General features: G+C 35.2%; 14 protein-coding genes and 1 long non-coding RNA gene across 25 annotated transcripts in view; 7 read left to right on the top strand and 8 right to left on the bottom strand.

Annotated features, from left to right (window-relative positions):
• LOC138332079 (A-kinase anchor protein 10, mitochondrial-like) overlaps window positions 1–21490 on the top strand; it is a 25873-nt gene extending 4383 nt beyond the window's left edge. The window contains exons 2-15 of one of the 7 annotated variants that reach the window (XR_011209767.1): window positions 895–1017; window positions 2684–2758; window positions 3158–3877; window positions 4353–4451; window positions 4868–4952; window positions 7810–8070; window positions 8396–8540; window positions 11305–11413; window positions 11838–12021; window positions 12150–12229; window positions 12876–12913; window positions 13265–13405; window positions 18564–18629; window positions 20788–21490. Coding sequence is in view for 2 of the 7 variants with exons in the window: in XM_069280030.1 (XP_069136131.1) it covers window positions 895–1017; window positions 2684–2758; window positions 3158–3877; window positions 4353–4451; window positions 4868–4952; window positions 7810–8070; window positions 8396–8540; window positions 11305–11413; window positions 11838–12021; window positions 12150–12229; window positions 12876–12913; window positions 13265–13381 (2036 nt within the window). In the remaining 5 variants the exon portion in view is untranslated. Of the gene's footprint in view, window positions 1–894; window positions 1018–2683; window positions 2759–3157; window positions 3878–4352; window positions 4452–4867; window positions 4953–7809; window positions 8071–8395; window positions 8541–11304; window positions 11414–11837; window positions 12022–12149; window positions 12230–12875; window positions 12914–13264; window positions 13433–18563; window positions 18630–19438 lie in introns of all 7 variants that reach the window. The other 6 variants (XR_011209765.1, XR_011209764.1, XR_011209768.1 and 3 more) reach the window with 6 other exon arrangements.
• An 802-nt stretch (window positions 21491–22292) lies between these two features.
• LOC138330929 (uncharacterized) lies at window positions 22293–29606 on the bottom strand. Its single transcript, XM_069278410.1, has 5 exons — window positions 29470–29606; window positions 26814–26959; window positions 25124–25174; window positions 23342–23467; window positions 22293–22760 (listed from the first exon to the last, which is right to left on the bottom strand). Exons 2-5 carry the CDS (start codon window positions 26947–26949, stop codon window positions 22375–22377), a joined length of 699 nt encoding a protein of 232 aa, XP_069134511.1. The 5' UTR covers window positions 26950–26959; window positions 29470–29606; the 3' UTR covers window positions 22293–22374.
• Window positions 29607–42567: 12961 nt separating this feature from the next.
• Window positions 42568–52827, bottom strand: LOC138332078 (serine/threonine-protein phosphatase PGAM5, mitochondrial-like). Of its 2 annotated transcripts, none has more exons than XM_069280028.1 (5): window positions 52645–52827; window positions 51565–51752; window positions 50554–50768; window positions 44434–44567; window positions 42568–42855 (listed from the first exon to the last, which is right to left on the bottom strand). In XM_069280028.1, exons 1-5 carry the CDS (start codon window positions 52803–52805, stop codon window positions 42720–42722), a joined length of 834 nt encoding a protein of 277 aa, XP_069136129.1. In that variant the 5' UTR covers window positions 52806–52827; the 3' UTR covers window positions 42568–42719. The 2 variants fall into 2 exon arrangements, with proteins under 2 accessions (XP_069136129.1, XP_069136128.1); XM_069280027.1 differs by lacking the exon at window positions 52645–52827 and adding an exon at window positions 51909–52251.
• A 12426-nt stretch (window positions 52828–65253) lies between these two features.
• LOC138332077 (G protein-coupled receptor kinase 3-like) lies at window positions 65254–164665 on the top strand. Of its 2 annotated transcripts, none has more exons than XM_069280026.1 (19): window positions 65254–65602; window positions 65789–65865; window positions 99045–99118; window positions 122197–122298; window positions 130937–131023; window positions 134710–134771; window positions 135680–135731; window positions 141530–141621; window positions 142939–143038; window positions 143592–143804; window positions 144057–144151; window positions 145603–145710; window positions 146318–146384; window positions 147995–148095; window positions 148265–148427; window positions 148778–148940; window positions 151971–152125; window positions 153212–153328; window positions 156832–164665. In XM_069280026.1, exons 1-19 carry the CDS (start codon window positions 65490–65492, stop codon window positions 157009–157011), a joined length of 2121 nt encoding a protein of 706 aa, XP_069136127.1. In that variant the 5' UTR covers window positions 65254–65489; the 3' UTR covers window positions 157012–164665. The 2 variants fall into 2 exon arrangements, with proteins under 2 accessions (XP_069136127.1, XP_069136126.1); XM_069280025.1 differs by having other exon boundaries at window positions 143589–143804.
• A 3051-nt stretch (window positions 164666–167716) lies between these two features.
• On the bottom strand, window positions 167717–169642 carry LOC138330699 (uncharacterized). Its single transcript, XM_069278238.1, has 2 exons — window positions 168847–169642; window positions 167717–168648 (listed from the first exon to the last, which is right to left on the bottom strand). Exons 1-2 carry the CDS (start codon window positions 169640–169642, stop codon window positions 167717–167719), a joined length of 1728 nt encoding a protein of 575 aa, XP_069134339.1.
• Window positions 169643–174594: 4952 nt separating this feature from the next.
• LOC138332076 (guanosine-3',5'-bis(diphosphate) 3'-pyrophosphohydrolase MESH1-like) lies at window positions 174595–179013 on the top strand. Its single transcript, XM_069280024.1, has 4 exons — window positions 174595–174753; window positions 175134–175189; window positions 178166–178247; window positions 178697–179013. Exons 1-4 carry the CDS (start codon window positions 174645–174647, stop codon window positions 178984–178986), a joined length of 537 nt encoding a protein of 178 aa, XP_069136125.1. The 5' UTR covers window positions 174595–174644; the 3' UTR covers window positions 178987–179013.
• Window positions 179014–181842: 2829 nt separating this feature from the next.
• LOC138332074 (sodium/calcium exchanger regulatory protein 1-like) lies at window positions 181843–189309 on the bottom strand. Its single transcript, XM_069280022.1, has 4 exons — window positions 189223–189309; window positions 185576–185748; window positions 184487–184585; window positions 181843–183020 (listed from the first exon to the last, which is right to left on the bottom strand). The coding sequence occupies exons 1-4, from the start codon at window positions 189269–189271 to the stop codon at window positions 182865–182867; spliced, it is 477 nt and encodes a 158-aa protein (XP_069136123.1). The 5' UTR covers window positions 189272–189309; the 3' UTR covers window positions 181843–182864.
• A 1853-nt stretch (window positions 189310–191162) lies between these two features.
• LOC138332069 (thrombin inhibitor rhodniin-like) lies at window positions 191163–198191 on the bottom strand. The gene is made up of 4 exons (XM_069280018.1): window positions 198056–198191; window positions 197215–197338; window positions 196611–196817; window positions 191163–191285 (listed from the first exon to the last, which is right to left on the bottom strand). The coding sequence occupies exons 1-4, from the start codon at window positions 198093–198095 to the stop codon at window positions 191213–191215; spliced, it is 444 nt and encodes a 147-aa protein (XP_069136119.1). The 5' UTR covers window positions 198096–198191; the 3' UTR covers window positions 191163–191212.
• On the top strand, window positions 198126–199681 carry LOC138332070 (uncharacterized). Its single transcript, XR_011209762.1, has 3 exons — window positions 198126–198191; window positions 198899–198946; window positions 199593–199681. It is a non-coding gene; the product is annotated as an uncharacterized lncRNA (long non-coding RNA).
• Window positions 199682–199696: 15 nt separating this feature from the next.
• On the top strand, window positions 199697–203514 carry LOC138332068 (uncharacterized). The gene has a single exon (XM_069280017.1). It carries the CDS (start codon window positions 200146–200148, stop codon window positions 202192–202194), a length of 2049 nt encoding a protein of 682 aa, XP_069136118.1. The 5' UTR covers window positions 199697–200145; the 3' UTR covers window positions 202195–203514.
• Window positions 203515–205768: 2254 nt separating this feature from the next.
• LOC138332067 (G patch domain-containing protein 3-like) lies at window positions 205769–220938 on the bottom strand. Its single transcript, XM_069280016.1, has 5 exons — window positions 220557–220938; window positions 217023–217570; window positions 215829–216003; window positions 208863–209223; window positions 205769–208214 (listed from the first exon to the last, which is right to left on the bottom strand). The coding sequence occupies exons 1-5, from the start codon at window positions 220909–220911 to the stop codon at window positions 208016–208018; spliced, it is 1638 nt and encodes a 545-aa protein (XP_069136117.1). The 5' UTR covers window positions 220912–220938; the 3' UTR covers window positions 205769–208015.
• Window positions 220939–223662: 2724 nt separating this feature from the next.
• On the top strand, window positions 223663–247969 carry LOC138332065 (structure-specific endonuclease subunit slx1-like). 2 transcript variants are annotated; one of them, XM_069280012.1, is made up of 6 exons: window positions 223663–223773; window positions 226562–226837; window positions 227027–227078; window positions 227665–228060; window positions 245875–246081; window positions 246480–247969. In XM_069280012.1, the coding sequence occupies exons 2-6, from the start codon at window positions 226662–226664 to the stop codon at window positions 246522–246524; spliced, it is 876 nt and encodes a 291-aa protein (XP_069136113.1). In that variant the 5' UTR covers window positions 223663–223773; window positions 226562–226661; the 3' UTR covers window positions 246525–247969. The 2 variants fall into 2 exon arrangements, with proteins under 2 accessions (XP_069136113.1, XP_069136115.1); XM_069280014.1 differs by lacking the exon at window positions 226562–226837 and having other exon boundaries at window positions 223712–223773.
• On the bottom strand, window positions 239359–244966 carry LOC138332066 (uncharacterized). Its single transcript, XM_069280015.1, has 5 exons — window positions 244846–244966; window positions 243504–243738; window positions 242734–242879; window positions 241310–241451; window positions 239359–239664 (listed from the first exon to the last, which is right to left on the bottom strand). The coding sequence occupies exons 1-5, from the start codon at window positions 244880–244882 to the stop codon at window positions 239502–239504; spliced, it is 723 nt and encodes a 240-aa protein (XP_069136116.1). The 5' UTR covers window positions 244883–244966; the 3' UTR covers window positions 239359–239501.
• On the bottom strand, window positions 247407–279698 carry LOC138332064 (NACHT and WD repeat domain-containing protein 2-like). 2 transcript variants are annotated; one of them, XM_069280011.1, is made up of 7 exons: window positions 279343–279698; window positions 256688–256909; window positions 256258–256346; window positions 255991–256107; window positions 255146–255332; window positions 254564–254689; window positions 247407–254197 (listed from the first exon to the last, which is right to left on the bottom strand). In XM_069280011.1, exons 1-7 carry the CDS (start codon window positions 279362–279364, stop codon window positions 249618–249620), a joined length of 5343 nt encoding a protein of 1780 aa, XP_069136112.1. In that variant the 5' UTR covers window positions 279365–279698; the 3' UTR covers window positions 247407–249617. The 2 variants fall into 2 exon arrangements, with proteins under 2 accessions (XP_069136112.1, XP_069136111.1); XM_069280010.1 differs by lacking the exon at window positions 279343–279698 and adding an exon at window positions 274657–274903.
• On the top strand, window positions 258294–263318 carry LOC138332062 (uncharacterized). Its single transcript, XM_069280009.1, has one exon. The coding sequence runs from the start codon at window positions 258649–258651 to the stop codon at window positions 259429–259431; it is 783 nt and encodes a 260-aa protein (XP_069136110.1). The 5' UTR covers window positions 258294–258648; the 3' UTR covers window positions 259432–263318.
• Window positions 279699–288358: the final 8660 nt, after the last annotated feature.

Genomic DNA, 288358 nt, shown 5'->3' with positions numbered 1-288358 from the left:
CAAGACATTAATTAAATTACACAAATTAGCCCCATGATAAGTAATAAAGGTCTATTTATGAAATTTTCTATTGCATACTGTTGAGATACTTTGCAATGTAGCTGGGCCCTGCAGGTAGGGGGTTAGAATTGTACCTGCTGCCCCTATTGCATGATCTGAAATTTAGGATCTTATCCTTTTTCTTCTTCCTAAATAACTTCATCTTTCCTAATGCCTCCCTTGGCATCCTTGGCCTTGAGTTGAGCGTTCGCCCCTGTGAGGAAGGCTCTGGGTTCTGTCCCCTGGCCGAGACACACCAAAGTCTATTAAAGTGGTATTTTCTGCTCCTGCTTAGCGCTCAATCAGCATACAGGAAGTGGGACGACTGGTTCGCTTGTCAGTATAATGTGACTGGGTGGGATGTGTTGCTTGGTGTCTTCAACGGCATGCTTCAGTGATATAGCACTATAACAAGGGCAACAGTTCCCATATACAAGAAGACACAACATGAATATATTACCACAGTCTCTCAAAACATGCATCTCGCACAACATGCACACAACACACCGCATGCATGGGAGGCCGTCCTTACGTGACTATAGCTGTTAACAGGACGTTAATTAATTAAACAAACAAACAAGCAATGTAGCTTTATATAGCTAAGCTAGTTTTGTGTCATAAATTTATGTTCGCCATGTTTCTAAAAATAAAAGCTTGTTTCATAAAATCTGTGAAATGAACCCTCATTACGATCCCATATTAATTACTTGATACAAACCTTAAACTCTGATATGTATGACATCCATCAGCTTATCAGGGACTGTGATTTAATATATATTCATTGCTTACCTCGAGCTCTATCCTGACTTTCTAACCGCTCTTTACAGTGATTTGTATTTTATTTTGATTTTGTAGACAAACAGAAGGTGTCTGTTCCTCCCAATCAGGAGAGTGTAGGGAGAAAGTCGGTGAAGCGGACGCCATCCAATAGGAGTGCTGTATCTGTAGGAAAGTCTGACCCTTTTAATGGAGATGTTGGTAAGACTAAAAAACACTGATATAAATTAATAGACAATCAACTTTATTGTTTATAACCATGTTAGAAACAATAATTACTGTATTCGCCCAGGATGCTTAAATAATTGTCCTTTAATGCTGGAATGGTTAGTAAAAATATATAATGCTATCTGGTTAACCGGGTCCGATTAACTGAACCGTAACCGGATAACAGTCTCTGTTTAAGTAACGTTACAGTCGTTCATTAATGCTATGAATTTGTCATACTTAGTCTGCATTCCATAACAATCGCCAGGGTTCTCACTAAGTTTTTTAATAGATGGTTGAAAGTAATAGGTGGTTGGGAGCTGCAGGCCCCTGTGGTGGCCAATATTTATTTATGACAAAAATAGCCAGTTGTAAATTAGGATATAGACGGCTGTTTTTCCGGCAACCTGCTTTTAACAAAAACCCTGATCGCTCTCATATTTCTGGAAACAATTATTTGACACAAAGAATTATTGCTTTTAATTAGATTTATTTTGTTTGTTTTATAAAACAATGAAGTTGTATGGAAATTAGTGTAAAAACTTCAAATGTCAAAGTAGGCCTAATTTCTGCACATGGTTTCTTTTGCATAAGGCACTTGCTCACATCGATCATACTTACTGGAATGCTTGCAACGAAGCCAAGTGAAATCTAAGCCTTTTAGTGTGTTCCCAGTTTTCGATAACAAAACTGTTGTCCTAACACTTTTAATTTCTTCACAAAATAGCGATTCTGAAAACACATATGTCCTTTTTAATATATGTGAAGACGGTCATTAGTACTGGAATTCCATTACTGTGAGGAGTGTTTTGCCATATTAAATGTATATGGCAATTATCGGACAGCTAAAATGCTAACCGGATACAAGCTCAAACCGAACCGTGAACCAGTTATCCGGTTACCTGTTCGAGCACTAAACAAAGGGTGGTGGTGGTTGGGGGGGGGCAGTTATTAATAAACCAAAATTTAAGTTATTGACAAAAAAAGTCAGCCATATTAATCTTTCTGTACTTATGGTTCATTAAATGTAGTGCTGCAAATCAGCAGCAATTTTACCCTGCCCCAAAAATACAAAACGTATCGCGATACTTGTCTCACGATATGATACGTTTCTTTAAGGCGATTCTTTTAACTCTATAGTGTCTTCGGGTATTTAAAGTGCTGCCATGTTTGTAGGAAGATACTCATAACCGCTCAAAAATTCCAGATTCTCCTGATGGTAATTGGTGGGGCAAACCATGATATAAGAGAAAAATACTGTGAACCAAACCATGATATATCCTCCATATGCCGTTTATCGTTTAAAATACATTTCGTGATTCACATGTTAAAGATTCGCAAGTTCATGTAATATGGGATACAATGTTAGAGGCATCACATGTTGTAAAAAATTGTTAAATCCGTGAAATTGAGGCGTTTATTGATTATTATATACAATTTTCTCCAGAAAATGAGAGGGGCGCTAACTATTGCAAAAATGGTATATCAAATGAATTCATAATGCCTGTGTATATGCATTGCTTTATTAACCTGCTACACAATCACTTCAATAAATTTATGTATATTTCATCATACTTTAAATTCTATCTAGAATAAAGTATTATATACATCAGCAGCTATACACCACACATTGCTGACAGTCCCTGTGCTTTGTTTGTAGGAAGTCAGTCTAGTGGTAAAGGTCGACCTCCTAAACTCCTACTCTCTCCTGAAGATCTGCAGAATGCAGATTTGGGTATGTCATATATATATATATATACATGTATCATAATAAAACTATGAAAATCAAGAATACTTCAAATAGACAGTAATTATTGTGATGGTGAAAATTTTATCTACAAAATAATTTGATAGTTAATCATTGCTAAATTTTTGAGACCACAACATTTTTGATGTTGTATTTTCTTGTTTTAGTTAAAATCACAAAAATAAGTTTTGATCCATGAAAAGAATCAACTATTCTCTAGAATTAATGTTGACGTAAATAAAATATTAATTATAATTTGATATTAATGTAAATTTAGAATGATTTTTCCCCCTTAGTTTTGTAGGTTGGATTTATTTGCTTTATTGACATAAAGTAAGAATATGAATGTTTATCTTCAGTTTTGTACTTATTGCTTCTATTTTTAAGGTGATTGTGGCACATCTTTACAGTCAAGGACACAAACCACGTCACGATTATCCAAGACCTTGTTGGAGATCTTGAATGACAAAGATGCCTTAAGTCTATACATAAAATATATGGATGCTATAAAAAATGCCCAACATATACGATTCTGGCTAGATGCTGAAAGCTTCCAAGCTTCTACATGGAGCAGGCTAAGAACGCATTCTTTGAATTCAGCAAAAAAAGGTATGTCTTCTGGTAGGCCTATTGATGATATCAAGGTCATGTCCTCAGACATAGCAGGGGAGATAATCCCCGGACAGATCACTAGCGATACACAGGGGATTGATGGAAGTACGGTATCTAACAACGATAACACACCTTTGAGTGAATGTTCTAGTCAAATGCAGGAATTCAGGGATCATTCACGGACAGATTCTGTGAACTCTGTGTCTAGGTATAAAGAATCGGAAGGACAAAGGACAGAAACGTCTCCACCAATGGAGGAGTCCTCTAGACATGATAACATAACAAAGCTTGGTGCTGTGATAGGCCATGATGATATAGGCGGCCGTGATACCAGGGGTGTAGACCGTGTTGAAGTAGATGAGGCTGAGGTGGAGTCTGAGGATAAGGGCGATCCTAATAGTGTTACTGTGATAGCTAGGCCAGGGTCACAAGATGAGGAGAGGAAGGTCAAACGAGGAGTATCACAAGAAGATCTGGCTGATAAGTTAAAAAGAAGTATGTATGGTCTCTCATCTACATCAGGAATTAAACAAGATATTATAATTTATTTAGCTTCTTATCAAACAAAACTATCTACAGGTATGCTGACCTTTTAAAACTTTATTTATACTTCAAACACAAGTAGTTAAATATTTCTGTAAGAATGTTTTAGAAATTGATTTGATCTTCATCTAATATAGCTATTGAGAACCATGGAAAATGGATATAAAAAGTTCTGTGATAAAAATTAGTTATTTATATATATACATATACCTGTAATAATACCGGTAATAGTTCACCTTCCTGAAATTTGACTTATCCAGAAAATATAATATAGATACTGGTGATAAGATTCTGAATGCAAGGATAGATTATCTAAAACCAACTCTCAAAAGTACTTACTGACCTCTGTCATTATGCTCACTGAGTGTGCCAGTCTTCATTGAATTAGATTATGAATATAGAAACTGTTTTGTATTTTCCTACAAAGGTATAGAGAGGGATGCTGTTAAAATTTTTCAAAAATATCTGTCACATGACGCAACAGATCCCATTGGTGCTCCGGACGAATTACGCAATGAAACCATACGTAAGTAGACCACAGAGAATGAGTCCCAGTTGAACAGTGTAAGCTTGGATTCATTTAAATTATAGACCCTGTTTGATTCAAATTATTTTGTTGTCACCATATTTAAGCACAGTTAACTCAGATACTAAAACTTCCCAGTTTTACCGGGTGATGCCATGTTCAAGTTAATTAAGTCCATGTGTACGACTTTGTAAAGATTATTTTTCACGAGTTAATTCATTAACCTCTAAAATTACATTGTGGACTGATCTAGTCTTTGATTTAGAAGAACCTAAATGTGTCTTCAGGGGTGAATAAGTTAAATAAATAGAGTGTAGACAATATTTAATGTCTGAGGTGTAGGACCATTATCCTAATTCTGATATGTCGTCCCTTATGTCATTGTAAATTGATGTTATCTTTTTAATTTCTTACAGACAAGATTTGTAGAGAAGACGGCCAAGTTGATCCACAGTGCTTCTCCTCCTGTCAGGAATTTGTTTTTAAGAAAATGGAGAAAGAGTAAGTTATTTTATTATAACCTGTGGTATCAAGCTGCTGAGAGGTAAGCTGTCTGCTTACACAGTTGAACTTTCATACAATAAAAGGAGGGGGTCATTGTGTGTAGTACATAGTGTTAGATACAGTCTACATCACCCAGCTGGTGGAGCATTCAGTAGAGCCATAGTTTTTCACACTAAAGACCTGTGTTTGATTCCAGATTGAAGCTAGTATAAGATCATTTTGGAGAACTCCATCATTTCCATAAGAGAAGCCTATTTGGGTAACAAGAGACCTGCTGTTTGTGCTGATAACAGAGATAGTCCAGACATTCTTCCACCATTCACTGATTTGTCATGGGTTTTAGCTGTGGGAGATTTCTCTGTCAACCCTATAGCTAGGGAATGACAGATTGTGCACGCTAACCTTTTGAACCTGAAAACAATTACGTTAGGTCATGACTTCATGCAGTGTGACTGTAGCGTGCATTGGCGATGATGTCATCAATATTGACATGCAGGCGATGGCACCATGTTCATGTGGTGGTGAAAATACTTCTGTTTAGGCTATTATCTCCTCTTTTTCTTTGGTATGTAATCATTCCCTACCTATGAGGCTGTGACAACAAAATCACAACCCTCGGGGGAATTCCTGAATGTCCAACCCTTGGCAAGCCTTGGGTTAGACTTTCATGAATCACCCCTCGTGTTGTGATTTTGTTGTCACACCCTCTAGGCAGGGAAAGATTCTATTAATCTACACATTTCTATAGCTCATAGGAAATTAAATAACCGAGTTCAAATTCATCCTTTGCTGGTGATCTCTTCATATTCTACAGTGTGTTTTAATGGGAATACATTGCCCAAATTATGGTACATTTACCATTCTGTAGCTAAAATAAAGGCATTAAAGTTCATCATTTCCTCTTCCTTTTCATATTTTACAATTTTTAGGTCATCTGACCCAAAGGGTCAGGATGACCTATAGTCGTCATGTTTCGTCCGTCGCTGTGCACCGTGCGTTAACTTTTCATATTTTGATCTTCATCTCAAGTTCTACCAGTGCAATTTAGCTGAAACTTACATGAAATGATCCTGACATGGTCCAGACCAAGTGTTGTTATTTTTCGGGTCGATCCAAAATCCAAGATGGCCGACACAGCCGCAACTTGAAAACATATTTTGAACTTCTTCTCAAGTTCAACCAGTGCGTTTTACCTGAAACTTGCATGAAATTATCCTGACATGGTCCTGACAAAGTGTTGATATTTTTCGGGCTGATCGGAAATCCAAGATGGCTGCCACAGCCGCCATCTTGAAAACACATTTTGAACTTCTCCTCAAGTTCTACCGGTGCGATTTAGCTGAAACTTGCAGAAAAATGATCCTGACAAGGTCCCGACAAAGTGTTGTTATTTTTCGGGTCGATCTGAAATCCAAGATGGCCACCACAGCCACCATCTTGAAAACGCATTTTGAACTTCTTCTCAAGTTCAACTGGTGCGATTTGGCTGAAACTTGCATGAAATGATCCTAACATGATCCCGACAAAGTGTTGTTATTTTTCGGATCGATCCAAAATCCAAGATGGCCGCTACAGCCACCATCTTGAAAACACATTTTGAACTTCTTCTCAAGTTCTACCAGTGTGATTTGGTTGAAACTTGCATGAAATGATCCTGACATGTCCCGACAAAGTATTGTTACATCTCTGGTTGATCCCAAATCGAAGATGGCTACCATGACACTATATCTAATTAATTTCCTATATGTTAAGGCTCTTAGGCCTCTTGTTTGAAATAAAATTTGTTGAAAGAGATTGAAAATGATCCTGACATGGTCCTGACAAAGTGACACCATATATAATTAATTTTACTATTGCCAATGTAACCAGATGATCGTTAAGGCCCTTTTGGCCTCTTGTTGAATACCCAGATAATGGTACCCTTACAATATTTTATAGTGCTGTGTAATTGTATTGAATTTTTTACCCTGACTTCCTTTTGAGTGAGTATTACTTACTTGTGTAATTATATTGAAGGTTTTACCCCGACTTCCTTGTGAGTGAGTTATACTTATATATTTATATTGAAGGTTTTACCCCGACTTCCTTGTGAGTGAGTTATACTTGTATATTTATATTGAAGGTTTTACCCCGACTTCCTTGTGAGTGAGTTATACTTATATATTTATATTGAAGGTTTTACCCCGACTTCCTTGTGAGTTATACTTATATATTTATATTGAAGGTTTTACCCCGACTTCCTTGTGAGTGAGTTATACTTATATATTTATATTGAAGGTTTTACCCCGACTTCCTTGTGAGTGAGTTTACTTATATATTTATATTGAAGGTTTTACCCCGACTTCCTTGTGAGTTTTACTTATATATTTATATTGAAGGTTTTACCCCGACTTCCTTGTGAGTTTTACTTATATATTTATATTGAAGGTTTTACCCCGACTTTCTTGTGAGTTTTACTTATATATTTATATTGAAGGTTTTACCCCGACTTCCTTGTGAGTTATACTTTTTATTTATATTGAAGGTTTTACCCAGACTTATATATTTATATTGAAGGTTTTACCCCGACTTCCTTGTGAGTTATACTTCTATATTTATATGGAAGGTTTTACCCCGACTTCCTTGTGAGTGAGTTATACTTATAAATTTATATTGAAGGTTTTACCCAGACTTCCTTGTGAGTTTTACTTATATATTTATATTGAAGGTTTTATCCCGACTTCCTTGTGAGTTTTACTTATATATTTATATTGAAGGTTTAACCCCGACTTTCTTGTGAGTTTTACTTATATATTTATATTGAAGGTTTAACCCCGACTTTCTTGTGAGTTTTACTTATATATTTATATTGAAGGTTTTACGCCGAATTCCTTGTGAGTGAGTATTACTACATGCATCAGATCAACATGCTGACTAGTACACAGATCCACCTCGCCGACGTGTTATACAATGAGGGCGCTCTCTTCTATTTTATGGAGTACCTAGAACAGGAGGGAGGCAGCCATTTTCTCCAGTTCCTGTTGGCTACAGACAACTTCCAGCAGCATCTCACATCCTGTGAAGGTCAATACGACGGCATGGAGGCTCAGAGAGATGCCATGGTGCTGTACGACAAGTACGTATCCTATAATGGTGTGACACGCTTTTAATTAACAACGCTATTTTGATTACCCATTAAATCTCCAAAAAAAAGGAAATAACTCTTATAAATGTTTTTCTACCCAATTATTTTCCATCTAAGTAAAATTATAAGTTTGTGGTTAAATGAGCTGTTATATGACAGTAATGTGCACTATGGTGATATGTTTAATTTTCTCTTACAAGGTTGAAATAGAATTGAAATTTACACACAAATATATTATCCTTATAGGGTATCTTCCTGGCTGAAGATATTTTGAAACAACAACAAAAGAATTAATTTTTTTTCTCATTTCTTTCAGATATTTTTCTTTACAGGCTACAGATCCGCTGGGGTTTGATGATAAGATACGATTTGAAGTTGAGGAAAATATATGTCGTGAAGAAGGTCCTCTTCCAGATTGTTTTGCCAAAACCAGAAATATAGTCCTTAAAACAATAGAAAAGGTAATATAGAAATACAGTCCTTAAAGCAATAGAAAATGTAATATAGAAATATAGTCCTTAAAACAATAGAAAAGGCAATATAGAAATATAGTCCTTAAAACAATAGAAAAGGTAATATAGAAATATAGTCCTTAAAACAATAGAAAAGGCAATATAGAAATATAGTCCTTAAAACAATAGAAAAGGCAATATAGAAATATAGTCCTTAAAGCAATAGAAAATGTAATATAGAAATATAGTCCTTAAAACAATAGAAAAGGCAATATAGAAATATAGTCCTTAAAACAATAGAAAAGGTGATATAGAAATATAGTCCTTAAAAATAGAAAAGGTAATATAGAAATACAGTCCTTAAACAATACAAAAAATAATATAGAAATATAGTCTTTAAAACAATAGAAAAGGTAATATAGAAATATAGTCCTTGAAAATAGAAAATGTAATATAGAAACATGGTCCTTTAAACAATACAAAAAATAAAATAGAAATACATTCCTTAAAACAATAGAAATGGTAATATAGAAATACTGTCCTTAAAACAATAGAAAAGGTAAGATATGAATATGGTCCTTAAAAGAATAAAAAAGGTAATACAGAAATATGGTCCTTAAAACAATTGAAAAGGTAAAATACGAATATGGTCCTTAAAACAATAAAAAAGGTAATACAGAAATATGGTCCTTAAAACAATTGAAAAGGTAATACAGAAATATAGTCCTTAAAACAATAGAAAAGGTAATACAGAAATATAGTCCTTAAAACAATAGAAAAGGTAATACAGAAATATGGTCTTTAAAACAATTGAAAAGGTAATACAGAAATACAGTCCTTAAACAATAGAATAGGTAATACAGATATACTGTCCTTAAAAAATAGAAAAGGTAATATAGAAATATTGTCCTTAAAACAATAGAAAAGGTGATATAGAAATACAGTCCTTAAAAAATAGAAAAGGTAATATAGAAATATAGTCCTTAAAACAATAGAAAAGGCAATATAGAAATATAGTCCTTAAAACAATAAAAAAGGTAATATAGAAATATAGTCCTTGAAAAATAGAAAAGGTAATATAGACATAAAGTCCTTAAAACAATAGAAAAGGTAATGTAATATACAGGTAAAGCAATAGAAAAGGTAATGTTATATAGTCAAACCTGCCTTAACCACCTCTGTATAAAGACCACCTGCTTAACGAGACTACTTTCTTAGTATCCTAAATTGTCAATTTCATCATAATTTAACTTGTGTATAAAAAGCACTTGGCTATAACAACCCTGTATTGTCCCTTGGATGGTCCATATAGACAGGTCTGTCTATATACACAACAGCTAAAGCCAATCATCTCCAGTTCACTAATTTGATAATGAAAAGTAAATGATTATTCTGTAATAAACCAAATCCTGGATTTCATACTTTCTTAATTCTAAAAATCAGTAAGATAAGCTTAATTTGGAGACTGCTTTATGTTTATATTAAATCATTGTTTTATGGCATGGGGGAAAAGATATAATCGGAGAAATGTGAAGTTAAGTCTTACACTATCTGATTTATCTCCATCACTTTTTAGCTTGGATGGAAATATGGTATTGAATGTGAATCTGAGTTCCTGAAAACCAAGCTCTGAGTCTCAATCTCTCTGATTTAAATATGATTGTTAACATAAAGTCAACCTCTCTGATTTAAATATGATTGTTAACATAAAGTCAACCTCTCTGATTTAAATATGATTGTTAACATAAAGTCAACCTCTCTGATTTAATATGATGTTAACTAAAGTCAACCTCTGATTTAAATGATTGTTAAAGTGACAATGCAAGTTAAAAAACTTTAAATTGAGATTAAAGAAATTAAGCACACTTGTATTTCAAGAATCGTTTATGAGACAACCCCCTATCGAGGTCAGCCATTTTTGTTTTTCGCTCTGTCTGTATCCGATGCTTTCACCGACCCCTATATAAAGCTCGTGAATCGACACACGTGCGATCAGTCTATACACGTACATACACACCTGGCAGTTGTCCACTGTGTATCACCTACTATTACGTAAACAAAACACTTACCTATAAAGGTATATGGGGCTTGTTTGGCAACAAAATACATCAAATCCTCTAAGCTGTCATTTACATGTTTGTCAAAATAAAATTTCCACACAAATGAATAGAAATCCAAATGATTAACCGTCCACATATCTCCACGGATGTTATCGTAACCGATGTACTCGACTGGCCATGTGCACGTGACTACCTGTCCTGAACAAGCGACAACTACTGTACCAAGTACATACACGTGTCGGTGTACGTGTAAAACCTAGTGCATATTGAAGTGTTTCATTAGCTCGTTTTGGATATTATTTGGAATTTAGCTGACAACACATTCATGTATTATTTCAATGAAACCTTGTCAGGTGAGTGCAGTGTTTATTTTCAGTTTGACATTGTTATTTGCAATATCGCGGCATGTCTATACGAGACAAGTTATGTTTGAAATGACGTACGTGTGTCTAGTCCCGTGCTTTATATAGGGGGTTGGCCAGTGAAGGTAACTAAGCAAAGCAAAAATAAAAATGGCTGCCACTTCCTTGGATACGACACTGTCATAACTGGGGAATGTCTCAGAAACAATTTTCAAAAAAAAAAAAAAAAATTTATTTCAAATGCATGCTTTTTAACTTGCATTGTCAGCTTTAACATAAAGGCAGGATGTAATATTGAGCATTGCCATATAGAAGTTGTTTTGTAGTTTTTTGTGTTTAATTTGTTTCCAGACCTACTTCTCAGCATACCTTCACAGTGATGTCTACTACAAGTACCTGTCTGAGCTGGTCAGTACAGTAGAAACGGCCAATTACCCTCCCCGGCAACGTAAACGTACTGGTCAGTATAAAAACATAATTCAGAACAGAAAAAAGATGTGTAATATATTGGATACATTCCACCACTTCTGTTTACATAGGATAAAGGCAAGTCCAACAATAAAAGTTCAGTGCCAAATTATGCTAAACATTTGCTTTTGAAAACTGAATGTGATATAGAGATGTACTGTTATACCGAACCTCTGGGTACCAGCAAAATTAATTGTTACAAGCATAGTTTGTTAAATGTATACATATTACAATCAGCTTAAATGACCAGAGAATGAATAGTACTGTTATAACCTTGACTTTGTTAGCGGTTCTTTATAAATTGTTTTACTCTATATGGAAGTGTTTAGCATCAAGATTTCCAGATACCTGATGTTAAAATCCTTGCCAATAAGCATAACAAAATAATTGTGATTTCAAGCTGTATTGTTTTTCAGCTAGCGATGCCTCCTCTGAACACAGTAGTCACAGCGCGGGGAGTGAGAGTCGATCGTCCAAAAATACCTACTTAGCGAGGGACACCAGCCATCTACGTCACAGCATGACTAAGCTTGACACTGCCATGAACCTTGACCCTGGGCTTCTGAACCCTGACCTTTTATGGAAAAGACACAGTCCAAAGTAATTAGTTTTTACTTTATTCTGATATTATTGAAATGATTTGCTATGTTTAGAATTATGACTTTCCCCTTTAACAAAATGCGTTTAAGTTCAGTAATGATGTAGAATTTTCTATCACGTCATTGTAGGATGAGTTTAGGAAAGGTTGACACATTTGGGGAGTTTGTGTCAGAGTTTGACCCCAACCCTGACCAGGAGAAAGTAAAAGGTATGTTGTTAACGATTAAACGGTGGATATTAAATTTAATTTAGTCTCCCTCGGTCTGTCCGTCCGAAATTCTTTTCCGGGCTATAACTCAAAAACCGTTCAGGGCAGCTCCATGAAACTTTCTGAATATATATATCAGACAAGTGCCTAAGTTGTGCCTTTTGCTGTTGTGGACCATCAATTTTTGGAATTTTTTCTGTTACCATGGAAACTCAGTCAAAAATACAAAATTACAGTTTCATTTTGTTTTCGGGCTACAACTCCAAAACTGTTAAATGCAGCTCCATGAAACTTGTTTTACTGTTTCTTTTTGTTACCTGCTGTTATCTTTTTTCAGTTTTACAATAATCGCATGCATTTAAAGCTATACTTGAATAATTATTACTTCGAAATTGGTGTATTTGAGTTTTTATACTTACTGCAGGGCATGGGGGATAATGCCATGCTTTGTGGCTCCTTGTTTTGACTTTATATACGAAAATTTCAAAAACTTTGTACATAGTATGTTTTTTTTTTGTATTTGTACATGTAGTATGTTAATTTTTGTATCTGTAGTATATTAATTTCTTGTATATGTATATGTAGTATGTTTATTTTTTGTATTTGTACATGTAGTTTGTAAATTTTTTGTATTTCCTTGTTGCAGGCACTGGACTTTTTAAGAGAAAAAAAGCAAAAGAAAAGGTGATAAAATTCAAAATCATTCTTATTTTTGACACTAATGGTGTTAAATCATATTGAATATATCTACATTATATATTTCTGTTTCTTCTTGATGTTCAGCAATTGTTTTGTATATATTAAGAGGTAGTTCACATACCCGGGTATTGTGTTCAGTCATTGTTCAGTAACCTTTCTGATGTTAGGGACATACTTTGTAATGTCTCTCTTTTAATAATCATGTTTTATGTGTAAAATTTTGACATTTCTTTTTCTCCATAAAGAAAATATTTTTCTCAAATTTCTTAAATACCATTCGATTCAGTTATGTACAATATGCATAACCAATGTTTTATAATTTCTCTTTTTTTCTAGGAACAAGAAGATATGGCATTAAAGATTGCTCAGATGATAATAAATGATGTGACGTCAGTCACACAGACAATTGGTGCATTAAAAAAACCAGAGCAAGATCTGGATGAAGGAAGCTAACAGTGAGCCGTGTGCTTAACACACGTAAGATAGCATTAAGTAAGGATGTGGGTGAGTGGTGGGATGGGGGGGGGGATGGGGGGGGTTTCCTCTGTATTCAAAGTTATGTTCTGATCGACTGTCTAAAATTATTTTGTTATTCTCATTGAAAATGTTTTATCATTATTAATTGAAGAAGATTTGAAATGAAGATTCTCTCTTACAATTGCTATGATTTTCACTTTGAAATTTTGTCTCTAACCTCAACACAACTCTATAGCTAACCTGTATTAATTCTCTTTAATAAGGCAAATTGATTCCATAAGATACATTTATAAATTTTCTGTCCTGACACAACATGTGTGTACCAGAACCTACCTGATAATTTGATTTAAAGTCATGATATGGAAAATTGCTGAATATATAAGATCATTTCTATGAATATGACAGAATATTCTTCCTAGAGAACTTCATTTCATTAAATATGACAAAATGTAAGATATTCTTCCTAAGTAGATAACTTGATATAGAAACATAAATTGAGTTTCTCTATCACTATCACCACATTATGACTCCTCTTGCTCTTCCAATATTGTTTCTCGAGGAATCTTAAATTCTTTAGCCGCCATTATGTGCCATAATCCAAGGTGCAATTTTGTTTTTCATTTATAGACGAAAAACAATCCTAATTTTCCCAACTATAAAAATTCTTATTAAATTATAGCTTAATGTTTTAATGTTACCTTGACAATGTCACATGTTTATAAGTTTTCAGTTAAAACAAATACCAGTTCTTTATATACATTTTAAGACACCTAGTGAAAAATCATTTAATCATATCGAACAAATCTTTTAATCTTGATGCCACATCATTATCTAAATCATAACGTTATGATGATCATATAAAAGCTGGTGATATGCAAAAATATTACTCCAGTTTCATCATAATTCCATAATTTTTTTAAGAAAGTACCTAAGCATTGCAGGAGTTAAAGTTTCACAACATATGGTTATTTCGTAGTAATGCTAAGAAATTTCCTTAACCCATTCACCGGTGAAGACACATGTAAACTATTCCAATTCTAGTTCATTATAAATGTTCAAGTTTTAATGAGTTAGGTTAGGAATATTAATGTTACTGGCCATGGACAAATGTACGAGGTTATGGCCATGGACAAATGTACGCGGTTATGGCCATGGACAAATGTACGCGGTTATGGCCATGGACAAATGTACGAGGTTATGGCCATGGACAAATGTACGCGGTTATGGCCATGGACAAATGTACGAGGTTATGGCCATGGACAAATGTACGAGGTTATGGCCATGGACAAATGTACGAGGTTATGGCCATGGACAAATGTACGAGGTTATGGCCATGGACAAATGTACGGGTTAGGCCATGGACAAATGTACGAGGTTATGGCCATGGACAAATGTACGAGGTTATGGCCATGGACAAATGTACGCGGTTATGGCCATGGACAAATGTACGGGTTATGGCCAGGGTACAAATGTAGGTTAGGAAATTAAGGTTATGGCCATGGACAAATGTACGAGGTTAGGCATACAATGTAATGGCCATGGACAAATGTACGGGTTATGGCCATGGACAAATGTACGCCATGGACAATGTACGGTATGGCCATGGACAAATGTACGGGTTATGGCCATGGACAAATGTACGGGTTATGGCCATGGACAAATGTACGAGGTTATGGCCATGGACAAATGTACGAGGTTATGGCCATGGACAAATGTACGAGGTTATGGCCATGGACAAATGTACGAGGTTATGGCCATGGACAAATGTACGAGGTTATGGCCATGGACAAATGTACGAGGTTATGGCCATGGACAAATGTACGAGGTTATGGCCATGGACAAATGTACGCGGTTATGGCCATGGACAAATGTACGCGGTTATGGCCATGGACAAATGTACGAGGTTATGGCCATGGACAAATGTACGCGGTTATGGCCATGGACAAATGTACGCGGTTATGGCCATGGACAAATGTACGCGGTTATGGCCATGGACAAATGTACGGGTTATGGCATGAAATTACGGGCCATGGACAAATGTACGAGGTTATGGCCATGGACAAATGTACGAGGTTATGGCCATGGACAAATATGTACGAGGTTATGGCCATGGACAAATGTACGAGGTTATGGCCATGGACAAATGTACGAGGTTATGGCCATGGACAAATGTACGAGGTTATGGCCATGGACAAATGTACGAGGTTATGGCCATGGACAAATGTACGAGGTTATGGCCATGGACAAATGTACGAGGTTATGGCCATGGACAAATGTACGAGGTTATGGCCATGGACAAATGTACGAGGTTATGGCCATGGACAAATGTACGCGGTTATGGCCATTGCATTGTAATGATTAATCATATTAATTCTTAGCCTGATCATGAGAGTCCAGTACTTCTGGGTACTACAGATACTTTAATAGGTAGATCAGAAAGAAGTTGTCTTTCATTGTCCTGGGTCATAGAGTTTTATGAGGCAGAAAATAACATGGAGTTTTGGTCTGTGTTCTTATTTACTGTCATCACATGAAAATATTTTAATTGTGGGGATTGTATGTGTATACAAACATGGGATGCACGTATGTTGATAAAAAATCTGTCCATGTTAATATGTAATGCGTGATAATATATATCAAAATGAGATTATGTGAAGTTAGTCAAATGTGTGAGAGGCCAAATGTATGTGTTTGTACACGTGTAAACATTTACGTATGTATGTATTGAAGAATTAGATAAATCTTGATCTTTTGGTCTTCATGCTAATTATTATTATTGGGTGACTTCATATTTCGTAGCTATGTTTGTGGTGCTACTTATCTAGCCTTATACCAAAGTTGTTGAATAGTTTGCATACATATGTATTAGTAGTGTAAAGATTCATACTTTTTGTGATTCATTGATGTCTATTCAACTTTTGAATCCCTATGCTGAGTTTTCGATTTTTTTCTGTAAATTATGATTTTTGGCCTTTGTGTTTCCTGTAATGTACCAAAAGCCTTCCAGATGATGTATTTGATTCGCTGATGATTTTCTCACTCAACAATGACAACAATCACAACGACTTTTAAGTGTTCACATTATTGAAGGCTGACAGACCGGACCTTATGATATCTGTATGGGAATATTTGAGGTTTGATTGAGAGGAAGTTGACAGTGTCATTACACCTTCTAATGTAAACATTTTTTGTTTACATGTAATTTGTATGAGTTCATGAGAAAACACAATTTTAGCCTAATTTCTAGATTCAACAAATATGTCATCGAACCGAAAATAATCGAATTATGAGGTAAGAATCGCAAATCAAATCAAATGGTTGGGTTTATGAATCGTTGCACCCCTAATATGTATGTATGCATTTTAGAAATGTGTAATGAAGTCAAACTAGTGTCCAATACCCACCACAAAATTGTAATGTCTATTATATATTTGGAGTTTGTTTCATATCGAGGTCTCGCAGAAACTATGAAAGTCTTTCTTTATGAACAGTACATAATCGAAATTTCTTTACTCTTTAGGTTAAAGTCAGATTTATTTGAAACTTGAAACACCGCTTACATGTTGATACCGATGAAAGGTTTTTAGGACAATCATGATATTTTAAAATTCAGATTTCTACTGAAATAAAATACTGCATTCGACACAGTTCCAATAAGCGCCTCTCCCCCTTTAAGGACCTTAATGTCAATTGCCCAGACATAAAAAAACGACTAAAACTGTATAGGTTTGCAATATTTTTGTCCTTTTACGCACCTTTTCATTTTTCAAAACGCCCTGGGCACTTATTGGATCGAACACGGTAATTACAAAATGTAGTAATAATTACTTCATGTCTCCACAAATGTTAAACAATTTCAAATACAAATGTATCCTTAAGTCACAATATTGACACCTATCTCAATATGGCTATATTTGTGTTTATCAGTGTGTTATATCTTTGCATGCATTGCCATATGTTAGTGGTCTGTCTTATTGGTTGCTGTACAGTCCTATACTTATCTTATTGCTGGGTAACAAGAATGACATAACCTCATGTGTGTGTCTGTTGTATTGATTAATGTATCAGAGGAAATCAGAACGAGTTCCATCATTTGGACCTTATCTGGTTACATTCTGCACATGGACATTAGACAGTTAGCTACACTGGCTATGATGTTGGTCCTTGCTGTTTTTACACTGTTTAACGTGCTTCACCGGTAACTTTTATCCATCAAAAATGAGTTTCATAAGTAAAACAGTTACATACTTTACACTATTACCATCAATGGTAAGTTTGAGTTTATTTTTCTTCAGAATTAAAGATCTTGAAATAATTAATTGCATTTCAAACTAACCATAGGCACTATGCCCTATATGGAATGAAGTACTGACAACACCGAAAGCAAAATGAATTATTGTATATGCCTAATATTATCCAAAAGGTAACTATTGTATATGTTCTAGCGGTGATGCAGCATCTTTAAACTACTGATGTTTTAGTTATTATAAATATCAGTGTAGTATGTATGTAAGTAATACATACTTTACACTATTCAATATTAGAGATAAAAACACATGTCCCATTTAGTCCATTTTCACTCTCTTAATTAATTGTTTATTAATGAAGTGATACTTTCCTGAAAGTTAAAGCAGCAATCGTAAAGCCTGACAATCAATCTAACATTACTCTGTCACAAATACATTAAATTAGTCTGCATCGTTATCATGTGGTTTTGGAAATTGATGAATTTGTACACAATCTCAACTTTGTTTATTGAGGAATTTGTGTGAAATTGTTGAGACGGGCAGTATATCGCTCAAACAATCACAATGTGCTGCGCACAAATGTCACGTTAATAATCTTAATTGATGTGGTCGGGATGAAAACCCGGGTCTCGGATACCTTTTGTTATCTATAAAGTGCAATAATATGAATTATATTCTCTCAATGTTCTATAATGAGAAGGTAAATGTGTTATCTGGTATCTAGTGCTACAGAGAGGTGCTACGTACACGTCAGCGGTTGTCATGACGCCTTCAATATTTTGACATGGCAAAACAAATCATAATTAAATACTTGTAATTATCTAGGGTAAGTTATTTGTTTCTGATGACAATTATCACAGAATGTTCAAATATATTTCTTAATATTCAAATTATTTTTGCTAACGTCACAGTTTGGTGGATTTCAAACAAGACAGTCTGCAGAACTTTTGACATGTATACTGTGATCTCCATTAAAGGTAACGACTTTGTTTTATAAAAACAAAAATTATAAAAACAAAAATCAAAAAAAAAAAGAAGCGTGTATGTCTTTGTTATTGAAGTCTTTGATATTATCCTTAAAGAGTAAATCTAACCTATTTGAAGAAGTCAGTTGTTACTGAATTTGATAAGTACCTTTCTCAAATCATCGATATAAGAACACTAACCTATATAGCTATATACCATGATAAGCAGTATCAAAAGCATTATGTCTCCATTACTCTCAAAATATAAAGGACTCGTTTATCTTCATCAAAGTCTTTTTTATTTAAGCTATTATTTTGAGAATACTACACTACGAAATGTCTCGGAGAGGATCCGTGAAATCGATACAAGAATATTTGCCTTTGGTGCCTATACATGTAGTTAACGTTTCAACAGAATAAATATTTGGTGCCAAATCTCAACATACCATTTAAGACTTTTTCAGGATACATCCATACCGATTGAAGTTATTCATTCTCCGTCTGTGCGATCTCTTTAAATACGTATATCATATTCGACCCCAAATTCGCCCTCAGTCCTATAAGTAACCCCGACTTTGAACTAATATTGACACTACTGGTATCTTGAATTTACACCTTATAATGAAATGCACGGCGATAAATATAATACATCATATGTTCTTTATCTACTTGATCTGTGACTTTGTGGGATAATTTGTGAAAGTTCTGAATTAAGTGTGCCCCCTCAGATTTGTTAAGTATCCTGGGCGTTTATGGGATCGAATACGGTTTACAGTTATAAGACCTACCTATTGTTACCCCTGATTTTTTAACCTTTGTAGGTATTACTCACGGACAGCTGTACACTTACCTATTGCAGCAGTTTTATGCTGCACTATTCCATTGTTATGATTTGTCTGATGTTTCTATTATACGGAGGTGTTGTTGTTAGTATTCGTTTTAGTACTATTGTTATATCATCAATAAACATTTCACGTTTTTCTTCTGTGAAAGGAATAGTAATACGATATACAGATGCATGTGTGATACTTGTAGATTATAGTAAGATGTTCAAACGCATTAATTTGATATTCCATATGTTGCATATTTGGTATTGCGCTGTGTGCTAAAATCTAATAATGCGAAATCTGGTGGTACAAAGTCTAACAAAAATTTATCAAAAACAATGTACTTATTTCCTTAAAGATGTTCCACCAACGTCGAATGATATTTTTTATCTATAAAAAAATAGCAAATAAATTAGTATTTTTCTTCAGTTCCAAAAGTTACTTTACACCATTGCCATCGTTGCAAAGTTCGAGCTTAGTATTTTAATAAAAGATAAAAATATTTAAAACAAATAAGAAATTATGTCCTGAAAAAAATTCTATGGCACAATGCACGATATGGAATTAAGTACGGATTAATGCGTGCACCAAAAGCAAAATAAATTATTGTATATGCATTTTTAGTGTTAATTGGACACAAATAACAAGGATTTTACATCAGGTATTGTTCACATTGTTAATATTATGGGTAGCGTTTATGTTCTGTCGGCGGTGAATCATCTTTAAAGTGAATAGTCGGGCAAAGAAAACAAGTCTAAATGCGTTCATTGGCCTTCCAAAAGTTCTCACATATTAATACGACGGTCAAGTTCTGCTTACATTTCCCAGTTCTGACCATTGAGATAAATAAAAGTTGAAGCATTGAAAGCGAGGCTGCGTGGAAATGTAACCACCGATATAGGCTGCCGGGAGGACGTTTTAGGATTCCTATACTTAAAATTAGTTTCTTCGTACGCAGACAGATTTTGACGAGAGATATTCTATTTCTATTTCATAAGAAATTATACTGGATACATTCACACCATTTTACCGACTTTGGCCATCCTTGCCCGACTGTTCACTTTAATACTAAGTTGTGTGCATTTCATAGGTTAACTTATAAGACATTGTATGTTTGAATGTATTTTTTGGAAAATATTCAAGTAAGTAGTTAAGTTAAATCAATTAATGTGCAATAAGTGTATCAATTGGTGCATCGTGATTGAGACTACATTCACCTAAATATTACAGAAAACATATTTTTATGAATTTTTCTTTTTTCGGCAAACAAATTTGTACGGATGGTATATTTTAAGCTCAAATATCTCAAAAAGTAGTTTGAGAACACCCATTTTTCATTACAGATATGACATTTGAATGAAAATGCAAGAAAATAAGACCTGTTGGAAAAAAATGACATGGTTTTACCAAAAGTATGGAGCTACCTTAACAGTAATATACCGTCATAAGACGCTCCTCCTGTTGGAACACTTACTAGTGACATTGGCGGGGACTTTGAAAGTATTACTTATTTATTCACCTGGGGAAATTACAAAGTGGTTTTTAATTTAAATCAGTCAACGTTATCACGTTAATTTAACAGCGAGATTTATTTTGCTATCATACTATATCATTAATACTTGTACTTATTCATTTCACAATCTAAATGTTATAGATGTGCATATATGATATTTCAAACCTGATAGCCCGTAACAGGTATTTCCAATTAAAATAAACGGCAAATAGTGGGATTGTAATTATAAACCTATCGGCATTTTCCGTTGAATGATGTTTAAGCTAGTCTGAATTTCAAACGTGGATGTAAAGTTTGTAAAGTATTTGACTGAGCTAAATGCATGCGTGTTTTGTGTGGATGATAACGCTTGTTACGGAGTAAATCAAATGTTTCATTTATATACATTTATAACATATGTATCAGAATTTATTTTCCTTTTGGTCGGTCGCTATTCAAACTTAGCTACCGCTTGAGAAGCCTTGACTGGTATCATTGCCATACTATATACAAATGTACTTGTAATCAAAACCTAATAAAATACGACAAATGAAGTTGGTGGTCCTGTTTTTGTGTTTTTTCCTCTTTCAGGAAACTAGGATGATTTGACGTAAGTCTCTAGTTGGGAATATGAAACTTGATTTAATCTCAAAGATTGTATCTGTATCTCAATTATACTAACGGCTTTCAGAAGTTTTCACTTTGAACGTAGACCAGCGTCATTAGCGTCGAAATTAATTCTCGACAAAATTTTCAAACTTTACTTTCACATATGAACTGAAATAAAACTTTTCATTTTGAATTATCTCCCGTAGAAATGAAGAAGAAGAAGAAGAAGAAATGAAATAAAAATCGACTTTTCCAATGGCGATAGTCATTCCTGGGAAGACTATTCAGAAATGGGATATTCGATACGCCGTATATGCCAAATATAAACAAACGAAATACAAACACAATTGGTAAAAAGACATGACGTGAACATACTATATAGGGAGTTAGTGTCGTGTGACCAACAACTACCTGTCTTGCACACCACAAGATATCACCGTTTGAAAGCAGGATTGATGACATGGCGACGCCTGCAAACAAATTTTATTTTTGAAAATGTATATAGTCAAATCCTGACTACTACGAAACTTTTCTTTTAAAATAAACACATGATAGAAATACTCGATAAAACGAGTAGAGAGTAAAATGATAATTGAACAAGGTGTTCCACCAAAACAAGCGTCCTCTACTTAAGTTCCCGATCTAGGTCAAATACAAGTCGACTTCACTAATTCAAATGGCAATACATTGGGGAAAAACAAGTCGCTAATTACTTTAATTGATAGTTAAACACTTCTACATAAAAACAAGTAGCAAAACAATTATGTGAAATCATTTTCGTTTATTTGTAAGAATTACTTGGAAGTCTTTGTGAAGTATCCCGGTCATCCTAATTTCTTTGAAATCGTGATACTGTTTCTCTGTTGGGATCTGTATGTGAATTTGAGCGGTTACAGGCTTGGATGTAAACCATAGAAATGAAGACGTCGCTTAGTGTTTCCATGTGACTTTCAGTAACCTCGAAAGCCAGAGTGAGATTGTTGTGCGAATTATGTAACATATGATAAGGCCTGATGCACGAGTCCATTTTGGCACAGCCATTTTCCAGAGTGGTGATGGAGTTTTCGATATTACGATACATGATCCGCTCCCATCTCAGTGTGCGGGGAGGTCTTGAGAAATCCAGACTGTACTTCAGCAGGAGTGTTGTGAACACGGCCACGTATGATTTTCGCCTTCTTTCTACAAACTTAGGGACAGTACATGTGATTGTTCCTGCAAGAAAATAATACCTTTGTTACAAATTAATGATCTCGTTATAGCTTTATATCATATTATGTCTGATAAATGTTCGGTTCATGTATTTGTCAAAATGACATTAAGAAGTGATTGAAAAATGTCAAATATAATAATATTAACATTTTTTAATTAATCTTTAATCGAGGATAAAAAGTTTCAAACTTTTTAACCAATGCCCTAAATATTACTCAAAAGGTACACAGAAATTGTATGTTGATCGTTGACAAAAACTTGAGAAAAAACGAAGATACAATTTCCATGTTTCGAACCTGTGATAAAAGAACGATACTATTCAGTTTGTGTCATCTTTGTAGTCAGTCCAGCCATTTTACACTTTACCGTATTCTACCGATACACGGATCTCACTCTGCCATAATGCACTACTCTCTCGCTAGTTTTGTGATATTGCAACATTTCCGGTCGAATTGGGGTACATTGTGACCAGCGTTGTTGAAGAAGTCAAAATAAGACGGACACAGCACCAAACCTTTTTTTAACATGATCCTTAAGACCTGACTTCGGGAACAAATGTTAAAACATTAAAAAACAGTGTTTACCTTGCACAGTATGACACCTGTATAACCGTATATTAGTGTCTTCGTCTGCTTGGCATAATAGATGTTGGTTCACGGTTGAAGTCATCTGTTGTGAAACACATCTATCGTTCACTAGTTCTATCGCTTCTGCGTAAAGAATAGAAGCAACGTTTATAAATAGTAACGGAATTGATTTCCAAAGACTACTTATCATTAAACATGAGATAAAGGAATGTACCGTATCTATAGATACCATTAATTAAAGGTACTTCCGTTTTACATTTAAGAAATATTTCATTAATAATGCAAATGTAAATAATTACAAAGTATTGTCAGAATAATAGAACAACAGGCTTAATGCCTATACCAGTCTTCAAAGGTACTTCCTTCTATTTAGACACATGGTAAGTGTTTAAATTCTAATCATATGATATGCCTGTTGGTATCGTTACCTTGGAAAATAAGGGAGACATTTGATTGGTCAAAATTAAGAGATATCATGATTCAGCTTAGGGATGTACACCTCTGAGAAGTCAAAATTTTCTTGTATTAAACTTTTTTTCTCATATAGATTTTTGGAAATAGGAGTTCATACCATACAAGAAAATGGAGGAAAAACATATGTCGGTGTGCTTGTTTTTGAGCTATTGTCACTCAAAGATACCAAGTTGACAAAATATTGGATTTTTTTTTAATTTTTGCCGTTTTGACCATATACACAAGAGTTTAAAGCCATATGTATGGAAGTTTGAAGAATTTATTTTCCCGTAGTCTTCTTTAAAAATATACAAGTTATGATTAATAAGACTCGGAATAACAACATATGCTACTCCTACCCCTTAATTTTGAGCTACAAAATACACCATTTTCAGCCATTTTTGCCAAATTTAACCCTTTATAGAAACAGTTGTGGTATTAAACTTTTGTTAATATTTTGCATATCAATAGGGAATGGGTTGTTCTTTCTAAATTAGGGAGAAAAATGGGGGGTCAGTGTGCTTACTTTTTTGCCCCATTTGAATATGTGTTATGTTTCAATATTTTAGAGTAAAAATAAAAGTGCTCAAATTACCATTAAATGTAAAAATAACGTGACAAAAGCGTATCACTTCACGCAATAATGCTCAATATTTTAAAAACCACGAACCTAGTAAAGATTAACAGCAAAAATTAGCTCGATACAGCTAAAAATGCTGGTGCATTGATGATTTAAGTAAAAACAATTTCAGTAAAAAGTGGTTTAACTATGGCTCTACTCATAGAAGAAAAAGACACAATTTCAAAATGGCCGCCAAATGGGCCATTTCTTGAAATCCCGGTATAAAAAAAATCTACTAAAAATAGAAATGTAATTTTTTGACAAAATTTGCATCTGGCAACTTGCTACAGATATTGATAAAATATATAAGAAAATCTCATAATTTCTTTGATCTTTGTCGAAACGAGACTTCAACGGGACTGAAACTTCAGAAGAATACATCCTTAAATGACCTGTACTCTTTTCTTTATTCAGAAGTAACTCCTCGCTCCGTGACTTTGTTGTTTGTGACGTCATTATGTAGCTCTCCGGTGATTTAGTTGTTTGTGACGTCATTATGTAGCTTTCCCGTGACGTGGTTGTTTGTGACGTCATTATGTTATATTGCAAATATTATTAACATATGACTTATAATGATTTTGGAATAACACTAGGCCTACCTAAAACCAGAATTTTTGGTACTTGGATATTCTATTGCGGTTATGTACTATATTCGATAACAAAACAACATAAGAAAGCAAAACAAACAATAGTTTTAAACTCACTATTCTCGCCGCAACCATCGCATCGCTGAGTGTCGATCGAAACATCTGAGTCTTTATAATAATAGAACAATAAAACAAAGGGTAACAACACGTCAAATAACTTCAGGGATTTAATCTTTAACGAAAGATAATTTTGAAAATAACAGCACGGTTGTTTTCACGAACAAAGCTTTGCCAATAGAAAAAGGTTTAATTTATTGAGTAAAACAAAATTGCTCTCTAAAGGCTCGTGACAAATCAAATTATTGAACTTGTTTAATAAATTTCATAATATAAAATTACCCATGTAAGATCCTCTGTATCTTAACGGTGCTCTAATATTTTGTCTTCGTAGTAAAACATGCTCGTGCATCTTAATTGAATTGAATGAATGTTTTCTGGGCGACAAAGCATTCGGTTCTGATATTACGGGATGTGAAAAATTATTTGCTTTAATAACAGTGCTGCAGAATAGAGAGATTACTCGTTATGTGTTTTACAAAACAATCTTTATTTTGATGCCCGACACGGAAAGACTCGGGGCTTTAATGTTAAAATTAAACTTTGTATTTAGTATACTATAAATCACTTAACGTTCGCGAGAGATCTCATACCCGAAATCGAAGGTTCCGTTATGAATTACATACCCCAACGTAGAGTGACTTACACTAAAAACCGAAAACATATCGCATACACCTGTCAAATGTTTTGTTATAAACTTATAATTACATACCCCTACATAGAGTCTTACACAAGATACCGTATACATACCACATACACCTGTCAAATGTTTAGTTATAAACTTATAACTACATCTCCCAACATAGAGTGGCTTACACTAGATACCGTATACATACCACATAAACCTGTCAAATGTTTAGTTATAAACTTATAATTACATCTCCCAACATAGAGTGGCTTACACTAGATACCGTATACACATCACATAAACCTGTCAAATGTTTAGTTATAAACTTATAATTACATCTCCCAACATAGAGTGGCTTACACTAGATACCGTATACATACCACATAAACCTGTCAAATGTTTAGTTATAAACTTATAATTACATCTCCCAACATAGAGTGGCTTACACTAGATACCGTATACATACCACATAAACCTGTCAAATGTTTAGTTATAAACTTATAATTACATCTCCCAACATAGAGTGGCTTACACTAGATACCGTATACATACCACATAAACCTGTCAAATGATGCGTTATAAACCTATAATTACATACCCCAACATAGAGTGGCTTACACTAGATACCGTATTCATACCACATAAACCTGTCAAATGTTTAGTTATAAACTTATAATTACATCTCCCAACATAGAGTGGCTTACACTAGATACCGTATACATACCACATAAACCTGTCAAATGTTTCGTTATAAACTTATAATTACATCTCCCAACATAGAGTGGCTTACACTAGATACCGTATACACATCACATAAACCCGTTAAATGTTTAGTTATAAACCTATAATTACATACCCCAACATAGAGTATTACACAAGATACCGTATACACACCACATAAACCCGTTAAATGTTTCGTTATAAATTTATAATTACATACCCCAACATAGAGTATTACACTAGATACCGTATACATACCACATAAACCCGTTAAATGTTTCGTTATAAATCTATAATTACATACCCCAACATAGAGTATTACACTAGATACCGTATACATACCACATAAACCTGCGGGGTGTTCAGATCGAAAAGTGTTACTACAGGAGCAAAGGTTTATTGAAACCGCAGCTCTAGTGAATAACACACCGCACAACAGCATTGTGACTGCTACCTGCTTCCTGGAGGTGGGGACCATGCTGAATTCTCTGTGTTGACAATTCAATGAATCAGATAATTACAAAACCGAGTGGAAATAATAATAATAAAAAAAAGATTTTTATATAAATTACGGACAATATAATTTTTATATAAAAGAAGATTTGTGTATAATTACGGACAACGTAATATTGATATAAAAGAAGATTTGTATTTAAATTACGAACAATATAATATTGATATGAAAGTAGATTTGTATACAAATTGCAGACAATATAATATTAATATAAAATAGATTTGTATATAAATTGCAGACAATATAATATTTATATGAAAGTAGATTTGTGTATAAATCACGAGCAATATCATACTGATTTAAAAGTAGATTTATATATGAATTACGGACAATATGATATTCATATAAAAGTAGATATGTATATAAATTTCGAACAATACAATATTGATATAAACGTAGATTAGTATATAAGTTACGGACACTATGATATTGATATAAAAGTAAATTTATATATAAATTGCAGACAATATAATGTTGATATAAAATTAGATTTGTATACAAATTGCAGACAATTTAATATTGATATAAATGTAGATTTGTATACAAATTGCAAACAATATGATGTTGATATAAAATTAGATTTGTATACAAATTGCAGACAATTTAATATTTATATAAATTTAGATTTGTATGTAAATTGCAGACAATATAATATTGATATAAAAGATATAAAATTAGATATGTATACAAATTGCAGACAATATAATATTGATATAAATGTAGATTTGTATATAAATTACAGACAATATAATATTGATATAAAAGTAGATTTGTATTTGATAAGGCAGTGTAATATTGATATAAAAGTAGATTTTTATATGAATTAGACAAAAACTATTAAAAAAATGTAGATTTTTATATAAATAAGACAATTTAATATTGATATGAAAGTAGATTTGTATATAGAATAGTAAAAACGGATGATTTCAATAGGAGAATATAAGAGGTAACAAACCGTAGGAGACAATAAAAACATAGTGTTGGAGAAAGTCAGAATTTTAAACAAGATTCAGTATGTAGCATTAACACGCCACGAACTTAAGCTTGTCCAGAGTAACGTTGGCCGTAAGATTTTCATATAGTCTCCAGTGCTGTGTTACCGTAGCGTAAAGAGATAAAACGGTATAAAGCTAGTATGTTATTAATACGAAATAAAAAGCCAAAATAAATTCAAAGTCAAATAAAAAATCATTTCAATGGAATATATATTCAGCCACTATATGGCCTTCTTCAGTCCAAAACACTAACACAACGTGTTCGTCTACATGTTTGTTTGCATCTGTTGTGCGCCTATCGAATTTCCGCTTTTTTGAAAAAAGTTCTTTTCGTTAATGAGAAAAAGAGCTTGTCCCCTCTTAAGTATGATAGAAAAGAATGGATAAAGAATAGACATATGTCGATAAAGAGCTTTGAATCCAGATTAAGCAAATCACCTGTGCTTATTTGAAAACTTATTTTTTTTAAATCCATTCAGTTGATTTAGGGAGTGAATGATAGCACCGTACTAAGAGCCCAACTCTGTTATAACTGCGCTGCGTAACAAGTGATGCCATTAATATTGTACAAAAGACAAACTATTGGTATAAATTTAATGATCATATTCAGATTTTTGTCATCTTGAGCTAAAGTTGCCGATGATAGGAAACAAACAAGTTAAATATAGAGTCACTAGAATCAATGAGAAGTTTCAAAAAGATTTGACAAATATAAAAATGTTACTAATTCGTCACCTCTTAATCACGTTAAATGCAGAATACTTCACCACGTATTACGTTTTAACGTCCTCTGGACACCATTTTTGTTATTTCAATGATCATATTTTATCTCGAATATAATTTCTGATTTTGTTCCTGAATTTTATTTTAAAATACTTCGTCTTTAAAAATCAAAACAAAAAAATTATCTCGCTGAACAATGACCAGTCAGGGAGTGTTGCCTACATATCACAGATCACTTGGAAATGAAATACTTCGATAGACTTTTGTCGGGATAATAAAAAATTATAGAAACGCTGAAGCGTTCTATCTACGGCGATCAACTTTTGTGGAGAGAATTTAATATTTTCGTATTTACTATAGATGATGGAAAAATTTTGATAATCGTCCTCTTAAATCCCATGTAAAGGGAGGTTTCTAAAGCAAAGACGACAAATGTTTGTAATGGAAATGATGCAGCCGATGTATTATAACAACTTGAATGCTCCCAGTTAAATATTTTCATAAATGGCAAAGACGAAGTTACACATGTAGTTTCTTTCAATATATATATAAGCACATTTCATTTTGGGATTTTGTATTAAAATTGCCTTCAAGAATGAATTGCCAGGTCTTTTTAACACCAATGTATTAAATCCAGCACCCTCCAATAGACAATGAAGTTCAATCTAGTGGTCATGTTCCTCCACATGCATTCTTCATAGTATTCATCTTATTATAAAGACCTCAGGAAAGACTGCGTTATAACAAGAAAGTAAAATTTACTTACCTATTGCCTCTGTGGTGAAGTCCGATGTCTCCCGCAGGCAGTGCACCACAAAAGGGAGCTATCTTTTATAGCATGACATTAAACACTAGTGGAGAACAGCAGCACGCGCAGTGGTGTGGATTTCAGAGCCAATCCACTTTACACGGGCTTCTTTTAATTTGTCTGTTTATCAAGGGAATGTCAATGAAGGTGTGTTCATTCAACTTTTTGATGCATCTAAAATTATGTACTCTATATTTCCATTTCATTAAAAAGTTTTTACAATAGAATATGCTGATTTATCAAAATGAAATAACAACCTAGTACACGTGTCATGGTTGAGCCCTGTTACGGATATTTATAGAAATCAAGTTTTTGTTTAAGTTCGTTCATTCTCCCGTGTATGGACTACTCTTGCTGTTACCAACTTTTACTCGTACGTTGTTTCACAATAACTTTTGCGAATACATCACTGAATCACGAAGCCGTGCGGCTGTATAATGTCTTATTTAGTTTATCTCATAACATTGAAATAATCATCCGTACGGTGGCATCATGCTTCAAAACTAGCGCCACCAATATTTTGATCAATACTTTTGGATAATGCATTAGTACTGTTTATCTTCGTTTGTTATGACAAAAAGTACTATCGTATTGTGTTATTAACGAGTTTTAATTGTGTACCGACCAACTCTAGCGTTACAATATCCTTTATCTTACCTATTTCACTGTCGTTGTTTATGACAAAAAGAAGATTACCTAGGGGAACTCGAAATCAATGCCACCACAGAGCTTCAACTCTCACTGACATCTTGTACAGTGGCTTAATCTCGATTTTTTTTTCAATTCTTATCTCGAAATATGCAGCATCTAATCCAAATAAAATTGAGCCGGTTTATTAGAAATCTCCAATAAAATAAACAGGATATATACACAGCTCAAGGTCATGACTACTGTTGCTATTGTCGGCGCTTTCACGCATTCATGGCCATGGAATATCACAAATCATCACCATATGTATGATTAATATATTAAAACTGGTTTGTGTTGTTGTCGGGTTAAGGTCAAATCTACTTCTGCTATATATGCCTGAAGGAAATTGATATTGTCTTGCAACTACATTGTATATGAACTAATATAGCCATTACCAGGGACCGTCATTTTTGGGGTCCGTATTTTTTCTTAAAACCAATGTCATAAAGACCTAATATGTCAATGTCCCATGCTTTCTCCAAACTAATTCAAAATTTTCCCAATGCCCAGAAAAATATTCTTTCAAAGAAAATTCATGTTGGTATTATCATATCTTCCCATGTAGTGAACCTTTTGTTTGCTTGCTGTAACAGATGCGCTTGCTCTAAAAAAATCTTTCGGCTCAGTAATGTGAAAACTATAGAAGGCTTCGGTAGATGGCTAATATTTACTGATGTTTTGTTTTAATTTGTTCATTGGTCACGAGTGAGGGTAACGCGTACCTGTTTAGTATTTGGTACAGGTGTTTCCACGGCTTGGTCACCAATCTTGATAATCGGTCATCTTCAATTCATGTGATCGAGGTAAGGTTTCTTAGAAATAAATAAAATCATGTATTAAGACATTTTACTAAACGTCCATCTCTTAACTAATGCAAGGTTTGAGGGAAAAAAATCAGCAATTGTGGAGTCATTCAGGTGCAATTTTGACAGGGAAACTTTACTTTTAATTTTCGTTATCAATGGAAAAAAAACATGATTAAATAGTTTGTCATTATTCAACATGTCATTCCGTACAGTTTAAGAATATCAGTTTCTCTTCAAAACGCATTGATTGATTAATTTCTGTCTACCTTTTGATTTTATATGCTTTGCGTTTCCTCGGAAGTGAATTAAGGTTTGATGTTTGTCGTGAAGGAATTGTTCTAATTAATTCTGATAAAAAAAAATTCTCAAAAATTGTTGAAAATGTCTCAAATGAAGGAATATATACGCTAGTAACACATTTTATAAACTTTTTCTGGGGCTCCATCGAATGGAACCAATCCAAGACTGTTAGTTTGTGTTTAAAATCAAAATAATCAAATGGAGAATGGTGTGAGAGCCCTTCTCTAAAGGTATTGTTATTTACATGATTTAAAACATTTGTTAATCTTTAAGACGCATGACATCATCCAGAGGTGTGTACTCTATGGAAGCATTATGCACGATGTATTCAGATGAAGCATAACTATCGACAACAATCATTCTCACTACGAAAATATACTGTTAACCATCTTAGGTTTGGTTCTGATTATATTTCGCGTTTTAACAGGCAACGAGCAATCGCGACATTAACTCGCTGTGATTTATTTTTAAGATAAAGTTTAACTATACCAATTTAAACCATACCAGTTTAAATCGCGACATTATGTCACCGTGAAAAAGTCAATGAACATAAAATCAGTAAATTAAATCGACATGGAAATAAGTTGGATTCCAGTATTTTTACTTTAACAATAAATAATGGCTATTGTCCTTTTTCTGTTGGACTTAAATGACTATTGTCCTTCGTTTGTTGGACGTTAACAATATTTAATGACTATTGCCATTTGTCTGTTGAACATTTAACAATATTTAATGACTATTGTCCTTCGTCTGTTTAACATTAACATTATTTAATGACTACTGTCCTTCGTCTGTTGGACTTTAACAATATTTAATGACTATTGTCCTCCGTCTGTTGGACTTTAACAATATTTAATGACTATTGTCCTTCGTCTGTTGAACAATATTTAATGACTATTGTCTTTGTGGACTTTAACAATATTTAATGACTATTGTCTTCGTCTGTTGAACATTAACAATATTTAATGACTATTGTCCTCTGTCTGTTGGACTTTAACAATATTTAATGACTATTGTCCTTCGTCTGTTGGACATTAACAATATTTAATGACTATTGTCCTCCGTCTGTTGGACTTTAACAATATTTAATGACTATTGTCCTCCGTCTGTTGAACATTAACAATATTTAATGACTATTGTCCTCTGTCTGTTGGACTTTAACATTATTTAATGACTATTGTCCTTCGTCTGTTCGAATTTAACATGATTTAATGACTATTGTCCTCCGTCTGTTGGACTTTAACATTATTGAATGACTATTGTCCTTCGTCTGTTGGACTTTAACAATATTTAATGACTATTGTCCTCTGTCTGTTGGACTTTAACAATATTTAATGACTATTGTCCTCCGTCTGTTGGACTTTAACAATATTTAATGACTATTGTCCTCCGTCTGTTGAACATTAACAATATTTAATGACTATTGTCCTCTGTCTGTTGGACTTTAACATTATTTAATGACTATTGTCCTTCGTCTGTTCGAATTTAACATGATTTAATGACTATTGTCCTCCGTCTGTTGGACTTTAACATTATTGAATGACTATTGTCCTCCGTCTGTTGGACTTTAACAATATTTAATGACTATTGTCCTCCGTCTGTTGGACTTTAACATTATTGAATGACTATTGTCCTCCGTCTGTTGGACTTTAACAATATTTAATGACTATTGTCCTTTCTTTAAATTCTTCATTATGTCTCGTCTGTTGGACTTTAACAATATTTTAATGACTATTGTCCTCTGTCTGTTGGACTTTAACATTATTTAATGACTATTGTCCTCTGTCTGTTCGAATTTAACATGATTTAATGACTATTGTCCTCCGTCTGTTGGACTTTAACATTATTTAATGACTATTGTCCTCCGTCTGTTGGACTTTAACAATATTTAATGACTATTGTCCTCTGTCTGTTCGAATTTAACAATATTTAATGACTATTGCCTCGTCTGTTGATAACAATATTTAATGACTATTGTCCGTCTGTTGGACTTTAACAATATTTAATGACTATTGTCCTCTGTCTGTTGAATATTAACAATATTTAATGACTATTGTCCTCTGTCTGTTGGATTTTAACATTATTTAATGACTATTGTCCTCTGTCTGTTGGACTTTAACAATATTTAATGACTATTGTCCTCTGTCTGTTGAACATTAACAATATTTAATGACTATTGTCCTCTGTCTGTTGGATTTTAACATTATTTAATGACTATTGTCCTCTGTCTGTTGGACTTTAACAATATTTAATGACTATTGTCCTCTGTCTGTTGGACTTTAACAAAATTTAATGACTATTGTCCTTCGTCTGTTGAACATATGACTATTGTCCTTCGTCTGTTGAACATTTAACAATATTTAATGACTATTGTCCTCCGTCTGCTTGACTTTAACAATATTTAATGACTATTGTCCTTCGTCCTGTTGTTGGATTTTAACAATATTTAATGACTATTGTCCTCTGTCTGTTGAACATTAACAATATTTAATGACTATTGTCCTTCGTCTGTTGAACATTAACAATATTTAATGACTATTGTCCTCCGTCTGCTTGACTTTAACAATATTTAATGACTATTGTCCTCTGTCTGTTCGAATTTAATAATATTACATGACTATTGTCCTCTATCTGTTGAACTTTAACGATATTGAATGACTATTGTCCTCCGTCTGTTGGACTTTAAAAATATTAAATGACTATTGTCCTCCGTCTGTTGGACTTTAACAATATTTAATGACTATTGTCCTTCGTCTGTTGGATTTTAACAATACTTAATGACTATTGTCCTATGTCTGTTGATCATTAACAATATTCAATGACTATTGTCCTCCGTTTGTTGGACTTTAACAATATTTAATGACTATTGTCCTCTGTCTGTTGGACTTTAACATTATTTAATGACTATTGTCCTTCGTCTGTTGGACTTTAACAATATTTAATGACTATTGTCCTTCGTCTGTTGGACTTTAACAATATTTAATGACTATTGTCCTCTGTCTGTTGGACTTTAACAATATTTAATGACTATTGTCCTCTGTCTGTTGGATTTTAACAATATTTAATGACTATTGTCCTTCGTCTGTTTGATTTTAACAATATTTAATGACTATTGTCCTCTGTCTGTTGAACATTTACAATATTTAATGACTATTGTCCTCTGTCTGTTGGATTTTAACATTATTTAATGACTATTGTCCTCTGTCTGTTGGACTTTAACATTATTTAATGACTATTGTCCTCTGTCTGTTGGACTTTAACAATATTTAATGACTATTGTCCTCTGTCTGTTGGATTTTAACATTATTTAATGACTATTGTCCTTCGTCTGTTGGACTTTAACAAAATTTAATGACTATTGTCCTCTGTCTGTTGGACTTTAACAATATTTAATGACTATTGTCCTCTGTCTGTTGGATTTTAACAACATTTAATGACTATTGTCCTCCGTCTGTTGGACTTTAACAATATTTAATGACTATTGTCCTCTGTCTGTTGGCCTTTAACAATATTTAATGACTATTGTCCTCTGTTTGTTAGAGATGGAGTAACATACATCTGTAGACGTATTGATTTGAACATAATAACATATAGATTGCTACATCTATAACAATTTAAGTTATGATACTCTAGAACGTCTATATCTATTTAAAAAAACGTGAAGAACAGCGTATGACTATATACTGAAAATGTCACTGGCCAACTGGTCGACAAGCAATTTTACGGTCATATTAAGTTTAGTTTAATATGCACCCATGATCATTTTTGTTAGTTCACCTGGTCCGAAGGGCCGGTGAGCTTGCGTCATGGTGCGGCGTCCGTCGTCCGACCGTCAACATTTCCTTTAAAACGCTACTTATCATAGAGATATGCATGGATTTTAATTAAATTTGACAGAAATATGTAACATAGTTTGTATAAATTTTGGCTCTGACCCCCTGGAGCAGAAAGAGTAGGGCCCAACAGGGAATTTAGAGATAAATCTTTAAATTCCTTCAGAATAAAAACCAACAATGATCCTGTATTCAGAACATTACTTGGCATTACAAACCAGGTGAGCGATACAGGCCCTCTGGACCTCTTGTTTTATTTAGTTTTATTTATTCATTTTAAATTGTTCTTGGCAGTGAGGTCGCAGGTATGCAAGGCATGATACCCCTGTAGCATTGTATCATATTACCGAAGCATCTTTCAGCCAACACCCATGGATTTCGATATTCTAGATCTTATGTTGTGCATTATTTTTTCTAGGGATATCCGCCTTCTTCATGAATTCGAATAGGTTTTCTTGAGAAGACGATCTACGAAAGCATCATAATTATCAATTATGATATCTACAAGAAGTTTTGATATGACAACCAATGTGAAACGTTCATGTTTCTCGGCCATTTTTACACAACCTGCAGTCTCTTTCATGTAGGTTGTTTTTAAAAAAGTCCGAAAACAATCCCAGACAGCAAGAAGGTCTGCTTCACCCGTCAACTTGTCCTGAAAATATTCTTTGATCAAAGAATGTTGGATTTTGTTAAATGTATTATGGCTTAAATAACATTCTATCAACAGCGATAAGGTCATTCAAGGATTGACTATCCTGTAATATATGACATACAGTCTGAAAACTTATGTCATGTTTCATTGCTGCAAGTAGCTGTCATTTCTTCATTCCCCATGCTTCATCCTGCTGGTCTTTCTTTCTCAATTGTGCGTCGCTATCTTTTCGTTGGTGGAACCGGAGGGGACTATAGTGTTTGATACCGTCTGTCTTTTCTCTAGTTTCCGGATGATAACTTGAGAACACATCAACGGAATTTATTCAAACTTCATACAATGGTAACTCAGGAGGTAGCATACCTTTGGATTAAATTTGGGGTCAAAATGTCGACTACAAAGGTCACTGTTACTAATAATATGTTGCTTAAAATATTGTCGTTTTCAGAAGATTACTTGAGAAAATATCAACGGATTTCGATCAAATTTCACACAATCGTAGCATATGAGACAAGGGATACCAAAGGGATCTTTGCGCCCACCAAAGAATTATCTATGTCTGACAATGGAAAGAGGGATCTTTTCCCTGCTTTTCAAACTTTTTCAAACACACTACATATAAAATTTGAGACAGATCGCTATAGTACTTTCTAAGAAATAGTGGTAACAAACTTCAACAATGAAATCCAAGATGGCGGCCGTTCAGCCATCTTGTTGACCGACCAGTTACAAAATGCAATATGCACAACTAGGGCCCTAGGGAAGCCTACATATAAAATTTGAGAGAGATCCCTTCAGCACATTTTGAGAAATAGCGATAACAAACTTTAACTATCAAAATCCAAGATGGCTGCCAGGCGGCCATTTTGTTGACCAATTGGTCCCAAGACACAATATGCACAACTAGGGCCCTAGAGGGACCTACATATGAAATTTGAGAAAGATCCCTTAAGTACTTTCCGAGAAATAGCGGTAACAAACTTTAACTGTCAAAATACGAGATGGCCGCTTGTCGGCCATCTTGTTGACCGATTACTCCCAAAATGCAACATGCACAACTAGGGCCTTAGGGGAACCTACATATGAAATTTGAGAAAGATCCCTTCAGTTCTTTCTGGGAAATAGCGGTAGCAATCTTTAAATATCAAAATCCAAGATGGCTGCCTGTCGGCCATCTTGTTGACTGATCGGTCCAAAAATGCTATATGCACAACTAGGGTCCTAGGGGAACCTACATATAAAATTTGAGAAAGATCCCTTCAGTACTTTCTGGGAAATAGTGGTGACAATCTGTAAATATCAAAATCCAAGATGGCCGCCTGTCGGCCATCTTGTTGACCGATCGGTCCCAAAATGCAATATGCACAACTAGGGTCCTAGGGGAACCTACATAAGAAATTTGAGTAAGATTCCTTCAGTACTTTCCGCGGAATAGCGGTAACAATCTTTAACTATCAAAATCCAAGATGGCTGCCTGGCGGCCATCTTGTTGACCGATTGGTCCCAAAATGCAATATGCATAACAAGACCTCTAGAAAAATCTACACATGGAATTTGAGAAAGATCCCTTCAGTACTTTCCGAGAAATAGCGGTAACAAACTTTAACTGTCAAAATCCAAGATGGCCTATCTTGTTGAACAACAAGGGCCCTAGGGGAACCTACATATGACATTTGAAAAAGATCTCTTTGGTACTTTCTGAAAATAGCGGTAACAAGAATTGTTAACGGACAGACGTAAGGACGGACGGACCACGGACCACGGACGAAAGGCGATTTGAATAGCCCACCATCTGATGATGGTGGGCTAAAAATACAGTTTGGAATTGAATTTTGGGTCATCCGTTTAGCTACATAGGTCGCTGTTACTAAGAATAGATTGTTTCACAAATTTTAGTTTCCGAATGATAACTTGAGAACACATCAACAAAATTTGTTCAACTTTCATACAATGATACCATAGTCGATAGCATAGCTTGGGATTGAATTAGGGGTCGAAAGGTCAACTACAAAGATCACTGCTACTAAAAATAGATTGTTTCACAAATTTTAGTTTTCGAATGATAACTTGAGAATACATCAACGAAATTTTTTCAACTTTCATACAATGGTAACATGTGCGATAGCATAGCTTGGGATTGAATGGTGACCAATATTACTGGGCAGTGTTGTCATGGTTTGTTAGAAGGCAAAAGTAGAGAAACACTTACAGTTAGTGTTGCAATATAGTAGTATCGAGGAATCAAACATCGCTTTTACCCCTGGATGGCTTTTAGCAATGACATTTCCAGTTATTTCGACTTTTATGGAAATCCTTCAATTTTTTTTTGGTTACTATGCGATAAAAGGTATTTAATTAAGGGTAACTGGAAAATAAATGAATCAATATCCTAGACTGCTTTGTAAAATCAATATCCACTAGCTATGCTTTACATAACTTTACAGTCCCTTCCTATGTATGTTAAAATTTCCTGTCAATTTATCTCCAAAAACAGATTTTAAGGATTTAAAAGCAATTTATGAGTAAGAGAAGATAGATAAGTAAATAAATAATATTTACTGATGCCTGAACCCAGTTTCATATACATTCCCTTAACTTAAATTTCCCCACAGGAAAGGAAAAACTCAAGTTAAGGAGCCATTCTTAAAATCTGTAATTCATTCCTATGGAGAATTTTAAGTTAAGGAATTCCTTAAAAAGGAATGTACGAGAAACTAGGCCCTGTACTAACCAGATTTAGGAATTTCTGTACTTTAAGTATATTTGTAAAAATGCACTTATAACACAACTTTTGGAGGGCAGTGTATAACTAAATCCATTAAGAGATATATAGAATTTTGTAAAATAAAATATCACTTGTATTAAAGAATAAGTAATTAGCAGTTTCTCGAGGCTTCAACATTATATATTTAACACAGTTTTTCACTTCCACTTATCAGCAAAATGCTTACTTCTATTCCACCTATACACCGAACTTAAAACCAAAGTTCCGCTCTACGCGATTCTGTACAGGACTTTTCACAAACTCTAGTAGCCCCTGAAAGGCCGTAATTGTGCCCCTATTTCAAGCAGTGCAGATGTCACTGGCCGGAACCAGTCTCCACAGGACTTCACTGGAATGTTGTTGGATAAAACCTCCTCGGCTGCTCCGACTATTGGCGATCCTTCGGGTAATTTGGTGCACTTGGGCTGATGTCATCCTGTTGTGGTGTCCTTTGACCTTTGGACAACATTGCTAATTCACTTCATTATCTTTCATACAATACCTTAACATGGTCAACCAGTTTTCTCTTGTCTTTGATTTCATTGATGTTTCTAGTGCTGATGTCACTGATGTTACCAGTACTGATGTCACTGATGTTACCAGTACTGATGTCATTGATGATACCAGTACTGATGTCCTTGATGTTACCAGTACCAATGTCATTGATGTTACCAGTACCAATGTCATTGGTGTTACCAGTACTGATGTCATTGATGTTACCAGTTGATGTCTGATGTCCATACTGATGTCATTGATGTTACCAGTACTGATGTCATTGGTGTTACCAGTACTGATGTCATTGATGTTACCAGTACTGATGTCATTGATGTTACCAGTACTGATGTCATTGATGTTACCAGTACTGATGTCATTGATGTTACCAGTACTGATGTCATTGATGTTACCAGTACTGATGTCATTGATGTTACCAGTACTGATGTCATTGATGTTACCAGTACTGATGTCATTGATGTTACCAGTACTGATGTCATTGATGTTACCAGTACTGATGTCATTGATGTTACCAGTACTGATGTCATTGATGTTACCAGTACTGATGTCATTGATGTTACCAGTACTGATGTCATTGATGTTACCAGTACTGATGTCCATGATGTTACCAGTACTGATGTCCATGATGTTACCAGTACTGATGTCATTGATGTTACCAGTACTGATGTCATTGATGTTACCAGTACTGATGTCCTTGATGTTACCAGTACTGATGTCCATGATATTACCAGTACTGATGTCATTGATGTTACGAGTACTGATGTCATTGATGTTACCAGTACTGATGTCATTGATGTTACCAGTACTGATGTCATTGATGTTACCAGTACTGATGTCATTGATGTTACCAGTACTGATGTCATTGATGTTACCAGTACTGATGTCATTGATGTTACCAGTACTACTGATGTCATTGATGTTACCAGTACTGATGTCATTGATGTTACCAGTACTAATGTCATTGATGTTACCAGTACTGATGTCATTGATGTTACCAGTACTAATGTCATTGATGTTACCAGTACTGATGTCATTGATGTTACCAGTACTGATGTCATTGATGTTACGAGTACTGATGTCATTGATGTTACGAGTACTGATGTCATTGATGTTACCAGTACTGATGTCATTGATGTTACCAGTACTGATGTCATTGATGTTACCAGTACTGATGTCATTGATGTTACCAGTACTGATGTCATTGATGTTACCAGTACTGATGTCATGATGTTACCAGTACTAATGTCATTGATGTTACCAGTACTGATGTCATGATGTTACCAGTACTGATGTACATGATGTTACCAGTACTGATGTCACATGATGTTACCATACTATGTCATTGATGTACCAGTACTGATGTCATGATGTTACCAGTACTGATGTCCATGATGTTACCAGTACTGATGTCATTGATGTTACCAGTACTGATGTCATTGATGTTACCAGTACTATGTCATTGATGTTACCAGTACTGATGTCCATTGATGTTACCAGTACTGATGTCATTGATGTACGTACTGTACTGATGTCATTGATGTGTTACCAGTACTGATGTCCATGATGTTACCAGTACTGATGTCATTGATGTTACCAGTACTGATGTCATTGATGTTACGAGTACTGATGTCATTGATGTTACCAGTACTAATGTCATTGATGTTACCAGTACTGATGTCATTGATGTTACGAGTACTGATGTCATTGATGTTATCAGTACTAATGTCATTGATGTTACCAGTACTGATGTCATTGATGTTACCAGTACTGATGTCATTGATGTTACCAGTACTGATGTCATTGATGTTACCAGTACTGATGTCATTGATGTTACCAGTACTGATGTCATTGATGTTACCAGTACTGATGTCATTGATGTTACACAGTACTGATGTCATTGATGTTACCAGTACTATGTCATTGATGTTACCAGTACTGATGTCATTGATGTTACCAGTACTGATGTCATTGATGTTACCAGTACTGATGTCATTGATGTTACCAGTACTGATGTCATTGATGTTACCAGTACTGATGTCATTGATGTTACCAGTACTGATGTCATTGATGTTACCAGTACTGATGTCATTGATGTTACCAGTACTGATGTCATTGATGTTACCAGTACTGATGTCTGTCATATGTCATGATGTTACCAGTACTGATGTCATTGATTGTTACCAGTACTGATGTCATTGATGTTACCAGTACTAATGTCATTGATGTTACCAGTACTGATGTCATTGATGTTACCAGTACTGATGTCATTGATGTTACCAGTACTGATGTCATTGATGTTACCAGTACTAATGTCATTGATGTTACCAGTACTGATGTCATTGATGTTACCAGTAGTACATGTCATTGATGTTACCAGTACTAATGTCATTGATGTTACCAGTACTGATGTCATTGATGTTACGAGTACTGATGTCATTGATGTTACAGTACTATGTCATTGATGTTACAGTACTAATGTCATTGATGTTACGAGTACTGATGTCATTGATGTTACCAGTACTAATGTCATTGATGTTACCAGTACTGATGTCATTGATGTTCAGTACTATGTCATTGATGTTACCAGTACTAATGTCATTGATGTCAGTATGATGATGATTTACAATGTACTAAATGTCATTGATGTTACGAGTACTGATGTCATTGATGTTACCTATGTCATTGATGTACTACTGATGTCATTGATGTTACAGTATATGTTTAGACCAGTACTGATGTCATTGTTGTTACCAGTACTGATGTCATTGATGTTACCAGGTTCCCATTTGCCCTAGATTACTGATGCCATTAATAGATCAGATATTGTTGGTCTGAAACACCTGGCTCATTTTACTTTTCTGCTGGGACAATTATTTCCCTTATGTTCAGTGTATCTATATCTACACTGACATCAAACTTCTGTTATTGCAGCATTTACCAACTGATTAACCAACTTAATTTTTCTTAGTAATATATTTAAAAAAAAAATATATAAATAAAAATTTTTTTCTTCTTTTGTTATCAGTATAGGCTAAAGATATGACCTTAACAAGAGGCCCTAGGGACTTAACTGCACCTGACAACCTTAAATCTAGTCAAATAGGGAAAAAAACTATGTTTTTCATGACTGTTTCTTAGAGATGCATCTCTGATTTTGGACCAATCATAATATGTTTTTATGACAGCTCCTTTGACGTCTATCTTTGACTTTGGACCACTGTTTTCCGATTTTCTTCCTTCACATTTGTATCAATTTTCAGCTACAATTGTATATCGTTTCAGTAGAACTGGTAGAAATGTACCTGGTATGATAGTGGCCATCTTGGATTTTGTACCAACTCCAAAAAAACCAACAATACCAGGTCAGGACCATCAAAGGATCATTCCAGGCTAGTTTCAAATGTAAAATATTTATGCACTGTGGACTATGAAGCACGGCGACAAAGTCATCCTGACCCATGGGATCAAATGACCCAACAAAAGAAATGCCATGAATCAATGTACAAAGCTGAAGTATAATTAACCTGTATCACAGGTACAATCTCATTTGTAGATATAGTCTATTTGATACAATATAGCACAGAGAACATTAAAGTATAAGTTTCTATCCAGTCAATGTCAGATCAAGACATCACACCACTGACACTTTATCGGCAGGCATAAAGCCCGACTCGCCAAGATGACGTATGGATACTCTGCCAGAGGGGCGAATTGTAATCCACGTTATACTCGCGGTGATTTAAGCTGATTCGAAGCCAACCCTCTGGAGGAAACTGTAAAGCCCTGAAAGATTAAAAAAAATATATCATATATATAATACTGTAAAATATTAATTTCAAAATTGATGATTCATTGTGAAACATACTTGTAAGTTAATGACTTGGTTACTGTAGCTTTAAAAGAATATCTCAGTTTAATCTTCTCCTACATGAACAATTTTTAAAGCCTTTGTGAAGACCTGTGATTGCTATCGTAGGAATGTCATAGAACATGAGAGATGTCCAATCACATCTGATCTGATAATAGATACACATACACGTATATGTCTAATCTTACCAACCACAAAAATACCCAAATTACTTAATAGCATGACAAACCACTATCTAGCACAGCTACACACAAAATAAAGGAATAACATAACTCTCACAAGCCACTGTCTTATATGATAGTGCCAACACACAAAACACTGTATCAAGTTGGCATAAACAAGAATTTCACAGAAGTAGATGTGTCGCCTGCACAGCAGTTTACAACATCACAAAAAATAGTTAATTACAGTTGAAAATATTGTTAATAATAAGGTGAAGTTATCAAGTCCCGTAACTCTTGCAAATATTAATGTATTTTGACCAGTATCAAACGCATCCGAGATCTCACTGATATATAGAAATAAACATAATTTGGTTGAAATTGGAAAATAAATACAAAAGTTATTGAGCAGAAACTAAGAAATTATTGGTTTTGACGATTTTAAAGTTCAGTAACTCTTGCAAATACATATTGACAGATTTTGACCAGTATCAAACCCATCCTAATCTCATTGACATAAAGCAATATACAAAGGACTAGGTATGGTAAGGGTCTTTTGGGGCCCTCAAATCCACAATTTTTCAAAGTCTGTTATTTTCAGATGTTATTCTTGCATTTCAAATATTACCTACATACCTGACATATTTGATAGTGCTATTAGGTAATAAAGCAACTCTAGTTGCTATGGAAACCATTTTTATTATAAATAAATTATGCAAAATGTGAAAATTTCATCAAAATTGGCCTTTCTTATGCAGCTTTTCATCTAGTTAACATAGAGCGCATTCTAGAACAAACTTTATATTTCTCAAAATGATGTATTCTTCATGTCTGGTAATTCCCTTAAAATATAAAGTTTGTTATAGGTTGTGCTCTATTGCTTTTAAATGAAAAACTATCAAAAAATATGCCAAAATTGACCAAATTTTGAAATTTGCATAACTTATGCAAAGTTACCATAGTTATATACCAAAAACATACTTTCTGTCAACAAAAATATCATTTTAAGTTTTTATCAGGGGCGTATTCAATATTTCAAATGCAGCAACTTAATTTCTAAATACTTAATTTGAAATTTGGCAGATTTAGGGGCCAAAAAGAGCCTTTACCATATCTAGTCCTTTTGGTTGAAATCGGATAATAAATATTTAAGTTATCAAAATTAGGCAATAAATACTAAAGTTATCGCACGGAAACCTTTTCTTGGACAAATTGCAGGCGACAAAAAACATTATCTTTATTATAGTACAACTAAAACTTTATAGCATAAAATACGATATTACATTATCGTAACAAAGCTTTATCTCACACTCTCCTATAGTAAAAACTTACCTACAAACAAAATACCGAATGACGTTAGCATGACAAACCACTATCTCATGACTGTCAATCTCCTGTGAGGCATCTGCGCGGTGAAACAGGTTTTTGTAAGCAGCTTCTATTCTTGCTCCATCTTGAAGAAACTGCTGAAAGTGAATATCAGATGTATTTATTCAGATTAACTTAACAGCTTTTATGAAAATTTTGGAATCAGAAAATACTTTTTTGTATGAGTACTTTGAGGAAGTTTAACTTGTTTATTCTGAACACAGGCACTAGCTGTCTCTTTATTCAGATCATTTACTTTGAACACAGGCACTAGCTGTCTCTTTATTCAGATCATTTACTTTGAACACAGGCACTAGCTGTCTCTTTATTCAGATCATTTATTTTGAACACAGGCACTAGCTGTCTCTATATTCAGATCATTTATTCTGAACACAGGCACTAGCTGTCTCTTTATTCAGATCATTTATTTGAACACAGGCACTCGCTGTCTCTATATTCAGATTATTTATTTGAACACAGGCACTAGCTGTCTCTTTATTCAGATCATTTATTTTGAACACAGGCAACTAGCTGTCTCTTATTCAGATCATTTATTCTGAACACAGGCACTAGCTGTCTCTTTATTCAGATCATTTATTTGAACACAGGCACTAGCTGTCTCTTTATTCAGATCATTTATTTGAACACAGGCACTAGCTGTCTCTTATTCAGATCATTTATTTGAACACAGGCACTAGCTGTCTCTTTATTCAGATCATTTATTTGAACACAGGCACTAGCTGTTCTCTTAATTCAGATCATTTATTTGAACACAGGCACTAGCTGTCTCTTTATTCAGATCATTTATTTGAACACAGGCACTAGCTGTCTCTTTATTCAGATCATTTATTTGAACACAGGCACTAGCTGTCTCTATATTCAGATCATTTATTTGAACACAGGCACTAGCTGTCTCTTTATTCAGATCATTTATTTTGAACACAGGCACGAGCTGTCTCTATATTCAGATCATTTATTTGAACACAGGCACTAGCTGTCTCTATATTCAGATCATTTATTTGAACACAGGCACTAGCTGACTCTATATTCAGATCATTTATTTGAACACAGGCACTAGCTGTCTCTATATTCAGATCATTTATTTGAACACAGGCACTAGCTGTCTCTATATTCAGATCATTTATTTGAACACAGGCACTCGCTGTCTCTATATTCAGATCATTTATTTTGAACACAGGCACTAGCTGTCTCTATATTCAGATCATTTATTTGAACACAGGCACTAGCTGTCTCTATATTCAGATCATTTATTTTGAACACAGGCACTAGCTGTCTCTATATTCAGATCATTTATTTTGAACACAGGCACTAGCTGTCTCTTTATTCAGATCATTTATTTTGAACACAGGCACTAGCTGTCTCTATATTCAGATCATTTATTTTGAACACAGGCACTAGCTGCTCTTTATTCAGATCATTTATTTTGAACACAGGCACTAGCTGTCTCTATATTCAGATCATTTATTCTGAACACAGGCACTAGCTGTCTCTTTATTCAGATCATTTATTTGAACACAGGCACTAGCTGTCTCTGTATTCAGATCATTTATTTTGAACACAGGCACTAGCTGTCTCTTTATTCAGATCATTTATTTGAACACAGGCACTAGCTGTCTCTTTATTCAGATCATTTATTTTGAACACAGGCACTAGCTGTCTCTTTATTCAGATCATTTACTTTGAACACAGGCACTAGCTGTCTCTATATTCAGATCATTTATTTTGAACACAGGCACTAGCTGTCTCTATATTCAGATCATTTATTCTGAACACAGGCACTAGCTGTGTCTTTATTCAGATCATTTATTTTGAACACAGGCACTAGCTGTCTCTATATTCAGATCATTTATTCTGAACACAGGCACTAGCTGTCTCTTTATTCAGATCATTTATTTTGAACACAGGCACTAGCTGTCTCTTTATTCAGATCATTTATTTGAACACAGGCACTAGCTGTCTCTATATTCAGATCATTTATTTGAACACAGGCACTAGCTGTCTCTATATTCAGATCATTTATTTGAACACAGGCACTAGCTGTCTCTATATTCAGATCATTTATTTGAACACAGGCACTAGCTGTCTCTATATTCAGATCATTTATTTGAACACAGGCACTAGCTGTCTCTATATTCAGATCATTTATTTGAACACAGGCACTAGCTGACTCTATATTCAGATCATTTATTTGAACACAGGCACTAGCTGACTCTATATTCAGATCATTTATTTGAACACAGGCACTAGCTGTCTCTATATTCAGATCATTTATTTGAACACAGGCACTAGCTGACTCTATATTCAGATCATTTATTCTGAACACAGGCACTAGCTGTCTCTATATTCAGATCATTTATTTTGAACACAGGCACTAGCTGTATCTTTATTCAGATCATTTATTTGAACACAGACACTAGCTGTCTCTATATTCAGATCATTTATTCTGAACACAGGCACTAGCTGTGTCTTTATTCAGATCATTTATTTGAACACAGGCACTCGCTGTCTCTGTATTCAGATCATTTATTCTGAACACAGGCACTAGCTGTGTCTTTATTCAGATTATTTATTCTGAACACAGGCACTCGCTGTCTCTATATTCAGATCATTTATTTTGAACACAGACACTAGCTGTCTCTATATTCAGATCATTTATTTGAACACAGACACTAGCTGTCTCTATATTCAGATCATTTATTTTGAACACAGGCACAAGCTGTCTCTTTATTCAGATCATTTATTTTGAACACAGACACTAGCTGTCTCTATATTCAGATCATTTATTTTGAACACAGGCACTAGCTGTCTCTTTATTCAGATCATTTATTTTGAACACAGGCACTAGCTGTCTCTATATTCAGATCATTTATTTTAAACACAGGCACTAGCGGTCTCTTTATTCAGATCATTTACTTTGAACACAGACACTAGCTGTCTCTATATTCAGATCATTTACTTTGAACACAGGCACTAGCTGTCTCTATATTCAGATCATTTATTCTGAACACAGGCACTAGCTGTCTCTATATTCAGATCATTTATTTGAACACAGGCACTAGCTGTCTCTATATTCAGATCATTTATTTTGAACACAGGCACTAGCTGTCTCTATATTCAGATCATTTATTTTGAACACAGGACACTAGCTGTCTCTATATTCAGATCATTTATTCTGAACACAGGCACACTAGCTGTCTCTATATTCAGATCATTTATTCTGAACACAGGCACTAGCTGTCTCTATATTCAGATCATTTATTTGAACACAGGCACTAGCTGTCTCTATATTCAGATCATTTATTCTGAACACAGGCACTAGCTGTCTCTATATTCAGATCATTTATTTGAACACAGGCACTAGCTGTCTCTATATTCAGATCATTTATTTGAACACAGGCACTAGCTGTCTCTATATTCAGATCATTTATTTGAACACAGGCACTCTGTCTCTATATTCAGATCATTTATTTTGAACACAGGCACTCGCTGTCTCTATATTCAGATCATTTATTTTGAACACAGGCACTAGCTGTCTCTTATTCAGATCATTTATTTGAACACAGGCACTAGCTGTCTCTATATTCAGATCATTTATTTGAACACAGGCACTCGCTGTCTCTATATTCAGATCATTTATTTTGAACACAGGCACTAGCTGTGTCTCTATATTCAGATCAAATATTTGAACACAGGCACTAGCTGTGTCTTTATTCAGATCATTTATTTGAACACAGACACTCGCTGTCTCTATATTCAGATCATTTATTTTGAACACAGGCACTAGCTGTCTCTATATTCAGATCATTTATTTGAACACAGGCACTAGCTGTCTCTATATTCAGATCATTTATTTGAACACAGGCACTAGCTGTCTCTATATTCAGATCATTTATTTTGAACACAGACACTAGCTGTCTCTATATTCAGATCATTTATTTTGAACACAGGCACAAGCTGTCTCTTTATTCAGATCATTTATTTTGAACACAGGCACTCGCTGTCTCTTTATTCAGATCATTTATTTGAACACAGGCACTAGCTGTCTCTATATTCAGATCATTTTATTTTGAACACAGGCACAAGCTGTCTCTTTATTCAGATCATTTATTTTGAACACAGGCACTCGCTGTCTCTTTATTCAGATCATTTATTTTGAACACAGGCACTCGCTGTCTCTTTATTCAGATCATTTATTTGAACACAGACACAAGCTGTCTCTATATTCAGATCATTTATTTTGAACACAGGCACTCGCTGTCTCTATATTCAGATCATTTATTTTGAACACAGGCACTAGCTGTCTCTATATTCAGATCATTTATTTTGAACACAGGCACTCGCTGTCTCTTTATTCAGATCATTTATTTTGAACACAGGCACTAGCTGTCTCTTTATTCAGATCATTTATTTGAACACAGGCACTAGCTGTCTCTATATTCAGATCATTTATTCTGAACACAGGCACTAGCTGTCTCTTTATTCAGATCATTTATTTTGAACACAGGCACTAGCTGTCTCTATATTCAGATCATTTATTCTGAACACAGGCACTAGCTGTCTCTCTATATTCAGATCATTTATTCTGAACACAGACACTAGCTGTCTCTATATTCAGATCATTTATTCTGAACACAGACACTAGCTGTCTCTATATTCAGATCATTTATTTGAACACAGGCACTAGCTGTCTCTATATTCAGATCATTTATTCTGAACACAGGCACTAGCTGTCTCTATATTCAGATCATTTATTTGAACACAGACACTAGCTGTCTCTATATTCAGATCATTTATTCTGAACACAGGCACTAGCTGTCTCTTTATTCAGATCATTTATTCTGAACACAGACACTAGCTGTCTCTTTATTCAGATCATTTATTCTGAACACAGACACTAGCTGTCTCTATATTCAGATCATTTATTCTGAACACAGACACTAGCTGTCTCTATATTCAGATCATTTATTTTGAACACAGGCACTCGCTGTCTCTTTATTCAGATCATTTATTCTGAACACAGACACTAGCTGTCTCTATATTCAGATCATTTATTTGAACACAGGCACTAGCTGTCTCTTTATTCAGATCATTTATTCTGAACACAGGCACTAGCTGTCTCTATATTCAGATCATTTATTCTGAACACAGGCACTAGCTGTCTCTTTATTCAGATCATTTATTCTGAACACAGGCACTCGCTGTCTCTATATTCAGATCATTTATTTGAACACAGACACTAGCTGTCTCTTTATTCAGATCATTTATTCTGAACACAGACACTAGCTGTCTCTATATTCAGATCATTTATTCTGAACACAGGCACTAGCTGTCTCTATATTCAGATCATTTATTCTGAACACAGGCACTAGCTGTCTCTATATTCAGATCATTTATTTGAACACAGACACTAGCTGTCTCTATATTCAGATCATTTATTCTGAACACAGGCACTAGCTGCCTCTAAATTCAGATCGTAGTCCTGTACACAATATATTACTAGTTTTTCTTTTCTTACTATGGTGTTGTTTCAAATATCCTTTCCTTCCAACATTTATCCAAACGTGTATTTAAAAGATGCTTCACCACTGACAATTGGCATTTTTTCTGTATCAAAATAAGGAGAAGATGAATAAGTATTTTCATGCAGTTACAAATGTTTCTTATTTTGCTCCATTACCACCATTAAAAAGTTTGAGCTTCTAATTTTAATATCAAAAATCATGAACTATATCCGTATATGGAATGAAGTAATGATGGCACATTCACCAAAAGCAAATAAATTATTTTATATCATTTTTTGTGTTAATTAGACACATATTCACAATTAAACACAAATCATTGTTCAAATGACGAGCATTGTTTATGCTCCGTCAGCGGTGGAGCATCTTTAATGTTTGAATATTTGGTGACTGAAGCACACTCTCGGGTCAGGATTTGAGATGCACACAATTCACTGTGTAATTCCTCATGTCAAGCCTGTTTTTCAGGGTATAGAAGAGCCATAATACAACACAGGTAATGATCAATTCAGCTGAGATTTTCTGTAGTTAAATTTGGCCTTACCTCTTTTTCTGGGCGCCAGTGTCCTACAGGAGGTTCCGGAGGTATCGGCGCCCCCTCACGGAGCATGTCCGTTTCCTTCCGTGGCACGTCAGGGAAGAACTTCTGAATGATGTCAGCAGTCTCTTTGGCCCGCGTCATGGTTGATGATACGAGAACGGTGTAGGAGAGACCTAGATCTTTTAGTCGCTGTCCTGTATATTCTGCTTGTTTCCTCCCTTAGTTCAAAATATATACAAATTGTTTATATTTTAAAATTTTAGACATAAATTAAAACTATTCCCTTATCCCCAAGAAATATTTAATTTAACACATGAATTCAAGATAAACTGAATTTTAATCAAAATTGCTGTTGTTATCATTCCATACATCATTAAAAATAATTTCTGTCCTTATGACTTGTTCCTTTGGTGGTTTTTTTAAAAAGACCTTCATGGTACCTTACCACAATACCCTGCACTTAAATGGAATTAAACATATTGAACAACAATGGTCTAGTAATGATATAGTGAAGTACTTTTCAATTCCCTAAGGATTTCAATACAAGTTCCACTATTTCACATTGATATATTTCAGGTATTTGATGACACTAACCTAGTTCTGTGATGTATTTGATGACACTAACCTAGTTATGTGAGGTATTTGATGACACTAACCTAGTTCTGTGAGGTATTTGATGACACTAACCTAGTTCTGTGAGGTATTTGAAGACACTAACCTAGTTCTGTGATGTATTTGATGACACTAACCTAGTTCTGTGAGATATTTGATGACACTAACCTAGTTCTGTGAGGTATTTGAAGACACTAACCTAGTTCTGTGATGTATTTGATGACACTAACCTAGTTCTATGAGATATTTGATGACACTAACCTAGTTCTGTGAGGTATTTAGTTCTGTGGGGTATTTGATGACACTAACCTAGTTCTGTGAAGTATTTGATGACACTAACCTAATTCTGTGAGGTATTTGATAACTCTAACCTAGTTCTTTGAGGTATTTGATGACACTGACCTAGTTCTGTGAGGTATCGCTGGTTGTCTTCTTGTCCATCGGTGTTGTATTGACCATGGCGGATTAACAGCAGATGACGAGTGGCTGTTGGTGTGCGTTTCTTTAGTTCATTTTCGGCATCTTTTGTATCTTTTTCATCAGAGGAATGTTTGGATTTGGACGGCTTTACTAAACTAGCTGGATCACATCTAAGAGCAAATTAAATATTTTGTCATTTCTTAAACAGGTCGGGGAGAAGTCCTGATTTGGCTATTATAGTAAAATACGGCTATAATAGCCAAATACAGCTATATAAACGGTGGCAAAACACATGGAATCTGTCGATGTTGATATCAAAAACTCACCTGTGCAATTTTCTGTAAAATACCTGGTTTTCATCGCCATAATACCAGAATGAACAAAGGGGAGTAACTCTAACTGAAGGAGAACTCGGACCATACCCAAGTCGGCCCATTGACATTTTCGACTGCCGGTCAATAGGGGAAAAAATGTTGAATGTTCCGGTTGAAGCAACTGCGACTCGATTGGCACAAATATGGGAGAACATGTGCAAGTTATTGCGACCTTCAAATTTATTAGAAATTAGTTAACAAGCAAATGCAGACAACAATTGCAATTTCCTGCTAGAAAAGCGATGATTTTACAGAAAAATGCACAGGTGAGTTTTTCATTTTAACTTTGCTATCGTGTCAACTTAGGACAAGGATAACGTACATAGCGTCAAAAACGCTCGCTTTTTGCAACATATACCTCTTCTGGAAGAATTAATGCGTTTTGTCACTGTTTATATAGCTATATTTGGCTATCATAGTCATATTTCACTATAATAGCCAAATCAGGACTTCTCCCCGACCTGTTAAATATGTAACTGTTAGAGCTAACTTAATATAAAGAAAAATGACCTTTTGAGTAAATGGCATTTTTATCTTACACACTATCTCTATCTGGTACCTCTATCAATTAATTTATTTTGTTACTTTATAATACAATTGGTGAAGGACAGTGTGACTTTTGGTTTATCAGCTAACAAAACTTTCTGGACCGAGTACAGTACCCCAGGGCCAGGGTCATACAACATACTTGTCCCAATTATAATCCCATTTCACACTTGGTTCGTAATTGGACGTCCATGATGCGTTGGTGTGATGTTTTTGTGATTCGTTGTAAACGACGCCCGCTGCAACTCCTAAACCCCCTAAAATAATAACTCCTCGTCGTGCCAGCCGACTCCAACCCGCCATGCTTGTTTATTAGTCGTGATCATTCGCACGCTTTTCAACGTGTAAAAGTAAAGACGAACATTTTCCGGAACAAAAAAAATTATTTTATTAAATCGAAAACAGTGGCATGCCGTTTCGGGGGGAAATATCAAATTTTGCAAATGCTGTGTCTATGATTTTGACTAAAACCATGGAGATCTATCTAATATAACATACATCACCAGAAACTTATACTACAATTTATGTTTCAGACATCAGTAAGATGTTAGAAGAGAGATAACTCTGCCGTCCTTGGCGTATTCTCTATCATGTCTGTGGTTTCACGCAATAAAATTACATAAAATATAAAATATGATACATTTAAAATGAATATCAAATTCTTTTGAATATTTGCAAATTTGAATTAAAAATAAAGTGCTTTAGATACTAGCATACATGTACATTATTCTTATTTTTCGGACAAAGATAACATTCGCACATTTATAGTTTTCAAACTGATCAGTTTACTTTTAACAAGAAAACATTATCTAGACTCCAGTACTTCATTTTGTCTATGAAATAATATTTTTACCTTAAATTTTGTTCTTGTGGATCGAGAGAACCATATATTTTCAAAATGGTAACCGTACTGAGCATGCGTGTACATTTATTTTATAGAGTCGCAAAGGTCGTTAAAGTGTGCATTTCGGAAAGAAAGATGAACCACCGCCGACAGAGCCTAAACTATACTCCTCATAACTGATGTTTATTGGTGTATGTATGTTTCTAATTAACACAAAAAGTACTCTAAAATAATTTAGTTTGCTTTTGGTGCATGCAAAATCAGTACTTCAATATATATACGCATCGATTTTTTTCGAGAGTCATTTAATCATTTTTTAAATATTTTTTCTTGAAGTTAAAAAAAAGAAGCTCAAACATGTCAATGGTAGTAAAAAAAATGTGTAACTTTTTGTAACCGATGTTACTGTTTCTGAAGTACCATTTGTCAGCGGTGGAGCATCTTTATTTAATAACAATTAAAACGTTACCACGTGTATATCGATGGTCGAAGATGAAGTTAAAACACCAAACAAATGCTTTTTGGGTAAACACTTTCATAGAATTTAACCTACCGGTATATTTGATTTAATTTCATTCCATTCGAAATCAAAATGAGACAATCATTTTTGACATATATACACATAAAATGGCACAAACAAACAACATGTGATCTATGTGAACAATAACATACATATGTGAATATCGTTATGAATTGAAAGGAATTTGATTTCATACAGAAAAGGAAAAAGTTTTATAGACGGAATGGATTAAAATAAATATTGACCTAATGATTTTATTATTCTTTTAATAAGATAAGAATATTCATTACTCTTAACATTTTGCTAAAACATAGTGAAATTCTATAAAATATTGGTGAAAATGCTGTCAAAGTATTGGTGAAATTCTTAATTGTGCTCCGACGTAAACTAAAAATCATGGCAGCCATCTTAGATTTGGCAGCCATCTTGGATTTTTATAGCAAACATGTTATCATTTTTCTCTAAAGAATAGTTTTTTTTTCAATTCATATTCTAGTGTGTAAGAAAAAGCTATAAAACTTGTACATTTACCGATGTTTTAAATTGACCGTATTCAGTATTATGTTTCTGGTAGCCATATTGGATATGGCGGCCATTTTGGATTTTGGCCGCCATCTTGAAAAATTTTTGCTTGGCCCCATATCAAAAATTGTTCGGGTGATGACGCTTTATGTTCTTGCAAAATTTCATGCTTTTACTACAAAACCCACAATTCTTCTGATTTATGCACCATTCTGCCAGACTAATATATAAATATTGATGGTAACACCTGGGCCGTTTTCGATTATGCGGTTTGACTGGTTGGACCTAGTTGTTCGTTTATTAATTAAAGACGGACCTGGTGATTTCATATTGTTTTGCAGACGAGCCTTGACAAAGCCCATGACGGGCCTGTATCAAAAAATGCAGGTCCGTCAGGATTTATACTTGAAATAATGAATTTAACCAACGGTCGAACCGGTTGTTCCGAATAAACGAAAACGGCCCTGTGTACGTATGTTTTGCCGTATGGCGCTACGTAACTAGTTGACTATCACTGCATCAGACGGCATTAAACCTCATCTTAGACCATCAATGTATATGGGTTTTTTTCCCTTCTATTTTCTTTTTCGGAAAGGCAGTGGACCTTTATCCATTACCCATTAACATTCCTGAAGGTGGACGTCTTTTGTTTAACCAACAACATTATCAATGTCAATTCTTATTCCTGAAGGCGGAGTCTTTTGTTTAACATATGGCGTTATCAATGTCAATTCTTATTCCTGAAGGCGGAGTCTTTTGTTTAACATATGGCGTTATCAATGTCAATTCTTATTCCTGAAGGCGGAGTCTTTTGTTTAACATATGGCGTTATCAATGACAATTCTTTTGTTTAACATATGGCGTTATCAATGACAATTCTTATTCCTGAAGGCGGACGTCATTTGCTTACCCAGAGACATATGCAATACCAATTTAAATTCAAGTTGTAGTCATTGTTTTTCTGTTTAAGCTAACGACATTGTCAATGGGTATCAAACCATATTCCTGGAGACACACGTTAATCGTTTGCTTAACCAGCGATAATATCAAAATCAATTTATATTCCTGCAGACGTTACTAATAATGGTTCATATTCACGATAGCAAAATGTATTTTGCGTAACTAGCGGTATTATCAATACCAATTTATAAATTGACGAAAACACCCGTATTTAATTAATATTTCGTAATTAAATACACATTACTTACACCCTATCTATGTCTAGAAAGGAGAAAAGTTGTCTCCCCTAACACCTGAGATGTCGATATATGATGCACACCTTAAACTTTATTTAATAAACTGTTTACACACATGCGTGACGTCCTCCCACTCAATATTTGCTGTTTCTTTAAATAACAGGCGACAGATTGTATGACGAAGTCAGATGACATCGATCCGGTATACATCTGATATACATCTGAATTACAAACAGCCTTGCTATTAATTCACTCTTACGATTACGTGTCAGCAATGGGGTATCGGTCAGACGTCTCCGTCACGATGAGACAGGTGTTTCTGGGGACCTAGTAAAACACTGGTTACCATAGATTGACTGGTTAGATTTCCTATTACACAGCTTTCATATTTACTACGAATAATTATTTTCGAAGGATTTTATTTCGCGTTTGCAAGCAAGCATAACGACTTGTCCATAGCGATCAAATTTCGCGATCCCTACATCCTTGGCTTTACTATACCTGTATTTTACTATACCTGTATTTTACTATACCTGTATTTTGCTAAACCTGTATTTTACTATACATGTACCTGTATTTTACTATACATGTACCTGTATTTTACTATACATGTATTTTGCTATACCTGTATTTTACTATACCTGTATTTTACTATACCCGTACTTTGCAATACCTGTATTTTGCTATACCTGTATTTTGCTATGCATATATTTTACTATACCTATATTTTACTATACCTGTATTTTACTATACCTGTATTTTACTATACCTGTATTTTACTATACATGTATTTTACTATACCTGTATTTTGCTATACATATATTTTACTATACCTGTATTTCTTGCTATATCTGTATTTTACTATACCTGTATTTTACTATACCTGTATTTTACTATACCTGTATTTTACTATACCTGTATTTTACTATGCCTGTATTTTACTATACCTGTATTTCATTATCTGTATTTTACTATGCCTGTATTTTACTATACCTGTATTTTACTATGCCTGTATTTTACTGTACCTGTATTTTACTATGCCTGTATTTTACTATAACTGTATTTTACTATGCCTGTATTTTACTATACCTGTATTTGAACAACTTTTTCACGCTTTTCGCAGTTTCTAATTATCCAAGAAATACATGAAATGTTGCACGATAAATAATTCGGTTTAATATAATCATATATAAATCACTTTTGGCCAAAATGGAAAGTCGCTGCTGTCGTATAAGTTACATGTACATACAACTCTGCTTTGTCATCTGTCCGACATTCTACCACTGACTCTCTACCTCTGGGCCACGGTGTCCGACATTCTACCACTGACTCTATACCTCTGGGCCACGGTGTCCGACATTCTACCACTGACTCTATACCTCTGGGCCACGGTGTCCGACATTCTACCACTGACTCTCTACCTCTGGGCCACGGTGTCCGATATTCTTCCACTGACTCTCTACCTCTGGGCCACGGTGTCCGACATTCTACCACTGACTCTCCACCTCTGGGCCACGATATCCGACATTATACCACTTTTCCTCCACCTCTGGGCTACTATGTCCGACATTTTACCACTAGCCCTCCATTTCCTTGCTACGGTGTTCGACATTCTACCACTAGCCTGCACCTCTAGCCACGGTGTCCGACATTTTATCACTAGCCGTCCACCTCTGGGACACGGTGTCCGACATTTTACCACATGCCATCCACATCTGGGACACGGTGTCCGACATTATACCACAAGCCATCCACATCCTGGCCACGATGTCCGACATTATACCACTAGCCGTCCACCTCTGGGACACGGTGTCCGACATTATACCACAAGCCATCCACATCCTTGCCACGATGTCCGACATTATATCACTAGCTGCCCACCTCTGGGACACAGTGTCCGACATTATACCACTATAGCCGTCCACCTCTGGGCCATGGTGTCCGACATTCTACCACTAGCCCTCCACTTCTGGCTCGCAGTGTCCAACATTCTGCCACTAGCCTTCCACATCCTGGCACCGATGTCTGACATTATACCACTAGCCCTTCACCTCTGGGTCACAATGTCCGACATTCTTACACTAGCCCTCCACCTCTTGGCCACGGTGTCCGACATTATACCACTAGCCCTCCACCTCTAGCCCACGATGTCCTTTCTCAAGTCATCAACTGATAATCAGAATTTGGTAAATAACCCATTTTTAGAAACAGCTAGGTAACAATCAATCCATTTTTAGTATCAATGATTTTTGGATAAACTAAAAATACAAGCTGTGTTTTTTCATAAGCCAGCATTGTATGAAGTTTCCAAAATCCATCAATCTGTTATCGTCTGGAAACCAATACCCGAACGGACAGACAGACACGGACGAACATACATGGGCAGACACGGTCAGGACACGGATAGATAGGCACGACCAGACAGACGGACACAATTTCTATTATCGCCTCCGATTTTTACACGTCACTGGCGGAAAAAGATATACCTCTGTACACAGGTTTACGACGCGGAAAAAACCCCACCAAAACAACAAAAACAACAAAAAACCACCAAAAAACAACAACAACAACAACAACAACAAAAACTACACACACAAAAAACAACAAAAAACCACCAAAAAAACAACAACAACAAAAAAACCACCAAAAAAATAACAAAACCATGTAAATACTAGTATTTGTATTTTAAGCTGTTGTTTCTATAAGCAGACTGTGTATGTGTAAAAGGGCCACTACCTTTCCGAAACGGCTTTTAATTTTTAAAATAGGAATGTAAAACGAGATCAATAATTTTGTAGAGTCGCAGAAGTTATTAACTATACGTTTACTAGCACACTTATCATCACCTTCAGAACTGTTTAATTAGAATAAATAAAATGTTAATTTTCATAACGCGGGTCGTTTTATGTTTCCCGCCGTCGTCCTAAATGCCGCGCGGTAGTTGACTATCACTGCGCCAGACAGCAAAACAGCGACATGAATCTCCACTGTTATCGTACATTAGACAGGAAATTTTGCATATGTTTGGTGTTGTAACCTCATCTTAAGCCATCGATATATATTTTCTTTTGTTATTAATGTTTTTAAGAAACCTTTAAATTTTGCTCCGGAAAGGTAGTGGGCCTTTAATAAAGTGATAATTTGTTGACAGTTTTTATTCTACAGTCTATAATTCTCGTGTAAAAACAACGTATAAGATGTTACGTGTGATAATCTAACTTTGGTTCTGTTATGACGTGTAAAAAATTCAATGTTGCTTGTTACGAGCATTTCCATTGGCTTAAAAATTTACTTTATCAGCCCATAAAGGAAAAAATGGCGTCGCCGTTTGTAACGTCGCTTCTAATTGGCTGAGATGACGGCGTAATAATTTCATAGACAAAAGAGTCCCAAAATGAATTTTAAATGTTGAAGAGATTATCTTTAGTAAATTGAATTATAAGAATTAATTTGAATAGATTTTTTATGTTATGGAGATATATCACAAAAATCTGAGTGTACTCTCATCATAAACCGCTTCGCGGTTTATTTAGAGTACACTCAGATTTTTGTGTTATATCTCCATAACATAAAAAATCTATTCAAGTTAATCCTTAATTATCGATACGGTGTGGCTATAGCTATTTTAGGGATTAATTACAGTACTAAACAAAGTAAATACAGGGCGTGTCACTGTGGTAACTAGTTCCGATAATGATTATGTCAACCTCGTTGTTACAGAGAAAGTGTCTCATTATCTGTTATACAAGATTGTGTACGGGGTCCTACATATTTTCTTTATTGAAAATTAAGTCTAATTAATTACTTCTCCTAGACATACAGTAAAATATCTATACACTCACATTTGATTTGTTACACAATTTGCGTGGTGAAGAATGAGGATAGGGTGGATATAACGACAGTATAGGGTGGATATAACGACAGTATCGAGGGTGGATATAACGACAGTATAGGGTGGATATAACGACAGTATCGAGGATGGGGTGGATATAACGACAGTATCGAGGATAGGGTGGATATAACGACAGTATCGAGGATAGGGTGGATATAACGACAGTATAGGGTGGATATAACGACAGTATCGAGGATGGGGTGGATATAACGACAGTATAGGGTGGATATAACGACAGTATAGGATGGATATAACGACAGTATCGAGGATGGGGTGGATATAACGACAGTATAGGGTGGATATAACGACAATATAGGGTGGATATAACGACAGTATAGGGTGGATATAACGACAGTATAGGGTGGATATAACGACAGTATCGAGGATGGGGTGGATAAAACGACAGTATAGGGTGGATATAACAGACAGTATAGGGTGGATATAACGACAGTATAGGGTGGATATAACGACAGTATAGGGTGGATATAACGACAGTATAGGGTGGATATAACGACAGTATCGAGGATGGGGTGGATATAACGACAGTATCGAGGATAGGGTGGATATAACGACAGTATCGAGGATAGGGTGGATATAACGACAGTATAGGGTGGATATAACGACAGTATCGAGGATGGGGTGGATATAACGACAGTATAGGGTGGATATAACGACAGTATAGGATGGATATAACGACAGTATCGAGGATGGGGTGGATATAACGACAGTATAGGGTGGATATAACGACAATATAGGGTGGATATAACGACAGTATAGGGTGGATATAACGACAGTATAGGGTGGATATAACGACAGTATCGAGGATGGGGTGGATATAACGACAGTATCGAGGATAGGGTGGATATAACGACAGTATCGAGGATAGGGTGGATATAACGACAGTATAGGGTGGATATAACGACAGTATCGAGGATGGGGTGGATATAACGACAGTATAGGGTGGATATAACGACAGTATAGGGTGGATATAACGACAGTATCGAGGATGGGGTGGATATAACGACAGTATAGGGTGGATATAACGACAGTATCCAGGATGGGGTGGATATAACGACAGTATCCAGGATGGGGTGGATATAACGACAGTATCCAGGATGGGGTGGATATAACGACAGTATCGACAGTATGGGGTGGATATAACGACAGTATAGGGTGGATATAACGACAGTATCGAGGATAGGGTGGATATAACGACAGTATAGGGTGGATATAACGACAGTATAGGGTGGATATAACGACAGTATAGGGTGGATATAACGACAGTATAGGATGGATATAACGACAGTATCCAGGATGGGGTGGATATAACGACAGTATAGGGTGGATATAACGACAGTATAGGGTGGATATAACGACAGTATCGAGGATGGGGTGGATATAACGACAGTATAGGGTGGATATAACGACAGTATCGAGGATGGGGTGGATATAACGACAGTATAGGGTGGATATAACGACAGTATCCAGGATGGGGTGGATATAACGACAGTATAGGGTGGATATAACGACAGTATAGGGTGGATATAACGACAGTATAGGGTGGATATAACGACAGTATAGGGTGGATATAACGACAGTATAGGGTGGATATAACGACAGTATCCAGGATGGGGTGGATATAACGACAGTATAGGGTGGATATAACGACAGTATAGGGTGGATATAACGACAGTATCCAGGATGGGGTGGATATAACGACAGTATCGAGGGTGGATATAACGACAGTATAGGGTGGATATAACGACAGTATAGGGTGGATATAACGACAGTATAGGGTGGATATAACGACAGTATAGGGTGGATATAACGACAGTATAGGGTGGATATAACGACAGTATAGGGTGGATATAACGACAGTATCGAGGATAGGGTGGATATAACGACAGTATCGAGGTGGATATAACGACAGTATAGGGTGGATATAACGACAGTATCGAGGATGGGGTGGATATAACGACAGTATCGAGGATGGGGTGGATATAACGACAATATAGGGTGGATATAACGACAGTATCGAGGATGGGGTGGATATAACGACAGTATAGGGTGGATATAACGACAGTATAGGATGGATACAGTACGACAGTATATAACGACAGTATAGGGTGGATATAACGACATATAGGGTGGATATAACGACAGTATAGGGTGGATATAACGACAGTATAGGGTGGATATAACGACAGTATAGGTGGATATAACGACAGTATCTGGGTGGATATAACGACAGTATAGGGTGGATATAACGACAGTATAGGGTGGATATAACGACAGTATCGAGGATGGGGTGGATATAACGACAGTATAGGGTGGATATAACGACAGTATCGAGGATGGGGTGGATATAACGACAGTATAGGGTGGATATAACGACAGTATAGGGTGGATATAACGACAGTATCGAGGATGGGGTGGATATAACGACAGTATAGGGTGGATATAACGACAGTATCGAGGATGGGGTGGATATAACGACAGTATAGGGTGGATATAACGACAGTATCGGATGGGTGGATATAACGACAGTATAGGGTGGATATAACGACAGTATCAGGATGGGGTGGATATAACGACAGTATAGGGTGGATATAACGACAGTATCAGGATGGTGGATATAACGACAGTATAGGGTGGATATAACGACAGTATGGTGGGTGGATATAACGACAGTATAGGGTGGATATAACGACAGTATAGGGGGTGGATATAACGACAGTATAGGGTGGATATAACGACACATATAGGGTGGATATAACGACAGTATAGGGTGGATATAACGACAGTATAGGGTGGATATAACGACAGTATCGAGGATGGGGTGGATATAACGACAGTATAGGGTGGATATAACGACAGTATCGAGGATGGGGTGGATATAACGACAGTATAGGGTGGATATAACGACAGTATCGAGATGGGGTGACAGTATATAACGACAGTATCGAGGATGGGTGGATATAACGACAGTATAGGGTGGATATAACGACAGTATCGAGGATGGGGTGGATATAACGACAGTATAGGGTGGATATAACGACAGTATCGAGGATGGGGTGGATATAACGACAGTATAGGGTGGATATAACGACAGTATCCAGGATGGGGTGGATATAACGACAGTATAGGGTGGATATAACGACAGTATAGGGGGTATATAACGACAGTATAGGGTGGATATAACGACAGTATCGGAGGGTGGATATAACGACAGTATAGGGTGGATATAACGACAGTATAGGGTGGATAACGACAGTATAGGGTGGATATAACGACAGTAATAGGGTGGATATAACGACAGTATCGAGGATGGGGTGGATATAACGACAGTATAGGGTGGATATAACGACAGTATAGGATGGATATAACGACAGTATCGAGGATGGATATAACGACAGTATAGGGTGGATATAACGACAGTATAGGGTGGATATAACGACAGTATAGGATGGATATAACGACAGTATCGAGGATGGGGTGGATATAACGACAGTATAGGGTGGATATAACGACAGTATAGGATGGATATAACGACAGTATCGATGATGGGGTGGATATAACGACAGTATAGGGTGGATATAACGACAGTATAGGATGGATATAACGACAGTATCGAGGATGGGGTGGATATAACGACAGTATAGGGTGGATATAACGACAGTATAGGGTGGATATAACGACAGTATCGAGGATGGGGTGGATATAACGACAGTATCGAGGATGGGGTGGATATAACGACAGTATCGAGGATGGGGTGGATATAACGACAGTATCGAGGGGGGTGGATATAACGACAGTATAGGGTGGATATAACGACAGTATAGGGTGGATATAACGACAGTATAGGGTGGATATAACGACAGTATAGGGTGGATATAACGACAATATAGGGTGGATATAACGACAGTATCCAGGATGGGGTGGATATAACGACAATATAGGGTGGATATAACGACAGTATAGGGTGGATATAACGACACAGTATCCAGGATGGGGTGGATATAACGACAGTATAGGGTGAATATAACGACAGTATAGGGTGGATATAACGACAGTATAGGGTGGATATAACGACAGTATGGGGTGGATATAACGACAATATAGGGTGGATATAACGACAATATAGGGTGGATATAAAGACAATATCGAGGATGGGGTGGATATAACGACATTATCGAGTATGGGGTGGATATAACGACAATATAGGGTGGATATAACGACAGTATCGAGGATGGGGTGGATATAACGACAGTATAGGGTGGATATAAAGACAATATCGAGGTTGGGGTGGATATAACGACATTATCGAGTATGGGGTGGATATAACGACAATATAGTGTGGAAATAACGACAGTATCGAGGATGGGGTGGATATAACGACAGTATAGGGTGGATATAACGACAGTATAGGGTGGATATAACGACAATATCGAGGATGGGGTGGATATAACGACAGTATCGAGGATGGGGTGGATATAACGACAGTATCGAGGATGGGGTGGATACAACGACAGTATCGAGGATGGGGTGGATATAACGACAGTATCGAGGATGGGGTGGATATAACGACAGTATCGAGGATGGGGTGGATATAACGACAGTATCGAGGATGGGGTGGATATAACGACAGTATCGAGGATGGGGTGGATATAACGACAGTATCGAGGATGGGGTGGATATAACGACAGTATCGAGGATGGGGTGGATATAACGACAGTATAGGGTGGATATAACGACAGTATAGGGTGGATATAACGACAGTATCGAGGATGGGGTGGATATAACGACAGTATAGGGTGGATATAACGACAGTATCGAGGATGGGGTGGATATAACGACAGTATCGAGGATGGGGTGGATATTACAATAGTATCCAGCTGGATGGGATGGATAGAACGATAGTATCCAGGATGGGGTGTATCATCTGAAATTTGCCTTCTGTTGATAGCTGGGTGTTAGACATGAGAATAATACGTACTGTATGAGGTTTTCAGACTAATTGTGGTTCGATGACTAAAAGATCTGTATAGTACTTCTACAGTGAAAACTTTACGAAGCAGCTGAAGACATCAAAAAGGCTTTCATAAATTAATGTATTACATGTACATATACATATATTTGTGTACACATTGTATGGTACGGGTAAAATTATAATTCAATACAGTACTGTATAGTAGAATCAATGCATCTGGAATTGCAGCCTCAGAAAGAAACAATAACGATTAACGATTAATATAACACTAATTGATTTTACAAGAGTGTCCTTTCTTGCAAGTGCAGCAGTACCATATTACTAATTGATCTATTTGAATACACGAACGGGTACTTTTAGGTTCATTTTAGGCTACGATATATTGATTTTGTTCTTGCTAAAAATTCGAATATCCTTCGGTTTAAAAGTATTTGTCTAGACAAAGTGTTGATCATTTTAATCTGTTTATAAGTATGGGGAACTGATTAATCTTGGCCGTATTACTTGGCAGCTTGTGAGCTGATTAGCATAGATTAACATTAATTTTCAGCGAACCACACATCGCTTTGAACGTCGTTACCAAGTTGTCTACATAAATAACAAGCGTAGCATTTGAATAAACAATTCGCCTCAACGTTGTTGCTACAGATATATAAAAATCGTTGTAATTGCTAAAACAGGTTGAAAAATAGTACATCTTAAGTAAATTTCCAACCTCCCTTGTTGCGTTTTGTGCGCACGCTAAGCACACATACACAGCACACACACACTACTAATTAATATTTACACACACCGCTTTCCTCATTTTATATGCGGCTTTGCGATAGCTTGTGTATTCGCTCGGATTATACAAGAAATAGGGAATTATCCTAGTGATCTATGATGCCATGAGCTACAATGTAGGAAGTTAATGATGTGATGAGTGGTAAGCGTGTTCATTTTCATGTGATTTCTGTCCACGTCTGGGAGAAATCCTCCGCAGGTTCTGTTTGAGTGGAGAGATCGGCATACGGTGAAAACAAGATGGCGGATCTCGAAGCTGTGCTGGCCGATGTCAGTTATCTGATGGCTATGGAAAAGAGTAAAAACACTCCAGCGGCTCGAGCTAGCAAGAAGATCATTCTGCCTGATCCAAGGTATGTTATTAATCGCTAGAAAACCCGATATACTCTCTTTGAAAAATAGGAATAAAAATGTGGAGAAGATGAGGTGATTATCATATGCGATTTTTGTTGATTATTATGCTGTAGGAACAGTGATCTCTGTATCAGAAGCATTTGTCTACAATATTTACAAACCCTCAACATTTTTATACATTTCAGTGTCCGAAGTGTAATGCACAAGCATTTGACGAAGGTTGGGGAAGTAACGTTTGATAAGATATTTGGACAGAAGATCGGTAAGCTAATATACACACGGAAGTCAGTTGATGATGAGGATAGCTGGGCCGATGTGACTGAGCTTTCTGGACCCATCAGCATACTCCTGATATTTTAATATCATATATTGTCTCTAATATATCCCCGGCCCACACGATATGCTATATTGTTATATGGTATAATATGGTGATCAAAATTTCCTTTTAACTGAAAGTGTTTGTTTACAAAATAACAAACCCTGATATCAGTGCAAATGCATGATTAAATTTTAACAGATGAGGCATGCATGTAAATTTATAGGAAGAAAGATCACCATTTTATTTGGGAAACATTTATATTTTAGAATGGTAAATGTGAATGTTGACTCGTAAATTAGGTAGTATATTAACAACCAGTGTTTAGAATAATGTTACTATTTATAGATCTGCAATGGCAACAGGTATAGGGTAGGATATATACAAACTAGGTTAGGGTGTTAAGATATAGACTTTTCAGGATAACTAAAAAAATCAACTTGATGTATTATCCTTTTAATTGCTTTATATTTACAGATATATAATGCAGGCATTGATTGGCCTATATATGATATGTTCATGTCGGTATACTTAAATATATAATGGCAGCAATTGTTCAGATTATGAATTTTCTGAACTGTATGTATATTGTCATAAATGAGATTTTAGATATCACCTCTGGGTTGCGAGTTCGAATCCCATGTGGGGTAGTTGCCAGGTACTGACCGCTGGCAAGTAGTTTTTTTCCGGGTACTCCGGCTTTCCTCCACCAACAAACCTGGCACGTCCTTACATGACCTAGCTTGTTTAAAGGACGTTAAACCAATAAAATTATAAACGTAAGTTGGTGGTTTTTTCTGGATACTCTGTCTTTTCTCTAGCTGCAATGTAGCTCGAAAGACTTTTAGACAGAAAATGGTGTCGTCTTTAGAGCTACAATTGGTGCCTATCACTGCTAATGGAGCAAAGTAATGCTTATGCAAACCATGATAAAACGTTTGTTTGCATTTTTATCGTACTTGTTTGGTATCGCTTACCTACTAGGCAATGAACCACATAAAATATCAAATTCTCATCCAGGCATTATTTTTGTACATAATACATACGAAGGTCTTTCTGAAGGGAATTTATACGGCAAGTCAACAATTTGTGAATTTGACATCTTATGAGCGGTATGGTAGTTATTAAGAATGGTAGTTATGGTATGTTTGTTTTGGACAAAAATAATATGTAAATGCATGTATATGCATAAAATAATTGGAAACCTACAAAAAAGTATAGAAAACCATGCCTGAGCGATTTTCGGAGGCAGTGCTCCACTACGACACATAGGGACCAATTCGTACCTGGCCGAAAGGTATAGTAGGCCGGGTATGTATATATATTCATTCTATCTTTTCTCTACCTCCTAAGCCCATGCCAGCATGTCCAAAAGACCATGACTGTTAATGTGGTTAAAAGTGATCTAAACCTGAATTAATCCTCATTCAGAAATTGAATGTTGGTTTAAATAGGGAGAAAATGGATTCATACTAGGAATATGCCATGATGAATTGTAAAGGTTTGCTTGCATTATAAGGGTAAATGGCAATTGAAAGAAAAGTCAAACTGCAGATGAAAAGTTGAAATTATTTTTGTATATATAAAATTATTTTTGTATATATATGAACATAAAAAACAAACTTTAATAAGAGTAATCTGATAGCCAAGATTCAATCAGTTTTGGGTTTACAACCAATATTTATTTTAAGTAATAAGGTGTCTGGCAGGATAGCTCAACGCTTCAGTGAAATAGCGGGTTTGGGTTTTATTAGTTTAACATCCTATTAACAGCTAGGGTCATGTAAGGATATGCCAGGTTTGGTGGTGGAGGAAAGCTTGAGTACCCAGAGAAAAACCACCAACCAACGGCCAGAACCTGGTAACTGCCCCAAATGGGATTCAAACTCGTGACCCAGAGGTGGAGGGCCTGTGGTAATATGTCAAGACATCTTAACCACTCGGCCACAGTGGCCCAGTGACCCTCTCTTTTAATAGGACACAAGATAAACCACATGTACAATAAAAATTGTGCGGCAAGACTTTAACCAGCCTAATCACAGGTTTATAGTTAAGCACTATGCATTTAATTTGCTGCAGAATTTAAATTATGAAGATTTGTTTCTTAATGTCGCCCCACATAATGCAAAAATTCAAAATGAATGAAATAATGCCAAAGTAAAACTATCATATTAGATTTGTATGTGGGGAAATAATAAACCTGGATATGACAAATGTTTTCAAGCGATAGGTTTAATTCTTACATCTCATCATATTCATTTACACTGTCACTTCAGGTGATTATTATGCACATTTAGTTGACACATATATTTCATGATTCCAAGTGAATTTAATACATGCCTGTTGGTAATACCAGAGCCGATGACTGTCGTGTGGGATGAATATTTAATGGTAATAAAAGTTTTACAGAAATTCCATTGTACATATGATAGCAGATCATGTTGATGGAAAAAAAATTCCGTGTAACATTGAGGTAAAATGTCAAGAACTAAGCAAATGTGTTCACATATGTCAAATTCATGGTTAATTTCATGTTAGATGATATGTAATTACACTTGTGTTTCTAAACGTAACACACATCAGAGAAGCTGTTATATTATGTTAATGTCCCTTTAAAGTACACGTTTTATTTTTTTTGTCTCAACACTATATAAATTCTTCCACTGACATTTAATTAGCAGCTATATCTGTATCTTTACTGACTTTCTATATAATGAGGTGTGTTGATTAATATTGCTGCTCCATCTTATTTCTTATTTTAATTACAATAGGTTCCTGTTATCATTCTACTGGGGAGAATGATACTGAAGTAGAAAAAGAGGTCGGGTATGGGGTCTCTGGGATGGTGTACATGTGTATATCAGGATTCACTAGCTATAGCACCATATAAAGGGTCTGGTAAAATTCTGCAATAAGCTTAAGTCTTCCACCTTTAGTTTGCTACTATAAGCTCTTCATGAACTTGACATTGCCAGCTACTGGCCAAACTGGACATGGAATTTTTGGTTGAAATCAGGTTTCTGCTAAAGTCTCTTCTACACTCTTGCATATAACCTTTTCTATTGCATTTAGGGGTTGAAGAGATAAAATAGCATTCAACCCACCAGCGGAAAGACAAAGTTATAATTGTTTTATTTGGTTCTGGTCTCGTATTATTTGACATTATCATATCAAGATTGAAGAATGGTAAGCCTACATTCAATTTTAAATTTTTGAAGAGTGTTGAGAATATAGTCATTTTCAGTACTGGTACAGAGTGGCCAGATTGTCTATCCTCTGATCCCAGCAGCAATAGTTCTTGGCTCAGTTATCTCAAAGTGACTAACAAATGTAATGCAGCTTTCAAGTCACACACAAAATGTTGCTTAGATTGTATTGGTTGAATATGTCCAATTATACTCAATAGCCAGGTCACTTAAGAATGTCCTAGGTTTAGGAGGTGGAAGAAAACAGGAGGATACTCAGAAAAAAACCCAAATGACCTCTGACCATACCGAACCTGGAAACTGCTCCTAATTATAAGTCATGGGAGTCAAACTCGCAACCAAGAGGAGGAAACTTTGTGTTAGTATGTCAGAAAATCTCTCCCACTCGGCCACCATATGTTAATTGAACTAATAAAACAATTCTAACAAACAAATTGGTTGGTCAATATCATTATCTACAAAAAAATACTATGCTATTTGTCCTGGTACGAAATGTACTACTTCTTTAATTAAACATTTAAAGGGATATTTACATATTATATTTTATGTATTTGATTAGTAAAAGTGCATTTTTTAAAGTTAAACAATCTAGAAATAACATCCATCAGCTGAGTTCTGTGGATTGCAGCCATTGATCATTGAACACTATTCATTACACCTATAAGCCAGCCCATTGATCTTCTCCCAGCAGGCTGTTAATATAACTCAAACAGGGAAATTAGAAACAAAATAAGTTTGTTACTGATCTACCAAACCGTTGATAGATCCTAAATGGTTGGGTATTGTGGGTAGGAAATCACGATTACAAGCATCATAAATCAATGTGGCATTGTATAGCAGGCTCCATTATGGTAAACGCTGGGCTGTAATTTAATTAAACTACATGTACAGCAACCACCACAACCAGGGGAGATAACTCCAGAGACATATACAAGTCGTTAAAAATAACATGCTTCATGCCTCTTTAAAAACGATATGTTTCAGATTCACATAGTTTTCTGTAATGGATATTTGTTAAATAGATTCGGTGTCCACAGTCACTATACAATGTACGTCCGAGTGGTCAAGGACTGGATGGGTTAGGCCAAAAAAAATTATATGTGTGTTTCAGGTTACATGACTGAAAAAATAGGGTAGGTCGGTCGTGATTTTTTTTAATTTAATTTTTTTATTTTATTTTTTTAGGAGGGGTGAGGGAGGGGTCAAGTGGCTTTATAACTACATTAAAAAGTAATTTGATAATACCTATGTAAGTTGTCTTATCAGGTTTTAGGCTGGCTAGAAGTCTTTTATTTCTCATTACCATATTCGTAATTGAACTTTATCTGGATAAACTTAAAGCATGCGCAAAAATTTGAAGTTGAAAGTTGAAAACTTCATACACAACATTTTGGTTTTGAAAAAGTGTGATAAAATAGCTAGGGTCGGAAGAAAAAATAGGGTAGGTAGGGGTACCTGAAACATATTTTTTTTTAGGCCTTAGCTGTTCATTCCTGGCCGAAAGGCTTATTTTGGGCAGACATATGCATCTGGCCCTGATTTCTCGAAACAAACTTAAGTCAAAAACTGACTTAAAACATAAATTTTCATATAGTTACGTAAGGAAAAAATGTTTTGACTAATATAAGTTTGCACTTGTTTTGAGAAATCGAGGACTTGTCTATTATATCGGTCTGTGAGCTTTAATTGTAAAGGATTTCTTTTAACTGCTATACATTTTATGATCTGAAATATTTCAGTAATATTACACAATTGATTTTTTTGTTTTTATTGTTTATCAGTTATCCTTTTATGATAGGATTCATTATTAATGCTATAGAATATGAAACTAATTAAAAATGTTACATAACTGAATCGTAAGTCGATGTATACAGTAGTTTACACATCTATCTGTTTATAGTACATGCTATATTTTGAGTATCCTTTTAGACAGATTTTCACTGTTTCTTGGTCGACTAGACAGGTTAGAAGATAAAATGTTGATCAGAAATCACTGTATTTACGGTGAAATGGACACTGATGAGATATGCAGTGTATTTATGTCTGAGAAGTTTAACATGAAGTATCCCATTTATTACGGTGTATATAGAGGCTTGTAGATAGAGACAATCAATACTCCTATTGTTTCTGTGTGGATGGATGGGCCTACAGTTTAGACCTGCAGATATTCCACTTCATCAATTTGACTGCAGGCATCCTAATCAAGTTAATGGTAGCTTGATTTGATTTGAAAGTTTTCACTTGAACAGGAAATAATCGTGCTCTTGTTTTCTCACACATGCTATATAGTTATAGATGCCTGTATCCTATATGTTATTTTCCAGTTAATTTTATATCTGTCAGTACTATGTAAGTTTCTGACAGATTTAAATCACTGGAAAAAGTCTTTATGAAGAGAAATGCTCTTTGTTTCATTGTTTTATAAAATCGCTAAGCTTAGTGCCTTGGTAATTTCTTTTCTGTGTTACCATTCACACTAGCTGTTACCTATACAGACCTTTGGTAAAACTGAAATGTACATTTGCAACTTTCAAATTGGCAAACTTAGCAAGGAACTTCAATTAGATGCATCAGTGATATGTGATGGCAATGTGTCACTGCTAAACTGTAGATTTTATTGCTCTGGCAACAGAATCATTTTTACATTTTGTCAGATTTTGTAGATAGATAGTATGTTTGATGACATTAAACACATTGAAAAAAATTCTCTAATTGTGCTAGAGAAGTTTGTAGGATTTTAATTGCTGGCGATCCATTACAACTATAGCTATTAACCTTCACATCTCATATATGGCCATCTTTTGACCATTTGTGTTACGAGTATATGGTCATTCTCTGACCATTTGTGTAAAGTGTATGTCCATATGTCCATCTTTGACCATTTGTGTAAAGTGTATATGTCCATCCTTGACCATTTGTGTAACATATGTATGCATGACCATCCATGACCATTTGTGTTATGAGTATATGGCGATCCTTTGACCATTTGTGTAACGTGAATGCAAATTTTACACAACAAACAACGACAGATGTGGTTTAAACCTGCTCTATACAGTATAAATAGTGCTGGTCAATGATGGGGTGGAGCTAGTATTGCCATCTATTCTCTAACTATTGATTAAACATGGGGACAACTCTGTGAATGGTGCTGAACTTAATCAGCACTGGCTGACAGATAGATGATATACAGCCTCAATTCCACCAATCTCAAATTTATTGTATAACTGTAATTCACATATACACACAAATGATCATGACCAATGTTGACCTGTTCAACTTGTGCCTATATGTATGCATGTGGTGCCTTATTTGGCTCTTTAAACAAGTCCACATTGCCAGCTTTCTCTTTTTTCAATTTGGTAACCTTTGATTCATTCTTTTGATTTTAAGTATTGAAATTCTAAGCATAAAATGCATAATATTTTCCTACGCAAACTATGACCTTGAACCACATGATGCCTATAAGTAAAAGATATACAACATAGCTATAATCACCTGATGGTTGATAGGTGTAATCACACCTGGCTCCCACAGTTTTATGTGGTAATACTTAAGTGATACTTAGGCTCAAATTTTGAGTACTTAATCCTGTACCCAAGGAATTTCATAATGGACTGATCTAGTCTTTGATTTAGAAGAGCCTAAATATGTATTTTCAGGGGTATGAAGCTAATTATATTATATCATAGTTTATATTATATATGTAACAAATTATGACATTTCCTGGTGACTTTGTGGAAAGATATATATTTCCCATTGGGTTTGAATTCCTCACCTTCAAATTGTATTTATACTCCTTTTAACTTAGAGGAGAAACTGTAATATTAAAGAATCATTGTAATACCATTTAACTTAAGCTTGTAGTTTTTTGAAGAATATTCAAACACTTTTGAAAATAAAAATGCAGCTAATTATAATTACCGGGGGGGTGGGGGGGGGGGGGATGTCTAACAATAATTTTTTTGGGGGTTATCAGTGATGGTTTTTGATTTGGACTAGTAGTACTGTCTAACAATGCTTTTTTTGGTAGATTATTTCAAAGTTTTGAGAACTCCATGTGGGTACACGTCAGAATTAGGAATTAATGAACTAGATTTGGGTGCCTGATTAGACTACCTAAATGGCCTTGATAGCCAATTAATGGCCTTTATAGAAAGCATACATTGCGTTGAAATTGACTATTTATATAATTAGGACCCAAAGAAAGTTGTCTTATCAAGCAGTTGATTTATATCAATAGACTGTTAAGTCAGTTTTGACTGTACATACTTTCTATGCTATCAACTATATAGTTGAACACACTATCTGTCTATAGTATTCTAACTAGACTATCATGATCAGGAAAATCAACATCAAGTTAGTGTATTTCCTGTAAGGCCAGGAAACTTATATATCAATGGGCCATGAAATCTTTCTATAACAATGTGATTGCCATTCTGATATTGTTAGATAAACAAATCAGTGAAATCTTTCCTTTATTTATGTGAATTTAGGTAGAATGCTTTTCTTATCAATTGGTCATTTGATATTAGGATGTTCAAGTCACTTACCTGGAAATAATGTCAATAATAATCAATTGTTTATTCAATACATTATATATTCATTAACATTTCTTCCCATATTGTTCAAAATACTCTGAATCCTACACCAATTTTGATTAATACATGTACTGTATAATCAAAATATCAAAATGAGCCCTTGTAATTGTTGTGAATTGAAGGGTATAATTACAAGCTGAACAATTAATCCAGGACCTAACTGTCCTGTATCTTCGTTAATTGATTTAAACATCAATTAAATTTCATTGCTTTGAAAGCAGAAAGGATAGTCTATATATGATACCTTTTAACGTTGTCTAAATAAAATGCTTGTGTACAGTTGTTGGTTGAGATGACATGTGTTACCTGGTTGATACCTGCTACTGCTGCAGTCTCTGATCATGCTATTGGTTTACTGCCCTGTGTAGTATATGGTAGATGCTAATCACGACTTATGAATATTAATGAGTAAAAAGGTACCCGTGAGACTGGTCTGTTATAGATTCAGTGTGAATCGGCTGGCATTGTTAGTGGTATGAATAGCCTGTTAATTATAGACAGGGTCATTAGGATTATCACACTACTGTGCTAACACATACTGCGGCTGTAAATAACTACTGGATACATATCTGAATCCATGTTGAGGATTTGTAAAGATTACAGATGATATGTACAAGATTTTAGTTGAAGAATGTTTGTGGATGCATGGCAAATGTTAAATATGCTCCATAATCCTTGTCTCAGCTCCTTCACCAAGTGTAAAGTTTTAACTACTGTTTGCCTATGGTTTTTTGGCATCCCTGAAGAGCAAATCTGGGTATTTTAGATGTAGTTGTTGTTGCCTGAACTGCAAGTCAGTGCATTGAAGATAGAATAGTCTCCTCTGAACAGCAAGACGGGACATTTGAAGAAAAATTGTCCAGATCCCTTAACTGTATAGTAAGCTGGGATATTTGAAGAAGAACCTCTTAACTGTATAGCAAGCAGGGATATTTGAGGAAGAATTGTCCCTTTAAAGGTTAAGCAAGGTGGGACATTTGAAGACTCGTCCCTTCTGAGCAGCAAGCCGAAACATTAATATTACAACCTGAAAACTTGTCCCAGTCCGACTGTTCTGACTGTTAAAGGTGTTCCATAAAACATGTACAGCATGATCATGCTTCCTTGATGTGGAGTTGTTTCCCCTTTTTGAGATTGAGTTTCTTTTTAGTCGCTGGAGACAACATTACTTAATGAAATAATGGGCCAATCAGTTTATTTGGTTAGAGTACAGCAACAGTACTGACCGGTAGTTCATTATCTTGGATATTTCCATCAAAGGTTGTCTCCCTCGATACTGTTAACCGTTTACTCATAGTTGATCAGTTTTGTTCTACAGTCTGGGTCAGACTTTCCTGATGTGATCAGTTTCCTATTATTTGTACTGATTCTCCCTATTATAAATAACTGTTTAAAACACACTAATAACGACATTTTATTTTTGATGTTCTGGAACCGATTCATTTTGCTGTTGACTTTATTGCAGCAGAAGCATCAAAAAGCCCACAATAAACTACACTCTCTTTCTGAATCTGCTTCTGATTTTCTCAGATAAATTCACTGAAGTACCCAAGTAATTAATACAACAAGTAGATTATGTGAGCCATATGTATGTATCAATGAATCGTTTCTATAGATAGGTAACCTGCACTCCCACTGCACTTTGAATGAAACAATGTTGATAGCTGTGCATATTAAAAGGCCGCCAAATCCCTCATAAATTTCACCAGTAGCTGTTAATACTATTAACAGATTTAAAACATTGTTAACTTTGTAAATATTCTGTCTCAGTAAGCTGTCATCTGTTCTTTGAACTGAATTAGAATCTCGTTCTCTGACTAATTGTACTGAAGCACCTTGCAGGGAACACAGTGCATCTCCACTGTACTAACTTACACTGTTAGTGAATGTGGTATTGGAAAAGCAGCTGAACTGCTGAGTTTTACTATATTACACCTGTACACTGTGGTGAGAAAGGGAGGAAGCTAATCAAAAAAATGGTTTCTTTAATTAATTAGACTTCAGGATTTATTTTTTGTGATAGATAATTTTTTTCTTTGCTTGTATAACAGTAATGAATCTAGAAAATGGGTTTTGTTATTGATTACAGAGATGATTTTTTTTTAAGTTTGATCAATTTCAATTAGAAATGGAAGTGCTGGATTGGTATCGGTAGTAGCATGGACATGTGGCGGGCTTTGATGTTACAAAATGATTTTTGTCATCAGCTACATATGTAACACGTTATGTTATTTCTGGTCTATATAATTATAATATGATATATACAATGATTCTGGTTTATCAAGCAATGATTCTGAGCATTCCTTTCTGATATATAGATAACATCTTTGAAGTACTAGGTATTTTCGCTGTGATATAATTTGAAAGAAAAAACCGAGCGAGATTTCAAAAGTTTTTGAAATACCAGGTGTTGAGTTGTTTTAAGCATGTGTTCAGGAAGTCTTAATTGGGTATTGTGCATTGTTAAATCACTCACCCATGTTATTTGACAATCAGCTGTTTTAGATTTAGAGTTAAATGAGGCATGTTATGATCAAATCTGTTGGAAGCTGTGGAAAAATAACTGCCCTATAATTGTTAAAATCTATCAAAGTCAATTTGAAAAGGTCAACTTGACAATACGTTTTACAGTCTGACCTCTAAATTGTAATTAATAACTGGCTAATCAGTAAGTGTGGTATAGTCTGTGAATATTAAGCACTGAAGTACATTAAACTGCACCAATCACACCACTCAGACTCACTGCACTGGTGCAATATACATGTATAAAATTATAACCACTTTTTGGCCAAAATCTAATTAAGGTCAGTGGTCAAAACTCCACATACCTACAGAGTGTAAATGTACAGAACTTTATCATTTTACAAGATAACAACCTTTCAGCTTTTGATCAGCCAATCATGATCATGGCCAGTTTTCAGCTTAATTTATTAAGCTATTATGACCTTCATCTGTAAATATGACCTTGGCCTTTGCCAGGTCACAGTAATGTCATCAATGATTAATTTGGTAACGACCAGAGTGGTCAGCTGGTCCATATCCTGGACAGGCTATCTATTTATAAGTATCTTTAACAGTTATCAGTGGTACATATATATCAGTAAATTACTAATTCTACTGACATCAAAGGTTTTTTCATGTTAATGAGTCTCATGAATTAAAACTCAGATTAATGCTAAAAAAGTCTTTATATCTTTGTATGATTATCAGTCCAATGAAATGCTTGACCTCTTGTATATGGTTTGTATAGAATACGTAGGAGGCAACAGGTTATAGGTCCTTATAGAGCTGGACATTCTAATGATGGGATATATACATCCCCTGTATCATAAATACTCTGGATCCAGCACTGCGATCTAATTCAATATGTAGTAATGAATAATGTACCATATGGACAAATGTCAACTTGGCTGTCTGCTAGAATGGCACATAAAAATATTTTTTGTTGGAACATAAGTAGAAGGGAAAAAACAAAACAAAACAATGTTTGTAATATATATATATACGTAATTATGATGTTTGTTTATACATTTATGTGTTGTTGCTAATATCGAAAGCTTTGTAATTCCAGACATCAAACCTAAATGTAAAAGTCACTCTGTTATCAATATCTAATATGTTTTATTTAACACTCTTTAAGAGTGTGTGGGCGTTCTATACTAAAATGACACAAGTCCTCATCATATTTCAGTTGACATTTTTTCAATGACACCATGATACAAAGACTGGTATACAAAGTGATAAAAATGGGAAAATATCATACTATGTAACTTGCCACCCCCAATTCACATAGCCCTGCAGGTATCTCCCTATGGCCGTGTAGTTATACAAGGAAATCAATGTGTACACAAATAATCTTCTCTACCTGGGAGATTTCATTTGATCAACAGGACCGCAGAGAATTAAATAATACGCCTGATTACTAAAACTTCTTTTGATGTCACAATTATTGTATTTTGTTTTTATTTCCAATCGCAATAAAATGTGATTTGGCAGATGACATTATTGCATTGATTTTTTTTTCCAGAATAAAATGCTTTTACATCAATGATTCTAAGTATGTATTATTGTTAGAATCGGAGTCCAAGAGATATATGCAGTCAAACCTGTCTATAACGACCACTGAAGGGGAGACAGAAAAACGGTCACTATAGACAGGTTGCCTTTATAGACAGGTTGGGGCTTTCATGCCAACCAATGAGCCAGTAAATAAGACAGAAGTGTATTAATACAAAACAGATCTGCTACTGGATGTTTATATATTTATTGTCATGCATTATTTAAGAAATAATTGTCTCAATATATTTCCATGATTTGTGTTCGTTTTATTTTAATGCAATCGGAAATTTCGATCATAACAAAATCACCCGTTTTGATACATAGTAGATTTTTTTCAGCTATGAACATAATCATTACCTAATTACTGACTTCACATGGCCCGGAATTATCTGTGAACGATTATTTTCAGAAAATGTATGCGTGTAATATTTTTTTACAACACATTCTCGCTGGCAAGTCGTATGTAATGTTGCCGTGTAACCAGTTTTGACGGATTAATCTCGGAACATGAAAGATCGATTTGGAGGCGTTTTCTCACAATATACAGTCTAAAAACTATTAAAATCACAATGCAGGTACACATATTAACTTTCAGTAACATTTCTACCAAGAAATCGGACCGTATTTTATTTAGAAACAAGTCGAGAATATACCCGGGTCACAACGGGCGATAATCCGACTGACTCTAATCGTAAAGAAGAAGAACGTAAATTTATTGGCCTAATTTGAAATATCTTAAGTACAGGCCATTTCTTAGTAATAAAACAATGCTAAATATCGACAATGAATAACGGAACACATTAAATAAATCGGCATGTTTTATTTTGCCTACCGTATCATCCGAGTTGTGGCTTCAAAATCACGCTTTACGAGTGATCTTTTCGTGCACATGGCGTTCGCGAACAAAATTTCAGTCTTTGATAGGCATAAACGGTCGTTAAAACTTCCATCCTTAAGTTGGCAACCATATTTGTACCTCAAATGTTACGACCGCTAGGTTATAAACCAAACAATACTGTATAAACAATTCATAGCTTGGGCTTCAGTAATGGCTGCCATTTGCTTACAAAGGGAGTTAATTACCGGAAGTAGGTCAAAGGGACGCTACTACACACACACTGTACTCCGTACTCGAAAAGTCGATCTCAGGGACCGGTCGTTATACAACTTTGACGGGGCTAAAACGACCGGTTGTTAGCCACATTAGACAGGTGGTCGTTATGCAGAGTGCCATTATATAGTAAAAACGCACGGGGAGTCTAAAAACCGGTCGTTATAGACAGGCGGTCGTTATATACAGGCGGTCGTTAGAGCAGGTTTGACTGTACATTGAATGTTTCATGTAGTTTTGTATCAATTGTTAATGTGATTTTCAGAGTCCATGAGAAATGATTTTGGTAATCAAATAATCCGTAACTTGGTGTTTGTGTTTGGTAGCAGTAAGTGCTCACTCCTTTGGAGTATTTGGTCTGATAATGTCTCCACTACAGGTTGGACTAGATTTAACATCCTAATTAACAGTCAACATCATTTAATGATGTATGAGGGTTAGGAGGTGGCGAAAGTGTTCGGAGAACAACTGCTGACCAGTAATCAGTATTCCGTTTTTAGGTCATCTGACCGAAGGTCAGGATGACCTATTGTCATCGTGTTTCGTCCGTCGTCGTGCGCCGTGCGCCGTGCGCCGTCCGCCGTCCGCCGTCCGCCGTCCGTCGTGCGTCGTGCGTAAAACTATTTATACAAAAGCCTACTCCTCCTAAACCCTTGAGTGAATTACATCCATATTTGGTGTGAAACATCCTTGGGGAAGGACAATCATATTTTATATAAATGAGATAAGTCCGACCCCTAGGGGCAGAGGGGCGGGGCCCCAAAAGGGCAAATTTTCTTAATTTAAGCTTTTAAATCCTACTCCTCCTTCATCCTTGGATGGATTTCATCCATATTTAGTGTGAAACATCATTGGGGACCGACAATCATATTTTATATAAATGAGCCTGGTCCGACCCCTAGGGGCTGAGGGGTGGGGCCCCAAAAGGGCAAATTTTCTTAATTTTAGCTTTAAAATCCTACTCCTCCTTCATCCTTGGATGGATTTCATCTATATTTGGTGTGAAACATCATTGGGGAAGGACAATCATATTTTATATAAATGAGTTTGGTCCGACCCCTAGGGGCTGAGGGGTGGGGCCCCAAAAGGGCAAATTTTTTTAGTTTTAGCTTTAAAATCCTACTCCCTCATCCTTGGATGGATTTCATCCATATTTGGTGTGAAACATCATTGGGGAAGGACAATCATATTTTATATAAATGAGTAGTCCGACCCCTAGGGGCAGAGGGGCGGGGCCCAAAAGGGCAAATTTTCTTAATTTAAGCTTTTAAACCCTACTCCTCCTTCATCCTTGGATGGATTTCATCCATATTTAGTGTGAAACATCATTGGGGACCGACAATCATATTTTATATAAATGAGCCTGGTCCGACCCCTAGGGGCTGAGGGGTGGGGCCCCAAAAGGGCAAATTTTCTTAATTTTAGCTTTAAAATCCTACTCTTTCCTCATCCTTGGATGGATTTCATCTATATTTGGTGTGAAACATCATTAGGAAAGGACAATCATCTTTTATATAAATGAGCTTGGTCCGTCTCCTAGGGGCTGAGGGGTGGGGCCCCAAAAGGGCAAATTTTCTTAATTTTAGCTTTAAAATCCTACTCTTTCCTCATCCTTGGATGGATTTCATCCATATTTGGTGTGAAACATCATTGGGGAAGGACAATCATATTTTATATAAATGAGATAAGTCCGACCCCTAGGGGCAGAGGGGCGGGGCCCCAAAAGGGCAAATTTTCTTAATTTAAGCTTTTAAATCCTACTCCTCCTTCATCCTTGGATGGATTTCATCCATATTTAGTGTGAAACATCATTGGGGACCGACAATCATATTTTATATAAATGAGCTTGGTCCGACCCCTAGGGGCTGAGGGGCGGGGCCCCAAAAGGGCAAATTTTCTTATTTTAAGCTTTAAAATCCTACCCCTCCTTCATCCTTGGGTTGATTTCATTCATATTTGGTGTGAAACATCATTGGGGGAGGACAATCATATTTTATATTGATGAGCCTGGTCCGACCCCTAGGGGCTGAGAGGTGGGGCCCCAAAAGGGCAAATTTTCTTAATTTTAGCTTTAAAATCCTACTCCTCCTTCATTCTTGGATGGATTTTATCCATATTTGGTGTGAAACGTTGTTGGGAAAGGGCAATCATATTTTATATAAATGAGCCTGGTCCGACCCCTAGGGGCAGAGGGGCGGGGCCCCAAAAGGGGAAATTTTAAATCCTACTCCTCCTTCATCCTTGGATGGATATCATCCATATTTGGTGTGAAACATCATTGGGGACAGACAATCATATTTTATATAAATGAGCCTGGTCCGTCCCCTAGGGGCTGAGGGGTGGGGCCCCAAAAAGGTTATTTTTAGCTTTAAAATACTACTCCTTATCCTTGGATGGATTTCATCTATATTTGCTATAAAACATCATTGGGGAAGGACAATCATATTTTTTATAAATGAGCCTGGTCCGACCCCTAGGGGCTGAGGGGTGGGGCCCCAAATGGGGTAATTTTCTTAATTTTAGCTTTAAAATCCTACTCCTCCTTCATCCTTGGATGAATTTCATCCATATTTAATGTGAAACATCATTGGGGATGGACAATCATATTTTATATAAATGAGTCTGGTCCGACCCCTAGGGGCTGAGGGGTGAAACCCCAAAAGGGCAAATTTTCTTAATTTTAGCTGGCCCACTTCCTGTTTTAGGTTTCGGTCTCCGATCTCAATGAAAATTGGTCTATAGGGGTTTTAATTGATGCCGAACAACATGTAAACATTTTCGTAAAGATTTTGGTATTCCAAGATGGCCGCTGGCCCACTTCCTTTTTTCAGGTTTCAGTCTCCGATCTTAATGAAAATGGTCTATAGGGGTTTTAATTGATACCGAACAACATGCAAACATTTTCGTAAAGATTTTGGTATTCCAAGATGGCCCCTGGCCCACTTCCTGTTTTAATGTTTCAGTCTCCAATCTCAATGAAAATTGGTCTATAGGGGTTTTATTTGATTCAGAAGGAGGAACTTTAGGTAAGGACAATCATATTTTAGAAAGGACCGCAGAGCTAAGACCCATGGGGATAGTACGGCGGAGGTCCAAAATGGGAGCTTTGTTGATATTTGGCTTTAAAATCTGACTCCTCCTTATATTAATCCTTGAATGGGTTACAACCATATATGGATGAAGAGCTAAGTTTGTTCAACAATTGACATTTACCTATTTCAGAAACTTACATATTCAACTAAGGAGTTCCTTGTATTGTTTATATTAATCGTTAACCAATACTTTATACTGTGACTTTGTTGTTTTGTGCCATGAGTCAGATGACCGTTAAGGCCCATGGGCCTCTTGTTGTATATAACAGAGTTAGCTCCCTTGCGAGTAGGTATCCATTGTGACATCACTATTTTGTGAGCGCATCGTTTTCTATCATGATGTTACTCTTGCAAACACATAACGTCATAATCAGTAAGTGCAGATAACTCTGTAATATGCAAATACAGAATAAGTACGTGTCAGCTGTTCCACATGCCCAGATTTGAATTTGCAACTCAAAGGTGGAGGGCTTTAGGTAGTGAGTTATTTACTGTAAACCAACTTTCATTCCCGTGTGATTTATTTTCGCAAATTTTACAATCCAAGTAAATTCGCAAATGTTAATTTCTGCGAATTAATACCTACATCATCGATATTGATGGGAATTATCATTCAATTATTCAATGCGGGGAATAATTATCTTTGCGAACTGGTTTTGAAATAGAAATCACAAAATTTGATATTCGCGAAAGATACTTGGTTTACAGTCAGTTGAAAGATCTTAACCACTAAGCTATGGCGGCCCTATTTCCAGGTGTTGTTTTATTTGAGTGACTCAATAGATGGAGTTAGTATCTTTGTCATCAAGGAAGACGTTGGAGGTATTGTTTGTTGTATACATTGTTAAGATTGTTTCTGTGTCAGTTTGTACTTTATATTGAATACATAATGTAAAGGCAATATATAGAGCAGATCATAGCATACCATATTTGACCCATTAGTACACCTGGTAAATAATTTGAATAAAAAATGAAGGGTGCTTATTAGAACCAAATTTACCCTTTCTTAAAATTAGTGCACAACATATTGAACAGAAGTCATAAATCAATTTACAAAAGATATCAAATAAAGAAGCAAGTTTGGTTTCCATAATTTGAATTGGAGATATGTGAAAGTGAGACTTTAAAAAAGTGGGAAGGGCTCTTAAAGGGATGGGGTGCTTACTGGGTCAAATAAGGTCTACAAATTTTAGTTCACCTGTTGAAGTATTGGCTTGTAAATGATATAGATTTGGTGCAAATATTAAAAAGCCTCAGTTAGCATGTGTTGTAGATTCGACAATATAGTGATACACATGTATCTTTAAGTCAAATCTTATTTCAACTAAATTGTAATTATTACAAAACTTTAAATTTCCAAAACTACTCAATTGCTTTTCAATTGAAAATAATTCATTACTATTCCGAAAAGTTTGAAATGAGCACATAATGCAAGCATGCAGTTGGTGGGTTACAAATACATTACGAATCAGGATCAAAACATTTGTGAAAAACATGATTTAGAGATAAGATATATGGTGTGTATTTGAGTAAATGCATTAAGACATTTAATATATAGGGGAAATAACCCTGAGATGTATACTTAATAAAGCAGAATTATCGAAATAAAATCCAGTAGAGAGAACAAAAAATATGTGATATGAGCTCTGATAGTTATAGCGCCCATCATACCATATAGTTCCTTATATGACAGTATTAAAAAGATTCAATTAATTGGGGCTGTGCAATAGTTTACTCCAATGGTGTACCTTATTCCACGTTTAAATTAAAGGGGCAATAATCTATAGTAAATATCCAGCTGATCTAGGTTCTTGGTGTGAGCAGTCTGTAACTATATCAGCAGTATTATATTGTTTTTCTTGGTCTCAGTAGATATAACCACATTGTTATCAACTGTAGTGATATCAGATGTATAGTTAGATACAGCCACACTGCCTCCAGGTATGTAAGATTACAGATAATCATCCCATGAAATCAATAATACTGAAACCTACGCTGGGTGTAACCTCCCCTCTGCATCTGTTCTCAGTCACCCTAGATATAACCAATGTACTTTATGTACCCGCAATATTTAACATATGTACTTTATGACGTACCCACGATATTTAACGTATGTACATTTTGTACCTGCGATATTTAAAGAAAGATACTACACAGCTGATGAATGGTATTTTTTGCTATCATAACCATGCAGAAGGAGACAAATAAATATTTTTGTTTAGTTACAGAAAATTGTCAATATTTCGTTACACCATTAACACTATTTAAATGTTTGAGCTTCTTTTACTACTTCAATATAAAATTATTAAAAATGCTTAAATTGTGTCCTGAAAGAAGTCTATGGCACTATGCGCTATATGGAATGATGTACACAAATTATTTTGTATGCATTTTCATGTTAATTAGACACATATTCTTGATTAAACATCAGTTATAGTTTAAATGATAAGTATTGTTTATGCTGTATGTGTGGTGGAGCTCCATCTTTAATGTTCCTGTTTGTAGACATAGATGATATTGACATTACCATTGTACACTCTTTAGGTAAAGTTATGAATGTAGTACCATAATGAATTTGAAGTATTAATAAATATATTATTAATTCAAGTTAATTAGTCTGTTACATAAAGCTTTTTTTGAGAGACTTGTTCCGGCGGTAGATATACATGTTATATTTGTATAACGATATCATTCAAATCTCATTTCTGAATGAAACCATTTCAGGTTTAGATAGATTTAACAGAATCTACATTTATCTCGTGCCAAATAACCTACATGATCAATGTCATTTCTAAAACTGGAATAACCTTATCTCTTCTACATATATTAATATATCATTGCCTTTTTTTGGAGAAATACCAGTTTGTGTTAATTATAACTCCAATTCAAATATTTTTGCAAGGGAGTAAAGTTTCTCATTACAATTTTGGTGACCTTATTAAAAAAGTAAATCTTGGACAACATTTATGAGGTATAAGTTTCGACTTATAATGTAGCTATCATTTTAAAAGAAAATTATGATCCTTTCACATTATCATGTAGAGATTGAAGTTTTCCTGGTTGTTGTGAGAAGGTGAAACCATTTATTATAATCACATGACTGTTGGTTTATAAGATGTACAGGGTGTCATGGGGAGGAGCTCCAGCGTGACCTGTACCTGAACGCAAGGCTCCATTTATTTAGAAATAAGATATATACATTTATATACCAATATATATCCTAGGTCATTCCAATGACTCAATATACCATTGGCAGCTGAGCACTTTAATCATGGTAGGGAGTGGATGGAGGCCATCATAGAAGATGTATATTTTGTGCTCAGGAGTTCAGGTTTAGAATTTGATCCATACACTCAACATTGTTATATTGGGGACCATGGTGATCAAGTGACTGGTGTTGAGTCTCGGGGTTGATCCTTGGCATATCTATATAGATTTTCTTTCCTCAGAGGACAGGGATGAAGAACCACTGATTTCACCATACCTCAAAAACTTAAACTCAGTTGCCCAAGTTTTGTTTGCCTGACTTTAGAATCCCAGACAAAGATATTATGTAAAGTAATGGTGGAGGTATGTGTAAGGCTGTTTGACCAACAAGTAACAACTAAACACAACGTTTGACTGGCAGTGCTGGTCTTTGTGCTACTCCCCAAATATTGATTATAGCAGACTTGCCTGGCTACAGTTATATATCATTGCCTGTTAAGAAACATTTGATCTACCTGGTATATCATTGTTTCCTCGATTAGTATCAATATTCACATAGAACGGTCTGACATTATTGCAGTCATTTTGAAGAGAGGACCTTGTAGATTTTGTACATACGAGAATCATGGGATTGATCGTACTACCCATGGCCCCCTGTCAGGATAATCAGGGATGATACTGGGTCGGTAACGGGCAAAAACATGTCTTCCATCCATGTGAATATTATGTGATATATAATGGACAAAGACAAATAAATCATAAAACATTTTTATAAGCTATAACTTGAAATTATCTTTGAAAAAGACAGCTGCCTTGATCTTCATGAATCACCATCACATTTTACTTCATGATATATCTCTTATATGCCGGTGTATGCAACACACAAATATAAATATCTTCAAGAAAATTATAACATTAGTTGTCAAAAACTTGAAATCTTACCTACAAATATTTACATGTACCTTTAATCTTTATCGAGAAGAGATTTGGTGTGAATGATGTGATAGAAGGCCCACAAATATTTATTTTTAGTGAATTCTGTTGGAATGTTATATACCACAGTGTATCTGTAGTGCTATGTGATTAGGTACCAACAGATATACAAACCTGCTTCATGATAGGATGTGTATCAATGTTAACCATACCACAAATGTATAATATAAACTTCAATATTTTTTGCATTTGGATATAATTTCGTTCAATAGTTGGCTTCAAAACTGTTTGTAGTGTGTCAAATTCAGCTATGTGTCTCTGTTATGAAACTATGATCATGTAAGGATTGTTAATAAATTTGCATGTAGATGTTACCATCATTATGTATTTAATTTGATTTGAAGAAAGTGAAATGAGCAAAAATTTCAACGCTTGATGGTAGAACTTCAGACATGATAATCACTTTGCCCTCATGGTACATATACAGGTAGAGGGCATGTGGTAGAATCTCAGATATCATAATTAATTTGCCCTCATAGCATAGAGGAAGAGAGCAAGTAATTGAATGTATGTTAAAGAGGTAGAGGGCAAATGGTAAAATGCCAGACACAATAGTCATTTTGCCCCCATGATCATCTTGGTCTGGAGGTTGAAGGGTAGTGGTAGAATGTTGGACATCATTAACTTATATTACAATGGTGGCCCATATGTTAAGGGTAAGTGTACTTATATTACAATGGTGGCCCATATGTTAAGGGTAAGTGTACTTATATTACAATGGTGGCCCATATGTTAAGGGTAAGTGTACTTATATTACAATGGTGGCCCATATGTTAAGGGTAAGTGTACTTATATTACAATGGTGGCCCATATGTTAAGGGTAAGTGTACTTATATTACAATGGTGGCCCATATGTTAAGGGTAAGTGTACTTATATTACAATTGTGGCCCATATGTTAAGGGTAAGTCTACTTATATTACAATGGTGGCCCATATGAAGTTGATCAGAGCAGTAGTGGAGTATTGCTGAAGCAACTGGGTCACTGAAGCCTATTTATGTAGTACAACATTGTATTAAGGATGCTTCATTAATTAATTTGCCTTTTCTACCAATTTCATATGCATTAGCACTGACATTTAAAAGAGCACGATAAAAAAGCCTGATATATATGATGTGTAAAATACCTAACTTACTTAATGAGAGTAATAAAGCGTGTGTTAGCTATAAAGTTGTAGTGGGGCTGTCTGCCTCTGTCTAACTGTTGTGACTTCATGATCACTGGTGCTGTTCCAGGAATGTTCACCTTTGTAGAGTATATCACACGATTCTAAGGGCAGATAATTCACAATTGCATTGAAAGAAAATGTTAGCTTGCAACTACAAATTTTTAAAACAAATTTATTAACAACCGATAAAGTTGTATGGATGATCACATTTGTTGAGTGAGATTAGAACACATGATCAGGTTACAATAGATCAATGGTAAAGGCTTCCCAACATGTTATCCCACCACCACTGGGATTGAATAGCTTGAAACCCAAGTGTGTATGGAAATTGTGTTTTTTGCCTGTTCTGAGACTTTCCAACATCAGATATATTTAATGGTGATTTCTGCTTCCACATTAACAATTTGAAATATAGATATGGTTTTAATCAGATTGCCACATTTGAGCCCCATATAAAGTATTGGGCACTATAAAGCAAATCAAAGCCCTATCACAAGGAGACACAACATGGATATATCACACTCTCCCAAAAACACAAAGAGCTACACAACATAGATATATATACCACTGTCTCCAAAAACACTGTGAGACTCCCCATGCACTCGTAATTATATTTACATTATTGAATCTTTAAATCTAATTTAACCACCCCTGCAAGTTCATAATTAGCTTTTCCAGCGTTTGAAATGGAAGAGTTCAAACATGTCTTCAGGGGTGAATGAGTTAATGAAATCAAAGTACTGAAAGTCTAAACACCCACATTGGCTATAACATACTGCAGGAATTTATTTTGTTCATAATGTGCATTAGATACACATTTTAACATTAAAACATTATGTGTCAAATCTATAAATTCTTTCTATTGTGATTTAGATACTAGTGCTTTATACATAATATTATACTCCTGCATTGTACAATGATATATAACATCTGTCTGTTACTTCATTAAAAAGGTTTCTGATATTTATGATATTAGAGCTAGCCTTGGACATATATGTGCACATTTTTACATGTAATGAATAATTTACTGTAGATGTACAGTACTGTAAAAGTAATCACATTGTAAAATAAGTTTTAAGGCTGGCTTAGTAAAAATATCAACTTCTGATATAATATCCAAGTTATACATGATTTGTAATTGATGATATTATTGATTTAAAAAAAAAGTGATTTTTCTTCGCATAATAATTGATATACCAGCTGATGAAACTGGTGAAGGTGTTACAGAATCCTGTGATGGTAGATCCTTGTAAAAAATGTGATTAATTGGAACCTTTTTCTGGAAAAAAGATCACACTAGGACTCCACCTCACAGCTATCGGAGTTACTCTTTAAACACGAAATGATTCTAGAACGAGGGGCCATTTCACAGCATTACTGTACTCAAAACGCTATCACCACTGTACCAGCCTTATCTCAGTCTATTATGTCCATATGGATCATTTTAAATCAAGAATTTTTTCTCCGTTTCACCTGTTGGCTGTGATGATCATATTTTTTATCTTCAGACTGCAATTTCCCATTCACCTACTGGTTTGGCTTTCCCACTTCAGTTTATGAAATATTGATTTTTAAGATAGCCCTCTTCTTATAAACATGTGCACTAGACATAAATACATGATAAGTATGCAATTACATTTGTCCAAAATTGTGTCGGACTTTGAATTTGCTTATTTGTATGTATTTCTTGAATTTCTTTAATGCGAATGTAAGAAAATGCATTACAAATTAAATCTAATTTGTTGCTATTACTATAGGGATTGAACACGGTCTTCTCTGATCTGGCTTGTTTACATGCTAGTACCACGCTCAACGTAATGTGCTTAGAGAGCTCGATTGAGAGAGAGCTCGTGATGTAGCCGAGAGTAATTATACATAGCCAAGTTTGAGAGTGAAATTGTCTCTATATTATTATATATATATTGTATAGCGTTGTTACCTCTAGAGATCTGAATCTTGTATGTTTGTCAATTTGACAACTGGAATTGAAAAACTATGACCTTTTAATTGTTGTCTTGATACATTATGTTAGATTTTATTGGGAGAAGGGTAGATTTTGTATGTTAGATTTTGTATGGCAAGTACTGCAAATAAGAAAATGTCCAATGTCACCTGTATTTTGTACCTGATATACTTAAAGATGCTCCACCGCCGACAGAGCGTAAATGATATGCATAATTTGAACAATAATTGGCGTTTAATCGTGTATATATATGCCTAATTAGCACAAAAATGACATAAAATAATTTAGTTCACCTTTGGTGCATGCACAATCATTACTTCATTCCATATAGGATATAGTGCCACGGAATTTTTTCGGGATGCAATTAATTATTTCTCATATATTTAACTTGAAGTAAAATAAGAAGCTCAAACTTTTCAATGGTGGTAATGGCGTAAAGTAAGGAACTTTTGTAACCGAAGAAAAATACTAAATCATCTGTTCCTATTTTTGATAGTGAAAAAATACCATTTCTCAGCGATGGAGCATCTTTAACTTGTCAGGTAATTACATAAATATTATTAAATTGGCAGCAATTCCACTGCAGACCATGTATGAGGATATCATAACCAAGTGATATAAGTAATGTTAAACATTGTTAAATTTACACATCTGAAGATAGATGATGTATCTGAGAGCACATCACCAATTATTGTCTTTATGTAATGATCATCAATTAAAACATTCAATTTTCTGTCATATAAATTACTGAAATGGGAAATCATTATTTTCCCTAAAAAGAAATTAAAGTGTGAAATACAAAATATACATTTAAAATAAATTTGATTGATTAAGCAGTGTTTGTAGACAAAAAAGAAGTATTTTGAATAAGTTTCAAATTAACTTCATATAAAAAAAAAATTAAACCAATGTTGGTAGATTATATGTTACCAAATAAATCATAACTAATAATATGCTGTATAACTTTTAACATTTACATGATATCAGGAGTCTTTCATATAGTTTTACATCAAAGATTTGCTGGGAGCATTGAAGTGATTAAAATAATTAAAGTTTGGATTAAATATTTAAAATGGCCATCAATGTCAACTGTCAGTATATAATACTAGTATGTAAAATTGGATTTCACTGAGTCACAGAGACGATTATGAGTCACCTATCAAATCTGTTCCTCATGAAACAGTGATGCTTATCAACGATGCACTTATGTCACACCTCTGTCAAAGTCATTGAACCGAGATTTAATAAAATATATAAATATTACTGTAATTACCTTTAAAAATGCCCTACTGTGAACTCTTTATGATTTAGGTACTGTACTCATACAGTTGTTTGTATTAAACATGTTTTTTCACTGCTTTATAAAAAACCTCTTTACAAAAAAACTGCCTAAGTGACCACCTCTTTATAAAAACCATCTGCCTAAGTGACCACCTCTTTATAAAGAACACATTTCTTTGTGACTACCTTTTTATAAAGACCATTTGCCTAAGCAACCACCTCTTTATAAAGAACACCTTTCTTTGTGACTACCTCTTTATAAAAACCATCTGCCTAAGTGACCACCTCTTTATAAAAAACACATTTCTTTGTGACTACCTCTTTGACTACCTCTTTATAAAGACCATTTGCCTAAGCGCCCACCTCTTTATAAAGACTGCCTGCCTAAGTGACCACCTTTTATAAAGAACACCATTCTATGTGACCACCTCTTTATAAAGACCATTTGCCTAAGCGACCACCTCTTTATAAAGACTGCCTGCCTAAGTGACCACCTTTTATAAAGAACACCTTTCTAAGTGACCACCTCTTTATAAAGAACACCTTTCTTTGTGACTACCTCTTTATAAAGACCATTTGCCTAAGCGACCACCTCTTTATAAAGAACACATTTCTTTGTGACTACCTCTATATAAAGACCATTTGCCTAAGCGACCACCTCTTTATAAAGACTGCCTGCCTAAGTGACCACCTTTTATAAAGAACACCTTTCTAAGTGACGACCTCTTTATAAAGACCACCTGGCTAATAAGACCACTTTCCTGGAATCCACAATGGCCAATTTCAAGTTAAATTTTATCTGTTCTATAAGGACCACTTAGCTTTTAACCAACCACATTTCTCTGTACCTTGGTAATTTGCTTGAACATCATATGTCAGTGGTTTTTCTCTTGGTACTGAGGTTTTCCTCCTCCTTTATTTAACTCTGACATAATAAAATGATAAATCTTGCATCCTAAAGCGACACTGGTTAATAATAAGATGTGATAAAACCAAGCCAAATGCTTTTCATCTAAATCTGTTAAGAACATAATCAAACCAAACTCCTCGATTCATAAACTGGTAACTTGATCAGAATACAGATAGAATATAACAGAATAAATAATCACGCTATACATTTACATAACCTGTGATGTATATCAATGAGAATTCATACATTATACAGTAGCATTTCAGCGTTTCTGATTAATGATTTAACTATCTTTAAGTCAATTGTGTACAACAGCTTAGGTTAATCCACTTAAGAGTTTAAATCTTAAGTCTCTTAGTTACTCTTAGGTGATTGGCAGGTGTAGTTATTAAACCATTTCTCTTTTATATATAACTGACCTGGGTTCGATTCCTGTCACAGACATGAAAAAGTCAGAGGTCTCCTGCTCACACATGTAGGACAATAGTCTGCAACCACAAAAGCCCCTTGGAACAATAATATAGGCCCCAAGGACAAAAGTCCTAAAAACAAAAGTTTTTGTTTGTACCCCACCTGTGCATGCCTGATCAGGTGAGTTTTCTCTGGGCACTCTGGTTTCCACCTTAAGAACAAAATACACATATGATGTAATTGTCAGGCATTGGACATAATCTACTATATAAAACCTAATTAAATCAGTTTTTGTTGGGATACCCCCTCACCCTCATTTGCAAAATAACTTTGATTCCAATACTCTTGATAGTATAAATGGCACCGGAAAGAATGTTGGTTTACACATATACAGTAGAAAAAAGTCCAGGATCTTAACAACTCAGTAGTATTGCAACAGTTTATTATAGACCATGGTCAATCTGGCCTACTTATTGTAGACCATGGTCAATCTGGCCTACTTATTGTAGACCATGGTCAATCTGGCTTACTTATTATAGACCATGGTCAATCTGGCCTACTTATTGTAGACCATTGTCAATCTGACCTACTTATTGTAGACCATGGTCAATCTGGCTTACTTATTATAGACCATGGTCAATCTGACCTACTTATTGTAGACCATGGTCAATCTGACCTACTTATTATAGACCATGGTCAATCTGACCTACTTATTGTAGACCATGGTCAATCTGACCTACTTATTATAGACCATGGTCAATCTGGCTTACTTATTATAGACCATGGTCAATCTGACCTACTTATTGTAGACCATGGTCAATCTGACCTACTTATTGTAGACCATGGTCAATCTGAACTACTTATTGTAGACCATGGTCAATTTGGCTACTTATTATAGACCATGGTCAATCTGACCTACTTATAACAGACCATGGTCAATCTGACCTACTAATTATAGACCATGGTCAATCTGACCTACTTATTGTAGACCATGGTCAATCTGACCTACTTATTATAGACCATGGTCAATCTGACCTACTTATTGTAGACCATGGTCAATCTGACCTACTTATTGTAGACCATGGTCAATCTGACCTACTTATTGTAGACCAACGTCAATCTGACCTACTTAATATATAGACCATGGTCAATCTGGCCTACTTATTGTAGACCATGGTCAATCTGACTCTACTTAGTATTAATTTATTATTATAGACCATGGTCAATCTGACCTACTTATTATAGACCATGGTCAATCTGACCTACTTATTGTAGACCATGGTCAATCTGACCTACTTATTGTAGACCATGGTCAATCTGACCTACTTATTGTAGACCATGGTCAATCTGAACTACTTATTGTAGACCATGGTCAATCTGGCTTACTTATTATAGACCATGGTCAATCTGACCTACTTATTATAGACCATGGTCAATCTGACCTACTTATTATAGACCATGGTCAATCTGACCTACTTATTATAGACCATGGTCAATCTGACCTACTTATTATAGACCATGGTCAATCTGACCTACTTATTATAGACCAATGTCAATCTGAACTACTTGTTATAGACCATGGTCAATCTGAACTACTTATTATAGGCCATGGTCAATCTGACCTACTTATTATAGACCAATGTCAATCTGAACTACTTGTTATAGACCATGGTCAATCTGAACTACTTATTATAGGCCATGGTCAAGCTGACCTACTTATGATAGACCAATGTCAATCTGACCTACTTATTATGGACCTTGGTGAATCTGACCTTCTTATTATAGACCATGGTCAATCTGACCTACTTATTATAGACCCTGGTCAATCTGACCTACTTATTGTGGACCTTGGTGAATCTGACCTTCTTATTATAGACCATGGTCAATCTGACCTACTTAATATATAGACCCTGGTCAATTCAAGCTGACCTACTTATTATAGACCATGGTCAATCTGACCTACTTATTACAGACCATGATCAAGCTGACCTACTAATTATAGACTATGGTCAATCTGACCTACTTATTATAGACCATGGTCAATTTGCGAAACTTATTATAAATGATCGATGGTAAATTTGTATTAGATCTACAATTACTGACAGTATTACTAGGGTACTTAGATCTACAAATAAATCATATGGCTCATGCACCTGTTTAATGTTATATCCTTGTCTGTCATAGTCATAGGCTGTATTGGTATGCAATTGTTTCTTTTTCCATGCCGCTTTAATTTTAAGTGGTATGCCATTGTTATGTTAATTTACATACCAGTTTTCTTGGACACGATTCCCCACATCATAGTAATGGTAGTAGCCCTATAAAGGAATGGCTGTGTCCTTGGAGCCATCTCCTGTTTTCAATGTTCTCCAGAGACAGGTTTTTATTGTTAGGTTTTGAGACCATTATTGTTCCCATAGATATGGGTACCTGTGCTGTCATTACTGCCAGATAAGGGTAATTAATGCATAAAAATGGACCCGGGTTAACAAATTAATAATATTTCCTTGTAGGCCGTACAGAATGTCTTGTTGCTTTACAAGTACACTTGAGTGTAGCTATTGAGCGAAGATGTCACTACTGCATGTATAACGTTTATCGATTCTCTGCTGTGTAGAGATCTCACACACTTTAGCTAGCAGGTAGCGGAGTATTAGAAGCAACAAAATATATACAAGCTTAGACCATCTTTACAGACCAAAGTCAACATGTCATTGCTCCATCAGGTTAGCAAGTCTGATGAAAATGATAAATATAGATACACAAATATGTCAACACTATCTATTTCACACCAATTAAAATCCAATTTACACCTAATTACAATGTATCATTCTTGCCTTCGTAAAAGGAAGTTGGATGTGGAGAACTTGGTACACTGCAGGTTATTTGATGATTCTCGTGTCAGATGAATGGCTGATAGTGAAATTGAACAACTGAAAGGCTCAATAAACAACATAGGTAAAAGACAGCTACTACTATTCCTAAGATGGACCTATTATCCAACAGAAAACGTATTTCTTTACTTATAAGTCAGTTTACCATGCTGTCTTAAAGGAAAATATTCCAGGAGACAAAATGCACCATTCTAGTAGTGGCATAATTGATGGGTCTTTGACTGGAGAAATGAACAGTTTAATGATGTATTAACTCCGTGAGCAGAACAGTAGGCTTTATAATGAGGTGGAGTCTGTTTGTGAGTGTGTTCATCAATTACAGAAGGATGTTATGGTCCATTTTAATGGCAGTTTATGGCCGTGCAGAATCATTTGGAGAGACTGCCATGATCATTGCTAATTATTATGTAATCTATAGTTCTCTCCACAATCATCTTTACACCGTTATCTCATTAGTTTGATTAGGTTTATGTTTAAAATTTCTTCAGGGGATTTTTTTTACTGTCCAACATGAGGAAGTAGTCTGTTAGTCCTTGTGTGTGTTATAAAGTTCTTCTATGATAAAACATAAATTGATTCAATTTCATATATAGCTACAATATTGTGAGAGAGGTTTGACTAATATAGACCTTTATTTATCTATTGGTGGATATATATAATAGCCATCTGATGATGCTGAACTGATAGGGCCTCTAACAAACTTCTCTATAACAATTCCGATACCATTGAAAAGTGTTAAGACTTGTGAAACTGGTAGACTATGCCATTACAATAAAGAAAAAAACCTCATATCAGCCAAGACTAGTTATTTGTCCCGAAGGATCAGCCCCAGAAGTAACGTGGACTGTAATTGGTTTTATATCGGTGTTGGTATTGGTGCGGCCATTATTACGTTTCTGATGGTATTGGACAGACAGTGTTGACACACACACAATCCTAAAGCCATGCTAGTGTACCAAGTGTTGATCAGACATAAACTTAGGACTGTACAACTCTAGATACATTGGATCAATTTACAAGTGTCTGTACACATGTCAACTGGGGAAGACATCAATCAGATGTGTAGATACTAGAGCAGGGACGTGTCTTCTTATAGAACAGACACACAGAAATGTAATTGATTGATGCCACCATAGAATAGACATTAGACATACAGAGATGTAATTAATTGATGCTACAACAGAACAGACATTAGCCATACAGAGATGTAATTAATCGATTCCACCATAGAACAGACATTAGACATACAGAGATGTAATTGATCAATGCCACCATAGAACAGACATTAGACATACAGAGATGTAATTAATCAATGCCACCATAGAACAGACATTAGACATACAGAGATGTAATTGATCAATGCCACCATAGAACAGACATTAGACATACAGAGATGTAATTAATCAATGCCACCATAGAACAGACATTAGACATACAGAGATGTAATTGATCAATGCCACCATAGAACAGACATTAGACATACAGAGATGTAATTAATTGATGCCACAACAGAACAGACATTAGACATACAGAGATGTAATTGATTGATGCCACCATAGAACAGACATTAGACATACAGAGATGTAATTGATCGATGCCACCATAGAACAGACATTAGACATACAGAGATGTAATTAATTGATGCCACAACAGAACAGACATTAGACATACAGAGATGTAATTGATCGATGCCACCATAGAACAGACATTAGACATACAGAGATGTAATTGATCGATGCCACAACAGAACAGACATTAGCCATACAGAGATGTAATTAATTGATGCCACAACAGAACAGACATTAGACATACAGAAATGTAATTGATTGATGCCACCATAGAACAGACATTAGACATACAGAGATGTAATTGATCGATGCCACAACAGAACAGACATTAGACATACAGAGATGTAATTAATTGATGCCACAACAGAACAGACATTAGACATACAGAGATGTAATTGATTGATGCCACCATAGAACAGACATTAGACATACAGAGATGTAATTGATCGATGCCACCATAGAACAGACATTAGACATTCAGAAATGTAATTGATCGATGCCACCATAGAACAGACATTAGCCATACAGAGATGCAATTGATCGATGCCACCATAGAACAGACATTAGACATACAGAGACGTATTTGATCGATGCCACCATAGAACAGACATTCGCCATACAGAGATGTAATTGATCGATGCCACCATAGAACAGACATTAGACATACAGAGATGTAATTAATTGATGCCACCATAGAACAGACATTAGACATACAGAGATGTAATTAATTGATGCCACAACAGAACAGACATTAGACATACAGAGATGTAATTGATCGATGCCACCATAGAACAGACATTAGACATACAGAGACATTTGATCGATGCCACCATAGAACAGACATTCGTACAGAGATGTAATTAATTGATGCCACAACAGAACAGACATTAGACATACAGAGATGTAATTAATTGATGCCACAACAGAACAGACATTAGACATACAGAGATGTAATTAATTGATGCCACAACAGAACAGACATTAGACATACAGAGATGTAATTAATTGATGCCATATAAGGAAAACTGTATGGATGTTACTGCTAATATCCATCCTACCTATACTGTTACCTGAAGAGATAGTTTATAGACCTGACCTGTTGTCTGAAGAGATAGTTTATAGGCCTGACCTGTTGTTTGGAGAGATATTTTAAAGCCCTGACCTGTGGTCTGGAGAGATAGTTTAAAGGCCTGACCTGTTCAGTGTTGTCTGGAGAGATAGTTTATAGACCTGACCTGTTGTCTGAAGAGATAGTTTATAGGCCGGACCTGTTGCCTGGAGAGATAGTTTATAGGCCTGGCCTCACCTGTTATCTGGAGAGATAGTTTATAGGCCTGACCTGTTGTCTGGAGAGATATTTGATAGGCCTGACCTGTTGCCTGTAGAGATAGTTTATAGGCCAGACCTGTTGTTTGGAGAGATAGTTTATTGGCCTGACCTGTCGCCTGGAGAGATAGTTTATAGGCCTGACCTGTTGTTTGGAGAGATAGTTTATAGGCCTGACCTGTTGTCTGGAGAGATAGTTTATTGGCCTGACCTGTCGCCTGTAGAGATAGTTTATAGGCCAGACCTGTTGTTTGGAGAGATAGTTTATTGGCCAGACCTGTTGTTTGGAGAGATAGTTTATTGGCCTGACCTGTCACAAGGAGAGATAGTTTATAGGCCAGACTTGTTGCTTTATCATCAGACAATAACATATTCTGAAATTAAAAAAGGCTATATTGCTAAAGTGAATTTGTTTAATTGCATTGCCATGTGGTAAAGACTCTAAACTTTTAATTTGGTTTCATTACATACATGTAATTTTGTTTTTTTAAAATAAGCCATTGTCAATTAGTTAATACTTAAAACCAAAATGTTGCTTCACACACTTTGTTGATGTAAATACTTGTTGCCATTGTTTTCTGTTGTTTCCATGACTACAAGTTTAGCACCAACATTGATCAGACACTTTATCACCAACACTCTTTTTACTCTCAATACTATAATGGATTAATTTTCTATCAAATTGATCACTTCAAAATCTTTTCAGGTGTTGCTTTCAAAAGGAAACAGTTTCTGGACATAGATTATATATTGAATTTCTTAAGTCTACAACAGGTCATATGGATTTTTTTAGTGTCAGTAACGTATAATTAATGTAGAATCTTGTATCTCGTAGAGTATTACATTGATTTCTATCCTTACACCAGTTAGTATGTACACATTAACCTGCGTGTGGCTTTGACATTTTCCAAAGGCTTTTTGTTGCATACAGATTTTAGTTCCTGGCTTATTATTCGGTGATTTCAAATGCTAACAGCTAAAGTACAAGTGTTTATTTTGCCAAACCCTCGACAGAAAGTTTTGAGCTTCAGATCTTGTTATGAACATATAAACATGCTTTTAGAATTTGATACCAGGATCATTTCAGCCATTTCTTAGATAAGATAATCATTTAACCGCGTTTTATTTTGTGTGAACTTAACATGGCTTGAATACATTGAACTTGGCTGAAATTCAAAAAGTTTCTGATTTCAGAGTGGCTGAAATTCAAAAAGTTTCTGATTTCAGAGTAAGAGTGCAATGATTAACTACTGCTGTAGTTGAACATATTCTAGGAAATATTAGACATACAGTGTTGTAGAAGTTCTTAGTAAATCTCCTATTGTTTTATCTTTTACAGGTTATCTACTGTTCAAAGACTTCTGTGAGAATGTATGTGACGAAACTGTCCCTCAGCTGAGGTTTTATGAAGAGGTGAGTGAGTCAATCATATTGATAATACAATGTTACTTGTAACACATTTGTAATATGCAAACTGAGACTGGTAAAGAATATACTGTTATTTTCACATTATTCAATTTGTTTGAATTGCTCACTTGTAGTCCCACATAAGAAAGACAATAAGATGCATGTTATCGGATTATTTTATATATCAGTTTTGCTGATATTTTCAGAATTTTGTGTATGTGAGTCTCAATGGAACAAACAAAATAATTTGAAACAAATGGGCTAGGCCTTCCAGTAATTCGAGTTTGTGCTCAAATATAAGACTACACAAATAAATGTTAGTCAACAAGGCACATTTAAGTACTGAGAGTAAATATTTTCCTGGGGTCATTGATTATCAGATTGGACGGTCCAGATTATTAAAATTGATTGTTTAGCTGATAAATCATATACTGGTATATGTACATATGTCGACGTCTCATATTGGTTATGTACTAGGTAAAAACTGCTAATCAACTGGAAGCTCTTTATACATCAACACACAGCCATCCCCCAAATCTAAACCACTGGTATTATAGATTTAATTCTTCCCATACTGACTTCTATATACCTAGTACCCAGAGTATGATAACTATCACCTGGTATTCTATATACGTGTAAGTGCAGAGCCATATTTATCAGGGAAATCACGAATGACATTTAGGGAAAATATAACTTCTTGACTTTTTGAATGCAACTAAATCCTTGAAGAAATACAGCGTATATTATATAAACTTGATGTCACTGGGACCAGCATACAGCTGGTATAGCCAGGTTTCTGGATTATACAGGTTTTCATTACTATAAATTTAAATGAAAATACCATATAATTACACCAGAATTGAGAAGGATTCTGATTAGCCAAGGGTCTGTTTGGACAAGTTATGCTGATTTGTCTTTGAGGATTCACATTTCAGTGAGTAACTGATCAAGAACAATTCATTTTGATAATTGTTTCTATTTGTAGAAATGTGTGTTAAGACCTGTTAAAATTTTTGGATATATCGTGAAGGACAGCAATTCTCACAATCTTTAGACTTTGTTCCAACAATGAAAGGCTTTAGAATTGTTTTGTTGTAAAACTCAATAGCTACCCAAGTAGACGGACATTAGCGTTTCATAGTGATGGAATGGTCGGGAAAGTGTTTGGACACTTGGAGATTAGACTAGGATCCAATGTGACGGAATCTCTTAGATAGTTTCTGCAACATTCATGCTTCTGGCGGCCAGTTCTTGCTCTGAAGAATTTCTGACATTCAACCCTGCCTGTACAATGGGATACAACCATCAGAATTTCCATTGTCTGTATGTGATTGCTGTAAATAGGAGATGAGAAGTCCGAACAGTAATCAAGGTTTCTACTTACACCTTCAAAATATTTTACTTTGCAAAATTCAGTCTTTGCCTAAAGTTATCTCCCTTGCCAGTAAATAATGATTGGACATCAATATTTTTTAAGCTTAACTAATTAGCTTATTTTCTTTGAAAAGAATGCATGACCTTACGATGCTCATAAATACATGACATCAGAATCAATACAAATTTGCAAAGGCGATCTTCAACATGCAAAGACAGAATACATATATATTGACATTGTAAATGGCCTAATTCTGTTTTTGTTATCCTGTCCCTTATCATATATATCAGGGAGACTGAGGCGTTGTTGTCTTGCCGACATTTCTTGTTAATCACAATGTAGGGCAAGCAGCAGTTGGAGCTATCAGTTATCTCCCCTTTGAATTAAAGACATATGCTTTTCGTTAACTTCAAATAAAAATGAGCTATGAATAAGCTTATAGTGGTACCATATTGGATGAATTAAGATGCCTTTAATTTTCATTCTTAATTTAATTGCCATTTATCCGTAGAGATACCAGAACCTTAATTGACTTATTCATTAATTATATTATAATATATTACCACATAATGAAAACATCACGTCACCACTGAAAGAAAAAAACCACAGATAATATAGACATAAGAAAAGAAAATTTGCAACTCAAGCTTTGAAGTGTTAAAACCACACGATACCTGGAAAATAATAATTCAGAATTGCCCATTTTATAACATATTACTGTCATTAGTGTTCAAGCTAATCAGATAAAACACAGTCTCTTGACATGGAAGAAATATGATTTGTTGTTTCATTCAGAGAAACCTGTTATACTACAGAATACTTCATTTGATGCTAAGGATTAATGCCTTGAACTTGGCCATAGTTGAAGTAGCCTATAAATGATTTTCTCCCATAAAAAGTCATCCTCGGAATCCAAGATAAGCCCCGATCTGAGGACTCCAGGCCGTAAGTGGGTCCACTTAGGATCATTGATCCTGGCCCGATGTAAACAGCGAGGGAGGCTTTATGGGGAGTAAAATTGTCCAATACATTACAGCCGAGTGGTCTATACATTTAGTGTCAAGCATCTGTAAAGGATTCCTTTGTACATTACAGCTATAGGGACAAGGTCTTTAACAAAATCTCAAAATTCACATTGCCAACAGACCACATTGTAATTCTGGGAAAGCAGTGTTAATTTGTGTAATGGGTCAGTCTCTTGAATTTCAGGGTATTTAGGATTAATTAACTCAGAAAATAACCCAGGTAGTTTCGAGGGATATGTTTGAACTGCGAGTTAGCAGTGTACGTGGACAACATATCCAGGATGGTTTTGCGGGTATTAATGGCTTATAATGGGCTTCACGTAGCAACAGTGAATGATTTCATTTGATAAGTAGTGTTAAGCGTATATGAAAAATCGGGAGGGGTTTGATGACATTTAATATGTATTCCCAGTATTTGGCCAGGCAGAAAGTGATTGTTATATCTGGTGGTTTTATATCTACTGATCATATATGATATGTAGTGACACACCAGCAAAGACTGGTTCATTTCTCAAATCACCAAGAAATACAAGTTGCTGTCTGAAGGGATTGATGAACCACCTCATTTTGTTTTTCGCGACCAAATCAATCTGGGGTTATTATATTGATGCTGTATATATGGAGGCACATTTGGTAAATGATTAAAAACTGGTGTCCCTAGACTTTTGCTGGGTTACAGTTGGTATATACCCTCCTCACATGTCCAGCATAACACAGGATAAACAAAAAACTCCAGCATCCATTGATTTGTTTAACCATACAATAAGTATTGTGGAATGCTTCTTCAGCCCTGTTACCATCTCACTGTGGATATATTGGGAGCATCTGTTCCTCAAACGTTATATTCAAATTAGGTTGATATCCTACGTGTTATGAAAAATAGATCTGGTTTGTTGATTTTTTCGCCTCGACTTTATGTATTTGTAGTTGTAGGTCTAACCATATGTGACCTATTTGGGGTGAAGACTTTGTAAATACTTTGTAGATGTATGTAACAGACTTTATATCCCACCTCCCACTCGATGTCTATTTATACTCCACATCTTAAAGCTTATCTCCATAATGTTTATGTGGAAGTCATGTTCAGATAATGGCTGGATTATAGACCTATCCATTCAGTCGCTGTAGCATGCATGCATGTGCAGTTTATTGCACAATCTATCTGTGTTATCATTTCAGATCATTGCTTAACTCCAGGTTAACGTGTGACTAGTAAATTAGCGCATTTACATTCTCAATTAATGCGTCTTCACATTCTATCGCTTTGGAGTGTTTTTCTATTTTCTTATTCCTTGTTTTTCAGTTTTCTCCGTTATTTGGAGGGGAGTTATACTAATAATGTGTCGGATTTAGTCCCTCACTGTTACCCACACGAATAATATTTACCAGGGTATATGGTATGGTAGGTGTCGTACACTTCAAGGGAATTATAAACAGGTCTTTTTAAAACATCAAAAATTGATATTTGTACTGACAACAAAGTCAAAAAGTCTTAGACAACAAGGCCAAAAGGTCAAAGGCAACAAGGTCAAAAGGTTATAGACAAAAGAGCAAAAGGTCAAAGACAACAAAGCTAAAAGGTCATAGACAACAAGGCCAAAAGGTCAAAGACAACAAGGCCAAAAGGTCATACGCAACAAGGCCAAAAGGTCAAATCAACAAGGCCAAAAGGTCATGGGCAACAAGGCCAAAAGGTCAAAGTCAACAAGGCCAAAAGGTCATGGGCAACAAGGCCAAAAAGTCAATGAAAACAAAGACGAAAAGGTTATAGTCAATCAGGTCAAAAGGTCAAAGTCAAGAAGGCCAAAAGTTCATAAACAACAAGGTCAAAAGGTCAAAGACAACAAAACCAAAAGTTTATAGTCAACAAGGTCAAAAGGTCAAAGTCAACAAGACCAAAATGTCATAGAGAAGAAGCTAAAAATCATAGACAGCAAGCTTAAGGTCAAAAGGTGAAACACATAGAAGTTAAAAAGTCAGAATTGGTGGAATTACCAATCTGATTGTTTTCCATGCTGATTTACAATCTGATTGTTTTCCATGCTGATTTACGCTAAGTGAATTGTGTAGGGTTGTGTGTTGTGTATCAATGCTCACAAGTAGGAGTGAAGATCTATATATACAGGTGGTAGCTCTGCCATATCCTGAAATCACTTACATTAGAAAAAAATAAAAGTACATCTGCATGTTCCTCTCGGCTGGTCAATATTTAGGGAGATAATCTAGGTAAACTTTCTTGGTGTGAAATCTAGATAATTATAGATAACTGAAAACCTCAGTAATCCCATCTTGTAGTCAGAGTGAATCGTGTTCAGAGGAAGGTTATTTATATACAGACTCATCACATTTTAAATTTGATGGAGTCAGAAGTTTCCCTGTGCCTCACAGCATGCACAGACGGGATCCCAAGGACTGCTGTAATGTTTGGCTACCTGTGGCTGGATCTCATTCTTATCATCACCATTTTCCTTTCCAAAGAGCGTTAGCACCATGGTAACAAGCCATGTCAATTAGGGGAGGAAAGAACTTTTCATTTGTTAACATAATTCTGTCGATAAATAGGGCAGTGTCATTTTGATGTCAAGTTGTCTCTTTAGATGTTTTTCTCACGAACTTAAATTTTAACCTAAAGAGTTTTCCATGCAATAACCTAATTAAGTTTTCTTTTACAAAGTTAAGGATTAAATGATTTGTCATGTGATAGTCTGGATATGTAGCTCTTTTTATTTCTCCATAACATGCTACTTTAATGTGATTGTTATTGCTGTGCAGCAGCACAGACCAGGCTGTTTTTTCAGCTCCATAGTCATGGTCTGTTAGTTTCAACAGCTCCTTATATTGATTACTTTATATGTATAAGGCACAAAAATTGGAATAAATGTGCCGGTTCAATCATCTCCGATCGTCACCAGTGGGTGTCTATAGTGACGATACTGGACCCTATACACATCAAGTCGGATTTATTCTTGTGTGCTGCACAAGTAAAGGGAAAAGTCACTCGGATGAAGTCGACCTTACACAAAGGTTAGACATGCATCACTGTGTTCATTATAAGTTTTCTTTCCGGTCCACTGAACATCCAACATCTGATCATGTGTACATACATCCAAACTTTGACTGAGATTTCCTCTTGGACCATATTGACACTATAATGCTATGAAGTTTTCTGGATGTGAAGGGCGGGTCATATTCCAGTATCTTCTACTGTCTGTAACTAGAAATAATTGATTCTCTGACAACCGTGTACTGTGTAGAAATAAGACACTTAAATATCCGTACATTCATCGCATGCTGTTTCATACACAATTAGACAGACATTTGCCTCATTGTGATTTGATCATGATATATCATGTTTTTGTGAGTATTGTGTAATTATAAATTGATATCCTCCAATAAATCAATAAGGAGACCATGGTAAATATGAAGTACTGCATAAATAAATCGGTTGTCCGTTGTAATTAAGGTGTTCTGTTAATGAGGGCTATTGTCTGATACTGACCTATGTACTGTAGGTCAGTTTTTTTCTTCAGGTTACTCTGGCTTCTCTCCAAATCTTAAACCTGGCACATCAAAATCAAAATGATCCATAAATGATCTTTAATGCAAGAAAACACTAGCTGTGGGCCTCATTAGGTGATCTGTTAGATCAGTAATACAAGAGAACACTAGCTGTGGGCCTCATTAGGTGATCTGTTAGATCAGTAATACAAGAGAACACTAGCTGTGGGTCTCATTAGGTGATCTATTAGATCAGTAATACAAGAGAACACTAGCTGTGGGCCTCATTAGGTGATCTGTTAGATCAGTAATACAAGAGAACACTAGTTTTGGGCCTCATTAGGTGATCTGTTAGATCAGTAATACTAGAGAACACTAGCTGTGGGCCTCATTAGGTGATCTGTTAGATCAGTAATACAAGAGAACACTAGCTGTGGGCCTCATTAGGTGATCTGTTAGATCAGTAATACAAGAGAACACTAGTTTTGGGCCTCATAAGGTGATCTGTTAGATCAGTAATAGTAGAGAACACTAGCTTTGGGCCTCATTAGGTGATCTGTTAGATCAGTAATACTAGAGAACACTAGCTTTGGGCCTCATTAGGTGATCTGTTAGATCAGTAATACAAGAGAACACTAGCTTTGGGCCTCATTAGGTGATCTGTTAGATCAGTAATACTAGAGAACACTAGTTTTGGGCCTCATTAGGTGATCTGTTAGATCAGTAATACAAGAGAACACTAGCTGTGGGCCTCATTAGGTGATCTGTTAGATCAGTAATACAAGAGAACACTAGCTGTGGGCCTCATTAGGTGATCTGTTTAGATCAGTAATACTAGAGAACACTAGTTTTGGGCCTCATAAGGTGATCTGTTAGATCAGTAATACTAGAGAACACTAGCTGTGGGCTTTATTAGGTGATCTGTTAGATCAGTAATACTAGAGAACACTAGTTTTGGGCCTCATAAGGTGATCTGTTAGATCAGTAATACAAGAGAACACTAGCTGTGGGCTATTAGGGCTGTTAGATCAGTAATAGGTGATCTGTTAGATCAGTAATATCTGTTAGATCAGTAATACAAGAGAACACTAGCTTTGGGCCTCATTAGGTGATCTGTTAGATCAGTAATACTAGAGAACACTAGCTTTGGGCCTCATTAGGTGATCTGTTAGATCAGTAATACAAGAGAACACTAGCTGTGGGCCTCATTAGGTGATCTGTTAGATCAGTAATACAAGAGAACACTAGCTTTGGGCCTCATTAGGTGATCTGTTAGATCAGTAATACAAGAGAACACTAGCTTTGGGCCTCATTAGGTGATCTGTTAGATCAGTAATACTAGAGAACACTAGCTTTGGGCCTCATTAGGTGATCTGTTAGATCAGTAAAATACTAGAGAACACTAGCTTTTGGGCCTCATTAGGTGATCTGTTAGATCAGTAATACAGAGAACATTAGCTTTGGGCCTCATTAGGTGATCTGTTAGATCAGTAATACAAGAGAACACTAGCTTTGGGCCTCATTAGGTGATCTGTTAGATCAGTAATACTAGAGAACACTAGTTTTGGGCCTCATTAGGTGATCTGTTAGATCAGTAATACTAGAGAATACTAGTTTTGGGCCTCATTAGGTGATCTGTTAGATCAGTGATGCAAGATAACACTTGTTATTTACCTCATTAGGTGATCTGTTAGATCAGTGATACTAGAGAACACAGCTTTTGTGGACCTCATTAGGTGATCTGTTAGATCAATAATACAAGAGAACATTAGCTGTGGGCCTTGTTAGGTGATCTGTTAGATCATTAATACAAGAGAACACTAGCTTTGGGCCTCATTAGGTGATCTGTTATATCAGTAATACAAGAGAACACTAGCTTTGGGCCTCATTAGGTGATCTGTTAGATCAGTAATACTAGAGAACACTAGCTTTGGGCCTCATTAGAAGGTCTGTTAGATCAGTAATACAAGAGAACACTAGCTGTGGGCCTCATTAGGTGATCTGTTAGATTTGTTTAGATTTCTTTAACATCTTATTAACTGCCAGGGTTATTTAAGTATATCTATCAAGTTTAGATGATTGATGGAGGAAAACCAGAGTGCTTGATGAAAAACCAATGATCAGCTGTCAGTACCAGGCAACTGCCCCATATGGGATTCAAACTCACAACCTAGAGGTGGAGGGCTTACTTTTTTTTTTGGGGATTAGCCAATCCCAGACAAGTGGCTCTAAATTTTAATTAGTAATTGTGTTTGCATCAAGACAGTTGTGCTGTGTTGTCATGATCTAAATAAGTTTTATGCACTACTAAGACATATCTGTGTTGTTTGTCAATTAGTAAGACAGTTGTCTGTGTTGTTTGTCACTGATCTGAGTAAGACAGTTGTCTGTGTTGTTTGTCACTGATCTGAGTAAGACAGTTGTCTGTGTTGTTTGTCACTGATCTGAGTAAGACAGTTGTCTGTGTTGTTTGTCACTGATCGAGTAAGACAGTTGTCTGTGTTGTTTGTCACTGATCGAGTAAGACAGTTGTCTGTGTTGTTTGTCACTGATCTGAGTAAGACAGTTGTCTGTGTTGTTTGTCACTGATCTGAGTAAGACAGTTGTCTGTGTTGTTTGTCACTGATCCGAGTAAGACAGTTGTCTGTGTTGTTTGTCACTGATCTGAGTAAGACAGTTGTCTGTGTTGTTTGTCACTGATCTGAGTAAGACAGTTGTCTGTGTTGTTTGTCACTGATCTGAGTAAGACAGTTGTCTGTGTTGTTTGTCACTGATCTGAGTAAGACAGTTGTCTGTGTTGTTTGTCACTGATCTGAGTAAGACAGTTGTCTGTGTTGTTTGTCACTGATCTGAGTAAGACAGTTGTCTGTGTTGTTTGTCACTGATCTGAGTAAGACAGTTGTCTGTGTTGTTTGTCACTGATCTGAGTAAGACAGTTATCTGTGTTGTTAGTCACTGATCTGAGTAAGACAGTTGTCTGTGTTGTTTGTCACTGATCTGAGTAAGACAGTTGTCTGTGTTGTTTGTCACTGATCCGAGTAAGACAGTTGTCTGTGTTGTTTGTCACTGATCTGAGTAAGACAGTTGTCTGTGTTGTTTGTCACTGATCTGAGTAAGACAGTTGTCTGTGTTGTTTGTCACTGATCTGAGTAAGACAGTTGTCTGTGTTGTTTGTCACTGATCTGAGTAAGACAGTTGTCTGTGTTGTTTGTCACTGATCTGAGTAAGACAGTTGTCTGTGTTGTTTGTCACTGATCTGAGTAAGACATTGTCTGTGTTGTTTGTCACTGATCCGAGTAAGACAGTTGTCTGTGTTGTTTGTCACTGATCCGAGTAAGACAGTTGTCTGTGTTGTTTGTCACTGATCTGAGTAAGACAGTTGTCTGTGTTGTTTGTCACTGATCTGAGTAAGACAGTTGTCTGTGTTGTTTGTCACTGATCTGAGTAAGACAGTTGTCTGTGTTGTTTGTCACTGATCTGAGTAAGACAGTTGTCTGTGTTGTTTGTCACTGATCTGAGTAAGACAGTTGTCTGTGTTGTTTGTCACTGATCTGAGTAAGACAGTTGTCTGTGTTGTTTGTCACTGATCTGAGTAAGACAGTTGTCTGTGTTGTTTGTCACTGATCTGAGTAAGACAGTTGTCTGTGTTGTTATGTCACTGATCTGAGTAAGACAGTTGTCTGTGTTGTTTGTCACAGATCTGAGTAAGACAGTTGTCTGTGTTGTTTGTCACTGATCTGAGTAAGACAGTTGTCTGTGTTGTTTGTCATTGATCTGAGTAAGACAGTTGTCTGTGTTGTTTGTCACTGATCTGAGTAAGACAGTTGTCTGTGTTGTTTGTCACTGATCTGAGTAAGACAGTTGTCTGTGTTGTTTGTCACTGATCTGAGTAAGACAGTTGTCTGTGTTGTTTGTCATTGATCTGAGTAAGACAGTTGTCTGTGTTGTTTGTCACTGATCTGAGTAAGACAGTTGTCTGTGTTGTTTGTCACTGATCTGAGTAAGACAGTTGTCTGTGTTGTTTGTCACTGATCCGAGTAAGACAGTTGTCTGTGTTGTTTGTCACTGATCCGAGTAAGACAGTTGTCTGTGTTGTTTGTCACTGATCGAGTAAGACAGTAAGACAGTTGTCTGTGTTGTTTGTCACTGATCCGAGTAAGACAGTTGTCTGTGTTGTTTGTCACTGATCTGAGTAAGACAGTTGTCTGTGTTGTTTGTCACTGATCGAGTAAGACAGTTGTCTGTGTTGTTTGTCATGATCCGAGTAAGACAGTTGTCTGTGTTGTTTGTCACTGATCTGAGTAAGACAGTTGTCTGTGTTGTTTGTCACTGATCTGAGTAAGACAGTTGTCTGTGTTGTTTGTCATTGATCTGAGTAAGACAGTTGTCTGTGTTGTTTGTCACTGATCTGAGTAAGACAGTTATCTGTGTTGTTTGTCACTGATCTGAGTAAGACAGTTGTCTGTGTTGTTAGTCACTGATCTGAGTAAGACAGTTGTCTGTGTTGTTTGTCACTGATCTGAGTAAGACAGTTGTCTGTGTTGTTTGTCACTGATCTGAGTAAGACAGTTGTCTGTGTTGTTTGTCACTGATCTGAGTAAGACAGTTGTCTGTGTTGTTAGTCACTGATCTGAGTAAGACAGTTGTCTGTGTTGTTTGTCACTGATCTGAGTAAGACAGTTGTCTGTGTTGTTTGTCACTGATCTGAGTAAGACAGTTGTCTGTGTTGTTTGTCACTGATCTGAGTAAGACAGTTGTCTGTGTTGTTTGTCACTGATCTGTGTAAGACAGTTGTCTGTGTTGTTAGTCACTGATCTGAGAAAGACAGTTGTCTGTGTGGTATTGATTTGATTTATTCTTCTGATAGAGTATCTCACACTGATAAAGTATCTGACAGGTGTACAGTTGCTGTAATGACTGGACATCAATTAAGACCTCATGCACTATTCCCTTGGGGACCCTCCACTTCCGATTCTTTGACCACAAGTGGTCATCAGGTTAATGATGGTCAGTCTGGTAGAGTATAAAAGTTCTGTAATGAGTACAGTTTGATAGGGTATTATAGTATTCTAGTTATGGTAACAAGGTCTGATTGGGTAATATATATTTCAAACTGAGGTCTCCTATAATAGGGCATTATAATTTAGTAAACTAAAGAGAATTCAGATTTGTACACTAAAACATAGTTATAACATATTTTTGGAACTTAAACGTTCTATATATAAATGTAACAGGGAGAGAGTAGTGTGCCAGACTCTACCCCGAGACCCTGCACTTAATGGTCCGTCGTTCTACTGATTGAGCTAGCGGATAGCTAGAAGGCGGCTGTATCACTATGTACATGGTAGCATCCGAATACAGACCAACCCTTGTTCTTTTCTCCAAGAAAGCCCCCAATGCTTGGAGTGGTCTACTGCACCAAATGTAACAGGGCGCGAGTATAGTGTGCCGCCAACCTGACTCAAACCAGTGATCTCGGACTTGCTGGTCTGTCACACTGACTGAGCTAAAGGGAAATTCCCCCTAGCGTGAAGCTAGAAGCCAACATATTACTATGTATGAGGCTGCTACACACATATTACAAACATCTTCTATGAACCTCTGGCGGAGAATGAACTGTGATATAATAACCATGACTTTGTTATAAACATTATACATGTGTTCAACTATATACTGAATTCTACTTGTAGTAACCCCCCAACTCAGCAGTTATATTTGTCCCCTTTATATAAAGTCTTTATTAACTATATGTTCCAAACCTGTAACATCAACCTTTTCTATTTTCTTCTTTTGTTTGCTTGTATTTACTTTGTTCAGGCTTCTTTTTTTGGACTACATTTGGTGATAAGATCCCTCCCCTTATGATCCTAATATTTATTTGTATGGTCTGCTGGGGTCATTACCAGTAGAATAGCCTCTATTTATTAATAGTTTTGAAAGCTCCGTTATAGCATTAGTGTCAATTTTAATACTAAAAATTGAAGAATTGAAATCATTTAGCAAAAGTCACTTCAAATTGAGTATCCTTATTTGTTTGTGTTATACAATAATTCCCAAGTAAACTCAAAAACACTTTTTAAGCATGGCGTTGTTTTGATAACCTTGGATTGAGACACTGAAGCCTGGTTAGGCCCTGAATAATTTATGGCCAACCATCCTCCACTACTCAATCATTCTCCATTTGTTGTCAATTTGTCAAGTCTTAAAGAAACAAATTGAAAATTTTAATAATTCATTAGTATGATTGATTGATCATTACAAAGTTTTTGTACAAAATTCAATATAATAACCATAAATCCCTGGTTTCTGACGAGTGCTTACAGCATTCTAATATATTTACATTTTGAGTGTTTCAATACTATATGAATCAACCAACTGACGAAAACAAACATTTGCCTATGAAAGCTCTCCACATTCTACCTTTACCCCTCCAAATTCTACCATTAGCCCTCCACATTCTACCATTAGCCCTCCACATTCTACCATTAGCCCTCCACATTCTACCATTATCTCTCCACATTTTACAATCAGCCCTCACCATTTTACCATTAGCCCTCCACATTCTACCATTAGCTCTGCACATTTTACCGTAAGCTCTGCACATTCTACCATTAACCCTCCACATTCTACCATTAGCCCTCCACATTCTACCATTAGCCCTCCACATTCTACCATTAGCCCTCCACATTCTACCATTAACCCTCCACATTCTATTATTAGCCCTCCACATTCTACCATTAACCCTCCACATTCTACCATTAGTCTACCATTAGCTCTCCATATTCTACCATTAGTCCTCCACATTCTACCATTAACCCTCGTATTAGATCCACATTCTACCATTAGCTCTCCACATTTTACCATTAGCCCTCCACATTCAACCAGTGTCCCTCCACCTATTGACAAAGATGGTCAAGTTCAAGTTGTCATATATTTTACATCTAGTTTACTTAAGATGGTATACAGATCTATGACCCTGGTTCAAAAAGACTAAAATGGGACAGGGGTTATTGCGGAATGGGTTATTAATAGAATATGGTACACTATATATACATACAGCTAAAAATTGATATAAAGTTGATGTTGCCAAAATAGATATCCAATGAAATGCATTTCAGAGATAGGTTTAACATTGGGCACTAAAAGAAGCAGTATCGCAAGGTTTTTATATGGCCATGTTGATATCATTTGAACAGCCTCCTTTATGGTAACATTCTGATTTTCCTGAGAACTATTTAGATTTTGTATTCTGTTTCACCCTAAGCTTGTTATAGTAACCTGCGTAAATAAAGGCCACCACCAGTGTAAGGTTTCTCAGCTTCATGGTTTACACAGGATGGATCGCAGCTTATACAAATCTCTTCATTACTGGAAATTATTGATGGGGAGCCACGCTTTACTGAGAAAGAAAATTTTCAAAATAGGCGTATCAGCATACCAGAATTAAATTAGCTACAAGCCAGTCCTTGAACGAAAAGATGAAATTAAGTCTAAAACTTAAACTAGTCTAAAGATTGGATGCTAGACTGAATCTTGGAGAAAATGAAAATGTTTGTTGATTTTTTTAATCTTAAAGAAAATTTAAAAAAATTGGATGAATTTTATGTCATGAATTGAAAAGAAAACAAACAAATAATCACTTTTGAAAATTTAAAAAGAAAGCAAGCAAGGAAATCTCAAAGAATATTTTAGAAATTTCAATGCATGAATCTGAAATATATAATCAATATTGAGATACAAATCTAAATGTAAAAGAATACTGGTATATCATAATTATAAAAAAAAAAAAAAAAAATAAAAAAACAAATAACAAAAAATAAATCTAAAAGAAAATTTCAATAATTTAATGCAAGTCTGGCCCCCAAAATAGAGATGCATAAAAATGGAAGTAAATCTAAATAAAGAAACAAAGTCTTAATCCAAAGAAAAAATAATGAATTAATATTAATTTTGATGCAAGTCTAAATTTTAGGGAAATATTGTAATTATTCACTAGTGAGTTGCACTTTTCATGTGAACAAAAAATCTTAAAGTTAGGTGAGAAGCTGAATTCTCCAATACATGCAAAAAACATACATATTATATTAGTAATTTATATAATAAAGACAAAATTAAGTGAATCCAATACATTTGTACAGGGTGACATGATGATCATATGAAAAGCAATGTTACCTTGAAATGTGTGGAATGTTAATTGGAGACTTGGTACTAACACATTATTTTGTCTCTACATCCAATATTACAAGCAACACTTGTATGATTTTGTTCAACTTCTCCACCAATTCTGCACGGTCTTTTAATGAAAGCAATAAATTAGAAGGAAAAAACATCTTGCATACTACATGTGCTGAAAATTGCAGTAAGGAAGAGGAAAAAACCCCAACTTTAATGTTGGAAATTATTGACAGGCATGCATGCACAAGAATTTGTGAGTCACTGCACCTAGACCCGTTGTGTAGATTGGATCCGTGGCTGTCATACAGATTCATGGTGGCACTAAGGCCCATGATGCATCACTTCCATCAGCACATGTCGGGGACACGTTTTAATGGTTTATTAGCTTAATGGTCAAACTGATTGGCTCTGAAGCCTCAGACCATATCTCTCCATCATGATACTAACAAGGGGGAAAAGATAGTCACATTTACAAACTTTTGATCAATATTATTTCTGACGGACTTGATAGAAATTTATCAGATAGATAAATCCAGTTCAGATGGGCTGCATTTATAACAATGAATTTCAAGCTTGTCAAAATTTCCTTTATAGATGTCGAAAACCTTTTTTTTAACAATGAGATTTAATGTTGACGTAAACAAGTGACATTTTTCTTCAGGTTATAGATATGACCATGTGGAGAAGTCAAGGGTCAAAGGTCAAATGACTTATAAGCTAAGAAACAGCATATGTTGTAAAGTAAGCATTCCTTTGGTTTACTATCAACTTCTACAGAAATATTATTACAGAAAATAAAATGTAATTGATTGCAGAAAATAAGGAATATGATATATGAGAATGGTAGGTTCTTAAGTAAACCATGACTGTCATTTGGCTAATAAAAAGGATAGATTCAAATTTGAGGAAGTATTGTTTGAGATTGACATTCAGTATCAAAATAATGTTTGCTTTGTATTGTCATTTAATTTGTTGAAAATAGATAAACCAGTCGCTGGACTATGATATAGTCAGTAGTTTTGAAATTAGCAGTGGTCTAAACAAGTTATGGGACATTTTATACAGTACATATGTAAACTAATACCATGTATTATTCTTCCATTTGTATATAAAATAACAGTAAAGACTCTCCTCAATGCACTCTAGAGTTGATGAACCATCTACAAATGTTTCGTTGCCATGGTTTTTAGTGGCTGATCAACTATAATATGTTTCTGAGTTTGTCGCTGCAGGTAGATAGAACTGGCCAGTTAGACAATTTTCTTGGTAGTTAGTAGTTTACAGTCTACATGGATTTGCCTATTGCTAGGCCTTGTTTCACCATTGGTAGGCGTTTTAGTGTTGACAACTCTGCCAGACTGCAGTTGTTTATGACGTTGCCATTCCTTAGTAATAGCTGATAGACATTTTAAAATCTGTTTGTGTTTACAGTTGGAGCAATCACAATCAAACTGAAATACAGCTGTTTATTTTAGAATTGAATCACCCTAAAGCCTATTGTTCTCTAATACACTGGCTTGTGTAATTTGTCAGAAACCATTCCACACTGATTTCCGTCCCTTGGGCCCCATTCTGTAAGTGTTATGGGGCAGAAATTGCATCACTACCTCAAAATCAGTTCAACCCACCGTTGATCAAATTGTATTTACACACAAATGTTTTATTCTCTTAGTTTGTGGTGTTTACACTACATTTGTGTCAGAGTGGAATGGATGCCTGCAGGTGTCATGATGAGGAAAATGGAATGAGTATTTGTATTTTGTTTTTGTAATCCTGAACTAGATTTCTGTTTGATGACATTATTGTAACAATGGATATTTGATGGTAATATGGGTAACAACGATCTTTGGTGGCATCTGCAGGGTCACAGTGATGTTTTGTGACATCAGGGTCACAGCAATGTTTTGCGACATCAGGGCCACAGTGTTGTTTGGTGACATCAGGGCCACAGTGATGTTTGGTGACTTCAGGGCCACAGTGATGTTTGGTTACATCAGCTCAGGGTGACAGTAATGTTTGGTGACATCAGGGTGACAATGATGTTTGGTGACTTCAGGGTGACAGTGATGTTTGGTTACATCAGCTCAGGGTGACAGTGATATTTGGTGACATCAAGGTCACAGCAATGTTTGATGACATCAGTTCAGGGCTACAGTGATGTTTGGTGACATCAGGGCCACAGTGATGTTTGGTGACATCAGAGTCACAGTGATGTTTGTTGACATCAGCTCAGATTCACAGTAATGTTTGGCGATATCAGGGCCAGAGTGATGTTTGGTGACATCAGAGTCACAGTGATGTTTGGTGACATCAGAGTCACAGTGATGTTTGTTGACACCAGCACATATTCACAGTAATGTTTGGCGATATCAGGGCCACAGTGATGTTTGGTGACATCAGAGTCACAGTGATGTTTGTTGACACCAGCACAGATTCACAGTGATCTTTGGTGATATCAGGGTTAAATTGGTCAGGGTTCCAGAATAACTGTGGATGCTTGAAATGATAGTAAGTTTTAATCTTTATGAAAATGTTCATTTCATTCTATGAAGGAAATTAATATTTGTCTCTAGTTAAATTGCAGTGTTAGATGAAATAAAAATTCACTATGTCAGATATTGGTAATTTTAGCATTTCATTTCATGTCCCTTAATGGGTTTTTTTCCTCGGAATGTTCTTAATGTACACTAAAAGGCATGGAATCAATCGTATTCTGCCCTGAAAATGCTACAATAATTTTTTTTTTCTCAAATTGAAAGTGTTTCAATATTGCCTTCATTGGAAAAGCCTTGAGGTGTAAAAAGGTTTTTGTTCGCAAGACATTGGGAAATTCATTGCATCAAGGTTATAGCAGTAGTTAAATCCACGTGATTATTTGAGTAATTTGACTGTAAAAACTGGTACTCATATTGAAAATTAGAAAATGTAATTTCTATACATTGTAAAATGGGATCCACCAGAAGTTGCTTTCACCACCATTTTTGATGCTGGGATTAATAGCCTCCAAGTTATATTCAAACAGATGACAATAAACTTCAGTGTTATATAAAAGGTAAATAACTGTACTTCAGTATATCTCAGGCCTATAGCCTTACATACCAAAGTAAAGGGCTACCAAGAGTGTTCAAATGAATGAAGTCCAGGTTTCAGGGGTCAATAACAGGTCTTTGTTCAGTTCCCTATGTTGAGATGAAGGTCCTCCATGTTTGTAAAAACAGGTGACCATGACCTTCCTTTAAGGTCACACTCATATATGATGATATTGTTGATAGATCACCAGGCGGTATGTAGCCACACTTTGTGCTTGCAAACACACGTGTACATATTTAAAGTGAATAGTCGGGCAAAGAAAACCAGTTTAAATGCATTCATTGGCCTTCCAAAAGTTATCACATATTATAATGACGGTAAAGTTCTGCTTACGTTTCCAAGTTCTGACTATTGAAATAAAGAGAAGTTGAAAGCATTGAAAGCGAGGCTGCGTGGAAATGTAACCACAGACATAGTCAGCCGGGAGGACGTTTTAGGATTCCTATACTTTAAATTAATTTCTTTGTACGCAGACAGATTTTGACAAGAGATTTCATTTTTCTATTTTATAAGAAATTACACTAGATACATTCATACCATTTTTACCAACTTTAGCCATCCTTGCCCGACTGTTCACTTTAATATCGTAGCAAATGTTGTAATATACACAATACAAGTCACCTGCAGTACCTGGATGAGTTGGTTGAGACTAAAACATGACAGAATGTTTCCTTTTTTGACGGGTACCCACACATTTTCGAACTGGTTACTTCCCCATCTCTATCTCTAACTCAGGTACTCAGTAACAACCGTAATCTTTACCTTCATTTAAGGTTACGAAGCATGATTAATTAATCAATGAAGATTTTATATATCATGACCATTGAGAATCTGATATTGGTGATGTAAAGTTCAATGTTCTGCAGAAGAAGAAAATGATCTGGCTCTAAAATTTGTGATGCATGGAAAGCAGATTAAGAGTTATGCACATTAACTTAATTTATCACATAACTGGCCCGTCCAGCCATGTCATGCGGCCATGTCATAGTATTTTTGATGTCATAATATATGTATGACGTTGCCTGATTGTTTCAGTACACGGAAACGTCACATCCGAGCTGGATTTCTACTGTTTTATATAGAGACACAATTTAAACTTTTGCACATATTTCTATTAATAAAAGTTACTTGATAAACAGATTCTTACACTCGTTACTAGGTGATATGAAATTTATCAAACTCGTTAAATAATTTCATATACCACTCGCCTAATGGCTCGTGGCATATCAAATTATTGAACTAATTTGATAACTTCCGTATCACATAGCCACTTTTGTTAGATCTTCTAGGTAAAACTCATCCATTATCATACCTACCGTTTCCATGTATGATATTCATTGTGTCAGTTTTAAAGCTGTGTCCTCCTGATCAGCACCAACATGTGTTTGAGTATCACAGGTTGTATGTACTGTAGAATATCTGCTTGTCATTTATATCACCTGAGCCGTGTACAATATTCATTGGAAAGCAATGTTCATTAGTAATTTATCGATATTTCAAGGCGTCATAGAACCTGTCCATGCACAAGGCAATATTTTAGTCTAATTAATTAGCTTAATGACAAAACAAATTGGATTTCATATCACAGAAATTTCATATCTTATAATATTAATTATGAAAAACTTCAGTATCTTAAAAAAATCATGAGTCAATGTAAGGTCAAATATCTTAATTAATCCATCTATGAATGTGTCATTTTAAAGTCAGCTATTTTGGAGCAAAAGTTTAGAGACGAAACTTATAAGAAGCTTTGACCTTGAAAATTAAGTTGAAGGTCAAGCTTTTAGTGCTGAAATTGAAAGGAAAGTTGAAAGTTACAGTTTACTTTCTTGTGTCTTAGTATATATGAAACTTCTGCATAAAGGCCTCTCGACTGAAGACAGATGTGAGGTCAAGGTCATTGACAAGGTCTTAAGGACAAGTTATGAATAGGAATCTTCTGGAAATTAAAAAGCAATTTGATGCTTAGATATGGATTTGTTTATTTTAGTTTGAGAAAACATGTAGAGTTAATCATGTCTATAAAGACTAACAAAGGAGTCAAGAAAAAGTTGTCTTTATAGACAAATAGTCTTAATACACAGGTCAATTTGTGTTGAAACTTACTATTTTGTATCCTGAGAAAGTGGTCTAATTCAGCAGCTGGTCTTTACACAGAGGTGGATTCTAAAGCAGGTTTTACTGTAGTTTCTATTTAACATTTATGCATGATATTGGCAAATAAACTTTCATAAAAGGAAAGAATGATTTTCCTTGAAACCAGCCCAAACTTATCAAATATAAAATTGTGGGTACCTGCTAGATCACATGATGACTCCTGAGATGTCTGACAGCCATGTTGTATTTCCAGGCATTATTGAGTAGCCAAAGTTAGGTATGTACAAATTGGGTCTCTCTTGTAGTATTGACTCAATAAGGAAAGCAATAATGTCCATCAGTTTACCCCTGTCTGGCTTCTGTTGCGTCAGACCATATAGCTCCACTGATCTATTTCCCCACTCTCTTAGTTCTCAAATTGTAGTGTTGGCAAATTTCTTCCAATACATGTGACAATGGTCTTTGTACAAATATTCTAAATGTAGTTGCAATTGAATTTGTATGACTCATCATTCACAACTGATATGGAGGAACTGTAGATTCCATCACAGAGGTGTACCAAGCCTTGTATAACAGTTGTCACAGACTATTGTAAAATGGCCTTGTATAGCATTTGTCACAGAAGATTGTGGAATGACCTTGTATAGCATTTGTCACAGAAGATTTTGGAATGACCTTGTATAACAGTTGTCACAGACGGTTGTGGAATGGCCTTGTATAGCATTTGTCATAGAAGTTTGTGGAATGGCCTTGTATAGCATTTGTCATAGAAGATTGTTGAATAGCCTTGTATAGCAGTTGTCACAGAAGATTGTGGTATAGCAGTTGTCACAGAAGATTTTGAATGCTTGTATAGCAGTTGTCACAGAAGATTGTGGTATAGCAGTTGTCACAGAAGATTTTGGAATGGCCTTGTATAGCAGTTGTCATAGACGATTGTGGAATAGCCTTGTATAACAGAATGTAACAGACGATTGTGGAATGACCTTGTATAGCAGTTGTCATAGACGAATGTAGAATGGCCTTGTATAGCATATGTCACAGAAGATTGTGGAATGGCTTTGTGTAGCAGTTGTGTCAGATGATTGTGGAATGGCCTTGTATAGCATTTGTCACAGACGATTGTGGAATGGCCTTGTATAGCATATGTCATAGATGATTGTGGAATGGCTTTGTATAACAGTTGTCATATAGACGATTTTGGAATGGCCTCTTGTATAGCAGTTGTCATAGACGAATGTAGAATGGCCTTGTATAACAGTTGACATAGACTATTATGGAATGGCCTTGTATAGCATTTGTCACAGATGATTGTAGAATGGCCTTGTATAGCAGTTGTCATAGACAATTATGGAATGGCCTTGTATAGCATTTGTCACAGATGATTGTGGAATGGCCTTGTATAGCATTTGTCACAGACGATTGTGGAATGGCCTTGTATAGCATTTGTCACAGATGATTGTAGAATGGCCTTGTATAGCAGTTGTCACAGACGATTGTGGAATGGCCTTGTATAGCATTTGTCACAGATGATTGTGGAATGGCCTTGTATAGCATTTGTAACAGATGATTGTGGAATGGCCCTGTATAGCATTTGTCACAGATGATTGTAGAATGGCCTTGTATATAGCAGTTGTCATAGACGATTATGGAATGGTCTTAAGCTTGTATATATATTCATATACATACCAGGTATCCATTTTTTGTCAATTCATGTAATAATTGAGATTGAATTGTCAGAATGTTGTCTTTAGAACCCTTATCGTTTGGATATATTGATAAAAAGACTTCTGGGACCATTATACATGGATCTGGTAGTGCAATATCAGCTTCGAGACCTTGGTGTAAAAACACCAATTTAGATTTAAATAATGCTCAGGAAATTGCTTTCTGTACGATATTGTAAAATGTGGTAGTCTTTACTGTAAATGTTGTTTAAGTTAACAGCTGTATTGACATTGGTAGTGTTTCCTAAGAACATCATCTACGAGGCGTTTACATTAAGTCATCAAGTGTGACAATCACTTGTCTCGTATAAAAAGATATTAAAAGGACATCCAATAGCTAATCTCTTTACAAAAAAAAGACTGGATTGTATACAAAATTTAAAAAATACAGATGATGCATACTATCACAATTCAAAGTTTGATCGCTTGATTCTCCAGATCTATTGCTGTTTTCAAATCCCTAAAAAAATGTTTCAGTCACGATTTCTATTCCTCCAGAGGGCAAACAAAGCTCAGTAATGTTGACATTTGTGTGCTGGCTAAGGAAGCTGCTAGAGTAGTGTGTGATTGGTATGTTTGAGGAGATCAATATAGCTATGGTATCCCAACACATGTGTCTATATATGTCTGTATGTAGTCAGACACAAAATCACACAGATTCTTATGGCTTTAAGTAAGGCATGCAAGTCAAAAAAGGTAGATGGCATGCTTTAATTAGTGAGAAAGTCAGTTTAGGATGGCTATATAGGGAAAAACAGGCTATTTCTGATTTCTGGTGGCTTTATAACAAGAAAAACAATATGTTTCCAAGTTCTCTGAAGAAGTTTGCTTTGAATTAGAAAGAACTGTGTGCAGGAGAAGCATAGAATATCAAAATTATCAAATTTATTGTAAATTTTAATTAAAAGAACTTGAACAACAATAGACTGAAAATATAGATACTGGTCCACCACATGTAGTAGTTTAGCTTGGTATCATAGGAATTACCATCGTGTTTCAATCAGTAATAACATATGACCTTATAGGGTCAAGGACACTTATGACCTTATACCGTCAAGGACACCTAATTCCCAAATGTTAGATATTCCGTCTTGTGGATAGGTTTCAATGGGACTAATTCATGTACCGTGTGATACCGGTTAATGTTTGTGTGGGACTGGTATCTCCAGTTTTGGTGGAACGTAACTCTTTGTAATCTTCCCGCTGAAATGGCGTTTACGCCAGATATAATCTTTTAGTGTCATTCCATCACCAATAGAAACCAAGTCCTGCACAAACATTATCAGGTTTGAAAACTTGTTTCATAAATCAACAAAACGGTTTGGAAACAACTACTCACAATCACGGTTTTTAAACAACCACTCACAATCACGGTTTTAAAACAACTACTCACAATCACGGTTTTAAAACAACTACTCACAATCACGGTTTTAAAACAACTACTCACAATCACGGTTTTAAAACAACTACTCACAATCACGGTTTTAAAACAACTACTCACAATCACGGTTTTAAAACAACTACTCACAATCACGGTTTTAAAACAACTACTCACAATCACGGTTTTAAAACAACTACTCACAATCACGGTTTTAAAACAACCACTCACAATCACGGTTTTAAAACAACCACTCACAATCACGGTTTTAAAACAACTACTCACAATCACAGTTTTGAAACAACTACTCACAATCACGGTTTTAAAACAACCACTCACAATCATGGTTTTGAAACAACTACTCACAATCACGGTTTTGAAGCAACCACTCACAATCACGGTTTTAAAACAACCACTCACAATCACGGTTTTGAAACAACTACTCACAATCATGGTTTTGAAGCAACTACTCACAATCACGGTTTTAAAACAACCACTCACAATCACGGTTTTGAAACAACTACTCACAATCATGGTTTTGAAGCAACTACTCACAATCACGGTTTTAAAACAACCACTCACAATCATGGTTTTGAAACAACTACTCACAATCACGGTTTTGAAACAACTACTCACAATCACGGTTTTAAAACAACCACTCACAATCTAATTCCAATAATTTTTGTTCACAGCCTTGTTTTCTGTTTTTGTCTTTCCAGATTAAGCGGTTTGAGAAACTAGAATCTGATGAAGAAAGAATAAAATTAGGAAAAGATATTTACGACCAATTTATCATGAAGGAATTATTATCTCAATCACATGTAAGTATAAACGATCAGTTTATCATGAAGGAATTGTCTCAATCACATGAAAGTATTAACTGTGGCTAGAGTAGAAGAAGGATTACAATATTGACCTATTGTTATTGCTATAAGACAACAAGGATTACAACATTGACCTATTGTTATTGCTATAAGACAACAAGGATTACAACATTGACCTATTGTTATTGCTATAAGACAACAAGGATTACAACATTGACCTATTGTTATTGCTATAAGACAACAAGGATTACAACATTGACCTATTGTTATTGCTATAAGACAACAACGATTACAACATTGACCTATTGTTATTGCTATAAGACAACAAGGATTACAACATTGACCTATTGTTATTGCTATAAGACAACAAGGATTACAACATTGACCTATTGTTATTGCTATAAGACCAACAAGGATTACAACATTGACCTATTGTTATTGCTATAAGACAACAAGGATTACAACATTGACCTATTGTTATTGCTATAAGACAAATCACAGACATTGTTATTGCTAAAGACAAAGATTACAAATTGACCTATTGTTATTGCTATAAGACAACAAGGATTACAACATTGACCTATTGTTATTGCTATAAGACAACAAGGATTACAACATTGACCTATTGTTATTGCTATAAGACAACAAGGATTACAACATTGACCTATTGTTATTGCTATAAGACAACAAGGATTACAACATTGACCTATTGTTATTGCTATAAGACAACAAGGATTACAACATTGACCTATTGTTATTGCTATAAGACAACAAGATTACAACATTGACCTATTGTTATTGCTATAAGACAACAAGGATTACAACATTGACCTATTGTTATTGCTATAAGACAACAAGGATTACAACATTGACCTATTGTTATTGCTATAAGACAACAAGATTACAACATTGACCTATTGTTATTGCTATAAGACAACAAGGATTACAACATTGACCTATTGTTATTGCTATAAGACAACAAGGATTACAACATTGACCTATTGTTATTGCTATAAGACAACAAGGATTACAACATTGACCTATTGTTATTGCTATAAGACAACAAGGATTACAACATTGACCTATTGTTATTGCTATAAGACAACAAGGATTACAACATTGACCTATTGTTATTGATATAAGACTATTGTATTGTTGTATAAGACAACAAGGATTACAACATTGACCTATTGTTATTGCTATAAGACAACAAGGATTACAACATTGACCTATTGTTATTGCTATAAGACAACAACGATTACAACATTGACCTATTGTTATTGCTATAAGACAAGAAGGATTACAACATTGACCTATTGTTATTGCTATAAGACAACAAGGATTACAACATTGACCTATTGTTATTGCTATAAGACAACAAGGATTACAACATTGACCTATTGTTATTGCTATAAGACAACAAGGATTACAACATTGACCTATTGTTATTGCTATAAGACAACAACGATTACACATTGACCTATTGTTATTGCTATAAGACAACAAGGATTACAACATTGACCTATTGTTATTGCTATAAGACAACAAGGATTACAACATTGACCTATTGTTATTGCTATAAGACAACAAGGATTACAACATTGACCTATTGTTATTGCTATAAGACAACAAGGATTACAACATTGACCTATTGTTATTGCTATAAGACAACAAGGATTACAACATTGACCTATTGTTATTGCTATAAGACAACAAGGATTACAACATTGACCTATTGTTATTGCTATAAGACAACAAGGATTACAACATTGACCTATTGTTATTGCTATAAGACAACAAGGATTACAACATTGACCTATTGTTATTGCTATAAGACAACAAGGATTACAACATTGACCTATTGTTATTGCTATAAGACAACAAGGATTACAACATTGACCTATTGTTATTGCTATAAGACAACAAGGATTACAACATTGACCTATTGTTATTGCTATAAGACAACAAGGATTACAACATTGACCTATTGTTATTGCTATAAGACAACAAGGATTACAACATTGACCTATTGTTATTGCTATAAGACAAGAAGGATTACAACATTGACCTATTGTTATTGCTATAAGACAACAAGGATTACAACATTGACCTATTGTTATTGCTATAAGACAACAAGGATTACAAGACAACAAAGCAAGATTACAACATTGACCTATTGTTATTGCTATAAGACAACAAGGATTACAACATTGACCTATTGTTATTGCTATAAGACAACAACGATTACAACATTGACCTATTGTTATTGCTATAAGACAACAAGGATTACAACATTGACCTATTGTTATTGCTATAAGACAACAAGGATTACAACATTGACCTATTGTTATTGCTATAAGACAACAAGGATTACAACATTGACCTATTGTTATTGCTATAAGACAACAAGGATTACAACATTGACCTATTGTTATTGCTATAAGACAACAAGGATTACAACATTGACCTATTGTTATTGCTATAAGACAACAAGGATTACAACATTGACCTATTGTTATTGCTATAAGACAACAAGGATTACAACATTGACCTATTGTTATTGCTATAAGACAACAACGATTACAACATTGACCTATTGTTATTGCTATAAGACAACAAGGATTACAACATTGACCTATTGTTATTGCTATAAGACAACAAGGATTACAACATTGACCTATTGTTATTGCTATAAGACAACAAGGATTACAACATTGACCTATTGTTATTGCTATAAGACAAGAACGATTACAACATTGACCTATTGTTATTGCTATAAGACAACAACGATTACAACATTGACCTATTGTTATTGCTATAAGACAACAAGGATTACAACATTGACCTATTGTTATTGCTATAAGACAAGAAGGATTACAACATTGACCTATTGTTATTGCTATAAGACAACAAGGATTACAACATTGACCTATTGTTATTGCTATAAGACAACAAGGATTACAACATTGACCTATTGTTATTGCTATAAGACAACAAGGATTACAACATTGACCTATTGTTATTGCTATAAGACAACAAGGATTACAACATTGACCTATTGTTATTGCTATAAGACAACAAGGATTACAACATTGACCTATTGTTATTGCTATAAGACAACAATGATTACAACATTGACCTATTGTTATTGCTATAAGACAACAAGGATTACAACATTGACCTATTGTTATTGCTATAAGACAACAAGGATTACAACATTGACCTATTGTTATTGCTATAAGACAACAAGGATTACAACATTGACCTATTGTTATTGCTATAAGACAACAAGGATTACAACATTGACCTATTGTTATTGCTATAAGACAACAAGGATTACAACATTGACCTATTGTTATTGCTATAAGACAACAAGGATTACAACATTGACCTATTGTTATTGCTATAAGACAACAAGGATTACAACATTGACCTATTGTTATTGCTATAAGACAAGAACGATTACAACATTGACCTATTGTTATTGCTATAAGACAACAAAGATTACAACATTGACCTATTGTTATTGCTATAAGACAACAAGGATTACAACATTGACCTATTGTTATTGCTATAAGACAACAAGGATTACAACATTGACCTATTGTTATTGCTATAAGACAACAAGGATTACAACATTGACCTATTGTTATTGCTATAAGACAACAAGGATTACAACATTGACCTATTGTTATTGCTATAAGACAACAAGGATTACAACATTGACCTATTGTTATTGCTATAAGACAACAAGGATTACAACATTGACCTATTGTTATTGCTATAAGACAACAAGGATTACAACATTGACCTATTGTTATTGCTATAAGACAACAAGGATTACAACATTGACCTATTGTTATTGCTATAAGACAACAAGGATTACAACATTGACCTATTGTTATTGCTATAAGACAACAAGGATTACAACATTGACCTATTGTTATTGCTATAAGACAACAAGGATTACAACATTGACCTATTGTTATTGCTATAAGACAACAAGGATTACAACATTGACCTATTGTTATTGCTATAAGACAACAAGGATTACAACATTGACCTATTGTTATTGCTATAAGACAACAAGATTACAACATTGACCTATTGTTATTGCTATAAGACAACAAGGATTACAACATTGACCTATTGTTATTGCTATAAGACAACAACGATTACAACATTGACCTATTGTTATTGCTATAAGACAACAAGGATTACAACATTGACCTATTGTTATTGCTATAAGACAACAAGGATTACAACATTGACCTATTGTTATTGCTATAAGACAACAACGATTACAACATTGACCTATTGTTATTGCTATAAGACAACAAGGATTACAACATTGACCTATTGTTATTGCTATAAGACAACAAGGATTACAACATTGACCTATTGTTATTGCTATAAGACAACAACGATTACAACATTGACCTATTGTTATTGCTATAAGACAACAACGATTACAACATTGACCTATTGTTATTGCTATAAGACAACAAGGATTACAACATTGACCTATTGTTATTGCTATAAGACAAGAAGGATTACAACATTGACCTATTGTTATTGCTATAAGACAACAAGGATTACAACATTGACCTATTGTTATTGCTATAAGACAACAAGGATTACAACATTGACCTATTGTTATTGCTATAAGACAACAACGATTACAACATTGACCTATTGTTATTGCTATAAGACAACAACGATTACAACATTGACCTATTGTTATTGCTATAAGACAACAAGGATTACAACATTGACCTATTGTTATTGCTATAAGACAACAAGGATTACAACATTGACCTATTGTTATTGCTATAAGACAACAAGGATTACAACATTGACCTATTGTTATTTGCTATAAGACAACAAGGATTACAACATTGACCTATTGTTATTGCTATAAGACAACAAGGATTACAACATTGACCTATTGTTATTGCTATAAGACAACAAGGATTACAACATTGACCTATTGTTATTGCTATAAGACAACAAGGATTACAACATTGACCTATTGTTATTGCTATAAGACAACAATGATTACAACATTGACCTATTGTTATTGCTATAAGACAACAAGGATTACAACATTGACCTATTGTTATTGCTATAAGACAACAAGGATTACAACATTGACCTATTGTTATTGCTATAAGACAACAACGATTACAACATTGACCTATTGTTATTGCTATAAGACAACAACGATTACAACATTGACCTATTGTTATTGCTATAAGACAACAAGGATTACAACATTGACCTATTGTTATTGCTATAAGACAACAAGATTACAACATTGACCTATTGTTATTGCTATAAGACAACAAGGATTACAACATTGACCTATTGTTATTGCTATAAGACAACAAGGATTACACATTGACCTATAAGACAACAAGATTACAACATTGACCTATTGTTATTGCTATAAGACAACAACGATTACAACATTGACCTATTGTTATTGCTATAAGACAACAAGGATTACAACATTGACCTATTGTTATTGCTATAAGACAACAAGGATTACAACATTGACCTATTGTTATTGCTATAAGACAACAAGGATTACAACATTGACCTATTGTTATTGCTATAAGACAAGAAGGATTACAACATTGACCTATTGTTATTGCTATAAAGACAACAACGATTACAACATTGACCTATTGTTATTGCTATAAGACAACAACGATTACACATTGACCTATTGTTATTGCTATAAGACAACAAGGATTACAACATTGACCTATTGTTATTGCTATAAGACAACAAGGATTACAACATTGACCTATTGTTATTGCTATAAGACAACAAGGATTACAACATTGACCTATTGTTATTGCTATAAGACAACAAGGATTACAACATTGACCTATTGTTATTGCTATAAGACAACAACGATTACAACATTGACCTATTGTTATTGCTATAAGACAACAAGGATTACAACATTGACCTATTGTTATTGCTATAAGACAACAACGATTACAATATTGACCTATTGTTATTGCTATAAGACAACAAGGATTACAACATTGACCTATTGTTATTGCTATAAGACAACAAGGATTACAACATTGACCTATTGTTATTGCTATAAGACAACAACGATTACAACATTGACCTATTGTTATTGCTATAAGACAACAAGGATTACAACATTGACCTATTGTTATTGCTATAAGACAACAAGGATTACAACATTGACCTATTGTTATTGCTATAAGACAACAAGGATTACAACATTGACCTATTGTTATTGCTATAAGACAACAAGGATTACAACATTGACCTATTGTTATTGCTATAAGACAACAAGGATTACAACATTGACCTATTGTTATTGCTATAAGACAACAAGGATTACAATATTGACCTATTGTTATTGCTATAAGACAACAAGGATTACAACATTGACCTATTGTTATTGCTATAAGACAACAAGGATTACAACATTGACCTATTGTTATTGCTATAAGACAACAAGGATTACAACATTGACCTATTGTTATTGCTATAAGACAACAAGGATTACAATATTGACCTATTGTTATTGCTATAAGACAACAAGGATTACAACATTGACCTATTGTTATTGCTATAAGACAACAAGGATTACAACATTGACCTATTGTTATTGCTATAAGACAACAAGGATTACAACATTGACCTATTGTTATTGCTATAAGACAACAAGGATTACAATATTGACCTATTGTTATTGCTATAAGACAACAAGGATTACAACATTGACCTATTGTTATTGCTATAAGACAACAAGGATTACAACATTGACCTATTGTTATTGCTATAAGACAACAAGGATTACAACATTGACCTATTGTTATTGCTATAAGACAACAAGGATTACAACATTGACCTATTGTTATTGCTATAAGACAACAACGATTACAACATTGACCTATTGTTATTGCTATAAGACAACAAGGATTACAACATTGACCTATTGTTATTGCTATAAGACAACAAGGATTACACATTGACCTATTGTTATTGCTATAAGACAACAAGGATTACAACATTGACCTATTGTTATTGCTATAAGACAACAAGGATTACAACATTGACCTATTGTTATTGCTATAAGACAACACAAGGATTACAACATTGACCTATTGTTATTGCTATAAGACAACAAGGATTACAACATTGACCTATTGTTATTGCTATAAGACAACAAGGATTACAACATTGACCTATTGTTATTGCTATAAGACAACAACGATTACACATTGACCTATTGTTATTGCTATAAGACAACAAGGATTACAACATTGACCTATTGTTATTGCTATAAGACAACAAGGATTACAACATTGACCTATTGTTATTGCTATAAGACAAGAAGAATTACAACATTGACCTATTGTTATTGCTATAAGACAACAAGGATTACAACATTGACCTATTGTTATTGCTATAAGACAACAAGGATTACAACATTGACCTATTGTTATTGCTATAAGACAACAACGATTACAACATTGACCTATTGTTATTGCTATAAGACAACAAGGATTACAACATTGACCTATTGTTATTGCTATAAGACAACAAGGATTACACATTGACCTATTGTTATTGCTATAAGACAACAACGATTACACATTGACCTATTGTTATTGCTATAAGACAACAAGGATTACAACATTGACCTATTGTTATTGCTATAAGACAACAACGATTACAATATTGACCTATTGCTATAAGTTCCTTGCCTATTGTATCATCATATGGATTGATACAATAGTGAAGGTTGATCTACATGTTATTGTTATAAGGTAATTTCCATGTTTCGTATGGATTTGAAATACAACAGTGGATGTTGACCTTTATGTTGTTACTATAAGATAAGTCCCTTGCTTACTCTATTGTCTTTAGAATACAATGTGACTGTTGATCTATTGTTCTATACCTTGTATGTAGTCTGTCAGGTTATTGATTTGTCTTGACCTACATGTCTGCCAGACACATCAGTCAGTCGATTCTGGTTCTGACTATTAAACACATATAATTAGATGCATCGTAGGGTTTTGATGGCCTATCATTTTCTTCAAGTTTTAAAAAAGATGTTGAAGGCAGCATGGAGAGTCTATCTGCCTTTTTGGTGTATAATCAGCCTGCATTTAAAAGACCCCTGTGTGCTTTGTTCAGCTGCAATGACGTTTGAAATATTCTTATGTCCACAGAATTAAAATTGTGCTTAGTACTCTGTGTGCTGATGCACATACCATGTGTATATAGTTTATTTCTATAACAAACACTATTAGGACATTAGTTTGTAGTAGGTATCTAACAAAATCATGGCCAGTATTATATACAGTGGTTGGACATTTTCTGTCTATCATCATAGAGTTGTCTTGAGCCTTAAATTAATTTTTTGCTTCCTCATGCAATCTGTCATCAGGAATCGATTTCTCAAAATTAAAGTGCAAACTGAAGTTTTTCTCCTTATGTAACTTATGTGAATTTTTTTTCCTATAGTCATTTTTGTTTCGAGAAATCAGCTCTGTATGAAAAAATTGCATAAGGGTACATAAAACATATGATTGACACCATTAAATGTCAATATTTATATTATTTATTTCAGACCTATTCAAAAGGAGCAGTTGACCATGTACAGGAAGCATTAACAGCTGCACAAAGAACTAAAAGTCTATCATCAAATATTTTTGAGGTTTGTCAAGCTCAATTCTACTTTCAAAGTTAAAACAATACCAAAGAACTAAAAGTCTATCAACATATATTTTTGAGGTTTGTCTAGTTCAATTCTACTTTCAAAGTTAAAACAATATCAAAGAACTAAAAGTCTCTCATCAAATATTTTTGAGGTTTGTCAAGTTCAATTCTACTTTCAAAGTTAAAACAATACCAAAGAACTAAAATATCTATCATCAAATATTTTTGAGGTTTGTCAAGCTCAATTCTACTTTCAAAGTTAAAACAATACCAAAGAACTAAAAGTCAATCAACATATATTTTTGAGGTTTGTCAAGCTCAATTCTACTTTCAAAGTTAAAACAATACCAAAGAACTAAAAGTCTATCAACATATATTTTTGAGGTTTGTCTAGTTCAATTCTATTTTCAAAGTTAAAACAACACCAAAGAACTAATAGTCTATCAAGAAATATTTTTGAGGTTTGTCAAGCTCAATTCTACTTTCAAAGTTAAAACAACAGCAAAGAACTAAAAGTCTATCCTCAAATATTTTTGAGGTTTGTCAAGCTGAATTCTTCTTTCAAAGTTAAAACAATACCAAAGAACTAAAAGTCTATCAACAAATATTTTTGAGGTTTGACTAGCCCAATTCTCCTGAACAATACCTTACTTAAGTCTCTATTAAATGGATGCCATGTTACAGTTCAGACAGTTATATGTGACTTAATGTTAAATCCATGCACTTTATTGGAAACCCCAACTTCATTTATCAAAATCATCTACAGATAGCCAAAATATCTATCAAATATTTCATCGGTCAAAAAAACTCCATTTTATGACTCAATATAATTTTCGAGCCTTCAGTGGTTTGATGTGCCAGCTAGCGCTGATTGTGTAAATATTGAGATACAGAGGAAAGGTGTCATTTATCACCTAGCCTACAGCCCATCAAGCTGTAGGTAGAGATAGGCCAACAGGGAGGTGTCTGTGACATGGAGAGTGTGCTCTCCGCTTCCTGTTTAATTAATTGTTTAAGATACATCATTGACAGCAACTTCAACCTTATAAATACATTATATAAATACTACCTGCATTAGAGGATGACAGTGCCTAGTGTCACCCCGAGGATATCACTGTTCGCCTCGGGTGACAGTGATATTCCGAGGGGTGACACTAGTAGTATTTATCTTATTATACCAAAAGTCTAGAAACAAAGCTAGTTTTCAAGTATTTGCAATATATTGAAACATTTTAACTAATTTTAGCAAAAGTCAAACAGTCACCGTCGGCAGTAGAATAGCATATCAGCTTCTACTCAGTAGCGCTAACTATTACTGCATTATGAAAAAAGAATACTCACAATAAGCATTTAGTGAAAATTCTTGTCGTCTTGTCTCCTGCGTTTGTTTAAATCTTAACGTTTTTGTAAATTTCAATGAATTTTGGCTTCATCCCATCGTCTGTTTACAACATTAGCAACGTCACAAAGACGCTTGAAATTGCATGTCTTCCGTTCACCTAATCACCGACAGGTTCATAAAAATCAACATATAGCGCTTTGACGGTAAGCGAAAAGACGTGAAAGGAAAGCTCCGTCCTTAATATGATTTTTTTTATTGATAAACAGACTAATTTTGCAAAATTATTACTAAATAGCTCCAGATAAATTTTGAAGCGTCGCTTCAAAAGATAAAGATGGCGTCGAAAAAAAGAAACAAGTGCGCGTCTTTTTCGGGCGGTTAATATTTTGCACTGTCAAAAATACACTATCACTCGTTGCTAGGGGGTTGCTACAAACGTGTCTATTGTTTCCTATTGTTCTAATGTTACCTGCCGTGTGATAGTGTAAAATGCTAAATATCTCTAGACCAATCAGAATGCAGGATTCTCACTTGAGGTATAATAAAAAAAAATAACAACCTAACATAGATATACATGTATGGCAGATTGTGTAAGCGTAAACCATAAGGAACAACCATCCTTTAGTACAAACAGCTACTCTTTAATCAATTTTCAAACTAGAACAGATTGATACAAATGGTAAATGTCTTGATTTAAGGTTGCATGGCACTCAGGGGTTGATCATATATGCACTTTTATATATATAGATTATAAATACCAGGGTTGTTATAATAAATACACTGTGGTCATTGAAGGATGAACTTTTATATATAGATTATATATACCGGGTTTATTATCGTAAATACACTGCTGTCATTTTATTACTGAAAAAACACAGAAAAAATCAAACAGACTTGCAGGTCTTTAAGAAGTTGTTTGATAATTGTTTTGTCTTTTAGTGATAAAATGTAACTATGAAGAATGAATAGTATTGTATGATTAATAGTATTGTACAATTAATGTATTGTACTAAAACCTTTCATTGTCAAAATCAATTGTCAGGGGGAATTATCATTATGTAATTAATCTAAAACAGATTTAACCTTGTATTTCATTTATTTTACGTCACGCCATGAACAATCTCACCTTGTTCATTGGAAGCAGAAATAATCAAAGTGAAATCCAATTTTCCAGAATTTTCTCACTTTTGTTCTGATAGGATTCTGAAGTAATGCCTGGGCCCAAAAAAGACTCTCCATTTCTAATACCCAGCTAACTCAAATACAAATATGTCACAATTACGAGCTGAAAGATTTCCGATATTGTTTGCTAGTCTGAATTTATTTTTGGATCCTATTATTGCCGCAAGATATGTTTGCATTTCCTAGGGATGCTATTAACTGAAAGCGTCATAGTTATGAATAATTTATAGCAGTAATTAATGAAATGTTTTCTAGGTGGTGTTATAATGGAGTTGTTTCCCCTTACCCAGGGGCATTATATAGGATAAATATTGACATGTTTTTTAATGCATCATCTCAACTGTTATCGCTTACCTCCCCTATCAGCAGTGATTGAACCATCTCCAGGGTAAAGATGTTTTATGGAAATGTAGGGTAAATGAAATGTTCATGCTTGATCAACTTGTTTGAATTTACAGTCATGGTTGAATGTATGCTTTTTAAAATGTTTGAAAGGTTTTCTTTGTGTGTAGTCTTGTTGGATATAGCTGGTGGCAATTTATCTCTAGAAAATGTGTCTCCAATGAAGGGTAATTTGTGTATCAGAAATATGATGATGTCTGTTGGCAATCTGACTGATTGACCGACATTTCATATGATGTGCAATAAAAAGGGTTAACTTTACGTCATTTTGTCACTAGATTAGAAACATTTTAGTAGGTCACATATTTAAAAAATGGTTTAGGAATAAACAATTTGAAGGACATTATTTTTATCTGTTCTCAATTTAGAAATGTACAGCTGTTTACATTTACAATACAGATTTTAGTCGGTTATATAGACAAAACCTGTCTAATGTAGGCGATAAATAAATGACCTAAATCCTTTAGATTGCTGAATATAGATGGTGAAACGCCACTGAGCAATAGACATCCTGTAGACAATAAATAAAGGACCTTTAGATTGCTGACTAAAGATGGTGAATCGCCACTGAGCAATAGACAGAGTCGTGAAGGTGGTACACTTATGAAAACATGTACTAGTGGCATGATCAGTGTTATAAACTCTATCCTGCATGACCTAACTGATGGCGTTAAAGTATGTCAGACTATATTCAGTAATTCAGGAGAATTGTGTTTTAGATATTATAAATAATGATATTGTTTTTGTTTGATTTTCAGCCTTACATAGAAGAAATATGTAACTCGTTAAGATATCATATATTTGAGAAGTTTTTAGAAAGGTAAGTAGATTACAAATAAAAGCAGGTGCAAAAGACTGAATTATTAGTATCTAAATATAAAATAAAGAACCAATTATAATAATACCAGATAACAGTATCTGTAAGTGACCATCAAGGGGTATATATCATATATCAAATAAAAACTGATAAATACAAACTAAAAAAAATCTAATAAAAAGCCAACATAACACACATTTCGAGTCCGTGTCGTGGTAAGATATGGTTCAGCGTTCTCATTTTCACATATTTTTGGTATCCAACTGATATCGTCTGTGAGTCATTATTTATTTTGGCAAATTCACTTATTGTTTTATAAGATAATGCTGCAATTTCATGGTTGCATTTCTAAACATTTCAAGACATTTGTCTTTAAAGGTTTTTGTCTTATCAGATATATCTGATCTGCCTTTGATTGGCTGTGAAAGTGAGGTACTGTATACTATGTAGTCGTTAAATTTCATAGCGAGAAGATTTCGCGATCTTTGATACTAATTCGCAGAGAGAAATGTTGGTGCATTTGTCAATTTCTAATGGGAACAAGCACAGGTTATAGGATTTGTAAAAGCAGCTTTACAGTAGATATATATATATATACCAAGAAAAAAGTATGTGTCCATGTAGAGTTGAAAAATAAATTAAAAGTCAACAACTTTCCTCTTGTACATTCACCATTTCATGATGGCTCTTCAGGAATATGTTTATTTTTCAAAGAACATATTCCTGAAGAGCCATCATGAAATGGTGAATGTACAAGAGGAAAGTCGTTGACTTTTATTTTATATATATATACAGTAAGTTGGTTGATTTAATGGATCTCTTGGAAAACATTGTGATTGTCTTTTGCTCCATTCTTTAGGGCATGGTAACTTTATTCATGAAGAGTTCATTCTTTTTTTTGTACATTTCAGTGAAAAGTACACAAGATTTTGTCAATGGAAAAACCTAGAACTTAATATACAGGTAAGTTTTGTTGTAATATCTGTATCACAAGTAGACAATTCCTCCATCACCGAATATCTTTATCACATATCACAAGGATATAAATCCTCCATCATCGAATATCTGTATCACAAGGAGATGATTCATCCATCACTGAATATCTGTATCACAAGGAGATAAATCTTCAATCACCAAATATCGGTATCATAAGGAGATAATTCCTCCATCACCGAAAATCGGTATCATAAGGAGCTAATTCCTCCATCACCAAATATCTGTATCACAAGGAGATAAATCCTCCATCACCGAATATCGGTATCATAAGGAGATAATTCCTCCATCACCAAATATCTGTATCACAAGGAGATAATATAGCTGAGAGTCTGAGGTAGGACTTTATCATTAATTTAACTGAACCCCTGTTACAATAAACTTTCTTTGTCCATCCCATTGAGCTTGAACACATGTGGTGAAACCAATTAATTCCCCATTACACATATACATATGGTTACTATATATAGACTTTATGGGGAATCCCCTAAAAGCCTTGCATCCCAGACCTTACCCGATTACATTAATTAGTTACATGGTTAACAGTATTGGTAACATCTCTTCAACATGTTTATCTTAGTTTAGTGACTGTTGAGAGAAACATGCACAGCTAACGTGGGACAGGAAGGCAATACAATCAGAGGATAAAGTGTGAATTCATTCCTGTGTTGAAAATTGTTATTTGTACATCTGGAAAGTGTGCTTACGAAGTGGTCTTCCATGACAGGTTAAAAATAGCTTTCTGATGCGAGTCATTTCAACTTGAAAAAGCGGAAGCCATACATAGTTCTTATTGATGATTAGATCTAATGTGGTGTAACTCATTAACTAGATCTAACATGGTGTAACTCATTAACTAGATCTAACGTGGTGTAACTCATTAACTAGATCTAACGTGGTGTAACTCATTAACTAGATCTAACATGGTGTAACTCATTAACTAGATCTAACGTGTGTGTAACTCATTAACTAGATCTAACGTGGTGTAACTCATTAACTAGATCTAACGTGGTGTAACTCATTAACTAGATCTAACGTGGTGTAACTCATTAACTAGATCTAATGTGGTGTAACTCATTAACTAGATCTAACATGGTGTAACTCATTAACTAGATCTAACGTGGTGTAACTCATTAACTAGATCTAACGTGGTGTAACTCATTAACTAGATCTAACGTGGTGTAACTCATTAACTAGATCTAACGTGGTGTAACTCATTAACTAGATCTAACGTGGTGTAACTCATTAACTAGATCTAACGTGGTGTAACTCATTAACTAGATCTAACGTGGTGTAACTCATTAACTAGATCTAACGTGGTGTAACTCATTAACTAGATCTAACGTGGTGTAACTCATTAACTAGATCTAACGTGGTGTAACTCATTAACTAGATCTAACATGGTGTAACTCATTAACTAGATCTAATGTGGTGTAACTCATTAACTAGATCTAATGTGGTGTAACTCATTAACTAGATCTAACGTGGTGTAACTCATTAACTAGATCTAACGTGGTGTAACTCATTAACTAGATCTAACGTGGTGTAACTCATTAACTAGATCTAACGTGGTGTAACTCATTAACTAGATCTAACGTGGTGTAACTCATTAACTAGATCTAACGTGGTGTAACTCATTAACTAGATCTAACGTGGTGTAACTCATTAACTAGATCTAACGTGGTGTAACTCATTAACTAGATCTAACGTGGTGTAACTCATTAACTAGATCTAATGTGGTGTAACTCATTAACTAGATCTAATGTGGTGTAACTCATTAACTAGATCTAAGGTGGTGTAACTCATTAACTAGATCTAACGTGGTGTACGTAACTCATTCACCCTGGTCATTAACTAGATCTAATGTGGTGTAACTCATTAACTAGATCTAATGTGGTGTAACTCATTAACTAGATCTAACGTGGTGTAACTCATTAACTAGATCTAACGTGGTGTAACTCATTAACTAGATCTAACGTGGTGTAACTCATTAACTAGATCTAATGTGGTGTAACTCATTAACTAGATCTAACATGGTGTAACTCATTACCTAGATCAAACTTGGTGTAACTCATTAACTAGATCTAATGTGGTGTAACTCATTAACTAGATCTAACATGGTGTAACTCATTAACTAGATCTAATCTAACGTGGTGTAACTCATTAACTAGATCTAACGTGGTGTAACTCATTAACTAGATCTAACGTGGTGTAACTCATTAACTAGATCTAAACGTGGTGTAACTCATTAACTAGATCTAATGTGGTGTAACTCATTAACTAGATCTAACTAACGTGGTGTAACTCATTAACACTAACATGGTGTAACTCATTAACTAGATCTAACATGGTGTAACTCATTAACTAGATCTAACGTGGTGTAACTCATTAACTAGATCTAACGTGGTGTAACTCATTAACTAGATCTAACGTGGTGTAACTCATTAACTAGATCTAACGTGGTGTAACTCATTAACTAGATCTAACATGGTGTAACTCATTAACTAGATCTAACGTGGTGTAACTCATTAACTAGATCTAATGTGGTGTAACTCATTAACTAGATCTAACATGGTGTAACTCATTAACTAGATCTAACTATGGTGTAACTCATTAACTAGATCTAAACGTGGTGTAACTCATTAACTAGATCTAAACGTGGTGTAACTCATTAACTAGATCTAACGTGGTGTAACTCATTAACTAGATCTAACGTGGTGTAACTCATTAACTAGATCTAACGTGGTGTAACTCATTAACTAGATCTAACGTGGTGTAACTCATTAACTAGATCTAACGTGGTGTAACTCATTAACTAGATCTAAAGTGGTGTAACTCATTAACTAGATCTAACATGGTGTAACTCATTAACTAGATATCTAACGTGGTGTAACTCATTAACTAGATCTAACGTGTTGTAACTCATTAACTAGATCTAACGTGGTGTAACTCATTAACTAGATCTAACGTGGTGTAACTCATTAACTAGATCTAACATGGTGTAACTCATTAACTAGATCTAACGTGGTGTAACTCATTAACTAGATCTAACGGTGGTGTAACTCAGTAACTAGATTAACGTGGTGTAACTCATTAACTAGATCTTAATGTGGTGTAACTCATTAACTAGATCTAACGTGGTGTCCTAAACGTGGTTGTAACTCATGAACATAGATCTATAACTCATTAAACTAGATTAAGGTGTGTGTAAATCATTAACTAGATCTAACGTGGTGTAACGTTTATTAATTAGATCTAACATGTGGTGTATTAACTAGATCTAACAAGATCTAAGTGGTGTGTAACTCCATTAACGTAGATCTAACACATGGGTGTAACTCAGTAACTAGATGTAACTCATTAAATCTATGGTGTACACTCATTATACTAGATCTAACGTGGTTGTATAATCATTAACTAGATCTAACATGGTCTGTAACTCATTAACTAGATCTAACGTGGGTGTACACTCATTAACTAGATCTAACGTGGCTGTAACTCATTAACTAGATACTAACGTGGTGTAACTCATTAAACTAGATCTTAAATTCTTGTGGTGTAAACTCATTAAACTCATAGATTAAAATGGTGTAACAAGATCTAATGTAGATCTAAACCCATATGGTGTTAACCTCATTTACCTAGATCAATGTGGTTGATAACTCATTAACTAGATCTATCGTGGTCGTAACTCATTAACTAGATCTAACATGGTGTGGTGTAACTCATTAACTAGATCTAATGGTGTAACTCATTACCTAGATCTAACGTGGTGCTAACTCATTAAAGATCTATTGTCCAATCTAACGTGTTGTAATCTTAACTAGATCTAACGTGGTGTAGATTTAACTGTGGAAATTAACTCATTAACTAATAACATGGTGTAACTCAAACTAGATCTGTGAGTCATTAACTAGATCTACATGGTGTAACTCATTAACTAGATCTAACTGAACATCTAACTCATTAACTAGATCATGGTGTAACTCGATTAACCTAACATTGTAACTAGTCATTAAAACTCTAACGTGGTGTAACTCATTAACTATATCTAATGTGTGGTATTACTATTAACTAGATGCTAACAAATGGTGTAACTCAAGAACTAGATCTACATGGTGTAACTATTAACTAGATCTAACGTGGTGTAAACATTTAAATGTATAGATCAATAGATCTAACGTGGTGTAACTTTAATAGATCTAATGTGGTGAAAACTCATTAACTAGATCAAACGTGGTGTAACTCATTAACTAGATCTAAACGTGGTGTAACGTCTAACTCATTCATCCCCTTGAACATTCATAATGTTTCAGTCTATGAATTAAAACAATTTAAGTTTGTCCTATTCTGAATTTGGCATGTTGTATCTGCCTTGCAGGTATATTGAACATGTGTTTGCGAGCTTAACGTCATAGTTATCGGAGAAATCAACCTGAATTGCCTCACAAAATAATGATGGATACCTTACCTGCATGTAATATGCAAAGACGGAATAAATGTAAGATAATCTGCTTTCTATGAATATAACTTATAATTACTACTGTTACATATGTTAAGGAAGCTTAACTTCAGATCCTGAACTTCTGTAATAACTTTCCTATGTAGGAGAACTGGGAAGAATGTTTAAACTGGGCCCAGGCAGTATAATCGTTTCCATCAAAAATTTTAGTAATCCATAGTAACACTTTGGTATACAAATAAGCAATAGTAACAGTTATAATATAGCATCTCTGTAAAAAGCTTATAAATTGTTGTGGGTTTTAAGATATATGTTTTAAAGTCTAGTATTAAGGTACAGTCTCTAATAGTTCAACTTGATTAAAATCGTGATCATTGATATATCCCATAATATAGTTAAATGGAGGATATGAATACATCACATATTATGTAATACCGTATTCGACCCAACAAGTGCCAAGGACGCTTAAAATCTGAAGGAAAAAATAAAAAGAGAAAAAAAAAAGAGGTTGCTTGAATTGATAAGACCAAAATTGGATTAACACTGACTCACAAAATTATTGCATAGAGTATACACGTATATGCTATTAATCAATTTGTTATAGCAATTTAATAGTTTTCATGATTTTTGTATTTGAATCAAGGTGAGTAAAATTGTGGCCTCAAAAATGGGGAGGGGGCATTTATAGGACAGAATGCTTAATGTATCAAATACAGTGTTTTACACACCGTCTAGTCACTATTTCAAAACTTACAGAGAGAAATAAAATCATAGACTTTTCTCTCGTAAAACAGGTTTTCTTTATCGAAGACAACTTAACCCTGAATGTCAGGGCCATTTTTGTTGAATGAGTGCAAATCTCCAATTGATTTCGTTTAGACTGAGAAACAAATATACAGAGTTAATACACAAGTTTATAAAATGTCACCTGGACTTTGACAGCAGATTGCCTGATTATGGATAAAGTATAATAGAACTATAATTACACTCTGCATTTCAGTTTAATTATGATCAGGAATTTTAAATGTGGCATTTTGCGTGGAAAATAGATTTAGAATTGGAATTTGGAAGCTTTAGATGGTCCATGGATTTGTAATTTACACATGTAATAGAGAGATGGATTGAGGTAGAGGAAACTCCCCAGAGGTAATAGAGTAACTGTCTGATATATAGAATTACTCCCTTTAGTTATAGACTTGTTTTAATGAATTCTCTTGTTTATTGCAGTAAACAATGAACGACTTGTTTTAATGAATTCTCTTGTTTATTGCAGTTAAGTATTAATGAATTCTCTTGTTTATTGCAGTTAACAATGAACGACTTCAGTGTACATAGGATAATTGGACGGGGCGGCTTTGGAGAAGTTTATGGTTGTAGAAAGGCAGATACTGGAAAAATGTAAGTTAGCTCCAGATAAATAAAGGCAGATACAGGAAAAATGTAAGTTAGCTCCAGATAAATAAAGTCAGATACAGGAAAAATGTAAGTTAGCTCCAGATAAATAAAGTCAGATAAAATAAAGGCACATACAGGAAAAATGTAAGTTAGCTCCAGATAAATAAAGTCAGATACAGGAAAAATGTAAGTTAGCTCCAGAAAAATAAAGTCAGATAAAATAAAGGCACATACAGGAAAAATGTAAGTTAGCTCCAGATAAATAAAGTCACATACAGGAAAAATGTAAGTTAGCTCCAGATAAATAAAGTCAGATACAGGAAAAATGTAAGTTAGCTCCAGATAAATAAAGTCAGATAAAATAAAGGCACATACAGGAAAAATGTAAGTTAGCTCCAGATAAATAAAGTCAGATAAAATAAAGGCAGATACAGGAAAAATGTAAGTTAGCTCCAGATAAATAAAGTCAGATACAGGAAAAATGTAAGTTAGCTCCAGATAAATAAAGTCAGATAAAATAAAGGCAGATACAGGGAAAAATGTAAGTTAGCTCCAGATAAATAAAGTCAGATACAGGAAAAATGTAAGTTAGCTCCAGATAAATAAAGTCAGATAAAATAAAGGCAGATACAGGAAAAATGTAAGTTAGCTCCAGATAAATAAAGTCAGATAAAATAAAGGCAGATACAGGAAAAATGTAAGTTAGCTCCAGATAAATAAAGTCAGATAAAATAAAGTCAGATACAGGAAAAATGTAAGTTAGCTCCAGGCACATACAGGAAGAATGTAAGTTAGCTCCAGATAAATAAAGTCAGATACAGGAAAAATGTAAGTTAGCTCCAGATAAATAAAGGCAGATACAGGAAAAATGTAAGTTAGCTCCAGATAAATAAAGTCAGATAAAATAAAGGCAGATACAGGAAAAATGTAAGTTAGCTCAGATACAGATAAATAAAGACAGATACAGGAAAAATGTAAGTTAGCTCCAGATATGAAACTTAATCTCCGTGAAAATATATGTTTTGAAGCGGTAATCACAAAATTAAGTAGCCACAAAAGAGATTTGGTTTACAGTTAGTAACTCCAGATTAAGTATATAAAACCAGTGACAAAACCTGTTTCAGTTTAAAAATGATGTTACTGTTACCTACTTTATGTTTTTTTTTACCTACATCACAAATATGGTCTTGGCTATTTCTTCGTCACTACTACTTTCAGGGAGAGACTAAAACAAAGTAAGCTCCCCTTATTGTGTTGTTCACAATACCAGTTTTCAGTGTGTAACTACATATTTGATACTTTGTATTTTTTGTTCCACAGGTATGCAATGAAATGCCTGGACAAGAAACGGATAAAAATGAAACAAGGAGAAACTCTAGCATTAAATGAGAGGATAATGTTGTCTCTAGTCAGCACAGGGGTATGTTATGATAAATACTGTCTGGTCAGCACAGGGGTATGTTATGATAAATACCGTCTGGTCTGCACAGGGGTATGTTATGATAAATACCGTCTGGTCTGCACAGGGGTATGTTATGATAAATACTGTCCAGTCAGCACAGGGGTATGTTATGATAAATACTGTCCAATCAGCCCAGGGGTATGTTATGATATATATTGTCTGGTCAGCACAGGGGTATGTTATGATAAATACCATCTGGTCTGCACAGGGGTATGTTATGATAAATACTGTCTGGTCAGCACAGGCGTATGTTTTGATAAATATTGACTTGTCAGCACAGGCGTATGTTACAATACATATTGTCTAGTTGACATAGGGGTATGTGATGATAAATATTATCTATGGCTTAATCTATTTCTATAATGATACAAATTAAATTAATTTAATCTTCTTTCGTGTAAGAGTAACTGACTAACCCCTTAGTATGTTAAACTTTGTGAAAGTTTATTAAAATCCAGTTCCTATAGAAAATCTATGAATGTGTTTTTGTGTTGTTTACTTGTGCTAGCAGGAGGGTAGCCCTTTCATAGTGTGTATGACGTACGCGTTCCAAACTCCGGAGAAGTTGTGTTTTATACTTGATCTGATGAACGGAGGCGACCTGCATTACCACTTGTCCCAACATGGGGTCTTCTCCGAGAGGGAGGTGCGGTTCTACGCTGCCGAGGTCATCCTAGGCTTAGAGCATATGCACAACCGGTTTGTGGTGTATCGAGATTTGAAGGTGAGTTCTTGTGCTTAAAAACATATTATGTCTTTTTAAAAATATTTTTAAACTTAAAATAACAATTAATTTCTCATGTAATTATTAATTATAAGGACATAGATTTGTATTTGAATATTATTGCATCTTTTATACTATTATACAAATTCAATACTTTATCATAACTAAACCAGTTATCATCACATTTAATAAAATTCTTTTTTGATCACTTTTCCTGTACAAGCATGCTATATTTCAAATTTTGTATTTCAGCCTGCAAATATTTTATTAGATGAAAATGGCCATGTGAGAATATCAGATTTAGGTTTAGCCTGTGATTTTTCCAAGAAAAAACCTCACGCCAGCGTGTAAGTATTAATAATTTTTTGTTTGTGGGAATCATTTGTCAACACATTAATCATAGCATCAGCTATTTCTATACTTATGATATTACTACCATATTTTACACAGAGGAGAACACGGATATATGTTTGTCTGTTTGATTTGTTTACAGAGGAACACATGGTTGTTTGTTTGTTTGTATATTTACAGAGGGAACACATGGTTATATGTTTGTTTGTATGTTTACAGAGGAACACATGGTTATTTGTTTGTTAGTATGTTTACAGAGGAACACATGGTTATATGTTTGTCTGTTTGTTTGTTTACAGAGGAACACATGGTTATATGTTTGTTTGTATGTTTACAGAGGAACACATGGTTATATGTTTGTTTGTATGTTTACAGAGGAACACATGGTTATATGTGTGTCTGTTTGTTTGTTTACAGAGGAACACATGGTTATATGTGTGTCTGTTTGAAGAGGAACACATGGTTATATGTTTGTTAGTATGTTTACAGAGGAACACATGGTTATATGTTTGTTTGTATGTTTACAGAGGAACACATGGTTATATGTTTGTTTGTATGTTTACAGAGGAACACATGGTTATATGTTTGTCAGGACACATGGTTTGTTTACAGAAGAACACATGGTTATATGTTTGTTTGTTTACAGAGGAACACATGGTTATATGTTTGTTTGTTTACAGAGGAACACATGGTTATTTGTTTGTTTTTCATTTACAGAGGAAACACATGGTTATATGTTTGTTTGTTTTACAGAGGAACACATGGTTATATGTTTGTTTGTTCTTTACAGAGGAACACATGGTTATATGTTTGTTTGTATGTTTACAGAGGAACACATGGTTATATGTTTGTTAGTATGTTTACAGAGGAACACATGGTTATATTTTTGTTTGTAATGTTTACAGAGGAACACATGGTTATTGGTTATATGTTTGTTTGTATGTTTACAGAGGAACACATGGTTATATGTTTGTTTTGTTTATGTTTACAGAGGAAACACATGGTTATATGTTTGTTGTTTGTTTACAGAGGAACACATGGTTATATGTTTGTTTACAGAGGACACATTTACAGTTGGTATTTGTTTGTTTGTTTACAGAGGAACACATGGTTATATGTTTGTTTGTTTTATCAGAGGAACACATGGTTATATGTGTGTCTGTTTGTTTGTTTACAGAGGAACACATGGTTATATGTGTGTCTGTTTGTTTGTTTACAGAGGAACACATGGTTATATGTGTGTCTGTTTGAAGAGGAACACATGGTTATATGTTTGTCTGTTTGTTTGTTTACAGAGGAACACATGGTTATATGTTTGTTTGTATGTTTACAGAGGAACACATGGTTATATGTTTGTCTGTTTGTTTGTTTACAGAGGAACACATGGTTATTTGTCTGTTTGTTTACAGAGGAACACATGGTTATTTGTTTGTTTGTTCATTTACAGAGGAACACATGGTTATATGGCCCCCGAGGTCCTATCCAAAGGAACACCTTATGACTCCAGTGCTGATTGGTTTTCCTTAGGATGCATGCTGTACAAATTATTGAAAGGGTAAGTTTACTCATTAACTACTGCACTTATTATTATATTGGTGGATTAAGCACTATCTCCCAATTATTGTCCTGGTTTCATGGGACAATCAAAATTTGATATCTAGATTATTGAGAAATGGAGAATTTAACTGGCCCTTCCAGCCATGTCAATCGGCCATGTCATAAAAATCGTAAGACACATGTTTAATAATACTGTTATGACATCACATGTAATTTTGACATCATTGCATCTATGTAGAGACCAAATTTAAAGTTTAACTTCTATTTCTATTAATAAGAGTTCAGTTATAAACAGAATCTTACACTCATGACTATCTTGTATGAAATTTATCAAACTAGTTAAATAATTTGATATGCCACTTACCTAAAGGCTCCTGGCATATGAAATTATTGAATTTGTTTGATAAATGTCATATCACATAGCCACTCATGTGAGATCCACTATTTATTTTATCTGACAGATAATGTAATGCTTAAAGTTTCTGTAATAATAAAGTCAAAATTTTTAAGATTCCTGTAGAATCATATTCCTGATAAGTCAGCCTTAATTTATTGAAGCTCTGATCAATACAATACTTGTAACAGAGATTCTGTTTATTTTTCAGACATAGTCCCTTCAGACAACACAGAACCAAAGACAAACATGAAATTGATAGAATGACCATGACTATGGTAAGTTGTGGTACAGAATCTTACACTTATAAACTGTATGATATATTATAAGATAATCCTATATAGTAACAGAGTAGGCAAGCTCAGATCTGTGATACACATTCAGGGGGCCTATATATAGTAACAGAGTAGGCAAGCTCAGATCTGTGATACACATCTAAGGGGCCTATATATAGTAACAAAATAGGCAAGCTCAGATCTGTGATACACAGCTAGGGGACCTATATATAGTAACAGAGTAGGCAAGCTCAGATCTGTGATACACATTCAGGGGGCCTATATATAGTAACAGAGTAGGCAAACTCAGATCTGTGATACACATCTAGGGGGCCTATATATAGTAACAAAATAGGCAAGCTCAGATCTGTGATACACATCTAGGGGACCTATATATAGTAACAGAGTAGGCAAGCTCAGATCTGTGATACACATCTAGGGGCCTATATAGTAACAGAGTAGGCAAACTCAGATCTGTGATACACATCTAAGGGCCTATATAGTAACAGAGTAGGCAAACTCAGATCTGTGATACACATCCAGGGGGCCTATATAGTAACAGAGTAGGCAAGCTCAGATCTGTGATATACATCTAGGAGGCCTATATAAAGTAACAGAGTTGGCAAGCTCAGATCTGTGATACACATTCAGGGGGCCTATATATAGTAACAGAGTAGGCAAGCTCAGATCTGTGATACACATCTAGGGGCCTATATATAGTAACAGAGTAGGCAAGCTCAGATCTGTGATACACATCTAGGGGCCTATATATAGTAACAGAGTAGGCAAGCTCAGATCTGTGATACACATCTAGGGGCCTATATAGTAACAGAGTAGGCAAGCTCAGATCTGTGATACACATCAGGGGCCTATATAGTAACAGAGTAGGCAAGCTCAGATCTGTGATACACATCTAGGGGCCTATATAGTAACAGAGTAGGCAAGCTCAGATCTGTGATACACATCTAGGGGCCTATATATAGTAACAGAGTAGGCAAGCTCAGATCTGTGATACACATCTAGGGGCCTATATATAGTAACAGAGTAGGCAAGCTCAGATCTGTGATACACATCTAGGGGCCTATATAGTAACAGAGTAGGCAAGCTCAGATCTGTGATACACATCTAGGGGCCTATATAGTAACAGAGTAGGCAAGCTCAGATATGTGATACACATCCAGGGGGCCTATATAGTAACGAGTAGGCAAGCTCAGATCTGTGATACACATCCAGGGGGCCTATATAGTAACAGAGTAGGCAAGCTCAGATCTGTGATACACATCCAGGGGGCCTATATATAGTAACAGAGTAGGCAAACTCAGATCTGTGATACACATCTAGGGGCCTATATGGTTACAATGTTTCAGTTTCCTAAGCTGGCTGTATAATCTGAACAGGTTTTTTGCTCTAGTAGCATCTTAGGTGGTACAGTTCAGTGATATAACACTATTAATCAGGCAACATTCCAATGCTCCTATAAGCGGACAATCTAAATTTTTTATCATTCACATTGATGTTACATCATGGAAAAGTTGTCTTCAAATAACTCATACTTTTTGAGCTGCCTGATTCGATGACATAGTAACACGTCATTGCTGTTGTATATTTTGTAGAATGTTGAGCTGCCTGATTCGATGACGTGTGAGATGAAAGCCCTACTAGAAGGACTCCTACAGAGGAATGTCGACGATCGGCTAGGCTGTATGGGCCGAGGGTAAGCTTCCAGATACCAGTACTGGCTTCAATATCAAGGATTAAATAAATCTAATATAGATACAGGGATGTCATTGATCTGTTAATATCACACTGATTACCATAGCAACAAGTTTCTTCTAAAGACATAAGATTTTTAGTATATAACCCATCATTCCTCTCATATACAGAGCCCAAGAGGTAAAGGAACATCCATTTTTCCGGACCATAGATTGGACTCAGGTTTATCTCCAGAAATACACTCCGCCCCTCATTCCCCCGCGGGGCGAGGTCAATGCAGCCGATGCTTTTGACATAGGATCCTTTGACGAAGAGGACACAAAAGGCATTAAAGTAAGTTGTGGGTTTAAAAATGGATTTTTTTAAATGTTAAATATTTTCTGAGAAGATTTGATAAATCATACCCAGTGCATATAGTAAGTAGGTAGTTCTATCAAAATGGTTTTCAATAATACTATATAGTTCATGTTTTCTCTAAATCCACTGGATAAGTGATCAAAATTGTTTTGAACATGTTTCATCTTCACTTTATAAAATGGGTGTTTAAAAGAAAATTGAACTTATAAATTAACTTAATTATCAGTTTCAAAATCAAATTGGTAAGTTGAATTTATTTCTAGAATAAATTATCTTTTGAAATATTGCTGAAACTGACCAAGGAATTTTATATTGGAATTTTATAGTTAGCTGAAGCTGACCAAGAACTGTATCGGAATTTTCCATTGGTTGTCTCTGAGAGGTGGCAACAAGAAGTTGCTGAAACGGTGTTTGAGGCAATCAACACAGATACAGACAAACTAGAACAAAAACGCAAACAAAAACCAAGAATAGACGATGTGGATGTTGGTAGGTATCCAGATAAAAAGTATTACTCTCATAGCCATAAATCAGATGATAGCGTACATAGATAGTTCTACTTGTCAGATAGTTGTATACAAATAGTGTGTAATGAGAACATTTACGAACATCATACATTCTAACCTACAAGTTATTATTTAGGCGCCATCTTTATAACCAGTCTGTTTGAAACATAAAATAAGAACAAAAGCTGTAATTCTATGGCTTATTGTATGGAATACTTTTATATTACTATAGAGAACACAGTTGGTGGTAGGCGTAAGTATTGTTTTGTTGATGGTTCTATAACTTCACAAGGGATGTTTCTTCACTGTCACAGATGGGAAAAGCATGTGTGAGAGTGTACAGGGTGTGATCACAAGTGGACATCTACAGCCCACTACATATAACTTGGTCATAATGTAGTATCCAAAATAGCAACAGAGTATCCAAAATAGCAACAAAGTATCCAAAATAGCAACAGAGTATTCAAAATAGCAACAAAGTATCCAAAATAGCAACAAAGTATCCAAAATAGCAGCAGAGTATTCAAAATAGCAACAGAGTATGCAAAATAGCAACAGAGTATCCAAAATAGCAACAAAGTATCCAAAATAGCAGCAGAGTATTCAAAATAGCAACAGAGTATTCAAAATAGCAACAGAGTATCCAAAATAGCAACACAGTATCCAAAATAGTAACAAAGTATCCAAAATAGCACCAAAGTATCCAAAATAGCGACAAAGTATCGAAAATAGCAACAGAGTATCCAAAATAGCAACAGAGTTTCCAAAATAGCAACAGAGTATCCAAAATAGCAACAAAGTATCCAAAATAGCAACAAAGTATTCAAAATAGCAACAGAGTATCCAAAATAGCACAAAGAGTATCCAAAATAGCAACAAAGTATCCAAAATAGCAACAGAGTATCCAAAATAGCAACAGAGTATTCAAAATAGCAACAGAGTATCCAAAATAGCAACAAAGTATCCAAAATAGAAACAGAGTATTCAAAATAGCAACAGAGTATCCAAAATAGCAACAGAGTATCAAAAGCAACAGTGTATTCAAAATAGCAACAGAGTATTCAAAATAGCAATAAAATATCCAAACTAGCAACAAAGTATCCAAAATAGCAACAGAGTATCACAAATAGCAACTAAGTATCCAAAATAGCAAAAAATTATCCAAAATAGCAACAGAGTGTCCAAAATAGCAACAAAGTATCCAAAATAGCATCAGAGTATTCAAAATAGCAACAGAGTATCCAAAATAGCAACAGGGTATTCAAAATATCAGCATCAGAGTATTCAAAATAGCAACAGAGTATCCAAAATAGCAACAAAGTATCCAAAATAGCAACAGAGTATCCAAAATAGCAACAGAGTATCCAAAATAGCAACAAAGTATCCAAAATAGAAACAGAGTATTCAAAATAGTAACATAATATCCAAAATAAAAACAGTATCTAAAATAGCAACAAGATGTCCAATATAGCAAGAAAGTATCCAAAATAGCAACAAGGTGTCCAATATAGCAACAAAGTATTCCAAATAGCAACAAAGGTGTCCAAAATAGCAACAAAGTATTCAAAGTAGAAACAAAGTATCCAAAAACAATACACAACATTGTGGTACATTATATAACACTGTTGTTCAATTCAAAATTATATTGAATTATGTTAAAGGGACAATTCAGTGAGCTAATTCTGTAACATAATCACGAAGCAAAATATGACATAAATGTATTGTTTTACATTTCTTATGAAGAACATATAGCAAGAAAAATTGACAAATTTCAAGACATTGTTAAGTATTTTGATTGATAACATTGAAATTTCAAATCGTTGATCAATAAATTAAGCACGTACAACATGTAAGCTGTACCCATACTCGAGCCAAAGTCACACACTTTAAACAAATGCGGTACATATCACCACTGAGGAGTTGATGAAATTATTTTTAGACAAGATGAAATTATTTTTATACAAGAACATGCATCTAATAAGCTAAGCACACTACTGTTTGACCCATTTGAGTAGTTCTAGACAAAAAAATCTTTACTACACAGGCAAGGGCCAGGGTTGGGCATACAAGACATCCGACCAGTACGTGTAATGGCGGACAGTAAGCGAGTTTGAACATTTCACATACATTTCACTACAGCAGTCTTTTCTGGTATATCACAGTAAAACCAACTTATCTAATTTCTAATAAAACTGGTTTATTTCCGAAATATGTGCAAATTTTAATGTACTCTTAGACTGAATTGTCCCTTTAAATTATGACATATTGTTCAACATTTTGATACTGTGTGCTACATTTGGTACAATATCTACTATTGCCTATAGTGTAAGTAAAAGACTATTCAGCTCAAGGTTTTCCCCACATCTGTCTTATACCGTTTTACTGTTTTGATTTGTATATTTTATAACAAAAAAGATATTTACATAGGATGATATATGCATTGAAAAGAAAACTTTCATAAGACCTTAATTACATTAAAAAAAAAATCAGAAAGTTTTGCCCTCTTGTTTATACCATTCACTGCCTGATTGCAGTTTGTCATTTTACATTGAAACCAATCATCAACTATATTAATTTCGTACCATCTTAATTAGAATGTTTGATACATGTAAACTATGAAACTGAAAAACTGACAAAAGACACTGAAACGCTTAACTTACAAGTACAGGTAAGATTTTTCTTCAAAAGAAAATTGACTTGTTAACCATCCACAGGATCTAAATATAGCAACAACTATAAGTACCATATTCGACCGAATAAGCGCCCCACTTCCTCCCAATTTTCCTGACCACAATTTCACAACTGTCTTGCATTTAAAACTGACATATTAATTAAATGTAGACTAAACAAATGAGTATCTTATGTCTTGTTCATTTGATTTCTTTTGAAAATTGATTAGGAGTTTACTTTTGATTTAAAATTTAAGAAATGCTAGTAAAATTTAGGTCAAATATCGTATGTAAATAAAGGTTAACAAACATCTTCAATGAAAATGAATTCTTTATTGTGATAGGTCCTACAGACTGTATAGTGGAGGGAGAGGTACTAAAACTAGGAGGACCCTTTCTACAAACATGGCAGAAGAAACATCTCAAATTATATCCTAATAGATTAGAATTTTACAGCAAGAACAAAGATGGCCAGGTGGTCCGAGGAAAAGGAGTAGAGGTATGTATAGGTGGTCTGAGGAAAAGGAGTAGAGGTTTGTGTGGGTGGTCCAAGGTAAAGGAGTAGAGGTATGTATAGGTGGTCAGAACAAAAGGAGTAGAGGTTTGTGTAGGTGTTGATAGGAAAAGGAGGAGAGGTATGCATAGGTGGTCCGAGGTTAAGGAGTATAGGTTTGTATAGGTGGTCAGAGGAAAATGGGTAGAGGTTTGTGTGGGTGGTCTGAGGAAAAGGGTTAGAGGCTTGTGTGGATAGTGATAGGAAAAGGGGTAGAGGTTTGTGTGGATAGTCATAGGAAAAGGGGTAAAGGTTTGTGTGGGTAGTCATAGGAAAAGGGGTAAAGGTTTGTGTGGGTGGTCTGAGGAAAAGGGGTAGAGGTTTGTGTGGGTGGTCAGAGGAAAAGGGGTAGAGGTTTGTGTGGGTAGTCATAGGAAAAGGGGTAGAGGTTTGTGTGGGTAGTCATAGGAAAAGGGGTAGAGGTTTGTGTGGGTAGTCATAGGAAAAGGGGTAGGGGTTTGTGTGGGTGGTCTCAGGAAAAGGGGTAAAGGTGTGTGTGTGTGTGGTCATAGGAAAAGGGGTAAAGGTTTGTGTGTGGTAGTCATAGGAAAAGGGGTAAAGGTTTGTGTGGGTAGTCATAGGAAAAGGGGTAAAGGTTTGTGTGGGTAGTCATAGGAAAAGGGGTAGAGGTTTGTGTGGGTAGTCATAGGAAAAGGGGTAGAGGTTTGTGTGGGTAGTTTCATAGGAAAAGGGGTAAAGGTTTGTGTGGGTAGTCATAGGAAAAGGGGTAAAGGTTTGTGTGGTGTAGTCATAGGAAGCATGGAGTTATAACAAACACATTTACACAAAGTCATGGTTATCATGTACTGGTAGTCTTTTTCATTCGTCTTCAAGGTTCTTCTTAGATGTCTTTGTCTAATGTGTCAAACTTATGCTTACAACAAAATGATTTTGTCAGTCCCCAGGGGGAACCATGTTTTACAGTATTTATTAATTTGCATTTTGAGTAAAAACCACTTACATCAAACTTTGCCATGTGATTATGCTAGCATCTAATGCAGTAAAAATAATTGACAATATTTGCGTTTGCAGTTGGTTTCAATGTTGGACATTAGAGAAGTATATCAAGAATTTCAGAAGCTGAACAAAACAGAAAACTGTATAGTTATAGTACAGAAAAACGACACAAAGCTAGCCATTACGTCTCCGGTAAGTATAGAAAACTGAATAGCACAGAAATGGTATATAGCCTACATTGTATAGAATTTTGGTGCATTAGTTCATTAGTAATGTCCCATATTGGTTACAGCATTTTAATGCATTAGTAATGTCCGATATTGGTTACAGCATTTTGATGCATAAGTAATGTCCGATATTGGTTACAGCATTTTAATGCATTAGTTATGTCCATATTGGTTACAACATTTTAATGCATTAGTTATGTCCATATTGGTACAGTTTTACAGCATTTTTATGCATAAGTAATGTCCATATTTGGTTACAGCATTTTAATGCATTAGTTATGTCCATATTGGTTACAGCATTTTGATGCATAAGTAATGTCCGATATTGGTTACAACATTTTAATGCATTAGTTATGTCCATATTGGTAACAGCATTTTAATGCATTAGTATTGTCCCATATTGGTTACAGCATTTTGATGCATAAGTAATGTCCCATATTGGTAACAGCATTTTAATGCATTAGTTATGTCCATATTGGTTACAGCATTTTGATGCATTAGTAATGTCCAATATTGGTTACAGCATTTTGATGCATAAGTAATGTCCGATATTGGTTACAACATTTTAATGCATTAGTTATGTCCATATTGGTAACAGCATTTTTATGCATAAGTATTGTCCGATATTGGTTACAGCATTTTGATGCATAAGTAATGTCCAATATTGGTTACAGCATTTTGATGCATTAGTAATGTCCGATATTGGTTACAACATTTTAATGCATTAGTTATGTCCATATTGGTAACAGCATTTTTATGCATAAGTAATGTCCGATATTGGTTACAGCATTTTGATGCATAAGTAATGTCCGATATTGGTTACAACATTTTAATGCATTAGTTATGTCCATATTGGTAACAGCATTTTTATGCATAAGTAATGTCCGATATTGGTTACAGCATTTTGATGCATAAGTAATGTCCCATATTGGTTACAGCATTTTGATGCATAAGTAATGTCCCATATTGGTTACAGCATTTTGATGCATTAGTAATGTCCGATATTGGTTACAACATTTTAATGCATTAGTTATGTCCATATTGGTAACAGCATTTTTATGCATAAGTAATGTCCGATATTGGTTACAACATTTTAATGCATTAGTTATGTCCATATTGGTTACAGCATTTTAATGCATTAGTAATGTCCGATATTGGTTACAGCATTTTGATGCATAAGTAATGTCCGATATTGGTTACAGCATTTTAATGCATTAGTTATGTCCATATTGGTTACAGCATTTTGATGCATTAGTAATGTCCGATATTGGTTACAGCATTTTGATGCATAAGTGATGTTCGATATTGGTTAAAACATTTTAATGCATTAGTTATGTCCATATTGGTAACAGCATTTTGATGCATAAGTAATGTCCGATATTGGTTAAAACATTTTAATGCATTAGTTATGTCCATATTGGTAACAGCATTTTGATGCATAAGTAATGTCCGATATTGGTTACAACATTTTAATGCATTAGTTATGTCCATATTGGTAACAGCATTTTGATGCATTAGTAATGTCCGATATTGGTTACAGCATTTTGATGCATAAGTAATGTCCGATATTGGTTACAACATTTTAATGCATTAGTTATGTCCATATTGGTAACAGCATTTTTATGCATAAGTATTGTCCGATATTGGTTACAGCATTTTGATGCATAAGTAATGTCCAATATTGGTTACAGCATTTTGATGCATTAGTAATGTCCGATATTGGTTACAACATTTTAATGCATTAGTTATGTCCATATTGGTAACAGCATTTTTATGCATAAGTAATGTCCGATATTGGTTACAGCATTTTGATGCATAAGTAATGTCCGATATTGGTTACAACATTTTAATGCATTAGTTATGTCCATATTGGTAACAGCATTTTTATGCATAAGTAATGTCCGATATTGGTTACAGCATTTTGATGCATTAGTAATGTCCCATATTGGTTACAGCATTTCAATGCATTAGTTATGTCCATATTGGTTACAGCATTTTGATGCATAAGTAATGTCCCATATTGGTTACAGCATTTTGATGCATAAGTAATGTCCCATATTGGTTACAGCATTTTGATGCATAAGTAATGTCCCATATTGGTTACAGCATTTTGATGCATTAGTAATGTCCGATATTGGTTACAACATTTTAATGCATTAGTTATGTCCATATTGGTAACAGCATTTTTATGCATAAGTAATGTCCGATATTGGTTACAACATTTTAATGCATTAGTTATGTCCATATTGGTAACAGCATTTTGATGCATTAGTAATGTCCGATATTGGTTACAGCATTTTGATGCATAAGTAATGTCCGATATTGGTTACAACATTTTAATGCATTAGTTATGTCCATATTGGTTACAGCATTTTGATGCATTAGTAATGTCCGATATTGGTTACAGCATTTTGATGCATAAGTGATGTTCGATATTGGTTAAAACATTTTAATGCATTAGTTATGTCCATATTGGTAACAGCATTTTGATGCATAAGTAATGTCCGATATTGGTTACAGCATTTTAATGCATTAGTTATGTCCATATTGGTTACAGCATTTTGATGCATAAGTAATGTCCGATATTGGTTACAACATTTTAATGCATTAGTTATGTCCATATTGGTAACAGCATTTTGATGCATTAGTAATGTCCGATATTGGTTACAGCATTTTGATGCATAAGTAATGTCCGATATTGGTTACAACATTTTAATGCATTAGTTATGTCCGATATTGGTTACAGCATTTTGATGCATAAGTAATGTCCAATATTGGTCAGAGCATTTTGATGCATTAGTAATGTCCGATATTGGTTACAGCTTTGAACTATGTTAGTAATTTCCGATATTAGTTACAGCATTTTGATGCATTAGTAATGTCCAATATTAGTTACAGCATTTAGGTACAGTGGAATTTGATTGATACGAACACAGATAATTCAACAACCAGGCTTAATATGAAGTACTTTGCCGGTTTCGACCCAATTCCCTCTTTATCTTTGTTTAAAAAACTCAGAAAATTTTAGTTCGGAAACTAAAAAAATTGGATAATACAAAGTAAATTTTTGGCCCGATTGACAAAAATCACGCAAAAGTGTTCGTATAACTTGAGGTAAGAATTTTTGGACAATGAGATCGCCTAATATGCTGATTCTTTCTTCATAAATCTGCGGTAGAACGGTATTTCAAAAGCAGTTTCCAACTACAAAGTGTGGAAAAGTTTGTTTAATGTTTAGCTATTGTCCTAAGTTATAACTTATATTGTATCAACAATCATCAAGAATCATCAGTTATAAAGTATATACATACTAAGTAAAGCTATTGTCAGTAGACTTGAGAACTTTTGAAGTTTTGTCTTGGTCCCTTCCAGTTAGTATTAACCAAATTCTTCTGTATATTAGTAATTTTTGATATTGGTATAGCCCTATACGTGTACATTAGTAACATTGGATGTTTGTGTTTTCAGGACCGGGTACTTATAAACCAGTGGAAGGATGAGATTATCAGTGGATATAAAACCTCTACACAAATGATGGCACAGATGACAACTAAAGCTAGCAAGATGTACGGTGCCGCTATCGCTAATAGCCCTAGCTCAGAAAACTTCAAACCCCCTCTAGAACATAGAAATAGCAATGGGAGCTAGACTACACCCCAGTTAGTCAGAATTATTGTGTCAGACTTAGTGGTGTGAGGTACCAGCAGTATAGTGATGATGGAATCTCTCCATCACCAGTTGTGAATGCCACCCTCTATTTCTTAACTCATCTATAGGATGGCAGTTTGTTCCAGAGATTGGTGGTCCTCGTGTATGGAAGAGGAAAAAACTACTTCAAACAAAACCTAGGATTATACATGTGTTCTATCAGTGATCTGATGCAAATCCAATATGTCTAGTTGTTCAGGAAAGCTACCCACTCATCAACCAGGCGAGAGAGGCCAGTGGATATAAATACTGTCAAGTTCGTAAAGCTGGAATGAATAATTAGCCGTATTTATAATATTTATTCATTTTGTGCCAATCACCAAATAGTTAAAGAAAACTTAACAAATAAGATGGCAGGATGGAAGTGAAAAATGTTTCCAGAACAGAAAGGATATTATCATCAAAGGATAGATGTGGTTCAAAGGCTGTGATTGGTTATTTAAGCATCATGGTATCCTAGCAACGCTGTGACACACCATCCCATTGGCTGATGGCATATATTATTGAAACCTGGTCTGACATTTTAATTTACATGCTACAATTTTTGTTTTATCTGTGATTTCTAATTGTTATTATGATGTACATTTCATATACTTGCATTTTGTGATTGAATTGGCAAAAAAGGACAACAGTGTTACTTTTGGTACATGTTCCAGTTAGACATGTTATTGTATGAACCCTGTTTTATGCATATATATAGATCTGACCTTTGACTTTTTTGCTATAAGGAGACTGATCTCTGTGTCTGATTTAAGCAGCTCCCCTGACAGTCGTAAATATTATCAAAAAATCTTTATTTTACAATATTCTCCCAATTTCCCCCATTTTTCACACTCTAAAATTTTTTACCATGTCATTTAAAAAATTTTACAAGAGTTTTATGTCAGCTCTTGAAATGATACGAAAAAAAGTGCTGACACTGAAACTGTCTTTGTGATTTTCATTCGCTTTAAGAATTGCTGAAATCTGGTAATATATATATAGACATTGTTAAGACATTTGTATTGAATAGCTTTACAATGTAACTTTATAATGATAACGAAACCTTTTGGTTTGGTCTTTTCTTCTGTTTTTGTTTTTGTTTTGTTCCTGTTGAAAGGCTCTTGGTACAAATAGATTTGTATGATATCAACATTACACCAATTCTATAGATTTCATAAAACCAATAGTCAGAAAGCAGAATACATCTAGACCAATGAGTTAGTTTTGCAAACTTCACAGCTCAAATCTTTGAATAAAAAATTGGTTGCAAGGGGTTTGTTTACACTTATGAAGTCTGGGGCCCTGCTCTGAAGTTGTTGGCAAAGCATAGGGTTCATGTGTGATTGAATTTGGAAGTTTGAAGTTCCAATCCTGGACATTAGTGACACGGGATAAGTTTCAAGATTTGCTTAGAATGTGGAAGTCCTAACTCCAAATACTAGTCTAAGCTCTTGCACCATTGTCAATTGAAAGTTTTGTATTTTGCAGTGTTCAAATTCTGGTCAAAGTGCTAAGAATAATGAAAAAAAGTTGCAATATATCTAGAGATTGAGGATTTAAGTTCCAAAGCTTTGTCTGTATGTTGGTGGATATGGTTTTAGATCGTCTTTAGGTTTGAAATTTGGTTTTGAAATCTTGACGGTTATATTGGCAGGTGTATAAAACCTTAGGGCAGTGGATTTCTTACCTCAACTCTAATAAGATTAAGATTAATGTATGGGTTTGAGGTTCAGATTCAAATATGATTGTTTTATTATTGCTCTCCTGCTGCAACTATAATCATCTGTGATTAGTGCAAATTTATTTGTCCTAGATGTCCCGATATATTACCACAAACCCTCCACCTCTGGGTTGCAAGATCAAATCCCATTTGGGGCAGTTGCAAGGTACCTGACTGTAGGTCTGGTTTTTCTCAGGATACTCCGGCTTTCCTTCACCTCCTTAATCTGGCACATCCTTACATGACCCTGGCTGTTATTAGGACATGAAACAAACCAAACCTACATCTATCCTAAAAAGCTGATTTAAACTAGAAAGAAGCTTTATCCTTATTGATAAGGTTTGAGAGGTTCCTCTCCATGTTTGTAATGATAGATCAAGCATGGGGACTTTTACTATTTTGTGTAAAAAGCCAAATTAAAAGTAATAAAATGTAATAAGAATGAATGGAAGATTAAAGATGTAAGACAGATTTAATCCTGTAGTTTTAATCAAACTTGAAATCCATTTAATGAAAAGATGTTCTTTGAATGAGAAGTAAGACTTCTGTCCATTAGGTATTCAACTGTAACATTGTATGCTTTATGGTATAAAATACATCCGTTAATTTATCACAACAATTATGTGCTATCAAGAGATTGATTAAAGATGCTCCACCGCCAACAGAGTATGAACGATACTTATCATTTGAACAATAATTAGTGTTTATCTTGTGTATATATATGTCTTCTTCACACAAAATTAATATGAAATAATTGATTTTGCTTTTGGTGCATGGGCAATCAGTAATTCATTCCATATAAGGCATAGCAATATATTTTATCTTGAAGTAAAAATAGAAGCTCAAACATTTCAATGGTGGCAATGATGTAAAGTAGGTAAGTGTTTTTGACAGAAAAAAAGCCCAATTGTGAGTGGTGGAGTATCTTTAAAACTAACATATTGATAGAATTTTTAATTTAAAAATCCCAGAAATTGTTGAACTTTATTTTCAATGGTTTCTCACCAAAAGTAAAACAATCTTAACTAAGATACAAGAACAGTTTTTGTCATATCAGCATGGAAGATTTAGCTACTGAGAGCTTCATTGTTACGACAATTAAAGAAACAAGAAACATTTAAGTTACTATTAAATAGATATCTCTGTAAGTACTCTTCACCAGTGAAAACAAAAGGCTGAAGAAGAAATAATGATGAGACGAGGAAAAAACCACATTGTTTATAGATTGTTTATATTAATTATTTATCGAAAACCAAAGAAAAGATACAGAGCTTATATGTTCATCGATTTCAAGGTCGTGGAGATGTACAGTATATAGAATAAAGTAGCTTTTCACATTGTTTTTGTCACATGAATACTGTAATATTTTGGATTAGAGATAAGAAAAGATTAAAAGTCTACACTATGTCTGGTAAATGTTTTATTGTATGTGTGTGTATATCCATATTGAAGGAGCACATCGCGGGACTTGAATGTAGAAAAGCTTTAACAGTGAGGAAGACAACAATAACACAGCCAACCTGAGACTCTCAGACTTCTCTGAATGTTATAAGATAATGATCTACATTTGATAGTTTAATGTTCATGTCACTACTGTAGATATTGATTACAGAAATAAGAGAGTTTACATGTACATATTCTGGTTTTGCTGTATTTTGTGTGACAAATGTAAAAAAAACTGTATCCTTAAGATTGATACTTGAAAAATGTTTGTATTTTCTTTTTCTTCCTGAACATTTAAGCTCTGTATTTTTTTATAGCTTTGATACAAATTTTCACAAGTTATATATATTTTCTAGATCCCAAAACTCCCCACTATGGGTGTAAATTTTATTATATATATTATACATGGGAGCAAATGGTGTTTTTGAAATGACCAAATATGTTAAGTTTGGATGGGTTTGTTTTATGTTAAGATATTTATGTATTATTTGTCCATACCATTTCAGTGGTATGATTATAGTAACAAAATTAAATCATATTATTCTAAATGCACTACTAAAAAGAAAAATATGATGATTTACAAGCATATTGAAATTTCATCTCAGGTTTTCAAAAACGAAAATATTTCCTTAATTGACAAAAACTTTTGCTGGTTATCAATGTAAACATCCAAAACATAAATAAATAATTCTCTCATCGACTTAGCTATACATTAGTGACATGTAAACATGTGTATTCTGATTTTGTTTTTATTAATTTAGAAAGACACCACAACATTTACAGTATGTAAAACACTCAATGATCTAAATCGTTCATTCAGATTCCATTTCCATTTCAGAAAATATATTTAACAATTTAAGATTAACTTGTTATGAAACCTGACATTACTGACCGACCACTGACCACTGACATTCACTGACCAGTTACTTTACTGACCAGTTTCTTTACTGACCATTAATTTTTCCGACCACTGACTTTACTGACCAGTTTCTTTACTGACCATTAATTTTTCCGACCACTGACTTTACTGACCACCACCTTTACCTACAACTGACTTTATTGACCAGCAACATTAAATCGTAATGACTTCTGACATTATTGACCACTGATTCTAATGGTTGAATAAATATTAATTTTATCACATAATCCGCCTGATATCCAGTTACTTCGGCCATGTCATGTTTTTGCAATTGTCATATAACCTGGACCACTTGTTATGGCTGGAAATCTAATGTGACGTTATGATCATGATTTGACGTCTGTAAACAATATGACGTGACATTGGGATTCGAGGACGTCGTGAAAAAATGTTGACTTCTACTGGAATTTTGCAATGCATTTTGACATGAAGATTCTTCAAAATTTTGTTTTAGTTATGTGATAAAAGTATCTCCATTTTGTGTTCATTTCATATGAAATATGAATTGAACTCTCGTTTAAGATCCAATATCACAAGAAGTAAAGACGTTATACAGTTAATGCACGACTATAAACTGTGGACATACTGAGTTAGTTATAAGTGCTGTTGTTGACAGGGTTACCAGGAAAAGCCAGTAAACAATCTAGCTGTTGTTTGCACTATAAACTTATTTACCTCATTATTTTTGTGATTTAATTTTTGTACACATATCAGATTTCAAAAAAGCTTATCATTACTTGAACTGCTTTAGTATCTAGAAGCATCTATAAACAAATATAAACTTTATCTTTAGCAAAATAAATGTCAGTTGAAACTTAGAATTTTGCTAACATATTACATTTTGATGCATTAAGAAATGCAAAACCAGCTAGGGTAAGGTTTTAAACACATTCAGATTTAGTGAATATCTTCCACATAAATGACATAATGTGCTATTTGATCATACAATGATGATGTTTGAATATTTGAGATAGTTTTGATTTCTACTATTTGTCACTATAGGGTTTCGCTGGTCTTGTTGCTCCTCCATGATGTTTTTCATGAATACTTTTTTTTGCATAAAATTGGTTTCATCATTTCAAATTTGATGTTTTCTTAATGAAAATGATTCAGAAATCATATGAATATTTTGCTTTTGGTATTTTTTAATTAAATTTCTTTGTTAGTGTCATCTTTTGCATTGTGAAGTCTGCTTGGTGTTCGGATGGACAGAGTCAATAAAAAGGACAACACATTGACCAATTATTTGATAATATTGTAAAAACATTTTTCTTGGAAACCTGGCCATTTATTTCATGGGTTACATGAAAGTTAAAAAAAAAATAGATGGAAAAATATCACAAAGAAAGGTCAAAGTTCATTCTTCCTCTACATTGTCTTGACTTTGATTATGTAACAATTTTATTTTAAACCAAAAATAAACTTTGAATGTTATAAATGAAAATTCTGAAATATCAGGAAACATAGACCATCAGATTTTGCTTTAAGAAAAATACTGCTTGTCATTGGATTTTAACAAAGGTATTTTTGGAAAATCACTATTACAGATACCAGGTATTCATCATCAATCAATTTTGAGTGAATTTTCATTTGTTCTACTGGATACATATGATATACAAATCAGTCCTTCATTGTCTCTCCATATTGGCTGGATTTTAACATTGTACGAAGGGAAGTAACTCTCATTGACTAGAAGGAGTTTTTATTGTCAACTTCCACAAGAAAGGGAAATACCTATCTTTGAATAAAGGAAACAGAGTCAGATCAATTGACCAAAATGATTTTTTAAAAAGATTCTCAAGATATACACACAAAGAAAACATGATCAGTGTAGCATTATGGTTCAGCTACCAACATTTCACTGCTTCTTAGTAAACGTAAACGGGGTGAGATGTGGTTAGGTTTTTATCCATTAGTTCATGTTTTATGTGAGGTGTTCAATCTCTTTAGGGCGTTAGGTATCCATGATAGATCAACTTCCCATGGAACAGTATGCTGTGTGTAAGAGTTGTATGGTTGGTGAGCGATACTATAGTAATGTATGAATGACCTTCAGAGGTGTGAATGACCTTCAGAAGTATGCATGACTACTGGTTTTTGTAAGTTATTTATCTATGTTGTGTGTCGTGGAAAAGTATTTTATACTCAATGAATTGAAGGCGTATGTAGTTGTAAATAATAAAGCATTTTAATTTTATGCATGTGAAAAATAACCATTTCTACATGATAACTATTTATCTACTGATAAGGGCAGATAACCCTGTTTACTTCTCAGTCATACAAATGTTTATTGGTTCTGTATGAAGATTTCTCTATCATTTTTTGATGATAATCAATTTGTTATCGGTCAATTATAAGAGAGAGATCACCTCTTACTCTTAAGTTGTATTGGTAACATCTTGTCTACATCTCGAACTGTAGTAGAACTGTTATAGACTATATGTGTGTGTGTGTGCAGGAAGCCTGCATTTTGACCATGATCATGTGTTTTATTTGTTGAGTTTGGGTCAAATTTAAGTTTTGAAATCAATATCTTGGAAATATCCGAGATAGTCTTGATAGAGATGAATTATTTGTCAGCAGCTCCTGACATCATTGTTGTTTGATACTGGGCAGAGTGTACTCACTGTGGTGGTTTTATTTTATACTGAAATCTCAATTTTCTCAACTGTCTCACAAACTTTAACATTTTTGTTCATTGTTTTCAAGCAAGAACAAGAAAATAGAATGTGCAATGTGTATTATAAAAAGATTGTTATGTGTTAAATTTTTTTTTCTTTTCATAAATTTGATAAGATCTGGTATGGGATTATATTTGAACTGCATAAGACCAAGGTATTGAAGAAAACTCTCCATGACTCAAAGGACAAGTTGTGATCTTAATTGTTAAAAAACTTATTAAGCATGAAAATTATGCTTTTGTATGCTTCTAGTTGCAATGAAATGCTTTGAGAAACTGGGTAACAAAACATTAACAGCTCAAAAAGCTGAATACAGTGCAGGTTTAAACTTCTAAACCTTACAAATGCGAAATAATTTTATCTTTCTGAATTTTTGTTATTCACATTTTGTTGTTGTTGAAATATTAGTTAATAGGAAATATAAAAAGTTTTGCTGGTCGAGACCCCTGTATGTATAGCAGATATTTATATATTTAAGTCTATGTATACTTCAATGTTTTATAGAAATGCTGGAACATTTATTCAATTTTCTATAAATTTTCAGTAAATATATTAACTCTTCTTGCCAGTGAATGATATTTTGACTCTACATTTGAAAAAAAAACCTGACCTGAGTAGTGAATTCATTTTGTCAGTATGTTCCTGGTAAACTGTTCAGAAATGTGTATGTACAATGTACAGCTTTACTAGAAGGTACTACTATGATTTAAGTCTACACGGTTCTGTAGAAGTTTGGCGTACCTCTAGTCACTCCGTTGTTTCAGCCCAGTTGTCAGACATGTGAAGGAGGACCAGTTATCTCTGCCATGTATTTCCAGATTATCAAACAAATAAAACTTCAATAATGATTATCCTATTGTTTTCTTTGTTACTGAATATCATATACCATAAACATATTTATTTTTAGCCAGTTATATTTTAGCACAAATGCGAAAAATTGTAAATTATGATTTATAAGCATGGGCATTTATTAGTGCAATTTGGTGATTTAATAACGGAAACACTGTTTTACGAAATTTAGCGCTCTGCATAAATTAGCACTACAACAAAACGCTAAAACTACCACTAAAATAAGTATGTTTGCAGTTGCTGGAACCTTTCATGGGGATGATATTTTTGTGATTTTATGTAACATTGCTATGATTGCAAAAATTCAATTCAAGAAATATTTAGAAATGATTGAGTCATACAGACAATGAGAGTGGAATCATGAAAATATAATACAGCGTAAGTTAAATTTTAAGATTTTGACTGGCTAATTTTCAGCGTAAGATTTTGATTTTGACTGGCTATGTGGTACATTTGATCATGAATTGGTTTTCTCTCACTATTCACTGATCTGTCACCAGTTTTAGCTGTGAGAGCAACCCCTAGTGTGCGACAGATTGGGCATGCTAACCTTCTCAAATACAGGAAGAGCAACTGTATAACATGGATTCATGCAGTGTAACCATTACATACATTGCTGATAACTTCATCAATTATCAGGCCAAAGGTCAAGGATGGAACATCCTCAATATTCCATGGGTTTCTATCACTGTCATCATATCCACCCCTGGACTTAAATCATGATGAAACTGAAGGCAGTTCAGAAGAAAAAAAAACCAGATCAATTACAGGCCTGCAGACACTTCTGTTGAAGATTATACAGCGAGAATGACAACCAACTTCAAACCACACAGGACACAATTACTTGATTCTTTCGCTGGACATCAAAGTTCCAAACTAGCTCATTTTTAGCCCACCATCAACAGATGGTGAGCTATTCAAATCGCTTTTTGTCCGTGGTCCGTGGTCCGTCCTTCCGTCCGTTAACAATTCTTGTTACCGTATTTCTCAGAAAGTACTGGAGGGATGTTTCTCAAATTTCACATGTAGGTTCCCCTAGGGCCCTAGTTGTGCATATTGTATTTTGGGACCAATCGGTCAACAAAATGGCCGCCAGGCAGCCATCTTGGATTTTGATAATTAAAGTTTGTTCTACTATTTTCTCAGAATGTACTGAAGGGATCTTTCTCAAATTTCACATGTAAGTTCCCCTAGGGGCCTAGTTGTGCATATTGCATTTTGGGACAAATCGGTAACAAGATAGCCGCCAGGCAGCCATCTTGGATTTTGATAGTTAAAGTTTGTTACCGCTATTTCTCAGAATGTACTGAAGGGATCTTTCTCAAATTTCACATGAAGTTCCCTAGGGCCTAGTTTGCATAATGCATTTTGGGACAATCGGCAGGCGCCATCTTGGATTTTGATAGTTTAAGTTTGTTACCGCTATTTCTCAAAAAGTCCAAAAGGTTAAATTTATGCAAGTTCCCTTAGGCCCTAGTTGTGCATATTACACTTTGGGACTATTTGGCCTCATTTTGACAAATGAAGTTTGTTACAGCTATTTCTCAAAAGTGCTGAAGGATCTGTCTCAAATTGCATGTGCAGGTTCCCCTAGGGGTCTTGTTGTGCATATTGCATTTTGGTACTGATCGGTGAACAAGATTGCCAACAGGACGCCATCTTGGATTTTGACAATTGAAGATTTTTTCCGCTATGTCTAAGAATGTACTGAAGAGATCTGTCTCAAATTGTATATGCAGGTTCTTCTAGGGTCTAGTTGTGCATATTGCATTTTAGGACCAATCGGTGAACAAGATGGCCGACAGGTAGCCAACAGAACGCCATCTTGGATTTTGACAATTGAAGGTTTTTTTCTGCTATTTCTCAGAATGTACTGAAGGGATCTTTCTCAAATTTCACATGTAAGTTCCCCTAGGGGCCTAGTTGTGCATATTGCATTTTGGAACAAATCGGTTAACAAGATGGCCGACAGGCCGCCATCTTGGATTTTGATAGTTTAAAGTTTGTTACCGCTATTTCTCAAAAAGTACCAAAAGAATTCTTCTCAAATTTCTTGTACAGGTTCCCTTAGGGCCCTAGTTGTGCATATTGCATTTTAGGACCGATCAGTGAACAAGATGGCCGACAGGTAGCCATCTTGGATTTTGATAATTGAAGTTTGTTACTGTTATATATCTCAGAAAGTGGTCAAGGGATCATTCTCAAATTTCATGTGTAGTAATATGTAGTAAAAGCTTGAGAGCAGAGAAAAGATCCCTCTTTCCTTTGTCAGACAAAGATCATTCTTAGGTGGGCGCCAAGATCCCTCTGGGATCTCTTGTTGTTACACACAGCACACAGAGCCTTCAGTTCTACTATGACATAGTCCAGAAGTGGATATAACATTTAGGTGAAGTGGAGGGTTAGAGGTAGAATATCAAATACATGATACTTGGCTTCCAGAGCCCATTGATGGAAATATCAGATACAAGACATTTAATTTCCAGGGTCCATTGATGAAGGGCTAGTAGTAAAATATCAGATACACGACACTTAGCTTTCAGTGCCCATTGATGGAGGGCTAGTAATAAAATATCAGATACACGACACTTGACTTTCAGGGCCCATTGATGGAGGGCTAATTAGAATATCAGATACATGACACTTGGCTTTCAGGGCCAATTGATGGACGGCTAGTAGTAGAATATCAGATACATGACACTTGACTTTCAGGGCCCATTGATGGACGGCTAGTAGTAGAATATCAGATACATGACACTTGGCTTTCAGGGCCCATGGAAAGCTACATGTAGTAGTAAAATATCAGATACACAACACTTGGTTTTCAGGGCCCATTGATGGAGGGCTAGTAGTAAAATATCAGATACACGACACTTGGCTTTCAGGGCCCATTGATGGAGGGCTAGTAGTAGAATATCAGATACATGACACTTGACTTTCAGGGCCCATTGATGGACGGCTAGTAGTAGAATATCAGATACATGACACTTGACTTTCAGGGCCCATTGATGGAGGGCTGTAGTAGAATATCAGATACATGACACTTGACTTTCAGGCCCATTGATGGAGGGCTAGTAGTAGAATATCAGATACATGACACTTGACTTTCAGGGCCCATTGATGGACGGCTAGTAATAGAATATCAGATACATGACACTTGGCTTTCAGGGCCCATTGATGGAGGGCTAGTAGTAGAATATCAGATACATGACACTTAGCTTTCAGGGCCCATTGATGGAGGGCTAGTAATAGAATATCAGATACATGACACTTGACTTTCAGGGCCCATTGGTGGAAAACTGGTAGTAGAATATCAGATACATGACACTTGACTTTCAGGGCCCATTGATGGAGGGCTAGTAGTAGAATATCAGATACATGACACTTGGCTTTCAGGGCCCATTGATGGAGGGCTAGTAGTAGAATATCAGATACATGACACTTGGCTTTCAGGGCCCATTGATGGACGGCTAGTAGTAGAATATCTGATACACTACACTTGGCTTTCAGGGCCCATTGATGGAGGGCTAGCAGTAGAATATCAGATACACGACACTTAGCTTTCAGGGCCCATTGATGGAGGGCTAGTAATAGAATATCAGATACATGACACTTGACTTTCAGGGCCCATTGGTGGAAAACTAGTAGTAGAATATCAGATACATGACACTTGACTTTCAGGGCCCATTGATGGAGGGCTAGTAGTAGAATATCAGATACATGACACTTGGCTTTCAGGGCCCATTGATGGAGGGCTAGTAGTAGAATATCAGATACATGACACTTGGCTTTCAGGGCCCATTGATGGAGGGCTAGCAGTAGAATATCAGATACATGACACTTAGCTTTCAGGGCCCATTGATGGAGGGCTAGTAGTAAAATATCTGATATCCGACACTTGGCTTCCAGGGCCCATTGATGGAGGCCTAGTAGTAGAATATCAGATACATGACACTTAGCTTTCAGGGCCCATTGATGGAGGGCTAGTAATAGAATATCAGATACATGACACTTGACTTTCAGGGCCCATTGATGGAAAACTAGTAGTAGAATATCAGATACATGACACTTGACTTTCAGGGCCCATTGATGGAGGGCTAGTAATAGAATATCAGATACATGACACTTGACTTTCAGGGCCTATTGATGGAAAACTGGTAGTAGAATATCAGAAACATGACACTTAGCTTTCAGGGCCCATTGATGGAGGGCTAGCAGTAGAATATCAGATACATGACACTTAGCTTTCAGAGCCCATTGATGGAGGGCTAGTAGTAAAATATCTGATATCCGACACTTGGCTTCCAGGGCCCATTGATGGAGGCCTAGTAGTAGAATATCAGATACATGACACTTAGCTTTCAGGGCCCATTGATGGAGGGCTAGTAGTAGAATATCAGATACACGACACTTGGCTTTCGGGGCCCATTGATGGAGGGCTAATAGTGGAATATCAGATACATGACACATGGCTTTCAGGGCCCATTGATGGAGGGCTAATAGTAGAATATCAGATACATGACACTTGGCTTTCGGGGCCCATTGATGGAGGGCTAGAAGTTGAATATCAGATACATGACACTTGGCTTTCAGGGCCCATTGATGGACGGCTAGTAGTAGAATATCAGATACATGACACTTGGCTTTCAGGGCCCATTGATGGAGGGCTAGTAGTAAAATATCAGATACACGACACTTGGCTTTCACGGCCCATTGATGGAGGGCTAGTAGTAGAATATCAGATACATGACACTTGGCTTTCAGGGCCCATTGATGGAGGGCTAGTAGTAGAATATCAGATACATGACACTTGACTTTCAGGGCCCATTGGTGGAAAACTGGTAGTAGAATATCAGATACATGACACTTGACTTTCAGGGCCCATTGATGGAGGGCTAGTAATAGAATATCAGATACATGACACTTGACTTTCAGGGCCCTTTGGTGGAAAACTGGTAGTAGAAATATCAGATACATGACAATTGGCTTTCAGGGCCCATTGATGGAGGGCTAGTAATAGAATATCAGATACATGACACTGACTTTCAGGGCCCATTGATGGAAAACTGTAAGTAGAATATCAGATGTACATGACCCTTAGCTTTCAGGGCCCATTAATGGAGGGCTAGCAGTAGAATATCAGATACATGACACTTAGCTTTCAGAGCCCATTGATGGAGGGCTAGTAGTAAAATATCTGATATCCGACACTTGGCTTCCATGGCCCATTGATGGAGGCCTACTAGTAGAATATCAGATACATGACACTTGGCTTTCAGGGCCAATTGATGGAGGGCTAGTAATAGAATATCAGATGCATGACACTTGTAATAGACTTTCAGGGCCCATGGATGGAAAACTAGTAGTAGAATATCAGATACATGACACTTGGCTTTCAGGGCCCATTGATTGAGGGCTAGCAGTAGAATATCATATACACGACACTTGGCTTTCAGGGGCCATTGATGGAGGGCTAGCAGTAGAATATCAGATACATGACACTTGGCTTTCAGGGCCCATAGATGGAAAACTAGTAGTAGAATATCAAATACATGATACATGGCTTTCATGGCCCATTGATGGAGGGCTAATAGTAGAATATCAGATACATGACACATGGCTTTCAGGGCCCATTGATGGAGGGCTAATAGTAGAATATCAGATACATGACACTTGGCTTTCGGGGCCCATTGATGGAGGGCTAGAAGTTGAATATCAGATACACGACACTTGGCTACGGCACGATTGACATCAGAATAAGCGACCGAAACAAAGCACAGTTAAATAAAGACACCTGTGTTTGGTACATATTAAATTTGTACACGAATTCCTTCTTCAGACCGTACAGACGTCTGGCATCCATCTTTACCTTTAACAAAGTTCATTTAAGTAATTTCTTTCAGTGGCTGTGGCTTCTTTGTTTTTCCTCTTTTCAAGATGTCTGCTAATTTACTTAGCACCTTTTCAGGGCGACCTCTAAACTTTCTTTAATGAGCTGAGGTTGGTGACATAATTGGATTTTGTTGTTTACAATTAGTTTCTTTCTCTACTGTTTGCAGTTTATCCGATACTTATTTTTCTTCTATATGACATTTATGAGTCTCCATAGTATCATTTTTAAGGCTTGGCCACATCTTGCATTTGTAGACAGTGTAAGGTATAGCAATCATTGTGCTGATATAGTGAAGATCTCCTTCAGGATAGTTTATTTCCAATTCGATAAAGAAGATTTCTCAGAGCAATTCGCGATTTTTCCTAATTAAATTGTGTTAAAAAGTTTCCGTCAAAGCCTCTTTTTATAGTTTGTTTGAATGACAAATATTGCTATCGTCATGTAAATGTACCATTATCTCTTGATTTATTATTGTTTGGTAAGGAACATATGTCTTTGGAAGTAAATTGTGATTTTTAGTAAAGTGCATATTTTCATAAGATTTTAACATGTTTACTTCATAAAAGGTATGATATATATTCGTATGTTAATGTAAATCATCATTTTGATGTTAATGTATATTATCAGTCTATGCTGTCATTTGTTGTCTATGTAACTTTGTAAGGAGATGACTTCATAAGTTGCCATAACTCATGCCAGATCCTTTTATCCTTTTGGTAAATGAAATATGTTTAAAGTAAAAAGTAAAGGAATTAAAGAACTATAGAGATGAGGAATACCTGATAACTGGTATACATGTAGATAATGGGTAAATGTAAATAAGATTTTTTGACATTTCATTGAAATTTCATAGCATTACCTGTGCCATCGGATTTTCAATGATAATATTATTATTCATTTTGGATTATACATCTTTTTAGTATATCTACATGTTTGTTTAGTTTTTAGATATTAACATTACTAAAGTTTAGGCCTAATCGATACGGGAGAATAATAGTTTTTTCTTTGTTTTCATACTATATCTGGCATTCTGATTGGCCGATTCTTTTTTACACTACATTTACATTTTCACTGCAGTCTCACTATGTAACCCTACAAAGCGCAGTTGGCAGTCATATATAGGCTATGAACTTCAATCGCTTATCATGGCATCCTTATCATTGTGACGTCACAATTGTCGTGCCAGCGATCACGGAAAACGGCTGTTCAAATGGCTGTTACATCCTTCACCACAACGAATGATAAATTCACGATATATGCAAAATCCTTCGTTATTTGAACATAAAATCAGGGGCGTAGGAAGCGGGGGGCAGGGGGGGCAACTGCCCCCCGTTCCCCAGGACGGGGGGCAAACATATCTTCCCCCCCCCCATTTTCGCCGACTGAAATGTTCTAAAAATGCATATTTGAAAGAAAAAAGAGTCCTCCTGCACAATTTTCGTACTTCATTCTAAAAAAATTTCCGCTGCGCGGCGCATTTCCTAAAACGTTCAAGCACATAATGTTCAAACCTTTAATAGTAGTAATTCAATACACATGAACTACACTAAAAATGTCCATTAAGGGATTCTACGTACTGCATTTGTATTTCAAAAATGTCTCTTAAAAGATTACTTTGTTTATATGTCTTAGCAAGACAATTAATTCATTATTATTTTGAGTTACAAAACAATGTTCAGATCGAGCAAGGCTGCACAATGATATGACGACACAATTATCACAATTATCATTTTTTAAATGCAGGTTACTTTAAATCGAAAAATTACCATGGTAAGAACGCTTTAATATCATTAAAATACATCGTTAAACATTCTAAAATCGTATTTTTTTCCCGGGGGAGACCCCCGGACCCCCCAAACTCCAAAATCTCGCGCCTTCGGACGCTTGCAAATTCATCAAAATGCATTGTAAAACTCATATTAGCCATTCTAAATCGTAATATTTTTTCCCGGGAAAGACCCCCGAACCCCCATAACACCAAAATCTCGCGCTTTCGGGCGCTCGCAAAATCATCAAAATACACTGTAAAATTCATCTCAGCCATTCTAAATCGTAATATTTTTCCCGGGGTCGACCCCCAGACCCCAAAATTAAATCTCGCGCCTTCGGCGCTCACACGCTAATTTGGCCAGTTTTCGTTAATTTCCTTTTAGCGACCCCACTGTCTATAAATGTGTACAAGGATTATATTTAATGATATATGAAAAAAGTATATAAAGTATATATGGTTGTGTGTTGAATTAATCTCCTCCTGTAGGTGCGGGGGGGGGGGGGGGGGGGGGGGGGGGGGGGGTTTTACAAAATATTGAGGACCTTTGCCCCCCCCCCCCCCCCCCCCATTACGTTTCATCTTCCTACGCCACTGAAAGTTGTAGCCAGATGTAAATATAAGTAGCGCGCTTCATGTTGGATTTGCCTCTGTCCAGTTGGCATTTTCATTGGTTATGAATGCCAACTGAAAGACGTTCAATGCTTAAATGAACTTCAAGCGCTTATTATAATATCATTATCATTATATTGTGACGTCACAATTGTTGTGCCACCGATCACGGAAAACCGCTGTTCAAATGGCTGTTCCATCCTTGAAGATTACGAATGATTAATTCATTATAGATGCAAAATCCCTTGGGATTTCATCATTAAATTCTAACCAAGTGTAAATATAAGCATTGGACGTCATTTAGTTGGCATTCATAATGGCTATGAATGCCAACTAAATGACGTCCAATGCTTAAATAAAAAAATCCGAGAATGGCGCAAACACTCGACGTTACCGTGACGTCCCAATCGAAACATTGACGTTGTGTATTGATTTGGGGAAAATAATCCCAATGAAAATCCATGGAATCGTACGTGTAAATGTATTTCATTGTATCAAATACTCTGGAAAATTAATTATAAGCATTTATGTCATTATCTTTTAACTTCATCGATGGTATGAAAGACATTTTGTTTGTAAACTGCGTGAATCCGCGTAACGGATTCTCACAAAAGTTTGCAACACAAGTTGAAAGTTAAGAAACATAGATGACATCATTGCTATTCCCATTATTTAGTTTTGTATTCATATGAACTAACTTCTGATGTCATAAGATTAAAATTCCAAAGGATTATTTTTTCTTAATTCTATATTTTATTCATTTAAGCATTGGTGTTGAATAAAGCATTGATGAGCTTCATGTTGAATATTTGCCTCTGTTCAGTTGGCATTCATTAAGGCTATGCCAACTGAAAGACGTTCATTCCTTATATTTACATTTGATTACAATTTTATGTTGTAATCCCAAAGGATTTTGCATCGTCAAGGATGGAACAGTCATTGTCCGTGATGGCTGGCACGACAATTTTCACGTCACAATGATAATGACGTCATAATAAGTGGTTGTGGTTCATAGACTGTATGAATGCAAACTGCGTTTGGTAAGGTTATATAGTGGGACTGCAGTGAAACTGTGTGAATCCGCGTAGCGGATTCTCACAAAAGTTTGCGTACAAAATTTATTTCATAACCCTATGAAGTTAAAAAAATAGTTTCATCAATGCTTATTATTAATTTTTCAGACTACTGTACTTGATAACAGAAAATACGCTTAAATGTACGATTCTATTGATTTTCCTATGGATTATATTTTCTAAAACAATACGCAACGTCGACGTCTCTATTTTGACGTCATGATTACGTCGGATTATCGCGCCATTCTCGGATTTTTTTTCTTCATAGTATTTGAAGAAAAAGAATCTGCCAATCAGAGAGTTGAATTTAGTATAAAACAAATAAAAATTAATTATTTTATTATTTCGAAGGACATACGTACAAATATGTACATTATTGTCATAATGTATGTCATAATGTATGTCCTTGGAAATTATAATGTAAGACAAGATTACACGACAGATCAAACATTGGATAAGTGTTAAGGTCTCAAATAGCAATACAAACTTTGAAACAATACGAATAAAATGAAACGTTTACATTGAAATCTCTACACTTTAATCCGGATTTAATAACACGGTGTTGAGTTCAAATGTGAAATTATTATCGCCGGATATAAACATCCGGTTTAATTTACAGCTGACCTCAAAATCATGGACAACGTTAGTAAACTTATGCAATGTGTTGATTTTGCTGCGATTAAGCATAAGGATCAACGAAGAAAGGATAAAGAGGGAACGCCTTACATTAACCACCCTATAGGTAACTGTTACTGTTAAATATGCTATTTTATCAGTTGTTCTCTCATGCAGTACATCACGCATGTTGGCATCGTTGGGACCGCGAAGGATCCCATATTCATTGGCCGTATAAATGGTATGCAGAGACAACTTTTTAAAAATGGTGCGTTATTTAAAGACATTTTCTTTACATATATACCATTGGTATAGAAATTCTATTATATAATAACATTCACGGGTGTTTGATGTAAAATATAATGCAAGGGGAATAACTCCTATAAGAAAATACATTTTTCAGTAAAAGCGGTGAAATTTAGATGTAGATATATGTAATATGTATCTTGCCAATTGTTTTTGATACAGAGATACTGTAGAAATTCTTTCATTTTCTTTTATTGGAAGGTGTTGCAAAAATTTTGACAGAAGAAGCTGGAATTACAGACCTTGCTGTAATTCAGGTAGGTACCAGGCATTATCAACTTTTGCTTTGCCAATTTGTTATAAGTGTTCATTTCTTCTTTAATTAAGTGTACTAATTATTAAATAAGTATAGACAAACTTGTTTAAGAGCGTATACCTGTGACGCGAACAGAACTCCATCAAATAGTTAAAACACTGTGTATATTATACATTTTAAAAGCAGTGATAAGTTGAGATGAACATCAGACTAGTTCAGCATTGCCTTACGAAATGGTGAAGGTTCCCCAATCAGAATTTCTATGAGTAGATAAACTATTCATTTGTTGAAAAGACCATGGACAGTGACATTAAGCAGGCTGAATCAGAGATGACCTGGTAGCAATTTCTCGAAACAAAAGTGCAGACTTAAGTCAAAACTTAAGTTTTTCTCCTTATGTAACTTATATTGCAATTTATGACTTAAGTCAGTTTTTTTTACTTAAGTTTGTTTTGAGAAATTGGGGCCAGGCCCAATACCAAACAGTGTTGGCGAGTTCTACCTTTTGATATAGTAGTGTTCTCTAGCCCTACACCAGACATTCATCTGTCATAATGTCTAAGTGTGGTGTACATGTCAGGGCCAGAGTATTTCAGGCAACAGATATGTCTGCAGTTGCGTAGTAAATACAATGGAACATAATAATTTAGCTAGCTGACATCTTTTATGAAGGCTTAATAGGGTTGGACCAATTTAATTGCCGGAGCATCATGTATGAAGTGGTGTTGTTGTGCTTAATGTGTGGGTTCCAAATCAATACATTAATGGTATTAGATAGGTTGCATATGCCTTCTCCTTAGCTCCTAATTGGAAGGTGCTGACGTTGCAGAGTTGAAAAGCTGGGTCGACTTTGTCTTGGTGATTTTGTACTAATTTGTAGGTGTGTTGATTTCAGGAAAGAGTTTTTGTGATGGTGAGAGTTTCATAGTTTGTCCAGGTGGGTGGTAGTTGTGTATGTTTTCGGGGTGGTACAGAGGTTTATTTTTGTTGGTAATTCTATGGACTTCACACTTATTAGGACTGAGTTTGATTTATCATATCTCCTCCCAGTCCTTCCATCTATCAATGTCAGCCTTTGGCTACTCACAGTCACTAACTGATCTGACAGTCTTATTACATCAGATAGTCATCTGCAAACGTTGGAGCAGTAGACTCTATACACCCAGCTGTGTTATTAATGGTTTCAGGAGTAGTCATTCACGTGACAACTTGTCCAAAGCCTTGTCCAAGGCTTTGGACAAGTCCAAGAAGATGACATCAGTTTGTTCTCTCTATCCAATCTTTTAAAACAATTGTGAGGTTCTAAATAAGGGGAACTTCTGTGTATCACACGATCTCTTCTTCCTGAAGCCATGTTGACAATGTCTAAAGATATTCTGATCTTTGAAGTGGCAAATGATGCTTAAGTGAATGATGTTCTCCGTTATCTGACATATATGTTAAAAAGATTGGTCTGTAATTTGAAATTCCAACAATCATCTTTTTTGAAGACAAGAGAGACAAGGATAGTTTTCCAGCCAGTTAGGATTTGTCCCTTGTTCATGATTATTGCAAAAGGAGAGTGAGTACTTGGGTATCTCAGTGACTACTGGCTTCAGGTATTTTAAGCCAGGGTTCAATATTTGGAGGCACCTGTATGTGTGGAACAACAGATTCATTGCTGGTACCATGTGCCATAATCAGGCAACACTTAGAAATTTTCATCTGAACGTTGAAGCAAATTTGTCCCTAATGATATCAGTTTTCTGGGCGGCATCGCAGTAGTTGTTCCCATTACGCTTTAGGGGTACAACACCACATCTTTCGTTTTTCTGCAACTTGGTGTAATGCCAGAAGCGTTTAGGGTTTGCTTCGTTTCCTACAATCATGGTGTATGTTTTTCTGCAAATTTTGTTATGGACTTGGCTTCTTATTCACTACCCAATTACTGGGACGGTTGGAAGTCGATTCACACTTGTGCAGTTTGTTTTTACGCCTCCTCAGTTATGGAGTGATCCTGGCATGGGTTACTTGATTCTCGTAGACGTCAGCTGAGATGGAATATTGTCGTCTATGATGGGGATGGACTTCCTTTTTAGGTATGGAGTGAAAATCTATCTTGAATGTTTCTATGGAATGGTTTATCAAATACTTGATGGATGTCTATGTTACGCTTCTTCTTCGAGCAGGGTTTCCTCCGTACGGCTCTCTATCTTAAGATGCTGGAATGCGAGTCGACATAGACGATTTCATGATCACCGGTAATCCTGACAAATGACCACAAGGTCTACTATTACAGTGTACTTAAATACTACATCCTTCTCCGGTATTTGGCACAACGTAACCTTTTTCATAATACATATACTTCATCAATCGCACCAAGCTTCACGCAACTACAAGAATAAGCTATTTGTGCTATAGTGTTAGTGAAAACCATCTGGATTAGTTAGGAGTCGGTGCCTTCAGGAGGTACACGTATTCTCACAAACCATGTTCTGTTAATTTCAATTCAAACAGCGTATCATAAAATATAACAACATGGCTATTACAACAAACGCTGCTTCATCATGATGGTCGCAGAATCCTGATAGTAAATGATGTCTATACGTATTATAGTGTTCTCTTTCCCCAACTTAAAGGAGAGGGATTAGGCCATAGTTGTGATGTTATCTGTTACATATTGTATTACTAATATTGTATTACTAAGGCTATTACAGGGTTTTTTTTTGGTTAGAATACTAAGATGGGAAAACCCTATCAACCAATACTTTTGTTTTAAAGGGTATTACCGGAAACACACATGATAATTCGTTTGGCCTCATTGATAGTATGCAATATGAGCAACTTTATTGGCGATGTAATAAGAATTGTTCCCAGTTAAAACAACATCTTTTGGTAATGAGTGAGTCCGAGTATAAACCTTTCTAATGATGTTTTGTCATTTTGTACCAATCCAACAACATCCATTGTATAGTGCCACACTGTAAAACTGTTGTAGGCGGCGCTACTTCACGATACTGTAGAGGACACGGAGACATCATTTGACGAAATAGACCAACATTTCGGCGCAGAAGTTTGTGGTAAGTGGCATCAGAGATCTAAAATAATCGTAACTTTTTTTTCTAAATACGGTTATTAAATATTATATGTTATCTAAAGAGTTTAAGTTCTTTCGTCTTACAATCTTTGAAATGTAATCATAATTTTACAGATTGGATGCAGCGCGTTGGTAAATACAGGACCTTAAATGAGTGTTCATTCGATATGAGATTTTATGAAACGAGACTTTGGCGTTTTTATTTGTGCACTGTCAGTGAATATCAGGCAGATTATGATATAAATAAATTGTTTGAAAAATGTTATCAAATACTCTTATAAGTAATTATTTGCAAGCATGTAAAGTTGGTGTTGTACTGATTGTGAGCAGTACAATTAGTATTTGTACATTTATTCAATTATTTTAAAAATTGTAACTATGCAATGTTATCAAACCGATTGAAATGTATAACTTTCGATCTTGTTGATTTAGGTATTGTGAAGGAAGTCACTGACGATAAGACTTTACCAAAGCTGGAAAGAAAACAAGAACAAATCAACCACGCCCCTCACGCCAGTTATAAAGCTAAACTTGTGAAACTAGCCGACAAATTGTACAACCTTCGCGACCTGAGGAGATGTACACCTAGAGGATGGACAGAAGAGCGTGTACAGGAATATTTTGTCTGGTCCTCGAAAGTAGTGGCCGGACTTAGAGGCACGAACAACAACATGGAAAACTCCTTAGATGACTTACTAAAGGAACGAGATATAATTGTTTGACGTTAGGAATGATATATTATTATGTGACGTTGTATATATATTTATTATGTGACGTTGTGAAAGGTATGATATTATGAACGAACGATATATTATTATATAATTTAAGGAATGATATGACATAATGACGATATATTATTATGTGACGCAATGAACGATATAATATGATGAACGATAAATTATTATATGATTTAAGGAAATAATTTGACGAAATCAACGATATATTGTTATATGACGTAATGAACGATATATTATTATATGACGTAATGAACGATATATTATTATTTGACTTAAGGAAATATATATTACATGCATTATATGGCATAAGAAAAGGGATATTATTATATGATGCGTGGATCGATAAATTTTTCAGTGACGTAAGAAACGATATATTATATGGCGTTAATGTAGGTTAGTTGTCTGATATATCGTTGACGTTGTTACGGTTAATGTTATTAATGATATCCCAGCTATATTGTTATATTTTATCTATTAATGTTAATTATGCTATTTAGTTCGATCATATGATACCAAAATAGTGTTAATGATATGTACATGTTTACGATTGTTTCTGCTACTTCATCATCGTGTTCTATATGGTCCATCCTGGATGTGTCTGTCGACTTCCATTATATATGGAAGAAGTATTTTAAAAATCCTTATGAATTAGTTAAGTCATTTTACAGTCATTGTTCACACAATTAACCATTTATAGTCGTCTGTGTCACATCTGTGTAACCATCTTCTGCTTCATCTATGACACTCTCAGGGTGGGAAATCACGTGACTCACGGGAAGATGGCAAAAATCCTGCCACTTCAGGCATATTTTCCGGGTAAAACAGCTTATATTATCATTCAATCCATATAATTTATAGTCTTAAACCATATGTGCATTGGTATTTATTTGACCGTGTACTCTCGTGTATGAAATCATAGTAGTTTTTGAGAAAAATTCTACAGAAAGATCATGCGATCGCCAATTTGAGCTTGGACATGCTTAAAGGACAGAGGAAAATTTATTTACAGATCATGATCTATATAGCCATACCAATTTTGTTTAGTTCTATGCGGTAATTGTATGTAATTTAATATGCTGTTGAATCCCTGTGTCGATATGATATGCTGTACTACATATCACAAATGACTAAATAATGCAAAATTGTTTTTACTGTAATTAATTTACTTTTCATTAAAAACGAATTTTATAATATGTAAGAATTTGAGTTATTCGTTTATAAAATATGACTTCCTTCAGAGTACAAAATATATGGTCAAGTGCCCTAAATTCGTCAGGGACCTGTTTTCGTCATGTTTACAATTTGCTTATATCTCATGAACTGTCGCGTGATTTCATAAAGAGTGTCGTCTGCCAAAGCAGATTTGATCAAGGAAGATTTGTCTTGCTTAAAAGGGTGTGTGTGCCATAACCAAGTGATTTTATAAAAACGATGAAGCATTACACCCCGAAACGAAGGTATTTTCTAAGTCCATTTTAAATAAAACTTTAAAACCCTAACCGTCAGCGTTTGACTGTCCATGTGCACTGATCAGCAGTATGTCAACAAAGTACCGGAAGTCACGTGTCTGATCATGTGATTCATAGCCCAGATTTTAAGGTTATTACAAATTATTTTGGCGATTCAACTTGCCCGAAATTTTTGGTGCGGTACTGTTGAAAAGATACCGTTATTCTATGTAAATAGAGGTGTTGGCCACTTTCAATGACAAATAGGTTTAAAGATTTAAAATCGATGTAACTACAAAAAATTTTCAGCTACAACACGAACTCACAAGCGCCTGCTGCTCATCATTTATCTGGAATGATCTCGATTTTCGTAATAAGCGTAACAGCCCCCCCCCTGACGAAATTAGGTCCCTATTGGGTCGGCCATCATCCAGCGACCGGCGGTTAGAAATCTTCGCATTGCGATAGACAGATAACGAATTGATAAACAACTTGTTGTACAAGTAATTATAAGGCAAAATGTTATATATTTGTGATGATAAAACTAGTATATTTTATTTCTTGCTGGTTTGTTGATATCCGAGAGGATTTAATTACCCTGACGAATATTGGTCCTTCAAGGGTACTACGATCACCTTACCTCATACACCTTCCGTGACATTAAAATCACAAAGTTTCCCGAGATATTACACCGGGAAATGTTTTCCCTAATGTCCCATGGTCTCTTTAATATTAAATCATGAATTAGCTTTAATGGTAAAATAACAAAAACAATTAATATCAACATTTATGTAAAGTAAGTAATATCAAAGCGCTGAATCAAGCTTTGCTAATGTATAAAATGTTTTTCTGATACACGATGCATTGTTTTATTACGGCCCCAGTGATTTTATAATGGCGGAATTGTTCTGTGATGAGTATCTGCAATTTAAACAAGTTACAATAATATCTTTCGTGACAGATGCCATTTGATATAGGTAATTAATTAATGTTTGGACGATGAGGAAGTTCATAATCGGTTAAATGCTCCTACTTTGTATATTTATATTTCTCTATGTGATAAAAGTTCTTGTTGGTTTTATTGTCGTTTCGTTGATACTGCCATCAGACTGCCGGAAGTGACATAGACGTTCCTGTGTGGTGTCAAACCAAAGCTCCAGACTGTATGATCGTACGTAGTGTCTTGGTAGATGTTTAGAAATCTTTGTTTGTCGAACATTTGCGTGGTTTTGTGGATTAATATGTTTACATGATGATGTTAATACTATATTATCATAAATGGTTTATTCGTATTGGTTATGTATTGTTTTCATTTTCATATTTTTGGACAATTAGGGAGTGTATATATAACGCTCCTGCTCACAGTTCGTCGAAAAGGTAGTAAGACAATAGATTCGTCCGTGGTCAGTATAACGTGTTTTAATGAGATATGCTGTTCGGTTTCTTTGGCAACATCCCCAAGTTTCAGTGAGATAGTCAAGAGCTCCACTATCGCAAGGAGATCCAAAATGAACACACCAGCCTACCAGGAAACTACTAAAACACATGGTATACATTTGGCATGCTTATATAAATGCAGTTCATTGAGAGTTTATCTGACACGGAAATTCCGTGTTCACCACTTGAGAGAGGAAGCTGGTCATCACCCTGTGGTGAAGTGTGCCCATCAGGCACCCCAGATCTATGTCGTAACCTCTAAACGGATACTTTTAAGTATATAGCACTTAGTATCAACTATTGTATTCTGGACGCCAAATTAGGACAATGATATACACTAGCGTATGACCTCACAGTGACAGGCGGATGTTTATTTTGTTGACGTATTGTCTCGTTTACAGGTAGCAAGCTTTATATTTCTGTATAGGAGTGGACACAACTTTACTTCTTTCTGTATCTTTCATCATATAACGTTTATGAAGTTTGAATTCCATTTAAAATGAGAAATGTAGTAGAAAATATAGAATCATATACTTAAGTAAGCTAATGTTTCATCTCTAAAGGCACTCTGAAAACAAGTCCGTTTCAAAAACATTGTTTACAGTACATAAACTTTTGTTTTTGTACAAGTAGTTATAGTCACAACGTTCAAGGATTGCTGATCGATGTCAATAGTTTAAGCCCAGTGTAAATGTTTCCCCGTTTGATTATTGAAAAGAACAAATCAATAATCAGAAATCAAAATGATTTTAACAGGAAGATATAAATACTAGCTGTATATCTCTATGTAGTAGGACCAGGTGCTCCGGAGGAATAACGTTCTCTACTTCATTCATTACGGCCCATAAATATCTAGGTCAGTCCCAAGTCATCAAATAATCTCAAAATCCACACACGATAAGATCACAGAGAATGTTGAAATGCACTGGATGATACGATGATGTAATGATATTTACAATGTGATAAATGTATCGGCGTTCAGAGCCAGGCAAGCCGTAATTGCTTCCAATACCAGGCTACGGAAGCTGTCGATAGGCAGAAGGATAGAAACAGTAGGGTCCGTGACCATCGGGATGTGGTGTTGTCTTGTTTCTTATATATGCGTCTGGCCTTGACATTGTGAACTTCCAGTGTCTGCAATGATAGAACAGATCGAACCGTTTTAAATAAAATGCCGCTCCTTGTGTTTCTTTTGAACTATTCCATTCTACAACGAAATATTTGATCTTTACAATATTAATCTCAGAATTAGGGAGACTTCTCGATAGAGTAAACCATGGTGTTGTTACGCCTTCTTCGTTAATTTTAAACATGTTCGAAAATACATTAATTCGCGACCAATGATTTTAAATATATTTGTATAATTATTTACAAATTGTATTTCGTCTATGCAATGATTTTTGTGTCAATTTGTACCTCGCGCCGAATATAACGTGGTTTACAATATGTATTCTACCACATGTAAAAATGAAATACAAATGTACCATAGTTTACAACATGAACTCTATCACAAGTAGAAGATTCAGCATGGTAATGAAATAAAATGTACAATCATTGAATGATTATTTTTATTTGTTTTCATACTAATTCCGACTTTCTGATTGACAGATACGTTTCCTTAATACAACTATAATTAATTTTCATTTGTTTACATAGTAAATAAGACTTTCTGATTGGCGGATACTTTTTCTTCATACCTTGTGAAGAAAAAAAAAAATAAATAAATCCAAGAATGGTGCGAAAATCCGACGTTATCATGACGTCACAATAGAGACGTCGATGTTGCGTATTGTTTCAGAATAAATAATTCATTAGAAAATCAATGGAATAGTACGTTTAAGCGTACATGTATTTCTTGTTATCAAGTAGTCTGAAAAATTAATTATATGCATTGATGTCACTATTTTTTAACTTCGTATTGCGTATTGATTTAGAAAAAAATCAATTGGAAATTTAATGGAATCATACGTTTAAACGTGTTTTTAGTTTTATGGTTTTATAGTCAGAAAAATTAATTACAAGCATTGATGATTTAAACTTCATCGGGTTATAAAATCATCTTTGTTCGCAATTTTTTTGTGAGAACTCACACAGTTTGCAAACAAAGTTTCTTTCATACCCCTATGAAGGTAACAAAATAGTGACATCGAAGCTTAAATGAAGAATTATATTTTTCTTATTAAATGGTGTATGATAATATTTTTTTTTTTTGCAGAAACTAAAAACCTCGGCATAGCTCACAAAAATCCGGTTTAGTAATACTTTTGAAACTAGATAATGATGTCAAACATACAATGTCTATTATGTAACGAAATAAATTAGAGTTTGTATCGTACAGCAGAGTGTGGATCAAGACCAGTTTAATCAAGCAGTGAAATAAGGAAACACAAAATGTAGAATTATCCCTATCTGTTCTACAAGAGGATTTGTTTTTATCTATTTCATAAGTGGTGATTTTAAGTTAGAAATAATATGTATGCAGTCAGTGTAAGTAGAAATCATTTAAGTCACTTTATAACAAATAGTTTCATGACTTGTGTCACCGACGTGTCTCATACAACATTGTTTCTTCCTTGATATGTGTAAATGTGAATACATACCATTACCATGGTGTTACTGGTGAATTCTCGTGTGATGTTGATATGGGGCGGGTCTAACTGCCGGAGAGTAAGTCGACCATCCTCCAGGTCAACTGATGTCTGAAATGATTACAGATGAATGACAGGTCAGAGTGTTATGTTGTGTCGTAAGCTATACTCACATATTTTAAGTGATAAAGAAAGCTTTTTTTGTTTCTGTTGTTGAAAAATTCGTTAAACAATGTAGTTAAAGAATGTTATTCATAATTGTTGGTATCAAATTGTTCTTATGGATATAGAGGGTTTTAGTCTGCCTCACTTAATTTTCATAATAAAATCCCAATAAATAAATTTTATTGTTCTAACATTCAGTTGGTACCAGGTTGACTTTATTGAAAAAATGTCCACAACTTTAAAACAGTGTATATATTCATCAGAATGATTATTCGTCCTTCTTTAAGGTTCTGTATCGTCAACCAATGATGACTTTTATTTATTAGCAGCAGATGAATCCGAAATTTTCTTCAATAACAAAAATTAATTAGAAATATAAACATCAATTACTGTCCAAATGATAAATATTGTTTAATATCATTTGTCGGCCGTGAAGCATCTTTAATACAAGAGTTGTGCATATTCTAAAACAATATCATTTATATCTACAGCGAACACTACAGAAACAATTGTTTTATATAATATTGGAAATATACTTTAATAAATATGCTTTCTATATCAAAATCCTGTAGACTAGGAATGAATAGACAAAACCTTAATAATAAATATGGATAATAATGAGTAAATATTCCATTGTCATTTACCTTTCTCGACAAAACACCCCCTACCTTACCAAGAAGGAGGGGATGAAAGTGGTACAATGTATTAAGTACTATTAAACTCATCTACCACTGAAGACACATTTGGGCTCTTCTAAATCAAAGACTGGACTAGTCCATATGGAATTTTAGGGATGAATGACATAATGGGAATGTAATACAAAATTTTATTGAGAACATCTAATAAAAATGCCAGTTCTTATTGAATATTTCAACACACATCTTCAAAAGGGCCTACATATGTCAATTAGATTTAAGCTAAATTGCAGTAACTTACTCGAATCTTTCGCCCGTCAAAAGTCAACCACGTGCATTCTTGACCAACGGTCAGTTGGATGTCCGTCTGTTTGATTCTACAAGATGTGAGTATAGACCAGCAATCTCCGTTAACACTGATTGTCTGACAGGGGCAGACGAACGGGCTCAGTAATCTCTTTACCCAGGATATACCTAAAACCAAAAGTCATTTGTTGTACATACCTAGGATATACCTAAAACCAAAAGTCATTTGTTGTACATACCCAGGACATACCTAAAACCAAAAGTCATTTGTTGTACATACCCTAGGACATACCTAAAACCAAAAGTCATTTGTTGTACATACCCAGGACATACCTAAAACCAAAAGTCATTTGTTGTACATACCCAGGACATACCTAAAACCAAAAGTCATATGTTGTACATACCCAGGACATACCTAAAACCAAAAGTCATTGTTGTACATACCCAGGAATACCTAAAACCAAAGTCATTTGTTGTACATACCAGGACATACTAAAACCAAAGTCATTGTTGTACATACCAGGACATACCTAAAACCAAAAGTCATTTGTTGTACATACCAGGACATACCTAAAACCAAAGTCATTGTTGACATACCCAGACATACCTAAAACCAAAAGTCATTTGTTGTACATACCCAGGACATACCTAAAACCAAAAGTCATATGTTGTACATACCCAGGACATACCTAAAACCAAAAGTCATTTGTTGTACATACCCAGGACATACCTAAAACCAAAAGTCATTTGTTGTACATACCCAGGACATACCTAAAACTAAAAGTCATTTGTTGTACATACCTAGGACATACCTAAAACCAAAAGTCATTTGTTGTACATACCCAGGACATACCTAAAACTAAAGGTCATTTCTTGTACATACCTAGGATATACCTTAAACCAAACGTCATTTGTTGTACATACCTAGGATATACCTAAAACCAAAAGTCATTTGTTGTACATACCCAGGACATACCTAAAACCAAAAGTCATTTGTTGTACATACCCAGGACATACCTAAAACCAAACGTCATTTGTTGTACATACCTAGGATATACCTAAAACCAAACGTCATTTGTTGTACATACCCAGGACATACCTAAAACTAAAGGTCATTTGTTGTACATACCTAGGATATACCTAAAACCAAACGTCATTTGTTGTACATACCCAGGACATACCTAAAACCAAAAGTCATATGTTGTACATACCCAGGACATACCTAAAACCAAAAGTCATTTGTTGTACATACCTAGGACATACCTAAAACCAAAAGTCATTTGTTGTACATACCCAGGACATACCTAAAACCAAACGTCATATGTTGTACATACCCAGGACATACCTAAAACCAAAAGTCATTTGTTGTACATACCCAGGACATACCTAAAACCAAACGTCATATGTTGTACATACCCAGGACATACCTAAAACCAAAAGTCATTTGTTGTACATACCCAGGACATACCTAAAACCAAAAGTCATTTTGTTGTACATACCCAGGACATACCTAAAACCAAAAGTCATTTGTTGTACATACCCAGGACATACCTAAAACCAAAAGTCATATGTTGTACATACCCAGGACATACCTAAAACCAAACGTCATATGTTGTACATACCCAGGACATACCTAAAACCAAAAGTCATTTGTTGTACATACCCAGTACATACCTAAAACCAAACGTCATTTGTTTGTACATACCCAGTACATACCTAAAACCAAACGTCATTTGTTGTACATACCTAGGACATACCTAAAACCAAAAAGTCATATGTTGTACATACCCAGGACATACCTAAAACCAAAAGTCATTTGTTGTACATACCCAGGACATACCTAAAACCAAAAGTCATTTGTTGTACATACCCAGGACATACCTAAAACCAAAAGTCATTTGTTGTACATACCCAGGACATACCTAAAACCAAAAGTCATTTGTTGTACATACCCAGGACATACCTAAAACCAAAAGTCATTTGTTGTACATACCCAGGACATACCTAAAACCAAAAAGTCATATGTTGTACATACCCAGGACATACCTAAAACCAAAAGTCATTTGTTGTACATACCCAGGACATACCTAAAACCAAAAGTCATTTGTTGTACATACCCAGGACATACCTAAAACCAAACGTCATTTGTTGTACATACCCAGGACATACCTAAAACCAAACGTCATATGTTGTACATACCCAGGACATACCTAAAACCAAAAGTCATTTGTTGTACATACCCAGGACATACCTAAAACCAAAAGTCATTTGTTGTACATACCTAGGACATACCTAAAACCAAAAGTCATATGTTGTACATACCCAGGACATACCTAAAACCAAAAGTCATTTGTTGTACATACCCAGGACATACCTAAAACCAAAAGTCATTTGTTGTACATACCCAGGACATACCTAAAACCAAAAGTCATTTGTTGTACATACCAGGAATACCTAAACAAAGTCATTTGTTGTACATACCCAGGACATACCTAAAACCAAAAGTCATTTGTTGTACATACCAGGACATACCTAAAACCAACGTCATTGTTGTACATACCCAGGACATACCTAAAACCAAAGTCATTTGTTGTACATACAGGAATACCTAAAAAATCATATGTTTACTACCAGACATACCTAAAACAAAGTCATTTGTTGTACATACCCAGGACATACCTAAAAACCAAAAGTCATTTGTTGTACATACCCAGGACATACCTAAAACCAAAAGTCATATGTTGTACATACCCAGGACATACCTAAAACCAAATTGTTGTACATACCCAGACATAACAAATGTATGTGTACAACATACCTCATATGTTGTCATACCCATACCTAAAACTAAAAGTCATTTGTTGTACATACCAGGATATACCTAAAACAAAAAGTCATTTGTGGTAGAGATATATACATACCTGGATGATACCTAAATAAAAGTCATTTGTGGTATATATCAGGGCATACCTAAAACAAATTCCATTTGTGGTATATATAAAATACGTTGTCTTATTTGATGTAAGAGTCTTTTCAAAAAACACATTCTTGAACAGAAAGCAACGTTAAACATTTGACTGAAATGAATAGATACTACATGTGAATATCCTAGATTACGACAGTCTTTTGGTTTTGCCACTTCATATTTGTAGTTGACATAAATTACTAATTGATAATTTTGACTAAATACCCAATTTAATAGTATTTCGGGTCTTTTAACTATACATTACAGTTAGCACTAAAATAAAAAGATGTAAGATGTGATTCAGTTTCAAATTTTAAAATTCTGCTTGCCAAAGCCGGTATCATTGACCATATGCTTTTCCCCCGGACATTGCTCCACCGCATTATTATTATAACACCACCACTCTTTCGAATAGTATAAACCTACTGAACATTTTAGTGTCAAGCTTCATAAATAAAAGAAAAGTCCCGCGTAACCCAGAAATTCTACATACATACAGACTATCCGAGCCAAAATTACTACTTAGTGAAAACATGAAACACTGACTAAAACACAGGAAATTTGAATGTGTAGTAATATAAACCACATTGTCTTTGTAACTAAATGAATAAATTACAACATGAATTCAGGCTGTGATGATAAAGTAAGAATATACAAAGCTGATACATACAACGTACCTAAACATTCACAATACTCCTCGAAATTTCCGACTTCACCAGTTTCCATGTCCCCTCAGCCAAGTGCTTGTTTCCTCCATGTTTTTTATAGTCCCATCAGCAAGTGTGCTTTCTGTTATCCTTCCTCCCGAGCTCTCGGTGTTATATGGACTAAATTAGAGGGCCTAGTTCCGGGATCCGGTTAGAAAGTGGTTGTTATTATTAGCTATGTGCTCCACACTGATCAGTAGTATAATTGAACCTTCCTCCCGAGCTCTCGGTGTTATATGGACTAAATTAGAAGGCCTAGTTCCGGGATCCGGTTAGAAAGTGGTTGCTATTTTTCTGCGGTTGTAAAACGTTGAAATTCGAGGATTGTGAAAATAAGGTTTTATTCCCTCATACCTACGGGTGTAATACTGGTTTCCCAGGCAATAGACTCATGTCGCCCGAGGCTGTATTGCATGCCTAACCATGCAACTCTTGACGTCATGGCACCAACAAAATATCTATTTTATTTTTTAAATTTAACATATTTAATAGAGAAAAATACTTTCAAATAAGATCTTTTCTTACCTTGAGGGTTGGACAGGGGAATCTCTACCCGAAGAGGAGATTTATGACTAATAATTTCCCGAAAAAAATATTTAAAACAACAAATGTACGCAATTCCAAAAACGACAAATATTTGTTTATTAATTGTATCAACTAGGAGATCTTTAAATCGCTTTGAAATATCATACGTCAAAGAAATATTAACATATATTGTATCAAAACCATTTAATTTGTCTTTCGTCGGATAAATATCAACGAAATGTGTTTAGGCATCGGGACTTCCAAAGTTCAGCATGCGCTTGGAGCACGTTCAATTGGATTGCACGGGTTAATGCTTATTTGCATATGACGTTTTACAACTTTCGTATTATCACGTGAATATGGTCTACGAGTCCAGGCTGTCTTGTCCTTGGTAAGACAGAGAATTCTTACCCTCATCGGCAGTGCAGATATTTCTGTTGACGAGGTAGAAAGGGATAATCTATTTTTGGGATGACAAAACCCTCGGAAAGTCTTGTCACTATTTTTAACGTCATCGGGGTATGAAAGAATAGCATCGCGGATTCTCACAAAAGTTTGCAAACAAAATTTATTTCATAACCCGATGAAGTTAAAAATTAGTGACATCAATGCTGATAATTAATTTTTCAGACTACTTTATAACACAAAATACGTTTAAACGTACGATTCCATTGATTTTCCAAAGGATTATTTGTTTCTAAATCAATACGCAAAGTCGACGTCTCTATTGTGACGTCATGACAACATCGTCGGGTTTTCGTGCCATTATCAGATTTTTTCTTCATAGTATACGAAGAAAAAGAACCTGCCAATCAGAAAGTCAAAGTATCAACGATTTTTTTCGGAATGCAATATTTTTTTTTGAAAATAACTTGATTCTGAAGTTAAGTACGAACCTTTCAATAAAGTGTAAAGAAAGTCTTTTTTCACTGAAGGAAAACACTAACTCATCTTTTCCAGTTTTAAAAATATAAATTTTCGGCGATATAGCATCTTTAAACATCTACTTTATTATTTAGATATTTTGAAATTTTGAAAGTAAAAAGAACCATTTCAATATACTTAAACGACATGTAGTACGAAGGCTCCTGAACAATAGACTCACGGGTTCTGGAATGGATTTCATTCTCTCCATTATCCCCGACACCTGTCGTACAACTCTGGTAGATTACGACTCTAGTCGGTACATGCACTGAGAATCGAACTGTGGTCACGGAAAATAAAACCATGATACTACGTTGTAATGAGTCCATCTAGCAAGCTACGTCGTTCTTATTCTTACAATTTGAAGTTTTTTTTGAGACCGATAAATTTTAAACGATGATGTAGCAGAATATCATTTCGTAGAGGAGAAATTGAGACATTTCCATAAACACAATACAAGCTCATATTGGTATATTTTATTCTGTTAGAGTCATGAGATCTAGCAGACCACTCAAGCCGCACATGGTCCCCGGTGTGCCAGGGTGAGATCTGGGTGCATACATCTCGTCTGCTCGTATTCACACCTTAAAACAAACAGAATAAGTTGTCATAGTATCACAGTGTAATAGAAATCAGGCTCAAGTATTAAACTAACTTCAGTGTTTCATTTCGTGTGAATGCACACTATATACTGTATTGTAAAAGGAGACAATAAGATTTCGACACGTTCGATATTTGGATGCTTTTAAGGACATCTTCCTGTGTATGCTATGCAGTGCTTGTACATGTTTTAATGGTGCGTTTATATTGTGATCTTTTTTGTAATAATGGCAACTGTTTACTGCTTTATAATGTTATCTCACTGCAATATACTGTCAAAAACCATCATACAGCACAGCCTACCCGGTCACATTATACAGACTGTCAAAAACCATCATACAGCACAGCCTACCCGGTCACATTATACAGACAGGCAAAAACCATCATACAGCACAGCCTACCCGGTCACATAACACAGACAGGCAAAAACCATCATACAGCACAGCCTACCCGGTCACATTATACAGACAGGCAAAAACCATCATACAGCACAGCCTACCCGGTCACATAACACAGACAGGCAAAAACCATCATACAGCACAGCCTACCCGGTCACATAATACAGACAGGCAAAAACCATCATACAGCACAGCCTACCCGGTCACATTATACAGACAGGCAAAAACCATCATACAGCACAGCCTACCCGGTCACATTATACAGACAGGCAAAAACCATCATACAGCAAAGCCTATTCGGTCACATTATACAGACAGGCAAAAACCATCATACAGCACAGCCCATCCGGTCACATTATATTGACAGGCAAAAACCATCATACAGCACAGCCCACCGGTCACATTATACGACAGGCAAAAACCATCATACAACCGGTCACATTATAGACAGGCAAAAACCATCATACAGCACAGCCTACCCGGTCACATTATACAGACAGGCAAAAACATCATCACAGCTACATCATACAGCACAGCCTACCCGGTCACATTATACAGACAGGCAAAAACCATCATACAGCACAGCCTACCCGGTCACATAATACAGACAGGCAAAAACCATCATACAGCACAGCCTACCCGGTCACATTATACAGACAGGCAAAAACCATCATACAGCACAGCCTACCCGGTCACATTATACAGACAGGCAAAAACCATCATACAGCACAGCCTACCCGGTCACATTATACAGACAGGCAAAAATCATCATACAACACAGCCTACCCGGTCACATTATACAGACAGGCAAAAATCATCATACAGCACAGCCCACCCGTTCACAATTATACTCACTGGCAAAAATCATCGTACAACACAGCCCACCCGTTCACAATTATACTCACTGGCAAAAATCATCGTACGACACAGCCCACGTTCACCCGGTCACATTATATTGACAGGCAAATCCATCGAACAGCACAGCCCACTCGTTCACATAATACTGACTGGCAAACCAGACACCCCACTCCCTTTAGAGAAACGCTGCTACAAATCTTAATTTTCTAATGAGTTTTGGTTTGTAACGAATACTGATTGGTTACTAATAACGTTTTAGGTCATATTCTATGTCATATTAAGTGTTCAGCGTGTGATAGTACTATATTTCCACAAACATAAGGAGACACGGTGAATGTACCGCAGTCTCCCAAAAAAGTGAAGGTAAAAGTGAAAAAAACTGGCCGCGAAATGAAATGTGTCAAATATTTCTGACGACTCGCAAAGATCACACTGACAATTTCTTAATTTGAAACGTTGTGTGCGTACCGGGCCTTGCATTCATCTCTGTAAATAGCTCACAGAAGTTTCAAGATAAAACATATATCGCACGCATGATAAACTCTTTCATATATATTATATATATTTAAAGTTTTCTTTTGTGTCATTTTCTCATAAATGTGTGTTAGACATAATTAAAGACTTGTCGTGACTTATATTTCACGTGACATGAGATCAACAGACGGTCAGATTGCGAGTCGTTGACAGAGATGAATAAGGGGACTGCAATGAATTCTGTGTCATAGTGTGCCCGTAAATACCCACTTAATCATTCGGTCATACTGGTTATACTGATGTAATGACGGGCCGGTAATTTGGAGTAAAACGGAGAAGTTAAATAGACAGATCCTGGTATTAACACCAACGCGTATCGCACAACAATAACTGGTGTTAGGATTAGCTAACAGGATGGGCTCCACATGAATCACATTACTCATAAAACACACTGAAACAGGTTTACAGGAATCAACTTAGGTATAAAGCTTCTTTAATATTTAACTTAGCCAAGCCTTGATGAGGTTAAAAATGACATTTTTATCTGCCCAGATAATACGCTTCTAAATACGCTGAGCCTAATATTTTACTTCTGTGTTTTCATGATAACAGCTCAATGTCCATATTACAGAAAAAAGCAACATATTTTTCACATTTTGTTTTTGGGATGTATCATATTGTTTCATAGTTAATAAAAAACATTAGGCGAAATAAAACTTCCTGATACATGTACTAAGTGATGTTTCATCATTATTACTTTACTTATTATTCTCCAAAAGAAACGTTCATCTACTTTCATATGTTGACAGTCACAGTCAGGGATAACATATGGTAACGGACGTCTTTGTAACGGATTACACATATTGACAGTCTTCAAAGCCACACAGTCAACCACAGTGCACCGTTATACGATTCATTTATCTACATCAATGTACCAAATAATCTATCTTCTGTTGCTTTCAAGTTTACTTTAATAGTTAAGACGTAATAATGAATGACAAATATGACAGTCGCGATCCCTAGTTTACATGGATTGTAATGGCGGACCAGGAAACTGTATACGGAAGTAAATACGCCGTGTTGTGTCTGTCAACTTAACTTCTGGGCGTCTGTTACGCACCCACTGGGATGAGACTGTTTCCTATTGATACCATTTATACGTTAGTATTGTGTAAGATGACCCACTCTAGACTGTTATCCATATAACACCAACAATGACAGATGTAGCCAAATATCATCCAATAATTAAAGTGTAAAACTTGTTCGAATGGAAGAGTGAAGGATATACAAGTAGTCTGAAGTCCCATATTATTACAGAATTGGGTCCATGCCAGGTTTTTTTCTGACTCTAACTGCCGTTATCTTTGCGGTAAATGATGATACTTTTCGGGATATTTTAGTCGGTATTGAAAAAACCAAATATTGATTTTGACAATCTCAGTTGAGGTCTATGTGCTTTTGTGTATCCTATGATATTTCTGACGTTATTTTATTCCCCGAAATTAATGGTCTGTTAGTGTCTCGGCTTTTTTCTGTAATATAATGTCACTATCAATAATACACATATACACTTACTCTGAGGGTTAAAATTAATGATGGAATTTTCAAGATCAAGATTCAATGGAGGTATTTATAGCAGTCTCGTTCGTTCCTAACGATTCGAGCACGTTAGTTTACAGGCTATATGAAATCAAACAATGGTATAATTCGAGTTACTTTTTGACACAGAGAACAATCCTATACGTACAGAGCTCAAGTATTATACAATCCTATTATTTCATGTAGAATTTACAAGTATGTTAGCTTGCGTACAAATTTGACATTGTGAAATCTTTTTATCTCGTGGGGATTTTTGACTATGAGTTTACTTCTTCACGATGTTTTTGATGTACATTTGTATGCATTGTTCATGAAATTGGTAAAGATAAGCATCGTGCGCTATTTTTAAAGTCTTTTATAGTTCTATAGTATAACATACAAAAACAGACATACAGCAGACTCTCAAACTCCACACGTACTCAACGAGCCATCATTATTGACAGAGGGGTCAGCATTACTTTACACTGTTTGAACATCAACTATTTAAAAAAATTTGAACATAAAATAAATACAAATACAGTATTAAAATCCTTAATATAACATGAATACAAAATTTAATGTTAAAGATGCTCCACCGCTGACAAATGGTATTTTTTCACTATCAAAAACAGGAGCAGACGATTTAGTATTTTTCTTCAGTTACAAAAGTTACTTACTTTACACTATTACCACCATTGAAAAGTTAGAGCTTCTAATTTTACTTAAAGTTAAATATACGAAAAATAATTAATTGCATCCCGAAAAAATTCCGTGGCACTATATCTTATATGGAATGAAGTAATGATTGCGCATGCACCAAAGGCGAAATGAATTATTTTATGTTATTTTTTGTGTCGATTAGGCATGTATATTCACGATTAAATACCATTTTTTGTTCAAATGATGAATATCATTTACGCTCTGTCGGCGGTGGAGCAAATATCATGAATACAAACATCAAAATTCTAAATATAAAATGAATACAATATTGAAATCATAAATACAAAATGAAGTACAAATATTAAGATTCTAAATGTAAAAATATGTAAAAAAAAAATGGCATACTAAATATAAAATGAAAATAAATATTAAAATTTTAAGTATCAAATGAATACAATATTGAAAGTCAAAATATAAAATTGATTAAATGTATTAAAATGATCATGACTAATGTTAAATTTACCTACTCTTGTAAGAAACAGATGCAGCGTATAGAATATTGTAAATAGACCATCACTATTATTTGTTTTAGTTGGTGCTCATGAATCAAATTCACTCAAAACGAAGACCTAATACTTCCGATAACCTGAGAAATCAATCACATATTTACATAAAACTATAATTTCACGAATTTGTACGGAAACATTACCCTTCACATTTATTGTAAACCCATGCATTTTCACGTATACAATATTGCGCATCTTCATCACCATATTCAGGTATATATAAGTTCGCGATCACACTTCCAATCACGAATTCATGTAAAATGTGTAAACAATTATTCGCATTTTCATATTTTGTATAATGCAAAAATAAAGTTATTTACAGTAGTTTCATTTGGTCACCCTCACACCTGTTCAAACAATGAACTGCATCTATCTTTAATACATGTAATCTACCCAGAAATTGAAATCCAAGTAAAATGACGTTCCCAACCGCCAGATTGCGAACACGACTCAGACAATGTGTAATATTTATATCTATATATGTAAGTTTTCAGAACATTTCTCTGGGGCGGGAACAGGAGTTTTTGGTGGTTATAGTAAACAGTTAAAATGAATCGATCTCAAACTATCATTGACAAATAGTTGTGAAATGAAAGTATTGTGATTTAGGAAGTCATGAAATTAAGATTTCAAATTCAGTCGTCTTTGACGATTATGCAATGGGGTAGAATGAACAATGCTTGTATCCTTCCTTAAGTACGTTAAAACCCTGCTTTAAACATTGAGAAACCAGTAGATGTTTGAAACAGAGAGATGGTACCATGGACTGACTTACTCGTTGAAGTAGGAGACGCCGTTGGAGCCACACACTGCGTCGAAGTTCTCATCACACCTGTGTCCTGTGATGTCGTCACACATAAACTGTAGGAGTAACAGCTCCCCCTGGGTCAGGTTACTACCCAGGTGACTCTCACCATTACACGAACCTTCGTGAGCCACGTGTAAATGAGTGTCCATACAGTGAGACTTGGAGAAATCGCACCTGAAATTATTTTATATAGAAATCTATATACAAGATGTCCGATAATTTAAGGTTGCATTTGCTTAACTTGCAAAGTTTAGGCATTTTTAAAATCTTTTTAATAAATTGTTATTAAACTTTTGACAGTACAATGCGTTTGACATTCTTATATAAAAAAATCACTAAAATCGTAAATGAAATTTCTATGTCGACATGGTAACGGATTTCATTTGAGACAATCCTTACAAAATTTCCTCAACTCATGTATGATTAATGCAGAGATCAACTCGATTAGCTGTGGAAACTCTTCCGTCTATCAGCTGGTGGATCCTCTAGGTCTTCGACGAGTTGGCCTACACGTACATGTATGGTTCCGAATACTTCCGGTAAAAGTTAGGCTACATCCGGTTGTACTTACTTGTTGTAGTATGTATAATTGTCAGAGCCACACAATAGGTTCTCCCCGTAGGGATAACAGGCTCTATGTCTTATACTGGAACAATACCAACTCAGTCTTCTCTGGCGCCCATCTATGGCAATCACTGAGGACATATCATACATTTCATTATAAACAACCTGGGACGTATAGAAAATCATATATATATCAACAAGTTAACTACGAAACAAGAAAAAATAAATATAAAATATATCTCACTACGAAACATTGTACCTATATTGTTTACTAATCCTTGTGTCGTCTCTATTCAGATGTTCTTTTAAATTTGGGAAACAAATTATAAATAAATATTAATAGTTTTTGGCATATCAAATGATTGATTACGTGTAATACATAATACAAGCCAATCATGTACGATCCTCTATCTATAATCTTATTCATTTAAAAACGAAATATTTCAATCTAACGATGACGCATTTCATGGTGAAGCTCACTACATAATTACGTAAAACTCTAGGCATATCGATACATGATATCGGATAATACATTTTACAAAGAAAAACATGTAAGTTCCTCTATTTATAATCATATTAATCTAGGTATTTGATGGTTATCTCATTAGATAATTACGCAAAACTCTTAGCATATATCGGGTAATACATTTTAAAAAGAAAATCATGTAAGTTCATTTAACTATAATCGTATTAATCTAAAATATTTGGTTGTAAAACTCACTAGATAATTACGTAAGACTCTTGGCATAACGAATTATCAATATCAGGTTATACATTTTACAAAGGTCATCATGTAAGTTCCTCTTTTTATAATCATATCAATCTAAAGTATTAGATGGTTAACTCACTAGATAGTACAACAAGCAGGAATACTATTGGACCTTTCATGGTGTCTGTGGCGGTGTGGACGGACCAGACGTTCCTTATCACTGACCAGCTAGGTAGTGATAACCACAGTCATGAAGTCAGTACACAACCTTATCGGTAAGTAAGCACGTCTTAAAGGACAATTATAAGATACACAGCCATGAGGTCAATATGTTATATAATAATGACTTCATAAATAGCTCTGATTTACATGCGATAGTTGATGAATAACGAAGCTAAATAGTGGTAAATATTACAACTAGAAAATACCAGAACTAGTGTTGTGTATGTTAGAATATACTAACATGGTTTAGCTTAGTGTTCATTGTTAAATGTTTCATGTAATTCGACGTTTTGTTCCATTTATTGAAATATTATGTTCGTTCTCAGCATGACTTCAAGCCCAAATACTTACATAATAGCTACATAATCGCTGATTACTTATACTAAAAGTTATCAAAAAAAAAATGGTAAATAACATAAAAACAAATAAACCCATAAATAGCCTATACATGTACATACCCTATAAATAGCATATTTAAAACATGAAACATGTTTGCAGAACGAAAATAGGAAGCAAATACCCGAAAATCCCTATTTGAATAGTGAGAGATATGAAACTAGACTAAATGACACAAATCCCTATTTGAATAGTGAGAGATATGACACTCGACTAAATGACACAGCTATAAAACTGTATATCAACCAAGCTAACATCATGATATACTTTTCAATTATCAACATTATCTAGTATTCTAGTTAATTTTATAATTAATTATTACAACAATGTGTATGTAATTTATTTTCCGGTTCACATTTTGTAGAAGATTGAAGCTAGAACATGACCAGATACTGCGTTACTTTGACTATGGGTATGTATAATACACCTTCTAGTCTACTTCATTAAAGGTAAATGAGAGAAAACAAAATGTGTTTTTTTTCCACATGCTAACATGTTTCGGACTTTTTCGGACTAATGTAACACATAAGCGTTTTTGGGCTAATCTGTCTAGCGCCGCACACGTTCATGTACACACATGTACTACAAAGCCGTTCAATTTGTCGCAAGTTAAGATTTTAAGTTAATTAAACATCAAATTGAATACGGCCCACTACACAACGGTATCAGGTCCGTAATCCCATTTCTTACTTAAAGGGTCTTAAATATTAGTTTAAGATTGTTGTGTGGCCATGTGATTGGCTAAGAGGGCCCTGCTATAAGGGTATAGGATGCATACTTATTGGATTTTCCTTCCTTTGTTTTTAAACTAACATCGAAAACGGTAACCAATGAACCGCTCATAAACATAGCCCAACTTAATCAGAAATGCAGGCCGGTTTAAGCGTAGATGTTCCTTAAGCGTAAGTGTACAGCTATATCGTCAAACAACAATATGCTAAGGCATTACGTTAACGGTGCGATTACGGTACTATGGCAGTATTAGATTGTAGAATTATTTAATGCCTACATTCCAGTTCCTCAATTGATCTGTTGATCCACTGATGTCTGTGTTTTAGTCACACTGTTGGCCGCCGTCTGTAGCTGTCAGTCCAATAGCACGCCATACTGTCGATTCATCGCCCAGGTCAGCTGTCAGACAAAAGGCGATTTGAGGGTAGACTATCCACTTCGGTGTTCTATTCCAAACCATGCCATCTTTACTAGGATATTACTTGGCATTCTAAGTAAATTCCTAATAGCAAATGTCTATATTATAGTCAACAGCTGACTATCCATTGTACTCTAGTCTATTTTCACCATAGAACACTTTAATGAAATAAATTTGTTATCCATTTCCTATGATATATTGTATTGTTCGTTATATTTAAAACGGTACATCATTCATAGTTGACTTTCCTCTTTATATTCCATCATTGTAAGTGGTATTAATTTTTTTCAAAATCAGTTTTAAATAACCTGACGTATTTTTGAATCGTTTATTTTCAACGAAATAGATTCTACTCAAATGAAGATTATTGGTTATATGTGTGTTTGTTATTTATCAAGCGTTACCTTGATTAAAACCGTTGATATTACTTCTTTGATCCATTGTCACAGATTAAGTTCGAGATGGACTTCAGGCAGAAGGAGCGAATGTCAGTTCTGATATCTAGATCCCTGGACAGGACTGGTACCGGGACAGCAGATGAAGTGAATATCAGACGAACCACACAGCTAGTGATGGAGCAAGCGTTCCAGTTTGGAGATAACTTTGTACACAGATTTTACGGTGGGAGTCGCGCTGAAGGGTTTTATCTCCCCGATTCTGACCACGACAGAATGTTGATCGACACATCTGTTACCGTACTGGATCGTGGTCAATCTCTACCCCCACGTGCCAGTGGTCAGACAGTACTGTACATGGTAGAGGCTGCTGGATGTCGTCCTGGATATGTCAGTCTAGTCCTCGCAGACGACCAACTGGACGGAATCCAGAGACCTTCGTTAATGAATTCACTTGTCCAGAGTGGAAATATGATGTATGTATCAAGTGATATATATCGAGAGCAATTTATAACAACTTTGAATCGACACTTAGGTGATGTTTTTAAATCAAGTGGTCCAAGCTGTTCTACAGCGTCTTCTTCACTAAGCGTGGATCTAGTGTATTCGTTCGCATGCAGTAGTTGGCCTGAAGAGGCGAATGAATGGACATCCCGAGTACGATTGTCTGGCTGGCCACGCCAAAGTCTTATAGATAGGATAGTTCGAAATGGCTGCCATATTGTTCCAAAGGGAGATAACTGCTCTGGTGATACGCTGCTACAGTGGATGATTTCATTTGTATCAGCAGAGAGGATGCTTGTTCATTCTTTCAATCACGTTCAATTCAAAGTTTACTTTTTACTGAAACATTTCTTGAGGCAGGTGAAAGTTGCACTCAAAACAGACTTAGGTGATGAAGATATATTATGCTCGTATTTCCTGAAAACACTCCTGTTTCATGCAATAGAAAGTTCCGATGAACTATTATGGCGGGACAAAAACTTGTATGTTTGCTTTTGGTTTTGCTTCAATATTCTTATTGCATGGGTCAAGACAAAATACTGCCCACATTATTTTATCCCAGCCAACAACCTATTTCAACGGAAGATACATGGTCAAAATCAACAGAGGTTGCTGGTAATTTTGAACGACTACCTGAATTCGAAGTGGGGGTGTCTTCGCCTTGAACAAGGACTTTCATTAGTGATGTATATTTGCCAACCACACATACAAGATCAGCTTCTGCAGTCTGAACCAGTGATCGATATCGTCATCAGACGCGATTTGTCCATTCTGCAACATTTGCGAACTTTACATTATCCAACTAGGACGTCTTTCAAGACGATTGTGGGAATGTTCAACTTATTATCAAAATCTGAATCGGAATACGAGGAGATTCTAACGTATTATTACGGCGTACATCTCTTGTACAATTGGGCAATAGATCAGGTGTTCCACGACCACACAGCCGCTACAGGCAACAAGAATAGGTACCAGAACCTAAAGAGGTCGAAACGCTTTATAATCCCCCGGGCGTCAGTGGGGACGGAACTGCTGTATTTGGCGACGTTCTACTTCAGGGTTGGGAATTTTACTAGATCCCTGGAGATCTCCAGACAGACGATGAGACTGGCAGCATACTTCCTTCACGATACAAACTCGATGACATCAGAACAGAGAGTCATGTACGCTCAAGTATACGGTTTCCCAGGCGGCACTTCAATCAACAAGCTGCAGAATTTGTTCACTTCATATATTTCCTTTGAATATGGACAAAACAACTTCTGTCTTCCCGAACTTCAACCAGAGATATCTGTGCAGTTCAAAAGACTGGACATTCCTCCGCTACCGTACGCTGTGTTTTTGTCCTTCTTGTGTTGCCATGAGTTAGGAGACATACCAGGGCGTGCTACAGCGTTACGGAATCTGATAGTCCTGAAGGATGATCCCTTTCAAGGGGGTCATAAATACTGGATAGTACACAACCTCCTGGGGATCTGTTACACAGCTATCTGGGACATACGCAGGGCTCTCAGGTGTTACGAGGACTCGACACAAATGCAAACAGAAGAGCATGAGTTCAATCCGGCCACATTGCGGATAGAGGTCTTACGGAAATTCGAAAATGAATGATTAATTACAGGAAATAAACTTTGGAACTTTTGAAAATTAACTCTTTTTTTTTAAATAGCATTAAAAATGTGGAAGTAAAATAAATCGCAACAATGTAGAATATATAACAAAACTGGGTTTATAGCTGTACACGTATACCGTTACATGTTGTATGCAGCGGTTATTTCCGTGGGTGATTTTTTTTCACGATTTGGTCGAAAGATAGAAAATCAAATTTTAACGAATCAAATTTCGCGATTTGGCTTCAGACATATATTAAATTCGACCAATAATAAATGATTTTATGGGTCAAAATTTCGCGACCATGGCAATATTCCGCGAAACATCCCCGCGAAAATAACCAATTATACAGTAGTTTAACTACAAGGAGGTTGGTTTCATTCATCTGCCAAAGACAAAACTAATAAGCTGAACATCTTTAAAGGCTCGCCTGTAGCTATTCGTTGAAATCTTTAGCGGTCCATAAACACTTTAAACATGTTTGTATTGGGGATGTTTTTAAGTGTAATAAAATGTAGCAGTTATACTGATATACATGTATATATGTATCTGCCGTTTATTGAATGTTAAACCGACCAGTTATTTACAATTCAATTATTTGTAATTCAAAAGACTTTTAGGCAGAAAATGGTGTCGTCTTTAGAAACCTACAAAAACGTATAGAAAATTGTGCCCAATGATTTTCTGAGGCAGTCCTCCACTAGGACACATATATGGACCAATTCGTACCCGGCCGAAAGGTATAGTAGGCCGGGTACGTATAATCGTTCTAAACTATATCACCCAAGACATTTTTTTCTTCTTGAAAAGACAAAGACGGGGATTTCTTATCTCAGTTGAAACGTATTATAAACACAACTTTTCATGTACCACGGTAAGCTTTATTATTTTTGTGACGATTTTTTTTTTTTTTTTTTTTCTTTTTTTTTCGTGATATTATCGTTTCCAGCATCTTATGAGCCTACAGCACTAAATGAGTCAGCTTGCTTTAAATGACAGCCGGGTCTCGTGAAAATAGCCACCCTCATTTTCAGGCAAACGTGTCCCACTAGTAAAATGACTGGAATTAATAGAGATACATATTCTAGAGTGTCCCACTTGTGCGTGAGGGACTGTAGTTTGTTGATGTTGTAATATATGCATTAGTGGAACTGTTGCCATTTCCTGTAGTGCTATTTATCTTAAACATGCTGTCAAAGACACAGAAAAAAACACACCTGCCATATTACATTATACTTCCAAAGGGCAAACCAGTCATCCCATTCTTTTCATTTTGAAAAATCTTAGTTTTCAGCATTTTATAAAGTTTTAATGGTAAAATAGAACAAATGTTGTACTTAACTAGGTTGTTCAACTTATTATCAAAATCTGAATCGGAATACGAGGAGATTCTAACGTATTATTACGGCGTACATCTCTTGTACAATTGGGCAATAGATCAGGTGTTCCACGATCACACAGCCGCTACAGGCAACAAGAATAGGTACCAGAACCTAAAGAGGTCGAAACGCTTTATAATCCCCCGGGCGTCAGTGGGGACGGAACTGCTGTATTTGGCGACGTTCTACTTCAGGGTTGGGAATTTTACCAAATCCCTGGAGATCTCCAGACAGACGATGAGACTGGCAGCATACTTCCTTCACGATACAAACTCGATGACATCAGAACAGAGAGTCATGTACGCTCAAGTATACGGTTTCCCAGGCGGCACTCCAATCAACAAGCTGCAGAATTTGTTCACTTCATATATTTCCTTTGAATATGGACAAAACAACTTCTGTCTTCCCGAACTTCAACCAGAGATATCTGTGCAGTTCAAAAGACTGGACATTCCTCCGCTACCGTACGCTGTGTTTTTGTCCTTCTTGTGTTGCCATGAGTTAGGAGACATACCAGGGCGTGCTACAGCGTTACGGAATCTGATAGTCCTGAAGGATGATCCCTTTCAAGGGGGTCATAAATACTGGATAGTACACAACCTCCTGGGGATCTGTTACACAGCTATCTGGGACATACGCAGGGCTCTCAGGTGTTACGAGGACTCGACACAAATGCAAACAGAAGAGCATGAGTTCAATCCGGCCACATTGCGGATAGAGGTCTTACGGAAATTCGAAAATGAATGATTAATTACAGGAAATAAACTTTGGAACTTTTGAAAATTAACTCCTTTTTTTAAATAGCATTAAAAATGTGGAAGTAAAATAAATCGCACAATGTTGAATATATAACAAAACTGGGTTTATAGCTGTACACGTATACCGTTACATGTTGTATGCAGCGGTTATTTCCGTGGGTGATTTTTTTCACGATTTGGTCGAAAGATAGAAAATCAAATTTTAACGAATCAAATTTCGCGATTTGACTTCAGACATATATAAAATTCGACCAATAATAAATGATTTTATGGGTCAAAACTTCGCGACCATGGCAATATTCCGCGAAACATCCCCGCGAAAATAACCAATTATACAGTAGTTTAACTACAAGGAGGTTGGTTTCATTCATCTGCCAAAGACAAAACTAATAAGCTGAACATCTTTAAAGGCTCGCCTGTAGCTATTCGTTGAAATCTTTAGGGTCCATAAAGACTTTAAACAGGTGTGTATTGGGGATGTTTTTAAGTGTAATAAAATGTAGCAGTTATACTGATATACATGTATATATGTATCTGCCGTTTATTGAATGTTAAACCGACCAGTTATTTACAATTCAATTATTTGTAATTCAAAAGACTTTTAGACAGAAAATGGTGTCGTCTTTAGAAACCTACAAAAACGTACAGAAAATTGTGCCCAATGATTTTCTGAGGCAGTCCTCCACTAGGACACATATACATATATGGACCAATTCGTACCCGGCCGAAAGGTATAGTAGGCCGGGTACGTATAATCGTTCTAAACTATATCACCCAAGACATTTTTTCTTCTTGAAAAGACAAAGACGGGGATTTCTTATCGCAATTGAAACGTATTATAAACACAACTTTTCATGATGTATCACGGTAAGCTTTATTATTTTTGTGACGATTTTTTTTTTTTTTTTTTTTTTTGTCATTTTTTCTCGTGATATTATCGTTTCCAGCATCTTATGAGCCTACAGCACTAAATGAGTCAGCTGGCTTTAAATGACAGCGGGTCCTCGTGAAAATAGCCACCCTCATTTTCAGGCAAACGTGTCCCACTAGTAAAATGACTGGAATTAATAGAGATACATATTCTAGAGTGTCCCACTTGTGCGTGAGGGACTGTAGTTTGTTGATGTTGTAATATATGCATTAGTGGAACTGTTGCCATTTCCTGTAGTGCTATTTATCTTAAACATGCTGTCAAAGACACAGAAAAAACACACCTGCCATATTACATTATACTTCCAAAGGGCAAACCAGTCATCCCATTCTTTTCATTATTGAAAAATCTTAGTTTTCAGCAAAAATATTTATAAAGTTTTAATGGTAAAATAGAACAAATGTTGTACTTAACTAGGTCACTGTGACCTACATCTGAATTTTTCTGAATTGAACTTGACAAACTCATGATTTGAAGGCAAAAACTGCAAAAAATATTGTCTCTATTCTAATATTTAATCAATTAGAACTTAAACAGTGAAAATGTGAATTTTGACTCTTTAGCAGCATACAATATACAGCTGACCCTAAGGTATCTTCATACAAAATATTTTGCTTATCACTGAGTGGCCTTTGGTTGAAATCAATTTAGAACATCATGATAACACTATTTTTGGCTCCTCCCTGCAGGCCTCAGATATATCAGCTCACTGGTCATTTGGTTCAGGTAAACTTTATGAAATATGCTAAGGTTGGAAAACGGAAAAATAAGTGCAAATACACGTTTTTTTCTCATAAAATACTTAACTGTATGTTCTTATTGCAGGTGTGAGTTCGACAAAGGTAGATGTATGCACAAGGAACTACGAATTGTCAAGTTAGGATCTTGTTGATATCTGTATTGTAATAAATACACTATTATCAAAGTATTGTTTTCTGTTATGAGTTAATAAGTGTTACTATGGTGATCATGATAATAAACAAGGAACCTTTGGACCCGTCACTAAAGTGATCATAATTATCATAACACATGATCAGGGTTGTGCTTTGATATTGTAGCTCAAAAGATTTTTAGACTGATAATGGTGTCATCTTTAGAGCTACTATTGGTGCCTATTACTGCTAATGGAGCAAAGTAATGATTATGCAAACTATTACAAAACGTTTGTTTGCATTTTATCTTACTTGTTCGATATCGCTTACCTACTAGGCAATGAAACTGAACAACATAAATTATCAAATACTCATTGAGGCATTATTTTTTTTACATAACACATATGAAGGTGTTTCTGAAGTGAATTTATAGGGCAAGTCCAGATATTGTGAATTTGACGTCGTGTGAGCGGTACGGTAGATGTTAAAAATAGTAGTTACGTTTATTTTTGACAAAAATAATATGTAAATGCATGTATACGCATAAAATAATTGGAAACCTACAAAAAAGTATAGAAAACTGTGCCAAGTGATTACGGAGGCAGTTCTCCACTACGACACATAGGGACCAATTCGTACCCCGCCGAGTACGTATATTCGTTCTATCATAACACATGATCAGGGTTGTGCTTTGATATTGTAGCTCAAAAGACTTTTAGACAGATAATGGTGTCATCTTTAGAGCTACAATTGGTGCCTATTACTGCTAATGGAGCAAAGTAATGATTACAGTATGCAAACCATTATTAAACATTTGTTTGCATTTTATCTTACTTGTTTGATATCACTTACCTACAAGGCAATAAAACTGAACCACATAAAATATCAAGTTCTCATCGAGGTATTATTTTTTTACATAATACATATGAAGGTCTTTCTGAAGGGAATTTATATGGCAAGTTCACAGATTGTGAATTTGACGTCTTGTAAGTAGTGTGTTTCACATACACTTATTTAGGTAAAACCATGCACACATGAGGGCAGCGTTATAAATTATATTGCCAAAATTTACCTCAAATCTGTTTTCAACAATTATTTTAAAACATTATTTTATGTACACAGAAAGAACTTCTGATTAAGCCTTAGATATTAAGTCCAATTGGAATTATCATTAACAGAGATTATGTAAGTAAACAGAGGAGTCACCAGTATGCATAGATTATGTGTATACACAGACAACAGTCAGGGAGTACTGGTATAAGGCTGTGTATTATACATAGTCTGTATATTCTATACACAGTGTGTATTCTACCAATCAGAAGGCAGTCTTCCTATGACTGCTTTACAGGTAATGCATTAATTGAAAGGCCACCCTCTGATTGGTCCAAAGGAATTTTATTTGATGAATAGGGAATTTATGAATGAAAGTTTATGAATAAAATGGTTCAAGATTGAGGTCACCACTAGATGTCATTGTAGGACAAGTCCTACACATATAGTATACCAGATAGCTATAATACAAGCGCTACATGTTGTATCAAAAATTGTTAAAATTCATGGATAGGGAATGTTTAACTCTTCTTTAACAAAAGGAGAGGGGTATTTATTGGGGGAGTAGTGCTAATTACAGCGAATATGGTATAGTGATACAACATTAATATCAAATTAATGTCCCGAGTCAGTAAATTTTATGGAGACTCATATCAGGTAATATAGTTTATTGGTTCCTTTTCCTTCTGCAAATATGTCATTGTTTCTATTTTTCAAAGTAAACTTGTTAATTTTACTCAAAAAAAGATGATATCTACAAATCGAAAATTATTTTTCTGTGTTCATCCAAAGAGCCTGTGTTGATTTAATGACGTCAGTTTGTACACTGCCTCACTCTGGACACTGTGCTGCAGTGAAGGCGACTTGATGGCTGTGACGGTGTGAAATATGATAGTGATTATTTCTCCTAAGCAATGGCTCCACAGGGTCTGTTTCCGCCGGATCGTCATACTTTGTTGTAATCAGTCTCTCAGTTTGTGGCTTTTTATGCTTCAAATCCTTCGTTTTCAACAATTTCTCTCCTCTGTATCTGTTAACAGAATTTAACGAAAATGTAAGAAGTTACCTCCTTTGTTTATTTAAACTGACGATGTTCAATTCAATAATATTAACTTGAAACATTTTTTTTTACTTTGATAACATATTCTCTCATATCATCCTGTCACAGATAGGCCTGTTAAGGGTAATAGCACAAGCGTCTGGGTAGGAAGGCCTTTTTATGAGATTACAGTGATTATATGACCTTGCATTATATGGCATCAATAAACATGGCAAACTCAAAGAATGAAACCGGGAGCAGAAAACACTAAGTATATATGTATGTCTGATGGGACAGACTCTTATAAAAGTGGTGAGTTTTGTAAATCTTATATATAAGTGGTGATTTTTTGCTCTAAATGACTGAAATTGTCAGTGGACCGGTCCATGCATCAAATATTACAAAAACACAAATTCTTAAAGATAGTATAGAAACTGTCCTAGAATGCATAAAAATAATTAAGTTTTATATATATGTCATTTGAATCAAACATTTGAATAGAATTGTTGATAATGCTAATTAAATTCTTTGATCTAGGTATTATAATATGTATACCAAGATACTGCTCTTTGGAAAAAAATGGCAGCATTTACAACATATTGTTTTGTATAAAGTTATATTTTTTCTAAAAATTCTTACCCAAATCCTGCTTTGTCTTTAGGTCCTTGACCTTCTGATTCAAGAGCCTCAGCGATCCCGATTACAGTTGATCCGAGGCCTTGACCTTCACTCCAACCTTGTTTTGTTAGAATTTTCCGTCCAAATCCTTTAGTGTGTCGCTCAAACTTTCCAATTTTTGGTGCCTTGATACTATATTTAGAATTGGAATGTCTTTTCTTGGCAATGCCTGCACTAAACCTGTCTGTGTCTTCAACACCATCACGTCGCCGTGTCTCTTGTCGCATTGTGACATAATCCCGTGCATCTTTATCACCGACTCCCTCTTCATAATATATACTCATATCCACGTCTAAATCGTCTGTCGTCTGTTCATCAAAATCTGTAAACACAAAACACAATAGATAACATTTCGTATATTTAAACATATTTTCCTTTTATCAAGTAGTCTAAACCAGAGGGTTCTTGGCACCCACCAAAGAATGATCTGCGTTTGACAATGGAACGAGGGACCTTTTCCCTGCTTTTCAAACTTTTTCAAACATACCACACATAAAATTTCAGACAGATCGCTTAAGTACTAAATAGTGGTAACAAACTTCAACTTTGAAATCCAAGATGGCGGCCGGTTGGCCATCTTGTTGACCGATCAGTCCAAAAAGGTATTATGCACAACTAGGGCCCTAGGGGAACCTACACATGAAATTTGAGACAGATACTTCACTCAGTACTTTTTGAGAAATAGCGATAACAAACTTTAACTATCAAAATCCAAGATGGCTGTCTAGCGGCCATCTTGTTGACCAATCGGTCACAAAACACAATATGCACAACTTGCGCCCTAGGGGAACCTACATCTGAAATTTGAGACAGATCCATTCAGTGCTTTCTGAGAAATAGCTATAAAAGACTTTAAGAATCAAAATCCAAGATGGCTGCCTGGCGGCCATCTTGTTGACCAATCGGTCACAAAATGCAATATGCACAACTAGGACCGTAGGAGAACCTACATATGAAATTTGAGAATGATCCCTTCAGTACTTTCTGAGAAATAAAGGTAACAAACTTTAACTATCAAAACCAATATGGCGGCCGGTCGGCCATCTTGTTCACCAATCAGTCCCAAAATGCAATATGCACAACTAGGGTCCTATGGAAACCTACATATGAAATTTGAGAAAGATCCCTTCAGTACTTTCTAAGAAATAGTGGCAACAAACTTTAACTATCAAAATGCAAGATGGCGGCCGGTCGGCCATCTTGTTCACCAATCAGTCCCAATATGCAATATGCACAACTAGGGCCCTAGGAGAACCTACATATGAAATTTGAGAAAGATCCCTTCAGTACTTTCTGCGAAATAGTGGCAACAAACTTTAACTATCAAAATGCAAGATGGCGGCCGGTCAGCCATCTTGTTGACGGATCAATCCCCTAGGGCCCTAAGGGAACCTTCATATGAAATTTGAAAAAGATCTCTTGGTACTTTCTGTGAAATAGCAGTAACAAGAATTGTTAACGGACAGACGGATGGAAGGACGAACGGACGGACGATGGAAGACGGCAAAAGGCGTTTTGAATTAAAAATTAATAATCAGCATTAATGTCACAATCTTTTTAATTTCATCAGGGTATGAAATAACTTTTGTCTGCAAATTTTTGTGAGAATCTGCTGCTATTGCAGATTCATAGTTTGCAAACAAGACTCTAATGAAAAATTGTGACATCAACACTTAATTGTAAGGCCATTACCTATCATGACAAACGGCACGAAAATATTGATGTTAAACCGTCAAATGGAAGATGAATGCTTCCCCTTTCTTCTACTATTTTTTTCCCCCATTAAGATCATCAAAATTCTAGATGGCCACTTGCTGAACCAAAGACTACTAGGTAGGTCCTCATGTTCATGTAACTATAATGATAAATTATTTTACAATGACCCACATGAATATCTCTGTCTAGCCCACTTCTATAGAAACACCTACCTAATTCTGCTCTGTCCAATACTGAACATCAGTATAAAGCTGCTCTGTCCATGCTGAACATCAGTATAAAGACCAGGATAATTCTATAGAAACACCTACCTCCTTCCTGCTCTGTCCAATACTGAACATCAGTATAAAGACCAGGCTTAGTCTATAGAAACACCTACCTCCTTCCTGCTCTGTCCAATACTGAACATCAGTATAAAGACCAGGATCATTCTATAGAAACACCTACCTCCTTCCTGCTCTGTCCAATACTGAACATCAGTATAAAGACCAGGCTTAGTCTATAGAAACACCTACCTCCTTCCTGCTCTGTCCAATACTGAACATCAGTATAAAGACCAGGCTTAGTCTATAGAAACACCTACCTCCTTCCTGCTCTGTCCAATACTGAACATCAGTATAAAGACCAGGCTTAGTCTATAGAAACACCTACCTCCTTCCTCTCTGTCCAATACTGAACATCAGTATAAAGCGCTTGCCTCTGCTCTGTCCAATCTGAACATCAGTATAAAGACCAGGCTTAGTCTATAGAAACACCTACCTCCTTCCTGCTCTGTCCAATACTGAACATCAGTATAAAGACCAGGCTTAGTTTATAGAAACACCTACCTCCTTCCTGCTCTGTCCAATACTGAACATCAGTATAAAGACCAGGATAATTCTATAGAAACACCTACCTCCTTCCTGCTCTGTCCAATACTGAACATCAGTATAAAGACCAGGATCATTCTATAGAAAACACCTACCTCCTTCCTGCTCTGTCCAATACTGAACATCAGTATAAAGACCAGGATCATTCTATAGAAACACCTACCTCCTTCCTGCTCTGTCCAATACTGAACATCAGTATAAAGACCAGGATCATTCTATAGAAACACCTACCTCCTTCCTGCTCTGTCCAATACTGAACATCAGTATAAAGACCAGGATAATTCTATAGAAACACCTACCTCCTTCCTGCTCTGTCCAATACTGAACATCAGTATAAAGACCAGGATCAGTCTATAGAAACACCTACCTCCTTCCTGCTCTGTCCAATACTGAACATCAGTATAAAGACCAGGCTTAGTCTATAGAAACACCTACCTCCTTCCTGCTCTGTCCAATACTGAACATCAGTATAAAGACCAGGCTTAGTCTATAGAAACACCTACCTCCTTCCTGCTCTGTCCAATACTGAACATCAGTATAAAGACCAGGATCATTCTATAGAAACACCTACCTCCTTCCTGCTCTGTCCAATACTGAACATCAGTATAAAGACCAGGATATTCTATAGAAACACCTACCTCCTTCCTGCTCTGTCCAATACTGAACATCAGTATAAAGACCAGGATAATTCTATAGAAACACCTACCTCCTTCCTGCTCTGTCCAATACTGAACATCAGTATAAAGACCAGGATATTCTATAGAAACACCTACCTCCTTCCTGCTCTGTCCAATACTGAACATCAGTATAAAGACCAGGCTTAGTCTATAGAAACACCTACCTCCTTCCTGCTCTGTCCAATACTGAACATCAGTATAAAGACCAGGCTTAGTCTATAGAAACACCTACCTCCTTCCTGCTCTGTCCAATACTGAACATCAGTATAAAGACCAGGCTTAGTCTATAGAAACACCTACCTCCTTCCTGCTCTGTCCAATACTGAACATCAGTATAAAGCCAGGCTTAGTCTATAGAAACACCTACCTCCTTCCTGCTCTGTCCAATACTGAACATCAGTATAAAGACCAGGCTTAGTCTATAGAAACACCTACCTCCTTCCTGCTCTGTCCAATACTGAACATCAGTATAAAGACCAGGCTTAGTCTATAGAAACACCTACCTCCTTCCTGCTCTGTCCAATACTGAACATCAGTATAAAGACCAGGATCATTCTATAGAAACACCTACCTCCTTCCTGCTCTGTCCAATACTGAACATCAGTATAAAGACCAGGCTTAGTCTATAGAAACACCTACCTCCTTCCTGCTCTGTCCAATACTGAACATCAGTATAAAGACCAGGATAATTCTATAGAAACACCTACCTCCTTCCTGCTCTGTCCAATACTGAACATCAGTATAAAGACCAGGATAATTCTATAGAAACACCTACCTCCTTCCTGCTCTGTCCAATACTGAACATCAGTATAAAGACCAGGCTTAGTCTATAGAAACACCTACCTCCTTCCTGCTCTGTCCAATACTGAACATCAGTATAAAGACCAGGCTTAGTCTATAGAAACACCTACCTCCTTCCTGCTCTGTCCAATACTGAACATCAGTATAAAGACCAGGATAATTCTATAGAAACACCTACCTCCTTCCTGCTCTGTCCAATACTGAACATCAGTATAAAGACCAGGATCATTCTATAGAAACACCTACCTCCTTCCTGCTCTGTCCAATACTGAACATCAGTATAAAGACCAGGCTTAGTCTATAGAAACACCTACCTCCTTCCTGCTCTGTCCAATACTGAACATCAGTATAAAGACCAGGCTTAGTCTATAGAAACACCTACCTCCTTCCTGCTCTGTCCAATACTGAACATCAGTATAAAGACCAGGATAATTCTATAGAAACACCTACCTCCTTCCTGCTCTGTCCAATACTGAACATCAGTATAAAGACCAGGATAATTCTATAGAAACACCTACCTCCTTCCTGCTCTGTCCAATACTGAACATCAGTATAAAGACCAGGATAATTCATTCTATAGAAACACCTACCTCCTTCCTGCTCTGTCCAATACTGAACATCAGTATAAAGACCAGGATAATTCTATAGAAACACCTACCTCCTTCCTGCTCTGTCCAATACTGAACATCAGTATAAAGACCAGGATAATTCTATAGAAACACCTACCTCCTTCCTGCTCTGTCCAATACTGAACATCAGTATAAAGACCAGGATCATTCTATAGAAACACCTACCTCCTTCCTGCTCTGTCCAATACTGAACATCAGTATAAAGACCAGGCTTAGTCTATAGAAACACCTACCTCCTTCCTGCTCTGTCCAATACTGAACATCAGTATAAAGACCAGGCTAGTCTATAGAAACACCTACCTCCTTCCTGCTCTGTCCAATACTGAACATCAGTATAAAGACCAGGATAATTCTATAGAAACACCTACCTCCTTCCTGCTCTGTCCAATACTGAACATCAGTATAAAGACCAGGATCATTCTATAGAAACACCTACCTCCTTCCTGCTCTGTCCAATACTGAACATCAGTATAAAGACCAGGCTTAGTCTATAGAAACACCTACCTCCTTCCTGCTCTGTCCAATACTGAACATCAGTATAAAGACCAGGCTTAGTCTATAGAAACACCTACCTCCTTCCTGCTCTGTCCAATACTGAACATCAGTATAAAGACCAGGATAATTCTATAGAAACACCTACCTCCTTCCTGCTCTGTCCAATACTGAACATCAGTATAAAGACCAGGATAATTCTATAGAAACACCTACCTCCTTCCTGCTCTGTCCAATACTGAACATCAGTATAAAGACCAGGATAATTCTATAGAAACACCTACCTCCTTCCTGCTCTGTCCAATACTGAACATCAGTATAAAGACCAGGCTTAGTCTATAGAAACACCTACCTCCTTCCTGCTCTGTCCAATACTGAACATCAGTATAAAGACCAGGATAATTCTATAGAAACACCTACCTCCTTCCTGCTCTGTCCAATACTGAACATCAGTATAAAGACCAGGATAATTCTATAGAAACACCTACCTCCTTCCTGCTCTGTCCAATACTGAACATCAGTATAAAGACCAGGATTAGTCTATAGAAACACCTACCTCCTTCCTGCTCTGTCCAATACTGAACATCAGTATAAAGACCAGGATAATTCTATAGAAACACCTACCTCCTTCCTGCTCTGTCCAATACTGAACATCAGTATAAAGACCAGGATAATTCTATAGAAACACCTACCTCCTTCCTGCTCTGTCCAATACTGAACATCAGTATAAAGACCAGGATAATTCTATAGAAACACCTACCTCCTTCCTGCTCTGTCCAATACTGAACATCAGTATAAAGACCAGGATAATTCTATAGAAACACCTACCTCCTTCCTGCTCTGTCCAATACTGAACATCAGTATAAAGACCAGGATAATTCTATAGAAACACCTACCTCCTTCCTGCTCTGTCCAATACTGAACATCAGTATAAAGACCAGGCTTAGTCTATAGAAACACCTACCTCCTTCCTGCTCTGTCCAATACTGAACATCAGTATAAAGACCAGGCTTAGTCTATAGAAACACCTACCTCCTTCCTGCTCTGTCCAATACTGAACATCAGTATAAAGACCAGGTATCTATAGAAACACTACCTCCTTCTGCTCTGTCCAATACTGAACATCAGTATAAAGACCAGGATTATTCTATAGAAACACCTACCTCCTTCCTGCTCTGTCCAATACTGAACATCAGTATAAAGACCAGGCTTAGTCTATAGAAACACCTACCTCCTTCCTGCTCTGTCCAATACTGAACATCAGTATAAAGACCAGGCTTATTAGTCTATAGAAACACCTACCTCCTTCCTGCTCTGTCCATGCTGAACATCAGTATAAAGACCAGGATAATTCTATAGAAACACCTACCTCCTTCCTGCTCTGTCCATGCTGAACATCAGTATAAAGACCAGGATAATTCTATAGAAACACCTACCTCCTTCCTGCTCTGTCCAATACTGAACATCAGTATAAAGACCAGGATAATTCTATAGAAACACCTACCTCCTTCCTGCTCTGTCCAATACTGAACATCAGTATAAAGACCAGGATAATTCTATAGAAACACCTACCTCCTTCCTGCTCTGTCCAATACTGAACATCAGTATAAAGACCTGCTCTGTCCAATACTGAACATCAGTATAAAGACCAGGATAATTCTATAGAAACACCTACCTCCTTCCTGCTCTGTCCAATACTGAACATCAGTATAAAGACCAGGATAATTCTATAGAAACACCTACCTCCTTCTTGCTCTTTCCAATATTGAGCATCAGTGTAAAAGACTAGGCCACTTCCACCCTTTTCCCACTTGAGTTCAATCTCCTCCTCAAATAAACGCTCTGAATTTCTCTCCTGATTGGATGGGTCATCATACATTGCTTCGTGACGCTCCCACTCCTCACATGTATCGTTGTCCTGGAGACACAATATAAAAGATGTTTGTAAGGTTGTATGCTTCTGTACTACACTGATATTATTTGGTATTACAGAGTTATCTCCCCTTGGTTGTAGGTACATGGATTGATTTTAATGCGATATGTTTGCAAGCGTACAGTAATACATGTACAAGTATCATATTGTTTAATGATAAACAACATAATTTTCACACACAAACTAATGATGCATTTGAATTAACAATTTTCTCATACCCTCTTGGCCTCAAGAGCTGACAACTCTGTTATTAATATTACAGAATCTATCCATACAGCATGTATATGGACCATTATTGGTGAAGCCTGTATTCTTACTAGAAAAGGTTGTATAAGTTATTCTCTCATACCTACACGTGTAATACTGGCTGGTCCAGGGCAATATACCCATGTCGCCTGAAGCTGTATTGCATGGCTACATTGTACCTATGCAATAAAGTCTCGTGATGTCACAGCGTCGACAAAATTACTATTTTCTATGTGCAATTTTAACATTTTTTTTTTCAGAAAGTAGAATGGATTTACAACAACAGGATTTGCATTGAAAATATCACGCATATTTTCATGTATGAAGAAATGACTTGTAGTCGTGTTTTTTTTCCGAATTTATTTCAAAATGGCAAAAAATTATAGTAGTGAAATTGCAATAAAACGTTGAGATATGAGAGAAAAATACTCTTTCATACGTTGATATGAAGAATAGGGATATTCTACCCTCGGGATCGTAAAATGTTATAAAACCCTCGGCAAGCCTCTGGTTTTACAACATTTTGTGACCCTCGGGTAGAATATCCATATCCTTCATATCCACATATGAAAGTCTTATAGTATAACACCATATTGACCGAAGAAAAGGTTCTAAATTTTTGGCAGTATAGACTAAATTTAGCCACCAGATTTAGAGATCCTCTTTTTTTATCGTACTGGTAAACAAGTTTAAGATTGAATATGTCAAGATAAATTTCCCATGCAACCCACTGTGAGTAGTACTTCATTCCAACTTACATCATCCAGATCTTTGTCTTCATTTTCAATTAAGCTTTCCTCGATTTTTAACCCATATCTTTTCTTTGTCTCAGGGTCCTGTCTAAATTTGGAGCCTTTCTTTTGTGAATCAGCATTATCTTTTATGCTCTCTGACAAATCTGTAGATTGACCTTTTGCTCCAACAACATCCTCTCTATTGATCTGGTTATTTTCTGTTGGAATCTCATGACCTTTTGAGGATTTTACCTCTGGAACTTCCTCCTCCTCCAAGTTTTCACCATCAAGTTTTTCTACTGTTCCAGCGTAATTAAAAGGCACATTTCCATATTTTTTGCTTGATCTTGTCTTTGGAAATGACAGTCCAAGTTTTTTTATGACGACAGGTGGGAGACGACATTGTTTAATATATTCTAGGAAGATGGAGGTTGGTGTCCCCACATTGCCATTAGGCATAATATCAGGGGGATGTAACTCCTTCATTTTCTCTAGATCACTAATGGTGAACTGCTGACGGTCATGTGGAACACATTTCTGTTCAGCTCTTGTTTTGTATTTGTTGCTTTCACCTAAATGGCATAAAAACAGTATTAATACTTTAATAATCACAAGTCAATTTAGGTATGGGATCCAGTACAACTACTATATATACATGTGTAATTACAGGATATGTAACATACAAATGTACAATAATAATTTTATAATTGAAATTAAGATACTGATTTGGAAGTTGTTTTTGATGATGCCTTGATGTACATTGCAAAACTGTACAAAATTAAGGAACTACAGTGTATATATTTGCATAATGGATATGACTGTCACCAGCTCTGATATCAATTTGGTTTACTTTAATATAAAATTAACAACCAGGGTCACTTAACGATTGCTAGGTTTATGGATGGAAGTAAACCAGATCATTTGGAAAAACAAACAAGAGGCCCATGGGCCTTAGTGGTCACCTGATTTCAGACAGAATGAACGAGACATGCATATAAACACTATATATTTGCCCATCAGGCCCTTACAATATAGTCAGTCAATGATTTTATAAATTTGACTTTTTAATCTATGAAGATTATTTGGTTCTGTGAATTCAGAAGAAAGATTTTTGAAATGTTATCCATTTTGACCCCTTTTGGCCCCACCCCTCTAGATCTGCTCATAAATGTGTTTTCCCTATATAAACTATAGTAAACTTGACCCCCTCCCCAGGGGGAAACGTGAGACCCCAGGGTCATGTAATTCACAATTTTTGTAAAGAACCTCAAGACCTTTCCATCTATGAAGAGTATGTGATTCTACCATTTCCAGAATTTCAGAAGAAGATTTTTGAAATTATAGCCTATTTGACTCATTTTGACCCCGCCCCTAAGGCCCCTGGGGGTCAGTCATGGAAAATTGTTTAATAAGATTCAATGGCCATCTCATACTGATAATTCTGACAATATTTGACTCATTTCCTATTACAAATGATCAAATAATACTCAAAAATGTGTTTTCCCTATATAAACTATAGTAAACTTAACCCCCTCCCCAGGGGGAAACCTGAGACCCCAGGGTCATATAATTCACAATTTTTGTAAAGGACCTTAGGACCTTTCTATCTATGAAGAGTATTTAATTCCATCACATCTGTGAGTTGAGAAGAAGATTTTTGAAATTTTAGTCAATTTAACCCCTTTTGGCCCCTCCCATAGCTCCCTGGGGGTGGGGACCATATAATTCACAATTTTGATTGGCCTTATGCCTTAGAAGGTTTGTGCAAAATTTCATTGAAATTGCTTCTGCAGTTTTGGAGAAGAAGTCGAAAATGTAAATTGTTTATGGACATACGACGCAGGACGACGGACAAAAGGCGATTAGAATAGGTCACTTGAGACCTTCGTCTCAGGTGACCTAAAACGCCTCACAGGAGATTTGAATTTGTGATCCAGAGATGGGGAGCTTGTGATAATGCATATGTGGCACCCTGTTAAATGCAGAATGTTATTATGTTATTTAATATGTTATTAATTTATTATATTAATTGAACTTGTCAGTGTTTTGTATTTGTTTGTATTCATCTGTAAGTTCACGTCTACTTTCCATTTCATCACGTGTACTTGAGTTATATATATGTAGAATAAAGTTGTAATAGTATAGGCCCTGATTAGGTATACTAGACATTATATGTATAGTATATACAGTGTATGTACATGTTATGGACATTGGCCTCTTGACCTGGACATGCGCTTTAACACTTTCTTTACTTTTCCCACCTTACTTCATTTTCTTTATTCACTTCTAATTTGGATTTTCAATAGACAAGACGAACATCTTTGCCCTGTCGTCGTTTCTAAGCAAATTTTTTATGAACGTCCCTTGTGCCATACACAGGGTAGTGAATAATGATTTTACTTTGTAAATATGTGAATTGCCTGAATCTAAATAAGAGTTTTGTAGGTGTGAGTCAGACTGTCATCATTTTGGGTGTGTTCGATTGTGTATGAATTAGTGTTATTTGTATATCATATAGGGACTGTCTAGATCCGGATTCCGATTCCGAAACCAGGCAATAAAAGATGTAAAAGCCACCACTATTTCCTTGTTGTCTGCCGGTATTGGATCTCCAAAAGAAACCTACTAAAACTCTACTGACAGTTCCGTTGGTTCAAGCCCCTCTACTTTATAATAATTTGTCATGACATCTTAATCACTCAGCCACCGCGATGTTGAAATGTTATCATAATGTTATTGTTTATGAACCGAATATGGCTGTGGTAATGAAGTACTTCAGATGTCCCGACATACATGTATTATTATGTCATCAACCTCATAGGTCGCAAGTTTGAATCCAATGTGCTGGCATGCACAGTTGCCAGGTATTGACACCTAGTCAGTGGCTTTCTCCCACCTACAAACCTGGCATGCCCTTATATTAAATAAAGCTACTCAAAATAACTCTCAACTCCCATGTGTAACAGGGTAGAGAGTTGTGTACCATCAGCAGGGCTTGAACCCGCTACCCCTGATTTACTAGTCCATCGCTCTACCGACTGAGCTAAAGGGAACTTCCCCCTCGCGCGAAGCTAAGGTGACCGTATCGCTATATATATATATATATATATATATATGTATATCTAAACAATTACAACCTGCTACACATATATGTACATGGGTAGATCAATCAAGTAAAGGAAACGGTTAGTGTTCAAAGTTCACAGGTTCAAACCCCGGTCTGGCCTCTACATTTTCTCCTCTCCTGTTACACGATGTTAAACCAGTGTAGCAGGTTTTAATTTAGCTGCTGTCGTAGCGGAAAAGATATCACCTTCTGACTGTGATATCTTTTCCTCTACAACAGTAGCTAGTTTTAATTGTAAATAGGCTAGTTATAAGGTCGCCATCTAGCTACATGCGCCTATGGGGAATTTCCCTTTAGCTCAGGTGGTAGAGCAGTGGACCAGTACTCTTGCCCTGTTACACCGAAAAAAACTTTTAAACCAAATGTTTATGAACACATTACAAGTCCATTTAGCTGTTTAGTTTCTTAATTGTAAATAGGAAATTAATTACCGTCATTCTGCTCAGATGTTTTGATTCTAGATATAAAACATAAAGCGGGCATGACGTCTCCATTCCGATCCAACCAATGTCTCTTGTGGTACATTTTCATGAATTCTTGAAATCGATTTCCATCAACTTTGACAACACAGCAAAACGTTCCTGAACGTTGTTCCTCATAAGAGCATGAACAGGAAGGGTTGTCGCTTGTTCTGGACTCTGGTCTATGTTTAAAATGGAAACATTTGAACCCATTTGTTTCTAAAAATTGGGAGAAGTAGTTTCTTAGGTCCGAAGAATGGTATGAGGAAGGAATGTTGTTGATAATTCCATAGATGGAATCCTTTTCGTTGTTTGTGTTCTCCATTTTGAATCTGTGTCACTAAAACGTTTGATCAAGATCTTGACTTTCGGAACTTCTTGGATGTAGCCCGCCCCGAGCCCGAGCTTTAAAACCCGAGCCCGAGCTTTGGTTATTTTCGTTTTTCTCCTCCAAAATAGCACGTATTAAAACAATTTTTGGCACAAAGAATCTTTGAGGTATTTGTTATCTATAAATATAATTCATATTTCATGAAATTATTGTGAATTTCATAAATCGACCTTTATCACTTTTCAGGGGGCTAAACCATGTAGCCCGCAATGGAGCGTGACATTTTACGATTTTCCGAAATTATTTTAAATCTATGCTTTTTTGTGAAGAATTGTTTTAATCCAAACAACAAGTAAACATAGCTGGTCATAAAGGTATAAATTTCAACATCAATATCAAATTATTTCATAACGAATTCTGCTTTTTTGTAACCTCGTTGACCTGTCTCGCCGATCTCACTGTTTACCCGAGCCGAGCCCGAGCTAAGGGCAGACAACTCTCCGACCCGAGCTTTTTTAATGACTGTACGTGTAGAATGCACACGTTATTATTACAATATTGTATAATGTTATTAATGTAATAGCAGTTTATATGTTATATTAATATTTGAATTTTAATTAAATGACATTAAGTACAAAACTTGACTAAATTCAAATGAAAAATAATTAGATAATTAACTTTGTCCGTGTATGAAATAAACATCAGTTATTCATGATATTGTTTATTTGTAATTTCAATATAATGTTGCGTATTTATTTGGAAGATATTCTACAATTATTGAGGTTTGATATATAGTGAAAGCATTTTTTTTAAATTATGTTAGATGCATTAAATGATGTAAGGTCTCTGAGAAGTGGAGTGAACCATTTGTAGATTATTTCAATTCTAATATCAATGGAGATGTCATAAATAGACCTTTGTAACTTCTCAGGGGGCTAAAACATGTAGCCCGCAATGGAGCGTGACATTTTACGATTTTCTCAAATTATTTTAAATTTATGCTTTTTTGAGAAGAATTGTTTTAATCCAAACAGCAAGTAAACATAGCTTGTCTGATAAGTATAAATTTCAACATTAATATCAAATTATTTCATAACGAATTCTGCTTTTTGTAACCTCGTTGACCTGTCTCGCCGATCTCACTGTTTACCCGAGCCGAGCCCGAGCTAAGGGTAGACAACTCTCCGTTCCCGAGCTTTTTCTAGTACATGTAGAACATTTAGCCATTCTTCAAGTAAGAATGTTTCCGAGCTCTGCGACGGTGACGCAGTTCTACAAAGAGTCAATATATTAAAGTGTTTTTTATTCAACTTCATCTTTGGAAATTTAATTAAAAAATCCATAGATGCGGTCTCATACAATCTATGTCGAATTTTAACTCTTCATAACCTTTAAAACCATTGAAACGAAACTCTAGTAAATTAGCGATTGCAAAAACCCCACAGTTGACCCCGTTTTTCTGTTGCTGTACATTAGGTAAAATTGCCTGTAACATTGCCAGAGCATAACCCGTATCCTGCCTGCATACCATTGATATTAGAAAATTGCTTCTTTAAAATGTCCTGAACATAACACATTGTATTTCCACAAGGTTTCTCATCCATTGAAATATTATTTTTTTCCTTAAAACTAATTGTACTTTTACCATTATTCATCTGAAAATCAGCAATTTAACACTTTTATGTATAGCCTTCAGCTGGGCTGTACCTACTCCTATTTATACCCTTTTGATATCATTGCTATAGTAATTTGGAAGATAATAAAATGACAAAACTGACTATTTAACGGTATCTCTTTCCAAGTATTTAAAGATTTTATCAAACTATTCGTACCTTCAACTATATTATTTTTTATACCCATGTACTTTCCTATACCTAATTCAGTTAGTACCCACCAACCTGTATATTTCACTATATTTCCCTTGATATTAGAATTGAAATAATCTACAAATGGTTCACTCCACTTCTCAGAGACCTTATCTAACATAGTTTTAAAAAATCGCTTTCACTACCAAACCTCAATAATTGTAGAATATCTTCCAAATAAATACGCAACATTATATTGAAATTACAAATAAACAATATCATGAATAACTGATGTTTATTTCATACACGGACAAAGTTAATTATCTAATTATTTTTCATTTGAATTTAGTCAAGTTTTGTACTTAATGTCATTTAATTAAAATTCAAATATTAATATAACATATAAACTGCTATTACATTAATTACATTATACAATATTGTAATAATAACGTGTCCATTCTACATGTACAGTCATTAAAAAAGCTCGGGTCGGAGAGTTGTCTGCCCTTAGCTCGGGCTCGGCTCGGGTAAACAGTGAGATCGGCGAGACAGGTCAACGAGGTTACAAAAAAGCAGAATTCGTTATGAAATCATTTGATATTGATGTTGAAATTTATACCTTTATGACCAGCTATGTTTACTTGGTGTTTGGGTTACGGCAATTATTGTCAAAAAGGCATAATATTTTAATAATTTGGAAAAATCTTAAAATGTCACGCTCCATTAGCCCCTTGAAAAGTGATAAAGGTCGATTTATGAAATTCAAATTAATTTGATTAAATATAACTTACATAGAAAGATCAAACATAACACAAAGAAATGTTGTGTCAAAAATCGTTATAATATGTGCTGTCGTTGTGTAGAAAAACGAAAATAACCAAAGCTCGGGCTCGGGTTTTAAAGCTCGGGCTCGGGGCGGGCTACATGGTTTAGCCCCCACCAAGATCTTGACTTTCGGAACTTCTTGGATGTTTTCAACTTCACGGATCATGATACACGAGAGGCTTTGTTAGATGGCGAAACGAAACTGCTGAGCGCCAGTTATGGTTTGGTAAGTTCATTCCAATAGGCCTAGTCTAGTAATGATTACTTATATTTATTTAGAGTCGCTACTGACAGGTTAAAAAGGAAGAGGCATGTGTGGTTTGTATATAGTTTTGTAAAACCTCGTGCAATGCCACACAATATCACATGAAACTACACGGTCATTGATATTGAAAGTACAAATTATACTCACCAGGAACTGTACATGTGGCTCTTGGCGAATATAACGTTAGAGGCATAAACATACATGTCATCTACTGTCATAGCAATGATCAAATGTGTCTCGTAGTGCTATACCTCTAACATTGTTGGAGTAACTCACCAGGAACTGGGGCTCTTGGCGAGTACAGGCATCTACAGTCATGCCGTGCGTTCCATTTGTGGATTCATACCAGTTCCACTAAAGTGATACGGCACCGCCAAATGATTTTTTCTATGATGGCGGCACCCGCTTCAGAAAACGAACCACTTGTACCGGTTCGGTTTGGCTGGTACAACGCGTTCCATTACAGATACAGCGGGTTTGTATCAGTTGTATCTGCAAATGGAAAGCACGAATAGCCAATGTCAATCCTAAATAGGTACGTAAAACATGTGTTAACTGGCTTGTTCTGGATTCAAGACTGCCAAGATTTGTCAACCAGGTCGGCGGTCCGTTAGCACTGCTTAATCTGGCTATTACATGTAGATTTGACTATATAGCCCAATTTGACTACATGTGTAACAGAAGAGGAGAAAATGTAGTGGCCAGACCGGGATTTGAACCCGGGACCCTCCGACCACTAGCCGAGTGCTCTACCCACTGAGCTACCTGGTCACTGATGATCAACCCAGTCCAATCCCGCATCACATGTATAGTGGACAAATGTAAACAAACAGGTGAGGTATGGTCACATTTTTCTTGTGCAGTATGAAAACATAGATGATGAAAAAGATAGGTCAGTGATATGAATAATATTTGCCTACTTGCTCATTTTCAGGCGACTTTTTAAGATGCCATCGTTGCAATCATCTGGTATCCATCATCACTATTCCCCAATAACAAAACTATAGTGAATCAATCCAATATGGTGTTGTTGTGTCGTCTGCAGGTAAGCATCCACCTGATTTGGGCCACAGGTGCGCTTGGAGCATGCAGATCCCTGCAAAATTGGCCATGTGCAAAAAGTGCTTAGTTGGCTCATAAACAACAAGATATGTGGCTTATTTCAAATGGAAAACTTGAAAAAAAGAATGGATGCAAGTACCAAAAAATTCAACAATGGATTTTTAAAAACTCACTGAAAATTATCTTAGATGACAAAAATATTTTGTTCTGTTGATTCGCAAGATTTGTCATTCAAGTTTCGATGCGTACGCTGACATTATGACCAGGTATGTCGCTTTGGTTTTCATTTGTCCACTATACGTGTAGTGAGATTTGATATATATATAGTCAAATCTATCTATAACTTTGCTATAGCCAGATTAAGCATGCAGTGCTACTGGACCTGTCAACTACCTCTACCGGACCTGTCAACTACCTATCGGATGCACACAGATACCCGCAGGTATCCCGAATACCCGCTACATTCCGATAATTAAGACAACTCGACCAAACCCTGTTCACAACAATATTGTCAAAAACTGCTTCTGTCACTCACTGGCGGGGTATCATGATTCATGTGTATTTTTCCCTTGTCTCCAACATCTAGACTAGCTTCCCATTCAATAATATATATGTCACCATCACTAATTTAGCAGGCGTTGCAGTGGCATTTCAGCCGCATAGTCCATCAGTTAGCTTTTGTGGCTATGCAGATGAGTGATGGTACTGTGTATCGTAGTTATAAGCAACGGTGAGCATGTCCAATTCTTTGATGGGTGACAGTTCTGTTGGTTAAAGCCCCGGCCTTGGCACATTACATTTGGTGGCAGTGAACTGGCATTCTGTATGGTGCCCTTAGACAGCATGAGAAGCACAATGTTCCTGGTACTGGTTGGTGACTCTTGGGGTTATAGTCACGAGGCGGCACCGCTATGACAACAGCAGAACAGTTTTGTGTGCTGAGGATGCCAGGTTGAACAAAAGCTTCGGGATGAAGCTTGTCAATGAGGGGGTAATGTGACGATACCTGGATATGGCCATTTCAGTCGCATAGTCCATCAGTTAGCTTTTGTGGCTGTGCGCAGTACTGCATGGTGAGTGCAGATGGGTGACCGCTCTGTTGGTTCGGGACCCGGCCTCGGCACCTTACATTAGTTGTATTAGTGTACATATACATACATAGTGATACTGTCACCTTCTAGCTTTGCGCTAGGGGGGAATTTCTCTTTGTCATCAGTCAGTAGTGCAGCAGACCATTAATGCCACAGATTGGAGCCTAGTCAAACTACTCTCGCCTTGGTACATTTGATGCAGTAGACCACTCTAACTGGAAGTATTAGAGGCTTCTTTGGAGAGAGAACCTTCTAGCTTAGTGCTATGGATGATTTCCTATTAGCTCAGTCAGTAGAGCGGTAGACCAGTAAGTCCGTGGCGTGGGTTCGAGACTGACTGGCTGCACACTACTCTCACCCTGTTACACTAATATAACTTAATTTGTATACAGGTATTTGTAGTGGTGGATGTAAATACCTATCTAAATAAAAATGTATGTACAGGGTAAGCAAACTAATTAAGCTGGTTTCCCTGTGTATTGTGTACCTGTACTGGGACGTTTTTATTGCTCTGTACTGTGGTAGTTGGTACTTGGGTATTGGGATATGTTTTCCTGAGTTTATCAGGACATAAATTAGTTCCATTTGTGTTTCAGAAACATACAGAATGGATGTTTTATCTAACAGAGGTTACACAAAATGGAAGGTCAAGGAGTTCTACATGTGAAATACTCGCGAAGATGTTGATGAACCAGGATGGCAGATCAGGCCATTGAGAGATTCTTTGGAGTGTACCTCTTGTATAACGTCAATCCAAAGTTTAAAGGAAGAACATACATCGGGTATACAGTCAACCCAAACCGCAGAATACAGCAACACAACAAAGGCAAGCATGCTGGAGGGGCGTGGAGGACACACGGGCGCGGACCATGGTAACGGAATTATTGTTATCAAACGTTTGAACTGGAGTCACTGTTCTCTACAGCAAATAGGAAAGGTCAATTAAATATATAGAATAAGGATTGACTGTCTCTATTTGACCATTCAAATAGGTTGATTAGTTTGATTACTTTAAAACCATATATGTGTCATACATATTGTAAGATTGTGTTATTTTCCAGGGAAATGGTTCTGATTATTCATGGATTCCCAAATGACATCTCTGCACTGCGGGTATGTACATTATAATTTGAAAGCTTCTTTAAAAAAATGTATATATATTATGGATGTGTGTCTTCACCTTGACATATGACCACATTACACAGGGTGAGATGGTGGGGAAAACACATGATCTAAGGCCCTGTGATTAATTTTTTTGGTGAAGCACAATGTAAAATCTTGATATCCATGAAGCTAAGGTTATCTAATCCTATCTACTCATTTGAATATTACAAAGTTATCTCCCTTGGAGGTAGTTATCAATTGTTACATCATTGTTTTGTGAACAGTGAGAATTTACACAATTCATAACTACTACAAGGGCAGATAACTCTGTGATATGTATACAAATGTCATGTGGTATTGAAGACTATTACTAACTGTGCTGGCAGATATTTTACTGGAACAGTTTTTATAAGATTTTTGGTCGTTGGTCAGAGTTTCAAATGATTGAAAATTGAAAACAATATATGACTTTGTAAAGTCAAAACAAAGTTTCAGAATGCATGTGATATGGGTAATTTTTTTTTATTCCAAGAAATGTTATTTAATGGTATGATCCACACAAGGAAATTGACTGTTTTTTGTTTGTCATCCTTAGTTTGAGTGGGCATGGCAGAATCCAGAGAAGTCCCGTCGACTTAGACACCTGGTTGGAAAGAAGAAAAAGGAAACACCTTTCTTGTATCGTTTTCGGATTGTGTCGGAGATGCTTCGTCTTGGTCCATGGAATCGTTTTGCATTAACGATTCGCTGGCTCAAACAGAACTATGTACAGGATTTCTCTCCGGATTGCCGTCCCCCTATACACATGCCTATAACTTATGGTCCTGTTAAGATAAAAACAATGGCTAAAGACAACAAGACTAAAGGTAAAAAGAATCCTAAAGGTTCTAACAGCAGCAGTCCAGTAAAACAGGATTTAGAGGGAGATGATATCGGTCAGCTGGCGCTTCCCAGTCAGCAGAGATGTTCAGTTTGTTTCAAACGTTTACAGGTAAATATTCCTCACTCTATAGAAAATCTAATCACCAGTCAACAGAGATGTTCAGTTTGTTTCAAACGTTTACTGGTAAATATTCCTCACTCTATAGAAAATCTAATCCCCAGTCAGTAGAGATGTTCAGTTTGTTTCAAATGTTTACAGGTAAATATTCCTCACTCTATATAAAATCTAATCCCCAGTCAACAGAGATGTTCAGTTTATTTCAAACCGTTACAGGTAAAGTTCCCTTACTCTCTGTAGACAATTTAATGGTTTTACTACAGAAAGTCCAATGACTTACATGTATCTACATATCTACTCAAAGGCTTATAACGTTACCAAAGAATGTCTTTTGACTTTTTAGGTCATCTGACCCGAAGGGTCAGGATGACCTATAGTCGTCATGTTTCGTCTGCGTCGTCCGCCGTCCGCCGTCCGCCGCGTCCGCCGTGCGTTAACTTTTCACATTTTGAACTTCTTCTCAAGTTCTACCAGTGCGTTTTGGCTGAAACTTGCATGAAATGATCCTGCCATGGTCCCGACAAAGTGTTGTTATTTTTCGGGTCGATCCGAAATTCAAAATGGCCGCCACAGCCGCCATCTTGAAAACACATTTTGAACTTCTTCTCAAGTTCTACCGGTGCAAACTGTGACAGAGTTACAGGATCGCTACACCGAACTACAGAAATCCCAACAATGGTCTGAAGAGAAATATAATGACCTAGAACAGCATGGACGGAAGAACTCAATCAGAATTTTCGGCCTAGAAGATACATCAGAGAAAGAGACTGTTCAGGAATGTAAGGAGAAAGTAGTATCTCTGGTGAACTCCAAATTGAAGGTTGCATTACGTGGTGATGAAATAGACATAACGCATAGACTGGGAAAATTTGTGCACGGGAAAAAAACGAAATGTGATTGTAAAGTTTACCCATAGGACTAAAAAGCACGAAATCTTGAGAGCAAGGAAGATCCTGAAAGGGACGGGAATTTCTGTATTTGAAGACCTCACCAAATATAACCAGGACAGACTAAAGGAAGCGTATCATGTCAACTGTGTGCAAAACTCGTACAGTATCGATGGAAAACTTTTCGTTATTCTCAAGGATGGTAGGAAACGTAGACTTCTATATGACACGCCACTAACTGAGGAATTCTTACTCAGAGATGAAAACTTCACGCGAACGCGAGTTGGTTGAGCTATCCATTTCCGATATCGGTAGAGGACATTTCGGGGATCATTCCTGGACTACCGATCACATATTAACTTCAATCTTTGTGGTTTTTCTTGTGTTAATAATAGGAAATCTCTTCATTTGTAAGTGCGTACGTGAAAGTGTTTTTTTTTTTTTTTTTTTTTTTTTTTTCGATGTTTGGGATCTAAAATTATTCCATAGTGTAAGGTGAGTAAAATACCCCAGATTTTTTAACTCGTTTTTCTAATGGGGTTCTTTACCTCCAAATACTTTATATTCTATTAATTCTTATAACTGTATTGCATATTTCTATGTTACATATATAAAGATATTACTGAAATAACAATTCACCACATTTATTAGTGGTTGATCATGGTATGTTATTTTCCGGACAAAACCAACAGGCATTATAGTCTACATTTAGTATAGTACTTCCGGTTTTTATCAATTTCCGGTTTTATTTCATAGCAAGTACTGAAGTGCATATTAGAAATCTATATATTCGCACAATGCAACTGTTCCTAGACTGGGCGTGTAAGTTGAATGGTTGTCTTTTGATTGATTTGACCTAAATGAAAACTTTTTACATGTTTTCTTTATTTTCCTTTTTCTTCTTCTTATTCTTTCTCTCCCGTTTGTTTCCGTTACTTGCCCTGTGTTGGATGTCACTGCCGCTTTCTCTCGTTTGATATATTTTTTTTCAGGTTATCTCATAACCTATGAATGAAATCAATGTTCTATCAGCAAATTGTCAGGGTTTAGGTGAGAAGTTCAAAAGAAAAGACGTTTTCTCATATTTGAAAGATAAAAGATACAGTATTTTTTGTTTACAAGATACCCATTTCACACAGGAACATGAAGACTTTTTGAGAAATGAATGGGGATATAATGCGTACTTTAGCTCTTTTAAATCAAACTCGCGTGGTGTTGCCATCCTACTAAATAACAATTTTGAATCTAAGGTACACAGAGAGAAAAAGGATAGAAATGGCAATTGTCTTGCGCTTGATATTAATATTGATGGGTTAAGGACAACTCTAATATCACTCTATGGCCCGAATCAAGATACTCCAGATTTTTATGATGTAATACAAGAAACCATACATGATTTTAACAATGACCATATTATAATTTGTGGTGATTTTAATCTTGTTTTGAACCCGTCGGTAGACTATGATAGTAACTATAAACATGTAAATAATCCTGCAGCGAGGAATAAGGTTCTTGAAATAATAGAAAACAATAATCTTATTGATATTTTTAGAGAACACCACCCTGATATTAGACGATATACTTGGCGTAGGGTTAATCCTGTAAAACAAGCCAGATTGGACTTTTTTCTTGTTTCTGAATCTTTGCTATCAAGTGTAAATAAATCAAAAATTGAACCAGGCTACAAATCTGATCATTCTACCCCTATAATATCCCTGTCAGTAAATGAATTTAGGAAAGGAAAAGGACTATGGAAATTAAATAATTCCCTACTCAATGATACATCTTATACTGAAATAGTAAAAAACTTGCATCAAAGATACAAAACGACAATATTGTTTACCTGTTTATAATATTGACACAATTGAAAACATTCCTGAGGATGACTTACAGTTTATGATAAATGATCAATTATTCCTTGAAACATTACTAATGGAAATTAGAGGAAAATCTATCTCTTATGCATCATTCAAGAAAAAACAAAGAAGTCAACAAGAAGAAAAGTTAAAGAAGGAAATTTTGATACTAGAAGCACAAACTAATATTGATCTTGTAAAATTAACTCGTCTGAAGAAAGAGTTAGAGGATAGTAGAGCAAAAAGGATAAGAGGAAGTCTCATTAGATCTAAAGCAAAATGGGTTCATGAGGGAGAAAAACCAACTTCTTATTTTCTTAACCTAGAAAACAGAAACTTTACTTCTAAAATAATTCCTAACATCCAGAAGGAAAATGGCGAATTTATCACTGATCAGGTTGAAATATTAAATGAGGTTAGTGACTTTTATGAAAATTTGTATAGAGATAGGGTTGTAGATAATGTTGATTTAGAAATACACCTACATAACTGTAATGTACCAAAACTAACTAACTCCGAGGCTCATAAGTTAGAGGGAAATATTAATAACACAGAAGCAGGAAAAACACTCTATAGTATGAAAAATAATAAGAGTCCGGGGTCGGATGGTTTTACTACAGAATTTTTTAAATTTTTTTGGAAAAATCTTGGAAACTTTATTGTTCGCTCTTTAAACTATGGATTTTCTTCTGGTCAGTTATCTGTTACACAAAGACATGGTGTTATTGTATGTATACCAAAGGGAGATAAGCCGCGCCAGTTTTTAAAAAATTGGAGACCAATTACTTTATTGAATATTATATATAAAATTGCATCTGGTGTTATAGCCAATAGAATAAAAAGAGTTTTGGATAGGTTAATAAGCGAAGACCAGACTGGTTTTTTGTCAGGAAGGTATATAGGAGAAAATATTAGAACAGTTTATGACATAATGAAATATTTAGATGATGCTGATATCCCTGGCATGCTAATGTTAATTGATTTTGAAAAAGCTTTCGATTCAGTTTCTTGGGATTTTATTGATAAAGTTTTAAAATATTTTAATTTTGGAAAGGATATTCAAAATTGGATAAAAGTTTTTCTTTGTAATACATATGCTTCAATTAATCAAGGCGGCAATATCTCTAAGAAAATTGACATCAAAAGAGGATGCCGTCAGGGTGATCCAATCTCGCCATATATCTTTATACTTTGTGCCGAAGTCCTCGCTGCAAGAATAAGAACAAATGATAAAATTACAGGCATAAATTTACCAGTTGATAACATACCTATTTTGAATGTTCAATATGCAGATGACACTGGCCTTATATTAGATGGTTCAGAGACATCACTAAGCGAGTCAGTCTCTGAATTAAGTTACTATGCCAAAATTTCTGGTCTTAATATCAATACTAATAAAACACAAGTGATCTGGTTAGGGAGTTACAAATATATAGCAACATAGAATATCGTCCGGACCTAAATTTACAATGGGGGAAGAACAATTTCACTTTCTTGGGTATAGATTTCTCTGTTGATTTAGATATGATACCAAAAATGAACTTTGACAAGAAAATTGTGAAGCTTAAGGCAATAATAACCTCATGGAAAAGAAGAAATCTGACTCCAATAGGAAAAATTCATATTATAAAATCACTCTTGATTTCGCAACTAAAACTATTTATTTATTACCCTTCCGAATCCTTCGGAAAAATACATTTCCCAGTTAAATTCTATCATATATAACTTTTTATGGAATGGTAATAGACATCAAATTAAGAAGGATGTTGTTGTACAGAAATATATAAAATGGGGGTTTTAAAATGATTGATTTGTTATGTTTTATCAACTCCCTTAAGCTAGGGTGGATAAGGAGATTAACTAGTGCATCTGGTAAATGGACATCCATATTGAAGCTAGATATTGATTTCAATAAATTTTATCAATGTGGAGAAGAATATGTGAATTCATGTATTTTAAACTGTAAAAATAAATTTTGGACAGATGTTTTCAAAGCCTGGAAATTGCTAAATAATTCTGAAAATATGAAACAGCACAAAAAGGAAAATTTTCTTAAATCTCCACTTTGGTACAACAATGAAATTCAAATAAATAGGAAATTTGTCTTCTTCCAGAGCTGGTACCTAAAAGGCATTTATATGATAAATGATCTTATAAAGGATACTGATTTTAACAACTTAAATTTCCTATCATTTGAGGATTTTTCACAAAAGTTTAATGTTAAGGATGTATTCTTCTGAGGTTTTGGTCCCGTTGAAGTCTCGTTTCAACATAGACCAAAGAAGTTATGAGATTTTCAAATATAATTTATCAGTATCTGTAGCAAGTTGCCAGATGCAAATTTTGTCAAAAAATTACATTTCTATTTTTAGTAGATTTTTTTATACGGGGATTTTAAGAAATGGCCCATTTGGCGGCCATTTTGAAATTGTGTCTTTTTTTGCTTCAAGTAGAGCCACAGTTTTACCATTTTTTACTGAAATTGTTTTTACTTAAATCATTACTGCGCCGGCATTTTTAGCTGTATTTAGCTAATTTTTGTTGCAAATCGTTACTAGGTTCGTAGTAATTAAAATATTTAGCATTAATATGTGAAACAATACACTTTTGTGACTTTATTTTTACATTTAATGGTAATTTGGGCACTTTTATTTTTTACTCCAAAATAATGAAAAATAACAAAAATTCAAATGGGGCAAAAAAGTAAGCACACGGACCCCCAATTTTTCTTCCTGATTTAGAAAGAACAACCGTTTCCCTATTGATATGCAAAATAATAACAAAAGTTTAATACCAGAACTTTTTTTATAAAGGGTTAAATTTGGCAAAAATGGCTGAAAATGGTGCATTTGGTAGCACAAAATTAAGGGGTAGGGGTAGCATAAGTTGTTTTTCTGAGAAAATATATTAGTTTAATTGATCAAAACTGGTATATTTTTAAAGAAGACTACTAGAAAATGAATTCTACAAACATTCATACATGTCAAACACCTCATTAGGAAATTATGGCTTTAATCTCTGTCTTATATGGTCAAAACGGCAAAATTTCCATAAAATCCAATATTTTGTCAACTAGGTGTCTTTGAGTGACAAAAGCTCAAAAACGAGCACACGGACATATGTTTTTTTCTTTCATTTTCTTTTATGGTATGAACTCCTTTTTCCAAAAATCTATATGAGAAAAAAAGTTTAATACAAGAAAATTTTGACTTCTCAGAGGTGTACATCCTTAATTGTAATTTCTTACAATATCATGGAATGATAATGGCAATTAAACAATATCTAAGAAATATTGTTAAAGATACAGAAAAATTACCGCTTCCTAATATACCATTAAATTTAGAGTTGGTCATTAAAAGTAAAAGAGGGTGTAAAGACTTTTATAATTGTATGTTAGTAACACCACCGAGGCCTACTGGCACTACAAAATGGAATAGAGAGTTTGACTTTGACGATGATAAATGGAAAAAAATTCATAAATTGCCCTTTTCAGTTACTAATAACTCAAAGCTTATATGGTTTCAGGCAAGAATTAATCACCATATTTTGGTGACAAACACATTTCTATTTAAGATCAATTTGATACCTAGTTCATTGTGTACCTTTTGTAATTTGGAGAATGAATCAATGATACACAGTTTATGGGAGTGTAATGAGATTCAAACATTATTACAACAATTTGAATCTTTGCTGGATGTACTTTTTATTCCATTTGCTTATAATAAAGAAACTTTCCTCTTTGGAATTGTTGAACAAAAATGTAGTAAGGTTGATAATGAAATATTGATAATTATTAAACAATATATGTACAAAACAAGATGTCTTTATAAATCATTGAGTATAAATGCCTTAATTAATAATATTAAGGATAATTATAATGTTCAAAAGTATAATATATCTTATCAGAGTGAAAATAAGATAAAAATGTTTGAGATGGAATGGAGAAAATGGAAACCTTTACTGGATCTTTAATAAATTTTTTGATTGATTGGTGCCCCTCATAAAGATTACATATTATGTATATAGTAAACAGTTTGTTTGTCTAGCGATATGTATACTGGCCGCCCTACGGTGTGTCAAATGCATACCATGTCTTTATATTATGTTACAATGTCAACCCTGATTTTTTTGCAATAATCTATAATAATATGCTGTTCCTTCATTAAACCAAATTATAATACACAGTGCATCCAACACCCCCCCCCTCCCTCTACTTCTTTTAACCCCCCCTCCCCTTCATTTTTCTTTTATTCCAATCTTCTCTTTTCTTTCTATTTCTTTCTCCTACACAATGACTTTATTCATGTCCTGATTTTTGTTTTATTTTTTTTTTTTTTTGTATTTTGGTTTTTTTTTTTTTTTTTTTCTCTTTCATCAATGGTATACGCATACTATGTCCAATAATGCAAATGATTTATATATCCCAAAAAGTACAAAAAAAATCATAAATCTACATCACTTATTTTCAATATATTAAAATAATTATGCTTTGTATATTAGATATTCTAAGTGGTCTATAACTATTTGTGTGTGAAGTTTAAACTTTGTAGCATTTATTGGACATAGTATGTTTTATTGTAATCATGTTTCTAATTGTATATGTCTGTGTGTGAATGTGAGTGTGTGTGTGTATGTGAGATAGTTACATATTGGTGTATAAAAATAGAACAATGTGAATGTATATTTCAATGTGAAATCCTATGTATGAAATACATGTATGTGTGTGAGTGTACGTTTTTGTGCATGTAATTGTGTGTAGATGTGGTCATCTGCTGATGTGTAATGTAGATATATACATTTTTGATATATATTTTCTATTCTGTGTACATGCGTGTGAGTAAGAATGTGTGAGTGTAAATGGCTGTTGGATGTGTATACAAATATAAATATAATGACTATGCTATGTGTGTGTGGATTTGAGAGTGAGTCTCTTTAGTGAGGGTATATGTGTGCGGTGTTATATATGTTTTGTCATGATATATGTCTAATGAAAACTTGAAAAATAAAAAAATTACAAAAAAAAAAAGTTCTACCGGTGCAATTAGGCTGAAACTTGCATGAAATGATCCTGACATGGTCCCGACAAAGTGTTGTTATTTTTCGGGTCGATCCGAAATCCAAGATGGCCGCCAAAGCCGCCATCTTGAAAATACATTTTGAACTTCTTCTCAAGTTCTACCAGTGCGTTTTGGCTGAAACTTGCATGAAATGATCCTGACATGGTCCCGACTAAGTGTTGTTATTTTTCGGGTCGATCCGAAATTCAAAATGGCCGCCAAAGCCGCAATCTTGAAAATACATTTTGAACTTCTTCTCAAGTTCTACCGGTGCGATTAGGCTGAAACTTGCATGAAATGATCCTGACATGGTCCCGACAAAGTGTTGTTATTTTTCGGGTCGATCCGAAATTCAAGATGGCCGCCACAGCCGCCATCTTGAAAACACATTTTGAACTTCTTCTCAAGTTCTACCGGTGCGATTTGGCTGAAACTGGCATGAAATGATCCTGGTATGGCCCGACAAAGTGTTGTTATTTTTCGGGTCGATCCGTAATCCAAGATAGCCGCCAAAGCCGTCATCTTGAAAATACATTTTGAACTTCTCAAGTTCTACCAGTGCGATTTGGCTGAAACTTGCATGAAATGATCCTGACATGGTCCTGACAAAGTGTTGTTATTTTTCGGGTCAATCGGAAAACCAAGATGGCCGCCACAGCCGCCATCTTTAAAACACATTTTGAACTTCTTCTCAAGTTGTGCGATTTGGCTGAAACTTGCATGAAATGATCCTGACATGGTCCCGACAAAGTGTTGTTACATCTCTGGTTGATCCCAAATCGAAGATGGCTACCATGACACTATATCTAATTTAACTTCCTACATGTTAAGGCCCTTTGGCCTCTTGTTTGAAAGAAAATTTGTTGAAAGAAATTGAAAATGATCCTGACACGGTCCTGACAAAGTGACACCATATGAAATTAAATTTACTATTGCCAAGGTAGTCAGATGACCGTTAAGGCCCTTTGGGCCTCTTGTCTACAAAAAGTCTCGTTAATTAACTACAGAAAGTCTCATAACCATTTCTATATTTCCACATTTTATATTAAGGCTATGGTTTATTACACATTTTTAGCTCACCTTGTTCGAAGGACCAAGGTGAGCTTATGCCATACCGTGGCAGTGGTATCCGTCGTCCGTCCGTCCATGAACAATCGACTTAATTCTTCTCCATAACCGCTGGTCGGATTTCAACAAAATATATTTACATATGCCTCTATATAGTCAACGGGAGGGGAGTTGCGTTCAAATTAGCGTAAACGCAACGACGTATGAATACAAACCCAAAGTAGGATCGGACTATTTCTAGTTCACGCTTCGGTAAGATTTTGCGTCATATGATAATCTAAATAAACTATAATTACTTAATTTACATTTTACCTTTTCACAGATGACAGATTTGCTTTGAATTAATAATAAACTAAAAAACGATTTCGGTCTTCTATTTGTCTCAAGACTGATCCTTAGGCGGCACAGACAATAACATGCTCGTCATTAGCCTACTCGGTTGGCCTACTGTATGAAATGTAAACAAAGTTTCATCGTTATCGGATTCAAAATAATAATAAAGAGTTGTTATTAGATCCAATTAAAATGTATTTGACATCAAAACAGAATATGTGTTCAAGCATTGTAACGGTAATAAACAACAAAAAGAATCGCTGGTCGGGTCTACAACCGGGGGCTTTCCTCAGGAATGTTCGAGGAATTCCATAGTTAAGTCAGTCACACACCATGTAAACACTTGTCTATCATCCGTACAATAAAATAAAAGTCGTGACTATGAAGAATTTAGTCTATATCGCGTACGTAGACTGATACATACATTAGAGACATTCAGCAGCTCAACAGTCATACCATTTGATCAACAGACTATTTCACAGTTACTTTTCTCGGTTGAAAATCAAATATGGCGGTTTGCTCCACTTCGGATCGCATCACTACCCTGACAACGATAATGGTAGTCGCTCCGCCTCGGTTATCTCAATTTTTATTCGAAATGGACATTATTGATACATTATCAAATTGGAAAAAAAAATATAATTTAAAAATAATTAAAGGTGTCATTGTTATATTTCAAATCAAACTGCAGCTATAACATTCAACAATCGGAACTATATCTTCGGTCATCCTGACTACCGTAGTTACCCAACTTAGCAACCATCACCGTTTTAAATTTGACGTAAAAGTAGACTTATTTATGTACATATAAATATTGAACAGTGTTTTGATTGCGTTAAAGGTGGTATGAACACAATGGGATACAGACATATTCTACATGTAGCGCTAACGCGCTACATTGAATATGTCTGTATCCCATTGCGTTCATACCACCTTTAACGCAATCAAAACACTGTTCAATCTCTATTTGAATGGTAGCATCCTCATGCATGGGATAGCACTCATAATGCAATGGTAGCATTGTCATAGCATGGGGATTCAAAATTGTACAAATGATGGGGCTGACCCCCTGGGGCCTGAGGGGCAAGGTCAAAAGGGCTCAATTTGGCTATTTCTATATAAATTACTTCTTCTATGAAACTACACGGGATAGCACCCATAATGCAATGGCAGCATCCTTATAGGGTGAGGATTCAAAATTGTGCATTGATAGGGCTACCCCCTGGGGGCTTGAGGGGCAGGGTCAAAAGGAGTCAATTTGGCAATTTCCATATAAATGACTTCTTCTCTGCAACTTAGCATGGGATTACTCTCATAATGCAATGGTAACAGCCTTATAGGTGGGGATTCAAAATTGTGTAAATGATAGTGCTTAGACGCGGGGCCAAAAAGGTCAATTAGGCTACTATTTTCATATGAATTACTTAGGATAGCATATTTGTATGGTATCAATAACATCATTATATGGTTGTGATTCAAAATTAAACAAATTTTGGAGTAAATTTTGCTAATTTTTCTAATTGTAAGAGTCTTTGAGATAATTACTAAAAAGCAATACATGCCCTCTGGGCCTCTTGTTATTGGAATGTTGTGGCATTTTTAGTTTCTCCCTGTACAAATTAAAGCATTATTTTAAGTTCAGCTGAATCACTCAGTTAAGTATGAAGTCTTAGAGTTTTCCCCAGTAAAAGTATGAAGTCTTAGAGTTTACCCCAGTAAAAGTATGAAGTATTAGAGTTTACCCCAGTAAAAGTATGAAGTATTAGAGTTTACCCCAGTAAAAGTATGAAGTCTTAGAGAAAGACATTGTCTAATATTTTCCTTAAAGACCTTTATTTCTTTCAGTTGTTGAATTGTTTCTGAAATGCTCCCATGATTCATTAAAGATCCTTATGACTATTTTAAATGTCCTACCTTTGTTTGAATATGGACTGACCATCAATATATCTCTGTGAATACTCCTATAAAACCTCCAGTTAATATAACACAATACTAACAAAGAGATATTACTCCACATCAACATATCATTCCTTCATAGATTTTTAAAATGTGACCATATATAACATTCTTTTATTAATACACTGGAAATATTCTTCAGATTCCACCTTCATTTGACAAAGTTACTGTAGAATATAATATCAACAGCTGTGTTCATGTAGAGCTGTGGTCTGTGCTTTACTGAGATTGTACATGTCTATAACACAGCTCAGGGTACTAAGGTCCACCAAGATCTATAACTCAAAGTCAGTCATGGTGAAGTGAACACCGGGAGATAAGTCCAAGAGGAGTTCGAAAACAAGAAAAAATCTCTTCAGACTCGACTTGTCCCCACACATAGACACATCAGCAGTATCTATACGGCTGTTAGCGCATCCAACACCTTCACGTATCTTTCTGTAAAAAAAAGTTCAATTGAATTAATGTTACATTATTGTTCATACATGTGAAAGCATGAAAGGAATGTGGCAAATCGGCCCCAGTTTCAAGAACATTTGTTAACTTAAGGAAAAGTAAAGCATTAAAAAGTTAATAAGGAAAGTTTAGAGCAATTTGTCTCAACTCCTGTAATGCTGTCCTATGGAGAATTTTAGTTTAAAATTTAATCCTTAATTTAACTAATGTTCGTGGAATTGGAGCCACATATGTTGATGGTAAATGATGATATAAAACCTATTCTAGAAATATTTTAAGGATGTGCCTAACAGCTGTCATCTCTGTCTATACCTGTCTAATATTGCAAACTGGCATGCTTTTCCATGTTGATTTTAATTTTAGACTCAGATTACACATACCTTACCCCATTGAAAATAACCTGTATTTTAGCATTTATTAGCTCAACTGGTCCGAAGGGCCAGTGAGCTTATGTCATGGCATGGCGTCCGTCATCCTTCCGTCCGTGTGTCAACATTTCCTTTAAATCGCTACTAGTCATAGAGTTCTGCATGGATTGTAAGCAAATTTGGCCACAAACATCCTTAGGGGAAAAGGAACAGAACTTGTATAATTTTGGCTCTGACCCCCAGGGGCAGGAGGGGCGGGGCCCAATAGGGGAAATAGAAATAAATCCTGTAAATCGCTACTTGCCTACTGCATGGATTGTAACCAAATTTGGCCACAAACATCCTTGGGGGAAGGGGAGCAGAACTCGTATAAATTTTGGCTCTGACCACAGGGAGGGCAGGAGGTGCGTGGCCAAGTAGGGGAAATAGAGGTAAATCCTATAAATCGCTACTAGTCCTAGAGTACTGCATGAATTGTAACCAATTTTAGCCAAAAACATCCTGGGGGGAAGGGGAACAGAACTTGTTTAAATTTTGTCTCTGACCCCCCGGGGGCAGGAGGGGCGGGGCCTAATAGGGGAATTAGAGGTAAAAATTCCTTCAGAAAAGAAACAATGATCCTGTATTCAGAACATTACTTGGCATTACAAGCCAGGTTAGCGATACAGGCCCTCTGGCCTCTCTATCAAACACACGAGCAGAGAATTAGTATTTTTCTTCAGACACGAAAGTTATCTTTTACCACATTTGAAAAGTTTGAGCTTCTAATTTTACTTTAAGATAAAAGTATTAAAAATAAGTAATTGCGTCCCGAAAAAAATCCGTGGCACTATGTCCTACATTATGTATATGGAATGAAGTACTGATTACGTATGGACCAAAGTAAGTTAGGTCATTTTGTAAATTTTTATTTGTTTACCTTATCTGGAGACTATCACATTGACATAAAAGTATAAAATCAACAATTACCTAAGGTATTCAATTAATGCATCATGTCTAAGTCTATATACATGTACCTGGTCATAGACATGGCTAATTAATCACAACCAGTGATTTAACCTTTTTACTGTGTTTTCAATCTTTCCCTGTATCGGAGATGTGATGATTTGAATTTTTCATACTGTAATCAATGGCAGGATTACGGCATTGTCACACATTCTGGCAACCAACTAAATTGAAACCATAATAAGATAATGCCAGGAGTAATATTATAATTAATTTGAGATATATAGTGAGGAGAATTCTTGTTTGATACTTACCTTTGATAGATGGCTGGTCCATTCCCTAACCCGCTCGTGCTGTCTACTGGCGGGAAACGACATGTTAAGATAAGATCGATCAGCATATTCATACACGGACTTGTCCAAGACGATGCTGTTACCTGCACGAAGCCAGTGGTCACTGCAGGATAAAAAGTGTCTTGTTACATTTTCTTGTGTTTTATGTAATTGTTATATGAAGACGAGGCAAAAAGTAACGTGATTTCCGATTGACCGAGACGATATTCACGACTGATTTCTATAAATGTTTTATACTTGGGTATAAAATTGCACGCGTATCGAGTCATATTGAATGTCAAATATGGATAGTGATACAAAGGCATGTTTTTGCACATGTACCATAGTTGTGCAATTTGCATTTTGAGACGGTTCAGGCAACAAGATGGCGGACAGGTCACCATCTCTGATTTTGATAATTGATTTTGTTAGTGTAATTTCTCATAAAGAACTGAAAAGATCGTTCTCAAATTGAATATTAGAATGTAGTAGCAGAGAAAAGACCACTCTTTTCATTGTCAGACAAAGATAATTCTTTGGTGGATCCCTCTGGGATTTCTTGTTGAACTAAATTTGAGTGTACCATGCTATAATTGGGTATTTAAAGGATAAAACAGGCAAGGAAATACACCGTGAACTAGGGTAGAGTAATTCAATCATGGTAGATCTATATAGATCGTCTATACAAGAACCAATCTCTTGACGATCACAGGATGCCAGTGTGTGACAAAGTTCGCGGTCTGGCCCCGATTTCTCGAAACAAACATAAGTTCAAAACTGACTTAAGTCTGAAGTTTTCATATAAGTTACATAAGGAGAAACACTTAAGTTTTGACTTAAGTGTGCCCTTTTGTTTCGAGAAATCGGGCCCAGGTATACTCCGAAATGCAAATTCAGGTGGAAGAAATAGCACGTGCACTAGGCATTCCACATGTTACCGATTGTACAATATCACATGATCGCTTAGTTTTTTATTAGTTTAACCAGCGGCCATCAGTATCTGGCAACTTCCACACATGGGATTCGAACTCGCGACCCATAGGTGGAGGGCTTGTGGTAATATGTCGGAACATTTTAACTACTCGCCACCGCGACCCCTTATCGTTTAGGTATGCTCAAGCTAACAGCCATTGAGTTACCAAACCCTTTTGCAAAGATTTGAGCAAATCGCATCTAGACCATCTTTGGTCAGAACATCATTTAACAACATCATAAAAAACATTCCAGTATATTCGTGATGTAAAAGTCACCATAAAATCAGTGATATATCTGCACCTTTGAATTCATAATTATAGAAAGATCATGTAAGATTACGGTTTTAAAGTTATTTTCGGGATGCCAAAATCCATCCCTGATACTACCGTAATTGACTTTGCTTTATTAAGATGATGATTTGAAACACTTACTGCTCGTGAAGAAGTCTGTTACCCCTCCGTCCCTGGTACAAATCCCTCCGTACACAGAGGTGACAGCCGTCACTTCGTCAGCATTGAAACATGACACAATGGCAGGATCACTTTGTGACAGATCGCTGGCTAATTCTGCTATTGAGCTGTCAAAGGTAAACAAGAGGATTTTTTATTAACTTAAACTAGAAAACTGCAAGTATTGTTAAACGGCATTCCAAATTATCACTATAATTAAATTGACCATAGTGTTATTGTTGTTTGACAAATTGTATTCCTTGTACTCCGTATTACGCGTAGTTTCATTTTTTTTACATCGATTGAGAAGTTATTTTGGATTAACACTCTTTAATACCTTAGTCTGTTAATGTATAGACAGAAAACCGAAGTAAACTAGCTACTCAGCGTTTCAACTTTACGCCATGTAATAAAGAAAATGACTTAACCAATAAAAATATTCTTTACAACCAAAATTAAGTATAAAACGTATAATACCCACATGCCTGCGATGGGGCATACAGTGGGAGGAAACCGGAGTATCCAGAGAAAACACTCCTGATAAGGTTGACCCCTGATCTTTTCACGTTCGTGACGGGATTTATTCTTGGACGGTCATATGAAAGGAGAATGGCTTAATCATTACATCACCCAATCAACATCTTGATGATGTAAAATTGACGTTTTAAATCACCGCTCATCAGTCACCTGCATACTGCGGTCGTGAGCTGTTGGGTTTTAATTTACCTCTGACAGGTTTTAATCAGCCATACCTGCATACTGCGGTCGTTTCTGTACGAAGAATATCCCTAGTTATCGGACTTTGACGGAACAGGGTAATTATGAAATCGTCAACCAGTGGCGTGGTTTGCCTCTGAAGAATTCGTTGATATAATCTGTAGGTGTTGCATGCTGTACTGTCGGCTTGGCTCCGTGAGCTGAATCCTGAAAGGGACTGATAAGGGTACCCGGAGGTCACGTTGACCAGGTAGATCACAGCTAACAGTACTGCAATATACATATATAATAAATATAAAACAAGTTCATACGTTACTTGGATTTTAAAACAAAACCCTTAAAACAAGAAACGTAAATGAACGCTTTGTACAAGCAATAAAAATGTGATATAGGCATAATGTTTGTGAAACAACTAGTAATCAGATTATGCGTATCATATTATTTTAAAATTGAATATATGTTGATATTTTGCTATTTACATCTTCATGTTTCACTTGATTATTCATGTTGTATGGTAAAAGTACCAAATCATTCAGTGGAAACAATTTATCTACGTGCTCTATCAGATATAGTTTCATTGACAATACTGTAAATGCATGAAACAATGTGTAATTCTTCTGAATACACGTTTAACAGCGTGTAATGCGTATAATTGGTCGTTACCACTATCTTTGTGTACCGTATGCCATTATGTCAGTGCATTTGTTCACGAGTCTTTATATCATTGTATATATTTCCTCTCTTGTTTTTAATTTTACAATTGTAATTGCTGTAATTGTGTGATGGCTGTAAATGTCAGCATATTAAATAGGCATTTAGAGAGTGAGTACATAGCTGGTAGTTAGACTATGACAAGGCCAGCTGTGTATCGTAGTACGAAATACATTTGTTTTGTCATCATTTTGGTACCAAATGGGATGTTTTTGTACATAACCTAATTCACAACAGCATCAATGTACATCTTATAATGGGATACTCTGCACGGACTTACGTCTTTGCAAATTGACGTTTAGGTTAATGAAAAGTATATGACACGCGTTTTAAAAATGACTTATAAACAGATAACACAAAGTAATATTTTGAATGTTACTGTAATATTTCATATACAGAAAGAAACCATTTATCTTCAATTTATTTGAGCATTGATGTCACTTTTTAAAATTTCTTCAAGGTATGGAAAGAGTGTTTGCAAACTGCTACTGTGAATCTGCATAACAATTTTTTTTTTCTTTATATACAAAAAGAATTGGCCAATCAGAAAGCCAGATTTAGTATGAGAACAAAGAAAGTTAATTATAAGCCATAGAGTATTTCTTGTGAAAGTGATTTATATTATAAGGTACTAACCATGTTACCCATACCAAATGTTCTACTTACCTAATCTGAATACGGTACCCATGGTTATCTCCAACATAAATCGTGACTGTGTTCTGTAACTGTAACGTTTCTATATCTAGCTGCTGCTTTGTGTGTGCGCAGACTCGGGGGAGCATTGCAGTTTGAGGACATATATATGACACATAAATAATTATACGTTTTAGTTATAGTTACCATGGTAGCCACTGATTTAACACTCTTGTTCTCAAATTACTGAAAATATCAACGTATTAAACAAAGGGAATTGAATATTTATGTGTTTAAAGTATCCAAGTTACATGTAATCATTATTGTCGGCTGTTACGCTGTATCGTTTGGAATGGGACTAAAGAAAAACATGCATTCCCCATCTGGATGTTGTGATATTTCTGTATCATATTCTTTAAAAGTATAGATTATAACGTGGAAACGTTGACATAATATCGAGTGTTTGAAGTCCAAATAAGCCAGGTTTCCTACGAATCCTGCATTAAACGTTGCATGTCACATTAGATCGACTTACATTTGGTGTCTATTGCACATAAGCTGTTTACCGCATTACAGCCCTTGAACATGGACAATTTAATACTATATATTGTATTATTAGAAAGCCAAACATATTAGACATCACAACGCGTAGGCCCATATTGAGGATAGATTATAGCCCCTGAACCATCGCGGATAGGGTAATACGTAGATGTGCGATACCAAGAGCGTATTTTCAGAACGTTCTGTTTTTCATACGTCTGTTTTGTTAGGTTACAAGACTGATGGCAGATACCTTTCATGGATTTTGGTGACGCTAAAATGTATCTAAACCTAACCCCGAACACATGCATTATCTTTTCCCAAACATTTTTTTGGACAAATATAGAAAATTTATGATTTTGCAAATGTGTGCTACGAAGCTGAAAGCGCATAAATATGCTCATGGAATCGACGTTTGTTTGTATAGTTAAGTTTTACCAGTGAGTTCTGAAACTTTCTCTTGTAGAATTGCTCAATGGATATGCCCATACGACATAAATGTAATTAAACTGTATATTGCAGGTTGACGACACCACAGTGAACTGTGTACACCCGAAGTGTTCTATGACCTCTCACATCGAGTGTCTGTCTCGGAAGTTTCTGTCTCAGTCCAAACAACAGACCAAGGAAATCCTGCCCATTGAAGGAACATGTCCGGGCTGTAAACAGTTGGTGTTGTGGGGAGATGTTATCAGATTCAAGATGGGCTGCTATCAAAATCTGGAAGAGGTCAGGTTTATTCAGTACTTACTTAACGTTCTTGGTGTTTCCATTGCCCTCCCTTGTGGTGATTTAAACCCAGGTTAAACATATATTAACACCTTCGATGAAGCAGTGTACACCAATGCTCCTGGTTTAATGATCTTTGTTCTCATGAGTATATGAGTAAAATAAATAATTACGAAATTAAATGGAACAATGGCGCACAGCTTTATGCTATAATTTTATCATCATAAGACTGCAATTAGGCGAAATGTGTGGTCAAATCATACCAACAACGACCTTTGCAAAAGTCCATAAAATTATGGAATTATTTTATTCTTATTAATGGTATCTGATTCGCAATTTTTATATGGATTGTAGTAATAATAATTTCACAATTTGCATAATTTGTTTTGCATTTGTAGTGTGCGAGCGACCAGGACCTTGGCACATCAGATGAAGAAGACTGATGTATACATTGTACATCAGGGACCGAGCATATATCTCTCCTCTTGTACCGCAGACGGTTCCAAGACCAGTCCATTGTGAATTTACAGGGGTGAACCGTAAGGCTGAAGGTTTAATAGCGTGCAATGGTTAAAGCGGAAAGCCTATAGCTTTATGAATAAGTTTGTCTACTTGAATAAAGTACACTTCAGTGGACGAACTGTAAAAACTCTTATTCATGTAACATCTCTTACTGGTCAAAGTTATCTTTATATACAGATATGTTCAGTTTCCTGGTTGTACCTGCATTTAACACAACGTCGATAATTTGGTTACAGCAAGCTGATTGAGGTAGTGGAGGACTTGAGACTGCTAAGTTGTTTTGAATATGTTTCATTTTAGACATTCAAGAGTTACTTTGATGTATGTGTCAATTAATGGAAGTGTTCATTGCAATACGCGCGGGTTATTGATATATTTATTGTATTATTATAAATGGCATTGTTGAATTTTACAATTAACACATCAGAATACAGCAAGAATTGTTGAAACTGTTGATTTTACATACACATAATTTAGATAAACATTTTTCAATATTGTTTTATAAGTGGAAATGTTGCATTTACAAGAAACATGTTTGAATACATGAAATTACTGTATTTGTATACACATGGATTACATTATACATACCAGTAATGTGTTGAATGTTGATCATAATTTTGTAACAATGTAACAATGATATGTTTAAGATGTGCTTTTGAACTTTTCATTTCATTAAAAAAAAATAAACATCAATTTGTGATTAAAAAAATGTTGTGTATTTGATTTGAAACATTTTCTTTTACTTATTCAGAAATCAAACATTTTCTTTTTAGTTATTCATAAATCGACACAAAATGAAAACGTCAGGTTTCAATATTTGCATTTTTTATTTCTTTGCATCGTCATATAAACCACATGGATTCGAGGCATATGAAAATAAATCAGATTAAATTTTATCACAGCCTATATCCGGTATTTCTCATCCTACCGGTTATATCTACGACAAATCATCATCGCTTCAACACAGATCATCACATGTTTGGTATTGAAGACAGGCAATCATTAGAAACATATCAGTCTAGCCATTTACAACTCACAAATCATTAGAAACATATCAGCCACTTACAACTCACAAATACAATTTCAAACTATACTACTTTGCCTCAAGTTCATTGTATTGGAAAGATTTTGTGTCGATGGAGTTGACTTGTGACTCCACCAAGGAATGTACTACATTAAAATAACAGCACACGTAAACAGATTCTACGTTTCTGATGACCACAGGCATACACATTAATACTATACCTGTACTTTACACACAACATCCCCAGACCAGACTTTGTAAAACACTGTTGAAGTGATGCAATAAAATAACATACAAAATGTACTTAACCTCAAGGTATAAAATGTCAAAAAAAAACCAAAACCCTTATCATTATACTATTAAAGCGTAATTGAACGTAATTAAACCAGGGTTTTATTATTTTAATTTTGCATGTATTTCCACTTTAAGAAGTTATCATTGAGAGTATAAAATATTTACATTTTCACTGCAGTCCCACTATGTTACCTTACCAAGCGCACTTGGCAGTCGAATAGACAATTAACTTCAAGTGCTTATTATGACGTCATAATCATTGTGTCGTCACAATTGTCGTGCCAGCGATCACGGAAAACGGCTGTTCAAATGACTGTTACATCCATGACGATAACGAATGATTATTTCATTATAGATGCAATATTCCTTGGGATTTCATCATAAAATTGTAACCAAATGTAAATATAAGCATTGAACGTCTTTCAGTTGGCCAGCTGAGACGTTCAATGCTTAAATATTTCCATTTCTACACCAATCTATTATTCTTGTCAGTTATTAACATAAAAGGTAATCCTCTTACCTCAATACGATAAAAAGTTAATTTTATACAATATGGAGAACTTAACATATTGATATTTCTAATCAAAACATTTTTCGGCCCTAATTCAGTTTAGTGTCGTGGTAAATAATTAGATTGAAGTACAGGGAAAGGAGCAAGACATATCATTTTGAAAAAGTTTTACATATCTTAGATCAGACGGACTTCAATTTCCGTATTCACACATCAATCACTGAGATCAAAAAGGGCATTTAAACAGGACATGGCAACATTAAATTTAAGTGGTTCGGTCAGAACACACGTGTATCATTAGTTCCTGGGTATTGAGTTGTATCTGTGTTGTTATCTTCTTGTTTCTTGTGCACTAAGCTTAAGAATGTCTACGATGTCAAATAGACGATTTTCTTTGGAATTCTTATTTCTTTTCTAAAATTAAATGTACAATAAGTAAAAACAGTATTGGACAAAAATTCAATAGTGAAGACAAAATATTGTCGAAATTTCTAGTCGATCTGCCTCATTATCAATACCAAACCACAAATAAAAACAATAAGTACAGTAATCAAATTTATCACAGCCAGTAGTTATATACATGATAAAAAAATTAAGCATCAAATTATCAAATGGATACTAATAGAACGGCAACATTTTATTATGCTTGGGTGAATGGCAGTGTGGGTATACTTCAAAAGAGGGGGAAATACAGTTACCTCCCTTTACTTACTCTTTTTGAAACGGAGCTCCATATATACATGAAAAATACACATTTTCTTTATATTACACTTGTAGTTGGCACATCACACGGTATCTTTATTTGGAAGAACACTTAATATTAATATATAAATCTACTGGATAACACCACAGGCTCAATTGTCTTCTCACAGTTTGAAATTAAGCACTTTATTGATAGACACGTCGATGAAAAAACGATTCGGTTTATTTTGATACAGTTTTGAATCATAAGTACAACTATTTTATTCCTAAGCAAAATTAAACTTAAAACCCATTAGAACCATTATACAAGAGTTTTCTAGTGGCATTTCAGGATTTAAATGAAATTCTAATTAAATGTCAATCAATCTTTATTTTGACACATAACACGCTCTAAATCTTCAAATCTATCAAAAATCATCCTAATGACCTATCATAATACTATTTAGCTTTTGAAATATTTTATTATTATTAAAACTAAAGTGCCTATTGAAGTACGCATGCTTCAGATCTCACTTGACTAGTTTGTCGTGTAACTCTTACAGCCGTAGATATCATTTGGCGAGAAGGAGGTCGTCTGGATTCTGCCCGGGCACTCTGTATCCGAGCCGACAGTCTGACAAGGTCGGGAGTCTTACACGACATCCGGCGAATGTCCTCTTTGATAAGATGCTTCTCACCTGGTCTGCTTGAATCCGGTACATACAACCGACTTGGGAAGTTTTCAATCACATCAGTGACTGGGTCAGACAGTTCTAAGATGAGACAGAGTATCAACACTCGGCCGTCCTCGCACCCTACAGCGACCGTCCTGTCATCAGCACCAACACTTATACACGTAGCCCGGCCATGTACGAACAGGTGCCCCTTTAGGTAGCCATCAGAGGCTCGAGTCACAATGACTTCTCGGAGATTGGAAGAAAGTCCTACAATGTACCTCCCGTCTAACGCCATACATGCTGTGCCAGACGCGAAGTCCGTTTCTGATTTACATTTGGTTTTGTAGTTACTTCCGCTGTAAACGTTCATCTTATTATCAAGAACAGCACTGAATCTCGAGGAAAACTGGATGTGGTTGATGTCCGTATATGGTTCAAGAAAAGAGGGGATATGCTTGAGGCAGACCTCTTTTTCGACATTGTATAGCAATGCCCCCTTTTCAATAGTCTGTGGTCGGACGATACCGAATGCAGCATCGAATGTGTAGCTATCTACATCGTTTCCATAAATGAGGAATACGTTGTCATTTTCAACCGGGAATGCATCGAGAAACTGACACGTTTCGCTGGCTTCTGGTAAAGCATTCTGAACTCTAAGGAATATACATTCGTTCCCGGCGTTTGAAAGATCCCGAACGAGAAGGCGTATTTCATGCCAACGAACGGACTCCATAAATGATTCCGGGCTCTCCTTCTTCATACATGTCTGCACGACACACATGAAATAACTAGTCATGTCGGTCGTAAGTATTTTGGGAGTGGAAACAAACTCCGTATTCTTGGAAAATTCGAGAGATGCGCTATTGCCCGAATCAGGTTGAAGAAGGATAAGACTGTATGCGTTTTCTGCCCAGTCGAATCGCGAGTGCTTCTGACAAGCCACCATCAGGCAGAGTTCGCTGTTTTTGCTAAAAATAGCGAATCTATTGTTCTGCAGCTGGTAGACCTTCCTGTTGGCTGACATGTCCCATAGAATATCATCTCGTAGAATCTTCCACTCTGCATTGTCGTCATCTTGATCTGACGTCCGATAGGCACGGGTAAGAATGTATCGACCATTTGGAGAGAAAGCTACCTCCTTTATCTGGTCCTCCGACTCAAGACTATGTTGGATTATATCCGTTACTCGACCGTCGTTCATTGTCATCACTTTCGCCTCAGGAACTCTGCTTTCAAAGGCGACTACCTGGCCAGATTTCGATGATACCGACAGACCTTTTACGGGACTAGGAAAGATTTCGTTCGAATGGAAAATATCTGAATCCAAATTATCAAGATTCCAAACTTGGAACGAATTGTCCTCTAGTAGGCTGACACACTTATTAACTGCCTCTGATGTGAACATCTTTGTTATTGGAGATATAGAGGCATGAAGAACTCGAAGGGGCTCGCCATTTTGTGCGCTCCATACTGCTAGATACGTGTACCGTGACGCCACGATGAGTTCATCCTCCGGTGTAAAGCCAGCGCCTGTGTATTGTGACGACGGATCAACAAATATTCCGTTTGGGAGTTGTTGATACTTCCTGATAATCTTCTCCGTGTCCACGTCCACTTGATACAGACATTTGGAAGATCGCACCAGCAAGTATTTCTCGGTGTGTGATAAGACACACTCCTTTGTCTCCAGGTCTGTGAGGATACAGTTAGTGCTGTACTTCCTATTGAAAATGTCAAAGAAGACAGATTCGACCATCTTGCTTCTGGTGAGCACAAAGCATGTGAGTGACTTGCTAATGAAGATAATATCCTGTGGAACATCGCTGGTTTGGGCAACGCACCTCCTCTCCATTAGAGGTAACTCGTACAGTATAAGCGTCCGTCCGGAGTTGAATGTTAGATGAGTATCGTTTGGGTTAATTGCGACCGCGTGAGTATGAAAACTGAACTTGTGTAGAAGGACACATCTTTGGAGATCTATTACATACGGTCCGGCTCCTTTTTCTATTGCAAATACCAGGTATTTGTTGGATACTTCAATGTCAGACATTGTACCAAGTCCATACTCAACTTCCCCATGTAATTCACCACAATCTGACTTGAAAATTTTAACCGAGCGATCGTTTTGAAACACGTTTAGGTATTTTCCATTTCTCGTTGGATGAATCTCTCCAACCGGCATCATCATGTCAGGTCTCGGATCGCCTCGCGATAGCTCCCATACACGAACTCTGGAGCTGTAGTACGGTTTCGCTGTAAGGAGGATGCCATCTTCGCTTGAGAACACGTCAATATCTACAGGACAGTAGACGTTACCGCCGACATCACATTCGTATTGTAGCGGGCCTCCAGGGGCACTATATATCTGGCATTTAGGTACTAAGGGACAAAACTTCTGTTGAGCAAGATCGCATTGGTGTATCAGCTGTTTTATGTAAGGATAAGTCTTGATATGTGGAATCAGCCGTCCAGTTAGCTCAACGCCCAACGCGTGTAAGTCCATCTCTAGCGCAGAGCCGGACATTCTGAGAGCGTCACCTACAAGAGCTGTTTGTCTGTCATCAAACATGTCGATATCTGTCAGTAACTGCTGCAATGAAGACGACTTGATGCGATAATATAGATGATCAAAATTGCAAAATGTCTTCTCGCGAAGGTCGTCGTAGCGCGCGCTCATCATTAAGCTGTGCGGCAGCTGTGTCATCTTTCGGAAATTGTATCGTTCGTCCACATCTGATGTACCGAATAAGTAAGGCTGTTTTGGCAGCAATCGACAGGCTTCACTTTCGGCGTTCGCGATATTTCGTTTCGTCATAAGCGCGGATGGATACTGAAACGGTTTCTTTCTAGCACCGCTCCATTTTCCTAAGTAATAATCGGCAATGTTGGTGTAAATCTGTAGTGAAAAAGTCTCGTCTCCAAGATAACGACATTCTGCGACTGATGAAAACAGGCGGCATTTCCAGCACATCACAAAAATTCCATCCATTTCTCGTTCTTCAATGTAATCATCGAGTTGATGTTTGATGGCAGTGAAAAGTCTCGGTAGGAATCTTCTGATTGGTGGATGCCATTCGACATATAGATCATTCAAAAGCACATCATCAACTGACAATATGTCGAAAAGTTCATTCTCGCTTAGTCCGGCTTTTGCTGCCGTAATATATCCTAACACAGTCGACACGAGACGTCTTCCATGCGCTTGCTCAAGACGATCAAAAACAGAGTGCACAATCTCCTCAACATTTGACCCCAATACCGTCGTTTCCGGGTCATCAAATGACCTCCACCGACACACCTCACTGAATACTAAAGTGACGTATAGGGGAAGCGTGGATGCCCTAAAGGAGTCTTTGATAGTTTTCCACTGATTATACGTCACAGCTAGTTCCCGAGAGTTCATCAAGCGCTTCACAATATCCTCACAATCCGTAGAACTGAAGGGACTCAACTCATGGGTGTTTGTTGGACATTTGTTTATTAGGCGTTGCACGGTGTCCTTATTTTCCGTGCTGGTGGTGACGACTATTTTGATATTGGCAGCAATACGAGACGGCAGCCATTCCAGTTTATGTCCATTGTCACAAGTAGACAACACGTCCAGTGAATCTAAAAGAATGATGATCATGCCTCCAAATTCGCCACGTTGAAGAAGGTCGATGAAGTAAAGTTTTAACGTCTTGAAATCACTCGGGACTTCGTGACGGTATTTACCCATGGCAAAAGCAAGCTGGTGACATACAGAATGCAACAATTGCTGCGCTGAAAGTGTTTTCTGTGTTTTCCCTAAGAATCTACATACAATTGCAGTTCTCATTGCTAGATCGTTGTTCTGAATCGCCACGTTGATATCTAAAGCTATTTTTGCCATGACTGATGACTTTCCGCTACCAGCTTGACCACAGATGACTAAAGGCTGGTCCGTTTCGGACAGAAGGTACTCTTTAACAGCCGCGAGGACCTCCGAACGGCCGTGGAAGTTTGGACACAATTTAATTGCAATATTGTGATGTTGTAATACTTCATTGTAAAGTTCGTCTTCCACTAAAGGGTTCCTCTTCTCTACCGCATTGTCGACTAGTGATTTCACGGAATTGAACATTTTTCGAGATAATGTTTTCAGATACTCCTCTCTCGATGGGTTTTTTAATCCATTACCTGTCCATTCAATCTCCGATTCATGGATATTACCTGCAGGAAGAAGAAATTTGAGCGTGGATTTGATGTCATCCAATTCCTGAACACTACTGTTATCAACACTCTGGTTTATCGGATCCAAATCTATATATTCACCTTTGACGCTATCACTCTGAAGCTTATCCATATTGCTAAATTCCCTGATGAAAACCAAGCTTTTATCTGCCCTGGAATCAGGTGGCAGTTCATAGAGTCCTTCCATGTGTAGGTCTGCAATTTAAAAAAGAACAACAGTATGCATTTTGTCAAATTAAATTTGCCTATATTTGCCTAAATACTTTTTATTTACTTCTTCACTAATAGTCAATGTTTTATAACTCTAACATCTTGTGCGGAACTCGATACGTTCTAAAACTTTCTGTTTACAGTATGGTTGTTATTCTTTGTGTGTTATTTGCTATATACCGTGAATAACAAGTTAGGTTAGTATGGTTACCTGTAAAACTATACCGAAATTGAAAATGTCCGAATAGATCTCTCAGCAAATTGGTATCAAAGAGGACATTTCTCGAATTAAACAACTGTACATTAATTGATATACTGTTATTTTGTTAAACATAGCGGATCTATTCTTACCTGAAGACTGATATTTCTGATAATCCGTCTGGTTGAGCGACTTTTCCTTCAGACATAGTTCAGCTCCTGTAGACAGCAGGTGGTGTAACTTCGCCAAGGTATCGCTACTGGCAGGGATCACACAATCTTAACGAAGAAAACGTTTATCTTTATATTAATTCATAACGTTGTCTAACTTATGATGTCAAAATGATCTTAACAATTTGTCAGACCAATGATATAGCTCACGGTAAGGAAACAACCCTGGAAACTTTGAAAGTATAAACAGCATTTAATGTTATATAAATGTGATAACCTTTAATCATTGAACAGGTTACCTCCCTTCTTTATCTAGCTACTAAATGTTAGGTTCCATGTACATGTAAATAATGTCCATATCTATAGGATTACACACAAGATTCTAACTATATGATAATAAGTATATATTATACCGTTGGTTGGCATTCCAGGCTTCGTTATTGATACTAGATGTACATATATGTAAAACTCTAACATAAATGAAAAGAAAAAATCAAACATTGTATTTTAGAACAAAAATGTGCATATTCTGAATAATTATTTGACTGGAGAAACTAATCTTACCCATTATATCAACCGGAAGGACAAAACGACGTATAATCGGCGTGACGTTCGTGTCCTCTTTGTAGTACGTCTCCAGCGGAGTGACATCATGATCATTGTTTACCAAAGTCTCGTAAATTCTCTCGAACTCAGACCCTGGTATCTCTTCCGGGGGACTGTAACGCCTATGCTTTTGTCCAATCAGACCCTGAAAAAAAAGAATTCCAGTTCCATTTCATCATCGACTTCAATTTCAAACAACAGATAGCAGGCATTACATATCTATATCTTTTCCCAAGATTATCCCATCATCGACTACCTCTATAAGGTTACGTTTCGATATATGACAACAACTTAAATTGAACAGATTAGTTTCAGACTAAAACATCATTGACATTGCCTTTGTTAAATAAAACAGGATCAGACATTGGCATTTTTCTTCAACAAAAGTTACTACTTACACCATTACACCATTGTTTTTATGTATAAAATATAAGAAATACGTTAGCTTTGAGTTACCAAAAGCATAATCGACGTTCGTAAACTACGTCGGCGGTGATTTCCGTCGACTTGTCCCGTCTTTCGGTGATTCTGACCTTTTCGTTATGATTTGTACGTCATAATGACCGAGTCTAATCGTCCTCCACCCACCGTATTTAAAATCATCGTATTGGATAAGAGTGCATTTTAAGAGACTTTTTGAGGACTTTATTTATTCATTTTTTTTTTCTCCTGTAGGTCAATAAGTCATTAAGTATGATTATAGATAATATAATTAGTCCTTCGAGTATAAGTAATAAATTGCATACATTGAACTTTAAATTAGAATCTTGTAAATCACTCGTCAATAAGGAGTGGCTACCTACCAAGAACACTGGCCCCATGGATAACTCACGGCATTGACGGATTTCACGTAGACACATCTGTTCAGTAGGCATCGGAACAATGCCCTCTGTCTCGGCGCCCCACTTAAGGTCAACAGCCTGCATAAACGGTAAAGGTCAACTTTATAATATTTACTAGCATTTTTGTCTCATTACACCTGATATTTACTGGATGAATTATTGATTTACAGTGTCTTCTTTGTAATTATCTAAGTCTAAACAGGAAGTCCGTAACCGGAATGCGTTTACCTGGAAGTCGATGCCATGTTGGTCCCGACAGTATTCACGCATGTCTGGGTACACGTGAAGCATAAATGCTGTCCTCTCGGCCTCCGTGTCTGTAACAAATTAAAATGATAATTATTTTGACAATGTCCCAGGAATTGAGAGCATGTTTCGGTGTGTTATATCTATTCCTGGTTCCTCTTTTGATATTATTTTCGAAAAAAATAGCCTTTGTTAAGACATTTGGAAAATAAACTTGCGTTGAAAAATTGAAGAACAATGTCAATATATTGGATAAAATGTGAAACATATTATCAAATGTCAACACAGAGTGAACCTTGTTGATGGGTTTATGATCATTAGTATCTTAGTTGTCCGTATGGTTATATAATAACTAATGCAAAATCTACGATGGCTTGAATTTTAACTTTGAGACAGAACAAAGATAACTTACCATATCCGGCGGAACTGACGTAGAGTCTGACGATTTTTGGAGAGGATTGTGGGACGTCTGCTAAGGGGAGACCACCCATTAGTAATTTTTCCACCATCGTCCTCTCATCATCGGCCAGATGTTTGTATCGCAGTGGCGCCTCCAATGTTGCGCGCTTTTGGTGCGTCTGGTCACTCTCAATGACGTCATCAAGATGACGGTACCGGAAGTGGCATTCCGCACCTAATAGAAATTACAAATGATAACAGGTTCATCAATCATTGATTCGTTCTTGTTTGTATTTTTGAATTAATACGCTAATCCTACAATCGTACAGTGGACATAATGGAGTGGCAGATGACCAGTCATAATGCTAGATTTTACAGACCATATTGTACACTAGGTTATGTCCAAATGTGTAAAAGATATCATTATTCCCGATATTAATAATAGTCTGAGAATACATGCTTAGAACTCATAAAATAATGGCTCTTTAGTTTGACTACCACAACGTAAGCATGGCAATACAATTTTTGTGAGGTAAGTAAGATTCAGTTTCCAATCTTTATATTTTGAAATGATGTTGACAGATGTGTTTTATTTTCTTCCACGATGTACTGGATTTCGATGTTTTCTTCGTTTGAAATATAACCTCAAATATGGTAATAATTTGAAGATGACTTAAAGTGAACAGTCGGGCAAGGATGGCTAAAGTCGGTAAAAATGGTGTGAATGTATCCAGAATAATTTCTTATGGAATAGAAAAATAAACTTTCTCGTCAAAATCTGTCTGCGCACATAGAAATTAATTTAAAGTATAGGAATCCTAAAACGTCCTCCCGGCTGACTATGCCCGTGGTTACATTTCCACGCAGCCTCGCTTTCAATGCTTTCACCTTTTCTTTATTTCAATGGTCAGAACTGGGAAATGTAAGCAGACCTTGACCGTCGTATTAATATGTGAGAACTTTTGGAAGGCCAATAAACGCATTTAGACTGGTTTTCTTTGCCCGACTTTTCACTTTAAAGAACCAGGATTATATGTGTACGGTTGTGAAGGAAACATCAACAACCGATGTCATATGACGGTTGTTAATAGGACCCAAACCACTATACATTGCAGCGTCATATGATAATGGGGATGGTTGTGAAGGGGATTTAAACAACTAAGGTTCAGTTGCAACAATATGTCTTAGCTTGAAATTCCCTACGAAGACTCCGTAACTTATTTTTTTCCTGAAATTCTGTAATGTCCTTCTGTGAAAAAATAAGTTAAAGGGTGTATTTAAGGACAAGAATGAACTAGAGCCAGTCGGTTGTGAAGGAGTCTCAAACAACCATGGTTACACGCTGACGGTTGTGAAGGAGTCTTAAACAACCATGGTTATGTGAAGGAGTCTCAAACAACCATGGTTACACGCTGACGGTTGTGAAGGAGTCTTAAACAACCATGGTTATGTGAAGGAGTCTCAAACAACCATGGTTACACGCTGAAGGTTGTAAAGGAGTCCCAAAAGCCATGGTTACACGCTGACGGTTGTGATGGAGTCTCAAAAGCCATGGTTACACGCTGACGGTTGTGAAGAACTACATTGAAACAGACGAGAAGACAAAACAGCGACTTCCGGTGGCACTGTGAAAGCGTGAAGGCGTGAAGTATTTCTGTCTCTACAAAATGTGGTTTTAAACTCAGTTAGACAGAGTCTTTTGGAATTACTTTGACGAACCACAATTTTGTGACATTATGGAACATTCGTAACTTATTGGATTTTGGAAAAAGTGACTATTTCTCGAGATATTTGAGAATATCTCCTGTGTGATGTGAGAAGTTTGTCATGCTTCAGTGACCACCATAGTGAACACTATCCACGCGCACACCTGTTCTTGAGATACTACGTACAGGTACGTGTTGCCCGATTTCGTTGCTGGCATTTATTTGACACGATACTATTATTCACTGTACGGACTAGTAAATCTAGAAAATGCCGACCGGTAGGAGTACTAGTACCAGTAATAAGACGAAATCTGATCGTAGAGGTAGCGGAGTGTCAGTTAGTCAAATGGACAGTACCGATGATAAACTCGACCATATTAACCAGGTATTATTAACTCTCATGACAAAAGATGATATGATTTTTCATATGGACAAATTGAGAGATGAAATCAGACAAGAAAACAAAGAGATGATTGAGAGACTTGAAGGGAAAGTTTTTGACCTGGAAAATGAGAACGAGAGATTACGAGAAACAGTTGGTCAGTTAGAGACAAGTGTACAGATAGCTGAAGAGAGAATAGTTCATATGGCACGGCGGGATAATGCACTGGAACAACAAGGCCGGAAAAATTCGATTCGAATTGTCGGACTAAACAGTGATCGCACTGAGACGGCTGAGGTTTGCGTTGAAAAATGTGCCAAATTTTTCAGGGATAATCTTAAAGTCGATGTCAAAGTAACTGATATCGACATTGCCCATCGACTTGGACCTCGTTCCACTATTTGCAAATTTGTGCGCAGAATGAAAAAATTCGAAGTTATGAAGGCCAGGAAAGAGCTCAAGGGTAAGAAGATATATATATTTGAAGACTTGACCCAGGAAAACCAACAAATTCTGAAGCGCGCGTACGAGCTAGACTGTGTTGAGAACTCCTGGTCGATTGAAGGCAAGCTGTTTGTTAAGCTGAGAAACGGGAAAAAGCGAAGAATTTCTGATGACACTATCTTAACAAGCGCGTACCTGCTGAATGACGCGAATTTCGCTAATTAATTAGCGTGAGTGATAAAGACTAATGCGCTCATCATACGTGAGTATGGCATGTACACCAGGAACTGAAACATTACTTTTTCCCATCTTATTTTTGTCTGTGATGTGTTTGTTTACATACTTCACATTAATTTCATTTCCTTTCCTGTAATGCAACGCATAAAACCGTACTGCATATGATAATTTAAATAGCCAATTGATACTATATCATCTCAGTGAGTCATACTAAACTTCACCATATCAGTGAAAGTATAATATTTATCAATATATATTGTGCAATTGTTTCTAAGTGTATTGCATTTACATTGCAAATTCATTGGGGTTTGGTGTACAAATTAGTCTCAATTCACACTAGGCTTATATACATGTATTCCATGAAATATGCTCTTATGTTTGGGTATTGTGCATAAAACTGTTGATCTGAAACCCGTACATCCTATGAAATTCCAAATAGTTCTATAATTGAACTGCTTCTTGTCTATTCCATGAATGTGCATAGTCCTACGAAAATGTACCACTCTTATGTGAAATAATACATGGTGTGAATTATGTATATATCCCGCTGTAAAAGTACTTTTGACTCTATGAACTCAAGTGTTGTATGAAAGTAGCCTTATAGCATACATCTTAATCGTTTTTTTGCAAATTAGTATAATATTAATATAAGTTGCTATATGTAATGAACTTTCATATACAACCACAGGGGTTTGGCTCTAGATCTGTAGACCTTTTTCTCTTTCCATATGTGTGGTACTGTGTCACAGTATTACACATATGGGGAGGAAAGATGTGTACAGAGCCAAGCGCCGGTGATACAACTGTGTACAATACAGTACAGTGTCATATACATATGTACAATATTTTTGGTACAACGCACTCTGTAGTAAACGTGGAAATATCACTTAACTGAATTTTTATATGTAATGAACGTAATAATTCATATGCAATGAACTTTCATATAATACCACAGGGGCTTGGCTCTGTGGACCTTTTTCTCTTTGCATATGTGTGGTACTGTGTCACAGCATTACACATATGGGGAGGAAGGATGTGTACAGAGCCAAGCGCCGGTGATCTGTGTACAATACAGTACAATGTAATATACAATATTTTTTTTTTTTTTTTTTTTTTTGAACAATGTACTCTGTAATAAACGTGAAAATATCACTTAACAGAATTGTTTCGTGCTATCATAAAGTGTGGGTTGTGATTAAATAGTGTATTTTATATGCGCCTGCGCGCGCAGATACACACGCACACACATGCATGCGAGTTCCTTTGAAAAGAACATTCGTATACAACCACAGGGGTTTGACTCTGTATACATTCCTTTCTCTGCATATTTGTGGTACTGTGTCACAATATTACACGTGTCGAGAGGAAGGACGTATACAGGGCAAAATGCCGGTGAAGACTTCATTTAACTTTTCTTTTTATATAAAGTGTGGGTTGTGATTAAAATAGTTTATTTCATATGCGCCTGTGCGCACTAATTAATACACACGCACACACAGGCATGCTATGGTCACTGCTTCCACTTACATTGGTGGGACACGGTAGCGATATGTGGTTGTACACATATACATGTATGTATACACGTTATGCTTTACGGTGTTTACGGTTTACATGTTCATATCAATAAAATGTATATATATCTTTAACAAATTATTTGAACTGTGAGCGTGCCTGGGTCCTGCGTTAATTATTAAAGTACATGTAACGAACACTAAATAGTAAATTTATACCATACAGTATATGAACAGTGTAACGTAATATGTATATGCTTAGGCATGAATGGGAAATCTATTCATTTATGTAAAACAAAAAGAACCAGATAACTGTTTCTAGTTTTTTTTCTCGGTTTTTTTTCTTTTTATTATTTTTTTTTCATTCTTCTTTCTGTGTTTTGTGTGTTATTTTTTGTGGTTTTTTCTTTTTTTACATTTACTTTTCTTACGTTGACAAACCTTGATGTCTACCACTTATTATTGAAATTTTATATCGTGGAAGTATGTAATTGATTAATTTCAAAAACAAACAAAACAAAATCTTGTGTAAAATATGTGTTTAAAATATGTGTTGGTGTGTTGCTAACTTTTTTTCTTTCCGGATTCCCGAGCTCCGGGTTTCTTCCTATTACTTCGTTTTATCTCCACTCTGTTATTTCCGGTTTGGCACACGTGTAGTCGACGGCCGGTGTGTTTTGGTTGTGAGCAGGTGTGTAGTGGACGGTCGGTGTGTTTTGGTTGTGAGCAGGTGTGTAGTGGATAGTGAGTCACTATTCTCTGACCATGGTTTGTATGTTTTACCTTCTTCTTCTCCTTTACTCTTTTTTCTTTCTTTATGTTCTACTTTCTCTTTGTTGGGAGGTGCCAAGTCATCTGGTTACACATATGATATCATGAACACCAATGACATCACGGTGCTATCAGCGAACTGTCAGGGGTTGGGTGACAGGGTCAAAAGGAAAGACGTATTTTCTTATTTAAGAGATAAACGATATAGTATATATTGTTTACAGGACACTCATTTTTCTCCTGAACAGGAACAAATTATTAAAAACGAATGGGGGTATCACACATATTTTAGTTCTTTTAAATCTAATGCACGTGGCGTGGCAATCCTTTTGAATAATAACTTTGAATTTAAAGTTTATAAAGAAAAAAGGGACTCGAGTGGTAATTTTCTTGCTCTTGATATAGTTATTGATGGGTCCAGAACAACACTTATCTCTTTATATGGACCAAACCAGGACACACCAAGCTTTTATGACTTAGTTATAGACACGGTCAATGGCTTTGGGAATGATAATATTATTATATGTGGAGACTTCAACTTAGTTGTAGAACCAAATTTAGACTACGATAATAATTATAGACATGTGAATAATCCTGCAGCCAGAAATAAAGTCTTGGAAATCATTCAAAATTATAGTTTAATTGACATTTTTAGGGAGCACCATCCAGATACTAGGCGCTATACCTGGAGAAAAGTAAATCCTATAAAACAAGCAAGACTGGACTTCTTTTTAATATCCGAAACTCTTCTTTCTAGTGTTAATAGGTCCAGAATTGAACCGGGTTATAGATCTGACCATTCTATTCCAACATTATCTTTGACTTTGAATGAATTTAAAAAAGGGAAGGGACTTTGGAAATTTAACAACTCTTTATTATTTGAATCTGAATATCTGGAAATGATTAAAACTTGTATTGAGGAGGTCAAGCTGCAGTACTGTTTACCTGTGTATAATTTTAATTCTATTGAAAATATTTCTAACAGTGATATACAGTTTTTAATAAATGATCAATTATTTCTGGAAACATTACTTATGGAAATAAGGGGTAGATCTATATCATATTCATCTTTTAGGAAAAAACAAGCTAGTGTACTTGAGGATAATCTTAAGACTTCAATTGAATTATTAGAGGCGGAAACTGATCCTGACCATGAACAATTAGATAGATTAAGAAAGGAGTTGGAAGCTGTACGTGTTAAAAAAGTTAAGGGCAGTCTAATTAGATCAAGGGCAAAATGGATTGAGGAGGGGGAGAAACCAACATCATATTTTTTAAATTTAGAAAACAGAAATTTCACTTCTAAGATCATACCTAAAATACAAAAAGATAACGGAGATATTATAACTAAACAAGAGGAAGTCCTGTCTGAAGTAAGATTATTTTATGAAAATCTTTATAAGTTTAGGGAGACTGATAACGTTGACTTAGAAGTACATTTAGAAAATTGTAATATTCCAAAATTAAGTAATACTGAGTCAGATAGCTTAGAGGGTAAGATAACGTTTGAGGAAGCAGGAAAAGTTCTAAGAGGTATGAAAAATAATAAGAGTCCAGGGTCAGATGGTTTCACTTCAGAATTTTTTAAAGTTTTTTGGAAAAAATTAGGTAGTTTTGTTGTGCGCTCTTTAAATCATGGTTTTTTAGTAGGTCAATGTTCAGTTACCCAAAGACATGGAATTATTGTGTGTGTATTCCCAAGGGAGATAAGCCACGCCACTTTTTAAAAAAAAACTGGAGGCCAATTACACTCTTAAATATTACATATAAAATTGCTTCAGGGGTAATTTCACAAAGAATCAAAACAGTTTTAGATAAAACTAGAAATTATCAATGAAGATCAGACTGGCTTTTTATCTGGTAGGTATATAGGTGAAAATATCCGCACAGTGTATGATGTAATGCAATATGTTGAAGATTTAAATATTCCAGGTATGTTGATGTTAGTAGATTTCGAAAAGGCATTTGACTCCGTTTCATGGAGATTTATTGATAAAGTTTTTAACTATTTTAAACTGTGACAACAAAGTCACTATTATTTTTTCAAAATTATTTAACAATAATGTATATTCTTCAATTAATCAAGGGGGAAATTTATCGGAACGTATCAGTATAGAAAGAGGTTGTCGTCAAGGAGATCCAATAGCTCCCTACATTTTTATTATATGTGCAGAAGTTCTAGCTGCAAGAATTAGAAATAATAATTATATTAAAGGCATTGATGTAGATAATGTACCAATTTTGAACGTGCAATATGCAGATGACACTGGTTTGATACTAGATGGGTCAGAGAGGTCTCTTAATGAGTCTATATCTGAGTTGAATAACTATGCAAAAATTTCAGGTTTAAATATTAATACTAGTAAAACACAAGTTATATGGTTAGGGAGCTATAAATACAGTAATGTAACATATAGGCCAGATTTGAATTTACAGTGGGGGAAAACCAGATTTACATTTTTGGGGGTTGAATTTTCAGTTGATTTAGATCAGATACCAAAAATGAATTTTGACAAAAAAATTGTAAAACTCAAGTCACTTCTTACTGTTTGGAAGAGGAGGAGCTTGACTCCAATTGGGAAAATCAATGTTATTAAATCTTTATTGATCTCGCAACTTAACTATCTATTTATAACCCTACCAAACCCACCAGAAAAATATTTAGCTACAATAAATTCTTTATTACTTGATTTTTTGTGGAATGGTAAATGCCATAAGATCAAATCAGATGTTATGATTCAAAAATATGCAGATGGTGGGCTTAAGATGATTGACTTGTATGCTTTCATCCATTCATTAAAGTTAGGATGGGTTAGAAGATTATTTTCGTCTTCAGGCAAATGGTATCTGATCCTCAAGTCAACTCTAGATTTAAATAAGATATATAATTGTGGGAAGGATTATGTAAAATTGTGTATATCCAGATGTCGTAATCAATTTTGGAAAGATGTCTTTAAAGCATGGGATAAATTAAATTATTCTGAAGATATGAGGCTAAATAGACAAGAGTGTATCCTCAAAACACCTCTCTGGTACAACAATGATATTAAAATTGATAATAAATTTGTTTTTTACCCCAATTGGTTTAGGTCAGGTATTTTAATTTTAAATGATTTGATGAAAAATTCTGACAATTTTACTTTTCTTTCTTTTGACGAATTTATACAAAAATTTGGAATAGATACTAATTTTTTACAATACCATGGACTAATATTGTCAATAAAGCGCTATTTAAGAAATCTCGAAATAAAACCAGAGAAACTTTCATACCCTTTTATACCACAATTATTAGAAATTTTCTTTAAAAGCAAAAAGGGTGTGAAAGACTTCTATAGGTTTATCATAACTCCATCTACAACTCCAACAGGTACTAGAAAATGGAATTTGAGCTTTAACTTTGATACAGAAATGTGGTTAAAAATATATACTCTTCCATTTAAGGTAACAAAAAATTCCAAATTGATATGGTTTCAAGTCAGAATTGTTCATCATATATTAGTTACTAATACCTTCCTTCATAAGATAGGAATAAATCCTAGTCCAATGTGTACTTTATGTAATACAGAAAGGGAGACAATTATACATTGCCTATGGGAATGCAAAGAGGTGCAAACTCTGCTTCAAAATTTTGAAACTTTATTAGATTTATTGTTTATTCCCTTTGCATATAATAAAGATTCATTTCTTTTTGGAATAGTTTTACAAAATTGTAGCTCTGTTGACAATGAAATTTTGATAATTATGAAACATTACATTTATAAAACCAGATGTCTTAGCAACTCTTTAAATATCAATGCTCTTATTAATGTAATTAAGGATAATTTTTTAGTTCAAAAATATATGTTTTTTAGTCAAAGTGACCATATTAAAAGGCAATTTGAAATAGGCTGGAGGAAATGGAAACCTTTATTGGACCTTTAAGTATATACCTTTACCCTAGTCTTTCACTTAGTATTTTATTTACTACTGCTAACTTACTTTAATTTTCTTTTTATCTTTGGTTAGGGTTAACCGGTTTATATAGCCGATCAGCACGATTCTTCAGAACAATTTATTTATTTTTTTATTTAATATAATATATTTAAACTATAATATAGTGTATGTGTAACGGTACCTCCTCCCTCTTCTTTCTTCTTCCTTCTTATCTTTCTTCTTTAGTATGTCTGTCCATCTGTCTGTCTTGTCTGTCTGTCTGTCTGTATGTATGTGAGTGTGTGTGTGTGTATGTGTGAGAGAGAGAGAGAGAGAGAGAGTGAGAGCATGCATATATGTGCGTTATGGTTTGCTATTAATGGTAAATATATGTTTTTATGGATGTCTCATAACGTACAATTTGATGTTTTTAAGTATTGTGAATGAGTGCATATGCAAGTGTTTGTGTGTTAGTGTCCATTTATATATACTGTGTAAAATGTTCGAAAATAAAAAATTAAAAAAAAAAAAAAAAAAAAACAGTATCTAAGGACAAACCATTTAGTACTATAGACCCAGGCTCGGGTAGACAAAGTACTTAAGTGTGTTTACAAGAGTTCTCAGATGGTCCTCTGATGACCAGTAAACACAAGTGAAGTGCCATCCTACGCCGGCCATCGGTGGTGAGGAGGTTAATTAGGTAGTGACTAACTGCAGTCAGAAGTCAACAGTTGGTGGAGTGGAGTTGGTTATATACTCGAGGTGTTTAATGTAAACACTGCTGTACGGATTAGGTTATGTGTATAGTAGGACTGGATAATCTTTTATTCATTAGCTTTGAGACAGACTGGGACAACGTTACTAATGTTTGATCGGGACTACATATCAAAAATAGCTGTGTAGACTGTAGCCAGCGGTAGAACTTTTCGAGACCGATACTTGATTCAAAAGAAGAATTGCACTTAGTCGTTCTATACCAAGCATATCTTCATTCCATATATCAATCAAATGATTAAATGATAAAAAAAACTAGAGAGAATTTGTTTGATTGTCCTATTTGGCCTTTCACACATTTAAAATATATTATGCGATGGAATTGACGATTTATTTTAGAGAAAGAGATAAATGGTCAAGACTTTTAAACTGTTGACGTTATGTAAAGAGTAATAACAAATTCAGAAGATATTGCTACACTATATGCACAGTGATCAAACCTAAGACATACTTAAGCAAGAGAGACGCATATTTAATGGATGTTTATCTGCTGCAACATGTTCGTAAATCTTCAAGAAAGTCATTTAATGTTTTATTATGAGCAAAAGTCCTGAAATGTCAACATAATGTTTATACTTCTATAATAATTTACCAAGATTTCTCATTAGTCAAAATGTGTTTATACAATGTATTAACTATATGACCTATTATCGTTTGAACAATGCACAGCGTTGTCCTATAACGTTAAGCTGTTTTTATTTTAATCTCAGTCCGTCAGTGGAACAGAATAAATATTAATTGTTCGCCTTCAGTTAACCGAACATTACAATGAGGTCAATGGGAGTTATATAGACCACAGTCAGACTGTGATTTACAGAAGTTGACCTGATGAAAATATAAATCTGGACGTGTGAACGGTATCAATACGGCCTCCATAATACGACTAACGCCAGGGGTAGAATAGTCGGGGTCATGTGCTACAGAACGATGAGTTTCACCTCCTACATCAGTCTTACGTGTCTATATAGTAAGATCATTAATGGGAAATTCATATTTTTCTTAAGAATTCAACCAACATAGGAGAGTTATCATTATACTTATTATTGAGACTGCTGTCGGAAAAAAATCAGATTCTGAAGATGAGATTTGAAGAAGACTTTACGATAGTTGTATGGACGACATCATGATTTTGTTAACTAAACTTTAATGATATGAAGTCGCTATCGCGCGATCGGTTGCTATGCGTAATTTATACAATGACTCCGTATTATCTAATGATTCTTAGATGAGATAATGGCCTAACCTACTTTTAATTTCAGATGGGTATGGCAAGGTTAAAGTAATTAAATACAATACACGCGAAACAATGTTCCTTTACCGTAGATGGTCTCACAGTGCGTGAGAACTGCAGCTGTTGTGCTCATATTAAACGCCCAATTTTGTTAATATCTGTATAGTCTAATATCATTACCAGAAGTCTGTAGCCTATGGCGTTGTATTTATAACTCCTTAACAGTGCCACAAATCCAGGTAATCTAGTTAATCCCACTTAATCCCCGAGAATCGGGTTATCGCTGAAAACAGATTATCGTACAATAGATCTATGTCGACTTTGTAAAGCAATCATGCGGTAAATGGAGTCCCACAAGGGTATCAATTGATTTTATTATTGATATATTATCTACTTTATATTTAATCAACCTTAAAAATGTCAAAAGCTGGATCTCCTTAGAATCTACAGCACCCTGTACACCTCAACTCCATAGACGCGAGCACTGTGGGCATACGCGAGCACTGTGGGCATATATTTTGGTCATGACAATTAAAACGTATACGATTTTAACATAAAAGCTATCGAACAGCCATAAAAGATTATATTCGTTCACAGGTAATAATTCCATTCATCAGACATATCATTTAATTGTTTATGTGGAATTAACTATTCCACTTTAACACCAATATGGTACTTAATGCATAAACGATTAAAGAATGTCATAAACAAAATCAATTATTTAAGAGGTTCTGAGGAGAACAAATGCATACTACTTAGCACGCCATTGGATTTTGCTTTTGTTTAAATGTTTGCTGATTGCTTTGTTTTATATGGTACTAATGGAGTGAAACAAGTGGAAGTAACTCTGGTAGATTAAGTGACGAGCATGTCACAATATTAGTTACATTGTTCATCAGTGGCCTAATACGGAACAATATTGGATATACAATTTGTGTCGGGCGACACCTAGTCACTTCCGCAAAGAAAAGAAATCTATCCATAAATCTTATCAAGGAGGTGTACCATCTGTATCCGAGTTTGGTTTTATTTTGCTTTAATCTTCATTTTAATTATAAGTGTGATAAACGATTCTTTAGGTGAGAAAACTCAGACCACTCAAAGAGAAATCATCAACCTTCGACCGATATCTCCCATCTGTAGCACGTACAAATCAAACTAGGGACCCAAAAATCAGTTGCCTGATAGGCACATAGGAGAAACTATTTTCTCCTTCTAGACGTACATAGATGCGAATAAGTTAGAGATATGGTTCAGGTACCAGGTGTTCCAATACATGTATAATCATACGACCACTAAATAACGTTAATCTTGAGCATGGGATCTTGGCGACAAAAATCATTCCTCAATACCTGTAGGTATGATATGACAACATGACAAAACCAAATAAGTCATAACTTATGACTTTATTTGACAATTAATGGCACGATTCTTATTTTCAAGCCGTCATCCTACAAAAGGCCTTCTGTTACTAGCTATAGTATTCATCGGTAGAAACATATATCTTATACATTATATAACTCCTAGGGGTTAAAACTAAAGCAAGTCAGATAATGTACTGTACCGTTTACCAGTTCGATAAAAAATATTGTTGTCATTCCCTGCTGCTAATCAATGACTAATGATCTGACATCGATTTGGACGTTTTGAAGTGATTAATATATACATCATGTACGTATACAAACATTTACGTCCTGTCCCTAGATAGAACAGCATGGCTTTGTCATTCTGGTAACAATCTTTGAATATGAGTGATTAGCTAACATTGATTTAGATATCAAAGCGAGATAAATACACAACACGTGCACATAAACAAACAAATAAATTCGTATCTGTGTCTCTGACTAAGATACCTACCGCTGATCTACCTGTAATTAAGGTGAATATCGACCCCCAATACGAGACCGTGGTATGGTAAATGACATGGCACCCCTACTGTTCTGACATAAGATCAATGACATGATAAATCGTACTTAATTAGTTGTACAGATGTAAATTAAAACGAAACCTTCTACTTTGTATAAATCGAATTCAAATGTACAACGGAAATGCTGTGATGACATGTAAATCAATGGTACAGAAATGGTATTGAACATCATTCCACGCATTTACAGTAATGTAATCAGCCAATCGACATTGCTCGTGACTGTAGCAGACTTCCTTTCACAAATGAATCCCTCTCTTCTCAAATCCAAATAATAAAGAAAATACATTCGCAGTGAAGTACTCGTTTTTTTTGTGTGTTGTGAATGTTTATCAGGAACTCCATAGTATTACTGTACATACCAAGTATCCAAATATCGATGACAAAAACCTTTACATCCGTAAGTATCCAAATATTGATGACAAATATCTTTACTTCGGTAAGTATCCAAATATTGATGACAAATATCAATACTTCGGTAAGTATCCAAATATTGATGACAAATATCTTTACTTCAGTAAGTATCCAAATATTGATGACAAATATCTTTACTTCAGTAAGTATCCAAATATTGATGACAAATACCTTTACTTCCGTAAGTATCCAAATATTGATGACAGATACTTTTACTTCCGTAAGTATCCAAATATTGATGACAGATATCTTTACTTCAGTAAGTATCCAAATACCGATGAAAAATACCTTTACTTCCGTAAGTATCCAAATATTGATAACAAATATCTTTACTTCGGCAAGTTCCAAATATTGATGACAAATATTTTTATTTCGGTAAGTTCCAAATATTGATGACAAATATCTTTACTTCGTAAGTATCCAAATATTGATGACAAATATCTTTACTTCGGTAAGTATCCAAATATGATGACAATATCTTTACTTCGGTAAGTATCCAAATATTGATGACAAATATCTTTACTTCGGTAAGTATCCAAATATTGATGACAAATATCTTTACTTCGTAAGTATCCAAATATTGATGGAAGATCCAAATATATACATTTACTTCGGTAAATATACCAAATATTGATGACAAATATCTTTACTTCAGTAAGTATCCAAATATTGATGACAAATACCTTTACTTCCGTAAGTATCCAAATATTGATGACAAATATCTTTACTTCGGTAAGTATCCAAATATTGATGACAAATATCTTTACTTCGGTAAGTATCCAAATATTGATGACAAATATCTTTACTTCGGTAAGTATCCAAATATTGATGACAAATATCTTTACTTCGGGTAAGTATCCAAATATTGATGACAAATATCTTTACTTTGGTAAGTATCCAAATATTGATGACAAATACCTTTACTTCCGTAAGTATCCAAATATTGATGACAGATACTTTTACTTCCGTAAGTATCCAAATATTGATGACAAATATCTTTACTTCAGTAAGTATCCAAATATTGATGACAAATACCTTTACTTCCGTAAATATCCAAATATTGATGACAGATACTTTTACTTCCGTAAGTATCCAAATATTGATGACAGATACCTTTACTTCAGTACGTATCCAAATACCGATGACAAATACCTTTACTTCCGTAAGTATCCAAATATTGATGACAAATATCTTTACTTCGGTAAGTATCCAAATATTGATGACAAATATCTTTACTTCGGTAAGTATCCAAATATTGATGACAAATATCTTTACTTCGGTAAGTATCCAAATATTGATGATAAATATCTTTACTTCGGTAAGTATCCAAATATTGATGACAAATATCTTTACTTCGGTAAGTATCCAAATATTGATGACAAATATCTTTACTTCGGTAAGTATCCAAATATTGATGACAAATATCTTTACTTCGGTAAGTATCCAAATATTGATGACAAATATCTTTACTTCCGTAAATATCCAAATATTGATGACAAATACCTTTACTTCAAATAAGTATCTCTTCAATAAGTATCTAATATTGCTGATAGATACCTTTACTGAGATTAGAAATTATTGCCACTTACCCAGATAGTTTATTCATATCGTAAACTTTTTGAGGATTATACAAATCGATCAGATGTCAACATGTGATCTGATTGTACAATATGGATGGCGTCCTCAGATTACAAACATTCCGAAACCACTAGGAAACCTTGCTTGGGTAGGACTCTAAATGATCAATCGGATCATGGTGCCAGCTCATCCCAGTAAAAGGACGTTTATCCTGGGATTATTGGATAGAACAGTTTACCATAAATCATGCTTTTTGCACTTACACATTAAATGTGTATCAAACTTGTATCAATATGAATATATATTTTAAGTGTATATGTATGTTCTTTATCATAACATCTTTAAAACTTTAGTTAGTATCTACTGTTTTCTATTGCAATAATCCATACGTTGTAAAAGATATACATAACTTAGAATATTTAATCGTTAAGTTCCTTTGTGAATTGTATTAGCAGAATATATAACCACTCCGCATTGTATACGATAGTGTAAGGATATAAATCCACTTTATTTAGTGCATCATAGTGGTAGGATATAAGACAACTCCATTTTGTGTATGGTAGTGGTAGGATATAAGAGCACTCCAGTTTGTGTATGGTAGTGGTAGGATATAAGACCTCTCTAGTTTGTGTATGGCAGTGGTAGGATATAAGACCACTCCACTTTGTGTATGGTAGTGGTAGGATATAAGACCACTCCACTTTGTGTATGGTAGTGGAAGGATATTAGACCACTCCACTTTGTGTATGATGGTGGTAGGATATAAGACCACTCCAGTTTGTGTATGGTAGTGGTAGGATGTAAGACCACTCCAGTTTGTGTATGGTAGTGGTAGGATATTAGACCACTCCACTTTGTGTATGGTAGTGGTAGGATATAAGACCACTCCACTTTGTGTATGGTAGTGGTAGGATATAAGACCACTCCACTTTGTGTATGATGGTGGTAGGATATAAGACCACTCCAGTTTGTGTATGGTAGTGGTAGGATATAAGACCACTCCAGTTTGTGTATGGTAGTGGTAGGATATTAGACCAAGCCACTTTGTGTATGATGGTGGTAGGATATAAGACCACTCCACTTTGTGTATGATGGTGGTAGGATATTAGACCACTCCACTTTGTGTATGGTAGTGGTAGGATATAAGACCACTCCAGTTTGTGTATGATGGTGGTAGGATATAAGACCACTCCAGTTTGTGTATGGTAGTGGTAGGATATAAGAGCACTCCAGTTTGTGTATGGTAGTGGTAGGATATAAGAGCACTCCAGTTTGTGTATGGTAGTGGTAGGATATAAGACCACTTTACTTTGTGTATGATAGTGGTAGGATATAAAACCACTCTACATTGTATACGATAGTGGTAGGATATAAAAATTCAAAACTCCTTTGCAGCCAGATGTCAAGCTTAAAATAAGAATCATAGGTCATAGTTTGTCTGAACACACGGGCACATAAATGAAGAAATGGAATTGTGGGATAATAAAAACCAGAACTTCAATCAATCAAATGCAATAACATTAGATTTGCTTTAGGTACACCACTATAAACGTCTACAGGTGAACTATTGTTAAATGTCTGTAATGTTTTAAATAGCCTCTACTAAAGAATGTCGACCATATCTATACTAATGCCTTTATATGATTTTGTTAAACGTTTGAGCAATCCAAGTGTTCGATTAAGAAATAAAACTTTTTAATGTTTTTAATTTGAAGATACCCTTTCAATGTCCTTACAACATTTAGCTTACATCAAAGAGTTCTAGCCTAGACACCGTCCCGATAGTATCAACTACCAAATAGCCATACACTCACACATACTGAATGAAAATATGTGAAGACATTAATGTATAGATAAAACTTGATGGTATGGATATTATATAAACAAGAATTTACCAGTTAGTCCTACAATCAAATCAGACAGTCACCCCCTTGAAGTTTTAACCTTGCGAAAGCACACTCCTACTTTAGCCTCATTTTTTCCAACAATAAAAATAACTTTATTGTGTCGTAAAGACCTGTACTTTACATATATACAATGTATACATACTATTCTCAGTGAGATCCGTGAAATATTTATAAACAAGATCACATGTAAAACTAAATACGGTAACATTTCTGTTGAATCCGTATGATATTGAAAGCGAATGGAATTACAATAGTTAACAGATCACGAAGGGATTCTTGATAAATATGCTTAATTTCATTCAAAGACAAAAAGGTAATATACTGTTTAGACGATTTTTATTCAATTATTATCATCAGTACAGGAATACGGATTCCTATGGTAACACTAGTTACTATGGTAGCACTAGTAACTAAAGTAACACATAAACAACAGTGATAATTATTTTTCCTACAATGGTAACATAGAACATTACTAAAGCCACTCTATCACACTACACTTGCCACACATTTAACGGTTCCACGTTTTATAGATTGACAAGCTGTTTTTATAACGTGGATTTTATTGGCGGTCATTGTATCCCGCATTTCAGCGACTTACATCCCCATTAACAGGCTATATACCCTTTGTTTGATTTGTGGTTTATCACTATTTAACCCATATAAGTTGTTTGTGAACAGACGTTTCCGATAGGTAAGTCATGGGATGTTAGGCTATTCTAGCTGTCAATAGTTTACTTCATGGATGTCAAGCTATTATATGCTACCTATCAATAATTTACTTCATGGGTGTTTGACGATTAGAGACGGCATTGTTCATACATAAACAATATACTGTAACAATATCGTTCTCTCATCCTTGCTATGTGATGAGGCTTAATTCTGGATAGCAATGGTGTGGAGAATTTCATGTAACAATTCAACTGTTCTAATCGGATACCAAAATAAATACTGAGAGGAAGCTCTTAATGTTAGATAGCATCGAAATGGGGAACTGAATATACTGTTCTAATCTTCGCCAAACTTAGTTATTAAAAGAAAGGTACAAAATACCAATGATGATATGAAGCACTTAATATTAGATAGCAACGAAATGAGGAACATGTTATACTGTTCTGATCTTTGACATACATAGCTTTAACTGTTTGAAGTTACAAAACAGCTATAAATGATGACACAAAAAGATTGACTTACAATTTTTGAAATCACAACTCGTTGTATGAGGCAATGTCACTGAGCTTACTTGCAGTTCCTCCATATCCCGAAAACGTTTGTCATTCAACCATTGTACCGTATATTTCATCATACATGTCTTGAAATGGTTTAAATCACGTCAGCCTACGTTTGTATGTTTCCGCATGCGGACGAACCCAATCAAACCCACTGTTTTAAAAAGTAAGACTACGATAAAGTATTTGTGCCAGCTCACTAACTTTATACGTATGTAACGACTCCGTCCGTCGATATCGCCTAAAAGTCAATAGGGTAAACTCATTCACATACGCCTGCAAACATCTTATCAAACCTAAAGCAAACCTCTATTGATCGATGGTGGAAACTTCTCGCCGATATCATTCCAGGATAGTGCAGTTTTTGTTTACTGCATTTAAAACACATTTTAGTTTATTCAAAAACGTGATTAGAATAAAACTAAAAGGTTCGAGCATTAAAATCGGAATCAATAAACATGCTGAGAAGATGATTGATATTGATTAATACAAGAACACATTATCAAGTGTAAACTGTTGATTTATATTTCAATGTGTTTAATTAATATGTACTTTGAATTTGATTGACAGGTATATTAAATGCAACAGAAGACAGACTCATGGGCATATGTTTCCATCGATCCCTATGGAAACGATCCCTATTGGAACGTCTTTGTTGCTATGTTTTGTAATAGATTCACGGTTTTGTGAAGGTGGTATTTAAGTGACAACTGACGGTAGCTTCTCACAATAGTATGACATAAACATAACAAAAATGTCATTTACTGTACGTCATAAGTACCCGGTACATAACGCAATTTATTTCAACAAACAGACCACAATCATTTTAAAGAGGGGATTGAGTGGTCATTGTTGAATATGAGACATACACAAGATGAGCACAAGGGTTCAAACACTAAATTACAAGCTCATCCAGTAGATGAGTTAGTTCTACTTGACCGAATTAGTTTACCTTTTCGACAGTAAAGTACAAATATGTAGTAACTATGATATGGAGACTTCCCTATTGAAATCTGAACAGTACCCGACTTTATTAGGTAAATATAAGCTAAGAATCAATTATAATATGTAAATCCCTTTACGATGGACCTGCGTTCACGAGGAAAATTAGCTCAGAATGTGAATAATACACTGCTCCTATTTACATTGCAATGATCAAGTCTGAGACACCGCATTTGTGTATTCGCTGTACGTCAGACATGTTTTCATTAGTGTTTCTATACACTGTAGAGACTTTTGTGCCGATTCGTAGTAAACAGTATTTACAAATTGGTTTCGGTATAATCTGTCACAATAACATAACCATACAACTGTGATTAGAATTTCAATGGAGGTTTATGTTCATCAAATAATAACCTGCCAGGGTTCTCCCCCTACCCCGCCTCAGACATTCCTTAGTTAGTATGTACGAGCAGAGTTTTTATCAATATTGTACAAGTTTTATATATAACAGGGCTTGTTTGTTCAAACAGTAATTGGCTTCATCATATGATTAATGCACTTTTGATGCCAAACCTCTGACTACATCTATCCTAGAATTGGTGATTAGGTACACGATGGAGTACGTCACAAATTAGTATCTAGTAAAATATGGTCATATTATAGTTAAAACAGAAATTATTTTATCCTGATTTGAAAATTGTTGTTAACCTGCGATTAGCGTAATGGCCATTTGAACAACTAGGCCAAGAAGGAGATATACGTACCCTATGTGTTTTCTAGGGAGACAATAGTGAGAATAGGAACAGATTCAATTAAAATACCATGAAACCACATCAATGAATTCTCGAAGTTATAGAATTCTAAATAAAAATGTACAAATGTTGATCAAACGATCAAACCAGGAACTTTAAAACAGTGAGCGTTTCTACTACAACTCCCGCCATAATGATCAAGCATACCGACAAAATATCCAGTCCACAGTCTGTTCGTAAGAACAATGGGGTTATATGTACAAAACAGGGATCTATGTAGATACCACTAGTGAATACAAAGAGATTGGATCAATACGTTCCGGAAGAGATAGAACTATGTGCTTTATTGGCGAGTCTAAACATATGTTTACATTCCTTTGTCACTATTACTGTATAAACTGACAAAACCGAAATGAATTTTATCATGATATAAATGACATCCAAACATGACCATCATGACGTCAGTAATGTCGACTGATCACTGACAAATAGCTGTTCCATCTCAAGGAAGAAAGAAACTGATTTTAGTTTCACATCAATGTCCATTCAACAAAAACCTCATAAATATTAAATCATCAGTATAGGTCTATCGCCAAAGCGTTGGCATAGACCATAGATTCCATTAAAACTAGTTTAATGCTTAAATAAACACCTATATCAGTCAAAGCTTAAAACGTTGGTAAAACAATGCTACTTTAGTTTTATTGGAGGCTTTTAGTAGCAATTTTCTCAAACCTCTGTTTACAGAAACGCACATATGAAGATGAATGTGTTTATCACTATAATTACGGGTAATGACTGATAGGTATTTACTTTATCATCGATAATAACCTACACACAGGGGTTCACTTACAAAGATTACAGACAGACTATCCACAAACAAACTATTATTCAATTCACCGTTTAACAAATTATGGTGAAAAGTCAACAGCAGAATCCACGAGCTGTTGGTCTGAAGGGGTTCAAACCAGTTGATCGCCTCAGTTGGACCTAACACTAACATTGGCGTACCCCAAGCATGTTAGACGATCAAATGTTTTATCCAATATTGCGCTTAAACTAAAAAATATTTGTAACGGGTCAACATGATCGCTTTAGATTAAAGATTTGTCTTTGAAAGGGATAATTTTGAATGAGAAATTCCTCGTTTGTCATGTTATATTGTATTTGGTCTACGTTACAGTTGTCAACATACTCCATTGCTGTAAGTGCTCTCCATGCAGGCCTGGAGGTTCAGTAAATACAGATATACCACAACATATGTGTACACAGCGTAGTGTTGCCCCTTTAAATGTGGCTGATCATAAAGCCATCTATTGACAGAATTTTCATATACGTTTCTTAAAAAAATATAATAGACATGTTTGGTTGATTTTTATCGAGTTAATCATCAATACAGTACAAAATGTCGCTTATTTACTGGCCTTATTTGATAGACTTCATTTGAAGTAACAGACAATAATAACGATTTAATTATTGCTGTGTTTTGTTTTATGTTTGCTTTACGTTCTTTTAACAATCGCGGTCGGTAAAGGACATGCCAGGTTAAGTGTCGGAGGAAAAATTCGGAGTACCCGAAAAATAACCATCAACTTGCGATCACTACCTGGCAACTGCTTTACGTAGGTTTCGAGGTGGAGAGATCGTGGTAAAATGTGGGGATATCTTAATCATTGTACAACACCTATTGTTTCCTGCACCATTATCAGAATGGAGTTCGTCATATGTCAGGTTAGCTACAACAAACATTATGTTATCTTGATTTGAAAATTACTGTTAAACAGTGGTTAGCCTTAATAACCCTTTGAACAACTGGGTCCACAAGGAGATGTACTTAACCTGTGTGTTTTCTAGGGAGAGGAAAGAGGAGGTAAGAACAGATATAGAGATTCAATTAAAATACCAGGAAATCTCTATATTCTTCGATATTTTTTTGCTGTCGTATCCATATTCACTTTTGGGAACATTGATAAAGAACATTTTATTTACCAGTCCATTCATATTAAAACTGTACTGCTTTATTATTATCTTATGTCCAAATTATAGCCATTATCAATTAAGACCATAACTAGCGTTTGGTTGTGGAGAACAGTAGATGCTTCATGATAATTACTATCGATATATAGTCCCAGCAGGTCTCAAAATTGTGACCCTGAGGTGAATATCAAGTATAGATTATCAGACATAGAAACCAGTTTATATTTATCTATATGGGTGAATATGAACCGAAATGCCCAAACCAGTTTGTTTCTGTTGTCATTTTTGTTCAAACATGTTTTTATTCATAACGTATGTTTATTTGGCGTATAAAACTATTTCCATAAAATTTACTATTATCAGTAAGTGAAGCGTGATCTGCAAAGTAAGTTATCATTATCAGCATACTATCATTAACCACATCCGATGATATCTTGGTATATATCAAGTGCTCGTCCTCCATTGAATAATGTAACATTTAATATCTTTTTAATTTAAAGTACATTATGATAGTTAACTATTACACAAGTGATAGGATTCGGCATTCCATTATATAACGATATTATGAACACGGTATTATGAACATTTCTTATAAATATTGCACACTAGGCAATATTTACACCAAATCAATTACACTGTATATGTATTGTTCAGTATATATGGGTCAAAGAAGCAATCCTTCAGTTAAGATTTTTAGGTATAGATATCAGTATAGCTTTTTCATGTCTTTGCTATAGAATACAATGTCCTAAGAATCAAACTATCTTTTTAAACGATGTTTAAATACCCTGAGGTAAAATTATTGAAGAAAATAGTTTAGCTTTATATCTTAATACTACATTCCAATAATTCCATTTTAATTATTTACCTACACCTGAAAACTCTTTGTTAATTTGAAAATGTAACGCAAAAAAATGTAACGTGTTATTTTGACACGTACAATTTCAATAGATTATTTAGTATCCTAATTAACAACCTACCGTCATCTGTTGTTCCGTTCATCTTAGTGCTATAGTCCGTCCTCGTGTAACATCCTAACCGTCTGCTGTAATTCCGTAACTCGAGCACCTGTCCACTACAGTACTAGTACGGGTTACCAAGGACGCACAAATCCCAACATGGCTGCCGCTTCAAAGGCTTTAACCACAATAGACTATTTAAAAAGCTGGTAGAGCTATTCTGTTTATACAGCGAGACTCCTTACAAATCGGTAACAATGTCAATGTTACTATTGATGATGTCTCTCAGTTACAGTAGATAACAGATAAGTATATGTGGTTTCCATATATATATATATGTCTCTGTGCGGTCGTTTGAGTGGGAATATGAAGGGACAAAATCTCTATTGAAATGTATTGAAGCTTGACGGGTTCGATTTATAATGACACAATAATCGGATGAAATTTCAGTCGGGTCAGTTCAGCATTATAGGTATATCACACCTCTTGTAGTATTTAAAGTATTTGGTGCGAGTTCATTGTGCACACTCTTCTGCATTAAGCCAGTACAGACGTAGTTAGTATTACAGTACCTATAAGATCTCCGGTCTTTAGCCCATTCTCCAGCTTTTCTCCATTTATCGTCCTTGTGGCACTGTTGTCATATAATGACTGTTAGTTGTTTTGTTTTCCATTCGGGAACCATCTTTGTGAATCTGTTCTTTCGCTTACTAACTAAACTGGTACGTGTTCTATTGAACTAAGGATTTATATGTCCATCACTTGTACTGAACGTAGCAGTAATAAGATAACAGATGGAAAATCATATTATAAAATTCACGAACTTAATTAATATTTAATACTTGTATAATGTATAATACAATGATGTGTAAACTGATACCATTTTTTGTATAAGAATAATGTTAACTAATTCAAATGTTCCGACAATGTTAAAAGACGCTCCTAACTACTTCCATTTGTTATTTGATCGATGACTGAGGGCCGGGTGTTACCGTTATGCGGCGGTAAATAGTAGATAGACCAAGCTTAAGCTGGTTGTTATATTATAATGTCTTTAAAGCATTCAAATCTTTTTATCAATCTAGAAACACTAAATACAATTCGGCGCATTCTAAACCGCGCATAAAATTAGTTAAATGAAATAAAAAAAAAAATTTACATACGGGCAATTTTTAAAAAAGACTTAGTTTAGAGTACTCTTTGCTGAACATGTCTGTCCTTTATTTGTTTAATGGTGACATCTGATTGTAATAAATTAACAACTTTAATACCATATAAGGTAGTTTCAGTAATATGACATATTAAGGTCATGTTTCGTCAGTATTCCTGAACTTAACCAAATAAGAAATCATACAGAAATCCAGATATATTAATTATCTTATACATTTCCACCAAGTTGTAGACGTAGCACAATGATAGCGATATACACTAGCAGAGTATAGAAGGTTATTTTAACACTGACCATATTTCAGGGATTATTTTGATCCATGAGAGATTGAGAAATGGTTGAATCATATAAACCCTGAAAAACAGATCGCGAAAATTACAAATGACCTATGCATTAGTGGAAATATTTCCACTCATAATGAAAAACGGAGTAGATCGAAAACGTTTTCTGTTCTCTTTTCATTCACAAACCCACCGATAGCACTGACTACTGGTAATGTGACTGTTTCCGATCCGATATCTTTCATTACTTATATATGAACTAAATAAAAGTGGTACAGTTCAAAAAAAGGAGGATAGGAATGAGTCCAACTTCTCAGTTTCACAATTCGCGGTAATTTGACGGTCATCCTTGCCTGTTTTAGTAATTGGTACACGTGTAAATGTTTTGCGATTTGTGTGGTTGTATATTTTACCATAAATTAATTCTTTCAAAATATATTATTGGAAATTAAAAATCGGAAAAGAATCATAATTAAACTTTATAGCTTTATTAACAAACTCTCACTGTGACCATTTCAAATCTTAGTCCAAAGGAGGTGGAATGCATAACTAAAGGAAACGAACATTGTTGTATTCCTATTTGGAATGTTTTCTGATTCGAATCTAATCAGTCGTGATTAAACACATGTAACAAAGCCATTGCTGGTGTCCGCTTGCTTTATTACTCTAACTGCGTATGCTCAGGAGCATGCCACATTCCAAGTATACCGAGGGAGCATTTATGATTTATGAATTATTATCAAATGATACAAACACTACAAACATGATCTTGCGGACACATTATTTCAGCAAATTTTGATAAAGTAACAAACTTATACAGACATAAAAAGTACAGGATGGAAATGTAAATTCTTAGTCTAAGATGCAGACGTACCATGTTACACTGGGACGTTAGTGGAAAAATGGTGGAAAGTGTCGTCTGATTTAAAAAGTCGGCAACATTTTTTTATTTGACACTTTTAAAAATTGCAAACCGATTTATAATTCAATTATTTAGTTTTTTATTATTGAAATTTCAATGGTCGACTAAATAAATTGAATATGATAATATGATTAAATATCATCATGTGTCATGTTTAGTTCAAGTTCTAACATAGGATCAGGTCAATGTTTTTCGTTAAACTTTATTTTTGGTAGACTGAAAAAAACACCTTTTATTTTTGGAAGGAACTGAAAAACAAATGTTTGGTCCTTGCTGTCCCAACGATATAACAATAAATAAATATTTTGTTAATTATCTATTGGCTATGAAACTCTTAGGTGCGCAATATCATGTGCTGGTATTAAACGTTTTATCAATAAAAAACTGAGATAAATCGGCTTTAAGCGGAGAGGTTTGCGATCATGTTCATGTACATGTATAATGCAGTAGAATGTAGAGTTATGTATGTAGCTTGAATACTAATGTTCATAGAGACGTGGATTAATCCCTTGTAAAGTTGTAACAACAGGCCATTTAACTTAGCACGTGTTTAAAACTAGATCATTTAAATTATCACGTGTGTATCTTGTGCTTGTTCTTTTGAAAATGAAACTATATCCCACTATTTTCTCGAATGCCCTTTATATGACCAACATAGACTTTCCCTGTTTACCTCCATTAGTAGTTATGCAAATCATAACCATATTGATATCAATATTCTTCTCCAAGGCTGTCCTGACTGTGATAAAACTATAAACAGACAATTACTTCATGATGTTCACCTATATATAGGTAAATCTAGACGTTTTCGCTATATGATTTAAATTAGCCATGACATAAGTTTTTGAAATAAGCTTATGAAATTTAAAGATTCTCCTAAAAAAAAAAAAAAAAAAATATTATTTAACTTAACACATGTGTAACACTAGATTTTAAATAACTTGTAACACTACTCTAATTATCTCTGTAACACTAGATCATTTAACTTACACATGTGTACATATTAAACTTACTTTGTAATAACACTAGATCATTTAACTTAACACATGTGTAACACTAGATCATTTAACTTAACACATAGATCATGATATTAACTTAACACATGTGTAACACTAGATCATTTAACTTAACACATGTGTAACACTAGATCATTTAACTTAACACACATGTGTAACACTAGATCATTTAACTTAACACATGTGTATTTAGATCATTTAATATTAACTTAACACATGTGTAACACTAGATCATTTAACTTAACACATGTGTAACACTCGATCATTTAACTTAACACATGTGTAACACTAGATCATTTAACTTAACACGTGTGTAACACTAGATCATTTAACTTAACACATGTGTAACACTAGATCATTTAACTTAACACGTGTGTAACACTAGATCATTTAACTTAACACATGTGTAACACTAGATCATTTAACTTAACACATGTGTAACACTAGATCATTTAACTTAACACATGTGTAACACTAGATCATTTAACTTAACACATGTGTAACACTAGATCATTTAACTTAACACATGTGTAACACTAGATCATTTAACTTAACACATGTGTAACACTAGATCATTTAACTTAACACATGTGTAACACTAGATCATTTAACTTAACACATGTGTAACACTAGATCATTTAACTTACACATGTGTAACACTAGATCATTTAACTTAACACATGTGTAACACTAGATCATTTAACTTAACACATGTGTAACACTAGATCATTTAACTTAACACATGTGTAACACTAGATCATTTAACTTAACACATGTGTAACACTAGATCATTTAACTTAACACATGTGTAACACTAGATCATTTAACTTAACACATGTGTAACACTAGATCATTTAACTTAACACATGTGTAACACTAGATCATTTAACTTAACACATGTGTAACACTAGATCATTTAACTTAACACATGTGTAACACTAGATCATTTAACTTACACATGTGTAACACTAGATCATTTAACTTAACACATGTGTAACACTAGATCATTTAACTTAACACATGTGTAACACTAGATCATTTAACTTAACACATGTGTAACACTAGATCATTTAACTTAACACATGTGTAACACTAGATCATTTAACTTAACACATGTGTAACACTAGATCATTTAACTTACACATGTGTAACACTAGATTCATTTAACTTAACACATGTGTAACACTAGATCATTTAACTTACACATTTGTAATATTAGATCATTTAATTTAACACATGTGTAACACTAGATCATTTAATTTTACACATGTAATACACTAGATCATTGAACATAACACATGTGTAACACTAGATTATTTAACTTAACACATATATTACACTGGATCACTTAACTTAACACATGTGTAACACTAGATCATTTAACTTAACACATGTGTAACACTAGATCATTTAACTTAACATGTGTAACACTAGATCATTTAACTTAACACATGTGTAACACTAGATCATTTAACTTAACACATGTGTAACACTAGATCATTTAACTTACACATGTGTAACACTAGATCATTTAACTTACACATGTGTAACACTAGATCATTTAACTTAACACATGTGTAACACTAGATCATTTAACTTAACACATGTGTAACACTAGATCATTTAACTTAACACATGTGTAACACTAGATCATTTAACTTAACACATGTGTAACACTAGATCATTTAACTTAACACATGTGTAACACTAGATCATTTAACTTAACACATGTGTAACACTAGATCATTTAACTTAACACATGTGTAACACTAGATCATTTAACTTAACACATGTGTAACACTAGATCATTTAACTTACACATGTGTAACACTAGATCATTTAACTTAACACATGTGTAACACTAGATCATTTAACTTAACACATGTGTAACACTAGATCATTTAACTTAACACATGTGTAACACTAGATCATTTAACTTAACACATGTGTAACACTAGATCATTTAACTTAACACATGTGTAACACTAGATCATTTAACTTAACACATGTGTAACACTAGATCATTTAACTTAACACATGTGTAACACTAGATCATTTAACTTAACACATGTGTAACACTAGATCATTTAACTTAACACATGTGTAACACTAGATCATTTAACTTACACATGTGTAACACTAGATCATTTAACTTACACATGTGTAACACTAGATCATTTAACTTAACACATGTGTAACACTAGATCATTTAACTTAACACATGTGTAACACTAGATCATTTAACTTAACACATGTGTAACACTAGATCATTTAACTTAACACATGTGTAACACTAGATCATTTAACTTAACACATGTGTAACACTAGATCATTTAACTTAACACATGTGTAACACTAGATCATTTAACTTAACACGTGTGTAACACTAGATCATTTAACTTAACACATGTGTAACACTAGATCATTTAACTTAACACATGTGTAACACTAGATCATTTAACTTAACACGTGTGTAACACTAGATCATTTAACTTAACACATGTGTAACACTAGATCATTTAACTTAACACATGTGTAACACTAGATCATTTAACTTAACACATGTGTAACACTAGATCATTTAACTTAACACATGTGTAACACTAGATCATTTAACTTAACACATGTGTAACACTAGATCATTTAACTTACACATGTGTGTAAACACTAGATCATTTAACTTACACATGTGTAACACTAGATCATTTAACTTACACATGTGTAACACTAGATCATTTAACTTACACATGTGTAACACTAGATCATTTAACTTAACACATGTGTAACACTAGATCATTTAACTTAACACATGTGTAACACTAGATCATTTAACTTACACATGTGTAACACTAGATCATTTAACTTACACATGTGTAACACTAGATCATTTAACTTACACATGTGTAACACTAGATCATTTATACTTACACATGTGTAACACTAGATCATTTAACTTAACACGTGTGTAACACTAGATCATTTAACTTAACACATGTGTAACACTAGATCATTTAACTTAACACATGTGTAACACTAGATCATTTAACGTAACACATGTGTAACACTAGATCATTTAACTTAACACATGTGTAACACTAGATCATTTAACTTAACACATGTGTAACACTAGATCATTTAACTTAACACATGTGTAACACTAGATCATTTAACTTAACACATGTGTAACACTAGATCATTTAACTTAACACATGTGTAACACTAGATCATTTAACTTACACATGTGTAACACTAGATCATTTAACTTACACATGTGTAACACTAGATCATTTAACTTAACACATGTGTAACACTAGATCATTTAACTTAACACATGTGTAACACTAATCATTTAACTTAACACATGTGTAACATAGATCATTTAACTTAACACATGTGTAACACTAGATCATTTAACTTAACACATGTGTAACACTAGATCATTTAACTTACACATGTGTAACACTAGATCATTTAACTTAACACATGTGTAACACTAGATCATTTAACTTAACACATGTGTAACACTAGATCATTTAACTTAACACATGTGTAACACTAGATCATTTAACTTACACATGTGTAACACTAGATCATTTAATACTTAACACATGTGTAACACTAGATCATTTAACTTAACACATGTGTAACACTAGATCATTTAACTTACACATGTGTAACACTAGATCATTTAACTTAACACATGTGTAACACTAGATCATTTAACTTACACACATGTGTAACACTAGATCATTTAACTTAACACATGTGTAACACTAGATCATTTAACTTAACACATGTGTAACACTAGATCATTTAACTTAACACATGTGTAACACTAGATCATTTAACTTAACACATGTGTAACACTAGATCATTTAACTTAACACATGTGTAACACTAGATCATTTAACTTAACACATGTGTAACACTAGATCATTTAACTTACACATGTGTAACACTAGATCATTTAACTTAACACATGTGTAACACAGATCATTTAACTTAACACATGTGTAACACTAGATCATTTAACTTAACACATGTGTAACACTAGATCATTTAACTTAACACATGTGTAACACTAGATCATTTAACTTAACACATGTGTAACACTAGATCATTTAACTTACACATGTGTAACACTAGATCATTTAACTTAACACGTGTGTAACACTAGATCATTTAACTTACACATGTGTAACACTAGATCATTTAACTTAACACATGTGTAACACTAGATCATTTAACTTACACATGTGTAACACTAGATCATTTAACTTACACATGTGTAACACTAGATCATTTAACTTAACACATGTGTAACACTAGATCATTTAACTTACACATGTGTAACACTAGATCATTTAACTTAACAAGTGTTAACACTAGATCATTTAACTTACACATAGTGTAACATAGATCATTAACTTACATGTGTAACAACTAGATCATTTAACTTACACATGTGTAACACTAGATCATTTATATTGACACATGTGTAACACTAGATCATTTAACTTACACATGTGTAACACTAGATCATTTAACTTAACACATGTGTAACACTAGATCATTTAACTTAACACATGTGTAACACTAGATCATTTAACTTACACATGTGTAACACTAGATCATTTAACTTACACATGTGTAACACTAGATCATTTAACTTACACATGTGTAACACTAGATCATTTAACTTAACACATGTGTAACACTAGATCATTTAACTTAACACATGTGTAACACTAGATCATTTAACTAACACATGTGTAACACTAGATCATTTAACTTAACACATGTGTAACACTAGATCATTTAACTTAACACATGTGTAACACTAGATCATTTAACTTACACATGTGTAACACTAGATCATTTAACTTACACATGTGTAACACTAGATCATTTAACTTAACACATGTGTAACACTAGATCATTTAACTTACACATGTGTAACACTAGATCATTTAACTTACACATGTGTAACACTAGATCATTTAACTTACACATGTGTAACACTAGATCATTTAACTTACACATGTGTAACACTAGATCATTTAACTTAACACATGTGTAACACTAGATCATTTAACTTACACATGTGTAACACAGCATTTATACACATGTGTAACACTAGATATTTAACTTAACACATGTGTAACACTAGATCATTTAACTTACACATGTGTAACACTAGATCATTTAACTTACACATGTGTAACACTAGATCATTTAACTTAACACATGTGTAACACTAGATCATTTAACTTACACATGTGTAACACTAGATCATTTAACTTACACATGTGTAACACTAGATCATTTAACTTAACACATGTGTAACACTAGATCATTTAACTTACACATGTGTAACACTAGATCATTTAACTTACACATGTGTAACACTAGATCATTTAACTTACACATGTGTAACACTAGATCATTTAACTTACACATGTGTAACACTAGATCATTTAACTTACACATGTGTAACACTAGATCATTTAACTTACACATGTGTAACACTAGATCATTTAACTTACACATGTGTAACACTAGATCATTTAACTTAACACATGTGTAACACTAGATCATTTAACTTACACATGTGTAACACTAGATCATTTAACTTACACATGTGTAACAC

Source organism: Argopecten irradians, chromosome 9, assembly GCF_041381155.1.
Source record: "Argopecten irradians isolate NY chromosome 9, Ai_NY, whole genome shotgun sequence".
In the NCBI taxonomy this organism is placed as follows: Eukaryota; Metazoa; Mollusca; class Bivalvia; order Pectinida; family Pectinidae; genus Argopecten; species Argopecten irradians.
The sequence above is the reverse complement of the archived record's forward strand: the minus strand, read 5'-3'. Positions and strand labels throughout refer to the sequence as shown.

Excerpts from the sequence above, each read along its gene's own strand:
- LOC138332067 (XM_069280016.1), bottom strand. The coding sequence starts at position 220,911 with ATGGAGAACACAAACAACGAAAAGGATTCCATCTATGGAATTATCAAC. Across the intron at positions 217,571-220,556 it reads AACATCTGAGCAGAATGACG|GTGAAAGCAACAAATACAAA; the intron begins GTAATTAATTTC and ends TATGCCATTTAG. Across the intron at positions 208,215-208,862 it reads AAAGACAAAGCAGGATTTGG|ATACAGAGGAGAGAAATTGT; the intron begins GTAAGAATTTTT and ends TTCTGTTAACAG.
- LOC138330929 (XM_069278410.1), bottom strand. The coding sequence starts at position 26,949 with ATGGTCCCCACCTCCAGGAAGCAGGTAGCAGTCACAATGCTGTTGTGC. Across the intron at positions 25,175-26,813 it reads ACACCCCGCAGGTTTATGTG|ACTCAGATGTTTCGATCGAC; the intron begins GTATGTATACGG and ends ATTATTATAAAG. Across the intron at positions 22,761-23,341 it reads CAGGTGTCATACTGTGCAAG|GAACAATCACATGTACTGTC; the intron begins GTAAACACTGTT and ends ATTTTCTTGCAG.
- LOC138332062 (XM_069280009.1), top strand. The coding sequence starts at position 258,649 with ATGCCGACCGGTAGGAGTACTAGTACCAGTAATAAGACGAAATCTGAT.
- LOC138332078 (XM_069280027.1), bottom strand. The coding sequence starts at position 52,111 with ATGTTCTCCCATATTTGTGCCAATCGAGTCGCAGTTGCTTCAACCGGA. Across the intron at positions 51,753-51,908 it reads TTTTACAGAAAATTGCACAG|ATGTGATCCAGCTAGTTTAG; the intron begins GTGAGTTTTTGA and ends ATTTGCTCTTAG. Across the intron at positions 42,856-44,433 it reads ATTCGGTATTTTGTTTGTAG|GGCTTTACAGTTTCCTCCAG; the intron begins GTAAGTTTTTAC and ends TTAATCTTTCAG.
- LOC138332069 (XM_069280018.1), bottom strand. The coding sequence starts at position 198,095 with ATGAAAGGTCCAATAGTATTCCTGCTTGTTGTACTATCTA. Across the intron at positions 196,818-197,214 it reads AATTATACATACTACAACAA|GTGCGATTTCTCCAAGTCTC; the intron begins GTAAGTACAACC and ends AAATAATTTCAG. Across the intron at positions 191,286-196,610 it reads GGCGTCTCCTACTTCAACGA|GTGTGAATACGAGCAGACGA; the intron begins GTAAGTCAGTCC and ends GTTTGTTTTAAG.
- LOC138332066 (XM_069280015.1), bottom strand. The coding sequence starts at position 244,882 with ATGTTGGAGATAACCATGGGTACCGTATTCAGATTAG. Across the intron at positions 242,880-243,503 it reads GAAACGACCGCAGTATGCAG|CTCAATAGCAGAATTAGCCA; the intron begins GTATGGCTGATT and ends TACCTTTGACAG. Across the intron at positions 239,665-241,309 it reads GGACCAGCCATCTATCAAAG|AAAGATACGTGAAGGTGTTG; the intron begins GTAAGTATCAAA and ends TTTTTTTTACAG.
- LOC138332068 (XM_069280017.1), top strand. The coding sequence starts at position 200,146 with ATGGACTTCAGGCAGAAGGAGCGAATGTCAGTTCTGATATCTAGATCC.
- LOC138332065 (XM_069280012.1), top strand. The coding sequence starts at position 226,662 with ATGGCAGATCAGGCCATTGAGAGATTCTTTGGAGTGTACCTCTTGTAT. Across the intron at positions 226,838-227,026 it reads ACACACGGGCGCGGACCATG|GGAAATGGTTCTGATTATTC; the intron begins GTAACGGAATTA and ends GTTATTTTCCAG. Across the intron at positions 246,082-246,479 it reads GCTATCAAAATCTGGAAGAG|TGTGCGAGCGACCAGGACCT; the intron begins GTCAGGTTTATT and ends TTGCATTTGTAG.
- LOC138332077 (XM_069280025.1), top strand. The coding sequence starts at position 65,490 with ATGGCGGATCTCGAAGCTGTGCTGGCCGATGTCAGTTATCTGATGGCT. Across the intron at positions 134,772-135,679 it reads TTTGAGAAGTTTTTAGAAAG|TGAAAAGTACACAAGATTTT; the intron begins GTAAGTAGATTA and ends TGTACATTTCAG. Across the intron at positions 135,732-141,529 it reads ACCTAGAACTTAATATACAG|TTAACAATGAACGACTTCAG; the intron begins GTAAGTTTTGTT and ends TGTTTATTGCAG.
- LOC138330699 (XM_069278238.1), bottom strand. The coding sequence starts at position 169,642 with ATGTATCTGATATTTCTACTACCAGTTTTCCACCAAAGGGCCCTGAAA. Across the intron at positions 168,649-168,846 it reads ATGGGCCCTGAAAGCTAAGT|CCCTCCATCAATGGGCCCTG; the intron begins GTCATGTTTCTG and ends TTCTATTACTAG.
- LOC138332064 (XM_069280010.1), bottom strand. The coding sequence starts at position 274,768 with ATGATGAAATATACGGTACAATGGTTGAATGACAAACGTTTTCGGGAT. Across the intron at positions 255,333-255,990 it reads CCATGGGGCCAGTGTTCTTG|GGTCTGATTGGACAAAAGCA; the intron begins GTAGGTAGCCAC and ends CTTTTTTTTCAG. Across the intron at positions 254,198-254,563 it reads TCAGAAATATCAGTCTTCAG|ACCTACACATGGAAGGACTC; the intron begins GTAAGAATAGAT and ends TTTAAATTGCAG.
- LOC138332076 (XM_069280024.1), top strand. The coding sequence starts at position 174,645 with ATGGACAACGTTAGTAAACTTATGCAATGTGTTGATTTTGCTGCGATT. Across the intron at positions 175,190-178,165 it reads CAGACCTTGCTGTAATTCAG|GCGGCGCTACTTCACGATAC; the intron begins GTAGGTACCAGG and ends AAACTGTTGTAG. Across the intron at positions 178,248-178,696 it reads TTTCGGCGCAGAAGTTTGTG|GTATTGTGAAGGAAGTCACT; the intron begins GTAAGTGGCATC and ends TTGTTGATTTAG.
- LOC138332074 (XM_069280022.1), bottom strand. The coding sequence starts at position 189,271 with ATGGAAACTGGTGAAGTCGGAAATTTCGAGGAGTATTGTGAATGTTTA. Across the intron at positions 185,749-189,222 it reads GGAGTATTGTGAATGTTTAG|GTATATCCTGGGTAAAGAGA; the intron begins GTACGTTGTATG and ends TTTTGGTTTTAG. Across the intron at positions 183,021-184,486 it reads CCAGTAACACCATGGTAATG|ACACTGGAAGTTCACAATGT; the intron begins GTATGTATTCAC and ends CTATCATTGCAG.